The sequence below is a fragment of the Vicugna pacos genome, chromosome 8 (assembly GCF_048564905.1).
Source record: "Vicugna pacos chromosome 8, VicPac4, whole genome shotgun sequence".
Classification (NCBI taxonomy): Eukaryota; Metazoa; Chordata; class Mammalia; order Artiodactyla; family Camelidae; genus Vicugna; species Vicugna pacos.
Genome location: NC_132994.1, coordinates 2966739 through 3199173, shown reverse-complemented (window position 1 = coordinate 3199173; position 232435 = coordinate 2966739). Strand labels below are relative to the sequence as shown.

At 37.9% G+C, this 232435-nt stretch overlaps 2 protein-coding genes, 2 long non-coding RNA genes, 1 other non-coding gene and 1 pseudogene across 14 annotated transcripts; 3 read left to right on the top strand and 3 right to left on the bottom strand.

Moving 5' to 3' along the window:
• The first annotated feature begins 49831 nt into the window (after positions 1–49831).
• Positions 49832–53093, top strand: LOC116279676 (uncharacterized). The gene is made up of 3 exons (XR_004188984.2): positions 49832–50551; positions 52362–52467; positions 52554–53093. It is a non-coding gene; the product is annotated as an uncharacterized lncRNA (long non-coding RNA).
• Positions 53094–69660: 16567 nt separating this feature from the next.
• Positions 69661–195829, top strand: FAM135A (family with sequence similarity 135 member A). 10 transcript variants are annotated; one of them, XM_072965485.1, is made up of 24 exons: positions 69666–69951; positions 71489–71575; positions 82382–82471; positions 83903–84019; positions 98683–98762; positions 128715–128854; positions 128968–129038; positions 131425–131598; positions 134875–135001; positions 135667–135820; positions 139623–139700; positions 143655–143704; positions 149287–149442; positions 169197–169270; positions 170584–170738; positions 171546–171809; positions 172482–173316; positions 174776–174936; positions 176937–177028; positions 177507–177604; positions 179550–179701; positions 181254–181364; positions 189623–189736; positions 194112–195829. In XM_072965485.1, exons 4-24 carry the CDS (start codon positions 83943–83945, stop codon positions 194315–194317), a joined length of 3369 nt encoding a protein of 1122 aa, XP_072821586.1. In that variant the 5' UTR covers positions 69666–69951; positions 71489–71575; positions 82382–82471; positions 83903–83942; the 3' UTR covers positions 194318–195829. The 10 variants fall into 10 exon arrangements, with proteins under 10 accessions (XP_072821583.1, XP_072821582.1, XP_072821581.1 ...); XM_072965481.1 differs by lacking the exon at positions 71489–71575 and adding an exon at positions 78553–78672 and having other exon boundaries at positions 69662–69951; positions 170958–173316; XM_072965480.1 differs by having other exon boundaries at positions 69662–69951; positions 170958–173316.
• Positions 135068–135800, bottom strand: LOC140697631 (uncharacterized). The gene is made up of 2 exons (XR_012074780.1): positions 135712–135800; positions 135068–135365 (listed from the first exon to the last, which is right to left on the bottom strand). It is a non-coding gene; the product is annotated as an uncharacterized lncRNA (long non-coding RNA).
• Positions 166607–166682, bottom strand: TRNAI-AAU (transfer RNA isoleucine (anticodon AAU)). The gene has a single exon. It is a non-coding gene; the product is annotated as a tRNA-Ile (tRNA).
• A 1578-nt stretch (positions 195830–197407) lies between the features above and the next one.
• Positions 197408–198217, bottom strand: LOC140697811 (replication protein A 32 kDa subunit pseudogene; annotated as a pseudogene).
• Positions 198218–202192: 3975 nt separating this feature from the next.
• On the top strand, positions 202193–231924 carry SDHAF4 (succinate dehydrogenase complex assembly factor 4). The gene is made up of 3 exons (XM_006215798.4): positions 202193–202346; positions 211643–211792; positions 231486–231924. The coding sequence occupies exons 1-3, from the start codon at positions 202283–202285 to the stop codon at positions 231593–231595; spliced, it is 324 nt and encodes a 107-aa protein (XP_006215860.3). The 5' UTR covers positions 202193–202282; the 3' UTR covers positions 231596–231924.
• Positions 231925–232435: the final 511 nt, after the last annotated feature.

Sequence of the window (232435 nt, the reverse complement as noted above, 5' to 3'; positions counted from 1 at the left end):
TCATTTAATCTCAGAGCAGCTGAGAGAGGCAGGCTCAGTTCTCCCACTGTGGGGATGAGGAGCGTTGGATCACGTTTGTGGGCTGAGATAAAGGAGCAGAGAGGGAGAGACTGGAGACAAGAGCTAAGATACTATCAGAACTTGAAAGAGGGAGCGCTCAGGAACTGGGGCTCATTGGTATTCTCCTGTCCATCTTTTTAAACTCCTAACTTCTCTACCACAGGCAGTATCATCTTTGTGATCAAAAATGAAACAATACAAAAATAGGCAACCACTTTGGTGATTTCTATTGTCTTCATTCTTTATTTCATCTGTGTGGAAATAAGCTTTCCAATGAGAGAGTCAGCATCCTGAGAGTAGGTACAACACCTTGTTTGTCCTTTTCCCCCGCCGTCTACACCCGTGTGTGTGTGTCTGTTTATCTTTTAAAGGGAACAAAGTTAAACCCAACCAAAACCCAGACTCTTGTTAATATTGCCTCATATTTAGCTCTCCACACAATAACTACCCTGTTATGGTCCTTGAGCACTTTTAGAGTGTGCTTTAATTCTTTTTCCTTCTCCTTCTCATTATCCCACCTCCCACCACCACTACTTAAGGACTTGAGAAAATAGGGACACTCTTCTGGGGCCAGCCAGATGGCAGGTGTGTCTTGCTGTTGGCCCTCAATTGTCCTGTGTTGGGGATTCACAACCTCTCCTCTGCAATATCACCTGGGTATCTGAGTAATAATGTGAACATACTGTCATTTTTCTTTCGCTGTTATTTTCATAATCTGAATTAAAAATTAAATTGCAGTCTTTTACATTTGATCTTAATGTCACTTTCCTTCAAATTATTGATCTTCTAAGTCTGTTGTTGTTCATTTAGGGAGGGGAAAGCAAAAATGCCTTTTTCCCCTACATTTTGATATTCCATCCTTTTACTCTTTCCATCTTAGCAAACACATCCCTGAAGTTCATGTTCCTCTTTCTTCTTATGAGAACAGTTCCCCTTGGTTTCCTCACTACTAAACATTAAAACCTCAAGGAAGGAAGCCTAAACTCCCAGTTCCAGGCATGAGAAGCACTTCCTCCCACATTTGTTGCAGGTTCTGTAGGGCTTTGTTCAGGGAAGAAGACAGTCATGGGGGAGGGAGAAAGGTATCTTCTTGTCTCTGTGCTCTGGCCTGTGTGGACCCATGTTCAGCACATTCACAAAAGATTGAGACATTTTGAGTGTGACCCACATCACACTTCTGCCAGATGTGCAGGCAATAGCAACACTACTTACAATAGCCAGGACATGGAAATGACCTAATGTCCATCAACAGATGACTGGATAAAGAAATTGCGGTATACACAATGGAATACTACTCAGCCATAAAAATGAATATAATAATGCCAGTTGCAGCAACATGGATGGACACGGAGATCGTCATTCTAAGTGAAGTGGGCTGGAAAGAGGAGAAATACCATATGACATCACTTATATGTGGAATCTAAAAAAGACACAAATGAACTTATTTATAAAACAGAGACAGACTCACAGACATAGAAAACAAACTTATGGTTATAGTGGGGAAAGGGGATGGGAAGGGATAAATTGGGAGTTCAAGATTTGCAGATACTAACTTCTATATATAAAATAAATAAATAAGTTTCTACTGTGTAACACAGGGAACTATATTCAATATCTTGTAATAACCTATAATGAAAAAGAATATAAAAAGGAATACATGTATATATAGATATAGATATAGATATAGATATAGATATAGATATAGATATATATGACTGAAACATTATGCTGCACACCAGAAATTGATGCAACATTGTAAACTGACTATACTTCAATTTAGAAAAAACACAGAAGACATAAAGATGGCAAATAAGCATTAAGGAATTGCAAAACAACAACAACAAAAAAAGAAGTGCAGGCAGAGGGGTCTCAGGAGGACAGTGAAAAGACTCGCTTAAGTAGAATGCAGATTCTACTCTCAATATGATTATATTAAAGTTGCCACACAATGCCTGATATTCTGGAACATTTATCCTTTGAATTTTTGATCCATTAGAGACATTATAGCTGTTAGAAACAGTGTATTAAAATTACCTGAGGATCGCTTGAAAAATTCAAGTGCCTAGATCTACCCACAGAGATTCAGATGTAATTGTTTGGGACGGATGCCTGCCTGGGCTTCAGTATTTCTTAAATCCCTCTTCCCACCCCCTCCCACCCTCTACTGCCATCCACAGGGATTCTAACCTAGAGCCAGGTTGAGAACCACTGGTGTAGAGCCAGTCCAAAAAGCTAAAAACTTTGGGGATGGTTGAATATCTATGTATCCTCATTAGATCTTGAAATACACGCTAGATCTTGATTATTGTTTTTATTGAAGTATAGTTGATTTACAATGTTGTGTTAATTTCTGGTATATAGTATCGTGATTCACTTATACATATATATAGTCTTTTTCATTGCAGGCTATTACAAGGTATTGAATATAGTGCCCTATGCTACACTGTACGACCTGGTTGTTTATCTATTTTATATATGGTTGTGTATATCTGCTAATCTCAAACTCTCTTTTTAATTAAGAAAAAGATTATATTTGAGGTTAGAGTCAAAGCTCTTCACCAAATTATCTCTTCTTTCCCTGCAAACATACACATAAATATTAAACTATAACGGCACTCTTGGGGCTGCTCAAGGGACTAACCAAGAAATCTGACCTAGCTATCTTTATGCCAGCTGCATACGACATCGCTAAACTTGCTAACGAAATGCAAAGTTGTTGGGGCAGGGAAGGAGGGGGAGTTATCTTTTCATTCTAATAAGACTCTGAGCCAAGCAAACAAAGAAGCATATTCTGCTGAAAGTAATGAGGACAAGACAGGGCACTTTAAAATAAAAAATCATCTTGTCAAAGAGGTGATAAAACTCTGGCCTTGAACACCAGGATATATGAGGAGCTCTGGGATATGGAAGACCATTCCTTGCTTCAATTCCTAGTTTCCAAGTATAGAATAGAACAAAGTTCAGCTGGTCTAAATACCGTCTGTTCATATTTAAAATAACAACACCTTTCACTTTTCAATTACTAGTGAAAACTGAAGAAGTGTATCCCAATTCAGAGGGTGTGAAGTATAAGAAACCATGCTTCAAAGTTTTAACTATGAGCAGCTGCAGCAGTGGTCACTCCACAATTGCCTTGTTTGAAGTGATGTTTCATTCCTGGTCAGTTTCAAGTTAGACAACTAGATTGAGACCCTTTACTCAAGGGGCAAGAACTTTTATTCCCGAAAGTTACAGAGAGCAGTGAAACACAATTGTTGTGACACTCAGGTTGAGTGGCTCTTGGTCTTATGAAACTCCAAAGTTCAGGTTCACGTCACACACACACACACACACACACACACACACACACTGTCTTTGCAAAGAATTCACAGTTCATCCTCAACAATGTATCAGCTACAATCTAGAGTGACCAGCTCATCCTAATTTGCCCAGGATCTTCCCAGTTTTAGCACTGAAAGTCTGGTGTCCTGAGAACCATCATCCTAACTAAGCTAGGATGGCTGGTTACCCTAAAAACAACCAGAATCGGAATCCAACCTGGAATGTAGTGGATTTGGGTTGTTGGAGCCATTCTTCTGACCAGGTGTTCCTTCCTGATAACCATCCTTCAGACTTTCCTGATTACAATCAAGAGTACACACCGAAGAGGGTCTGACTGTACCACCGGCCACTGCGTTAGAGCTGCCACCATGCTTTGTATACATTATCTGGAATCCTCCCAACAATGCGGAAAATAATTTCCCTTCTCCCGATACTATAATATAAATAAATCAAGGCTCTGGTAAATTAAGTGAATTGCCCAAGACCGCACTGGGGGTAAGTGGTAGGGCTGAGACTCGGGCTAGTTCTGCCCGAATTCCCAAGCTTGCTCCAGCACTCCCATCTCCATCACTCCCTGCCTCTTTCCTCCTAAAACCCATCAAACATAAGACATTTGAGGAACTACACAGAGAAGATTTTATAAGAGCTAAGGCAAAACTAAGTAATAAACTGTGGAGACAGGATGAAAGTAACAAACAAAATGTCAGAATCTATATGAATTCAATCAAACATAGGGCATAAACAAGACAACCCACAGCTAACTGATGGACTACTAAATGCCCAAAGTCAGATTCATAAGCTTCTTTATAAAATCCTCCCAAGAATTCAAATAAAATACTTACGGCCTCGGGCAAAATGAATTTTCTATTCATAAGTATGAAATATTTTGTTCCTAATTATTTCTCCACAGAGTGAATAATAACGTCTCATATAAGTATGATTCGTTACTCACATTTTTTGCATTTTGATTTTATCCTAATATGTTTACAAAGAAAAATAGGATCCCAGAGCTATTATGTGAGAACTGTCTAAAAGGAGGGAAAAAGATATTTATCATTTAAATCTTAACTGAGTACATTTGCTCTCACATATATTTAAATCTGAGTTAAATCAGCATGTATTTTTGGAGCAACACAATTACAAGGATATTCCTAAAGTGATTCACGTCTGCTGCCTTTTCCCTGACGTTCCTGTATACGCCTGATTTATCCCTATGTGTCAGTCCTATTATCTGCTTCCTTAGAGTAGATCTTTAGAAAAGCAAACACCAGAAGAGATTTCCTTCTAGCAGATACACAGAGAGAAAAGGAACTGACATCCATCCATCAGTGTTCATGAGACTGAGTCTTGACAAGCAGGACAGCCAACGGCAGGGTCCCCATGTGACTCTCAACAGAACGGCAGAGAGGCAGACTTTTAGGTGCTAACCTTTAATTAACTGATTTTAATGTGTGTTCTTAGGTTACACCATCTTAAGGTCGTTCAGCAACTTAAAAAAATTAAAACAGTCTTAAATGTGGTCAGGCAACCAGGTTTACCAGGGGCAGAATCAATAAACAAACCTAAAGTCATCAGGGTCTCAGTTATTTCCAGAGTCTCCAATATTGTGGCTTATCAGACACTGCAGACATCTGGAAAAGGCTGATAAAATGTCTTTAGTGTATCATTTACATCCAGCTGTATGATATCTTTCTTTCTGAGGAACATAGCACATTTCAGTGTTTTCTACAAAGATCTTTTGCTGAAGAAAACCTGTAGCGCCTTCCCGCTGGCATGGAAGTGGGAGACCCGTGAAACGTTACACTGTCAGAAATGGGCTCAAGTATTACTTGGCAGCTTTTAGCAACTGGCCATGATAGAGGATAATGGGCATAAGTTAGCCTTTCTGGGTTAGATGCTCTCACATCTAACCTAAGAGATATGCAGGTAGCAAGGGTGGCTTCCTTTAAACTTTATGTGTAAATTAAATACACTCTGCTATGGGCTGAATCTTTCTGTCCCCCCACTAATTCATAAGTTGAAATTTTAATCCCTGATGAGGTGGTATGAGGTGGTGGGGCTTTGGGGAGGTGATAATTTGTGGTCTTGGAGCTCTTATGAGTGGGACCAGTGTCCAACACAAGAGGCCCACAGAGCTCTCTTGCCTCGTGTACCATGTGAGGTCACAGCAAGAAGACGATGTAGTTTGTGAACCAGGAATTAGGTTCTCAGCAGACAGCGTGTCTCCCAGCACCTGGATTTTGGACTTCCCAGCCTCCAGAGCTGTAAGGAATACATTTCTGTTGTTTGTAAGCCACCTCATCTATGGTAACTTACTACAGCAGTTTAAACTGACTATGACAGGCTCTCCCAACAACTTCAACTGCTATTGTGAGCATGAAGAGCCAGGGTTGGGAACTCTTCAACCAGCTGATGAGAAACATAAAAGAACCAAGAGTGAGGGAAAAAGATTTAGTTCCTTTTACTTTAAATTAGGTACTATATGGATTTAGCGTAATCTAATAGTGTTGCCAGGTTTTGTTAAAAATTTTTTATAACTGCTTCATCTGCCCTATCAGAGGAAAAAAATGGAAAAGAATAATTTGAAAGAAAAGTAAATCAAATTTTAACACTGTAATGCCTGAAGCTCTTGAAAGTCTTAATGGTTGTACTGGAATTTTTCATTTTGCTGATAAATATGCAGATGACCTCCTTCTTTGGGTTATTCTTTTTCATTATCTGTGGTTAAAAAGTTATATACACCAGCTTCACTTTATTCTATAAACTTATGAGAAACAGATGGACATTCTGAATAGTGATACAAATTGAGCCATGAAAACAGAGAGACCTCTAAAATAATTCAATAATACTTTTGCACAAAAACTCAATTCAAAGGTTAAAAGCTCAGCACTGTTTCCAAACACAAGTTCAGTGCAAGCCAGCACACGTGTGTAATTGCAAATTACAGGTCGTGTGTCCTGTTTACCTATGTTCTGCTCTTTTCTGCACCATCATTATACACTAGAAAGACAAGATTGAGCACAAATAGACAAGTTAATTGCCAAGGCCACTAGAATTCCTATATTTCTGTCATGGGAATGAATTGCAAATTAAAACTCCTCATGCATGTATTCTTTTAAAAGGTCACCTGTCATAACGGAGCTTGAATGTGAAGAGAAATAACTCTCAAGCTAATTGTTGAGTAGGGAAGTTGGCTTTTACAGTTTCCTTCCTGTAGACATCTTTACACACATTGTTTTTTTCCCCAGAAGCTTGGACCCTGTGTGAAGCTGTGATGTGTGAGGTAGGGGAGGAGATGACCCAGAAGAATCCTGGATCAAGTGTTTGGGAATTCTCACCAGTGGCAAAACAAGCCAAAACTAAGTTGAAAGGTTTTCAAAAGCATCTTCTATCTGCTAGCAGCAAACTGGGAGTCACATCTTTTATTTTTTTTTTTTTGATCCTCTTCAAGAGTTCAAAACAGGAAATAATTTTAGAATTTAATCATGTTTCTTGTTACTTAGAGAGTTTTGACTCTATAATTAAAATTCCAACCTTTAATCTTTCTCATGCATAAGTATGTTCTCTAAATGCAAATCAAAACTACAATGAAGTTTTCAGACTTCTGACTCAGAGCTGTAAGAGAATAAATTTGTGTTGTTTCAAGCCACTAAATAAATAAATAAACCCACTACAATAATGTATCACCTTTGAAAATGAATATATGTATGTATATGCATGACTGGGACATTGTGCTGTACACCAGATATATTGTAGCTGACAGAACTTCAATTTAAAAAAGAAAAAAAAATGAGGCATCACTTCACATTGGTCAGAATGGCCATCATTTAAAAGTCCACAAACAATAAATGCTGGAGAGGATGTGGAGAAAAAGGAACCATCCTACACTGCTGGTGGGAATGCAGTTTGGTGTAGCCATTATGGAAAACAGTATGGAGGTTCCTTAAAAAACTAAAAATAGATTTACCCTATGATTCAGCAGTCCCACATCTGGGCATATATCTGGAGAAACTCTAATTTGAAAAGATACACTCACCTTAGTGTTCATAGCAGCACTATTTACAATAGCCAATTTATGGAAGCTACCTAAATGTCCATTGACAGATGAATGGGTAAAGAAGTCAGTCATAAAAAGAATGAAATAATGTCAATTGCAGCAACATGAATGGACCTAGAGATTATCATACTAAGTGCAGTAAGTCAGACAGAGAAAGACAAATATATAGCATCACTTATTGTGGAATCTAAAATATGATACAAATGAACTTATTTACAAAACAGGAACAGACTCACAGACACAGAAAACAAACTTATGGTTACCAAAGGGGAAAAGGGAGAGGGATAAAATAGGAGTCTGGGATTAGGAAATACAAACTACTATATATAAAATAGATAAACAGTAAGGTCCTACTGTATAGCACAGAGAACTATATTCAATATCTTGTAATAGCCTATAATGAAAAAAAAGTATATATATGTATGTATAAGACAATGCTGTATACCAGAGAGTAACATAACCTTGTAAATCAACAATATTTAAATAAATACATACATACATACATACATACATACATACATACATACCTTCTCCATATCCTGATTATTAGTTGTGTCATAACCATCTCCCAGGAGGGGCTCCCTGAACACAGCGTCACATGCAGGCATGTTATAGAATATGCATGACACGGTAGCTCACAGCAGCCAAATGTGAGGAAGATTGGAAACACTCAAACCCAATTCCAAGTAGGTATTAGTATCCGTGTAAAGATGGTTGTGGCCACTGATGACAAAAATTAAGCAATCTAAACAAAATGACAAAATGATTATATAGTGCTCCTGCATAAATGTATAAACATGACAAAAAAGATTAAAACTAGGCACTATTATTAAATATAAAGTCCAGTGACATGTGTGCAACTACAGATTATCTCTCTCCACCCTTACACTAGAGACATGGGAACCAGGTCAGCAAGAGATGCCAGGAGCCTACTCAAGAGGGCTAAGGGCCCTTTCACTCCAGCACTGCCTTTTCCAGTGAGGAGAGTGTGGGGACACTGAAGCCGTGTTTGCTGGTTACCTTAGGTGACAATAGTATCTTATACTTCAGGGCTCAGGCTGAGGAAGATGAAGAGCATTTCCAAGCCACACTGACTGTTAAGAACTGTCAAGGGTCTAAAACTGTACCCTCCTTGCACACTAATAAGATGGGCTACCGTGTATTCATGGGCGCTGGGAGAAGACACGAGATTCCCGGGTCAGAGACAAAGGACCATTTACTACTCATCGCTGTAGCCAGAGAACCCACATTCACGTCCATTCCCTGAGCTCCAGTCCCGCAGGTGGGTGTGAAGGAGTCCCCGTGGACCCGGGCGTGTTGCAGGACAGCTTAGGAACCTCAGTCTTTTAAATGAGCAGTAAGCCTATCACACGCTACCCTGCAGGGAGACATATCGGTGATACTGGAGAGGAAACAAACTTGACCTTCCTCCAGATAGACATTCTCTCTACCTTCCAGAGCTGTTCAGCACAGTACCATTCTCCTCAGAAACAAAATTCACCCCCAACCTCAAAAGGCCCCCCCTTTTTTTTTGCTCTGCCTTGTTCGCTCCATACCGAATGCAGTCCTTCTCTTCAGCCTTGTGTTTGCTCTGCTGCCTGAACTACTCACTGCCAAACCCAGCTCTCAGATTTGCCTCTGACTTATGTGCCTGGCTCATGGCCTCAGCAAGACGGCCCCACAAGGAACCTACCAGTGACAGCTTCCTTACCTCGTTATTGTGGGCACCCAAGTACTGCCCTGATAAGGAAACCCACTCAGACAGCACATACTGGCTACGAAATGGATGACACCTAGGGCTGGGTAGGACAACCTATAGGTGACTGGATAATTGGGTTCAGCCTGCTCTAGCTTTTCTTTTTTCTTTTAATGAGATTTCTAGGGAAGGAAGGGACTCATCTTGTGCATATGCAATTTTAGTTAATGCTATTTGGAATAGTCTTTCAATTTGTAAATCCAATATGTTGCCATAGAGACAGGTCTCCATCTGAAATACATCCAATCAATTCTGAAATTAGCATTCGGAGCACTGTTACAAACTGGAACAAATCCAACAGATACCCAGAATATCTGTATTTAGGCAGCAAGCTGCATTTTCTCATTTTAAAGTCAAAAAATGAAGAGAGAAAAACCCAACTTAGGTATATAAAAAAATACAAAGATATTCGAAGTAAGAACTTCTCGATTATTTTATTCTTGAAACAGCATTAAAACAGAGCTGTGTACACCACTCAGAAAAGACAAGGTATATTTCAAATGACTAAACAGAATGCAACATGGGGAAAATGGTTCATTTAAATAGCATTGTTCTTCTTAGCAAAGAAAACTGTAAATTTATTTACTGGAAGAACTCCAATTTTTAGAGTGAATTTTTAATACTCGCTTGCACCTCTTGCCTTCTTGAAAATATCTTAACCACTTAAAATTCCCAGATGGAAAGTTATTACGAGTTATGTCACCCAGGAGAAGGGAGTCACAGATCCAAAATAAGGATCCAAAATTTACAGATTTTAGGGACAATATTAGGATTTTTTCCCATATGGAATCTATGATAAGAAGATTAAAAATAAAATTAATTAGACCATCAGTTAAATTAGTCCACGGCAAATGACGACTAGTTCATATGTTGGCAATGAAACTAAAGCTTTTCCCAAATCTCTTCCTAAAGTTCACGTTATTTTACTAAAATTTCATCAGGATAACATTGCTGTGGATTCTACAGAGCAGCACTCTTCAATAGAAGTTTCTGCAGTGATGGAAGTGCCCCATAAGCCATGCTGTCTTGCATGGTAGCGACGGCCACATACAGCTGTTGGACGCGGGAATGGAGCTAGTGCAACTAAAGAGCTTTAAAAAAGTTAATTTAAAGTTAAATTGTGACATATGGCTAGCGGCAATCATAATGGACAGCACACCTTTATATCTTAATAGCCGTGGTTAATACTTAATACTCAGAGTTGGAGTCAAACTGACAAGGTTCAAACTCTGGCTTCACTGCTTATTCTCTGTTACTTTCCTCTCCCTCGTGGCTGGGTTGATGTGAAGATGCAGTGTGTTACAGTACATGCTGTATAAAGCTTCACAATTATTATTATATCCCAGTTCCACAGCTTACTAGCCTTAGAGTCAAGTTACCTAACCTCATAGTACATGAATAATCTCATCTGCAAAATAGGGTTAATAATACAACTGCATGAGGTGGTTCTGAGGATTAAATGAAATAATGCACTGAAGTGCTTAGTACGTGCCCATCACATGGAAGCACGCAGCACATGTCAGATGTTATTATTAAATTATTCTTAAAGCAATATTTTAATAAGATGAAGTTTTGTAACATGTAGAAAATCCTGGAGGAAACAGGGCGAGGTTATAATGATTTTTATTGAGTAAGCCAATAATATGGAGCCAAGACAAATTTGTTCATCGTCAAAATTTGAGACTTGAAAGCGAGAATAATTTCATCGAGATTCAAAAGACACATGAGACTCATCTCAACCCAGTCTGCTAACTTTTCTTTTTCATAGTTGCAGCCTCATTAGCAAAGAAAAAACATGTGTGTGTGTATGTGTATGTATATGCATATATATATGTGCGTGTGTGTCTGTGTGATTCCCCTTGTCTTTCCTAGTATGGTGTTAGTCTTTCTTTCCTTATTTTCAGTACCTGGTAGCACAGAAAAGTTAGGTAGAACAAATACAACACGGCAGGAAATCCTGTTTTAAATTATTTCAGGATGTGCAGTACCCATCAATGATGTTCCTAGCTCTAAAAACAACATATTTATAGCTACAACTTTACACATCTCCAAAGATTTCTTAATGTGATATTCAAATAAACCAGTAACTCCCACATGCATGTTAACTCTCTATTTATATCTTAAATGCAATAGCAAATGATCGAACAGCTAAAATTTAAGAATTTAGAGAAATTTTTAACATGCTAAAAAAAATGTTTCTTCAAATGTTGCAGAAGTTCATGAAGTCTGGAAAACCCGAATAGGAATGCTGGGAGTTGTGGCTTAAACAGCTTTATTTTATAAATGGACCTGGTGTGCCCTTCTCATCATTTTTTTGGCATCTCGACATCGAACAAGGAATGTTCTTGTCTGTCCAGCAACGGCTCCTTGGCAAAGTCTAAGTAGGTCAGGGCAAGAAGCAAAAAGGTTTTCTTTCAATGAGATGTTAAAAACTCAGAACGCTCTTTATATTTAAAACAACTTTGACCTTGCAGTTGCCCAAAAGCAAACACGTAGCAGACTCCTTGTTCCCAGATGTGTGCTCCCAGAGCCTAAAGAGACAATGAGCCTTCAGTGTGCTGGAATTGCAAATTTCCTGGAATATTCTGGACTGTACTGATCACAGTTTGCAAAAGTGCCAACTCTATATCACCAATGGCAACGTGTAGTTACGCTCAGCTAAGGCTGCTCAACCAGCAACCTCCCCTGATGAGCAGGTAGCTGTAATTCAGAATCCACGCCAGCAGACAAGGTGATTCAATTTTGTGTAATTTTCAAGCACAGATTGGAGTAAGAGTACAAAGGGGAGAAAGGGTGTGAGGGTTGGAATTAGACTTAGAGGCGACAAGAAGATGATATGAATCTGACTTTCCAAGTCCTCCCAGACTGTACTCTAATATCTGGAACTGACTGTCAGGAGGGCAAAACTCTCATCTGTACTATATCCTTTCATAGGGGATGACGCATCTATTGATCTGAACTTTCAAGTAACACCAGTATCCAACCATAACGACTCTGACAGTGACACTGAAACACTTTATGCTGTTAACATGCATAGCACAGATGGTAACTGGGGTCTCCCCACCTCTCCAAGTTCTAAATGAAACTGTGCTGCTCTGTCTGAGTCAAAGAGAGAAAGAGAGAAAGAGAGAAAGAGAGAAAGAGAGAAAGAAAGAAAGAAAGAAAGAAAGAAAGAAAGAAAGAAAGAAAGAAAGAAAGAAAGAAAGAAAGAGAGAGAGAGAGAAAGAGAGAAAGAGAGAAAGAGAGAAAAGAAGGAAGGAAGGAAGGAAGGAAGGAAGGAAGGAAGGAAGGAAGGAAGGAAGGAAGGAACTGCATCTTTAAGAAAGACTAAATGAGAAAAACGGCCAATAACCCACACACATGCATAACTTTATTACCACATCACCAAGAACAAAAAAGAAAAGAAACCTTTCAGTTACTACTGTGGCCAAAGGCCAAATTCTTGATAATTGGAAGAAACTAATTTAAGATTTAGTTTCCTGGTGAAACATTGTTGTGTGAACTACAAGATTCTGGCTCATTTCAACTTTGAAATTGCTTTTATTTTCCCCAATGTAAGGGATTTGGAAAGAATCCCATTTAGAAAGCAAGCCGTCAGGACAGGGAAAGGAGTAATAACATATTAAAGTTACTATATATACTTAAGAGAGCCTTATAACCTTGATTTAAGTGCTAAGCTAAATATGGTACCAGCACCACAGAAAAGCAAACTGAAATGAATGAGGTTCCTTGATTAATTTTCTAGTACAAGACACTTTAGACATCATACTGGCAATGCAATTTAAATTGAGCAGATGGAAATAGCAGAATCCTTAAATAGATTCCTGCACATGCTTCCAGGATTCAGAAGTCTCTTGTTCGAGTACCAGAGCTTATCTTCATATGAGTTACTTTTGGGTATCTGCTCTTCTTATTGAGCTGTTAGGTCAGAGCGGGTGAGATTCATGTGGCCCAGATGAATGATCTACTGCAGAAAAAAAAAAATCTACAACTCCCATACCATTACTCTCATAACTGATGCTAGCAGTTACAGCTCTGCATTCTTACCAAGTAAAGGTCCATCACTGTTAACAGGAGTTCTCCAAGTAAATTGTTTCAGGGAATTTGATGTTATTGGTTTATGACCCAGCCACACTCTCACACTTATGAGATATCTTCAGGAGGAGACAAGCACACTAGGACTCTTACCACAGAACTAAGTTAAAACAAATCACACACCTGAAAGAATCATGCTAATTATGCAGCCCAAAAGGCCCATTAGGAGGGGTTTTCAGATTTTTTTTTAGCTTCAACATTTTATTAAGCAGCTACTCACCTGAGTCTGCCCTCTCCCTCCTTGAGAGCATACCAGTGCTTAATAAATCTTTGTTTTGCTTTCTTGAAAAAAATTATTGAAATTCAGGTTTAGAATTTAACAGTTTAATACAATATCATGTTGAATATTTTCTAACCAGTGTTCTCACCTGATTTATATGATTTCTGGGCACAATTTTTAAGAACTGATACTTTCTGCCTAATTTTCCAGGATATGCCAATTACACATTCATTAAAATCTGATACTTCCCTAATTATTCTTACCTTAGTGCCAGAATTTTAAAAATAAGATCAAATATTGAAAATATGAACAATAATATTGTAGCCCCTGTAACGTAGAAAAGAAAATTAGTTTCGGTTACCATGAAATAGCAGAGTACAATGTTGGTCGGTGAAGCCACCATATCTAGCTCTCTGCTCTCAGTCTGTCAGACTCCTGATCAGACCTGTTCATGATGGCTCAAGACAGAGGCATCCTTTTCTACTTGGGCTTCCTTGCTGCCCAAGTTTACCTTCCTGGTTCAAACCAGAAAGTCTTTCTAGGTTTGTCAGGCAGCTGGGCAGTTGCTTGGTACCCCCAACCTCCAGCCTATGTAGTCACTCTGAAATCTGTGGTCCACACAGTACTGAAGGCTCTCCAATTCCCTTTGGCTCCCAGGAACTGTTTTCCCTTAGTTCCCACCTCCTGTCTTGTTCCTACCTGTGACTAGATGGATTTGTAGGTGGGATTATATTCTGTGGAAGAATAATGGTCCTCCAAAGATTTCCACATGTTCATCCTCAGAACCTGGGAATGTTATGTCACATAGCAAAAGAGACTTTGAAAACGCGATTAAGGTATGGATCCCCAAATAGAGTGATTATCTTGGCTTATGAATCTGTGCCTATCCCAATCACTTGAGCACTTAAAAGTAGAGAAATTTCTCTGGCTGGATTCAGTCAGAGAGGTGAGACAGAAGACACGAGGCCAAGGAGAAATAAGACAGAAGGGGAGTAACAGAGATTCAAAACCTGAGGATGGCTCACCCACCATTGCTGGCTTTGAAGAGATCCTCTTGTCAGGAAGATACATTAGAGAGAAAAAGCCCAGAGGCATCACAGAACATTTTGCTAATACTTTAGAACGCTCAAAAGGTCAGATTATTCAGTTGCTCAAAGGACTACTTAAAGACTAAAGGTGTGACTTCAGCCATATCAGCAGAAGCCAGAAACAGAGCAGAGATTACCTAGGAAAGATGTGTGTACAAGGTGAATCCCCATCATATACACAGGAGACTCACATAGTTCTTGCGAATGTTATAACAGCAGAAACACTGCCACCTAGGACTGAAAGAGACAGAGGGGGTACAAGTGAAAAGAGGCTGTCAGACCCACACAATTTTACCTGCAGAAACAGGCTGGTAAAACTCAGCTGAACACATGTGCTGCCTTTTATGAAAAAGGAAGCCTGATTCAGGGGAAGGAAGCAAGATCCCAAAGGTACGTGTAGCCAAGAAGCACAGAGGATTTTTTTCCCCAAACCTTGAAATCTAGTGGAGTTTGCATGACGGGATTCAAAAATTACCTGGCACCAGTGACTCTTTTTCTCCCTTTTGAACCAGAATGTCTATAACCATTATCCATTGCCTGTCACATCCCCGTACATTTGGAGCAAATAACGTGTGCCTTTAGTTTCACAGGTTTAAGGATGGAGGTGAATTGTGCTCCAGAAAGGATTATGCCCAGAGTTTCACTCAGACCTGATTTAGATGAATCAGGTGATTAGATGTAGGACTTTAGAGGTGATGAAATTTTGAACTTCAGTTGATGCGGTGATGGGAAGAGATCTTTGGGAATCCTGGTATGTGATGAACTTATTTTCTCATGTGGGATGGACATAAATCCCTGAGTGCCAGAAAGTAGGCTGTGATGAGCAGAACAATGAGCTCCCAAAGATTCCCCTAATTCCCAGAACAATGTGACTTTATGTGGCAAAATAGAAGACATAATCACTTTGTCAATATGATTACAGTTATGAATATTATAATAGTCATACTCTCCTGGATTATTCAGCCCAGCCCAACATACCATTAAGCAAGACACTTAGAAGTAGGAGAGGAAAATGGAAGAGTTGGTCAGAGAGATGCAGCAGAAAAGAAGGCAGGAAAGATGAGGCAAAAGAGAAGTCAGAGAGAGAAGTGTGAGAAGCACTGGCCTGCTATTGCTGCTTTAAAGATGAAGCAAGAGGCCACAGGCCAGGGATGCAGGCAGCTTCCAGAAGCAGAGAACAACCCTTGGCCAACAAGCAGCAAGGAAATGAGGAGCTCGGTGCTGTGCCACCCGGAACTGAATTCTGCCCACCACCCGAATGAGCGCGGAAGTGATTCTCCCTTGGAGGCTCTAGGTGAGATCCTCGGCTGGCCAGCACCTTGATTTCAGCCTGCGACACCCTTAGCAGGAGAACCAGCTGAGCCTACTAGGCTTCTGACCTCCATAACTGTAAAATAATAAATTTGTGCTATTTGAAGCTGCTGAGTTTGTGACAATATGGCAGTAACAATAGGCAACTAATATACACTCACTTCCACAGTTAGATTTACCTTATTAGAAGAATATGAGCCTCTCTGCTTTTCTAATAGCATAGAAATAGTGCCTCCATAACTTCGTGGAACTTATAACCAAAAAATCGTCTTAAATGTCCTTGTCTTTCACAGAAGGAATCTCAGAAAATGTATGTTGTGCCTTGTGCAGACAGCTGGAATGGTTGCTCTTATTTTGCTGCTCCTTTTTAGAAGAATCAGTTTAAAGATTCAAGATCTAAAATGTGCTTCTCCAAAATTAGTCAAACCACGAGACAGTAGAACTGTCATGAATTTCTCCCCCGAGGCTTAGGTGGTGAGTTTGAGTCCCAGAAAATCGAAGTGGCGTGCCGGAGGGGAGCGCTGCACTAGAGCCAGGGACGTGAGTCCCAGTCCTGGCTCTGATACCAAAGAGCTAGGCAGACTCTTGGAAATCAGTTTACCTCTCTGAACCTTGCTTTCTCTTTTCTTTTTCTTTTTTGTCTTTTTTCCTGAATTTTGGGGGTTTTGGTAGGGGGTAGTAATTACGTTTATTTATGTATTTATTTAATGGAGGTACTGGGGATTGAACGCAGGACCTCGTGCATGCTAAGCAGGAACTCTACCACTGAGCTATGCCCTCCCCCTGAACGGCATTTTCTTCCTCTAGAATAAGCGGGGTAGGAAATCAGGGAGGTTTCTTTGATGAAGAGCTGCTTGGTTGGAATCTGCAGGCCTGGTAGATGTCAATGATCTACACACCACGTGCCACCACACCACACTCCTGATGAACCAGTGAGCAGAAACACAACTTACAGAGCAAAGGACAGTCTACAAATGGGCTTCGAAGAATTCACGCCACTTGCTGACAGTGTTCCCTCTAAGGAGGGCTCTCTGGAAAGAGTGACGGCTGAGAGGCTCTTATAACATTGAAGGGCATGAACTTTATGGTCAACCCTCTTCAGTCGAGTCCTGGCTCTGCCACTTATTAGCTATGTGTTTTCTCTGGATCCCGCAGTCGCCTCATCTGTAAAATGTGTATATGGGTGCGAATACAGCTTAGGACAGACATAAAACGCATTATAGAAATTAGCAAGCACTCCACGGATGTTCACCAATGTTATTGCTATGGACTGAATTGGTTCCCCCCGGAATTCAAAAGTTGAGGCCCTAACCCTCATTGTGATGGTATTTGGGGGTAAGGCCTTTGGAGGTAATGGGGTTTAGATGAGGTCATGACAGTGATGCCCTCTTTAATGGGATTAGTGCCCTTACAGGAAGAGGTACCAAGGAGCCGGCTCTTTGCCCACTGGGTGCCCACGCAGCGGGAAGACAGCCCTCTACGAGCTGGGAGGAAAGCTTGCATTAGAACCTGGCCATGCTGGCACCCTGATCTCAGACCTACAGCCTCCAGAACTGTGAGAAAATGAGTTTCTGTTGATTAAGCCACCCAATGATTAAGGAAGAATTTTAGTTTTTGCTTTGTATCTGCTGTTTTATTTAACTTTTGTATGAAACTGTATTAATGCTTTCTTTTCTAATTTAAAATAAATAAAGCCAAATCAAGGGGGGAAAAGTAATACTTTCAGCTATCTCTTAAATACCAGAAGTAGGCCACCTGCAGTTTGAATGAGCCATCAATGAAAGGCATCAATTGTCAGTTTCATCAATACTCACTTTCAATTTGGAAGAGGTCTCATTGATCCAGCTGTCTACTTTAAGGTGATGGAATTAACAAGTATTGCAGTAAAAAGATCCTTTAGAACAACATCAAAAATTCAAGAGAGGCTCTTCTGATGACATTTAGAAATACATATAAAGTTCAGCAATTACTTTAAAGGATGGCCTTATGAAAAAGAAACGTTCATAAAATTCACAGAATTCAGACCTTGGAAATTATCTGTAGAACTGCTCACATATTAGAGAAAATACCGAAAGAGAAATTATAAGTTACCAAATTAAATACCATTTTTTAAAAAAGACAATTATGTGCCTGTTAGCAAAATATAATTTAAAATGTAATTGTTGCTGTCATGGTGCTTACAATTTTGTGGGTCAAACAGGTTCTATTAAGTAATAAAATAAATTAATGTATAATTATAAACAATAATTTGGGTATTATATTGTCTATATTCTCCAAAAAAATTGTCCATAGGACTTTTTAGTTATTGCTATTAATCTTGCTTGCTTAGACCCTAAATCAGCCTTTCCACCCACTCTATGTACATGCACACGATGGAGAAATTATTTTATAAGCACATATACCAGCCTGAAAATCAGTTGAGCCCCAGCTCTACCACTAATCAAATGAACTTGCAGAGTTCTTCAGACTCTGCAAAATTAGGTGACGTCTCCATAGGATCCTTCTAATTTTAAAATCACGTGATGAATATCTTTCCAATCCCAACATTATTTGAGATCCCTACAATTAGCTGTTTTATAAAAAATAAAGGCTATGTCTTCCAGAAAGGAAAGGGATTTGAAAGTATTCATGTATAAAGAATTCACACAAACAAGTAATAAGAAAAGTTGTAAGAATAGGCTTTACCCCATGATTCAGCAGTCCCACTCCTGGGCATATATCTGGAGGGAACTCTAATTCGAAGAGACACATGCACCTCAATGTTCATAGCAGCACTGTACACAGTAGCCAAGACATGGATGCAACCTAAATGTCCATCAACAGATGACTGGATAAAGAAGTTGTGGAATACTCACACAATGGAATACTACTCAGCCATAAAAAAGAATAAAGTAATGCCATTTGCAGCAACTTGAATAGACCTGGAGATTGTCATTCTAAGTGAAGAAAGCCAGACAGAGAAACAAAAATATCGTATGATATAACTTATATGTGGAATCGAAAAAAACACACAAATGAACTTACTTACAAAAGAGAAACAGACTCACAGACATAGAAAACAAACTTATGGTTACAGGGTCGGGAAAGGGAGGGGGAAGGGATAAATTACATGTTCGGGATTTGCAGATACTAACTACTATATATAAAACACATAAACAACAAGGTCCTACTGTATAGCATAGGGAACTATATTCAGTACCTTCTAATGGCATATAATGAAAAAGAATATGAATAAAAGGAATATATATATATGTGTGTGTGTGTGTGTGTGTGTAAATGAATCACTATGTTGTACCCCAGAAATTAACACATTGTAAATCAGCTATACTTCAATTTAAAAAATGTAAAAAGAAAAATTGTAAGAATGTAATAGGTCTGGCTTTAAGAAATATGTTCAGCATAATCAGTAATGTACATGTTTAGTTGTGACCAGAAGAATGGTTGAACTCTGTGATGTTAAAATCTTTTTCTCTGGAGGGCTTTAAAAACAAACCAGTGGCAGTGGGACGGCTTAGGAAGGAAGAAGGTTAAGATGGCGCAGCAGGCACGTCTCAGCCCTCTGAACATCATCTGAGACATTTTCTACAGACTACAAGTATTTTTTTCTATAAAGGCAGAGCTCTTTTTAATTATCCATGGGCATACATTATTAATCAAACTCTATCTTTGAATCATAATCCATGCTAAAGTCCCTAGAAGTTGAGAACATGTGTGAGAATTTATGAGAATTTGAAAACTCCATGCAAGGTCATTGCAAGGGCATTAAAGGGCATTTACTTTGTTCAAATGAGATGTCCTTTATGATTGGGGCTGATTCACACCCACTGAAATATTCCAGGGGGATTAAACACATTAATCTAATTATGAGAGTTGCACAGCACTCTTAGCAGAAAGGCATTCACCGAACTTCAATTATTTTTAGAAGACCTATTTTTGAATTTAATTTAAAATGTGACTGAGTTCCCTTTTCTGTTATCTAACCTGATGTAAAGTTGTGGTTTAAGCTTATGTAAAAAAACAAAATACCTTTATTACTTTTGGGTTTATTCATGTAGCTTATGTTTAACAATAAAACATTGCAGAGTTTTATTTATATCTGAAGATATTATTCTCTACACTAAACACAGGTTTTATATCTATATACAGGATAGTTTTGAACCCAATAAATTATAAACATTACACAGTTTTATTTTTTCCCAGTCACTGCTTTCAAATATACTTTATCAAGTCTTTCTTTCCTAACCCTTAATAACATCTTGGGCAGGTCCCACAGCTTTCTGGTCACTTTGAATATTAAAACACAAGTCCAGTGGAGACCGGCTGAAAATTTCAAATCTTTTTTTGTTTGTTTTTTATTGAAGTGTAACTGATTTACAATGTTAGTTTCAGGTGTACAGCAAAGTGATTCAGTTATATATACGTGTACATATTTTTTTACTTTCTTTTCCATTATATGTTATTACAAGGACTTGAATATAGTTCCCTGTGCTATCTGGTAGGTCCTTGTGGTTTATCTCTCTTATGTACAGTAGTGAGTATCTGCTACTCCCAAACTCCTAAGTTATCCCTCCCCTCTCCTTTCCCCTTTGGGAACTTTAAGTATGTTTCCTGTGTCCTTGAGTCTATTTTTGATTTGTAAATAAGATTCGTATCATTTTTTTAAGATTACCCATATAAGTAATATCATATGATACTTTGACAATTTAAAATCTTATATTTTATTTGGTATTCCAAAGCACAGCCCAGTGCGACCTGGAAGGCATGGTGTGCACCTAGGTTTTGACCTGCATTTCTCACTCCATCAAAGTGGGAACAGAAACATGGCACTGAGGAACTGGGAATAGGGTCAAGTCCGTTAGGGTTCACTGAACATCCATGTGAGCCTCAAGACTTCCCAGCCCTCATCCACCAGGGTAGGTCACCATGACTAGTTCTCACCAGTGGGACATGAGGGGGTTTGAGGTGTCTTTTTCTGGCCTGGGCAGTTACAATCCAGTGTCTCTTCTGCATATGTGCTCTTTCCTTTGGTTGTGTGGCTGAAAGCAAAGGACCCAACTCCAACCTGGCAGCATGGAGCTGGATGTACACTAGGTCTCTGGGCAAGACATGGGAGAGGCTGGGAGAGACACACCACCCAGCCTGTGTCAGACTTTGTTGTGGAGGGATGCCCATCTCTGTGTTGCTAAGCAACAGAGAGCTCAGCACCTATTTGTTATCATAGCATCACCTGTCCCACACCCTGATTCATGCAAAGACAGACCGGGAGGAAAGGCAAAAAGGGCAGGCTACACCAGATCTGACCAAGAAAAGAAGGAGGAAGAGACGGCGACTACATGAAAAGACAGTGAGCCCATTTGAGCTTGTTGGTACACAGGTGAGAAGGAGCCATTAGTCAGAGAAACTGGCAATGTGAAGAAGAAAGGAGGAAACAGATGGGTCAGTTTTCACGAAGAGAAATGAAAGACTAAGACTAAAGACATCAAGGAAGAGATAAGTCTCAGAAGGAATGTTTGCTCAGAGACAAGACCAAAGGAAAGTGAAAATGGGAGAAGAAACAAAGAAATTGGAAGGAAAATGATAGAAAGGTGCAGGAAACCTGAGTAGAACAATGGACCACTTTTTACCATCTTCTTCTGATAAAGATGTAATCAGAGGACTTTTCCAATGGCTGAGCTTGTGTTAATCTTCTCCCACATACTTAAATTTATTCTTCTGGTATCTTCTAAAGCTTATAAGCTTCTAATGCATTTCTGGGCACTTAGCCATGATCTATGCACACTAGCGAGATCCTAGCTTCTGGTTGGGAACGGCGGAGGTACAAGAGAGTTTACCAACCTGAACCCAATGGAAGCACAGGGTCATTATGGTCAGGTCTTACAGGACGGCACTGTGTTTGAATCGAATGCCAAACATAAGAAAAAGATATACTTCATTTGGGGAAAAAAAAGTTTGGAAAGACGTAATTTATGGAAAAGTGTGTTCTGCTTTATATAAAAGAGAGAGGAAGAAAGTAAGGGAGAGATGGATGGAGGAAGGAAGGGAAAGTGGCTGGTTTTACAAATTTTGGTATGTTGTTTGACACCCCTCCCTCCTATTTCCATTCCCTTCCACTAAGTTCCTAAATCCATAATGTCCAAGTCAGTGGATGGACCATTGGGCACAGAAACTTGCTGTTCCCAACAGATGAGTCAATAGATTTGGAAATTTTCATTTATTTAACACATGCCAGGATCACTTTAAAAACAAGTGATGGTTGTTGTGCCGGCTGTTTCATCCATAGATGAGACATTAAAATCTTCAAGGACCTTCTTTCAAGAGCACAGACTAATTATTAGTTGGTTCCTCCAGATGATTGATAATCAAACCCCTCTATTCTTCCTTTCCAGTGTCTCTTGTATCTGCCCCTTTCTTCATTCACACTCTGTCTCAGCCCCTCATCACCTTATACCCAGATCCTCCAGCTCCTCAAGTTTCGCAGACTTCCAGTCCACCCTGAACACCTCCTCAAAGATCCTCTCCGTCATGCCATTCCCAGACTTAAAAACTCTCCATGCCTTCCCAGCACGAGAGCACTACCCTGCTCCTCCCTACGCTGGCTCACTAGCTTGAACTCGACTTTGGTCCCCACAGTGGTGTTCCTCATCACACTCCAGGAACAAGAGTCACAAAAACCTTGGCCAGCATAGAGTTGGAAAGTCATCCCCTCCCAAATTTTCAAACAACAGCCTCAATGGAACTTATGGGTTTCCACTACTTCTGGAGTCCTTCAATTGTCCTGAAATTCATGGTACTGAAATTAAGCTGAGATCAGGGAGATGGAGTTGCAGAAATCAAGGTCAAGTGTGACACCTACAGACAGTACTGAGCGATGAGAGGGGCCCAAATGGGAGCCTAAGAACTTTCATCAGAAAAAGAGGCAGAGTCTCCTTGGTCGCTGTTAATGTTGCAGCAAGGTGTGTTACAGCTCAATGTTACATCTCAGTTGTGGCAGCAACCTGGATCCTGGCGAGAGACCAAGCAGCACTCGGAGAGTTGGAGAACTCAGGTTTATTACACTGGTGGGCCCAGAGGAGTTAACACTCCAAGCTCTGGCCCCATCTGTAGGTTTACACAGGCTTTTATAGGCTGCCAATCTAAACTTTGCAACATCATATACAAATAAGTTGTAACAAAGGTGACTAATTAGGAACGAACTTTGTAGAAATGGACCAATCAGGAGTGATAGAAATGGACAATTCAGGAGTGAGCTCCACGCAAATGAGTCACTACAAATGGACCAATCAGGAGTTAGCTCAGGGAACCAATAGAATGATAGCTGTAAGTTCCGCTTTCCTAGAAGTAAGTGGTTCCAGAGTTTAAAAGTGAGATAATGCCACTGGGCCAGGGAACCGAATGGTGCTGGCAGGAGAGGAGTGGCCCTGCCTGGGGTCCTGCCGTCTATTTCATGGGGCTTCCCACATGACTCATCACTGCTGGTATCCCGCTTAACGTGAATTATAGGCTTTGGATAAAGTACACAGTCTGGTGTCTCTTAGGACCTGAGCCACACATTTGCAGCCATGCTTAAGTGGTTATTCCAAAGGTCCTTTAAGGAAAGGCTTTCTGGGGCTGGGCCATCGTGCTGGTGGCGTCCCCTGCAGGCCATCACCACTTAACCAGCCCAGCTGGCTCTTCTGCAACAACCAGTGGGGGGCTTTCTGGGTCTTCTTCCACCTTATCCCTTGCATTCTCTTCTCCTAAATTGACTTTGATTCAACCAGGTCATCCTGGCAGCTCTCTGCTGCCCCCTTCTGTCACTAAGTGGTAATGACTCTAGTGGCCCCATCCTTTGGGCAAGAATCCGAGGTCACCAGAAATTTTGTTCTTTCCCCTCTGATGTCAGCACGTTTCTGTGAACAATTGACAACTCTTCCCACTTTGTACTCTGACGTGGCTTCACAGACATCTCTGTCTCCTGGATTCTTAACTAGCTTCTATGTTGACACTTATGAGCCCTTTCCTGAATTTCCTCTTCTTTCTTACTGATAATGAACATTTTCAGAGACATTCAAGGACATCCTTTCTTATATACTCACCGTTAAGGAAAATCATCCCCTTACAAATTTTCAAACAACGGCCTCAGTGGAAGTTAAAGATTTCCACCACGAGCCCTAACATTTCATTCTCTCTCCACCCCAACATTGATCACTTTTTCTTTTTTCTTTTTTTTTAATTTTTAGTCCTATTTGGTTTTATTGTTTGTCTTTGTTTTTGCATGGGATTTTATTTTTGCTTGTTTTCTGTTTTATTTTGTCTGCTTAACAGCCCACATCTTGAAATGCCTTTGATTATTGTCTTCTTGGAATATTATTTTCAAAATCTTTCAAAAATCACATTATTTTATTGATTATGTTTGGTAATTTTATTTTATATGATTATGTTTGGTAATTTTTCAAATATTGAGAAACTAGTTATCCTCAACTCTGTTTCTTACATAATCAGCCTCTATCTTTTCTATGTCTTTTTTTTTACATTTTTTATTGATTCATAATCATTTTACAGTGTTGTGTCAAATTCCAGTGTTCAGCACAATTTTTCAGTCATTCATGGACATATACACACTCATTGTCACATTTTTTTTCTCTGTGATTTATCATAACATTTTGTGTATATTTCCCTGTGCTATACAGTGTAATCTTGTTTATCTATTCTACAATTTTGAAATCCCAGTCTATCCCTTCCGACCCTCTATCACCCTCCCCCCCCCCCCCCCCGGTAACCACAATTCTGTATTCTCTGTCCATGAGTCTATTTCTGTCCTGTATTTATGCTTTGTTTTTGTTTGTTTGTTTGGTTTTGGTTTTTAGATTCCACATATGAGCGATCTCATATGGTATTTTTCTTTCCCTTTCTGGCTTACTTCACTTAGAATGACATTCTCTAGGAGCATCCATGTTGCTGCAAATGGCATTATGTTGTCGGTTTTTATGGCTGAGTAGTATTCCATTGTATAAATATACCACCTCTTCTTTATCCAGTCACCTGTTGATGGACATTTAGGTTGTTTCCATGTTTTGGCTATTGTAAATAGTGGTGCTATGAACATTGGGGTGCAGGTGTCATCCTGAAGTAGACTTCCTTCTGGGTACAAGCCCAGGAGTGGGATTCCTGGGTCATATGGTAAGTCTATTCCTAGTCTTTTGAGGAATCTCCACACTGTTTTCCATAGTGGCTGCACCAAACTGCATTCCCACCAGCAGTGTAGGAGGGTTCCCCTTTCTCCACAGCCTCTCCAGCATTTGTCATTTTTGGATTTTTGAGTGACGGCCATTCTGACTGGTGTGAGGTGATACCTCATTGTAGTTTTGATTTGCATTTCTCTGATAATTAGTGATATTGAGCATTTTTTCATGTGCTTTTTGATCATTTGTATGTCTTCCTTGGAGAATTGCTTGTTTAGGTCTTCTGCCCATTTTTGGATTGGGTTGTTTATTTTTTTCTTATTGAGTCGTATGAGCTGCTTATATATTTTGGAAATCAAGCCTTTGTCGGTTTCACTTGCAAAAATTTTCTCCCATTCCGTAGGTTTTCTTCTTGTTTTATTTCTGGTTTCCTTTGCTCTGCAGAAGCTTGTAAGTTTCATTAGGTCCCATTTGTTTATTCTTGCTTTTATTTCTTCTAGGAGAAAATTTTTGAAATGTATGTCAGATAATGTTTTGCCTATGTTTTCCTCTAGGAGGTTTATTGTATCTTGTCTTATGTTTAAGTCTTTAATCCATTTTGAGTTGATTTTTGTATATGGTGTAAGGGTGTCTTCTACCTTCATTGTTTTACATGCTGCTGTCCAGTTTTCCCAACACAATTTGCTGAAGAGACTGTCTTTATTCCATTGTATATTCTTGCCTCCTTTGTCGAAGATGAGTTGACCAAGTTTGTGGGTTCATTTCTGGGCTCTCTATTCTGTTCCATTGGTCTATATGTCTGTTTTGGTACCAATACCATGCTGTCTTGATGACTGTAGCTCTATAGTATTGTCTGAAGTCTGGGAGAGTTATTCCTCCAGCCTCTTCCTTTCTCTTCAGTAATGCTTTAGCAATTCTAGGTCTTTGATGGTTCCATATAAATTTTATTATGATTTGTTCTAGTTCTGTGAAATATGTCCTGGGTAATTGGATAGGGATTGCATTAAATCTGTAGATTGCCTTGGGCAGTGTGACCATTTTAACAATATTGATTCTTCCAATCCAAAAGCATGGAATATCTTTCCATTTTTTAAAGTCTTCTTTAATTTCCTTCATCAATGGTTTATAGTTTTCTATGTATAATTCTTTCGCCTCCTTGGTTAGATTTATTCCCAGATATTTTATTACTTTGGGTGCTATTTTAAAGGGGATTGTTTCTTTACTTTCTTTTTCTGTTGATTTATCGTTAGTGTAAAGAAAGGCAACTGATTTTTGAACATTAATTTTGTAACCTGCTACCTTGCTGAATTCTTCGATCAGCTCTAGTAGCTTTTTTGTGGACCTTTTAGGGTTTTCTATATATAGTACATGTCGTCAGCATATAATGACTCTTTTACCTCTTCTTTTCCAATTTGGATCCCTTTTATTTCTTTCTCTTGCCTGATTGCTGTGGCTAGGACTTCCAGGACTATATTGAATAGGAGTGGTGATAGTGGGCATCCTTGTCTTGTCCCAGATTTTAGTGGGAAGCTTTTGAGTTTTTTACTGTTGAGAACTATGCTGGCTATAGGTTTGTCATATATAGCTTTTATTATGTTGAGATATGTTCCCTCTATACCCACTTTGGTGAGAGTTTTTATCATAAATGGGTGTTGAATTTTATCAAATGCTTTTTCTGCATCGATTGAGATGATCTTGTGGTTTTTGTCCTTTCTCTTGTTGATGTGATGTATTCCATTGATTGATTTGCGTATGTTGAACCAGCCTTGTGTCCCTGGGATGAACCCCACTTGGTCATGATGTATAATCTTTTTTATGTGTTGTTGAATTCTATTTGCTAAAATTTTGGTGAGGATTTTGGCGTCTATGTTCATCAGTGATATTGGCCTATAATTCTCTTTTTTTGTAGTGTGTTTGCCTGGTTTTGGTATCAGGGTGATGGTGGCTTCATAGAATGAGTTTGGGAGTATTCCCTCCTTTTCAATCGGAAGAGTTTGAGAAGGACTGGTACGAGTTGTTCTTTGTATGTTTGGTAGAATTCCCCGGTGAAGCCGTCCGGTCCTGGACTTTTATTTGTAGGGAGGTTTTTAATTGCTATTTCTATTTCCTTTCTAGTGATCGGATTGTTCAATTGTTCAGTTTCTTCTTGATTCAATTTTGGTGGACAGTATGTTTCCAGAAACTTGTCCATCTCCTCTAGGTTATCCAGTTTGGTTCCATGTAGTTTTTCATAATATTCTCGTATGATATTCTGTATTTCTATTTTGTTTGTTGTAATTTCTCCATTTTCCTTTCTTATTTTGCTAATTTGTGCTCTCTCTTTTTTCTTCTTTGTGAGTTTGGCCAGAGGTTTGTCGATTTTATTCACTTTTTCAAAAAACCAGCTTTTGGTTTGGTTGATTTTTTCTATGGTCTTGTTAATCTCTATTGTATTTAATTCCTCTCTGATCTTTATTATTTCCTTCCTTCTGCTGCTTTTTGGGGCTTTTTGTTCTTCTTTTTCTAATTGATTCAGGTGGTGGGTTAACTTGTTTATTTGAGATTGTTCTTCTTTTTTGAGGAAGGCCTGTATCGCTATAAACTTCCCTCTTAGCACTGCCTTTGCTGTGTCCCATAGGTTTTGAGTGGTTGTGCTTTCATTATCATTTGTCTCAAGGTATTGTTTAATTTCAGCTTTGATTTCCTCATAGATCCATTGTTTTTTCAATAACATATTGTTTAATCTCCATGCTTTTCTTTTTTTCTCCTTTGTTTCTCTGTTGTTGATTTCCAGTTTCATGGCATTGTGGTTAGTCAAGATGCTTGAGATAATTTCTATCTTCTTAAATTTGTTGAGGTTTCTTTTGTGTCCAAGTACATGATCGATCCTGGAAAATGTTCCATGTGCACTTGAAAATAATGTATATTCTATTTTTGGGGGGTGTAATGCTCTGAAAATATCCACCAAATCTAGTTTTTCTATTGTAGTATTTAATTTCTCTGTTGCCTTGTTTATTTTCTGTCTGAAAGATCTGTCTAGTGATGTTAATGCAATGTTAAAATCTCCAACTATGATTGTATTCCCATCAATATCCCCCTTTATCTCTGTTAGTAATTCTTGTATGTACTTAGGTGCTCCTATATTGGGTGCATATATATTAACGAGTGTAATATCTTCATCTTGTATCACTCCTTTAATCATTATAAAATGTCCTTCTTTATCTTTCTTTATGGCCTGTGTTTTAAAGTCTATTTTGTCTGAAATTAGTACTGCAACACCTGCTTTTCTGGCTTTTCCATTTGCATGGAATATCCTTTTCCATCCTTTCACTCTCAATCTATATGTGTCCTTCTCCCTAAAGTGGGTCTCTTGTATGCAGCATATTGAAGGTTCTTGCTTTATTATCCAGTCTGCCACCCTATGTCTTTTGACTGGAGCATTGAGTCCATTAACATTTACAGTAATTAATGATAGATGTGTGTTTATTGCCATTTTGAACTTATCTTTGCAGTTGAATTGGTATATCCTCTTTGTTCCTTTCTTCTTCCTTTTGTGGTTTGGTAATTTTCCTTTGTATTATCATGGATTTTATTTAATTTCTGTGACTTTCTTTTAAATTTTTGACTTGTGGTTACCCTTTTTTGTAAATCTACTAACCTATACCCGTTTTTATTAAACTGATAATAACATGATTTCAAACCCATCCTACTGTTAAAAAAATTTAAAAAAGGAAGAAAAAAATATTCTATATTTCCCTGCCTCCCTCTCCCACTCTCGGTGATTTGTATGTCTTCTTTAATTATTTCGTGTTTTCTTTATTTGTAATTCATGAGTTATCACCTTTCCAGTGGTACGTTTCTGATTTCTGTAGCATCCTGCTGCTTTTCTATTTAGAATAGCCCTTTCAATATTTCTTTTAGCGTGGGTTTAGTGTTGCTAAACTCCTGCAGCTTTTTTTTGTCTGTGAAACTCTTTATTTCTCCTTCTATCCTAAAGGATAGCCTTGCTGGATAAAGTATCCTAGGCTGCATCTTTTTTTCATTCAGGGCTTTGAATATATCTTGCCACTCCCTTCTGGCCTGTAGTGTTTGTGTAGAGAAATCAGCTGAGAGCCTTATGGGGGTTCCCTTGTAGTTCACTCTTTGCTTTTCTCTTGCTGCCTTTAGAATCATGTTTTTATCCTTGACTCTGGCCATCTTGATTATGATATGTCTTGGTGTGGGTCTATTTGGGTTCTTCCTGTTTGGGACCCTCTGAGCTTCCTGTACTTGGATATCTGATTCCTTCTTTAAGTTTGGGAATTTTTCAGTCATGATTTCTTCAAAAACCTTTTCAATCCCCTTTGATCCTTCTTCCCCTTCTGGGACCCCTATTATGCGAAGATTGGGATGCTTTATATTATCCCATAGGTCCCTTATGCGATTATCATTATTTTTTATTTGCTTATCTTGTAGTTCTTCTGAATGGGTGCTTTCTGTTGCCCTGTCTTCTAGATCACTAATTCGTTCCTCTGCATTAACTAGTCGGCTTTGCACAGCTGTTAGATCATTCCTCATCTCTGTCAATGAGTTTTCCCATTTTGCTTGGCTCTTCTTTATAGCTTCAGTTTCATTTTTGACATATTTTATTTCTCTAAGCACTATCTCTTTTAATTCCTTCAGCAATTTGATCACTCCTTTTTTGAAATCTTGATCTAGTAGGCTAGCGATGTCTATTTCATTGAGCTTTCTTTCAGGGGATTCCTCTTGTTCTTTTAATTGGGAAAGGTTTCTCTGCTTCTTCATCTTGCTCATAACCTCTCTGGCACTGTGGTTTATGGAGTATCAGTTGTCTATTTTGGATCTTAAGGATTTTATCTATCTAATGCCTATTTAGGAATAGAACTTAGGGAAAAAAAGAAAAAAGAAAAAAAAGAAAAAAATAAGGGAGAGAGAAAGATTTTTAAAAGAAGTGAGAAAGAGGGTCTGAAAACAGTGTATAATGAATAATAGAAGAGCGGGTTGAAGCAGAGTATTAATTGGGTTGAGACGTCCTTTTAAAAACTTTTTAAAAAAAGGGAAAAAAAAGGGGGGTGGGGAGATGAATACATGTGTTTGAAGCCTGTGTCTAATCAATAACAGGACATCAAAACCCAAGAGAAATAGAAATGAATTAAGAAGTAAAAATTAAGAGAGTAATTGAAAATAGAACAGGTAAAAACAGATTAAAAACAAAAACAAAAACAAAAAACAAAAAACAAAAAAACAAAACAAAACAAAAAAACAAAAAAAAGGGGTTGTCGGTGTTCTCCTGGAGTCTGTGGGCTTTTAATGTGATGTCCTTCTGTCTTCGTCCTGTTTTGGAAGCTCAGCTTGTTTTCATAGGCCCTCCGTTGGCGCCCTCTTCTGTGCTGCTCCCAGCACCTGTCGGCAAGCCGATCGCGCCTCCTCCTAACACGGGGTCAGATGCAGCTCTCCTCTGCTGCGGGCGGGCGGGTCACTGCCCCTCCGGATGCCGCAGTCAGATGTTGCACACTGGCCAGGCAGGAGGGCGGGTCGTGCCCCCTCCCAGCACCTCGGTCAGGGGCTGTGTTCCAGCCAGACAGGCGGGGGGGGCCTCTCTCCCCCTGCCTGCGCCGCTGGTAGCTCCGCTGCTCTGTGCGGCTGCGCGCTCTGCGCCGGCGCTCCGCCTTGGCCGGCGCTCCGCCCTGGTCGCGCTCTGCGGGTGGGCTCCGGGAAGACCGAGGGGCAGCCTCGTCCCTGCTCCGAGCCAAGACCCAGCTGCTTGTCTGTCCCCGCGGAGCAAGCTCTCCGGGGGACCAGAACGGAAGGATCCCATCTGCCCCGGGCTGCAGGCCCGTCCCAGTCTGGCCCCCCGAGGCTGCCAAGCCCCTCGGTGCGGATGCAGGCCTCGCCCCCCGCCCCCGCCCTGGTGCCCAGCGCCAGAGAACATGGCGACTCCGCCCGGGCCCCGCCCCTCCCCCCCTGAAAAGTTTCCGCGGGTTTTCAGAGATGGGGGTATGCACCCTTCCCCCGAGAGCACATCAACCCCGCTGTTCCATGGAGGGCCCAGGCCGTTCTGTCCTCTACACCCACAGCCACGGCGCCCAGCCCCCTGCAGTCCCCCGGAGCTGCTCCCGCGCAGCCCTGCCCCGCCCGCCGCCGCTGTCCGGCGTCTCAGGCTGGGTGTGGGGGGGGGGGGAGCTCCGTGCCCGCCCAACTCAGTTCTGTCAGACAAGGGCTGCTCCGCACAGATCCGAGCCCTGGAGGCTCCCCCTCCGTCCCGTCGGCCCCCCAATTGGAGAGGGGAGACCCAGCGAGCAAGCGCCAGTCCTCCTCCAACGCTCCCTCCCCGCGGGACCCGTCCCGCGCTGCTCTGCCTTCCGCTCCCCTCCTTTTCCCTCTCTCCCACCAGATTTTTGGCGTCCTTATCTTCCGAAGAGGGCGATGATCTGCTGGAGTTCCGCAGGCGCTCTGGCTGGCTGAGTGGGCCTGCAGATGTGGGCCCTGGTGCACTCGTGGGAGAGGGTGACCCACAAGCGTCCCTCCACTCCGCCATCCTGCCCGGACGTCTCATTGATCACTTTTTCTTATCACAATCCTTATTTATACAGGTTTCTGGGCAGGAGTTAATAGTGTAGCTGTCTGTCTGGCCCTGGCGTCAAGTGACAAGAGTGTAAGATTCAGACTTACCATGTAGATCTTTCTGAGGAAATTGAAATATTTCTTCCTATGTGGATATCCAGCAAACTTCTGCTGGAAATTCATCAACACTGGAAAAATAAATGATGGTTAATCACACCCAAAGAGCAGGTAAATACGTAACAAACCAAGACGGTAGGGCTTTGGTTCATGTGCATATGACAAACCACTTAAAGGCATTTAGGCAGAAAGAGGATGCACTAGTCACGTGGTTTTCACTGGTCTGTGTTCCCCTTCCCTTGTGCAACCCCATTAAAAATGAACAACTTTATACTTTATAAGCACATGCACATGCTAATTATTCTATTTTTCTAAAGAGAGGGAAATATTCACAGCAGGCCAGTGTCAGTTCCAAACTGATGATCTACTGAGGATTAGGTTCCAAGCTTATCCTCTCTAAATTCATCCATAATAATGAGATTTTGGTTCATTTGAATATAAATGCTACAGCTGAGTATTTGGAAGCAGGATTTATTAAAACCTTTACCCAAATTATTACTGAATGTGTTGCCTACATGTCTGACTTGCTTTTTTGAAAAGCAAAAAAATTATAACATTTACTCAGAAGTGAGCCAAAATGAGTCCACAGTGTAAACAAATTACCTCATCAAGTCTATTTTCAAAAACTGTACTTTAGTTTACTTTTTAAACTAATCTTGGACATTTTCTGCTTTTAATAAAGAAGTACTTTTCTGTCCCTGAAAAAATTAGCTGATCTAAATCAAATCTTAAGCTGCCAATTTTATAAAAGTAGATGACTCTGAAGTAAATATAACTTATTGTGAGTAATATAATATACTTATTATGAAATGGCTTTTTAAAAAGCTTCATTATAATGTTGCCAAAAGATGAAGATATTACCAACACTGGATTTTACATATCCCAAGGAATGAGACACCCTATTTTTTACTTTTAACATGGCAAACATAATGTTATCAATCCTATAAAAAAAATTCCACAATATAGAGATCTATCATTATGCATATGTGGGGAAATAGATTCACTCAATTACTTAATTTATTTTTACTTTTTTCAAACAGAGGCACTGGGGATTGAACCCAGGACCTAGTGCATGCTAAGCATGTGCTTTATCATTGAGCTCTACCCCTATCTCCCTAAAGCTTAATTTAAAACAGTAACCACAACCAATGTTTAATATATATGTATATATATCAGAACTTAAGAACTTGACTGTAAGTAATATTACCGACAAAAACGAACAAATTCTTCCATTATCTTCTGTTTACATTGCAAACAGAAATGTCTTTGTAAAAATCCAGTCTGCCTCAATTATAAGTGGTTAGAAACTGGTAATAAATGAGTATGCATTGAAGTCCAAGGTTTTGTATTTCAGGCAGTTAACATCAAAAACATAAAAGATTGATAAAGTCATAAAAATTTTATGTATACATGTAGCTCGGTACTTCGAATTAAAGAGTAAACATAAAGATTAGCCATTAATTTGCTAATAGCTCTTAACATTTCTTGGCCATCTACCAAGATTTGTGCGCTCAGAGCTGTGTAGGAAACCAGGATTTCTCCAACATTGCCACTAGATGGCAGACAGGGAGACAGCCTTGGTCTAAAATCGGTTTAAAGAAAACAAAGCACAAAACCCTTACGGGAATGGTAGGCACAGAGAAAAAAATGTGTATTATACTTTGCATCAAAGAAAAGAAGAATTAATAAAGAGTCTTTCTTTATATCAGATTAAATTTCCCCATATGAAGATTTAGGATACTAGAATTTTATAATTTGGCACACAAGGGAGAGGGGAAGAAAATTGGTGACAGAAAAATATTTTCCCTAAAATTTATCTGTGTTTAACTATTGACAACTATTATAATGAAAGAGCAATAAGGGAGAACTATAGCGGTTAAAACCCATGGTTTTCCCCTCTATTCTCTTTGGAATATCTATCTGCAACTATTAGGAACATACACTTACAGATTAATCAATCAGTTGAATTTAAATCGAAACCATCTGGTTGGCATATTGAGCGACTTAAATGTCTTTCAATGTATCTCCTTATTTGTAAATCCCAAAGGTAATTTTCACTCCAAACAACACTTTTTAACAGCTTATTGAGATAAAATTCACATACCATACAATTCAACTAAAGTGCACAATTCAATATTTTCCAGGATGGTCACAAAGTTATACAATCTAATGTTAGAACATTCTGTCTACCTTAAAAGAAACCCTGTACCCCCAGCTGTCAACGCCTGTCCCTGTCTACCACCCGCCACGCAGCAATGACTAATCTACTTTGTGTTTCTACGGATTTGCCTGTTCTGGATAGATATTTCTGATAACTGGAATCAGACAATATGTGGTCTTTTGTGACTGGCTTCATCAACTCAGCATAATGATTTCCAAGTACATTCATGGTGTAACATGTCTCAGAACTTCATTCCTTTTTGTTACTGAAAATATATTAATGTTTTATACACCACAGTGGCAATATTACATGACAATAATATAGACCACATTTTCTTCATCCATTCGTCAGTTGATAGACACTTGGGTTGTTTCCAGCTTTGGGCTGTTATGAATACTACTACTATGAACGTTGACACAAAAGTATCTGTTTCAATCTCTGTTTCAAAGTTTGGGGTTAATACCTAAGAGTGGAATTCCTGGATCATATAATTCTATGTTTAACCTTTTTAGGAGAGGTCAAACTGCTTTCCACGGTGGCTGCACCATTTTATATGCCCACTAGCAATACACAAATGTTCCCAGTGCTGATTTCTGAAGGTTACTTATGTCAACTGAAATAAATGCACAACCTAAAAGTTGAGAGTTATGTTTTATTTGGTGGACAAGTCTGAGGACTCAGTCCAGGATGACAGCCTCTCAGATGGCTCTCAGGGACTGCTCCGAAGAGGCAGGGGAGGAGCTAGGATATATAGGAGCTTTACCACAAAGATCAGGTAGTCGGAACAATAAAAGATTTCTTGTTAACTGAAGAAAACCAGGCACCTCAAGTTCAAGAATTTAGTGTTTTTCTATGTATGGGAGGGAGCAAACATTTGGGCTCACTGAATTCATTCCTTTGACAAGCACCTAGCTACCTAGGGCCAGGATCCCGTCCTTTCTTATTCTGAGTCCCCTCAGTGTGCACCACAGTGAGTGGCTGCAGAGGCCGGGCTGCAGGCTTGTCTTCACTTGGGGGTGGCGGCAGCCACTGATGACTTGATGGCTTCAGCCTTCTTTTGCTTACTGATATGGCTTGCAGTATTTTTCGTTCACATTCGTTTGTTGGCTGGATTTTTGCGGCTATCAGAGAGTGTGTAAAGTGGCATCTTGTAGTGGCTTTCACTGCATCTGCCTAACGCCTAGTGATGTTAGGCATCTTTTCATGTGCTAAGAGGCATCTATATATTTTCCTCAGAGAAATCGCTATTGAAATTCTTTGCCTATTTGTAATTGTTTTATCTTTTTATTGTTGAGTTCTGCATTCTTTTTATACTCAGGATATTAGTCCCTTATCTGATACATGATTTGCAAATACTTTTTTCCATACTGAGGGTTGTCTTTTCACTTTTTCACTGGCATCCTTTGCAATATAAAAAAAAATGTTTTTTAACGTAGTTTGATTTTCCATTTTTTCTTTTGTCACTTTTGCTTTTGGTGTCATATGTAAGAAGGCATTGTCTAACTCAAGGTCACAAAGATTTATTCCTATATTTTCTACTGTTTGGTAGTTGTAGCTCTTACATTTGTTAGATGATCTATTTTGAATGAACTTTTGTGTGTGTGACGTATGAGTCCAACTTTATTCTTTTGCCTGTGAATATCCAGTTGTCTTGGCATCATTTGTTGAAGAGACTGTTATTGCCAATTGTTGAATTGTCTTGGTCCAAGCAACATACTATATCTTAAGTAATTTGTGTATGTTTGAAAGCAAAATTAAGACACATTGCTCCAGATGCTTTGCTGAGGTTTAAACAAAGGTTATTCATTTATATACTTCAATTGAATTTGTGATTTTAATATAGCACTATGCGTAACCTCAATAGACTCTCAAATTTTTTTCATTAAATTAATGAATACACGTACCAACCTGCTTGTTATTTTTATTTTCAAAAACTAATTTCTGTATCTCTACTTTCATTTTGACTTTGTACATTTTACTTACAAATTATAAAATTCTCAAATTTTATAATACATGACATTGTTAAACTCACTAAATTCTTATTTGTATCTGTTTGTTTTGCCTCTTGATAAAAGTTGCTGCTATAAAGAAACTTGTTTAGAAACTTATGGTTACCAGGGAGGAGAGGAGGTGGGAAGGGATAAATTGGGAGTTTGAGATTTGCAGATATTAACTACTATATATAAAATAGATAAACAACAATTTTCTACTGCCTAGCACAGGGAACTATACCCAATATTTTGTAGTAACCTATAATTAAAAAGAGTAGGAAAATGAATGCATGCATGTATATGTATGACTGAAACATTATGCTGTACCCCAGAAACTGACACAACATTGTCAACTAACTATACTTCAATAAAAACATAAATTAAATTAAATTAAATTTTAAAAATATGATGCCATTTACAAATAATAGGCTTTATTTAACTTTTTTTACTCAGAACAAATCTACTCCAAGGCCAGACTGTAGGGTGGCCATTATTGGCAACAGCCCTATCTTTTCCATTTCAGTGAAACAGTAATTCTGTCTCGGTCTGAGTCTTTCAAGATAGCTTCAAACCACCGACATCTTAATCCTCTGCGACTCTAGCAAAGGGAAGAAGGTTAAAAATTACAACTCCCTTTTCCAAAAGCCCCTAAATGATACTCCATGCCAATTAAAAGTTCGGTGATGGCCACCCAACTAACAGTGAGAAACCACAAGAAAAGGGATTTTTCCTGGCAGCCCTAATCTGCCAGTTGAGATTAGAAGACGTTTGGCAATAACATGCGGTCTATGAGAGTTACAAGTGCGTTATCACCTTGTGCTGGATCGTGGGGCCAAAATAAAAAAGAAAATGTGAAAGGCTATCACTGGAAACGTGTGGGAACCTGATAAGGAAAAGGAAGTCTGCCATGTGACAAGGTCCACAGATTAATGTCACCGAGGGTAGCAAAACTCAAATAATAAATATTCTGGGCACCAAAAGATCTAAAATAGAAGCAGGCACACAGGATATATTTTTTAGCTGTATATTCCCACACATAGTATATTCTAAAGGATATATATCCTACATGCATGTGTATACAAATTCATAAAGAAAGGACAGCAAGAAGACACACCAGTCAGTGACGACAGTAGTGACCACCTCTGGGGCAGCAGTCGGGGGACAGGAGCAGTCAGAGGGCACTTGGGCTCTAGCTGCAATGGCTGTATTTGTTTTTCACAACAACAGTATATTCATGAATTGCTCATATAATTAAACATACCTTTTAATTAATTGAGGAAAATACGAAGAAAGACTTGAAAAGGGAAACCTGTACCCTAAGAGACCATGCTATGTGTATGTATATGCATGACTGGGACACTGTGCTGTGGGCCAGAAATTGACACATTGTAACTGACTGTACTTCCATTGAAAAAAAAGAAAGAAAGAAACTGTGCTAATGTGAAAATGATTGCCAAAGACAAAGGTGTGACGTTGCCCAGTTTACCAACCTATGAATCTATGGAAATTGTGACTAACAGCTAACATATTCGTGCTACCAAGTTCTGACACAAAACTTTTCCAAGTCCCCAGGGTCAGCTGCTTCATTTAAGCGGGAAGGGACGAGATCTATCTACACCCAACCGCTACAGGGACAAGCTGCATCCATTAGAGTGTGCTGGATTCCACTAGAGTTCCAGTTCTCAACAAAAGATGGACCATTCTGAGCTCTTCCTCACTGACCTGGATAAAATCTGCAACAACGGCCCTGTCAGAAAGTTGGTACGAGATTAGCTGTAGTGGTAGTCCTGATAAGAAGCCCTGAAAGTCTACCGCAGTAAGTTAGCAGTGGATGAAGAGGAAACATGAAAGACCGGTGATCTGTCCTAAAAAATCGCTGTGAAGAGCATAACCTATGGTTGAAATATCAGATCATTACCCATTTGTCATTTCTTAATCACCCTTTCAAACCGTCTCAAGTTATCCAATATAGAACTGAAATTTCTACCCTTCAACCAAAACTTTCCCCAACGATTTATCAGCCTACTAATCACAATTTCAAAACATTGTTTTAAAAAGAAAAGATAAGGAAAAAGAATAGCGAGAAATTTACTTACTTGGGTGCCCAATATCTCAAAGTTTTCTAAAAGCATGACTAATTGAAGGATGATCTAGAAGCACAAGATGAAGTCACGTTTTTCCCACGTACCCTACAGACATCTTGCCAACCTTTCTGAAGTTGTTCAGAAGCAAAATCTGAGAGTTGATGATTTTCCTGAGTAAGTAAAAGGTCACACTGAAAAAAAAATACATGAAATGTCAGAAAAATCTTCAGAACCTCTAGGAGAAGGAATAGAAAGGAAAGTTGCCTTGGAATTCTTGTCTTCCGTTTTTGTGGGGGAAAAACACAAATAAATAATTGAAGACATCAATGTTAAAAACCACTCTTTCTTTTCTATGTGCTTCTGTGTACACCACTGAACTACTGTAAATATGGGTTTCAAGTTGATTCCCCATGATTAGCGACAGCTTTGCATACTGTATTCTTTTATTTTTTTTAATGGAGGTACTGGGGATTGAACCCAGGACCTCATGCATGCTGACCACACACTCTACCACTGAGCTCTACCCTCTCCCCCTGTATTCTTTTAGACGGTGCCCCACGGTCCTCAAGCCAAGCAAATGCACAATGGCAGAGGCCCCTACGAGGCGCTGCAGCTTCCGGAACGAGGGGGGCTAACTGGACCATATTAAAACTGAACCCAGGAGCCCGGCATCTTCAAGACTATAATCAAAAGAGCTGATAATCAACCAGCATCTGCTCAGATAAAAGCTGTTCTCAAGAAGAATGATGAGATGAACAGCATTTCAGAAAATAAAAGTATGTGATGGAAGACTTAGATAGCAAAAAGCAGAGTATAAAATCAAATTTTGCTTTCAAATCATGTCCAGAATACTTTTTTGGTGGTTGTTTTTAAACCTCAGATAGCTTTTCACGAGATGATTATAAATGCATTTTTAAATTATTTATATATTTTTATTTTTATTTTTTTGGCGAGGGGATGTAATTAGGTTTATTTATTCTCAGAGGAGGTACTGGAGGTTGAACCCAGGACCTCATACATGCTAAGCACGTGCTCTACTGCTTGAGATATACTTTCCCCCCTTTAAATGTATTTTTTAAACCTAAGGTTTTATTTATGTGAATTTTAAAATCTATCCTTTCAAAAAGTCATCAGTGTCACAATAGGATTTTAAGACTCTGGGAGTTAAGAGTTCATTGCCATGAGAACTTGAATAAGCTACTGATCAGAAAAGATTGGGTAAACAAGTTAGTCATAAATAAACTAGTAAGCTAGTAAACTTGTAACTTGAGAGTAGATCTTAAAAGTTCTCATCACACACACACAAAAATGTGTAACTATGTGAAGTGGTGGATATTAACTAGACTTACTGTGGTCATCATTTTGCAACAAACAAATATCCAATCATTATGCTGTACACTGGAAACTAATGTAATGTTACATGTCAACTGTATCTCAATAAAAAGTAAATAAGTAATAAAAATTCATCTCTGCACATACACACACAAAAAAACCTTCAATGGTTCCTCGTTTTTTTCTTATATCCTCTTCAGCCTGACGTTTGCCGTCTGCCCAGGATAGGTCGACCTTATATATTTCCATCCGATAACCACCTCCCCCTGCTTCAGTCCAGATGGACTTCTTTCTGTTCTACGGTCTAAGCCATTAGGCTCACCCGTGCACCATCTGCCACTTCTCAACCTCACCTGTCCTTCAAGGTCAAGTTGACTTCCGAGTCTTCTATGAAAAAGGAGGAGGAAGTGAGAATAATTACTAAACAATTTTGTCTCTTTTACCTGACCGGTGGGCTAGAGAGAAGAGAACGGGGAAGTGATTGAGGAAATCAGTAACAATGTCTCTGTGGATGGAGTGATCAGTAACCATACGCTTTTGAAAACTCTCATTCCTGAACGTGTACTTACATACTTTTGATACTGAGTTTCTGACTTACTTCAAATAGGAATGTCTTGTTTTCACAGTAGCGTAGCAACTCCTGTATTCCAGGTTTCCAGGCTTCTGGCTAAGGATGTGAACAATTGCTATCTGATAGGTTTTGGTCCCAGCTTCGCAAATTCAAGCACCCGAGAAAAATCCCTGGGGAGCTTTTCGAAATCACAACAGGCTCCTGGAGACCCCCATTATCACTTCCCTCGGGGGCTTCACCCTCTGACTGAGCATCCCTGGCTTGTGAGTCTTCGCCACTTGCCTCGGATGTGGCTTTGCGGACCACTGCAGAACATGTGATGCGGGAACTGGCAGATCTCTGACAAAATTTCAGGTCGGTTATCCCCAAGGAAAAAGGGAACACCAAAACATAAGAGCAGTTAATTGGGTGACTCCAGGTCCTCAGAATATCAAGAACCACCCCAGGAAAATATTAAATAGTACAAGGAAATTTTCTTGTCCTAAACAGTCACAGAAAAAATTGAAAAACATGTAAGAAATGCAATAACCAAGTAAAAATAAGCCAGCAGCCTGTCTCCAATCTGTTGGGTGATATTTTTAGCATATTTTCTAATTAAATAAGCTGACTTTAAAGTTGTTTTGAGAGTCTGAACCCCTTAGTGTTCCTCAGCAGGCTGCACGGTGCTCTGCATTTTCCTGTCAGTCACGTTGATGCCGCTGTGTGCTCTAGACAGAAGTGCTGCCTTTCCTGCTACGCTGTATTAATAGTTCTTAATGATATGGACACTCCTTCACTGGGGCAGTCATATTTTATTCTGTTTATGGACACCAAACAGTCCCAAGCTGTTTTGATGGCTAATACCCAAGCATGCGACTGCTGTTCCCTCATAGCTATGACAGCCAGTAGTTCCTGAGCATCTTAAATTTTAATGGCTCGGTGTTTATTTTTATTAACAGAGGCAAACAGAACGCTTTGCAATAGATAGGCACTTGGCTCTGAGGAAAGATACTAAGGTACCAAACGTTCCAGCTCCATCCTAGAATTTTCAGGTCAGAGGTGCCTTGGGCCATCGCCAGCTTTCTTGTCTCTCCCACTCACAGTGAGCTGCAGAATCACGTGGGGAGCTTGTTAAACAGATTCCCACACTGGAAGGTTTTCACAAGGTCCCCAATCTTCATTTAAAGCAAGAACTCAGGATGGGCCTTGAGCTCCAGTTTGAAAATTACTGGCCAACCCTCTCACTCACACATGATGAAATTGAGCCCCCAAGAGGTTAAATGGCTTACCTGACGTCACACGCGTACGTAATGATAACCGAGCATAGCACTGATGGAGCCTAACTCTCAGCTCCGGGCTCGTCCACCCCGACGCCCTGCCCATCTGCATCCCTACAGAAGCAGTGGTCACCCCCTCCTCCTTCCAAGAAGGGATGTCCACAGACGTGGCAGGTGACGTCTGTAGGTGCCGTGGGCCAGGAGGAAGTTACCTCCGTGTGAAGAGCAGAAGACAAGCTGTCATCTTCAGGGGTTACAGACGATGCAGGCAGCAACGGAACATTCAGGCCAAATGCCGAGAGCTTGGTGAGCTGACAGACACGGCTAGGAAGTGGCGAGTTTGCTCATTTACTCATTTAACGTGACTGAAATTGTGAAAAATAAAAACGAGATTTGTGCTCCTGATAATGAAATCTCAGGAAGCCCTGAACATACTTGTCTTCTGAATTTCAGTTTCTTATCTGTAAAAACAGCATACTGAACCTACGTACTATGCAGAAGTCTCTTGAATAGACCAATATTCTATGAGCGGTATTTCCAGCAGTCTTAGCACACGGTAGATACTCAATAAATGTCATCACTTAAAAAGATAGTACTGCGTGCTGGGAGGACCAGGGAGATTACCATCACAAACATACCAAAGGAGAATTATTGATGCCTTCCATTACTAGAGTGCTGTAGAAACGACAAAGCGTGGCAGATAGCGGATCTGAGAAAGATTTAGGAGTTTTAGGAGAACACCCACGTATAGTAACACAAATGGAGCTCACAGAATCCAGTGTCTAATGGAAGAAGTCATGTTGAACAAAAACAGGCACAACTAAGCTATGTTGTTTGGAAATACCTCATTTTCCTCCTAACCAGGAGGCAAAGCTAGAAGGTACAGCAAGGAATTAACAAAAGCACCAAGAGAGCGGACCCTCTACAAGTTACCGGGTGGAGGAATTGCCATGAGGAAAAGAAATCGGGGGCTTGAGATGCTGGCCATGTTCTGTTTCCACTGACGGTCCTTTGAAAATAAAGCCTCTTTTTGTGTCTTCTGCATTTCTATGTATGCTATATTTCACAATAAAAAATTTTTTAAGGTTTTTCAAAAGCCCAAGGGAGGTACTGGATGTTCCTAATAGAGATGTTTGAGTCATCTCTAAGATTAAAGGGTCCAGCTGTGCCATGGGTTCATGGAAATATTTGTCTGTGTATCGGCACAGAGGACTCACACCCTGAGGTGTTGTGATGCTTGATTGGAAGGCAATCGATCAGAGGTTGCCAGGATCCAGTCAACACCAAATCTGTAGCCAATCTAATTCCGTATGACTTACAAGTGTAGTGCTGATTATATGAAAAAAATCATCGTTGTCTTCAAAATAGTCGTGCTTGCTTGTTCCAACAATGTTTTCAGCCACAGTTTCTATGATTCTCAACCAAATAAGGAGAAATAATATGTGTCCGAGAGGGGAAGATATGTAATTTTCTGAGTTTTACAAGGGCAAAGGCTGTCATTTAGCCACTGAAAAAAAAATATTCCTGCATTTGTTTTGTTTTAGCTGTGATCAGCCAGAGACTAAACTAAAACTTTAACCAAGACATGAGAGGATGAAGGTACAGTCAATGGCTGGGGTTTATCGTTCCATTATTTGAATTGACAAGCACTATTTTGACATTTAGATCAGACTGCTTTGGGTGCTGTGCCCATGCATGTGTTAAGTTACCGAATATTTAGAAATTTAAAATAAAAGCAATTCGGTATCAGAGTTGGTGATAACTGCTACCACAAAACTGAATTCTGAAAATATTTCTAATTTCCTGTGATTCACTATCTGAAGCCAGAAAATGGGATCTAACTTGTTAATATGTGACTTTAGAATTAATTAATTGGAATTTACATTAATGAAGTCCATTATACGAACAGGAGAGCACAATTTAAATGTACACTTTAAAAAATAATGATGAAACAAACACCCATGTAACCACCACATAATTAAAGATGTAAAGCATAATAATAATTTTTGTTCCTTTGCTCCCCCGTAAGAGGCACACACTGTCTTGAATTTCATGAGTATCAATTCAGGCATTTCTTTGCAGTTTGACCCCATGTATGCGGTATATGTAATTTTGCATATTGTTTCTTCCTACATATTTAAGCATTATATCAATGAAATCATGTAGTAGCATGCTTCAATAAATTTTCTTTATTTAGCATTATGTTTCTCAGATTTATCATGTTGAGAAATGTATCTGTACTTCATTTTCAATGTTCGACATTCAGTTGTATGAATATATACCATGAAGTACCCATTCTTATCTTCATATAAAAGGCATTTGGGTTGTTTCCAGTTTGAGTTTTTCCCCTTTTTTTTTCTGTTACAAAAAAAAAAATGATGCTGTGAACATTCTTAGACGTGTCTTTTGCCCATGTGCAAGTTTCTTACTAGGAGTGGGAGTCCTAGGCCATAGGTCTGCATGTCTTCAACCTGAGCAGGTAATGCCAGATTGTCTTTCCAAAGTGGTTGTACAAGTTGACATCTTCAAACGGCTGCATTTACTTTTCATTCCCACTTACTTAGTTACAAATAACACAACTTTCCCTTGTAGATTCCCTTGGTTATGAGTGTTAGAGGCAAACTCTAAGAAGAGACTTGATCGGCTCACAGAACCAAACTAGAGAAAGGGTGGAGGTAGAGCTGGCCTGGGGTCTGACTGGAAGCAGAAATTTCAGTTTCATCAAGACTTAACCCTATGGCTCTAGTTTCTGCTTCTCGGTGAATGCTAAGCTCATTCTCTTGGAACCGCTTCTCCACCCAGGAAGGGACACTGGTGTCTGTAGTCCAGATTCACATCCTTCCAACTTGTTCTTAGCTCCGGACTGAAGATCCTAACAAGAACTCCGACTGGGTCGGACTGGGCTCCAGGACCATTCCCTGGATTAGTAGTCACCGCGACCAGCAGGCGAGGCCCCCCAATAGGTCCCGGGAGCACTTACGTGGCAGACAGCTTGGGGCTTTGTTATCAGAGAAGAGTGGGGAGACATGAGCAAAGGACAAGTGTGCACCTGTATGTGCTAAACTGGTAAAGAATGACTGGAACTGGGACTGGGGCTAAATTAAATAAATCTTCACCAAAACTTACACGGACGTAAAGGATCCCGGCCTGGACGCCGGAGCACACAGAGGATGTCACACTGTGGACCCTGGTCTTCCACCATGAGGCGGCCAAGGCAGGAACATCCCTCTCTCCAGGTCCCTGAGGCCACCTGTGGGGTAGTGGCAGGTGGGAGAAGCAGGAATAGAAGGCACCTGACAGAGCGTATCTTCCATGAGACTGAATTTGACCTGAAAGGAATGTTTTGCTTCTGGAGTTTTAAATGGAAGATGCTTAAAATGTGAATGTTTTTCCTACTAATCAGAAGCTGGAGGCTTCAAAGAAGACCAGACTTGTTATAGACAGAAATAAAGAAATCACATATGTTCAGCATAACCATGCTGGGGTGTGACACTGCCTGGCTTTGAAATTCCTGCTTCTTTTTTCTGGCTGAGGCAGTGCCGCCATAGCCTCCTCTCAGCCCCTTCTGGCTGCAGGCCCCCAGCCTCTTCATGGTCCCCTCTCTGCTTCTGCTTAGGTGTCACGGAACCTTACCATCACAATGCCACGTGGAGTCAGCATCCTTGCCCCTGAGAGTGAAAAGAAGACCGGGCATGAGGGATGCTGCCCTGGCCCGGCCATTGTGCCCCACGCTCACCACTTCCACGAACCCCGGCCTGACTCCATCTACCAACTTGAGTTTTTGGCTGAAGACTGAACCTGGGAACCAGTGGTTACGCGTGGACACACAATAGGCTGGAAACACCAAGGAATTAAGGTCCTTTTTGAGCAGCCCGCAACCAATGACTGGGAGACAGTGGATAGACTCCAGATCCTTCGTCTGTGGTGTGGGACAACCTGAGAAGTGTGTTCTAATGTGTTCCCGAGTCCCGCAGCCAGCAGGGTTAGACTCCACTTGGCCACATGGTCACTTGTCTGACAGCACCCCTGCGAGATAATAGAAAATCTGTCCATTGGTCTCTGCCCCTGGCTCCCGGTACAGAGCTCCTGAAACTCTAACTTCCCAAGTGATAAGAGCACTAGGGGCATCTTTTGTTCTAATATTTGGTCTTTGACCCAGTTCCTGACGTGGGGCTCCTGACACCCTTATAATTTCCTGGGTGAGAGGAAAGTCTTTTGTTCTAACGCAGCAGCTCTTGAGTGGGTTCCCAGATGGTTCCTGGATGAGGGGCTGTTCACAGGAAAGAATAAGCCATGATTAGAAGTTTGGAATTTTTAGCCCCACTCCACATCGTCTTGAGAAGGGAGAAGGGCTGAAAATGAAGTTAATGACCGATCATGCATATGTGATGAAGTTGCCATAGAAACCTCAACAGTAGGGAGTTGGGGGGCCTTCCAAGTTGGATGAGTGCAGTCACACCAGGAGGGGGAGGCACCCCCATCCCCACAGGGATAGAATCTGAAGAGGAGTCCGGGCAGTCTTGTGAGACTGAGCCCTTAACCTGGAGGATTTGACACTATCTCCAGGAGACAGTGTCAGAATTGAGTTAAACGGAAGGACACTCAGCTGATGTCATGGAGAATTGTTCCGTGCATGGGAAAAACCCCACACATTTGGTGACCGGAAGTGTCCAAGTGAAGTGTTCTGGGTAACAAGGGAAGGAGACACCCGAGAGAAGGGGGCTGGGTTTTCCCACACAGGAGAGACTACAGGGTTATTTCAAACCCTATGGGCTTTCTTCCCTTATGTTTAACTTCTCCATTCTTCCATTGGTGTTTCCTGGGCACACACCCCAAATCAATCCTTCTGTACCCAGATCCTTTCCTTGGGTCTGCCTCTGAAGGGGCACAAATTAAGACACCAGAGACATGAAACTTAAAAAACATCTAAAAACATGATTGTGCTGTACATAATTTGCTGCGGCTATGCCCCAGATTTCTGCACGAGAGTCTAAGAGGCAAGGTCCTCTTGTAACTGAGCAGGACCCTGTAAGGCCTTCCTGGAACAGAACCCCCAACCCTATCTCCTCTGCCTGCCTCCTGTCTGTAGAAAAACTTTAGTCTCCTAGGCTTTCCCAAGTTCTAAGGAGTACATTTTATCAGAGAAGTGAGAAAATGCAGGAAAAAAGGAAAACAGTCAAGCAAGACAAAATAATAATAGTTTAGCCATTAAACAAAGTCCAGGACCTTTATGTACTCCTCAAGGACTGTAGATAATATTTTGAAGCAAATCCTTTGAGCTGTTGTGCAGATACTGAAGCTCCCACCAGCTGGAAGAAGTTAACTGTGTGCTGCTCACAAGCACATAGACCCCAGACTGGCTGGAACCAGAAGATGATGAATGTTGACTCCCAATTACCTCACCACCAGCCAGTCAGGACATTGTCCATGAGCTGATCACACACACCCCACAACCCCTCTTCCCCTCCCTGTCTTTAAAAACTTTTCCTTTATAGACCTCAGGGAGTTCAGGCCTTTTGAGCACTAGCTACCTGGACTCCTTGCTTGGTGCCTGCAATTAATGCTATACTTTCTCCTTCGTCACAACCCAGTGTCAGTAGATTGGCAGGTGGACCCCAGTTTGGTTCAGTAACACTCTTAGAATTCTAAGCAGGAAACAAAGGCAGGAGCCCTCTACCCTTGACCCTCCTTGTTACATTCATTTAATCAATACATGCAAAATTAGGACACACGTTTCCTGACTCTCTTCCCTCCTCCTTTCCCTGCTGGAAAACAGGCAATCTTTCCTTGGACTTTTCCTATATTATATCTTCCTTCTACTGTCAGAAAGCAGGCCTCCTGCTTATAGACTATAAAAGTTTTCACTACCATTGGCTGAAGGGCTATCCTTTCCATGCTCCATGGGAAATCGATGTGCTGGGTCATCCAGGTTCAGCCCCTGGTGTGTTGAAGGGGAAAGATTAAGCAATTTATATGATTCTCTCCAAGTTTCTTGTATACACATTTTTTTTTCATTTCAGAAGATATCATCTGTTTTTATCCTTCATTCTTTCTGAAACATCCATTCCTCGGATGGAAACATAGATACTGAAGAAAAATAGAGGGGAAAGAAACAAACAGAATTAAAGAATACAGAATTTCAGGACCTTGCCTAGCAAAACAGGTCAATTTCAAACAAACAGTTCTGATATTCAAAGAAACTGAAAGCAAGTTGCCCTTCTTAAAAAAAAAAATGAACCTGAAAGACTAACAGGTGATCAAAAAAGAGATGAAGAGAGAACAGGGGATGAAAAGTGAGTTTATGGAGCTCAGGAACAAGTAGAAGAATAAAATGAAACTATTACAGAGGTGAACTTTTTACTAGATGCAATAAAAAGTAAAATAGATGTGGATGAAAGCAGAGTTGGATACCAAGAAAACAGGCTTGAGGAAACAACAAAATGAAATGAAAAAGGACAAAGGAATAAAAGAGAAAGAAGATAGAAAATATAGACAACAAACAAATAATCACCATTCTGGAAGAAAAGAGCATACAAAATGGGGGGTGGGTTAGAAATCAAATGCATAATTGAATAAATGTTCCTAAAACAAAGACTTATATCTATAGATGACAAAGACATAGCTTAGCCAACACTCCAAAAATCTGACTACTGATTAATTAGACAGATCCCAGAAAATGGATTTAGGAGGGACGTTGTAGTAAGTTACACAACCAAGAAATAAGAAAGAACATGAACCAAATCAGCCGAAATAAGAAAGAATAAGAGGAACTGAATTCAGGATATTTAGGATCCTGCCATGTTGGAAGGCAGCATTGTGTGGTTGTTAAAGGGTCAGCTCTGTAATAGATCCCAGCCCTGCTCTCATTAACCTGCGTCCTAGACAAGTTATTTTCCCTCTCTGTGCCTCGGCTTTCTTGCCTTTAAAATGGTGATAATCATAGCCACCCACATAATAGAGTGATGCTGAAGAGTGAATGAGATGATATGTTTAATCTTCTTAGAAAAAGGCTTAGTCTAAAATAAGCACTAATTACTATTCAATTGAACAGAGCTTGGTAATTTTCTGAAGGTGGAGAGTCAGAGAGGGGAGAGACAAAGATGAGTCCTAGGTGTCACAACTGGGCAATCAGAGCATCAATCATTATCAAGGAGAATCTGGAGGGGGAGATTATAAAAACACCCCCAGTTGTGAAGAATTCATTTTGAACATTTCACGATGGAGGCATCTTTGGGCAGACAGGTAGAGCTGCCCTGTGGGCACCTAGGGGATCAATGGAAACAAAGACGAGGAGAGAAGTGATGGAGTAAAGGCAGCAGGGCTTTGGAGAGCCCATGGTCAGGACCACAGATAAATGCTTATCCTCCTTCAAAAGGACGACACTTCTCCCATGAAAGAGCAAGAAAACCATAAGGACGTATGTGGAAGCAGATACATTTGTAGACTGTAGTTGGTAACGCTGAAAAGAGTTCCCACCTGGGGCTTCAGTTTTGTCTATAAAGTGACAGGGAGGTCACCTGTGGCCAAAGATGGGAAGTCTGTGCAGGACTAAAGGTTAGGAATAATAGTTCATGATAAGAGGGCAGCCAGAGGTGGCCTCTCTCAAAAAAAAAAAAAAAAGCTTCATTGAGGACCCAGCAGACATTAAATGAAAAGTATGAACTATAGTATTGCAAGCCAAAAAAAAAAAAAAGCCAAGGTTTTTTTTTTTTCCTTCCAGCAATCTTTCCAGTGTTCTGAACGTAGGAACAAGATCTAGGATGCAAAATTTATTACATGGCTACTTTTACTGTAAAACAAAGTAGAAAATAACTCAATTTAGTCCATTTCAAGATTTACCTGGCAGTGTGGTGTTGGCTTCTGCTACAAAATACCTGTATCCTGCCTCACATCCCTATTGTCTTCCAAAAAGACTTTAATCGGAAAATAAAATCTCTCAGAGCGTACAATGGAAAGTATTTCCTAGAATTTTCTAAAAGTAATGAGAAGGAAGCTTGAATATGCTGATTAACATGCAAGCTAGTTATTGGACAAGGCAAGATTATTGTTTTAATATCCTCTCTTTCAGTGACTCTAGAAGATTACATAACTGATTGTATAACACACTATATAAAGTACAAGGCTTAATCTTAGAAACATCAATCTCATATCTGAGTTTTCATATTTGGTATAAACATCTGGAGGATTTCTTTCTCCTCCATCCAAATAGTTTAGAGCTCTCATAAAGGACACTACACAACATAACAGACGTCTTAGAATTCATTATTTCCAATAGTTAGTGCACATAAGTGCATTTCTGTTCACTTTTAGCATTTGGTAGTCTGTTGCAAATTGTTTGGAGTGTAAATAGGAAATCTCTTCAATGATCATATCAAAGATACAGTTTATTACATATTTTAAACATCATTCACAAAACAACCTTAGGGCATAAGATTGACAGTAAACTCCCTAATCAATGGAGTCATTGCTTTCCCTCTTTCGAGGAGTCGGTTAGCAATATAAAAAAAATCTTGAAGAAATGAGTCAGCAAATGCGGGGCAAGACAATTTATTGAAGGATAATGAATCACACTGAGGCGAACAAAAAAAATGAGAATGAAGATAGACTGTGATGATAATAAGTTAGTTTGAAATGATGGGGAAAGACAATTGTCAACATCATGCTATGATCTGTGTGGCATATTATGACTTCCAGGAGCCTCTGGCTGTAATCTCTGGGTTAGAAGTGGGCATAAACACTTTTCAGAGTCATGTTGTAAGTGGATATCATATCACAAAAAACCAACGCCTCTCTAATAACTCATCACACATGTGGCATCTCTACACATTATCGTAGCAGAAACTTGCTCTGATTTGACTAGTAAAATATGAAATATGCCTCTTCCATTCTACAATAACCCATTCGTCTTTACTGGTTAGATTTTCCAGATTACCAACACTTGTTTTTCTGAAGCCTGTGCCATCAATCCTTTGTCAGTTCTTTACTACTATTACTTGAATTTAAGAAAGTTGCAATGCAAAAACAATTTTGGTTACAGTTATATTCGGAGATAAGAGTACTAAAAATCCAGCAACACATTTGAAAACCCAGCAAAGGGTTGGCTCTTAGTTGCTTTGATGACTTTATTTGATGCCTAGTAAACAAAACAGGGTGCCCAACACTCCTTTTCTCCTTATTCTCAACTTCTGTTACATACTCTATTTTAATAAATTATTTAGCCTCTGTTGTTCTAAGTTCTTAGATTTTTTTCACATCCCAATTCTCCAGCTTCCGGTGTGTTATTTCCTGTTATGAGATGAGTCAACATAGTTTGTTTTTTATTGTTGGTTTGCAAAGAGAGGCAGGCTGGCCGGGGTACGTGGGGATGTTTCACAATGCGAGTTCCTTCCTGTATGTGTACACGCACGCGCACGCACACTGGCCCTAGGTAAGAAGTTGCCAGATCTTTAACGTCTTCAAACCACCCTTTCTGGATCTTTTCCCCCTCCTTTTGGAAGCAGGTCCTGCAGCCTGGATTCTCCTTTCTTCTTTACAAAGAGCCTGCTGTGGGTCACAGCTCCCGGGGCTCCTGGGTTGCAGTGGCCTCTTTTCTTCAAGAATGAACGTACTGGGTAGCAAAGCAGAGAGAGGGAGGCTTGCCCCAAGCTGGCAGCCTCCGTATTTCTGGGACATCAGTGCTGCTCCTTCTCACAAGTTACATCCTGTCTGTGGACAGACTGGCCCAACAACAAGATTGTATCTGTTAAAGTGAAACTTGCTCCGAAGGGTGTGGGTTGGAGCAGAGTGATGTGGGGGATGGGAGAGTTAAAATAGGAAAGTGGTTTCGCAGCCTTTCAAAATCCTATATGTATATTTGCCTATATATATATATATATCCTATATATATATATATATTTGCCTATCAAAATCCTACATATCAAAACATACTCAGTCAAGGCAATCCTCATGACTTTTACTGATATTTTGTTCTAGAGGACAGCAATATTAACATATTCTAGAAAAGAAAAGCTTGACTTTAGTAAAATATCATTGAGAGATATTTTATGATATCTAAGATCTTTTATATCTAGAGACATATATCATTAAATGTTACTGACAAAAATTATTTTGAACTTATTTCAGACACTGAAGTTTAATGAAGTCTTAAACGTATAGAATTACTACATGCACATACTAAGTAAACATGAAATAGGTGAGTGGAATTAAAAGAGAGGCACTCAAATATTTTAGATTGTCCATTCCTTAGATATGTTTGGTTTTCTGTGTGAGAGTGTTTGTCACCCTAATTCAGTGACTTTTAACAGTACTTGTGTTAGGATTTTTTTTCCTAGTGCATGGAATAATTTATTGTGGGAGAGCTGAAAAGTTGCTCTCATTTGCTAATACTCCAAAGCATCATTTATTTGCTCATGGAAAGAACTAGAAAGATTGGTTCCAAATTTAAAATGTCACCCTAGTAATGAAGTATTTAAAAATGAGTAACCACGTGGCAGAAATTTGATACTGATGACTAAATTTGCTGTCATGCTTCATTATTTTTAATAGTGAAACCAATGAGAGAGCTATGCTTTAGACACTAATTACTACCTTAGAAATATGAACCTCCATGAGATTATATGGGGATATCATGTTAAAGTACTCCCAATAAAATAAAAAGCAAAGCTCAGAGATGCAGGGAAGAGACAGACTGAGTGAAACAAGGTGCCAGCCAGACACTGGGCTAGATGCTTCCCAGACCTTATGTCATTGAATATTATGGTTAGATAGGAAATTTTTTAAGTTGTGGAGGTTATCTTTTACTAAGTCAGACTAACTCTTGATTCAAATGTTCATAATGCAAAGATCATTTGCTCTGCCCTATGCTTCTCTTGCACATGGTTTTCCTTTTTTTTAAAAGTCCTGTTTCTTGAATCATCACCTGCCTTGGGCTTGGTGTGGTAGTTTCTGAATGACTGGGTTAGCACGTCAGTTCACCTTTCAAAATATTTCCAGGGCAGGCCACTCATTCAGCATCCCAGGTGCCTAATGAATTGTGTTCCTCTCCCCAGCCCACTGAGCAAGATTTCAAAGCCTCCTTTATCTCTCTGGGTGGATACAGAGTCATTAAGCTTAAATATGCCCTGTGCCAATAGACTTGAGGGTTGGGTTTAGTTATTATTAACTTGGGGAGCCTCCACCCAGCTAACTATTCTAGGAAATAACTGGATGACTCAGGTGCTTTTATATTCATCTTTCAGCAAACCAGTCATCTTCCCTGAGCACTGTGGCTGGAGGTGAATGTCCCAGCAAGTTTGCCATCATGTCTCCATCACTACACAAACTCCGTGGCTAACAAACGAGAAGGTGTGTGGCTAACAGAATCCTTTTTGTTTTCTTGTAAATATTGACTTGTTTGTTATAAAAGGTCCATAACTATTTGCTCCTTGCAGCTTTGCAGAGGCTGAGAGCTATTATCATAAAGCACAGAGTGGCACCTTCACTTAGGGAGTGTGGACGTGGGATTTAGAAGTGAAAGGATGATGAAGTGGGACTGAAACCTGAGTTCGATCTCACCTGGAAGAAAAACAGCACTGAGAGCATCTGCCCGTCTTTCCACTCAAAGACTAGCCTCCCTGGTGTGATTTCCTTAAAGCAGCCTGTGGTGTGACAGCGCCAAGTGAGACAACTCCGGTGACGCCCTCCCCTCCAGCCAGGCGCACACCTGATTCACAGACGCTGGAGGGAGGAAGAGGGAAGAGGATTTCAGAAGCACAGCCAGCTGGGCCCCTCCCCTACCTCCTAAAAGCAAATATAGTTAGTCCTCATCTACTTGGGAGCTGAGCAGGCTCTTAATTCAGAAAACACCATGACCAGCACTTAATTTCCTAAGTGTAAGGACATAAGGGATATATCATCTTCTGGATGAAAAAATTCTCCTGAAATAAAATAAGAGTTAATATTTTTTAGGGGGAGGGTATAGTTCACTGGTAGAGCACGTGCTTAGCATACATGAGGTCCTGGGTTCAATCCCCAGTACTTCCATTAAAATAAACAAATAAACAAACCTAATTATCCACCCCCATAAAAACAAAACAAAAACGAATGAGCTAATTTTGTATTAAATACTTATTATTTGTATTAAATACTTATTTTTTTTATTAAACACAGTGCAGTAGGTGCTAAGGCCAGCACCTTACCTGCTTTTGCCTATGACAAAGTTCACAACATCTGCAAAAAATTTCATTATTTCACTATTTTATAGATGAAGAAACTTAGGACAGCAGCTTGCCCAGAGTTTCACAGCTGAGCCAAAATTTAAAGCAAAATTTTGTGTGTTTGTTTTTAAGAGCCAGAACTATTGACAAGTATATCACATTACCTATGGAGTAACCAATTCAGTAAAACGAATATGACTAGCATGGAGCCTGCCTGCCTAACCTTACAATTAGTTTGTATTGTATACATAATAACTTATTTTGGCATAAAAATTTTTACCACATTTTAAAAAAATCACAAAATGTTGAAACTTTCAAAGTAAACATTTCACAACAATGAGAAATAACTCTATCAAAACCTGGGTAAAATTCATAACACAGACAGCATCAAGATTCATGTCAAAGGCAGTGATCCCACTGAAAGTCACAAAGGAAAAAAAAAACACAATTCAGTATTCACAGTAGCACTATTTACAACAGCCAAGACATAGAAGCAATCTAAGTGTACATCGACAGATCACTGAATAAAGAAATTGTGGTATATATATATATATATATATATATATACATACACAATGGAATACTACACAGCCATAGAAAAGAATGAAATAATGCCATTTGCAGAAACATGGATGGCGCTGGAGATCATTATTCTAAGTCAGATAAGCCAAAAAGAGAAAGAAAAATATCATATGATATCACTCATATGTGGAATCTAAAAAAAAAAAGAAAGAAAAAGACACAAATGAACTTATTTACAAAACAGAGACAGACTCACAGACATAGAACAAAGTTATGGTTACCAGAAGGGAAAAGGGGTGGGAGGGATAAATTGGGAGTTCGAGATTTGCAGATACTAACTACTATATATAATGTAGATAAACAACAAATTTCTTCTGTATAGTGCAGGGAACTATATTCAATATCTTGTAGTAACCTATAATGAAAAAGAATATGAAAAGGAATATATGTATTATATGTATGACTGAATCATTATGCTGTACACCAGAAACTGACACAACATTGTAAACTAGCTATACTTCAGTTTTTTAAAAAAAATTTAAAAAAAAGGATACAGATTTGACAAATATGGGTTGGAGGGCTTAGGTGTTCTTTATAGTCCTCTCTATGTTACTATATGTTTGAAATATTTTACATGGAAATATATTTATAAAAAGACAGGTCATTACTTATGCAGAACTTCTGGCCATTAACCTTACCTTAAGGCTGCCCTAGGTAACCATGTGCTCTGACTTCATGTCAGGCATAACCAAAAAAATAATAAAAAGAAAATCTGTGAGGCAAAAGCCTATCTTAAGTGACTTTTTTTCTGGAAAAAATATTTAAAAACTCTAGAGTCAGATTATTTTAACAATAAATTCTAAAATCCTGTGTGATATAATATACTCTGTTAAAAAAAGGTTCCAAATTTATTTTACAAACTTAGTTCAATCTTGATACCAAAAAATGACAACTACAAAGGGAACGAGGGATGGGAGGGAGAGCAGGGAGGGAGACAGAGAAGAAAGGAGAGAAAATTAAACACAATATCATTTATGAATACAGGTGGAGAAAATGCTAAATAAAATTCCACCAAGTTAAAATCAAAAGTCTATTAAAAAGAAAAAAATTAACCCCCACCATGGAAATTTTACCATGGAATGGAAGGGGAGTTTAATATAGGCAGCTAGATATATAGCTCATAGCATTTATAGTTCAAAGGAGAAAATTTAAATAGATAGCAAAGGGTACCTAGTAAATTTAACACCAATTCTTGATATTTTTTTTAATCCTCACAGTAAACTAGGAGTACATGGATATTTCTCAAACTTGATACAAATATTTTCTATTATGTTAGTTAAGGGAGCAGTATTGGCTACAACAGATAAACCCTGAAATCTCTGCAGTTTAATTAAATATTTAGTTTCTTATTTCTATGATGTCCAACCAGTGGCAGTGTCAAAGAGGTGAAGAGACGGTGGCTTTAGGAGGGTCATGTGTGAGGTACTGGCCTCAGGATCATTAAGGACCTCCACTATCCTCAGCACATGACCTTTAAGGCCACCCTGAGAACTGACATTTAACCAGCAATTTGGGAGAGAGAGAAAATCATACATGGGAAATATGTGATATGGGTTAGATCAGGAAGTGGTGCTCATCACTTCATGAACATCCCACTAATGAAACTTAGTCACATGGTTGCTTCTAACCGTAGGGAAGGCTGAAGCTATGATGTACAGTGTGCCAGGAGAGAGAGAAACGGGTTTTTTGAAGAGCTGGCCAGACTCAGCTGGGCCTATCCTCCTGGTCATCACATAGTCTTTCCCTCTTCTTCCTACACACACTACTTACCCCATTCCCAAGAGAAGCAATTCAAAATCCCATTCAGTTACTATATCCAACTCAGTATCAAGGTTCTCCAGGTGATGGTCTTTCTCCATCGGGTGAGGATGGAGCCCACAGAGTCCAGACCCTTATGAACCAATATGATAAATTACCTTCCCATCTCCTTCCCCTAAATACACACATACACATCACTACACAAAAAGGGGGTCCTACTTCTTATATAAACTCCTTTTTGGCTTTTGTCCTATTGTTTTGGTACTTTCACCATTATAAAAGAATCTTCCTGCTGAGAAAATAAAAAAACCCTCATGTCTAAATAACAAACTTCATCTCTACTGAGTGAACAAGCAGTAAGTAGTCTGCCACCTTAAGCCACCTTAGTTAAACCCTCCTTCTGACCCCATCTGCCCCAGGCAACCTTTTGCTGCTTCTGCTGGTGTTATTTCCATCCCAGATGCAGCCTTCAGAGGCCTTGCTAAGAAATCTGCACTTGACCCTAAATCGCTATGGAAGAATTTTAACCATGAGCGTGATAACGTGATGAAATCTGCATTTGGAAAAATCACTCAGCAGTGTGGAGGGTGACTTGGAGGGGCATCAACCAGAAGCCACAGACATTCAGAATAAGCTGAAAAAAAGAAAACAGAAAAAGAAGAAGAAGCAGGGCTAATTTGGGGCCCTGTTACTATCAGCAAAATAAAACACAGTTTTAGAAGAATGACTATGCTCAAGAGACCTTGTACTTATCAGCCCAGGAATGTCAAAGGTCTTTTGTTTGCCTTGTGTAAATAGATGGACTAAATAATAGTTTCTTCATCAAATTTAAAAATCACCTAACATTGAATTGTGTGCTCTCTCTCTGCATGAAAGAAAGGCAGACTATTAATTTGTTTACAAAGGATTTATGAACGGATTGCAGGCGGGACTAATTTTATTGCCTTACTATTGGACTGTGTCTAGCAAGTCTAAAAATAATATATTAACTCTTTACAGGTTAAAAATAGGTAAGTGAGTTTTATTTCGAATTTTTTCTCAGAGGCCCAGAACTTTAAATTAAATACTATCATAACATGTATTCTTCATGAGCTGATTCATTCAATGAGATAAAGCATATGAAAGCATAAACAAGCTTGTGAAAACACAAATATAAAGCATGACATTCATTGAAGCCTGCTTTGTGCAAGGCACGGGGCCAGGCAGAAAGAGGATCAAACACATTCTCTGCCTTAAAGGAGCTTGTAAATCATGTAAAACTCAGTGTAAGATGAGTACCTTCCCGTGCCAGGACGTGACATACGAAGCGTTTGTGATTCCTCCACAAATAGAATCACTTTAGCTCCCAAATTCAGAATCCAAAGGGAGGGCTTGCAAATCACTGAGCAGAGCCAAATAGGCACTAAATCGAGCTATCAATCATCTTCCTGCTTAATGAAATATCCTGAGAAAAATTGTACAGGCATAATGAAAGCAACAAGTTGAATAGAGCTGACAAGTTACCTGCACAGGAGCAGCACAGACTCGTGGAGGCTGTGGTATGAGCATCCTGCTCTCATACAGAAGAAGGAACCAAGGGCTAGGCTGGTTACATGGCTTCTCCAGATTCACACTGTTTGAACTCAGGTTTTCACATTTTTAATGCAATCATAGTCTTTTCATTTTACCATATCAACAGGTTGAAGATTAGTCCTACCTGGGCAAAGCTAAATAGTAAGTATTTTCTGCATCAAGATATAGTCCAGCTCAAACCTTTCTACTTTGTGGAGTTCTCTTTGAGAGAAAAAAGAATTTCAGAAAGAACATCTTCAACCTTTAATCACCAGGCTTTGCCTCCCTTGCCCGCCCTGGTCCACACTCTACTCTTTCCACGTAGTGAGTGAGAGCAATGGTAGGGCTCATTTCATTTGTTTCCTGTCTCTCAGGGATTATTGTCCAATATACTTTTTCTTGGAAACCATTATTTCTTTTTTTATTAAAAAAAACTTTTTAGTTGCTTTATACAGGAAGTGATGGGTGGCCAGGGGTGTAATAAATCCAGTTCTTGGTACTCCATTTTGGCCTGAGTGGATGTTCATTAGATTTTTTTTTTTAAGGCCTTTCACAATTTAGCACTTACCCACCTTTCCAACTTAGCCTTTGTCTGAACTGGTCATATTTCAGTCTTGGCACTTGGGTTCACTTTCTTACTCCTGCCAGAGATTCCATCCACCTTTTCCAGATGCAGTGCTACAGGACAGCTATGGTTGAATGCTTGTGCCCTTCCCAAAATTTATATGTTGAATCCTAACCTCCCCACTCCTGAGGTGATGATATGCATTGAGATGACAGAGCAGGAGTCCGGGAGGCCATGGTAGGTAGAATTCACAGGGTAGAGGACAGGAGAGGTGAGAACTGCACAGAGAATTCCGGAGAACTTCAGATCCCCCCTCAAATCTTCAGCTGAGTATTGAACACTCCATGTGTGTCAAAATACTACCTGAAGTTGGGGGGGAAAACACTTAAAAAGGATTAGAGTAAATAATCCTCAGAGCTCACACGAGGCTGGGAATAATGCCTCTTCCTACCATCATACTTCACGGAACATTAGAGTACTCACAAGGGTTGTGCCTCACAGTACGGAAAAATTAAACCTAAATGCTGCTCTTCTCCCATCTGAAAAAGCATAAAAGCAAGACCTGACAGGATTAAACTGTTTCCAGGTAACTTAGCTGCACCCCAGGACAAGCTCAAGAATATTTGCAGGAGCACAAAAATATTCAAAACCCAACAAGGTAAAATTTACAGTGCTGGCCATCAAATAAAAAATTATCAAGCACTCAGACAAGCAGAACAATACAATCCATCATAAGGAGAAAAGTCAGTCCATTGAAATTTACTCAGAAATGATACAGATGACAAGATGCAGATTAGTAGGCACAGACATTAAAAGAAGTATTATAACTGTATTTAAATATCCTAGAAACTAGAGGAAATACTGAACATGTTAAATAGACGTATGGGTAATACAAAAAAGACCAATATCAATATTCTACAGCAGGAATCAGCAAAAACTTTTTCTGTAAAGGGTTAGAGAGTAAACATTTTGGGTACTGTAGGCCACATAAAGTTTTTGTCACATATTCTCTAAAAAAAAATTTAAAAATGTGAAAACCACTCCTAACTCATAGACTATATAAAAAAGGCCATGGACTTATTATGCTAGAGGTCCTAGTTTGCTACCCATGTTCTAGAGGGGAAAATCACAATGTGTGAAATGAAAAATACACTGCATATGACTAACAACAGAGTAGACATACAGAGGGAAATATTAGTGAACTTTAAGACACAGCAATAAAAACTATTTCAAATGAAACTCAGAGGAAAAAACTAAGGAAAAACAAAATAGAGCACAAATAAGTTGTAAGACTGCTCTACAATAACTAATATGTATGTAATTGTAGCTCCCAAAGGAAAGGAGAGAAGGGTAGAGAAGTATATTTGAATATGTAATGGCCAAAAATATTCCAAAATTTGATAGAAACTATAAACCCATGGATCTCAAGCATGAAGAACATGAAGAAAACCACAGAAAGACACATCATGATCAAACTGCTTAAAATCAAGGATGAAGAAAAAAATCTTAGAAGCAGAGGGAAAAGGGCATATTACACAGCAAGGAACAAAGATGAGTATAACCGCCGATTTCTTGTTGGAAACAAGCAAGTGAGAAGATAGTGGAGCAGTGTCTTTAAAACATTGAAAGAAAAAATTCTCAATCTAGATTTCCATACCCGTTGAAAATATCTTTCAAAAACAAAGGTGAGGTAACGGCATTTTCAGACAGAAGCAGAAAGTATCCATCACCAGCACATCTGCACTATAAAAATGTTAAAGGAAGAACCTCAGTCAAGAGCAAAGATACCAGGATCGATACAAAGACATAATGAGCACAGACATGATAACTCTGTGGGTAAATACAGAAGAATTTCTCTAATTACTTTAATTTATTTAAAAAATAGTTGACAGTATAAAGTTAAAATAATAACAATACATTGTGAGGCTTATAACACACAGAAGTAAAATGTATGACAAAGGCTTGGAGGGGAGAATGGAATTACACTGTAGTAAAGGTTATATACTACATGTAAAGTAGTGTAATATCACTTGAAAGTAGATGGTAATAAGTTCAAAATGTATATGATAAACATTAAAGTAACCTCTAAATACCATAACAGACAGCTAGTAATCCAACAAAAGAGATATAATAGAATTACTTTTAAATTAATGCAAAATAAGACATAAAAAAAGAAGAAAACTAAGACAAAAAAACAAATGGCACAAAGAGAAAACAAACAGCAAGATGGTAGATTTGAACCTAACCGTATCAATAATCACACTAAATGCAAAGGGTCTAAACACCCCAATTAAAAGGTAGAATGTCAGTTTAGGTAAATAACAAAGACATACCTAATTGACACCTTCAAGAAACCCACTTTAAATATAAAGGTACCAATACATTAAAAGTAAAAGGATAAAAAATGATATACTCTGATAACATGAATTAAGAATTGGAGTGGTTGTGTTAACATGAGACAAAGCAGATTTCAGAGTAAAAAAATATCAGTAAGAAAAATAAGGGCCATTTTTTAATGATAAAGGGATAAACTTACTGTGAGAACCTAAAGATCCTAAACATGTCTGTACTTAATAAAAGAGCTTCAAAATGGATTAAGTAAAAGCTGATAAAACCAGAAGCAGACAGAATAAATCCACAATTATAATCAGAAATTTCAATGCCAATTTCAAAACATTTCTCAATAATTTATAAAACATGCAGACAGAAGACAGAAGACAGAAGACAGAACCAGCAAGATATAGACTTGAACAATACTATTAGTCAACTTGACATAAATAACATATCCAGTACACTCCACCCAATTATAGCAGAATACACATTCTTCTCAGGTGTACACAGAATATTTATGCAAATAGTTATTCTGGGCCATTTTAATGTATCAACAAATTTAAAAGGATTCAAGTAATACAAAGTATGTTTTCTGACCACAATGGAATAAAATTATAAACTAATAAGAGAAATATCTCTAAAATAGTCTCAAATATTTGTAAACTTAATATCATACTTTTAAATATCCCATGGGTTAAAGATGGAATGAAACATGAAATGAGAATGTATTTTTAACAGAATGAAAATTAAAACAAACAAATGAAAACTTGAGGGATATAGCTCAGAAAGTATTTAGGGAAAAAAAAATCATACTACTAAATACCTATACAGAAAAGAAGACAGTTCTTAAATCAAAAGTTTCAGTTAAAAAAAAGTCTAAGTTTCAGTTAAGAAACTAGAAAAAGAACAATGAAACCCAAAAAGCAAGAGAGGAAATACTAAAGATAATAGTGGAAATTAATGAAATAGAAAACAGAACAACAGAGAAAATTAATGAAAACAAAAGTTGATTCTTAGTAAATTTTAATAAAACTGACTTTCCTCCAGCCAGATTGGTCAGAAAATAAAGACACAAATATAGCAATATCAAGAATGACACAGGTGACATCACTAAAAGATCTACATGTTAAAAAAGGGAATAGGGAGTATTATGAAAAACTTTATGCCAATAAATTTGACAACTTAATGTAACAAATTTTTCTTGAAAGAAACTATCAAAGCTCACTCAAGAAAAAATAATAACCACAACTGCCTTAAATCTGTTTTTAAAAATTAAGAAATTAAATTTGTAGTTAAAAAGTTTTCTCACCAAAGGGAGAGGACATAGCTCAGCGGTAGAGTGCATGTATAGCATGCAGAAGGTCCTGGGCTCAATCCCCAGTACCTCTATTTAAAAAAAAAAAAATGGGAAAAAAAAGGTAAATAACCTAATTACTGCCCCCCCAAAGCCCTAAATAAATAAATAACAAAAATATTTTTTAAAAATTTCTCACCAAGAAAACCTCAGGCCCAGAAGGGTTTAGTGGGGGAATTCTACCTAACATTTACGGAAGAAATAATATCAATGCTATACAAAGTCTTCCAGAAAACTGACCAAGGAGGAGTATTTCACAACTCATTTTATGAAGTCAGTATTACCCTGATACTAAAGCAAGACCAAGACATGATGAAAAAAAAAATCTATAGACCAGTATCCCTCATTAACATAGATGTAAAAATTTTAAACAAAATTTTAGCAAATTGAGTCCAACAATGTATAAAAAGTGGGGTTCGTTACAGGAATGCAAAGTTTGTTCAACATTTGAAAATGTTCAATGTAATTCACCACATTAACAGACTAAGAAAGAACAACTATGTATTCATCTCAATAGATTCAGAAAAGGCAGTTGACAAAATTCAATGTTCAATCCTGATAAAAATTCTCAGCAAACCCACTATCGAACTTTCTCAATGTGAAAAAGCACATCTACCAAAAACAGAAAACAAAAAACAAGTAACTTCAGGTAACATTATACCTCATGTGAAAGACTGAATACTTTTCCCCTAAGATAAAGAATAAGGTGAGGACAATGTTCTCACCACTTTTATTCAGCAATGTACAGGAGGTACTAGCCAGTGCAATAAAGCAAGAAATATAAATAAAGGGCTTCCTGATTAAAAAGAAGTAAAACTGTTTTTATTCATAGACAATGTTATCATCTATATAGAAAACCCAATGGAATCTAGAAAGAAAGCTATTAGAACTGTTGAGTGTGGTAAAGTTGCAGGATATAACATTAGTATACAAAAATCAATTATATGTCTACACACTAACAATTGGAAATTTAAATGAAAATAATAAAATTTACAATAGCATCAAAATGTGAAATTCTTAAGAGATAAATTTCACAAGTATGTGCAAGTTCTGTACTCTAAAACTTCAACATATTGCTGAGAGAAATTAAAAGAAGACACAAAGAAATGAGACTTATTATAATGGTGAATTGGAGCATTAATATTACTAAGATGTCAATTCTCCCCAAATTGAGTGATAGATTCAAAGCACTTCCAAATCAAAATCCTAGCAGGCTTTATAATAGAAACCAACAAGTTAACTCTAAAATGCATATGGAAATGCAAAGGAGCTATAACAGCCAAAAAAACTTTGAAAAAGAATAAACTTGAAAAACTTGCGACTGGATTTCAAGAATTATCAAGACATTGTGTTATTAGCATAAATATATGCAAGTTAGATCAATAGAACAAGATAGAGAGTTCAGAAATAGACACACGCATATATCATCACTTGATTTTCAACAAAGGTGCAAAGGCAATTCCATGGATAAGGAACAGTCTTTTCAACAAATGATGCTGAAACACATTTTCATATGGAAAAAATAAAAAAGAACTTCAATCCATATTTCACACCATATATAACAATTAACACAAAGTGGATTTCAGATTTAAGTGTTAAAACTTTAATAACAAAACATAGGAGAAAATCTTTGTGACCCTGACTCACATTATTTTAGTTATTATACCAAATACACAATCCATAAAAGAAAATTGATAAAACAGACTGTCAAAATTAAAAACTTCTGCTCTTCAAAAGATACTCTGAGAATGCAAAGAAAGTCACAGACTCAGAGAAAATATTTGCAAATCATGTATCTGTTAAAGAATACACAGTATATTAAGAATAGATAAAGAAATCTCAAAACTCCATAATAAGAAAATAGCCCATAACAAAATATACAGAAGATTTAAACAAACACTTCATCAAAATTACATGGATGATAAAAAAAAAACTCATGAAAAAATGCTCCACACATTAGTCATCACAAGACTGTAAATTAAAACGACTGTAAGATGTTATTACATACTCACTAGGATAGCTAGCATTAACAAGATTGACTACACCATATCGACGACGATGTAAAGCAACGGAAACTCTCATGCATTGCGTGTGGGAGTGTAAACTAGTACAATCAGTGGGAAAATAGTTTGACATTTTCCTTAAAAATTAAACACAACCTACCATATGATCCACTCATTCCACTCCTGAGTATCGTCCAAGAGAAATGAAAGTATAACTCCATATAAATACATGTAAAAATGTTCATTACAGCTTTATTTGTAATAGCCCAAACCTGGAACTCCCCCACTTAACACCAATTCAAACGTTGATACCCTATCCCCCAATGTAACTGTATTTTGAGATAGGACTTTAGGAGATAACTAAGGTTAATTGAGGTTTAAAAAGGTGGGACCCTAATCCAATAGGATTGGTGGTCTTATAAGAAGAGGAAGAGATCCCTCTTTCTCTCTCCACCATGTTAAGGACAGTGAGAAGGCCAACTTCAGCAAGCCAGGAACAAAGCTCTTGCCAGGAACCAAATAGGTCAACACCTTGCTTTTGGACATCCCGGCCTCCAGAACTGTGAGAAATAAATTTCTGTTGTCCATACCACCCAGTCTATGGTAATTTGTTATGGCAGCCAGAGCTGACTAATACAATGGACTACTACTCAGCGATAAAAAGGAGTGAATTATTAGTACATGCAACAACATAGGTGAATCTCAAAATAATTGTACTGAGTGAAATAAGTCAGACAAAAAAAGTAGGCGTTGCATGATTCCATTCATATAAAATTCTGGAAAGTGAAATCTAACCTAGAGTGAAATAAATTAGCATGGTGCTTACCTAAGGATGGGCATGGGTAGGGAAGGGGACAGGACACAGGGCTTATAAAGAGGCTCTAGGGAACTTTTCATGGTTGTGAATATGTTCATTTTCTTGATTCTGGTGACGGCTTTACAAGCATCAATGTATCAACTTGTACATGTTAAATAAGTGCAATTTTTGTCAATTGTATCTCAATAAACCATTTTTTAAATCTCATAAAGTTTTGCTCAAATCACTTGTAAAATTTTCACCTACAATTTCAATCTTGCCAATATAGTATTCATATGATCATTTTAAATCAACAAAAAAAAAATTAGAAGAGTTTTTTTTTTTAAGGAGTAACTTAATAAAATCCTCTGTCAACTTGAATCTTACATTCTGTCTGGTGATGAAGCAATTAAAAAGACAAGCACCTGCCAAGAACATTTTCCCTTAACTTGTGAAAGCAAGTACAAAGGCATCACCTCTTTAAGGAGTTTCTACAAATAGAATCACCCAAAAACTATTTGTTCACTTCCCAGATCACTTTAAATTGCTTTTTTTCCCCTGAATAAATAAAAAATAGTGGTTTAAGTAGCTTTCAAAAACACAGTGGCAATAATGAATGAAATTCATATTTTCTAATACAAAGCAGCTTTTCCTTTTCAAAACCCAAAAAACATTTGGCAACTGTTACACATTTCAAAGAAATCTAGGAGAGATAAATTTGGTAGTTACCCTTGAAAGAAACAAAACCTGGTAACTGTAATATAGAAAAATGACTTTATTGTTTTTTTTTCCCCTTTTCTACAGTGTTCCCATTGATATTCTCAAAGCAGAAACTAGGAAGTGAAGAAGAGAGTTTTCTGCTGAAGAGGTTTTAAAACATATGACATTAATTTTGCATTCTCTATAGTCTAAAAATTGACATAGAAGTTTAGACCTGTATTTGTTGTTTTCAAGAGGAAATTAAGCACTAATTATGGACACTTCTTATTGTAAGTTCAATTGATCTATTAATCTACCATTATTTTTCATTACTCTTGCCAGTGCCAGGAATCAAATTTATTACCCCTTTTTGTTGGTAAAGGATCTTTGTAATAATTTCACAACATCTTTGTAAAGCAGCTTCTTATTATGATACTGATCTTACAGATCAGGAAGCTAGAAAAGAGAATGATGCAAATGTACAAGGTCACAGATACTAGAAAAATATTTCAAAATTTTGATTATGTGCTCAATCCTAAAGTGACTAATAGGGCTGTGAGGTTCTGGGCTTTGACAAATGAGAGAGAAGAGGGGTCATTAAAAGACACTAGAAGGTTGTGGGGGTGATGGAGCTGGTGTGATGTGGAAGGAGAGCAGGATGAGTCTGGGATGTACTGAGTAAGAGGAGTCTGCAGGTTATCTCAGTGACAACGTCTGATACAAGGCAGAAGCTCCATGACTGGAGTTGGCTTAAGGATCAGGACTTGAGATAAGAATGTATGAGTCATTAGAAGAGTGAGCTGGTTGCCCTAATATGTTAACAGATCAGAGATCAAATGGTAATGAGTATAAATATTTTTTTAAAAAATCATGGTACATTTCAAGCATGTACAAGAATAATTCAGCAATTATTTCATCACTGTCATATGACACTAGACAATTATACATCACAGGAATGATTCAGTGGGATGGTGGGGGGAGGAACATGTCTGACAGATTCTCTCTGGATCATCCAAGTAGACACTCTATCTTTAGGAAATCCAGATAATCTGGGTTGCAACCAAGAAGTCACTGTGTGCCCCTTTCACAGTATGTAGCAAATAGTTGTTTGCAGTTTAACCGAATATGTAGCTATCGGGTTTTATTTTTTTCTGTAATATCATTATTAAAGACTATGATATGTACATTTAAAAAACTGTATCATTTTACAGAGACTCAAACTTCTTTCCTTGACTACATTCACTAGGTTCAGATTCAGAATATGCAACAAAAAATTTTTCCTTCCCCTCATCAAGAGCCCAGCCTCCCGATTTCCCTCTCAAAAGTAACCAACATTATCAGTTTAAAAAAAGAAGAAAAAACTTCCTTTTTTTTTTTCTTCTGAGGATTTGCTATTACATTACAGGGAAGAAAAACCTGGTGATTGGGTTTTATATTGTGGATCTTCAGAAAGGCCATGGCTATTAAGTCATGAAATAATGTTACAACATTCAGTTATGAAGTAATACATTTGCCCTTCTGGTTAGTAGCTGTTACTAACCCATGAAGGAAGTCCTATAATGAAACTCTGTTTTGCTCCATCTCATATTTGTTAAGATTATATAACCTTTAACAAACTCACCCTTGAATACCGTGGACACTTACCCAAGTGTCTACAAATGATTAAATCTGTATTTTGCACAGAGACAAGAGTGACTGCCCCGAAAGGTGGGGGTAGTATTTTATTAATATTTTAATACTCTATGTATTAGCTAATATTCCAATTCTTACCAAAATAAAAAAAAATTAAAAGAATTCAGAATTGCCTGTATTAAAATGTCAAAAAATAATCACTCCTGGAAAAAGCTGTGGGATAATTTTGACTATATCTTATTTTTAATTTAAATTTTTAAAAGTTGAAAGTGACCTACATAAATCCCAGGAAGGAAAAAGTCAGCTCATTTGCTTAGTGAATTAATGTCTAGCAACAGTCAAATAGACATCTTTCCACAAGGCTATTTCCAAATTTACAATATTCATTTCTTCTAATGTCTCAATCTTTAGCTGAGCAAATATTGTGCAACTGCGTAGAAGAGAGATAATCTGATCTTCAGTTTAGACTAATCCAGGTAGAAGGGTTTAGTAAAGATTCTAATATATTCAAAGCCAAATTATGTAAACCATAGATAGTAAACAACAGAATAGAAAGGATTCTAAACTTCGCATTCTTTAAGCATGCATAACTTGGATAGAATGTGACACATATAAGACTTAGTTTAAGTATGAAATGTGTTAAGTGTAACACAAAAATGTTAATTATCAGCGTAAAGGCTGGCTCAAATCTCGGGAGGTAAATGGGAAGTAAATTTAGAGTCATAAAATTTCTAGAAGACTTTAGATACAATGTAATCTGGGATTCTCTTGAATCAGAAACGTGAGAGAAAACTGAGCCCTATACAAGTTAGGAGACTCCAGATTACACCATATACTGCAGATCTAGAACCAGGTAATCCAACACTTAGGTCAATGAATTCTGCACTCTAATAATCTGTATGTCAGGAGATATCATAATTTTTCTAATTTTAATAGATCATTTTATATTCTTCTATGGACAAATAATTTCCAGGAAGTCTTGTCTAAACCTATTGGTTAGTTAGAAGGGAGCTCCTCTTCTGAGCTCCCTAACACTCTTATGCCTACCCCAATTTTAACTCTTTGGTACAACTTATTGACATTTAAGATGCCTGTCTCCCCCTACTAGATTGTCCTTCCTAAAAGCTGGGACAGACTCTTAATCCTCTTTGTACCCTAGTAACTAGCAGTGCTTGGCACACACCAAATAGGTACTCAAAAATACAAGTGGAATTGATCCTTCTTCGAAATCCCTCAAAGTCTCACCATGATCTGACCTTTGACTGCTTCTTTGGCCTCCCACTCTCAAATTGTGGCATCAAATTGCTTAGTCTTAGTCCTGTGCAAAGATCAGTTTCCCATTACATGGTTTTGTTCAAAGGATCCTTTCCCCTTCTATTCCTCACCCCTTCCCCACCCCACCCTCCACATATATCCCACTTCATGAACTCTCTTGAAATAATTTTCTTGCAGAAGTCTTTCTTGACTCTGGGACCCCTCCCAACCTAAACTGGATTAATGCTCCTCCTCTGAGAACCAGTAGTTTCCTGTGCATATATTCTCTGCACTACACACATCACTTCACACGGTAGTTATGCCAACACTCCACCCAACTTGTTTTATTCATGTGGACATCCTCCAAGATTAGTACACTGTCTGTACTAATGCACGTGTATGATTTTAAAATGTGATTTGAACAAAAAGAACACATTCATAGGGAAGGAATCTTGACACAGGTGAATTCTAGGGAAGTCAAAGATATACAAACGCAAATAATTGGATATTTAGTACATTTTCCTAAAAGAGCTAAAACAATAGAAAAAGGCTTTCAATTTTGAGGCTACAATTGAAATCATAAAACAAACAATAAAGGCCCTTAAGTGAAAGGACACTAAAATGCTATTCATGCAAATGCTAATATACTGGTTATCATAGGATAACGGGGCGTTTAACAGTCATGTCAAAAATATATACTAAGAGGAAGAAAAATCAGAGGTTAAATTATACTGGGGGCGGGGGCAGGTATAGTTCAGTGGCAAAGCACATGCTTAGCATGCACGAGGTACTGGGTTCAATCCCTAGTACTTCTATTAAAAAGTAAACAAATTAAATTAATTAACCTAATTACCTCCTCCCCTAAAAAATATTATACTCAAAACGTGTCCCTCAAATAGTCTCGGCTACAAGGTATCACTATTATTCCCAAATCAGTACACAAAACTTTTCCTTTCCAATTCACTTTTCTTGCGGTAAAATATACATAACATAAAACTTATCATTTAATCACTTTAAAGAGTGCAATTCCATGCCACTAAGCATATTCTTACTATTGTACAGCCATCACCACTATCCATCCTCCTAACTCTGTTTTAAAACGCAAGCCGCAGCTGCAACTTCCTTCTTTTCATTAACCTTGCTTTTGTAACGTAACTGAGCTTTATGCACCACAAAGGGTTCTGCTGGGCTAGATTCAGAAACGGACGAGTGAAGCAAATCACTGTGGATGCTCCTTCCAGAGCTACCCAAATCATAAGCTCTGTTAATGGAATTTAAGAGCTAAATTCACTTCGCCCTCCAGCCCTTTCAGGCATCAATAACCGAGGAGTAACCACAGCAACACCCACATCCCTCCAAAAATGCAGCAACCGAGTCCCGAACGGCAGCTGTCCAGAGCCAGCGCCATCCTTCAGCGCCTACTGCAGAAAGCAAGCACCGCGGGGACCGCAAGCAGGAGGTGAAGAAGAGAGAAGAATTAAAGAACCACGTGAGAGACACAGCTGAAGTCTTAGCATTCCCTCTCTGTCCTCCTCGGGTTCCCTACCGCCCAGCGTAAACCGCTCAGCCCCTAACATGTACCCGCAAACCCGCAGCCCGGCATTCCACTGGCGCTCGCGCTCTTTATTGACGCAAATCCCCCGTTCTCGCGGGAGCTTGGGAGCGCGAGCCGAGGAGGGCGGACAAATCTCTCGGAATCACAGTAGGAGCTGCAGCTCGGAAGCGGGAGGAGGGGCGGGGCGCGGGCCTGGACGGGGCGGGGCCTAGCCTCGGAGAAGGGAGGGCGCGGGCGGGAGCGTAGGGGAGGGAGGGGAGACCGAGCGGCCGGGGGCGGGGCCGCACGGCCAGGACCTGTTGATCGCAGGTAGCACCGCCGGCCAGGCTCCCTCGGGACCGCGGCGAGTGCGCATGCTCGCTGGCCGCGCTGGGCCGGTCGCCGAGCGGCGCTGACGAACCGGCTCCTCCGCCGCGGCGGTTGCGGTGGCCGCGATGGCGATGTGAGGGCGCCCGCGGCGGGATGGTGCTGACCCGGGGAGGGCCGTCTTCTTCCAGCGAGACCACGGGCTCCTCCGTCCGCCAGGCTTGGAGGAGGCCAAACCGGGCGAAAGGTGAGCCTCGGACTGTCCTCCCCGTGTCCCGGCTCCCGGCACCCGCGACCCCTCCCTCCGGCTCCTTCCCACGGGCCCGGCAGGAAGCGGCCTCCTCCTGCGCCCGGTCCCCTGGCCGCCCCGGCCCCACTCCGGCCGCTGAAGGTCGGCGGGGACGTGGTGCCGGCTGCCCCGTCGGTGCCCCCCGCGCCCCCCGCCCCTGAGGCGCGCCCCTCGGCGGGCCGCCTGACCCTCCTCCTCCCGCTGTCCGGCTGCTCCCGCCGTCGCCCTCTGCCCCATCCTCGCGCCTCGCCCGTCTTTGCTCCCTTTCTGGTCCCCTCCCTCGTCCCCGCCTCCTTCGGGGCTCTTCGCCGCGGTGGTCCCTCGGTTGGGGGCACCGTGTCCTTTGCTGCCCACCCCTGCCGCGATTTCTCCCCTCTCCCTGTGCATCCCTCCTCTGGCTCCTCTTACCGACGCTCCCTCCCCTCGCCGCCAGGTTTCTGACTCCGCTGCCTCTATCATTTCTTCCTTGGCTCTCTTTTCTTCTCATTTTCCCCTTTCGGTACTTCGTCCTTGTTCCCTTTTGTTAGTTTCTGATTCTGTGTTTTGCTCCAGTGTCGCTCTGCACTCGAGGTCATGCTATGCCCCGCCTTACCTTCGGAGACCCTCACTCCCTTAACCCTTTCCTCTTTTGGTATCCTGCTTCATTGCTTTCCGTCAGTGGCCCCCGTCCTCCCGTGTTTTTCCATCCTGATCCCACATTCTAGTCTTTAATCTTGATCTTTTTTCTCTCTAAAACTGTTTTTTGGGTTTGTTTTTTGTTTTTGTTTTTCCTATTTGCATAGGTCGAGCCTCTTAAGTCCGTTTTACTTTTTTTTTTAAATCTCAGAAGAGTTCTAGTCTCTTACTTTACCTAAACTAGGCGTCCACTCAGTATACTTAGTTCAGTTTCAAATTTAATAAAATCTGTCATTTTCTTTCTTCACTGACTGGAAGTGTCATCAAAAGAGTGACAGTAGCAATAACCTGTTACACTTACTGATTGAAGGTTTAGTTTTTAAGAATTGTTTACCTTACTTGTCAAGAGAAGCAACTTGAGGACAGACTTGAAAATATAAAGGCTGACCCCCCAAACATAAGGTTAAAATTCTGAAATTTTATTGCCCCCTCGGAAATACAATTGTCCAAGAACTAATCTTAAATGAAATTTAACAAAATTTATTTTATAAAATTAGTTAATAATTTGATATCTTATGCATTTGCTGTTGCAGTTGATTGCATCATTTTTGTGATGGTCTATGTTCTCTGTATTAAATGCATACAATTTTGACTAACTTATAGGATTAGTGTGCTGACTGAAGGAAATATGTGAGGAAGTATTATATTTCTGAGTTAGGCACAAGAACTTTCCAAACAGTTTTGGAAGTTTTTCCCTCCGTTTCATTATGACCAAGATTTGGCTTACAAAAAACTTCTCTCCATAGAAATAATGGTGTGGCATCTTATTTTGAACGCATCTGCTGAAGCAGTTCCTCTGTTAAGTTTGCCTTTTTTCTAGAGTTGAAGACCAACTGGATTATGTATTTCATTCTGAAATCTCAAAGCAGTCCACACAGTACATTCTTCCTTACATTGTCTATATCAGGTAGGAATTAAATTTTTCTGTTTCTGTTGTACAGAAGGGAAGCACTAAGACAAAAAGACGTTTAGTTCCTTATTTGAAATATTAGAGGTAAAAGTAGAAGGAGATACTGTTAAGGATCTGATGTCACAAAACCACACCTCTTTTGGAAGAACCAGCGATTATTGTGTATAGCAGGAGGTGATGAACTCCTCAGTTTTTAAGATTTTTTTTTAGTGATTTTTCCAAGGCAAATAGAGGTAACTGCTGCTTCTGAAGGAAGCTTTCCCGTCTTTCAAAGGCAGGGCTTTCTATTTCGAGGTAACTATTCATTAAAAAAGCAAATGCGAACAAATTCTTGTTGGTATTCGTAGTGAATAGATTCTCTGCTCTTAGAAATTAAAATGAAGATTCATGGTGGGCAGCAGGCACAGGACCAGAAGACATAAAACTTAAACTCTGTGATGACTCATGACATTAGTTTGTAGAAGTCACTTAACCTGTATACCTAGGGTGTCTCTACTTATAATACATGGGTAAAAGAGGTGGCTACCCATTAATCTTTCAAAAGCAAAGTAAACTCTAATCATTTAAGCATGCTTAGGGCCACCACAGACAAAAATTACTATAAACACTTAATTTTTATCTCCTTTAGACTGTGTCGTAAGAATATAATTGAATGCTTAAATCCCAGATCACTGAAGTTTAGATTTTTGTTTTTAATTGCAGACTTACGTGAAAAGTCTAACAGAGTGTGCTGTGAACTGTGGATTAGTTTAGATTAGTTAATGTTCATGTGCCGTGAAACAGACACTGCAGCATTCTGTGTGCAGAGCACGTTTGCCCTCTGTTTGCCAGGATTTGGCACTGAAAGTATACGAGTAGCACGGTATCTTTGGTTACTTCCATGAGTTACTGTTGTCTTATATTTTAGCTTTGTTTGCTGTAGGTATAGATCCTTGAGATGACTTGAAGGTTGTTTCGGGAATAGAAAGGGCAAAGATTTCCTCTGCTTTGATTCTAAGTATTAAGGAAAAACTGCTTAAAAGTGAGTTATGTGATATGTACCTGTGTGTATTTAAATAAATGGATGGAGATGGGCGCATATAGATTTAAAGTGAGTAGTGTTTTTTTTTTTTCTTTTCCTCCTTGAGTTGTTTGTTAGGAAGAAGGTTTAGAAATGAATATGAATAAGAAGTAGGGTGGTAATAGAGAAGAAAGCATTCCTACTGGGCACAGTGATTTTTCAGAAAAATTAGTAAGCACGAATTGCTGGGCAGGTCTAGATTTTTCAGAAGGAGTGGAGTGAAACAGCCTCACCGTGGGTTTTACCATTTTATTTTTAAAGATTGCCAGTTCTTTTTAGCGGGTCCATACGTGGTCAGTGATGTGCTAAATTTAATAAAAATTAGCCTCTTTTTTCTTAATAGAAGTATGAAAATGTCAGGTCCTTTTGACCAAGGAATTAAAAATACTATTTGTATTTGAGAAGACTAAGGCTTAGAGAGGCTGAGTTAGAATCCAGGTCTGTCTGTTAGGAAAGTTAAAGGTATACTGAAGAAAGCACAAGCTGTTAAGAAAACATTGTTTGTGTCTTAGAATATTTTTCAGTGAGAGGATTGAACTTTCTGTTCTGGTTCTGAGTTTTGTTCTCTGTTGAGATAACTAGTAAGATGAAATATCTTAAGGAGTGCCAGGCAGACCCCTGAACTAGGAATAGATAAGGACTGTAATTCTTTCTGAATTTCTCTTTATGTTAAAAGAAGTAACTAATTTTTGGTACTTTGGGCTATTCTGGGGTTTTTAAGGTATATAATAACATGATATATTCAGAGATATTCTGTATTATGTTACTGGTAGGTTTGTGGCATATAAAATTGAAAAGTTTATATGAACTGCTTTTAATAAATTAAATCCTGTTTTCTGTGTAATATCAGAAGTAGGTTTTACTTGTGTCCCATAATGACCAATACAAGTTCTTTCTCAGTTTCTTTACTTCATTCATGTAGTAAGTCAACCATCAAAATACTCTCAGAAAGTTTTACTAATGTTCTTTCTATGTTATGTTTTAAAATTGTTTTTCTATGGATTTTGTATCATATTAACACAGTTATTCAAAACTAACAATGTTCTGAGAGTGCTTCTTAAGCTAATTCTCAGTTCTAAGAAGAGTAATAATATATTTCTCTTTTATTGGACTGTAACTGTAAAACCAAATTTTAAAGAAATTAGGAGACAACAATGCCTTTAAACTTCAGATTTTGTATTTGTGTGTGTGGAATGTGAGAAATTTGAGCATTTCATATTTAGAGAATAATGTTAATTACATGGAAAATTGAATATAGTTAATTTATCAAGTGTGATTTTTTTGTTACTATTGCATTCTGATTTCAGTTTTTCTACTAGTAGGGGCGTATTTATCTTATGGCTCAATGACCCTTGAATCTACTTCTTGTAACAAGCTGTGGACTTTAGAATTATACAGGTTTAAATGTAGGCCTTGGAGTTTGGCACATTTGAGGATTTTGTCCTTTTTCCATTATTTTCTAACTGTGTGACCTAGGATAAGTCCTGTAAACTTTTTGCTTCTTAGTTTCTTCACCTATAAAATGGAGTAATAATAGCTCTTTCAGATTTTGATGAGAATTGGATGGAATAATGTAAAGCTACTGGCATATAAATAAATGCTTCAGAAAGTTCTGAGTGTCTATATTTGGTTTGTATGTGATATGCTATTTGGTCTATATCTGGTATCAACAGGGAAACATACAGCTTTTTAAAATATAGTTTGTCTATCAAGCTATTCTGCTTATCTTTCCTTTGGAAGATCTCCCTCTTACCCTCTCCCCCGAGGAGAAGAACTTAGTACTCTATTCTCTTCTTAAATAGCTCTAAAATTTGTGTAGTATGGTATATGGCTGGCCCTCAGAAGTTCATTTTGATGCGTGATGAGTGGCAGCTGAAGGTTCTATACCATTCATTTCCTTATTTTACGTGCCCTCTTTACTCTAGTGATTCTGTTAAGCCCATCTTCATTGTGAATCACTTTTTTAAATGAGAGATGTTACTGATGAAAGGGTGTTGTGCACGTGAATAACTGTGAAGGCAGAAGGAAGGTTAAAAGCCATCAGAGTGGTGATCTTCAGAGTCAGGACAGTGACAGGTGGCTTGGCCATTTTACAGTAGAATATAATCCAGTGACTTAGCATGTTTAGCCCTTGCAAGAAGGAGCTTACAAAGCTGGGCAGGGTGTCAGGGCCACACTCAATCCAGAGGAAACTGAATGTAAATCAAGAAAGAAGACCATAGGTCAGATATTTAGACTGAAGCAAACAATGCAGACTTAACCAACTTAGGTGGCCAGAATGAAGCCAGATAGCAGGGTTAGAGGTGCAGGACTAATACAGACGTTCTTGGCTGATTGGTCTCAGTTTATAGCTCTGTATTGTTGGACTTGGTCAAGATTAGCTCCAGGACTGTAAGGGCCTGATTCTTTGGATTGGAGTTCTGCTGTGCCCCAGGTGAGTGGTGCCCAGAAAAGGTGGCAGCCAAGCATACTTTCTCCCAAGAGACCCATCTTCCCACTCTCCTTGGTTTGCTGCAGAACTTGAATGTTATAGGAATCTTTTGTTATTTGCAAGGTTATGAGAACAGTGTTCTGAAGTCTCCTAGGGGTGCCCCTATTTTGGGCTTCCTGCTATTCACTGGGAGAAGGCCCAAGAAAATGAGTCCAAAACTGACTCACTAGTATCAAATGGATTGGGTTAACCTCCTTCTAGATCTAGAAGATTTCTTTGTCCCCATCGTATCCCTAGTTAAGTGACTTGAATTTAACTGTACATGTTACGTGTCCTTCCCGTCATCCATCCCAGATCTCAAATGTCAGTCTCAGTCCCCAGATATCTGTCGCAGTGTGAGCCCCTCATCTACCTGGGCTTGAATTTGATGTTCCTTCATTTGGTATCAGTTCCTCTATGTCTATCACAATGCGAGCATCTCACTACATTGAGTGTGCACATTTAAAGATGTGTGTATTTTTGTACACTGTGGCCTGTAAGTGCAAGTTTACGACATTATCTAGTGTTCAGCTGAAGAAACAGTGGATTTTTTTCTAAAGCTGGAAGAAAAAGTGAGTGTGTTTTACTCATTGAGAAATGATATATTGATTGCCAGTATGGAGCCTTTCTAAGGGAAAATTGGTCCATAGGTGATTTTTGCTATATATGGTTTCTGCAGTACCTAACTCCTGCTTACAATTGGGCATCATTATTTGGACTGTCGGTATTATAGGACATGGCTGAACCTGTGTGTCCCATGGCTGCTAACTTGGGAGTGGGTTCAGAAGCTGGAGCTGTTGTCTCCGTAAGTGATAGTGATCCCTTTATTTCTTGGGTTGACAAAGGGAGTCCCTGGAATCTCCAGTTTATTCAGCTTCTCTACCCTCTGCCTTAGGAGAAAGGACATCCTCAGGACATCTATTTTGGGTCCATAGTTTAAGAGTCAGGGCTGTTAGCTTTTAGATTTCTGTGGGAGGATCTTCTGATCGCTTGTGGTCTCCAGTCTATTTTAAGGAACCTCTGAACTGTGCCTCTTCATTTCAGATATTTCCGTGTCTTCTTTTAGGTTCCAGGAGTTCAGACTGAGCTCCAAGTGGTTAGCTATTGTTTTAGGATCAGTGTTTTAGGAGCATCTCCCTCATTTTTCTGGATGTCCACACCGGGACTTTGTGGATTTTGGAGGTCTCTCAGCTGATCTGATGGGAGTGAGCATGCTTGTCGCCTCAGAAGCTAGGCATGATTTTTATACACCTAGTGCTATTCTGGGGCAGTTACTATACACTGGCAGTTACAGAGATGGCTAGGTATTCCTAGACTGAGATGTCCAATAGAAATACATGGGTTATGTGTAATTAAAATTTTTCTGGTAGCTAAATTTTAAAAAATAAAAACAAACTGATAAAATTAATTTTTATAATACATTGTATTTATCCCAACATATCCAAGTATCATTTCAAGATGGGATCAATATAAAAAAACGCATTAATGAGACATTTACACTCTTTTCCTTTACTAAGTCTTTGGAACCCAGTGTGTACTGAACACTTACAGCATCTCAATTCGTATACCACCTTTTTAACAGTCAAAGTACAATGCAGTCCTATCAAAACAATAAAGTTATGTTGAATGAAAAAATATTTACATTGCTTCAGAGTTTGATATAAATGTAAATTAATTAAAAATAGAAAATTAAGTCATTCAGTCACACTAGTCGCATTTCAGTCGTTCAGTAGTCATGTGTGGCCAGTGGCCACTGCGTCGGACAGAGCAGCTCTCCAGGGCCAGGAATGTCTTTCAGACTAACAGGTAACTCCGTTCCTTTGGGAATAGGCTGACTTTCCCTGAAGTATTACGAGGGGATCGTCAGCTTGTTTTTCCTGTCAGGTTTGATTGTCGGAGAAATCTCTTTTATCTAAGAGCCTTATAGCAAGAGTTTCTCATTTAGTATCAGAGGCAGTTCCTGTTTGAGGTTCCCCTGCGGCGTCTTTGGATTGAGGTTTGTAGTTTACTCAGTTCAGTTCTTTCTTAGGGCCCTAGAAATGGCCAGGTGGGAGCCCTACCTGAACAGACCTCTCAAAGTATCCTGTTTAGGCCACTTTGCTGGGGCCAGGAGAACAGAATGAGCCATCAGTCTCAGGTGAGTCAGGATTTCCAAGTGTCAGAGGCTCAGATGAGAGTGACAGAGCTGAGCCACCTGGGAGACTGTGCAGGAGGGCGTGAGACTCACCGTTTCTCGGGGTGCACGGGGTCCCTGCAATGGAAAGTCTCCCAGACCTCATCTGGGTAAAAGGAAAGAAGTCCTTTATCAGCTTCTTTCATTCTTCAGAGAGGACAGGCCAGAATCTTTCTGTTTCATGGAAGATTCTTTGCCTGATAAACTGAGTGGCATGAGAATCTGTGTAAGTCAGAGATTGCAAAGTTTGAATGAATTTGCCCTCGAGAAGAATTTCAATTTAACCACACAGGTTTTGTTTGTTTTGTTTTGCTTTGTTGTTGGTGGTGGCTTTTTTTTTTTAATTGAATACAGTCAATTACAATGCATCAATCTCTGGTGTGCAGCACGGTGTCCCAGTCTTGCATATACATACATATATTCATTTTCATATTTTTTCCATTAAAGGTTATTACAAGATATTGAGCATAGTTCCCTGTGCTATATAAAAGAAACTTTTAAAAAATCAATTTTTATATTTTTATATATAGTAGCTAACATTTGCAAATCTCAAATTCCCAAATTTATCCCCTCCTACCCCCTCCCCCCAGTAACCATAAAATTGTTTACTTAGTCTGAGAGTCTGTTTCTGTTTTGTAGATGAGTTCATAATGTCCTTTTTTTTTTTTTAGATTACACATATGAGTGATGTCATAAGGTGTTTTTCTTTCTCTTTCTAGCTTACTTCATTAGAATGACAACCTCTAGGTCCATCCATGTCGCTGCAAATGGCATTATTTTATTCTTTTTTATGGCAGAGTAGTATTCCATTGTTTAAATATACCTCAACATCTTTATCCAGTCATCTGTGGGTGGATATTTAGGTTGCTTCTGTTTGTGTTTATTTTTAAACTACTTGGCAGCATCTAAAATTTAGAAGATTTTACCTTTAGTAGAAAGAACATTTTCAATTTCCTCATGAAAATTTAGAAGCCTCTGACATTGCTGGGCCAGCAAGGATTGTGTGGAGCTGAGTAGCAATTGCTCCGTGATGGGAAGAGAGCAGCTTATGAGAGGATCAGGCTCCAAGACCCTGAGAGCCCTTGGAATTTTTCTTTCCTTTTCTCTTTTGCCTGCTTTCCTTTTCCTTTCGTCCCTTCTCCTTTGAATTTTTTTTTCTTCTACCAATATATAAAAATAGAAATAATTATTTTCTGGTTTTGGGGGGAGAATGAAAAATAAATTTATCCATATTACTCTGTGTATATCTACACATGTATGTTTCTACTTAGGGAATAATCAGTACAAAGGGATGGAACTGAGGAAAATTCGGCAGCAACAAAAGAACAAAAAGTACAGCAGGATATGAGAGGAAAAGTGAAGGAAATTGCTAACAGCTTAAACTTATACTGGTAAAAGAATTTATCATAAAAGTTTATTAATGCATGTCTGTTTTCAATCTGCCAGTGCAATAATTTTTTTCTTCAAGTTGATTGGGTTTAAACAGGAGCCAAATAATAATAGTTAATATTTGTGGAATACTTAAAGTTAATTTATTAAACATTCCTTAAATTTTAAATTAAATTAAATGCTGACCATGTGTTAGGCTATGGGAATACGGCTGTGAACAGAGTATTCAGAATTTGCTGACTTCAGGAAGCTTACATTTTACTGGGGAGAAATAAAAGACTAATAAGTAAAATATTTAGTTTGTTAGGTGGAGATTAGTGCTGAGGAAAAAATAAAGGAGGAAAAAGATAGAATATAGCAGAAGAGGAGAGGTGCTCGTTTAGACAGTGGCCAGGAACGGCCTATTTGAGAAGTTTACATTTGAATCAAGATTAGAAGGAAGTAAAGAAGTGAGTCATTTGAGTATTTGGGATGGAAGAGTATTCCAGGGAACAAATGCAAATGCCCTGAAGCAGGAATCTATTTGGTGTGTTAGAGGATCAACAGGGAAACTGTGAGTGGAGTTGTCAGACCGGGAGGGAATGAGGTCAAGAGAAGCTAAGAAAGAGCCAGGTTATGTAAGATCATCATGTAGGCTGTGGTTAAGGCAGTACCACTGAACGTGGTGGGGAGCCACTGAGGGTTTGGAACCGAAGAAAAATAGGCAATTGAATTATTTTCAAATAATACATATTATTATGTAACATTATATGATAATTATATAAAACATAATGCATAATTATTAGTTAACATATATAATATGTAATATAAGGGATCACCTGACTGTTTCTTTGAAAATAGCCTAAAGGGGGGATGTATTACTTCGGGTATAGGTTAGATGCAGTTGCTGTAACAGAGAGCTATAAGACATAAAAGTCTGAGCAGTCTAGGTAAGTTCGACATGTGTGTTCTATGAAACCTTATGGGAATCTAGAATCTTTCCATCTTTTTGTTTTTACCATTCTTCAGGGTTTTGTCCTAATCTGTGTGGTCAATATTAGGCCACTTTGAAGAAGGCATTCCAGCCTGCAAAAAAGGGAAGCAGTGAAATCTGGGCAGAGAATTTCTTTTTAAACAGGGGAGGCAGGCAGTGCATATATTACTTTAATTTACAGCTTACAGTCCATGGAAAGGATTGCTTGGCCACACTTGGCCTCAAGGGTAATTGGGGAATGGAGTCTCAGGCCAGGCGGACCATCCGGCAAGGAAGAGGAGGAAAATGGAAATGACGGGCAGTGTACCACGGTCTTCCAGTTTGTCTGCCCAGATAGCCATGTCTACCCTTCATCCTCCCTGTTGAAACACTCCTGCCTCCCTGCCCGGAAGGAGACACCCAGGGTGCCGGCCACTTGTTGCATTGATCAGACTGAGAGATCAGTACTTCCTGTCAGGTCACAAAAGCACAATTATTCGCTCCTCGCTCACCCTTCCCATGTACACCCACCATGTGGTGGTGGATCAGGAACAGGAAAAGAGCAATAAAATGTTGCATCTGGGTAAGGCAGCAGTGAGAGACAGGCGGGCTCTGGTGGAGTGGCGCTGGCAGGAGTGCTGAAGGGCCCTCGTCCTGGCAGTGGAGCAACAGCTGGTACCCTTCGTTCTGCCTTCCAGAGGGAATGCCTGTGTTCACGGTGCTGAGACCCTGTCTTGGCTGTCTGGGTGTTTCTTCCTCGGTAACTTCCATGACCACATCTGAAGTTGGGACAGGATTTACCCTCTTCGGAGGGTGTGTGGCTTTCAGAGTCAGCTCCCGGCTGCTGCAGGCCTGCTGGCCTCCCACTTAACATGGTCACGGGTGTTTGCAGTTACCTTATAATTTCTCTGACAAACACCATTCTCTCAAAAATATCGTAGGATTCTTTTGTCTCCACTCAGTTCTGTGTGTCAGTGACTGTAGCCAGATTCTTCCCTGCCTATTGAGTGCACTCTGTGCATCCACCACTTTCTCTCCTTTTCATGGCCGCTGCCTGGAAGCCACCTGAAACAGCAGGCATTGGTGGGATGGCGGCACCCTTGTGTAGTCTGCGCTGCAGGCTGGATGCCTTTATTTTTTTCAGAAATCTTCAAAAAAGTCCTTTGAGAAAAGTACTGATTGTCTTATCTCCTGGTAATGGAGGTATTGGAATAGTTGTCTATAAGGACCTACATTTCTCCTCTCTATTTCCTTCTGTCTTTCCTCGCAACTGGCCAGTTCTTGCCTGAGGAGATGCAGCAGAGAACCACGGACACACACACGAATGCTATGGTCCTTTCCATCCACTTCCTGAAGTGCTTGGCTTTTTATGGGCGCCTAGTTCTGTAAGTTATTGTAGGCAACAGTTTATCAAACATTTGCTCCAGCGTAATGGGGGGTCCCCATTATTCTAGTGGTGTCTGTTCCCTGCTGCCTGTACCTCGTTACTGGGCCAGCGCCGCGTATCTGGGGGTCTGATCGTGGTAGTACTGGAATTCTGGTATTAATTTCTGTGTTACGGAAAGGCTGCTGTAATAGGGATCTGAACAAAAAATGGCTTAAATGAGAAAAAAGTTTATTCTTCCCCAGATGACAGGCCCACGAATTTAGGTGGTGGGGGATGCTATGTTCCATAAAGGAAATGAAGACCTGAGAGGGGTAACTACCAAAATGTTGGATCTGGGACTCAAGTCCTGTGCCTTTGTTTTAACCATTGTGCTGTGTGTACGTATATTCACCTCTTCCTGCTGGCTCGTGAGCTCTGTGAGGTGTCAGGAACTCAGTTATACCTTGGCCTATAGCATTTCCGAACTTATAGTAAGTGTTCAATAAGTGTTAGCGTGAATGAATACTTATTTTATATCTGAAGAAGTTAAGGCATAGGGCCTTAACTGGAACATGATCTAAACCTTGCACAAAGAATATATGTACAGGAGGGAAGACGTCATTACCGTGAAATGGGGAGTATCTTACATAAAGGTAGCATTCCTTTGATCTCCTTAGAAATAGTTACTGTAAAATCTTTTGATGTGATTATTAACGTTTAAAATAGCAGTTATGGAAGGTGGTGGAGAGAAGAAAAAGAAATCTATGGAAAAGAGTGAATGTGGTCTGAATTCTAACATTTTTAGTACCTAAAATAATTTATACCAGGGCCAAAATATTTTTTTTAATTAAACAATAAATATTTGGGATGTGAAAAAAACTATCTATCACATATCCAGGCAAGCTTTTTTGTCAAAATATTTTCAATAGCTCGTAGCATGTATATGAGTGTGCATGTATGTGTATATACACAGACCATTTCATGTATCAATGTGTTCGTGTGTGTATGAAGTTTCAGAAATCACTTACTCTACTCAGGGATTTACATATTTAAAAATGGTGAGTTTTACATCTTAGACATTAATAAGCCTGTAACGTTTTGGGTGTTCATGAAGATTGTTTCTGAACCACTGAACTAAGAAAGTACCGTTCTGTTTATCAGTGTACTTTGAAGTGTACACAAGTGAATCATAACAAAGATATGATAGATAATATTGATATATGAAACTGAATGAAAACAAATCTCTAAAACTTATTCCTAAACCTTGTGGAGGATACAGACCTTTTAGATAAATTGAGAGTATTAAGTAACTGATGAAGCATATGTTTCCTTAAAATGGACTTTTCTGTGTCTGCTATTTTGTTTGAGATGTTATTTTTTTTCTTTCTCATAGGGGGAACAATATTCTTTTAGCGAGAATCAGTAACTGGAAGTACAAGATTGGTTATTTAATAATATTAAAATGAAGTTTTGAGCAGCAGAGGTAAGAATATGGCAATTCTTTTGCATTTAATTCATAATAGATCAGAATATTTGCCAGATTTCTGTTAAGAACTATTTTAAGAACTGTGAAGGGTTTGAGATTTTATTCCACTTGCAAGGTAATGAGCTAGCCTGCCACAGCTCCAGGGATGTGGGCGGAAGACATGAGACTCCTGGATCAAAGAAAATGATGATTTATATGCACAGCATAGCAGCAGCTAAGGACCAGGCAACCCATATACAAGTAGGCTGTCTTCCAGGAGAGGAGCCCTGAGCTGAGGAGACCCAAATCTTTTATGGTGGACAATAAGCCTGGCTGACTTATGCCTCAGGACAGAGTTTATTTCCATGACTGGGACGTAACCAGATCTGCCCTTAATTCCGTTATCTCTGACTTCTAAGACTGTTGGCTCAACATATATCCTTGAGAAATGGTCTGGAATAAAGGCAGTCAGCATCTCTGCTGGCAAGATGTGCAGAAACACAAGACCTGGAGAATTGTCTTTTAACACTTTCTTACTCCAGATTGCTTTTTAAAGTGTGTATTACTGTTAAGGATGATGGTTACAGTGCTTTTTTGAAATAGTAAAAAGATGGAACACCCTGAAGTACCCAACAATAGGAGATTGTTTAAATTACAACATTCACAGTGTAATAGTTATTAATATAGATGTTCATCAAAAAATTAAGTGAAAGAGGTTATAAAATATCGATATAGTTTGATTCTACTTTTATAGAAATTGTACAAATGTACACACATATGAAGAGTATACATCAAAGTATATATTTCAATGGGTAGAATTGTGAATGTTTTCTTTTTCACTTGTCTGGTTTTTTATTTTATTTTTTTTTTAACCTCTTGAAAATGAACACTTTAGGCTTCTTTAGGGAGGGAAAACATTTTTTTGAAATTTAAAAATAAACAGTCATTTAAGAACTTCACCTGACAGAGAAAGACCTTCATGAATTTAAATAAGAATTCGAGAATGTTAATTCTCTTTTTGACTCTGGAGTTGCCTTTATGTGCAATGTAGAACTAGAAGAGAATAATTGGGTAGCGTAATTTTTTCTTAAAAAGTTACTATTTTACCTATGATAAAGTCAAGCATTACTTTTAGCAATTTGCTGTGTTATTATCACAGAGATATCACAAAGGGAAACAAATCTCAGGGAAAGTGTTCTAACAGGGCACATCTTAAATTATAGAGTAGGTCCTGTTTAGTCAACATTTAATTAGTAAGTGTATTTAGTAAGTGTAGATTCTGGTGCGAGACAGTTGGGTTAAGCTAAGGTGGGTGCACAGACTAATTTGCTTCATTTTTATTTCCTGCGTATGTATCATGCTCTGAAATATGTCTAATATTAGTGTTTCTGTAAGTTGGCATTTTTATTGTTGTGCTTCTCATGATTTTTTCCCCCTTCTTTAACTAAGGTGCTGTTACCTGACTTGTCCTCTTGAGTATAAATTAAAAATGACTGAAGTTCAAGCAATGGTAGAATTCTCCGTGGAGCTCAACAAGTTCTACAATGTGGATTTGTTTCAGAGAGGGTGTGTATTTTACTGTGAAAATTATATATTTTGCACAAGATAAATTGTACAGTTTTCATTTAAATTCAGTTACATACTTTCGTTCCAGCATACATAAAGAAAACAGTGGGCTATATTCAAGTATTTTCTCAGAGAAATTTTATTTCTAAATAAATATTTGAAAGTTACTCATGTGGATTTAATAATGCTGGATATATTTAACATGTGTTTATGAATTTGTACTGAGCATTGAGAGAACTTTTATGAAAATGTATAAGAGCTCATTTCTACTTTTTTAAAAGCTGACTGTATATGAGGAAAATAAAATATATATACACAAAACAGCTAAGTAGGAACACAAAATGATGAGTCTTTGGAAAGTATGTGTAGAAAGTGCTCTGGAAATCAGAACAGAAAGACATCTTTCTTGGTTAGGACGTTACAGAAGGTGATATGGAGGAATAGGATCAAAGTATGGATAAGATCGAAAGGCAAAGGGTAAGGTGACAGACCCTCCTAGTAGGAGAGAACACCGTGTGTCACGTCTTGGAAACAGGAATGAGCATGCTGTTTTAAAGAGTAGTTAGGATGTCGGATACTCTCTAGTAGAGCTGCAGAAGGAAAGATAGTAGAGGAGAGGTTATGTTTGTGAAGGGCTTTTCATGTCAGGAGAAGAGTTGATACTAGGGGCTTGGGGGAGCCATTGATAGTTTCCAAGTAAGGATGAAACTGTCATGATTATTGCAGTAAATACTTACCGACATGATGAAGATCATGATAATATTAGACAGATGGTTGTGTAGAAGAAATAGGGGCACCGGGAACGGTTAGAAGTGCCAACGATTAACTCAAGATGTAAACCTGAGTTTCTGTCCTAGGAATGGTCATGGTGGGGCTATGACTGACAGGAGTAGGAAGAGAGAGGTTTTCTGCTGTTGTTTGCCTTGGCTCTGCTATCTTATTGAAAAGACAGAAACAGCCGTGCACTGCTCTGCTCCACGTGGTCTCTCATCTGTCAGCAGGACAGCCTGGGCTTGTTCTCCTGGAGGAGGCAGGAGTCCAAGAAAGAGAGCAGATTGCTTCACTGCGTTCTGCTGGCTAAGCAAGTTACAACGCCAGGCCAGGTCTGGGCTGGTGGCTCTTCGGCTAGTAAGACTTACTTTAACATTGTAAAATGATTATAAATCAATTAAAAAAAGTTAAAAAAAACTTTATGGGTTACAGGAGTGGGTAAAGCTCAGTAGTAGAGCATATGCTTAGCATGCACGAGGTGCTAGGTTCAATCCCCAGCACCTCAAAAAAAAATTAATAAAAAAAAAACTATGGGGATTCTGTATGTCTGATATAGTCCATTCCATGCTCTGAAACCCACATCCATATTTGTTTTTTGAGACATGACTACTCTTTAGGTGTTTGGGGATTAGAATTTTGTGAGATCATGCCATTAAACTTCCTAAAAGCCCTCATGTCCAACTGAGAATGTCTACTTAGACACTGCCTTAACTCCTTTAGAGATGTTAAGAAAGGGATTTATAGCCACACCATTGATTAGATCTTTGTACATGGTAGCATTTTATTTTGAAAATCTTTAGGGAGACTGGTGATGAAAAACAGTTTTATTTTCCAACCCAGGAAGTCCTGGTTCCTCTATATTTCCTCTAGATTCTGCTTGAAGAATGACCAGTTCCTTCTTAACTCAGCAAAACCTTACTGTATTTAACTGGGAGCAACCATGTGACATTTCCAGCTTTCTGCCTGGAAATTAGCTTATGTAATCCAAAAGATTCCGAGGTACAATGTCTAACATCTTCTAAGTTATTGTTGGAAAGCATATTTACCAGAAGTTTGTCACTATAAAACTTAGGCCACTGTGTTTTAAGTCTCCCATAGTTTTCTTATTATTTTTCTTGCGTTTATAATTGTTACTGTTACTTTGGTCCTAAAATCAGTGCCACATATTCTAAGTTTCTGTTGGGTACCAGTTTCCATTTTAGTTATTTTTTTGCCACATTAATGCAGCTAACAACAGACACAAAGCCTCAGTGCCATTGCAGCAGTAAACATTTATTTTTGCTCACAGATCTGTGGATCGGCTGAATGGTTCTGCTGACTGGGGCTGGCCTGGCTAATCCTTGCTGAGCTCACTCATGAGTTTAGTCAGCTGGCAGCTTGCTTGCTGATGCAGAATGGCCTCACCTGGGTGCACTCAGGTCTGTTTTATGATCTCTCACCCTCCAGGTATTCTAATGGAGGAGGCAGGGGTCAGAGAGAAAGAAACTATACAAGAAGAGCTTTTAAGGCCTTGGCTTGGAACTAGCACACGGTCATCTCTGCTACATTGCATTGCATTGCCCAAAACACATCATAAGGCCAGCCCAGATTCAAGGGACGGGGAATGGTGTCCCACTCTTAACGGTAGTCACATTGCAAGAGATGTGGATATGGGGATGGGTTAAAAAATTGAGGACATTTTCAAAGTCAGTCTACCACACACTTTTATATTTTTTGTTTTCTGTTGTTGGTTGCTATGAGGCATTTGGGGGAATAAAGAATAGGATTTAATGAATGGGATTTAATGATTCCATGTAGAGGATGATACTGAGACAGAAAAGGCATTAAAAATGCAGGTAGAGGTACGAATTTACATGATGTCTAGAATTGCTTTGAAGTAGCAAAGAAAAAATTACAGATGAATGGAATATGGCAAAGCCTTTTTAATTGATAAAAATGGGCAGTGGGTTATGGGTTCACTGTGCTACTTTTTGCAAATTTGGGATTTTTAATAAGAAATTTAAAAGACAATGCCGATGTTTTAAATACAGTGACTTGGTCAATGTTAGTACTCCTGAGATAGGTGATGAGGTTGAAGGGGCTCATAGTGTAGGGCTCATGACTGGTTCATTTTGACGTTGTTGAGTTTGAGGTAAGATATTGAAGTGGGCATAATTCAAGAATGGTTGGAGTTTGGAACTAGAGATAAGGGCTAAGTGAACTATTGTCCCATTTTATTGGCAGCTGTCATAAACATAGCATGCGTAATTGCCACTTCCATTAATTTTTTATTATCCTACAATCTGGTTTCCACATCCATTGAGGACTTTTGAAGAATATTGTTATGTTACTACTGATCTTTCAAAAATCTAATAATTAGAGGCTCATTATTTTTAGTTCTATTGCTTGACTTGTTTATTTGTAAAAATATTTTCAAGGACATAATTTATTCTTTATTCTGATTTATCAGTTCCTACCCTTTAAATCTTTTCTTTATGTTTCTTATTGGGTCCTTACTTTGCCATTTAAGCCAGTTAACTAAGAGCTTGTGTTTGCCTGTTATGTTGAATACCTGTCAGCTTAGATAGATAAACAGATAAATCCACTTACCTACATTTATATTTAAATATTAGGAAATAAATATCTTTTCCAACTTTTTTTTTTCTGGTATAGGGAGTGACTGCTTAGGAGACTGAGATGAGAAACAAAAATTCGAGTAACTAAATACAGGCATGCCTTTGGAGATACTGCAGGTTCTGTTCCAGACCTCTGCAATAAAGTGAATACCCCAATAGAGTCACATGAAGTTTTTCATTGCTCAGTGCATATAAAAGTTATATTTAGTAGTCTGTTAAGTGTGCAGTAGCATTATGTCTAAAAACACAAGATACTTAACTTAATTAAAAATATTTTGATGCTTAAAAAATGCTGATCATCATCTGAGCTTTCAGTGAAGTATAATTTTTTTTGCAATAGTAACATCAAAGATCACTGATCACAGATCACTGTAACAAATATAACAATAATGAAAACATTTGAAATATTGCAGAAATTACCAAAATGTAACACAGAGACACAAAGTGAGCAAATGCTATTGGGAAAATGGCACTGATAGACTTGCTCAGCACAGGGTTGCCACAAACTTTGTTTGCAAAAAAATACATTATCTGGGGGGTGCAGTAGAATGAAGTGAAATAAAACGAGATATGTCTGCAGTCATGTGCAGTGTTTTACTTCGATGTTTAAAAAATAACATCAATAGATGTATTACTGAATAACACTAGAATAATAAGAATTAACTGGAAATGGAATATGAGGAAACATTTCTTGTGTGTTAAACAGTGGTCCTTTTCCAGCTCTTCCAGACATTTGGAGTGTTCAGTTTTGCCACCACTGTTGTTACATGATAAAGAACTGATTTGACAGAGCCTAAACTTTTCGCAGGTACAGAAGAGAGAGAACATGTTACATCTGAGTAGATTTGTTCTTACTATAATTATACTGTTTTTCCTTAATGGTAAACAAAAGCCCAGATACTAACAATCTAAAGAAAAACTAGTTTTATTTTCATTTTTATCTATTTATCTTTTTCTAATGTGGTGATTTGTATACTCTGAAAATAAAATCAAGACCCTAAAGCATTGATCATAAATTTGATATTCTTAAATGGTGTGTGGTTGTATGTCTTATAAATGAGCCATATAAGAACTTAATATAACTTACATTGTGTGTTTTATTATATTAGAAGTACATGATTGCAAGATGGTGAACTTTTCAGAAGACTATTCAAAATTCTTTTGTCAGGAGGGCTCCAAAGGGGGAGGAAATAATTGCCTTTTAAATATATAGGGGAAAAAGGCTATTTAAACACCTGTTCTCAACTGCATAAAGGATAAGAGAATGGGATTACACTGAAGCTGTGGCAATTTCAGTTAGGTATTAAACTGGAGGGGAAATTTCTTCTCTTTGGAGACCATTGCAAAATTATTAGAACATCTTTTTCTGAAATTCTTTAGGATATTGCTATTCAGAGTACTTCATCTGTATGTAGTTTGTTACTAATTCAAGAAGAGGTGAGGCACTTTTGCCAGAATGTAAAGTAATGCACTGCTTTCTTCAGTGAGAAAGTCTTGCTATGAAAAAAGAAAAAAGCTAGTTAAAATAATGTGCTCTGAAATAGACTTGATTTGCTTCCTTTTACTGGAGATCTGTAACATCACACAGAGATAGACCGGTGTGTGCACCACAGTCTAAGGAATGCAGCTTTAGAATATTAGTGAATGGCTTCTAGAATGGGGTTGAGTTTAATTCATTTCAGAAGGAAATAAATGGAATAGGGTTAGGTGTTTCCAAATATTTAGAAAATATGGGAACTTTGACAAAGTGTTATATGTTTTAATATTCTTTAGTAAAAAAGTACGTGAAATGTTATCACAGTTTGATTTGTTTCCAGATATGTTTGGGGCAGTCAGTAATCCAGCATATTGCTGATGATAAAACGGGTAATAATGGGAATGTTGCGAGAATGGAAGTTGAAACAATGATGATAGTAATACTTTGTTCTTTTTCATTTTATTTCATGTGTACGTTACCATAATACAGTTTAATTAAACATACCTGTAGCTGCAACTGCTTTTCCTAGTCATGTACTAGCACTATTTCCTTGTCATGAGATACACTGCTGCAAGTTGAATAATATATTGTGATTTGGAAATAAAGAAAAGCAAGGATACGGATTGAGAAATTGTTTTCTTAAATTTCAGTAACATCACAAAACTGTGGGGCTTAAATCCTCTTGGGAAAGGCCTGTAGCACCCTAGAAACTGGGGTCATACAACAGTTTTTAAAAGCTCTGAACAAAATAATCTTAAATCCCTTCTGTTTATGATTCTGAGGTTCTTACCCTCATGGGAAGTTTATAGTTTGATTAAAAATGACTATCAGCCGGGATAAATCAGGAGTTTGGGATTTGCAGATACTAACTACTGTATATAAAATAGATAAACATAAACAGCAAGGTCCTACTGTATAGCGCAGAGAACTATATTCAGTACCTTGTAGTAACCTATAATGGAAAAGAATAGGAAAAGGAATGTGTGTATGTGTATATCTATATATAGATATAGATAAATCTGAATCACTATGCTGTACAACAGAAATTAACACAACATTGTAAACTGACTATACTTCAATTAAAAAAGAGTCAGAAAACTTCATGCTGAAATTTTAGATTGTTGACATTGATTACAACCTTGGAAAACCTGATCCCTTGTCTATCATGTCATGTATATGTTGTATAAAGTTCATAAGTTGAGGACTTCTGATTAAGTGATGCTGACTGGCACAGAAAAAACCACTGCAACTTTTCTTTAAGGCTTTCAAAACTGTCTAAAATTGTCTGTTTCTTCAGTAATGTATAAGAACTGAGGATGCTCTCTAAGAAGTTCATCAGTTTCTCAGCCACTCTCTGTAGTCAGAAGAGTTAGTTTTCTCACAACAATTTACATCAATTGTTAGACCACAAAGATTTCTCTCATTGTTGTGCCCAACCTCATTTTTTTTAATCAATGCCATGGTCTTGGTCTGCAATTTGTGACCTGTGTGAGAAAGGGTGTCTGCGTCCTTTGAAGGTCACGATGATGGAGTATAACATTCCGTGGTGGTGCGGATGGTCATGGGAATCCCAACAATTAGCCAGTACTGGCCTTGAACACACTTATCGAAGGTTTGAAGTATAAGTAAAAAGAAGATTATCATATTGGGAACTGTGAAAAATTGGGAACTATAGAAAACAGAAAAAATAGTTTAATACTAATGTTGTTGATTAAGGAGAAGAAAATCTTTCCAGTAAAGGAAAATTGTTATTATAGAAGTGTCTATGTGAAATTAAAGCATAAATGACATGACTTAAATGTGGTGCAAACACCAGTGGAAAGAGAAACATGAAACTTACGAATTTGTGTACTTGTTAACAAAGTATACAATAATATTTTTCCACATTATGCAAATACGTAGCTTGTGGAACAGTTTGCATAAGGATGAATTTACTAATGGGTCAGATAATTCACCCAGACACTATCTGCATGCGTTTTATTAGAGTTCCACCTATAAGTAAGATGTTCTCAAAGAGGTAACCAGTAAATTCAGCTAAATAATAAACAATAAGAATAAATATTTCCTGATTTTCATGAAGGCTTTTTGAGACAGTAAATAAGCTCATTGTTTTCTTGACAAAATTAAAGAATGGATTTTAAAAGTTAACATATTGGGGTAAAAAGTTTGTATTTCAAAAATTAAAGAATTCTCTAAGTATCCAGTTTTAAAAAATTTTACCTGAAAGGAAATAAGAATCTACTGTCAAACTTTTTTCTTAAAATTGCTTACTATCCTACAGTAATGCAACAGCATCTTCAGAGCTTTGCATGAAAGATGTAGTGACCCAAGTAGTCCGTGTTTTGTAACAGTAGGAAGAGATTGTAAGAAAACAGAGTTTCAGAAAATACACTCTTTATTTATTCTTTTTGAGTAAATTATTTGTGATATGTTCTTGAACAACAGGAGAGGAGCAAGAATTCAGAACTCAAAATTAAGGAAGTTGTAACAGAAGATTGACTTTGAAACTTATTTAAATTATAGCAATAAGTCATATTTACAGAATTAAATCTTAGAGTTTTTTAAACTGTGTCCGTTTCAAACAGATTAGTGAGTTGATTTATTTCTCCAGATTTTTAAATAAAATAAAGAAAAGGAAGATAATGGTGGAGGAAATATTTGTTAAGTTCCACATCTTATACAAATAAAAAGCAAAATTTTAAAAAAGTGTCTTTTTATAAATACTTACACCTGTATACTAATGTTTTTGAAAAACATATTTGCTTTCAAATGGAATTAAAGTTTATATGTGGTTATTGCGAAAAACACAGCATAGCAAATGAAAGAATGGAGAAAGTAAGGAACATCAAAAACAATAGAGAATAAAATGACAAGTACAAACATTTAAAATTACTGGACCATAAAACTCAAGTAGTTTTGAGTTTTCCTATTTAAAGGCAAACTTTCAGTTTTTAAATCCAATAATTTTCTGTTTATAACAGGCATATCCCATGTTTTGAGAGCAGATGCCTACATTGAAAATAATTATTTTGTGAATTGAACCTTTTATCTTTATGAAAAGACCTTCTTTATATGCTAATCATGCTCTTTAAACTCTGTTTTGTCTAATACTAATTTTGTGACATCGGCTTTTTTTGGTTAACATTTGAAAATTTACCTTTTACTATTCTTTTATTTGCAGCCTTTCTCTGTCTTTGTATTTTAGATTTCTCTGTTGTAAACAGAATATGATGGGATTTATCTTTTTCATACTCTAGAGCACCCTGTCTTTTAACAGGAGTATTTAGTCTATTTATATTTAATGTAATTGCTGATATATTTGTGCTTACATCCATTATTTTATATTTTGTACATTTTGTGCACCCTTTTCTTTTTTCTCCCTTGCATCTCTTCCCCCCACCATGTTCTGATTTCTACCAAGATCTTCAAGTTTATTCTTTGAGAAGGAATTTTCCTTTTCTTGTGTCTGGCCCTTAGGGAAAAACCCATCTAGGACTACTTTTTGTTTTTTTAAGGAAAAGTTTAAAACATATGAAAGTATAGTAAATACACATGTACCTATCATTTAGCCAACAATTATCAGAGTTTTTCCTTTCCTATTTTACCTCTCACCACCCCACTCCCCGCAATCTTTCTTCACTGTCTCTAATACAAGAAGACTTTTGCTTTTAAACATATCTGCAAAACCATTATGGCCATTAAAGAAAATTTTAAAATAATTTCTTGGCTACCAGTAATAGCTAGTGTTCTCATTTCTTCAATCATCTTATAAACGTGTCCTTATAATTTATTTATTTGAATCAGTATCCCCCCAAAGTTTACAGGTTGTGTTTGAGTATTACGTCTCTTAGATTTTTTAAAAATTTATCTGGTTTGATCCACAGGCTTGATTAAATTTTGATAGAGTTTTGGAGAAGAATCCTTCATAGGTGATGCTGTGTCCTTCCTGTTGCATTATATTTGGGGACATAAAATGTCTGTCTCTTTTGATAGATTGACTCAGGTAATTTCAACCTGATATATCCACTATAAAGTTCCCCATCACTTGATTGATGGTGCCTATTGGTAATTTTTATCCAGAGTCATTATTTTATTTTACTAGGGCTTACAAAGTGGTGACATTCTAATTCTATTATTCCTTCTGCATATATTTATTAGCTATAATTCTCTGAAGAAGAATTTTGCCTCATTAACTAGTTACTCTGAAATACAGTTTGTACAGAAAAGACATGGCAGATGTTTTATTCTTTCTCCTCATTTATTGGTTTTCAGAATTTTGTGTTGTTGCCCTAGCACCTGTCAAATATAGTAAGTTTCTATTTAGTGCAGGCATATCTTGGAGATACTGTGAGTTCAGCTACAGACCATCGCAATAAAGTGAATATCACAATAAACAAGTTCAAGGGAAGTTTTTGGTTTCCCAGAGCATGTATAAGTTATGTTTATACTATACTGCAGTCTATTAAATGTGCAGTAGAATTGTGTCAAAAAAACAATGTACCTGAATTAAAAACTGCTTTATTGCTAAAAACTGCTAACCAATGATCCTTCAGTGAGTTGTAATCTTTTGGCTGATGGAGAGTCTTGCCTCCTTGTTGATGCCTGCTGACTGATCGGGATGATGGTTGCTGAAGGTTGGGGTGGTACTATGACAAAATGAGACATTGAAGTTTGTCTCATTGATTGATTCTTCCTTTCATGAACCATTTCTCTGTAGCATGCCCTGCTGTTCAATAGTGTTTTGTACACAGTAGAACTTCTTTCAAAATTGGAGTCAATCCTCTCAAACCCTGCTGCTGCTTTGCAAACTAAGTTTAATATTCTAAATCCTTTGTTGTCATTTCAATAATCTTCACAGCATCATCACCAGGAGTAGATTCCATCTCAAGAAGCCACTTTCTTTGCTCATCCATAAGAAGCAACTTCTCATCCATTAAAGTCTTATCATGAAGTTACAGCAATTCAGTCCCATCTTCAGGCTCCACTCTAATCCTAATTCTTTCGCTGTTTCCACCACATCTTCAGTTACTTCCTCCACTGAAGTCTTGAACCCTCCAAGTCACCCATGAGAGTTGGAATCAACCTCTTCTGAACTCCTTTTAATGCTGATGTTTGGACTTCTTTCCATGAATCATGAATGTTTTTAATGATTTCTTGAATGGTGAATCCTTTCCAGAAGGTTTTCTTTTGACTTTGCGCAGGTCCATCAGAAGAATCACCATCTATAGTGAAGCTATATTCTTATGACATGTGTTTCTTAAGTAGGACTTGAAAGTGGACATTGCTCCTTGATCTGTGTGCTGCAGAATGGATGTTGTGGTGGCAGGCACAACATTGATCTTGTCCATCTCCTTAGAGTTCCTGGGTGACAATGAGCAGTATTTTGAAAGAAATTCTTTTGCTGAGCAGTAGATCTCAGCAGTGGGGCTTAAAATAATTCAGTAAACCATGTTGTGAATAGATATGTGTCATCTAGGCTTTGTTCCATTTGTAAAGCATAGACAGTAGATTTGGCATCATTCTTAAGGGCCCTAGGATTTTCCTAATGGTAGAGTTAGGGCCTGTCTGTGGATTAGATTTTGGCTTAAGGGAATGTTGTGGCTGATTTGATCTTCTATCCAGACCACTAAAACTTTCTCCGTATTAGCAATAAGGCTATTTCTCTTTCTTATCATTTGTGTGATCCCTGGAGTACTACTTTTAATTTCAAAAACTTTTCCTTTGCATTCACAACTTGGCTAATTGTTTGGCAGAAGAAGCTAAGTTTTCTGCCTGTTGACTTTCAACATGCCTTCCTCACTAAGCTTAATCATTTCTAGCTTTTCACTTCAAGTAAGAAATAACCAGCTCTTCCTTTCACTTGAACACTTTGGAGCATCATTAATTGACCTAATTTCAATATTGTGTCTCAGGGAATAGGGAGATCCAAGAAGAGGAAGAGAGATTGGGTGAGCAATTGGTTGGTGGATCAATCAGAACACAAAGTTTATTAATTTCAGCCCTCTTATCTGAGTGGTTTGTGGTGCCCCAGAACAATAGTGCTGGCAAAGATCGCTGATCACAGATCACCATAACAAATACAATAGTGATGAAAAAGCTTGAGATACTGTGAGAATTACCAAAATGTGACACTGAGGCACGAAGTGAGCAAATACTGAAAAAATGGCACCAATGGACTTGCTTGATACAGGGTTGCTATAAACCTTCAATTTGTAGAAAACATCTCATAATAAAGTGCGGCAAAGTGAGTTATGCCTGTGCCAATGTGAACTCATGGATTTTTAACATATTTGATGATAATATTGCATCGTTACTCTTTTCCACGTTCATGGGGAGCCCTTTGGGTTGATTGTTATGAACTTCTCTTGGGGTGATCCAGGCAGTGTTTGTTAGCTTCCTTGTTTTCTACCGTGACCCGCTGCTCTACACTCTGTCTGTTCCCTGCTTTAGATTTCAGTCAACTAAGGGGCTCTTAGTTCCTTTCGGTGGGAAATAGTGTTTAGGGATCATGATACATGGGTTAAAGTTACACATTTTTAATGAGTCATTGCTTCCAGGCCTTTTCAATTAATACAATTAGAAAATACATTTTTTTTGAGAAAAATGCATCATAAATTTTTACTCGTTTTCTATTCTCATTTTAAATTTGAAGGATTTTTACTTCTTTATTTCATATTTGTATCTCTTCACTTTCACTGAAAATCTTGGTTCCTAATAACATAATTACTTACTTTATTCATGTGTGTGCAGGTGTGTCTAAGATAATTTCAAAATGTTAGTAGCATCATCATCACCAAGTCTGTAAATGTTTAAAACCTCTTTGTGGTTCCCTTCTATTGTTAGGATAATCCTATGAGGAATAGGCCCTTAAAGTACTGTGTTTGAAAGATCACTTGAAGGAATTCTCTGTGAAATTGCAGTTAAGTAGACACACATTAAATTCAGTTGTTTTCGGGTGGTTTAGAGATTTTTTTAAAATTTAATTTATTTTGTTACTATATAAAAAGTTTATGGTTCCAAAATCAGAACTCTGAAGTAGAGTATATTGAAAGAGAACCTAGTTTTCATCACTGTCCCTTCTCTTGAGCCACCTCACCCCCCCGTCTTGTGGGTAGCCATTTTATTTTTTATTAGTTTTGTGTATGTCTTTCCTTTTTATTAATTTTTTAAAAGGCAAAAATATATATAGTCATATGTTTTCTTCCTATACAAAGGTAGCATAGTATACATATTCTACACTTGCTTTTATTGGTTTAAATGTAAATTCGAGGTCACTCTTTTGCAGTATATAGAGATATCTTACAGTTATAACAGCGTGGTTCCATGCATTATATAGTTGTACCATAGTTTATTCAGCCAATCCCTTATTGGTGGACATTTGGCATTTTGTTTCAATTTTTCCTTTTGTAACTAAAGCTGCAATGAATAGCCTTATGCTACCTCGTTTAATGTTTTTGCTACAGTGTCTTAAATAGTCTTATAAGTGGGATGCCAGGTCAAAGAGTAAATATACATGTGTTTTTGCTCTTTACTGCCAAGTCCCCCTCCACGTGGGGTTGCATCATTTTACATTCTCACCAGCTGTACAGGATTCCTTTTTGCCCATAGCATCACCCATAGAGGATTTGGTCAAACTGTTGAATTTCTGTCAATGTGGTGAGTGAGAAAGGATATGTCATTATAGTCTTAATTTGTAGTTTTTTAATTATAAGTAAGGTTGAACATGTTTTTCATCTATTGAAGAGAATTTGCATTTTTTTTGGTGACCTGTTAATTAGCATCTTTATTTTCATTTTTTAAATTTAAGTGGTCTTTTTCTTCTCAGTTTTTAGCTGCTTTTTATACACTAGGAATATAAACCAGGCTTTTAAAACCAAAGTAAAGTTTGTCAGAATTGGTCAGCAGGTACCCTCAGGACAAAGCAGCTTCACTGCATTGCCTCCCTGACTATGATTTGGTTTGGTAATTCCACACTTATTTTGTCAGCTCTTCAGTTATTTTATAAAGTTGTATTTTTATACTTTCTTTGGCAGTTTTAGTTGTTGTTTTAGCAAGAAGTTATTTCTGAATAACCTACCCCACCACATCTCTTAGAAATGAAATATTTTATCCTTTCTTTTGCAATTGTATCTCTCATTTGATATTTGATTTTTAAAATGTTAACATGCACGCTTGAAAATTTTGTTCATTTTTGAAGATTTATACCTTTAAAGTAACATTAATTTTAATTTAAAAAATGTATTTACAGTAATAATAGACTGCTTTTATAAATGAAAAGTGAACATTGTTTAAAATAGTGTATGTATTTCTTCCAGTGGTTTGTTTTCCCTGTATCTCTAGTACTCAGCCCAGGGGCTGACACATAGGTGGGTCCTCAGTACGTAATGAATTAAGGGTTTGTGTGTGTGTATAAATGTGTATGTGTACATACATATTTAAATTCAGGGAATTTTAAAGTAAGATACTCTTAACAGTGTACAGTATATGTAGAGTTTTGTTTAAATGTCTCTGAATTTTTGTGTGCAAATCATTACATTAGGGCTGTGGGTATACACTTATAAACAAGACACAGTTCTTGTGCTTAAGAAGTTTAAAATGGAGTGTCTTATCAGTTGTTTATTCTTAAGCTCTTACTGCATACCTGAATATTTTAAAATAGCAATATTTTAGTCTTTAATTAAAATAGAAACTTTGCCCTCCTTTGGTTCCAAGGCTCCTGCTGTTTCCACCCTGATTTTTGCTCTTAGTCATCTCGTGTTTCTAAGGTGACCTCATCTTAATCTCAACTCAGCATCTGTCTCTGTGGGGTTTTGCCATGTCCCTTTGAGGCCAGTTGTGTTTTCAAAGGCCCTAAGTTTAACTGACTACCCTTTCATTCACTCTTCTTTAATTCTGTCTTTGTCATCTGACCCTATGTTCCCTCCAAGCCCACACCTTCCTAGAAATAATAGTAATAAATATATTTATGTGTTTTACTCTTTGTGTTATTTACAAACTTAAGTTAAACTACCATCTATGAAATTATTAAAGAAAAATAAATGTTAAATATTCAACTCCCCAGTGTACATCTAAACTCATCCCTGATTTATAATCTTGATTCAGCTTATCATAACCCTCTGTGTGTGCGTGCAGAGAGCGTGTTTTAACATCATTACAAGTTTGAGTACGTAATGAAGGATGTATATATACCTGCATATGTAATGCTTTTACCTCATCGTTTTTTTCTATTTGAACTGTTACTATTAATGACTGGTAGATTTTAATATATTTTAACTTGTGGAATAAGCAAGTGCATAAGCAAATAGCTCTGACCTTGAAAAAGTACTGAATTCTTTAAACAAATACATATCTTTATTTTATCATTTATCGTAGGAAACCAATTTTTAAAAAGCATTTATCATTAGTCCTGTGTTTTCTCAAAATTGTGCTTAAGAATAATTTATCTTTGGTATCTTTAAAAGAAAAAAATCAATAAACCAAATTAAGCAGTGAAACTCTTAGATGCCATAGTAACTCCTGTGGTTGCTATGACATTCTCTCATTTATAGTAAGAAATACCGTATCTGTTTCATCTCTTTCTCTCATTCGTCTTATTCATGGCTCTTTTCCCTTTGGATTTTATGTCATGCTAATATTTCATCTGTGCATCTGATACATGTTTTCCACCAGTAGTAAATATTAGGGGGGTTATATAAGCAGACCAACTTTATTATTTTAATATGTGTAGATATATAAAAATTGAGGCATTGCATGTTTTTAAAATATATTTTTAAGTGACTTCTTTGTCTCTTTTGCTGTAGTTTTTACCAGATTCGTGCATCTATGAAAATTCCACCAAGAGTTCCTCACAGAGTAGAAGCTAGTTTGTTACATGCAACAGGTAAGCCAAGGAATATTTTCAACTTTTAAAAAAAGATCTGAAACAATATTATAATGGCCAGTAATGACTTTTCATAGCCATTTTAATTTTTTAATTACAAATGTAAGATGCCAAAGAGCATCACTACAATGCTTCTTATAAGAAATATATTTGAGGCTTCAGTAAAAAGTACAGAATGAATGAATTATGGACACATAGTTTGATACATGATCACAAAGGTGTTTTATGATAAAGTTTTATAGTGTGCATCTTGAGAATATTTTTTCGATCACTTTTTTTTTCTATTTAACTACTCTAATTAGAAAACAAAGAGCCAGAAGGTATAAAATAGATGTGTTATAGCAGCTTTTTTTATGTACTCTTATTCTAAGGAGAGACATGAGCATTAAAGTGTTTGAGCCAAAATGTTGGCCCTGACATAATCACTGGGCGTTCTTGCAGCTTCCCTGATACAGTATACTCTGTTCTATTTTGTGCAGTTAGAAAATGAAATGGTTAAAGAAACATGCTAGAGAGTTATCATATATTTCTAACATGAATTATGGTTTTCAAAGCATCGTAAGATAGTAACATACACCTAACATTAAAGCTATGTTGAACATAATTCAGTTCATTTTTGAAATTTAAAAATATATTCTGAGAATTTGAAGTGTTAAAGATTATCTTCCTTAGCATGCTATGGATACTAAAATGCTGGTTAATGTTCCGTTTTAATGATTTGTACATAATGGAGAGTTTTCTTTCTCCAAAGACTGTCAAACTGCTCAGGGGGGCCTATTGCTTACAACCAAAAACATGTACATTCTTTCTTTGAAAAAGGAAAAATAAGTTTTCCTTTTGGCCTGATGTACATGATAAAGTACGTATTTATTGTCAGTAGGCCTGTTGTAAGTCTACTTTCTAGGAAACACAAAGGTTAAAATAATTAATATTACAAGAAAGATGGTTACTCCCATTTTGAACTTAATCTATTGTACTAACTGTCTGACTCTACTGTGTCTCCTGAAGTTGCCAGTTGAAAAAAGTAGAAAGACTTTTTTCCCTGGACTTCCTTTTTATTTATATATTTTTTTTCAGCTTTATTGAACGATAATTGACAAATAAATTATATATATTTAAGTGTACAGTGTGCTTTGTCATATATATATACAACATACAACACGTATACGTATGTGCTTTGTTACACACGTGCAGTGTGAAATAATTGCCGTGGTCAGGATTCATTAGCGCAGCCATCACCTCACATAGTTCGTGTGTGTGAGGGTGGGAGGTAAAGAAAGCTTAAGATTTATTTTTATCAAATTTCGGGTATATAATACTTTATTACTAGCTATAGTCATCGTGCTGTGCATTAGATCCTCAGAACTTATTTTTCTTGTAATGAAAAGTTTGTACCCTTTGACTTACATCTCCTCATTTCTCCCGCCCTGCCAGCCCCGGGCATCTACCATTCTACTGTCTTATTTCTGCAAAATTTACTTTTCTGTTTTGTTTTGTTTCCACATGTAAGTGATACCATCCAGTGTTTGTCTTTCTCTAACTTGTTTCACTTATGATGATACTCCATTTTCTATACATACATCGCATTTTCTTTATCCATTCACACACTGACAGACACTTGGGTTATTAATGTGTCTGGGCTATTGTGAATAACGCTTCATTGAATAGCTGCGCCAATTTACATGCCCACCAACAGTGCACAAGGGTTCCCTTTTCTCCACATCTTCACCAACTTTTTGATAATAGGCATTCTAACAGGTATGAAGTGATCTCTTTGTGATTTTGATTTACATTTCCCTCAAGATGAGTGATGTTGAGCACTGTTTCATGTACGTATTGGCCATTTGTATGTCTTCTTTGCAAAAATATCTGCTCAGTTTCTCTACCCATTTTTAAAATCAGATTATTTGTCTATTTACTATTGAGTTGTACAGGTCTTTATATATTTTGGATATTAACCTCTATCAGATATATGATTTGCAAATATTTTCTCCCATTTAATAGTTAGCTCTTTCTTTTGTTGATGTTGTCCTCTGCTATGCATAAGCTTTGAAGTTTGATGTAGTCCCTCTTGTTTATTTTTGCCTTTGTTCTGGTGTCAAATCCAAATTACCAGTGCAAAGATCAATGTCAAGGAGCTTTTCCCCTGTGTTTTCTCCTATGAGCTTTGTATTTTCAGGTCTTAAATTTAAGTCTAATCCATTTTAAGTTAATTTTTGTAAGTGACATAAAATAGGGTCCAGTTTCGTTCTTTTGCATGTAGAAATCCAGTTTTCCCAGGACCACTTATTGAAGAGACAGTCTCTTCCCCATTATGTGTTCTCGGTGTCTTGTGAGATATTAGTTGACCACATGTGTGTGGGCGGACTTCTGGGCTCTCATCTTTGCTCCATTGATATACGTGCATGCTTTTATGCCAACACTATTCTGTTTTGATTACTAAAGCCTTGCAACATAGTTTGAAATCAAGAAGTGTGATGTGTCCAGCTTTGTTCTTTTGTTATTAAGATTGCTCTGGCTATTCCAGTCTTTTGTGGTCTTGTACAAATTTTAGGGTAAGTTTTACTATTCTATAAAAAATGCCGTTGGAATTTTGATAGAGACTATATTGAATCTGTAGATTGTTTGGGGTCGTTAGTGTGGCCATTTATTAATTCTTCCATTCTAAGAAAACAGGTTATCTTTCTGTTTGTTTGAATCTTCAGTTTCTTTCCTCAGTGCCGTACAGTTTTCAGTGTATAGGTCTTTCATCTCCTTTGGTTAAATTTATTCCTAAGTATTTTATTGTTTTTGATGCCATTGTAAATGGGTTTTTTTTCTTTATTTCTCTTCCAAATAGTTCACTGTTAGTGTATAGAAGTGCAACTGATTTTTGTATGTTCATTTTGTGTCCTGTAACTTTACTAAATTCATTGATTAGTTCTAACAGCTTTTTGGTGGAGATTTTAGGGTTTTCTATGTGTAAGGTCATGTCATCTGTACACAGATCATTTTACTCCTTCCTTTCCTATTGGGATGCCTTTAATTTCTTTTTATTGCCCATTTGTTGTGGCTAGGACTTCCAGTACTATGTTGAACAGAAGTGTTAAGAGTGGGCATCCTTATTTTTCTTCTGACTTGAGAGGAAAGCTTTCAGCTTTTCACTACTAATGGTGATATTAGTTGTGAGTTGTAAATGTCCTGTTTTATGTTGAAGTACTTTCCTTCTGTGCCTAATTTACGGAGAGTTTTTATCAGGAAAATATGTTTGATTTTATCAAATTATTTTTCTGCATCTGTTAAGATGATTATATGATTTCTATCCTTCCTGTTGCCTTTCATTTATCTTCATTTTGCTAATGTGGTATATCACATTTGTTGAGTTGAGTATGTCAAACCATCCTTGCATCCCAGGGATACATTCAGTTTCATCATAGTGTGTGATCCTTTTAATGTGCTCTTGAATTTGGTTTGGTTTTGGTATTTTGTTGAGGATTTTTGCATCTATGTTCATCAGAGCTGTTGGCCTATAATTTTCTTTTCTTATAGTGTATTTGTCTGGCTTCTGTATCAGGGTAATTCTGGCCTTGTAAAATGAGTTTGGAAATATTTCTTCTTAATCAGTTTTTGAAAAGTTTGAGAAGAATTGGTATTAATTCTTCTTTAAATGTTGTGTATAATTCACCTTACACATCAATGATCTGGTTTACTAGTTTTGGAAAGGAAGTATCTTTTAAAAATAAATTGTTTATGGCAGACATCAGTCTTTTTTGGTATGTATTTTCATTATATATTTATTTTTTTTAATTCAAGTATAGTTGATTTACAGTGTTGTATACAAGTTTCAGGTGTACAGCAAAGTGTTTCAGTTATACATATATGCATATATTTATTCTTTTTTCAGATTCTTTTCTGAATCTGAATAATTTTCTAAATAATCATCGGTTATTTTAAATGTTGAATATAGTTCTCTGTACTATACAGTAGAATCTTCTTGTTTATCTGTTTTGTATTTAGTAGTGTATATTTGTTTATCCCAAATTCCTAATTTATCCCTCCCTCCCTTTCCCCTTTGGTAACCATAACTTTGTTTTCTATGTCTGTGAGCCTCTTTCTACTTTATAAATAAGTTCATTTGTATCATTTTTATAGATTCCACTTATAATGGATATCATATGATACTTGTCTTTCTCTGACTGACTTAATTCACTTAGTAGGATAATCTCTAGGTCTATCCATTTTTTGATTGGGTTGTTTGGGTGGGGTTTTTTGTTTGTTTTTTGTTACTGAGCTGTGTTTGTATATTTTGGAAATTAAGCCTTTGTCAGGTTGTCTTTTCATTTTGTCAGTGGCTTCCTTTGCTATGCAAAAGATTTTAAGGTTAATTAGGTCCCCTTTGTTTATTTTTGCTTTTGCTTCCATTACTCTAGGAGGTGGATCCAAAAGAGTAGTGCTGCAATTTATGTCAAAGAGTCCTCTGTCCATGTTTTCCTCTAGGAGTTTTATAGTATCTGGTCTTACATTTAGGTTTTTAATCCATTTTGAGTTTATTTTTGTACATGGTGTTAGAGAATGCTATGATTTCATTCTTTTACATGTAGCTGTTCAGTTTTCCCAGCACCACTTATTGAAGAGACTGTCTTTTCTCCACTGTATATTCTTGCCTCCTTTGTCATAGATTTATTGACAATAGGTATGTGGGTTTATTTCTGGACTTTCTATCCTTTCCATTGATCCATGTGTCTGGGTGCCAGTACCATACTGTTTTGATTACTATAGCTTTATAGTATAGTATGAAGTCAGGGAGCATGATTCCTCCAGCTCCATTCTTCTTTCTCAAGATTGTTCTGGCTATTCGGGGTCTTTTGTGTTTGCATAGAAATTTAAAAAATTTTTGTTCTAGTTCTGTGAAAAATAACACTGGTAATTTGATAGGGATTCCATTGAATCTGTAGATTGCCTTGAGGAGTATGGTGATTTTAACAATATTAATTCTTCAGTCTAAGAACACAGTATATCTTTCCATCTGTTTGTGTCATCTTCAGTTTCTTTCATTAGCATCTTACAGATTCAGAGTACATGTTTTTTTCCTCCTTAGGTATATTTATTCCTAGGTATTTTATTCTTTTTGATGCAGTAGTAAATGGGATTGTTTCCTTTATTTCTCTGATACTTTGTTGTTAATCTATAGAAATACAACAGATTTCTGTTTATTAATCTTTTATCCTGCAACTTAACACCGAATTCATTAATGAGCTCTAGTAGTTTTCTGGTGGTTCCTTTAGGAGTTTCTGTGTATAGTATCATGTCATCTGTAAACAGTGACAGTTTTACTTCTTCCTTTTCATTTTGGGTTCCTTTTATTTGTTTTTCTTCTCTGATTGCTGTGGTTAGAATTTCCAAAACTATGTTGAATAAAAATGGTGAGTGGCATCCTTGTCTTGTTCCTGATCTTAGAGGGAATGCTTTCAGCTTTGAGTGTGATGTTAGTTGTGGGTTTGTCATATATGGCCTTTATTATGTTGAGGTATGTTCTATCTATGCCCACTTTCTGGAGAGTTTTTATCATAAATGGATGTTGAACTTTATCAAAAGCTTTTTCTGCATTTATTGAGGTGAGTATATGGTTTAAATTCTTCAATTGGTTAATGTGGTGTATCACATTGATTGATTTGTGGATATTGAAAAAATCCCTGCATCCCAGGGATAAATGCCACTTGATCATGGTGTATGATCCTTTTAATGCATTGTTGGATTCAGTATTTTAGTGTTTTGTTGAGAATTTTTACATCTGTGTTCATCAGTGATATTGGCCTGTAATTTTCCTTTTTTGTGTGGTATGTTTATCTGATTTTGGTATCCTCATAGGAAGAGTTTGGAAGTGTCCCTTCCTCTGTAATTTTTTGGAATAGTTTGAGAAGGATAGGTATTAACTCTAAATGTTTGATAGAATTCACTGGTGAAGCCATCTGATCCTGGACTTTTGTTTTTGGGGGAGTTTTTATATTACTAATTTAATTTAAGTACTGGTAATTGGTCTGTTCGTATTTTCAATTTCTTCCTGGTTCAGTCTTGGGAAGTTTTACCTTTCTAGGAATTTGTCCATTTCTTCTAGATTGTCCATTTTATTGGCGTATAGTTGCTTGTGGTAGCCTCTTATCCTTTGTATTTCTGTGGTGTCAGTTGTAATGTCTTCTTTTTCATTTTTGATTTTATTGATTTGGACTCTCTCCCTTTTTTCTTGATGAGTCTGGCTAAAGGTTTATCAATTTTATTCTTTCAGAGAATCAGCTTTTAGTTTCATTAATCTTTTGTATTTTTTTTTAGTCTCTATTTCATTTATTTCTACTCTGATCTTTATGATTTCTTATTGTTCAGTAACTTTTAGTTTTGTTTGTTCTTCTTTCTCTAGGAGGTTGCTTTAGGAGTAAGGTTAAGTTGTTTATTTGAGATTTTTCTTGTTTCCTGAGGTAAGCTTGTGTCACTATAAACTTTCCTCTTAGAACTGCTTTTGCTACATCCCATAGGTTTTGGATGTCATGTTTTGATTTTCATTTGTCTCTAGGTATTTTTTAAAATTTTTATTTGATGTCATCAGTGATCAATTGGTTGTTTACTAGCATGTTGTTTAGCCTCCACGTGTTTGTATTTTTTTGCAGTTTTTTTCTTTTAGTTGATTTCTTGTCTCATAGTGTTGTGGTCAGAAAAAGATGCTTGATATGATTTTAATTTTCTTAAGTTTACAGAGGCTTTTTTTGTGTGTGTGGCCCAGCATGTGATCTGTCCTGGACAATGTTCCATGTGCACTTGAGAGGAATGTGTATTCTGCTGCTTTCCAATGGAATGCTCTATAAATATCGGTTAAGTCCATTTGGTCTAATGAGTCCTTTAAGGCCAGTGTTCCCTTATTGATTTTCTGTCTGATCTGTCCATTGATGTAAGTGGAGTGTTAAAGTCCCCCACTTTCTTCTTTATTATTGTGTTACTGTCAGTTTCTCCTTTTATGTCTGTTAATATTTGCCTTATATATTGAGGTGCTCCTAAGTTGGGTGTGTATTTATTTATAGTTGTTATATCTTCTTCTTGGATTGATCCTTTGATCATTATGTAGTATCCTTTTTTCGTCTCTTGTAACAGTCTATCTTAAAGTCGATTTTGTCTGATGTAATAAGTATTGTTAGTCCAGCTTTCTTTTGAATTTCATTTGCATGGAATACCTTTCTCCATCCCCTCACTTTCACTCTGTATGTGTGAGTCTCTTGTAGGCAGTATGTATACAGGTCTTCTTTTTGTATCCATTCAACCAGTTTATATCTTTTGGTTGGAGCATTTAGTCAGTTTACATTTAAGGTAATTATCGATATGTGTTTTCTTATTGTCATTTTGTTAATTGTTTTGGATTTGTTTTTGTAGGTCTTTTTTTCTCCTTTTCTTCTTTTGTTCTCTTCTCTTGTAATTTGATGATGGTCTTTAGTGTTATATTTGGATTCTTTTTCTTTTTCATGTGTATATCTATTGTAAATTTTTCATTTTCAGTTACCATGAAGTTTTTGCATAGCATGATTATTTTAGGTTGTTGATCTCTTAATTTCAAATGCATTTTAAATACCCAGCATTTGAACTCTTCTCCCCTCACAATTACTGGTTTTAATATTATATTTTACATCTAATTGTTTTGTGTAGCCCTTAACTGCTTATTGTGAATGCAGATGATTTTACTACTTTTGTCTTTTTAACTACCCTACTAGCTTTGTGTTTGGATGATTTCCTACCCTTAACTATATGTTTGCCTTTACCAGTGAGCTTTTTCATTTTGTAATTTTCTAGTTTCTAGTTGTGGCCTTTTCTTTTCCACCTTGAAAAGTTCCTTTAGCATCTGTTGTAAAGCTGGTTTGGTGGTGCTGAATTCTTTCAGCTTTTGAACTCTCCATCCAATCTGAAAGAGAGCCTTGCTGGGTAGTGTATCCTTACTGTAGGCTTTTCTGTTTCATTATTTTAAATACATCATGCCAGTCCCGTCTGGCCTGCAGAGTTTCTGCTGAAAAATCAGCGGACATCTTATGGGAGCTTTCTTGTATGTAACTTGTTGCTTTTCCCTTGCTGCTTTTATTATTCCCTCTTTATCTTTAATTTTTGTCATTTTGATTACGGTGTATCTTCTTGTGGTCCTCTTTGGGTTAATCTTGTTTGGGACTCTGCTTCCTGGACTTGGGTGACTGTTTCCTTTCCCAGATTAGGGAAATTTTCAGCTATTATCTCTTTGGATATTTTTCTCTGACTCTTTCTGTCTCTCTCCTCCTTCTGGGATGCCTATAATGCAAATATTAGTGTGCTTGCTGTCATGCAGAGGTCTCTTAAACTATCCTCATTTCTTTTCATTCTTTTTTTCTATTCAGTGACAGCAGACACCTGTCTTTAAAAGAGAAGACTGGGTTTGGAAAAGAACAGATTTTAGCTTGTAGTGAGAACATTTATTTATGTGTATATTTTTAATTTATGTCATACTTTCTTCTCACTTCTTTTTTAAATAACAAACTTTTATCTGTCATGTTTGAAATGTAGTCCCTAATATGACTACTCAAGATCTTTTTCATTATTTTTCTACTTTAAAATATCTTGTTTTTCTTGTTTATGGTACAGAAAGATATCTACAGACTTTTACAAATGAAGTGATCCTGAATGAATTATGAGACATGCTGCTTTTTCTGCCTGATAGCATCCCCAACATGATTGCCTTTTGTGTGTCTGTCGTATTTGCCAGCCTCTGAATCATCCTGTGAAACCTCTATGATTATGTAAATCTGGTATCTTCATTGTGTTTCTTGCCAGTGTGCCACAGAATAGCCTCATCATTTTAAATGTTTAAGTTCATACGAAAATTACAGAGAATAATTGTTGATGGAGTGTGGTGACTTATTAGGCTCACAGGTATAGTGTCCTCATGTCCGGGTGAATTTCCTCACCAGCAATCTGAAAAACAAAAAGCAAAGAAAGGAAGCCACTTTACTCCAGTCTTTAAGGTATTGATTCTTTTCTCTTTTCATCTCCTTCCTCCCCCAAAAGATTTGTTTCATTTTGAAACAGAATTTAAGATTTCCTGGAGTATGTATCTTTTTAATATTAGTAAATTGGTTAGGGAAAGGTATCTTTCCAAACGTTTTCTGCATCTAGAAATTACACCTGTGTATGACTGTTTTAATAAATGTGTAACAGTGATTTCTAGAGTCATTCTTGATAACTTAAGCATCTTTATCTAAGGTAATTTTCTTCATCCTCTATGTTAAGTCTGTTTTCACTTCTGTTCCTTAACAGTTCACTTTTTCTTCCAAGGGCTTGGATATTCTGTATACTTTTTATTATATACCCGATTTTTTTTTCTAATTTTGATGGGTACTTAGATCTCAAGACCTTTTTCGTTCACTATATTTTACCATAATTCCTATACCTGGTGTATATTTCTGGAAAACTTTAAGGAGGAAGAGAGAAAATGATTTTGTCTCTGAGTTGCAGTAGGGCAGTTTAGATGGGTTGGGAATTAGATGGTATTAAAGCTTACTGCAACACATTTAAATTATTTCCAGCATGAGATTATACTGACAGTGAGAAGTTTGAGTCAGGACATAGCTGTCATCTGCAATAAAATCAGTAATGAAAGACAATGAGAATTTATAGGGCTGTTGAAAATTGAATAATAATAATGCATTCAGAGATTTCTACAACAGAGAAGTCTTTACTGGTTCTAGGAAGCCGCTCCCAGTTTGAAATGTTAGAGGACTGTGTACACTTTTGATAAAAAGTTGAAATAACAACTCCCTTCTAATAGTGATAGTACTTTTTAAAAAGAAACATTCATTGTTTTGTTTGCTTTTTAATATCCATCCATCCCTTTTCTCTGAAAAAAATATTTTATGCAAATAATACAGGCAAATAGTTAAAAGATCTGTAAGTCCAGAAAGACTGGTAGTGAAAACCATAACTCATTCTCTGGGTCCATCCACTTTTAACTCTTTCCCTAGTCATACTGGTTTCCTCTACAGAGACATTTCACTGTTATGATAAATGAGAATTTATCTCACACTACTTCCTCCCTCTCTCTCCCCCTACTTTTTTAAAGGAGATATCATTTTTCCCACATCTCTCTTTGATCATTACTCTAGCTTCAGATAATATAGTTAAAGCTTTATTTCCTATTTCAGCAAATCTGACAGACCCCTCATTTTGTAAAGTAAGGATATACACAATCTTACATCTTTTTCACATTTTCTTTTCCTCTACCTCCCAATCTGTTAGCTGTGTCCTTTGTCTTATATTATTAAGATTGCTAACATTTGTATTCTGTTTTGTAACTATAGTTAAATCTTTTGTGTTTTGTCTGTGGGTTTATTGCAAATGTTGAAAACAAGTAAACAGCATTTGCATTTTTATGGTAACACCAGAGGGAAAAAACAGTTTATAAAAAAGGAAAATGAGTGTCCAACATAAAGAAGGAGGATCTTAAGTTTCTGGCAAGATATAGCAAATCTAGTTACCATTTTGGTGTTGCTCTGGGTCACTTGTGATATAGAGAGAGATGTAGGTATATCTTAGGCATCTTGGTGGCTGTACATTCAATGATGCACCTTTGTTGTAGTTAACAAAGTAGTGACTTGGAATCAGGATACCAGCTTCCTTCTTTTTTACCTTGGAAAACTCACTTAACCTCTGTGAGCTTCAGTTTCTTATCTGTGAAATGTGTAACCTGCTTTACAATAAGTTAAAGTTCATAGCAAACTGTAAAGGGCCATATACATACAAGGTATTATTATTGGGTTTCTAGTAATAAAAGAAAGAATGAAAAACAGTCAGCTGCTGACTCATTTACTATGCTCTTTGAGAACCATTTAGTGCTGTAAAGAGCTGAAACTTAATTTGTTGTTTTCCTATGGTTTATATAATTTCTATTATGCAACATAGTAATTCAGCACATAGGATAACATCTCATGTTAATAAGTAAATTAAAAAAATTTTTAATCAATAAAACCATTTATTGGATAGGTATGAACTTGGATGACCAAGGGTAAGAAGGGGAAACCAAAGAAAGGAAGAGACCTCACAAAAGATCTTTGACTTTATTACTTATGAAGGAAATCTCGGTACCTGGGCTTCCATTTCTGTTCTTATAAAACTAGCTTAATATTTATAGAGTATTTGAAGTTAGACATAAGTAGTCTCAAGTCTTGTTCTGCCTTTTACTAGCTGTGCGGTTTTAAGCAAAGTATTCAGTTTCTGTGAGCATTTCCTCATCAGTGAAATGGAAATAATCCCTGTCTTACAGTATGGTTTTGAAAAGCAAATGAGAAAATTGGGTGAAGAGGTCTGGTGTGGTGCTCAGAAAATCTTGGGTACCTTTGCCCCGCCTTCCCTCTCTACCTTATATTGCCCCAGATGTTAAGAAACTGAAGTAAGGTGAACTCTAGGACCTCAGAACCACCTTGATTTAAGGAGAGACAGTCCATAAAGAAGTTGACTGGAAGCCATTGTATGCCTTTCCCTTCTTAGTTTTTAAGACTTGTCCTTACTTCTATGCAGGACAGCAGGTTGACATGGTTTTACCCTTTCTTGAGCCTTCTTTGGGGCTTTTCTTCCCAGCTTTTCCCTGCTAGTGTCAGTGTTCTGTGGTAAGTGTAAGTGTTAACTGCATGTATATGTTTGAACTCGCTTATCAGTGTGGCATACAAGACCAAGCACGGGCTTTGGAGCAAACAGCAGTGGCATTTACTTCCTGGACAAATTATTTACGTCATCAGAGCCTCAGTGTCTGTTAAATGGATAGATTAGTCCCTGCCCTATAAGCTTGTCTAAAGGTTTAGTAACAATACATGTAAAGCACAGCCCCGGCACATGATAAGTGCTCTATAAATGATAGCTAGTAGTAGTTAGACGTGATAAAAAAAAAAAACACGTGATAAGTGGTTATTAAAAGTAAGCAATTTTTATTGAATAAATTCAATATTGTAGAAATTTAACATTGTGTGCATTACTTTGTACATTTATATATTGTACAGTGATTGCCCTTGTAGCAATATTTATCACATTATGTAACTGCAGTACAATATTACTGTCTGTATTCATTATACTGTGCATTAGATCTCTATGGCTTATTTACTACTCATCGCAAGTTTGTACCCTTAAGCTACATCAGTCTTACCTGCCCCTCTCCAACTCGTGGTAATCACCATTTTTATCACTCTCTATTTTTTACAACTTTGACTTTTTTTAGGTTCCACGTGTAAGTGATCTCCTACAGTTATTTGTCTTTCTCTGTCCAGCTTACTTCCTTTAGCATAATGTGCTCAAGATCCATCCATGTTGCCACAAGTCTCAGCATATCCTCCTTTCTTGGGGCTGAATAACATTCTATTGTGTATATATAGCACATCTTCTTTATCCATTCATCTGTTTTTTTTTTACATTTTTTATTGATTCATAATCATTTTAAGGTGTTGTGTCAAATTCCAGTGTTCAGCACAATTTTTCAGTCATTCATGGACATATACACACTCATTGTCACATTTTTTTCTCTGTGATTTATCATAACATTTTGTGTATATTTCCCTGTGCTATACAGTGTAATCTTGTTTATTTATTCTACAATTTTGAAATCCCAGTCTATCCCTTCCCACCCTCTACCCCCCCCCCCCAGTAACCACAAGTCTGTATTCTCTGTCCATGGGTCTATTTCTGTCCTGTATTTATGCTTTGTTTTTGTTTTTTAGATTCCACATATGAGCGATCTCATATGGTATTTTTCTTTCTCTTTCTGGCTTACTTCACTTAGAATGACATTCTCTAGGATCATCCATGTTGCTGCAAATGGCATTATGTTGTCGGTTTTTATGGCTGAGTAGTATTCCATTGTATAAATATACCACCTCTTCTTTATCCAGTCACCTGTTGATGGACATTTAGGTTGCTTCCATGTTTTGGCTATTGTAAATAGTGCTGCTATGAACATTGGGGTGCAGGTGTCATCCTGAAGTAGATTTCCTTCTGGGTACAAGTGGGATTCCTGGGTCATATGGTAAGTCTATTCCTAGTCTTTTGAGGAATCTCCACACTGTTTTCCATAGTGGCTGCACCAAACTGCATTCCCACCAGCAGTGTAGGAGGGTTCCCCTTTCTCCACAGCCTCTCCAGCATTTGTCATTTTTGGATTTTTGAATGACGGCCATTCTGACTGCTGTGAGGTAATACCTCATTGTAGTTTTGATTTGCATTTCTCTGATAATTAGTGATACTGAACATTTTTTCATGTGCTTTTTGATCATTTGTATGTCGTCCTTGGAGAGTTGCTTGTTTAGGTCTTCTGCCCATTTTTGGATTGGGTTGTTTATTTTTTCCTTATTGAGTCGTATGAGCTGCTTATATATTCTGGAGATCAAGCCTTTGTCGGTTTCACTTGCAAAAATTTTCTCCCATTCCATAGGTTTTCTTCTTGTTTTATTTCTGGTTTCCTTTGCTCTGCAGAAGCTTGTAAGTTTCATTAGGTCCCATTTGTTTATTCTTGCTTTTATTTCTTCTAGGAGAAAATTTTTGAAATGTATGTCAGATAATGTTTTGCCTATGTTTTCCTCTAGGAGGTTTATTGTATCTTGTCTTATGTTTAAGTCTTTAATCCATTTTGAGTTGATTTTTGTATATGGTGTAAGGGTGTGTTCTAGCTTCATTGTTTTACATGCTGCTGTCCAGTTTTCCCAACACCATTTGCTGAAGAGACTGTCTTTATTCCATTGTATATTCTTGCCTCCTTTGTCGAAGATGAGTTGACCAAAAGTTTGTGGGTTCATTTCTGGGCTCTCTATTCTGTTCCATTGGTCTATATGTCTGTTTTGGTACCAATACCATGCTGTCTTGATGACAGTAGCTCTATAGTATTGTCTGAAGTCTGGGAGAGTTATTCCTCCAGCCTCTTTCTTTCTCTTCAGTAATGCTTTAGCAATTCTAGGTCTTTGATGGTTCCATATAAATTTTATTATGATTTGTTCTAGTTCTGTGAAATATGTCCTGGGTAATTGGATAGGGATTGCATTAAATCTGTAGATTGTGACCATTTTAACAATATTGATTCTTCCAATCCAGGAGCATGGAATATCTTTCCATTTTTTAAAGTCTTCTTTAATTTCCTTCATCAATGGTTTATAGTTTTCTGTGTATAATTCTTTCGCCTCCTTGGTTAGATTTATTCCCAGATATTTTATTACTTTGGGTGCTATTTTAAAGGGGATTGTTTCTTTACTTTCTTTTTCTGTTGATTTATCGTTAGTGTAAAGAAAGGCAACTGATTTTTGAACATTAATTTTGTAACCTGCTACCTTGCTGAATTCTTTGATCAGCTCTAGTAGCTTTTTTGTGGACCTTTTAGGGTTTTCTATATATAGTACATGTCGTCAGCATATAATGACTCTTTTACCTCTACTTTTCCAATTTGGATCCCTTTTATTTCTTTCTCTTGCCTGATTGCTGTGGCTAGGACTTCCAGGACTATATTGAATAGGAGTGGTGATAGTGGGCATCCTTGTCTTGTCCCAGATTTTAGTGGGAAGCTTTTGAGTTTTTCACCGTTGAGAACTATGCTGGCTATAGGTTTGTCATATATAGCTTTTATTATGTTGAGATATGTTCCCTCTATACCCACTTTGGTGAGAGTTTTTATCATAAATGGGTGTTGAATTTTATCAAATGCTTTTTCTGCATCGATTGAGATGATCATGTGGCTTTTGTCCTTTCTCTTGTTGATGTGATGTATTCCATTGATTGATTTGCGTATGTTGAACCAGCCTTGTGTCCCTGGGATGAACCCCACTTGGTCATAATGTATAATCTTTTTTATGTGTTGTTGAATTCTATTTGCTAAAATTTTGGTGAGGATTTTGGCGTCTATGTTCATCAGTGATATTGGCCTATAATTCTCTTTTTTTGTAGTGTCTTTGCCTGGTTTTGGTATCAGGGTGATGGTGGCTTCATAGAATGAGTTTGGGAGTATTCCCTCCTTTTCAATCGTCTGGAAGAGTTTGAGAAGGACTGGTACGAGTTCTTCTTTGTATGTTTGATAGAATTCCCCGGTGAAGCCATCCAGTCCTGGACTTTTATTTGTAGAGAGGTTTTTAATTGCTATTTCTATTTCCTTTCTAGTGATCGGATTGTTCAAGTGTTCAGTTTCTTCTTGATTCAGTTTTCGTGGACAGTATGTTTCCAGAAACTTGTCCATCTCCTCTAGGTTATCCAGTTTGGTTCCATGTAGTTTTTCATAATATTCTCGTATGATATTCTGTATTTCTATTTTGTTTGTTGTAATTTCTCCATTTTCCTTTCTTATTTTGCTAATTTGTGCTCTCTCTTTTTTCTTCTTTGTGAGTTTGGCCAGAGGTTTGTCGATTTTATTCACTTTTTCAAAAAACCAGCTTTTGGTTTGGTTGATTTTTTCTATGGTCTTGTTAATCTCTATTGTATTTAATTCCTCTCTGATCTTTATTATTTCCTTCCTTCTGCTGCTTTTTGGGGCTTTTTGTTCTTCTTTTTCTAATTGATTCAGGTGGTGGGTTAACTTGTTTATTTGAGATTGTTCTTCTTTTTTGAGGAAGGCCTGTATCGCTATAAACTTCCCTCTTAGCACTGCCTTTGCTGTGTCCCATAGGTTTTGAGTGGTTGTGCTTTCATTATCATTTGTCTCAAGGTATTGTTTAATTTCAGCTTTGATTTCCTCATAGATCCATTGTTTTTTCAATAACATATTGTTTAATCTCCATGCTTTTCTTTTTTTCTCCTTTGTTTCTCTGTTGTTGATTTCCAGTTTCATGGCATTGTGGTCAGTCAAGATGCTTGAGATAATTTCTATCTTCTTAAATTTGTTGAGGTTTCTTTTGTGTCCAAGTACATGATCGATCCTGGAAAATGTTCCATGTGCACTTGAAAATAATGTATATTCTATTTTTTGGGGGTGTAAAGCTCTGAAAATATCCACCAAATCTAGTTTTTCTATTGTAGTATTTAATTTCTCTGTTGCCTTGTTTATTTTCTGTCTGGAAGATCTGTCTAGAGATGTTAATGCAGTGTTAAACTCTCCAACTATGATTGTATTCCCATCAATATCCCCCTTTATCTCTGTTAGTAATTCTTGTATGTACTTAGGTGCTCCTATATTGGGTGCATATATATTAACGAGTGTAATATCTTCATCTTGTATCACTCCTTTAATCATTATAAAATGTCCTTCTTTATCTTTCTTTATGTCCTTTGTTTTAAAGTCTATTTTGTCTGAAATCAGTACTGCAACACCTGCCTTTTTGGCTTTTCCATTTGCATGGAATATCCTTTTCCATCCTTTCACTCTCAATCTATATGTGTCCTTCTCCCTAAAGTGGGTCTCTTGTATGCAGCATATTGAAGGTTCTTGCTTTATTATCCAGTCTGCCACCCTATGTCTTTTGACTGGAGCATTTAGTCCATTAACATTTACAGTAATTAATGATAGATGTGTGTTTATTGCCATTTTGAACTTATCTTTCCAGTTGAATTGGTATATTCTCTTTGTTCCTTTCTTCCTCCTTTTGTGGTTTGGTAATTTTCCTTTGTATTATCATGGATTTTATTTAATTTCTGTGACTTTCTTTTAAATTTTTGACTTGTGGTTACCCTTTTTTGTAAATCTATTAACCTATACCCGTTTTTAATAAACTGATAATAACATGATCTCAAACCCATCCTACTGTTAAAAAAATTTTAAAAAAGAAAGAAAAAAAATTCTATATTTCCCTGCCTCCCTCTCCCACTCTCAGTGATTTGTATGTCTTCTTTTATAATTTCCTGTTTTCTTTATTTGTAATTCATGAGTTATCACCTTTCCAGTTGTACGTTTCTCATTTCTGTAGCATCCTGCTGCTTTTCTATTTAGAATAGCCCTTTCAATATTTCTTTTAGCGTGGGTTTAGTGTTGCTAAACTCCTGCAGTTTTTTTTTGTCTGTGAAACTCTTTATTTCTCCTTCTATCCTAAAGGATGGCCTTGCTGGATAAAGTATCCTAGGCTGCATCTTTTTTTCATTCAGGGCTTTGAATATATCTTGCCACTCCCTTCTGGCCTGTAGTGTTTGTACAGAGAAATCAGCTGAGAGCCTTATGGGGGTTCCCTTGTAACTTACTCTTTGCTTTTCTCTTGCTGCCTTTAGAATCATTTCTTTATCCTTGACTCTGGCCATCTTGATTATGATATGTCTTGGTGTGGGTCTATTTGGGTTCTTCCTGTTTGGGACCCTCTGAGCTTCCTGTACTTGTATATCTGATTCCTTCTTTAAGTTTGGGAATTTTTCAGTCATGATTTCTTCAAAAACCTTTTCAATCCCCTTTGATCCTTCTTCCCCTTCTGGGACCCCTATTATGCGAAGATTGGGACGCTTTATATTATCCCATAGGTCCCTTATGCTATTATCATTATTTTTTATTTGCTTATCTTGTAGTTCTTCTGAATGGGTGCTTTCTGTTGCCCTGTCTTCTAGATCACTAATTCGTTCCTCTGCATTAACTAGTCGGCTTTGCACAGCTATTAGATCATTCCTCATCTCTGTCAATGAGTTTTCCCATTTTGCTTGGCTCTTCTTTATAGCTTCAATTTCATTTTTGACATATTTTATTTCTCTAAGCATTATCTCTTTTAATTCCTTCAGCAATTTGATCACTCCTTTTTTGAAATCTTGATCTAGTAGGCTATCGATGTCTATTTCATTGAGCTTTCTTTCAGGGGATTCCTCTTGTTCTTTTAATTGGGAAAGGTTTCTCTGCTTCTTCATCTTGCTCATACCTCTCTGGCACTGTGGTTTATGGAGTATCAGTTGTCTATTTTGGATCGTAAGGATTTTATCTATCTAATGCCTATTTAGGAATAGAACTTAGGAAATAAAAAAAGAAAAAAAAATAAGAGAGAGAGAGAAAGATTTTTAAAAGAAGGGAGAAAGAGGGTTTGAAAACAATGTATAATGAATAATAGAAGAGTGGGTTGAAGCAGAGTATTAATCGGGTGGAGACGTCCTTTTAAAACCTTTAAAAAAAAGGGGGGTTGGGGAGATGAATATATGTGTTTGAAGCCTGTGTCTAATCAATAACAGGACATCAAAACCCAAGAGAAATAGAAATGAATTAAGAAGTAAAAATTAAGAGTAATTGAAAATAGAACAGGTAAAAACAGATTAAAAAAAAAAAGTGTGGGTTGTCGGTGTTCTCCTGGAGTGTGTGTGCTTTTAATGTGATGTCCTTCTGTCTTCGTCCTGTTTTGGAAGCTCAGCTTGTTTTCATAGGCCCTCCGTTGGCGCCCTCTTCTGTGCTGCTCCCAGCACCTGTCGGCAAGCAGATCGCGCCTCCTCCTAACACGGGGTCAGGTGCAGCTCTCCTCTGCTGCGGGCGGGCGGGTCACTGCCCCTCGGGATGCCGCAGTCAGATGTTGCAGACTGGCCAGGCAGGAGGGCGGGTCGTGCCCCCTCCCAGCACCTCGGTCAGGGGTTGTGTTCCTGCCCGACAGGCGGGGGGCCGCTCTCCCCCTGCCTGCGCCGCCGGTAGCTCCGCTGCTCTGTACGGCTGCGCGCTCTGCGCCGGCGCTCCGCCCCGGCTGGCGCTCCGCCCTGGTCGCGCTCCGCCCCGGTCGGCGCTCCGCCCTGGTCGCGCTCCGCGGGTGGGCTCGGGGAAGACCGAGGGGGTAGCCTCGTCCCTGCTCCGAGCCGAGACCCAGCTGCTAGTTTGTCTTTGTGGAGCAAATTCTCTGGGGGACCAGTATGGAAGGATCCCATCTGCCCGGGGCTGCAGGCCCGTCTCAGTCTGGCCCCTGAGGCCGCCAAGCCCTTCCGTGCGGAAGCAGGCCTCGCCTCTGCCCCCGCCTGGGTGCTCAGCGCCGGAGAACATGGCGGCTCCGCCTGGGCCCCGCCCCTCCTCCCCTGAAAAGCCTTCCAGGGTTTTCAGAGATGGGGGTATGCACCCTTCCCCCGAGAGCACATCAACCTTGCTGTTTTATGGAGGGCCCAGGTGGTTCTGTCCTGTACACCCACAGCCCCGGCGCCCAGCCCCTTGCAGTCCCCCGGAGCTGCCTCCGTGCAGCCGCCCCCGTCCTCCGCCCGGCTTGTGCAGCCTGGCCCTGCCCGCCGCTGCCGGCCCGCGTCTCAGGCTGGGTGTCGGGGGGACGCTCTGTGCCCGTTTAACTCTGTTCTGTCAGACGAGGGCTGCTCTGTACAAATCCGAGCCTTGGAGGCTCCCCCTCCGTCCTGCTGGCCTCTCAATTGGAGAGGGGAGACCCAGCGAGCAAGCGCCAGCCCTCCTTTGCCGCTCCCTCCCCGCGGGACCCGTCCCGCGCTGCTTTGCCTTTTGTTCTTTCTTTTTTCCTTTTCTCCTACCAGATTTTTGGCGTCTTTATCTTTTGAAGAGGGCGATGATCTGTTGGAGTTCCGCAGGTGCTCTGGTTGGCTGAGTGGTTCTGTAGATGTGGGTCTTGGTGTATTTGTGGGAGAGGGTGACTTACAAGCGTCCTTCTACTCCGCCATCTTGCCCGGAAGTCCCATTCATCTGTTGATGGGCATTGAGATTGTTTCCACATCTTGTCTGTTGTGAATAATGCTGCAGAATATATGGGAATGCATTTGTCTCTTCAGAATCCCATTTTCATTGCCTTTGGGTATATACCCAGAAGTGGAGTTGCTAGATTGTATGGCAGATCTATTTTTTAAATTTTGGAGGAAAGTTCGTACTGTTTTCCATAATGGTCAGACTAGTTTACCTTCCCACCAACAGTGTATGAGCGTTCCCTTTTTCCCACGTCCTCGCCAACATTTGTTATTTGTGTTCTTTTTGATGAAAGCCATTCTAACAGGTGTAAGGTGATAGCTCACTGTGGTTTTGAGTTGCATTTCCCTGATGGTTAGTCTCGTTGAGCATGCTTTCATGTGACTGTTGATTTTAGTATCATTTTTGGAAAAAACTCTATTTCGTTCTTCTATAAGGGTGCTATTTACGGGGAAAAGGAGAGGAAAATTGCACAAAAATTCAAGCAATTGTATGTAGGGAAAGTCTTATTACTAAAAAAAAAAAGTATATTCTCTCCATTTTGATAAAAGCTTCACAAGTAAACATTTAGATTAATAAGAAATCAACCCCAGTTGAACCAAAAGGAAATTTTCAGCTATCTATATTTGACCAGGGTTTTTCTAAAGCCGTCTATTCTGGATAAGATTCTTTGTGTGTATATGTATTGCCTTTTTCTTCCTACCTCCCTCCACCCAGTGCTTTTGTACAGGTAGTCATGGTTAAACAATTAATATCAGGAAAAGGAAGCCTGGAAATAAGGGCTAGTTATCAAAGTAAGGAAGGGTTGGCCCAGTTGCTTTGCATGGGCCGTGTTTAATGGGCCACTTGTAATAAAGATTCGAATATTCTGAGATGCTGCCAGAACCCCACCTTCTCCCCTTTCAGCTGTCTCCTTAAGCTTTGCCCAACCACCAGCTACCCAGAGCCTGCCTTGGAGAGCCACCGGAATGCTGTGATGTTTTTGCCAAATTGCTAAGACTTTTCATGATTTGACCCCATCCTACACATCTAACTTTATTTCCCACCATACTCCCTCTGGAGTCTCCGAAACAAACTTGAGGGGTTCTAACCTCCCTCGTATTTTGTGCACACTCTCCCCTCCTCATCATTTACTTTGTTAAGCCGTAACTCCCAGAGGCCGTTAGAAGTTTCCTCTGGCGTGTTATTCTCACATTTTCTGCATACCCCTTTCACCTCTTATCATCTTACAGACTTTTGTTCCAGTTCAGAGATGGAATTCTGATACAAACAAACATCCAGCATTGTTACAGAGCTTATAACAATGAGGGAAGTTTAAATAAATCTATAGCTGGAGACAATTTCTGTTATGTCACTGATCTATTACTGTTGTCAGTAACTGCATAATTTCAACAACTGTGAACAGAAAACTCACCCGAAAGTGAGCTCTTGCAATAAACTTTGCATAGGTTGTGAAACTGGAGTCCATCGGGCGTGACCAGGCTCCATTCTACCTTCCCTGGATATCCAGCTTCCTTCTGTCACTGCCGTTTCTTGTCTCTCTACCTGGCTTAAGAAATAGTGACAATTACATTGCCATTTGCTTTCGCCTCTTGAAATAGGGGACTAAGAGGTTATCACATTGTACCACAATCGTTTGTTTGAATGGTTCTATCCAAACTAGACGAGGACCTCCGAAAACAAGGGCACTGTTCTTATTTATGTTCATATCTCTTAGTTCCTGATACTTTAGAGTCAAATTGTAATTGAATGAGTGCTCACTTGTTTATGGAGTAAAGAGAACCAATACTAGCTGTTTAGCCACAGGAAATGGAAATGCAGAGAGAGTGATAGGAATAAAATCTAAATTATCCTGATTTAATGGAAGTATTTGTAGGCCTCTGTCACAAGTCTCTAAAAGTGTAGGCCTGATGTTTGGGTTAGCAGATGACTGATAGGCTGAGTGAAAATAGAGTCATTTCAACAGGGAAACAGGGCACTGAGTTAAGAGGTTAGATGAAAGTTCATTTAATAAATGATAATAAGTTTATTTAATGAATACTTGCTGAGTACCTAGTATGTGTCTAGACATGATCATTACTACTAAATTAAAGCAGCAAAAAATATCTATGTGGTTCCTCACCTCATGGATAAGGTTATCATCTAATAAATATTAAAGAGCAGAGAGAGTTTCAGGTTCAAGACAATGAACTGAGTATACACATATGTTTGGGTCTCCTTGTTTCCAGGACTCTTTGGTAATCGCAGTATAGAAGTGTAAGAAGGAATAACAACTATTTCAGTGAGTTTTTCGAGAACAGGAAACAGAAGCAGGAGCTGAACTACCTTTTGGGAACACTTTCCCTCGGAGATTGCAGACGGGGTAGCAGATGAAGGAAAGGTGGGCCTGGAAACAGGGGTAAATTAAAGACTTGTCATCAGCTCCTCTGTGATAGTTGGGTACCCAGCCCCAGGTGCAAACTGTCAGGAAAGGTAATGTTAACCTTAGGAGAAAAACCTCAAGGCCTTTCTCTAAATAATTTGCCATGAGCTGTTAACATGCCAGGGTAAAGCATACATTCGTTTTTTGTTTTTTAAACACATAACATGAAATCTACCCTCCTAACAAACTTCTGAGTGTTCAGTACAATACTGTTAACTATATGCACATTTCTGTACAACAGATCTCTAGAACTTCTTTACCTTGCATGACTGACACTATGCCTTAGACTAGCAGCTCCTCATTTCCCCCTCCCCTCAGCCCCTAGGAACTGCTCTGTCGTCTTTCGGTTTCCAGCATTGCTGTGGAGAGTTCCAGAGTTGTTCTGGTGGCTAGTATTTTTCCCCTTTCCAGAACCTTGTAGAATCTTCTCTTTGTTTCTGCTGCTGTAATGGCACACAGTGATGTACCTCTGGTCTCTGGTCCTCACTGGGCCCTTTCAGTCTGGAAACATATGTACTTCAGTTGTCTTAGTTTATCCATAATTTTCTCCCATCTGTTTTCTCTGTTCTTTCTTTCTGGAACTTCTGTCATTTAGATGACAGATCATCTGCACTGGTGTCTTAATTTTTAGTTTTTTCCTCTCCTCTTTTTTTCTTCCATTTCTTTTTGCTGTATTTACTATGTTATTTCATCAACCTTAACCCCTTTTTTGAGCATTTTGCCTTTTTCTCTCTTTCTCCCTCCCCCAGCTTCCTCCTCTTTGCCCTCCTCCTTTTCCTCCTTCTCTTTCCATTTTTTCTTTTAAAATTCGAGTGCCTCTTTGTTCCTTTCTATTCCTTTCTTATAGCAACATTGTCGTATTTCATAAATGCAGTAGCTTTTCTCTAAGAACAATACTGATAGTTTTTTGGTTTTTTTTTTTTAAGTTTTATTTTTCTCTGCAAATTGCTTTTTCTCTGGTTTCTCACTGGCATGGCAGGTTTTCTCAGATGTCTCATGGTCCTCCGTTGTCTGTTTCCGACTGAAAGGAGGGCAGGTTGGACGTTCTAAGAGCACACATGGGACTTGTCTCTGAGCGTCACATTAAGGTGATGTTGGTGAGCCATTTGCTAAGGAATCTTTGAAGTCAGTATCTATAGATTTTCTCAGTTAAAATGGATTTGCATAATAAATCTACCTTAGATACATTGGGTTAGTCGGATTCCCCATGACAGGAACTGGGAGGAATCTGAGATTTTACCCCATATGTTGTTGAGAATAATCTTCCATGGCTTCTCATGTTTCAGTACATCTTGTGAGCAAAGATACTGAAAGACTTTTGTTCCAGACAGTCCTGTTAAGGCTGTTGCTATAGTGAGGAGCTCTGGAAGATACAAATAGTGTCTCCATGTGGAGCAGAGGGCAGATTTGTTGACTGTCCAGTATAGCAAAGAGACTGTCTCCCTCCAGTTCAAAATTTAGACAGTTTTCTTGTAGCTCCTGAAAAAAGACTGAGGTTTCCTAAGCCTCGAGTTCTACCACTGTGACGAAACCCCTACTGTGTGCATAATGTCCACTTGGACCAGCCTCCACGTCTCCGCCGTGCAACATGGGGAGCAAGAGCAAGGGGAACGGAGAGAGACCGGAAGCTCAGGCTGCTGGTTGTGTGTCTCTGACGCAGAGGCCCATGTCTCCTGCCCGCATCTATGAGACCAGGGCAAGCCAGCTTGTTAGCTTGCGTGTAGGGTTAGATCTTAGATGCTTTACAGTTCTTGAGATGCTAGAGAAGATCCTAGCCTGTGTCCTTCCTGGAGAGTAAAAGTAACTGCCAGCCTTCTGGGCGCCCAGCCGTGGAAGCATCCTGCAAGTCTCTGCTTGTACCTTCGTGCTCTCAGTTTTGCCTGGTGGCGTCCAATTCAGAACACCTCTGTTTCATCCTCTTTGGGGACAAACCTACAGATTTCTAAGGTGAGGAGGGACAGCACCCTAGTGGCAGGGGAGAGGGCATAGGAGTCTGTCCTGGTCTTATCTGAGAGTCACCTTCTCAACTAAACATTACCTGACCTTTCTGTTTAAAACTGCTCCCTCCTCACCCCCTTTCCCCTCTTTATTTTTCTCTGTAGCACTTACCACTTTCAAACATACTCTATCCTTTATCTTATTTACTATTTTTATTCTCTGTCACCATGTTTACATTAGGAGGTAAGCTCCAAAAGTTCAGAAATTTTTATCTCTGTAACTTTACTGTTTATTCATAATATCTAGAAAGTGCCTACTGTGTGCCTGTGTATGGACTGTCTGTTCTAATAGTAGCTGTTAGAGTAGATTTTATTAAATGTTTGTAGATTGGATGAGGGAAGGAGTGACGAGGAGGAACTTGTACACCTTCTGCCCTTTGCTTCTGGTTTGGGAATAAAATTTAAGAGGCATTTATTATCTGTAAGTCTTTGGCAAATCCTTTTAAAAGCTTTCAGTGTTGATGTCAATTGAGGATATCAGTGACTTGCACTGAAGGTTAATTTTTGTCATTTCAAAGCAATTTAGAATAATTTGTATACAGTTTCTTAATAGCAATGATCTTTGAGCATTTCTAGCTCTCACTCAGTAAATCCTGCATATACACAGCTTATAGGTAGAACTAATGGGATTTGCTAAAGAGTTGGGTGTGGGGCATAGAAAATAGAAAAAAAATAATAAAGATTGAATTTGGGCTAATCAGTGGCAGAGCCTGAATTTCAGCCCAGCTACTCTGGCTCCAGAATGTGTTCTTGACCACTCTGCTCTGCTGCTTCTTGGATCAGAAAAATCCAGCAAAGAAATGACTAACAGGGGTGTTGTGTGACAGTGGGAAGCCCAGTCGGTGGCATGGTGACATGCATGGGTTCGGTAGAAGAATTTACAGAGATATAAAGTATAAGCATAGAAAGGAGTTTATTCGGGTCCTCTGTCATAGACAACAGTGGGTCACATGGGCGAGGGGTGCCCGCATGAGCGCTGGGGCCAGGTGGTGGGTCTTTTACAAGGTCACAAGGTGCCTGATCAGTTTGTGCACAGGTCTCTGATTGGCTGCAGGTGAGGTACGAGGTTTAGGGTCTGTGAAGGGCGGTGGGGCTTGACTCTGACAAGCTGAGCATTACCTCGGGCTGGTAGTCCGTTAGGGGAAGCACGCCCAGGAAAGAACGCACTTTTCCTGCTGAAGGATCGCAGGCAGGCATCTGAGAGCCCGCAAATGGAGGTGGTTGGGCTTTGAAGGGCGTCAGTGGGCCCGACATTCCCCTTGACAGACTGGCAGAGACAAATCTGTGGAACTGGGCGAAGGTCTCTTCTTCCGTATCTACTTCCTGCTGAACTGTGGGCGTCGCACTGTCCCTGCCTATAGCGACAGTCTGTCCGGGGTTGTGGGGCCCCGCAGGGGGTGGCCTGTGGGGTAGAATCAAAACTAGGACAGTGGAATGTCCAGGAAGCCAAACTAAAGAAGAGGTTCCAGAAGGAGAGTATGTGTAACTGTACCAGATGCTGATTCCAAATGAAGTAAGACCAGGTCTGCGGGGCGACCGTCGCATTGAGCGAAGCAGAGATCATTCGTGGTCGTTTTATTTATTTATTTTAAACATTTTTTTTATTGAGTTATCGTCATTTTACAATTTTGTGTCAAATTCCAGTGTAGAGCACAACTTTTCAGTTATACATGAACATTCATACATTCATTGTCACATTCTCTTTCACTGTGAGACACCACAAGATCCTTGATAAGAACAGTTACATGGGCCAAAGTCTAGTTAAAGTGTGGATTACCATTTGTTGTGTAAGAATTTACCCCCAGTCTTAGTTTAAAACAATAAACATGATCTCACAGTTTCTTTGGGTCTGGAATCCAGAAATTGTTGAGCTGCTTACCTCTGGCCCGAGGCCACTCAGGAGGCTGCGGTCTGTCACTTCTGCTTGTTCACACAGATGAACCCTAGGACTCTGTGGGTGAAATTTTACATGGATATGAAGCCCAGGAGGTAAGAATCATGGGGCCAGGGCATCTTGAAGACCAGCTGGTCACCAAGTGCGCTAAGAGAGTGGGGGAGGTGAATTAGAGGCACTAAATGCCCGAGAGTCGTTTGAGGCCTTTTACCAGAAAGGGGAGCAGAGGAATCGGGAGTTTGTCCTGATGTATCTGCGGGGGGGTGGGGGTAGGACAGTGGAGCTTATAGAACTTCTCTGATTAGTGTTACTTTCTTACGAAATAGAACCGAACTTCTTAGTTGAACCTGAAGACTGGGTTTGAGGGGAGAACATACTTGATGAGATAGTCATCTAGGAATGTGGAGAGAGGGTGGATTCAGAAAACGTAGTGTGGCTGCTGGGCAGCACGGAGGGTCTGTTTAAGATTGGTGATCATGAATTTAAAGTATGGTCAGTCAGAGGGCTGTGTGTTTTTCCCAGCTGCATCCAATTTATGGGCATAAGTATGGATTAGGCAGAAAGATTTAGAAAGATTGAGATTTGTCCAGGCAAATATGACAAAGAAGGGCAGTATGTATCTTTAATAGGCTATGTGCAAGGGCGAGTGATTAATGATTGAACCTAGAATTTAAGAGAGGTAAGGAGGTAAGTGGGGGATAATGAAAAGGAGTAGGATTCATGGACTCCCGTCCTAAGGCGGGGTCACAGGATTGTTGAATTTGTGGGTTAGAGAGGGTGAACTGGAGAGAAAGGTGGAGCTGTGAGGGAGGATGCTGGCTGAAATTTAAATTGGAGGCATTGAAGCCCTTGGTCAGGTAAAAGGCTAGGGAAGAAGGCAGGAGTGAGGAGCGGAGGAGGGTCTAAGTGGGGGAGGATCAGAATCTAGGAGGTCAGGGAGTGGAGGTTTATCACCAGCAGTGATGGCTGGTGTCGTGTGCAGACAGTTATCTTGAATTGGGAAATAAGGGCTTCCAGGGTTTGCAGCGACGGCAAACGCGCGGAGGACAGTGAGAGGTGTGTCTGTTGGCACAATGTCAGAGGTGGTGGTGGAGGTGGTTTCAGAGGAAAGACAGAGAAGGTCTGAGAGCACCAGGAGGCAGCCCAGAAGCCCCAGGCCCAGTGGGAGGCGGGGATAGAGGAGGAACCAGCCCCCCACCCCAGCCGGTGGAGCCGCATTCTCAGGGCGGAGCAGCGGCCAAATGCTCTTTTTGAGGCAGCAGACTCTAATTTTGCGTTATCTCGATGCTTTAAAATTTTACTTTTTGTTGGGGAAAATTTCTTCCTCTTTTCAGTTCTTCCCTGAAATATACAGAATCTGATCGACTTGATTTCCCTTCTTAAGTGTGTAAAGGGAAAACGTGTAAGGATGACGTAAAGAACTTTTTTCCTGAACTATATATGAGCAAGTTGCCAACGTGATGCTCCATCATCCCAAATACTTCAATGTGTATTTCCTCCAGGCAAGAGTATTGCCTTCCATAAGCCAATAAAACCATCAGATTACAAAATTAACGTTGATACATTACCGCCATCTTGTCCTCAGACCCATTCAGGTTTTGTTAGTTTCCCCCATAAAGTCCTTCACAGCAAATGATCATGCCTTGTATTAGGGGCTGTGTCTCCTTGGTCTCCTTCATTCTGGAGTAGTTCCTTGGCCTGTCCTTGACTCTCCTTGGTCTGCGATGTCCTTGTGATCAGATCCAGGTTATGCACCTTTGACAGGGAGATCTCAGAAGTGATGCTGCGTCCGTCTCATTATATACCCTGTTAGGTGGCACCTGATTTCTGTGTGTCCCATTTATAATGATGTTAACTTGGATCATTCGACTAAGTTTCTGTCAGACTTCTCCACTGTAAAGTTACCCTTTCCCTCTTTAAACTTCTGATTTTTTTCATTCATTAATTCATTCGTTTATATCAGTATGGATTTATGGATTTCTGTATTTTTCAATGGATGTTAATCTATTACTATCATAATTTACTTTGATGCTCACTTTACCTGAGATGTGACCAGAGACAGCATCTTCAAGCTAGCTTCTATGTCCTTTTGATGTGTCCCCTCGTTCTTTTGGCACTTACTTTCTGGTGTGAAAAGGATGGTCCAGACTTACCTTTTTCTGTCTGTGGCCCAGCCCTGGAGTTAACCATTTCTCCAAAAGCCCTGATTCCTTTTAATGGAGAATAGTGTTAAGAACCAATACTGGGGCTGTGTCCTTCAGGCCCTTTGAGTGGACAGAGCTAGTGAGTCCATGTTTGCCCACACATATATATTTACACATACATGTATGAATTTACACCTGTCTTTCTTTATCGAAACATTTAGTGAGAAACGTAAGTTCATATCAGTATTTCTAATTTTAGTCCAGTGCTGCAGGATTCATTTTATATCTGTATCTCCTTTCCATCTGTGGACGTCCTTCTCTGAAAGGTTTCTGTAAGAACCTAGTTCTCTTTACTCTTAGGATGTTTTCTATCTGACCAGCTCTTATACAACCGGACTCTGTCCCTGCTCCCTCTCCCCTGCATGGGTGCACTCCGTACACCTCTGGGGCTCCACCACATGCCAGGTCATTTCCCGCTGTGGACATCCTGCTCCTCCCACTTGGACTTGCTAAGTTCTCCTGCCAGGAATTCCATCTTCAGGGACATTCTACTCTCCTTACTCGCGCTCTGTTAGCGTATCGTGCTGCCACTGCCCACACCCTCCTTCATCCCCAGGTAGAAGCATTTCTCATCTTGCTTGGGCTCCCAATACCTTGCTCTAAGTCATCCTTCCACCTAGATTGCCCTCCTTACTCCAGTCGGACTCTGGGATCAGACTCTGAGCCCTTGCCTACAGAGATGCCCACCTTGCATTGTCTCTGGCCTAAACATCTGAAGTTTCTTCAACTGTTTTTTACGTCATATCATTTCTGGAGGATAGAGTAATAAAACAGCAAGTGGGCCATTGGAATGACCTGACACCAACAACCCAGAGATAGACCACACTTTACAAGTAAAGGCCACAGTCTTCTGGAGGCTGCTTTCACTTTGGACCAGCTACAACTTGAGGGTCCGTGAGCTGTCCTCACTTCTGATCTGATGGCTACAAATTTGGAGTTCCTGTTACCACCTCAGGCTCAGTGATTCACTAGAGCAACTCACAGAACTCAGGAAAGCACTCTAGTTATTGTTAAAGTTTTATTATAGTGAAGGGATACAAATCATCCAGAAGAATGGATGCATAGGGCAAGGACTGGAAGAGTCCCAGATTTTGAAGCTTCCGTTGTTCTTTCCCCAATGACTCAGGATGCTTTACCCTCCCGGAAAATCTGTATGTGACAACATATAGAGTATTGCCAACCAGAGAAGCTGACTCAGGCCTCCGTGTCCAGAGTTGTTACTGGTGTTTGATTACATAGGCATGATTGAGTCATTGCCCACATGGCTCAGTCTCCAGCACCCTTACCCTCCCCAGAGGTTGGGCTCACAAATGCGACTCAAAACTTCAACTTCCCAGTCACGTGGTTGGTCTTACTGGTGTGGCCAGCTGCCATCCTGAGTTTCCTCCGTACCATAAGTTATCTGGGCCCACCATGAATAGCAGAGAAACTCCTGACACTGGGAAGTTCTAGGGAGTTAGAGGCTACCTCTCAGGAACTGGGAACAAAAGCCAACCAAATTCTTTGCTCCTAGGGATTAGAGGTTACTTCCCAGCAACCAGGACAGAAACTAACCTGATTCTTTACTGCGCAGCTCTGGAAAGCTAACTTGCTTTCTTCTGTAGCGTACAGATCAATTGTTCACTCTTAAAATACCTACCTTGAGATTTTCTCATTTGTTTTTGCAAATTAATATAAGTTGTATAAGAGTTCTATAATGGTTATGATGTACTTATACATTTTTAATCATAGAAATTAATAAACTTTAAGAAATATTCTAATACTGCTGTATAAAATAATGACATTGGAGTAATATAATTAAACATATGGTATTTTAGAGTAAAAGTATTAATTTACTTGTATTTTGCCTTTTACCTGTCAATTATGTATCTTATCTGTTTTAGGTATGACTTTAGCCTTTCCAGCCTCAGTACATGATTCTCTGATTTGCAGTAAGACATTTCAAATTCTATATAAAAATGAGGAAGTTGTTTTAAATGATGTCATGATCTTCAAAGTTAAAATGTTGTTGGATGAAAAAAAGGTAAAACATTTCTTCATATATATTTGGATAAATATTTCTGTAAAGCCTCAAGGCATATTTCTGACTTTCTATAAAATAATCAAGAAGCATCTCATATTGTGATTTCTCTTCAGATTGAAGAAACCCTTGAGGAAATTAATTTTCTGTTATCCTTGGATCTGCACTTCACAGATGGAGATTATTCGTAAGTAGGCTAATCAAACAGTGAGAAATCTTTAGTTACTCATGAGTGTTATTTATCTACTAGTATTAGATTCTGCATTTTCCTCTTAGAACCCAGCCTGTCTCCTTTTTGTCTGTTTTGAACTACTTCTACCTTCCGGGAGAGTCTCATGGGAATGGTTGGGCCTAGTCTTATGCCCGTGCTAATCCCATGAGCTCCAGGTAGCAAAATCAGACAAGGTGAGGAAATAGGAAACAATTTCCTAGACTCTAGAAATTGCACTGTGGATATAATACCACTGCGTTGAGGCACTTAGATATAACTGAACTCTGTCCCACTCTTTCACTGGCTAGTCTGTCTTAGTGGCCTGAGTGATGCCATCTGTAGGCGGGGTCTCTTCATAGTCATATTTATTGAGACCCACCACCCTTAGGCTTGGCAGTTGTTTCTGGTTCATTGACTTCTCCAGTCCATGAAGAAGACGTGCAGGCATACATTGTAGGGACAAATTGTGCTTTTATTTATTTATTTTTCTCTGAAGGATAACAAGGTATTTTTTATTGTGGTAAAATACCCAACATAAAATGTACCATTTTAACTATTTTTAAGCATAAATCTCAGTACCTTCACAGTGTGGTGCAGCCATCACCGCCATCCATCTCTGGAGCTTTTTCAGCACCTCAGACTGAAACACTGTACTCATTAGATAGCAGCTCTTTGTCCCCACTCCCCATCTCCTGATAACCCTGTTCTGCTTTCTGTGAATTTGACTATTCTAGGTGCCACAGATAAGTGAAATCATGCAGTGTTTGTCCTTTTGTATTTGACTTATTTCACTTAAACAGTGTCTTTAAGGTTCCTCCCTGTTGTAGTATATATGAGAATTACATTTCTTTTAAGACTGAATAATATTCTTTGGAATGGATGGATAATACCATGTTTTGTTTATCCATTGACTTATCAGTAAACACTTGGGTTGTTTCTGCCCTTTTTGGTTATTGTGAATAATGTTGTTAATGAACACAGGTACACAAATACCTGTTTAAGTCCCTGCTTTCAGTTCTCTCGGTCACGTGCCTACAAGTGGAATCACTGGATTGTGTGGTAGTTCTGTGTTTAATTTTCTGAAGAACCACCATACTGTTTCCACAGCAGCTGTGCCATTTTGCATTCCCACCAGATATGCTCGAGGATTCCAATTTATCACATTCTGGTCAACACTTGTTTTTCTTTTTTTTAAATAATAGCCATCCTAATGGGTATTAAGTGAACAGTGAGATTTTGGAAAATACGATCAGTACCAACCTAAACTAACATAAAAATAAACATGTAGTCAGAGACCAAGGGACAGGCCTAAAATATATTCACATGTAATACAGCACATGTGAGTTAAAGTACAGAGGATCTGGAATCAAAGGACCTGGATCTGAGTGTCAGCTGTCCCACAGTCTGAATGATCTTAGAATATTTTCATGACTTCTTTGAATTTCAGCTACCTTATCTGTAAAAGCTTTTACTCATTTAAACAATCAAAGATCCATTTTACTGTTTTACTTTTGTAGGGTTTTATTTTTTCATTTCAAGCATACTTGTAGAAATACTTCTTGAAAATTATATATGAGTTCAGACTGCCTGTAAGACAAATGTCTAAGCCGTCACATTACTCACAGGTCTCCTGTGAGAGGTCCTCTTTACTGTCATGGAGGAGTAAGAAGTTTTACGTGGTAGCTACTGCTCCTCTGTAATACTTGTTTATTACCAACAATTCCTTAAGATGTAAGATGTTCTTTTTTGAACCAAGTCAATTTTATAAGTGGACTAAGCGGAAATGAATAAATAGTTCATTAGCTGTAGGTAGCCATAATGTATGTATCAGTTAAAATATATATATATTTGGACATCATTTCCATGGCATTGTTTCAATTTTTGTATGTGTAAATCTAATGACAGGCTACAATATCTATAATAAAGCATCTACCAATTACTTATTTTTCAGCAGCATTTAATAACCAAATTTTATGCAATAAAAATAATTTTAAACACCTTTTGGGATTTATTATAATAGGATTTGACCTACATTGTATTGCAACTTTATAATAAATAGCATTCCTTATGGAGTAAAATTTTTAGATGGGAGCTTTTCCTAAAGTATCAAAAAGGACTCGTTTTATAGGAACAGTAATGAAAACAGTATGGACTGATAGAAAACTGTAAGAAAGATCTGGTTATTTTCTTATTGTTGGATTTCATATTACTATCTAATGCAAACGTGATGCTTTACAAATTATTCTCATTCTGTTTTTAAAAAGTAATTAAGTACCTAAATGATTTTGTAGTTTAAAATACTCTACAAAAGTTTGGCCTTTACCAAATTTCCATACACATGCGGCTGTGTTGCTTTTTATAGAGCAGATGATCTGAACACCTTGCAGCTAATAAGCAGCCGGACTTTGAAGCTGCACTTCAGCCTCCACAGAGGCCTTCACCACCACGTCAATGTCATGTTTGATTACTTCCACCTTTCTGTCGTGTCTGTTACTGTCCACGCGTCACTGGTTGCTCTGCACCAGCCACTGATAAGGTGAGCTTAACCAGCACTCTGATCCTTATTAATATTATGCCTTTTATTTTTACGGTGAAAACATACTTTGATAAAGATAACTGAAATAGTAAGGAATTTCTAAATTCAAACTTACTTAATAAGTACTTTCATTTTTTATACTAAAGTGTTAATAAAATTTAAGAGCATGGGAACATTAGATTGATAATTTTTTTATTACAAAAATGTGGAGGAATCTTTGTGAAATAAACTACAAAAAAGAATGCAATCTGGAAACAGCCACCCAGCATTGTTTAGTCTTCATTTGTGTTTTAATGCAATGCTGTACTGTAATTATTCATTCTCTAGAAAAGTATATTCATTTTTTCATAGTTTTTTGGTCTCTTCCCAAGATAGACTAATTTTATCTCCTTAAATCTATGCTATACAGTAATTCTTATTTTCTAAGTTATTAACCAATTTTATGGATCTTTACTAAACAAGCCTTTTTAAGCTATATCATTTTAGCCTAAAGGTGCATGATATTCTGGATCATAATAAATGCATTGGGATAATTTTTTTTTCTGCCCACTTCCATGGGGAGACAGATTGCCTTCCATTGATGTAAGAATACAATACAAGTTCCTTAGTTTTTGCAGTAAAACATCATCCTGTGGCATGAGCAACAGATAGACACTTGTAAAATCAGCAACTTATATGAAAATACTCCAAACTGACTTGATTTCTGAACTGTCCACCTTACAATTTCTGACACAAACCTTATTCCAACTACTGATATTAGGGGTGATGCTTAAGGGTTATGATGTTAAACTGATTTATCTATCAGTGGGTAATTTTGTACAATTACCCTCAGAATTTATAGAAAACCAACACAATTTAACTTACTTCCCACAGGTAACAGCCTTCTGTTGCTTATCTTTACCTTGTTGCAAAAATGGTGGGAACCTCTTCCCCAGTGTTGGCCCATGATTTCTTTTGGAGCAGGGGGCCAGGGAGAAGGCTGTTTCTCCTGACGACTGCCTGGCCTTCCTTATTCTGTAGTAAGATGTGTAACTAGTTGTTTTGCCATTTTTGTCTCACCTCTTAGACCTTTGAGAGTTTGTTCTCAGTTGCTATAACTTCTGTAAACAGGAGAGTGTTCCTACACATAATTTTTTTATAAACTTCTCCAAAATAATTTAGATGTTGATTTAAAAAATTAACATTTAATAACATGCTAACTCAATAAAACTCCTTTGACAAGACAGTAGGTTTCGAATAAGTAGTATATAATATTACTTTTATGTGAGTTGTGTTAGCTTTATTTTATTTTATTTTTTTAATGAGATACAGTCAGTTACAATGTGTCAGTTTCTGGTGTACAGCACAATGTCCCAGTCATGTATATACATACATATATTCATTTTCATATTCTTTTTCATTAAATGTTGTTACAAGATACTGAATATAGTTCCCTGTGCTATACAGAAGAAACTTTTTTAAAATCTATATACGTTTGGTTTTAATACTAAAAGTTTTTATCTGTTTATAAAATACATTCCTATAATTTTCTGAATTTCTTATTTTTGTAATTTCAGTATGAGTCCCTAACTGAGCTATTTCAACTGTTCCTTTTTCTTTATAACAGTTGCTTAGTTTCTTTTCTGAAAAATGCACAAACTATTCATGGAAGTTGGCTCAGCTTATTAATGTTGCTTCCTAAGACCCTGATGAAGTAGAAGTGATGTTTGTATCCCTAATACTAGCCAGTTAGACGTGTGCTTCCTCTTGCAATGCAGCAGTCTTTGCCACAGACTAGTAGGTGAAAGAGGCAGCTCATCTCCTAAAGACCATTTACTGGAAGGAGAAGACATTTTTGGCTCAGAATCAGAAGCCCAGAGGATTAACTGTTGGCTCTGGTTGGTGACAAAAAGTAACTGAGGTGCCTGCGACAGCTGAGCCGGCTATTCTTTGCCTCGTGGCCACAGGCTCTAATATCCCCTCTTTGCTGTTGGAACTTTGCCCGGGAAGAAGCAGCCCCTTTCCCTCCCTTTCTCTGCCTGTTGACGAGAGGCTGGGGAGGGAAAGCAGGGACAGGAGAAGGAAGGCTTTTTTGGCTGGTGGCGTGCTGGTGGAGGGGTCCTGTTAAGGGTATCATTCCTCACTATTTACGCTTCTACAGGTTCTTCCTGAAGTTTTGTTATAGGTGGATTTTTTTTATCCACCAAATCAAATGAAAATTTTTTAAGCTTTCAGTATTATCTTTTTAAATGTTATTCTTATATAAAACAATTTCTATGATCAACCCAACTATAGATGTTACATCAATTTTTTAAAGTAACTGGGGTTAGGATTTCTTTCTTTGCTTGTTTTTTATATAACCTGATTTTTTTAAGTACAGCTTCTATGACTCCATTCTGAGAAGCACTTCCTAGGGAGTGGAATTTACCATTGACCTGTGACACCCTTCTTTGCTAGGATATAGATATTTCATTTTTTGCAAAGCAAATTGCTTTTGCAAAGGAAGGCTGCTCTCTGCTTATGACAAGTTTGATTTACTTTCCTGTCTTTTCCCTTTTGCCAAACAGCCAAATAGTCAAATACATTGGCTTTCTCACAATTAGCCAGTACTTTATCTCAGAAAAAAATTGTATATGATTTTTAAACATTCAAACAGAATATGCTTCTTATTCTATAGAATTTATGGTATATTGAATGTAATGTTAACACTAATAGCAGTAGCTCATTTAATGTGTGATTGAGACGGTGCTTTAAAGTACTTACTAAGGTTACCTTAATAGAGTGTATAGACTTTAGGTGAAGAGGAAGAAAATACCTTGTTTTTGAGAAATGGAGGCAACAGGTGGACTCAGTAATTCTTTTTTTACATTTAAGTGGGAGCTCTTTATTTCTATAAGTAGCATCTGTATTTGATTAAGTGTTAACGTTATGAACTTGGTAACCAGTCCTGACAGATCAATATTTCCAAGTCAAAGTTTGACCCTTACTTGTTACTCAGCCACTCTGGATCCCACCCTGTTTTGTCTTTAGAATCCTTTGAGACTCCCTGAACCCAGTCATACAGAAGTAATCTCAAGCATCCAGTCTTAGTTGTTTAATATTCATTGTATCTTTTCATAATAATTCAAATTCTTAGAGGAAAAGTTATAAAAATTACTCTGAGGATACTTTAGAAATCATAACCTTGCAAAACCCTTGCTTTTTATTCTGTTCCTATAAGATTTTCTTTTGTAGATGTTTACCTTAACATTCAAATAGACAGTTATGACAGTAATGATGTGACGCTTATTTCTCCAGCTTTCCTCGCCCGGTGAAGACTACTTGGTTAAACAGAAATGCACCAGCACAAAACAAAGATTCTGCGATTCCTACTCTTGAAAGTGTGGTCTTTGGTATTAACTACACAAAACAGCTATCGCCAGACGTAAGACTTGATCTGTCTATGACTCCACTTTCTTCTCTTATTTCAAATGAAATGTTTTTTAACTGGTACATCTGAATGTGATTGTTCTTTTATTAATTGAGCTCAACAACTTACAGATCTAATTAAATACGATCTTAACAAATTGGTTGGTTCCAGTTGTTTATTACAAAAACCAACCTGATACTTCACGATTTTATAAGATTGAATGAATGGAGATCTTTGACAGCCAGGGCCTTTTTCGGCTGGTCACTGTCATCGCTTGCTCCCTTAACGGAACCGGCAGCGTCATTCCGAAGGAGCCTGTAAAGCACCGTTGCCAGAGCGGAGAGCTGACTTGCAGTCGTGCAGGACAGCCATTACTCCCCTGAAAGAAAAGGGCGTTCATACTGTAAAAGCAGACTGACGCTCAGTCAGAATGCCATCTGAATCCCAAATTTTCAAAAATCATAACTTAATCTGCTTGTTTTGAAAGTCCGATATAACGGAAATTGCTAGTCACATTTCCTGTGTTTGAATTACTTGTATGAGCAGCTCCCTGACATACTGCTAAATTTCTTATATATATGTTTTAAAATCGCTGTAATGAGGGTTTTTCTAAGTCTCAAGTGTCAGATTAGCAGATTTTTGGTGACTAACACTGTGTCCCAAATCTGTCCCCTGTGTAGGGCTGCAGTTTCGTGGTCGCAGACTCCTTCCTGCACCACGCCTACCATTTCCATCACACGCTCTGCGCCGCGTTGCTGCTGGCCTTCAAGGGGCTGCACAGCTACTTCGTCACAGTCACGGAAGAGGTCCCCTCCTGCCAGAAACTAGAGCTGGGTATGTCGAGAGCCGCCAGCCTCTGCACGGGGTCAGGGCACGCTCCTCATCCTCACACTGCTGGTCACCAACTCTGCTGGGGTTCTACACTAAAACTGGTCTCTGTGCTTCACGTTTACTTCTCTCTCAATGCCATCTTTTTCAATCTTTGATCATTACTTTCTGCAATTTAAAAACATTTTATGATACTGAGAAGTCATTCCTTGGCGCCAAGCCTGAAATGAGTCTTTTGATTAATTTTTTTAACATTATGTCATTATACTACTTCTCTTAGAATATAACCAGAAAGCGTATGAGAACAGAATGACATTATTTACAGAATTATTTGATAGGGAAGGTAAAATTAGATAGGTTAGGTAAGATAAATTCTTACTTGCAAATATTTAACAGTCTAGCAGGTTGTAGGTACTTGGGATTTTTCTTTTTTAATGTTTGATTTTAAGTGATCGTAGATCTTATTTCTTTCATTTTGCTTCAGAAAATAATAACATTATTCAGTTTCAACATTTTGAAAATTATTTAAAAACTTAAAACAAAATCAGTCCTCAGTTTTAGTCCAGCAGTAATATCTGCATGTATGTTGCAGCACATGATAAAAATCACATTGCCTTGATTTTGTATACCATTTGCAGTTTGCAAAATGCATATACATGTATCATGTTATAAAAGATAAATCACTGGGATTTCCAAAAATGTTTTTATTCAGATATTTTATGATACTTTTGTAAGCTTTTACTTTGAAATATCAGCTAGTAGCTTATAAAAAGTACGTTTTAGTTACCTCTTTGGAATAAATTATTTTCATCATTACATACTTGAATAAGTCAGAAAATACTTTTAAAATTTAACTTCAATTATTATTCTTGTTTCTTCATTCCTCAGGAATCTCAGTCTCTTAAAAATATTGATGCACAATCAAAAATAGTCACTTACTGAAAATAATTCTTGGATTTGATACTACTTAGGCTATTTTTATAATAGCCTATTTTGGGATACAAAAGAATTATGAGAAAGTGAAATGATTTATCCGTCAGTTAAATTCAACTATGAGAAAATGCTAGGCACGCGCCTGCCTATCAGCAGGTACTCCAGTGGATTTGAGTAATTCCGTTACTCACAGTCAGTTCAGCGCACACTTTCTTAACTAGAAACAGGCATCACTCAACTGACTATTTAGAATACTTAATTCAAGAATCCCAATGAATCCATAGTATATAAGCAATAAGAAAACGTGTGCTCTTTTTTGCTCATGTATTCTTTCTCAAGACAAGAATGTTAGTGTAGAAACACTTTTTAATTACTATTCTCTGAGGTATTCTTTTTCCTTGTTAGTTCATACACTCAGAATCCTTCTATTTCCCTTAGGAAAGTCCTTCAGGAAACTGCTGCCTTAGATGTAAACTTTTTTAAATGTTCTTTTTTTGAAAATGAAGGAATTACTTGTAGAATAGAACTAATTTAGGCTATCACTTATCCTCAACTAATGGAAAAATTATGCTCCATATATTTTTAAATTTGGTTCTTTGGAATTCAAACACATTTTCTTAGGAGACATACAAGTTTTGGTTAATTTAGATTCAATGACCAGAACACAAAACTATTAAACCATAATATTAATGAAGGACAATACCATGTTCCAGAGAAGCAGTGTTATAAAAAGTGTGGTGTGAAACTTAGAAGCCATGTGTAACGGGATTTCTAGAAGACAGTTTGTTGCTCGTTTCAGGCTGAATGCTGAAGTAGAATCCAGGGAGGCATTATCTCGTAGTGCTTAAGAGCACACGTTTGGAGCCATTTCTGTCACTTACTATCTATAAGGAACTTAATTGAGTCACTGGGACTGTATATACAGGATAGTTTCCATTCTAAGGGTAGGAAAGTTGAAGGGATCCAGCTGTGGTGAGTGAGTCGGGAAGGAGAGGTAAGAATATCCAAAAAGCAGAGGGTGTAAGGAAACCCTCCCAGTAAGGCTGCAAAGTGGGATTCCCTTGGGCTTTTTATGAGCGCCTCCTGTGCCAGGTCCTGAGCAAGGTGCTGAGCAAAGACAAGGATGTCTGTCTTTAAATAGTTTGACTTGTCCTGTTACCTGAATAAGTGATCAGTGCAGCACAAGACAGGCAGGAGAAACACCCAGCAAGATGGGATTCCCGTGGCTTGAAAATAGAGAGCCATGTGTGAGATGGGCTGTATAAATGCCTGCATAAGGAAGGTGTCCGTCTGCATATAATTTTCAGGTTGCTTTAACGTGTAACATTCCCAAATGAAAAAATACTCGAACCACATTTCAATGTAGAAAAAAGTATTTCTCTACAATGGAAAGTAATGTTTGAAGAAAACAAGCACCTCTTTCAAAAGCAAAGATTTATTTCAAATAGCTTAGACAGTATTGGCATTTTATTGCTAATTTATCTAAATTCACTATGATAATTCATTTATTCATAAGGTTTTTAACTTGCAGGTAAAGATGGTTTTTATGGCATTTTTATTACTTTGGATATACATATATATATGAAATGTAGAAAATCTAATGATTAAAAGAGCCCTTATATTTAACTTCAGGAGTTTGTTACTAAATGAATGTCAACTTTATTCCAGATTATTTGCTTAAAATGTTTTATCACAAAATAAAATTCTAAAGCAAACCCAGACTTCAGTTTTAAATAAGTCAATAATAGTGACAAAATAAAATTATTATACCTTACACATGGTATTTACTCAGAATATATTTGTTGAATGGGTGAATGAATGAAATAGCACAATACAGTTTTTGTTGTTACTTGAAAAGTGTATAGGCATCAACACATACTTTATAGCAGGGATATAGGGATTTTTAAAATTGATTCCTCTTCAGTAAATATTTATCAGTAATACTTTGTGTTATTCTTAAACTTTTCATTACTATTTATACTTTCTTTTCTGTTTATTGGGAATTGTAGTTTATCCTTGAATGCATCTTCTAGAACATCTAAAAACATTGACTATTCAAAATAAAACTGTTGCATATTCTGAACTATTTACATTATTTTTTTTAATCCTAGCAAAATTTAATTGTAGGCACTAGATAATATTTCTGTAAAACACTGTTGACTAAACATCATTATATTCACCAGTTTTAGTAAGTTTATATGAAATATTTATTGATTAGAGGATGTATTCTATTTTCTTCTACTATTTAGCACTTTTCTTGAGTTTTCACATAAGTGTATATTTAAAAGTCTTAAACTCCACCATGCCTTGAGAACCGTATCTAAATTCTGTTCCCTTTTTAAAAATAATGCCTTGAATTCCATTCTGCTTGTGCCTTTTTCTTTTCTCATAGATGAATGATGTACATTTTTTGATGACATACAGTTAAATATTGGTTTGACACAAGGAACTCTTAGTGAGAGTGGGAGTCATGAATTCTGGAAGCTAGGCTTGAGCGAGTCGTGTAACCTTTCTGGGCCCCGGTGTCTACATTTATAAAAGCAGGGGTCGACCTAGCCGACCCCTGAGATCCCTGCCAAATCTAAAATTTGGAGTCTAAGAAATTAATATTGGATCCACAATATTGCATTACGAAATGTTGAGTGGCACATATATTTAAATAGAAAAAAAAGAGCAAAGTGACATAAACTTGAATGTACATCATTTGTAATTCTAATAAGCTAATTAACTAACTGAAAGATTCTGCTTTAGTGTTCTAATCTAACTGTGCTATCAGACCAGTACTAAATCTATTAATAACAATTTGGGAAAGTCTGGTAAATTTTATTGTAAAAGGAGTATAGTAACTAGTGCTGTGTGCAATCCTTATAACTAGCCAAGGCCAACATGCAGGTCCTTTATGAGCGCCTTCTCAGAAGAAAACAGCCACCAGCCCAGAGAGACTCCTGCCTAGGTACGTTGACAACTAGGTTAAGTAAATTATCCCTCTTAATTAGTGTGAACCTTTGCTTCAGTGCCAAATTTCATATATATGTATTTATTAATATAGTATTTCCTACCACCCTTACTTAAGAACTTACTTTTAGAATCAATTTGGTTTGTAGATAAGCTTTGGTTATCTTAATTAATTTTAATATTGAGATGTTTATTTAAAACTGGAAATGTTACATGCAAAGATTTCTTTGGCTTTTTTGTATTGTTTTTAGAGTTCCTAGAAAGAGCACTGTTTGGAAGCCATGTATTACCAGAATTTGTTGGTTTAATGATGTTGCCTTAAATTTGTCCAAAGTCAGTTTGTCTTCAGGTAGGGCTAATGATAATAAAATTGGTTTAAAAAGTACAGCTAATTTCATGTATTATAGTTTTATTTTTTGAGTCAATTTGCATTTATTTTTTATTGTTCTAAATTTAAAAAGCAAAATACAGTAATATCAACTCACCACTATTCAGATATGTTACATATTTGAAAAGAAATATCCTGATCTTATTATTTTATTGATATATTTCCCTGTATATTTTAGACTTTCGTTCTTAAATAGCAGCAGTACTTAATTTATTACCTTTCCATGAGTATATTGAAAGTTCTTACTTGGTGTCAAATAGACCATCACAATTATATATTTTAAAAGCTCTAGAAAGAAAAAAATAAAATCACAATGTGTGTTTTTCAGTTTTCAGAAGGACAAAAGGAAATTAAAAGCCAAACTCTTTCTCAACATTTCTGAGGTGAAAACTAGCTCAGAAATATTTAAATTGGGTTAGTTTTCACTAAACCTATTCAGGGAGAAACTTACCTTCTTATCAGGAAGGGAAAAAGAAAGGTTGAAGATTTATTTATGGTCATTATTTTGAAATACAATTTTATATTCTCATTAAGTAGCTTAACTGTAAAATTAAAGAATTCATGGTGTGAAATTATGGCCATTTATGAAATGTTTAATGTCCTTTCTGGTAATAAAAATATAATTCACATTTACAGTTATATTGTCAGCCTGTCAATTTATAGGTGAGCATGCTAAATAATTTTAGAGAATGCTCTTTGTATAATAAGGCCTGTATAAAGAAGAGCCCAGTTTTTGGTTGGGTGGGAAAAGACTTGATTCAAAACTAAAGCATAATGAAATTAGTTAAATAGTACTTTTTTTAAGGTATCTTTTATCCTTAACTAATAGAATTGTATTGGCATTATCTGAGCTGTTGTAAATATCTGTTGAATGAATGAATAGATGAGTGGGTGGATGGATTTAGAAAATAAGTTTAAGACACATTTACCCTTTGACCTGGCAACCCCATTTTATTCATCTGTAGCATGGAAATGAGTGCTAGTAGGTTTAGGTATATGTGCAATCATGTTTATCACAGTACTGTTCTTAGTGGCAACACTGAAAACAAAGATAAATACCCACCATTCAGCAAAGAATGGAATATGAAAGAAATCATGAGGCACCCACACCAAGGAATGTTATGCAGCCATTTGTAAAAAATGCTTTAGGGCTGCTTCTCAGATTTGCATGGACTACTGCTAAGAGAAAAAGAGCAAATTGCAGGAAGTATATAAAATACAGTCCTTTTTTGTAAACCAGTGACTCCAGATATGATCTATGTATGTATTTGAAAACATGGAAGGATATGTTCTAGACTGCTGCCTTGGGGGAGCCAAGGTTTAAAAAAAAAAAAAAGTAAGAAAATAATAATATTAATAGATTTTTATAAAATGTGTAATACAAGACAGTAAGATAACAAAAAGTTATATAGGCATTTTTAAAAGAAAATTAATATAGGATTGTAAACTTAGTTAAAAATCCTAAATGATTTTGAAATCATTTCAGCTCAGAAATTTTGAAGTTGAGTTTTACATTGAAGCATTCCTTAAGATGTTTGTATTAAAGTAGCTCTCTCTAGCCTTAATGCAAAGGTACCAGTTTCCGCATTTAGGCTCTTGGTGTGTAAAGATGAGAAAAGTGTACCAAAACTCAAAACTGTAAAAAGGTTTTTTTTTTTTAATTCATAGATAAGATATGTAACCTGCCAAGACCAATTTTGCTGATTTTCTTCTGTCACAGGAAAATATGAGTAACGTGAAAGCAGATGTTAGCATATGGACCATAGGCTTTTTTTTACGTTAAGTCTGCCACATTTTTTTTTAATGTTGGGTCTGCCACAGACATTCTCTTTTTTAATTTTGGAAAACTTAATATTAGAAGCCACTGATTTACCTGACAGTGAAATGATTTGTGAAATCTCAGTAGATTTCTTTAGTTATCCGTGAGCTGACCAATTTGATTTATTTCTTGGTACATAATGTAACATCTAAATATAATTTTATTTATATATTTTGCAATTACAAAACCTATGTGTGTTACTGGTTTTTAGTTACCAATAGCATATTTATTGTTCACATCATAGCTTGATTGAGTTTGCCACATTGTAACTGGTTATTTTACCAAATTTAATTGTTTATCATTCTTCAACATCCAGTATACCTTGTGAGATAGTGAGCTGATGAATGAATTTGGGGATATCATTGAATGCATGCTTGCTTTTCTGTGGAAATGATCACTTAAACTCCCTTACAGCAACAAGATATGGAACTTGGTGTAATCACAACTATGCTGCTAGAATTCTTTTAGGAGAACTCATTTTAATTTGATTTCTAAATAAAAATTAAATATATCTAAACATGATATTTTAGGCTTTAGTGAAATTCCTTCCCTGCAAAAAATAATTAAGAAATCTTTCTATTCTGTTAGTTTCTGTATTCCCTTGTGAATATTACCATTTTAATTGTAAATTAATCCGGACCCCTGCCTTTATAAATGATTGTAGCATACATTAAATAAGTTAGGATTATATGGGAAAAAAATTGCCTGAGTTTTAGACTCTCACAGAAAATTGAATTTATTAAACTAAAATATAAACTTACTTTTTGTTGAAAAGGATTTTGTCATTTATTTTCATTAAATAGCTTATATTCCAGGTATGTTTTAAATATGTTTTGATTATAAAAATTATTCTGGCTTGAATTTTTTAGGAATAGCTTTCGTGAAAAGTAGAGCTTGAACATGTGTAATACAAGACAGTAAGATGACTGGAATTTATAATATGTGAAATGCAGTAAAACCGAGCTGTATGTTTTATCTTTCCCATGATGCAGTTGTGCAAGTTGCTTTAGGTCTATAGTCAGTATTTCCTTGACAGTGTTAGCGTCTTATGAGAACTGAAGCACTATTTAATACAGGCAGACCTCATTTTATTGTGCTTCACATATACTGAGTTTTTCACAGGTTGAAAATTTATGACAGCCTTACACCAAGCAAGTCTGTTGGCAACCATTTTTCCAACAGCATTTGCTCAGTTTGTGTCTCTGTGTCACATTTTGGTAATTCTTGGAATATTTCAAACTTTTTCATTATTTTATTTGTTATGGTGATCTGTGATCTTCTATGTTACTATTGCAAAAAGATTACAACTCACTAAGGCTCAGATGATAGCAGTTTTAGCAATATTTTTAATTAAGGTATGTACATTGGTTTTTTAGACATAATGCTGTTGCACATTTGATAGACTATAATATAGTGTAAACAACTTTTATATGCACTAGGAATCCAAAAAATTCATGTGACTCCCTTTATTGCAATATTCACTCTATTGTAGTGGCCTGGAACTGAACCACAGTGTTTTTGAGGTGTTCCTGCAATCAGAACATAGAATTTAATAGTTATCACACTACTTGCATGATTAATATGTTTATGAAAATCTTTTACACTGAAATTTAATTCATTTATAAAATCCAAATATTTTGCAAACTTCTGGTTTAAAGGTAATTCAATTTATTTATATAATTTCAAAAATAGTTTTCAGATCTAACATTGAAATACTTTTTCTAATTATTCTTTGCTCCTTTCAGAGGAAATGGATGTAGAAGCTCGACTTACTGAATTATGTGAAGAAGTTAAGGTACTTGGATTTTTAAAATTCACATTACCGAGTTATTTGGGTGGATTGTTTCCTTTTCCTAAATATTTTGTTGGAGAAAACTTAACTATTTATCCTTTTTAAAATGCGAAGATAAAATTGTTGATCTAGGTAGAACCACAGCTAGTTGATCAAATGACATTTGCCTTTAACATGAAGTTAAATTAGCTTTAAAATGTATATTATTCTGCATATAAATGAAATAACAAAGACAATTAACTGATCAAAATGTGCTTTTTCTTCTATTAGTTCACTCAAAGAATTTCTGGACAGATTTTTTAAAGCATCACTTAAACTTACATATTTTTGTAAAATGATATTGTTTAGAAATGAAAATTTGTTTTATTTCAAGAGACCAATTTGTGTCTTATACTATTTTTCCACTAGTTCATTCTTTTAATCAAATTGAATCGATTTTTATTTTCCCTCTTTTTTCCCTTGTGGAGCTAAATGTTTTGACTATTTTAAGATCACTGTGTATTTCACTCTTGTTTAGCTCCGTTAATGGAAGAAATCAGAGACCTGAATCAAACAAAAATACATGTATTTGGCTTTGGAATATATGTCTTTATGTAAATTTAAATGAGGACTTGAACCTTTCAAGAAAGTATTTACCTTCTCTTTGTAAAAGTGTACATATGCAGGATAGACAATTTTGTATAATCCTGGAAGCTTTCCCCATGCTTCAAATAATTGTTTTCTTTGAAAAATCACTAATGCCGTTATAGTAGCTGCCCAGAAGAACTCTATATACTTAGAAATAATCTGAATGTTTGCTGTTAATGTGAAAAAAATACACAATGTTTAACTGACGTATTAAAGAAAATTTGGAGGAATAAACATGATACTTCCAGATGGAAAGGTTAAATGATTACTGAAAGATACCCAGTTTTTCTCAAGTTAATACTACTAATGTGTCCATATCCAAATCCCATGGAAACTTAAAAAGTTAAACTTATTTTAAAGATCACTTGAAGAAAGGTAAGGATGACTAAGAAGAACTTTTGAAAAATAATAATATAGAGGGACTTGCCCAGGCGGATGCTAAAATATACATAAAGCTACAGTAATAGAAATAGAGTAGGACTTCTCTAAAAGAATGGAAAGACAAATCAATGGCACTAAATAGCACTGAAATAGTCACTAAATATGTTTAAGAACTGAATATATAAAATATCACAAACACTGGGTTACATAAACGGTGTGGTAAAATACTATGCTATAGAAGCAAATTCTAAGTGGACTTAAAGAGTTAAATGTCCACAACAACTAGGAAGAAAAATTTACGTATGCATTTATGTATGAACAGTCTACTCTTAGGATATGAAATAACTTCTTTAGAGTAATAGTAAAAGGCAAAATAAGGTATTGATGATTTGAAACTTCTTTAAAAATATAAATAAAGTTGAAAGCAAGCAGGCAATAGACTGGACGAAAATATCTCCAATATTTAGAAGTGGCAAGTGATTAATACTCACAATATATAAAGAGCTCCTATGTTTCAATTTCAAACGCCCCTCATGGAGAAGAGATATGCATAGAGGCAGTGCACAAAAGGCAGTTCTTAGCAGAACCAGGTAGCCACTGAAATGACACTAATTCTTACTGAAAACTAGGGAAATATGCATTTGACCATGAAATTTGCAAAAAATGAGAGTGACTGCTAATCTGCATTGTTGATAAGAACATAGGGGAACTGGTATCTGCATATGTGGTTGTGAGAGTAAAAACTGATTCTTTTTTTTAGTTCAATTCATATCAATCTATTGTAAAAACATTTATTAAATACACATGCTCTCTCACATAACAGTTTTTATTTAGAAATCAATTCTACGAAAGTGCTAATACGTTTGCACAAACATGAATATAAAGAATTATAAACTCCCACATAGACATTTAAAAGGATTAGGTAAATATTTGTGCACTGACATGGATTCAAGAAATAAGTTTTGATCTGAAATGGAAGGTAATATTTTCATGCTGAAATGCTCTTTAGAGTATGTTAACTGATAAAGATAAATTGGAGGAAAATACACATACGATTTTTATATGTTAAAAAAAAGCTATGTGTGTATTTGATCATGTTTATATAATTAGATTACACATAAAAAATTTTAAAGGATATATATATTTCAAACTATTAATACAGAAAAGAATGGCATGAAGGATGGGGCTAAAAAGGAAAAATTTTATGCTTTATATCTGTATATATACTAAATTAAAAAATAATACATATGTATTCATATGTTACTAATAAATGTGTAGGTATTTATTTAAATCTCAGTATGTAAATAGGCATCATAAAATTTAACATCAACAAACTAGGGTAAATTTTGACAGCAGATAGAATAGACAAAAGATGGAATATTTAAAGAGGTCTTATAAATCAGTAAGAAAACCTGTAACCCCCCTACTAGTATAGGTTAGATCCCCAATTACAAAAAAGGCTAATAAATATATGAAAAACATTTAATCTCACTAATTATCATAAAATGTAAATATTCTGAAACCATTTTTAACCCATCAGTATGGCTGTGTTTTTAATAGCAATGTAATGCTTGTTGAGATGCGGTGAGATACAGATTCTCAGACCTCACAGATCTTTTTCAGAGATTAGTTTGGCAGTATGTATCCAAAGCCAAAAAGAGTATTCCTTCTCAATTTATGCCAAATAAACAATCAGAGGTTCTTATATAGTATAATTTGTAATATTGTAAAAATGTAAACCTAAATAAATAGCCAATAATAGGAGAATGGTTAAATTAATGGGACACTCATAATGTAAAAAAAGTTGTACAGCCTTAAACATGATGCTTTCAACAAATGTTTGGTGACGTAGGAAAATGCTCATACTGTATTCAGTGAAAGTAGCATAAAACCACATGTAATTCTAGCTTTTTCCTCTACATGCACAACTGAAAAAAATTGAAGACTGTGCACTAAAATGACCTCTATTTTTCTTCTTTTTTGCTTTCCCCTTTTTTCAAAGTCTATTAAAATAAGCATCATTTTGTAATCAGACACAATCAGTGAATACTATGAAAACAATATATCCATGTAAGGCAAGATAATGAATGTTTTTTGACAAAATATTAATACAAATGTAAGGTCTTATTATTCCTACATTTGTACATATAAAAGATTGTACTAGACATATTTGTAATTTCCTGTTTAACATAAAAAGAATTGTTTATTATTTATATTTTGAGGCTTATTGTAAAGATTTATGTAAACCAAAGGAGTTTATGCTTGAGGGGATGCTTTTCCAATAGTGAAAATACCAGCGTCCTCTCTCAGAACCTTGGTGCCATGATCCCTGAGAAATAAAGTTAGTAATTACAAAGTATCTAGGCAGCCTTGCTCTCGGGGAAGGGGGGACTGGGGGGGGGAGGGAAAAAGAGTTGTGTACTTTATTTAGCCTGCAGTAAGGCCAGGAGAATTGTTTCTACTTGTGTGTAGATGATACTAGATGTAGTGTTGCTTGCCTTACACAATGCTATTTATAATTACTGTCAGTTACTCTTGTCTTCTTTTCCTAACTCCATTAAAACCATTTTTGGAACAATATGGCAGGTTTCAGCTTATTTTAGAGTACATCTTAATCTTCTGTGTGTTCTTAAGAGACATAAAAAACGTGCTAGCTTCCTTTCTAATAACATTTATAAACCATTACCGGGGACTAAACGCATCTGTAGATTTTTTTATATGTTGATAAATCAATGTTTATCATTTGTTGACTCTATTAGCTTCCTTTCCAGAATTCTGGAATTTGTCAATGTTTTCTGAGTTTGTCCTTATATTCTGGGAGCTTTTTCCTTATCTAAGACCTGGCATTCCTTATTCATTCATTCATTTATTCATCCGGTAAATATTTATTGAGTGACTACTGTGTACTGGTAACAGAAGGGAATCACACTAGGGAAGATTTCCTCATGTTGCTAGTAATTGAAGACAGATTTTTGCAGTAAGATTATTATCTGCCTGAGAACTGACTGCTGCCTCTGTAGATTAAAGAAACGCCTTTCCTCATGACAAAAATGCGTGTCCAAGGAGAAACATCATTCTGACTTACAGTCTTTCATTATTCTTTGTTCACAAGTTCTTATTTTATCAAGACAACCAAATGCCTTGTAGAAGAGTCTGCGTTTCATTCAGTACTTTTTTTATTCAGTATTCTTAACTTTTATCATCAGTTTAGGTGAATATTTAAATAAATGGGATAATTTAATTCCAGTATTAGAACACTCATAATAGTATATTATAATTGTTTACCCACTTTTCTTTCCTCACTAGACTGTGAGCTTCTCATATTAATCTTGGTATCTGTAGAAGTGTAGGCCCTAGCATTTAAAATGTGCTCAATAAATACTGGGTGAATGAATTGTTATTAAGGGGAAAGAAAGAAGTGTTGGACAACTCTGTGAAAGGATTCCTGCAAGTAAAATCGAATCTAAGTGTTGCAGGAAAATGGGGTGCAAGAGGATGGTCGTGCCACATCTCAGGAAAGTCCTTGGCTTCCTTGGCTTTGTGCAGGAAAGAATTCAAGAGCAAGCCATAGTAAAGTGAAAGTAGATCGATTCAGGGAGATATGCAGTCTGTAGACAAAGTGCGAGCCATTTCAGAAGGCAAGAAAGGGAGAGGATTAGGAGATACTCACTTCATAGCAAAATGCAGGCCATCTCAAGAGGCAAGAGGCCTCAGGGTACGCAGCTGGTTAGTGTTTATGGGCTCGGTAATTTCATACGCTAACAAGTGGGAGGACTATTCCAGCTATTTTTGGGGAAAGGGATTTCCCAGAGTTGGGCCACCACCCAGTATTTGACCTTTTATGGCCATCCTCGGAACTGTCATGGCGCCTGTGGGAGTGCCAGCTACCATGCTAATACATTGCAGTGAGCATGTAATGAAGCTCAAGGTCCACTGGAAGTCAGATCTACCGTCCTGAGCCTCGAGGGTCTAAGGGGATTTGAATCTCCCGCCATCTTGGACCTAGTCAGGTTTTAACCAGTTTTTGTCCTATCTTCAATTGCTGTTTCCTTTCATGGTTATGCCCTGCCCCCTTCCCTCTTGTTTCCTGGGAACATAAATGTGAGGGGAAAACAGTACTTTAGAAAGTGTCTCAGTCCTTTCTGAGTTGTTAGACATCTTTTAAGTACTTAGCTGATTGAGGAAAAAATCATATTTTAAGACTTCTTTATCTTTCAAAAATGTTGTAACTTTCATCATGATTTATGCATTGTGTTTAAAAGTCCCAGTGTTTCAGTGTTTGAAGTTGATCATGTTTTACAGAATCCTGATTTGTAATTTTTTACTATATTTTGTATTGTTTCAGTAACAAGACACCTCAGATATTGAAATATTGGTTAAGTTGGCGAAAATTGCTATAGTAACTATCAGAAAAAAAGCCATTGGTCAGTTGGTCTCTCTCTGCACATATATGCAGGCACACACACACACATTTTTTTAAACTAAAAGTTTGCCTTTGTATTAAGTCTCCATAGTATATTTAGATATTTTACGGTAATTCTCAGAGAGCAGTAAAGTTTTTTTCCTTGTCATTTCAGAAAATAGAAAATCCTGATGAACTGGCAGAACTTATAAATATGAATCTTGCTCAACTTTGCTCACTTCTAATGGCTTTGTGGGGACAGTTTCTGGAAGTTATAACACTACATGAAGAACTAAGGCTATTACTAGCACAAGAGCACCACACTTTGAGGGTAAGTTGAAAATGTGATGCCAGAGCATTTTAATGAGGATTATCATTTATCTTTAGAAATTTCTTATGAATAAAAAGCCTGATATTTACATAATATGTTCAAAAATCAGAAAAGAGACATTTATCATTGTACTATTGTTTGATTCCTAAAGTTAATAATAGAACAGTACAGTTGAGGACATGTCCTATCTCAGTTAATATCCCCACTAGTAAGAAAAACCATCTAAATGTAAATAAAATAGGAAAATACATGATGCCAGATAGCCCTTGGAACCCAAGAGCAGGAATTATAACCAGGTCTCATCAGGAACAGAAATCAGAACTAAAGAGGCATCCCAGACTAAGACAGAATATCTCTCTCAAACTTCACACTCCCTCACTTCCTCTCCCCTTCCCTCACTTCATTTAAGACATTTATTATGAACCTGGCAGGGTTGGGGGTGTAATCTAGATATGCATGTCCGTTATAGGCCTAGTATGGACATTATGCAGCTATTTTTGTGCAGTTTTATTATACAGCACATCAAGAGGCTTTGGGATATTAAATCTTTGACTATCTTTCCAGTCTTAGCCTCCTTATGTACCCTGTACGCATACTAATTTTCCTTACCTACTAAGTACTTCCACAAAAATGTCATTTATTTTCTTTTTCCCTGTTTTTTTGTTTTTCTTTCCATAATTATAAAACATAATGTATAATCAGAATCAGAGAAGGGCATAAAACATACACGTTAACAAATAATTAAAAGCACATTCTCGTTTAGTTATCACCCAAATAAAGAAATAGAAAATTGTCAACACCACAGAAGTATTCTGTGTATTTTTTCCAATTTCTATTCCCTCAGTGACATTTAGAAGGAATCCCATCCTGTCTTTTATGAAAAGTTCCTTATTTCTCTTAGTTTTTACCACCTATGTACATGCACTAAATAATAGAAGTTGTTTCAGCCTGTTCAGTTATTCAGCCTATGCATAAATGAAATCATACAGTGCATATTCTTTTGTATATTGCTTCTTTCAGTCAAGATTTTGTTTGTGAGATTAATCCATGTTTTTGTTGGTAGTTGTTGAATGTGCATTTTCATTTCTGTGATGTATTTCCATTTGAATATACCTACAGTTTGTTTATCCGTTCCCCTGTTGGTAGAAATTTGGATTATTTCTGACTTGTAGCTACTGCAAACCAAGTTGCTATGTCTTAAACATTTTTTTTTTTTGGTATACCAGATTCTGTGAAGTGTTCACCTGTGAAGGAAATTGTCTTGTCATAGGATATGAATAACTTCAATTCTACTACCTAGTGCTATACTGTTTTCCAAAGTGGTGCCAACTTTTACTCCCACTAGCATTGTATGAGAGTTCTTATTACTCTACATATTCCCCAACTCTTGATATTGGCAGACTTTTATAATTTTGCCAAGATGAATATAAAATGATACATGATTATGGTTTTAGTTTGCATTTTTCTGCTGACTATAACTGGTATAGTTGAACACTGTTTTGTATGTTTATTGGCCATGTAGGTTTCCTCTTTGTGAAGTGCCTGTTCAAATTGCTTGCCCAATTTTCTATAGGATTACTTTGCTTTTTCTTCTTGATTTGTAATAGTTTTCTGTGTATTCTAAGTACTGGTCCTTTGTTATATATTTTATAAATAAATCTTCTCTCATTTCATTTTTTTTTTTAGCTATCTTCATGCTGTCTTTTGATGATCTAGAGGTCTTAACTTTAGTGTAGATGAAACAGAAGAGAAAAGCCAGGCATAGACATACCCATATTTGGGTATAATATATGCAGATCAACAAGGAAAAGGTGAGATTTTCAATAAATGATGTTGGAACAATTAGGTATCCATGTGGAAAAAATATTATATAAAATTCAGTTCCAGGTGGATTGAAGACAAACGTGAGAGGCAAAATCATAAAGCTTCTAAAATATAATAGAGAACTTACAAAAGAATTACAGGAACAGTACAGCATACTCCCATATACTCTTTGTCAGAATCACAAGTTTCTGTTTTGGCACATTTGCATCATTGTGCCTTCTTTTCGTAAATGGGTACGTATATAAATATGTTCATACATACCTTTTTTCTAGACCATTTGATAGTTATAGACATCGTGCTCCTTTATTCGTAAATACTTCAAGGTATATTGACTAAGAAAAAAATATAGTCTTTTAACCATGGTACAGTAGCAACTTTAGGAAATTTTATATTGATCCAGTACTAATATCTAACACATGATTTATTTTTAAGTCTTGTCAGTTGTCTTAATAATATCCTATGTGACAACCTTTCCCAGGATCAAACTTAAGGGTCACAAATTGCATTCAGTTATCATATCCCTTTAAACCCTTTAGACTCATTTCATCTTGAATAGGTCCTTGCATTTTCTTGGTTTTCTATGACTTTGACTTTTTTTGTACAGTATTCCCAGTAGTTTTGTAGACCATTCTTCAGTTTGGGTTTGTATTATGTTTCCTTAAGATTAGATTCAGATGATACAGTATTAGTGGGAATACTACATTGTATTTCTTTTTCAATCAGTTTTGGTAAATTATATTTTTCTAGTGTATTTGTCTAAATTTATGGATTTATTGGTCTCAAATAATTTATAGCATCCTTTAATTACCTTTTTAACATCAGCAATGTCTGTAGTGTTTTCTTCTGTTTCATCCTTGATAGTAGTTATTTGTGCTTTCATTCTTTTTTCCTTGATCGGTCCCACCAGAAGTTTGTCATTTTATTAGATTTTTCAAAGAACAGACTTTTAATGTTAATTTTCTCTCTTATGTGTTTTGTTTTCTGTTTCATTAGTTTTGCTTTTGACTTCAAGTATTTCCTCTTACTTTCTATAGGTTTATTTTACTTTCTTTTTAAAACTGATATAAATAGATGCTTAGCTTATTAATTGTAGCATTTCTTCTTTTCTGTTATATGCATGTAAGTCTATAAGTATTGCTTTAGCTGCATTCCACAAGTCTTGATATATTGTGTTTTTTTTTTTTTTTTTGTCTTTCAGTTCTCTGTGTTTTCTAATTTTTGTGAGCAATTTATTCTTTGATTGGGGCTATTTAGAAGAGTTTCTTTTTTCCATTAGCATATAAAATAACAAATACATCTGTTCCTTCATTTTCTGTATGTAAACAGGACCAATGTACTAGTCAGTGACCGGATACCAGGGGAACCAGTGTGGCAGGCGTATACCACACTCCAGTGGGAAATCCCTCAGCTGCCATAACAGTGTGTTTGGGAACCTAACATCTATTGCATAAACATGTTTGAATTAATGTAACACATGTAAACAAAACTATTATCAAGTATGCATTGGATATGTTGCCTCAAATTTAGCTATTTTCATTCTTTCCTTGCTCGGAAGTCCAAGAAATTGAGTGTCTGCCCATAATCAGTCTTTCTCAGGCATAAAGGACCAGAGGCAATTCTTGTTCGTAAATTGCCATATTTTGTTATCAAGTGACCCTGCAGTCCTAGATTATGGAGATTGACACCTAGCCCCAAGGCAGTCATCTATAGCAGGGACATGAGGAAGACTAGTCATTTCTGAGGTGGCCTGCTGCTTATAAATTCTGCTGACTCAGGGCACTTTCTGTTAGAAAAATGACTGACTGGAGTATTCAGGTCGTCTCTCTTGAGCATTTTAACATGGGACACACAGGAAGAGACACAGTTGGTACGCACTGTCAGAAACCAGAGAGACGGGGACCCAGGCACAACCTGTGAGACAGTGGAAGTCATGAGTAAACCGGTTTCATAAGGGAGGGGTAGAACTAATAAGGGTCAGAAGCATAGCAGAGAGAGTCGGAGGTGGAGAGGAACACAGCAGTGGAGGAAGGACCAGAAAAGGGAACAGCAGCTGCAGGAGTGATCTTAGGATATTAGTCTATTTGTTAATTCCTGAATGGCAGTGAGCCACTTCAGTTTCACAAGAACTGGATGTCTGGGTGCAGGATCAGTTCCCCGGACGTCCTTGCTTAGCTGTGCATCCTTATGAACTCCCGCACAGCCTGAGCCAACCTGAGCTCATCTCTGTCTCCTACTAACTAAAGAGCCTTCATGTCCGGGAGTATTTATTTATCTCCAGATATACAGATTTCCTAGTTGTCTTCTTGTTTTTGATTTCCAGCTTATCTTCACTGTGATTAGGAAGCAAGTCTCTGTGATTTAAAAACTTCTAATATTCTTTCAGACCTTTATGTACAGTGGGAATGTATATTCTTCAGTATACTGGGCTAAGTGTTCTGAATCGTCTGCTAGGTTAAGTTTATAAATCATTTTGTTCAAAGTCTTCATATTTTTAATGAGTTTATGGCTGTTACTGCTGTGAACCATGAGGAAAGATGTATTTAAGTCTCCCATTATTATTATGAACTTGTTCTTACTTGTTGTTACCAGGTAGTAAGTAAGTGGCAGAGGTGGGATTCCAGCCCGCGTGGGAAGGCTCAGTGGTCTGTTCTTAGCACTTGATGCGCTGCTTCTCACAGTAGAGAAGTGGGTGATCTCAGATCAGAGCCAACTTTGTAGCACACTTTATGGGGAGGGGGTTGTCCTGGGTGGAACAGAAGCCAGGAGGTAAACGCCAGCAGTCAGAGAACAGCTGGGGAGCACAACCTTGAAAAAAGAAAGTAAAGGGGACAAAGAAGGGAGGCCAAGACAAGAATCCGGTTTATGGAAAACTAAAATGCCAAAGATAAACTGTGAAATTTGACCTAGAGCTCCCTCTTCTCACCCCATTCCAGATACCAAGATAGGACCTATTTAACTCCTAAAGGAATCAAGGAGGGTTAATTAAGACACAATGAGGAAGTGCCCTAATGTTACTCAATCAGGGTAATAAGCCTTTCCCTGCCCTGTCCTGCCTTGTGTCACAAAAACTGTGGAAATGCTGGTGTGTTATGTCCTTTGACTTACATTTATGCCATTCAATAGGAACTTTGCTCATAAAGTGTATCAGTATTCTGAGAATACACTGATAAGCCTACAGTAACCAAGTAGTCCAAGGGTCACTCATTGTTTGTACAGGGACAGACGTGGCTGTAATAAAGTCTATGGGCTATCTCATAATGCATTCAGAAGCAGCACTGTTAAACTAAGTCACAGAAGTGGACTTATGATAGAGAATCTCTCCTTGTTGGGTGAAAGCTAATAGTGATGCAAAGAGCTGGAATAAAAAGAGGAAATGTAAATCTGTATTTGAACAGTTTAGTGAGTTAGTTCAGTATTGGTTCAAACATATTATTCAATAGTAAGATTCAGAAGGGGCAGATTTTCAGATTTTCGGAAAACTAAGTCATCCAGAATTGTTGAATTCTGTAGTCACGTGCCATGCACATTCACATTAAAGCATAGAAACTACTGCATGTGAATGGTTCCCAGCACCCCATACTAATTAAAAAGGTAAAGCGAGAGTGATATCAGCATATGATGTCCCTCACTTTTGTCCCGCCTACAACAACAAAACTTTGGCATCCATCCATGATGGATGTGACTTTGTGGGAACTGTGGAATCCAGCATCATCCACCAAGGGACCCAAGAGGGGTCTTCCCTCCCTGTGCACTGGGTGATCAGCAGACGGACCTCAGTCCTGGCTGTGGACCCTGTCGTGGCCCTTTAGCTGGCTACAGTCCTGGAGCCCCTGGAGAACACTGACTTCAGCAGTCACCCCCAGTAGAGATAGCTTTTGTGAAACTCCAGGTTTCCAGAAGAGAAATGAAATTCCAGCACTCCATTGGAATGAGAAGGTTTGGACATGTTGGAGTTCCAGCAAGGAGAACCATTTGTCTTTACTCACATCACTCCTCCCCCAGGGTGACACAGCTTACCCAGGAGAACCTTGCTTGGCCTGTGATTTTTTCTCCAGGGAAAGGGAGAGTGGATGGGTGAGCACCCAGCTTCCCAACTGTGCAGGATGCTGCGAAGAGACTCGTCTCTCTCCTACCCCACACAGAGTGCTAAATCAGGACTCTGTGGCTGCAGGGTGTGAAGTCACTGGGAAAGCAGCAGATGGGATTCTCGGAAGACAACACAGGGACGTGGATCCTGCTCACTGCTTTGAGGGCTCTATAAGAAATCTGCCCATCGGCACCTCCAGCATCCCACCTGCCTTACCCACACAACCCCTGACTGCAGCCAGCTCCCTGTGTGTACTCCTGAAGGCAGCAGCAAGAGCAAGCTTTGGCAGACCTCTGTCTGCAGGCCAGAGAGTGACCACAACTTGAGCTATAATACCACCTTTGAGAAACAAAAGATAGACAGTCAACACTCAGCTTGGTGTAGTGCAGGATGGAGAGAAGGAAATATAAGCTTGAGAATTCTGCCACCACAGGGAGCAAGAAATGTGGAACAGATGTGTCCATAGACGGTGACAGAAAGCCTCAGAGTCTCTGGCAGGGATGAAGGAAGGTATTTCTGTTCCAGAGACAGTAAATGCTGGAGGAGTTGATTGCTACTTCAGATGTGAAGATAGTAATACACAACTCCAGGGATCATAAAAAATCAAGGGAATGTGACATCACTAAAGGATCACACCGATCTTCCAGGAATCAGACCCCAAAACATGGAGCTCTATGATTTACCCCATGAAGAATTCAAAATAGCTGCTTTAAGGAAACTCAATGAGCTACAAGAAAACACAGGAAGACAATAAAATAAAATCAAGAAAGCTGTACACAGACAAAATGAGAAAACATGTAGCAAAGATACAGAAATCATAAAAAGAACCAAACAGAAGTTCTAGAGCTGAGTAGTTCAGTGAATGAAATAATAAATACAACAGGAACATTCAGCACTGGATGGGCCAAGCAGAGGAAAGAATGTGTCATAAGAAACAAGAACTTTGAAATTATCCAGTCAGAGGAAAACAAAATAAAAGAAATGAAAAAGAGTGGAGAAATCCTATCTGATCTACAGAATACCATCAAAAGAAACAATTTGTGAATTATTGGTGTTCTAGAAGGAGAAGAAGGGAAAGGGGCAAAAGCTTATTTAAAGAAATAATTACTGAGAACTTATCAAATCTAGGAAGAGACTTGGATATCCAAGTACATAAAGCTCATAGGTCACCAAACCAACTAAACATAAGGAGATTCTCTCTAAGACACATTATAATAAAATGTCAAAAATCGAAAACAAGAAATCTAAAAAGCAGCAAGGGAAAAGAAGATTGTAACCTGAAAGCAACCCCGCCTCCGCCATAAGACTGTGAGAGGTTTTTTACCTTATAGACCCCATGAGAGTGAGATAGTAAATTCAAAGTGCTGAAAGAAAAAACTGCCAACTAAAAACATTCTGTCTGGCAAAGTTATCCTTCAGAAATAAAGGAGAAATGGACTTTCTCTTGACAAACAAAAGCTGAGGTAATTCATCACCACTGGACCTGCCTTACAAGAGATGTGGAAAAGAATTCTGTAGCTGAAATGAAAGGGTGCTAATTAGGATATGAAAAAGTATGAAAATGTACAACATACCAGTAAAGATGAGTAGTCAAATTAAGAGGACTCAAATACGGTAAAATGGTGATATGTTAACCACTTAACCCAAGTGTAAAGGTTATAGAATAAGAATATTAAAAATAACTACAGCTGTAATACCTTGTTAATGGCTATACAGTATAAAACGTATCATGACATCAAAAACATTAAAAGGAAGAGTGGATTTTTGAATGAAATCAAAGTTATCATCATTATAAACTGAACTGTTGCGTCTACAAGGTGTATGATGTAAACCTTATGGTAATTATAAAGCCAAAATCTATTGTAGATTCACAAAAGATGTAGAGAAGGGAATCAGCATGTCACTACAGAAAAACCATCAGTGCACAAAGGAAGTCAGCAAGAGAAGCAGAAAGGAACAAGTAGACTACAAAACATTCAGAAAGCGATTACTAAGATTGCATTAGTAAATCCTTATGTTACCAGTAAACATTCTAAATGTAAATGGATTGAATTCTCCAATTACAAGTCATAGAGTGACTGGATGGATTTTTTTAAAAAAAGAAGAACCAAGTATATGCTGCCTACAAGAGACTTACTTCAGTTTTAAGAACACACATGGACTCAAAGTGAAGCGACGGAAAAAGATATTCGTGCAACTAGAAACCAGAAGAGAACAGGGAAAGCTATACTTATATCACACAAAATATATTTTAAGCCAGAATGGTAACAGGAGACAAAGAAGATCATTAGATAATGATAAAGGGTCAGTTCATCAAGGAGACCTGACAATGTTAACATGTATCTAACCAATAAGTATATTAAGCAAATGCTAACAGATCTGAAGGGAGAAATAGAAAGCAATGCAGTAGTAGTAGGAACTTCAGTACTCCACTTTCAACAGTGGATAGATCATCCATGCAGAAAATCAACAAGAAAACATTAGAGTTAACCCATACTTTAGACCAGATGGACCTAACAAACATATACAAAACATTCCATCCAACGCAGCAGAATACATGTTTTTTTCTCAGGTGCACACAGAATATTCTCCAGCATCGTTCACATGATGGGTAAAAAAACAAGTCTTAGCAAATTTAAGAAGATGATAGTCATACCAAGTATCTTTTCTGACCGTAATGGATGAAAGTAGAAATCAGTTAATATGTGGAAACCTGGAGAATTCACAAATATGTGGAAATTAAACAACACTCCTGAACAACCAATGGGTCAGAAATCTTAAATAAATAACCTTTCACCTCAAGGAACTAGAAAGATGGTAAAGCTAAAAGTTAGATGAGGGAAGGGAATAACAAAGATCAGAGTGAAACTAAATGAAAAGGGATACAGAAAAACAATAGAAAAATCAACAAAACTAAGAACCATTTTTTGGGAAAAGATTTTTAAAATTGACACACTTTTGCTAGGCTAAGGAAAAAGAGAACACACAAATAAGTAAAATTAGAAATGAAAAAGGAGGGATGGGAAGGGATAAATTGGAAGTTCGAGATTTGCAGATTACTGACTGGTATATATAAAATAGATAAACAAATTTGTACTGTACAGCACAGGAAAATATATTCAGTATCTTGTAGTAGCTTACAGTGAAAAAGAATGTGAAAATGAATATGTATATATACATGTATGACTGAAGCATTGTGATGTACACCAGAAACTGACAAAATAAAATAAAATAAAATGAATCTCACTACCTACATTTTACCCCCCAAAATAAATAAATAAATGAAAGAGAAGACATTACAACTGATAGCACAGAAATACAAAGGCACGTAAGAAATTACTATGAACAATTATACACCAGCAAGTGGTATAAGCCAGGAAATTTAGGTTTTCTAAAAATTTCCTAGAAACATACAACATGCACAGACTGAATCACGAAGAAACAAAAATTCTAAACAGACCAATAATGAATAAGGAGATTAAATCAGTAATCAAAAATTTTCCAACAAAAGAAGTCCAGGAAAAGTTGGCTACATTGGTGAATTCTACCAAACACTTCAAGAAGAATTAACTCCAGTCTTTCTCAAACTCTTCCAAGAAATTGAAAATAAAGGGGAACACTTTCAAACTCATTTTACGATGCCAGTATTACCCTGATATTGAAGCCAGATAAGGACACTACAAGAAAAGTAAACTACAGTCCAATATCCCTGGTGAATATGGATGCAAAACTTCCTAACAAAGTATTAGCAAACCAAATTCAGTAGCAGATAAAAAGAATCATACACTGTGATCATGTGGGATTCATCCCTAGAATGCAAGGGTGATTCAACATCTGCAGATGAATAAATGTGATACGCCACATTCGTAGAATAAAAGAGAAAAACTATGTGCTCATCTCAATAGATGCACAAAAAGCATTCAACAAAATGTAACATTCTTTCATGATAACTCAACAATTTGGATATAGAAGATACATATTTCAACATGATAAAGGCCATATATGACAGGCCCACAGCTAACATCATACTCAACATTGAAAGGTTGAAAGCTTTTCCTCTAATATGACCAAGACATGGTGCTCACTCTCACCACTCCTATTTAACATAGTACTAGACATCCTAGCAATTAGACAGGAAAAAGAAATAAAATACATCTAAATCAGAAAAAAAGAGGTAAAATTATCTCTGGTTCCAGATTTTATTATCTTATATATAAAAAATCCTAAAGACTCCACCAAAAAAACTGCTGTAATTAATCAATGAATTCAGTCAGATTGTTTGATACAAAATCAACATACAAAAATTAGTTGCATTCTGTACACTATCAAAGATATATGGGAAAAAGAAATAAAACAATCCCATTCACAATAGCATCAAAAACAATAAAATACTTAGGAATTAATTTAACCAGGGAGATGAAAGATCTGTACACTGAAAACTACAAGTCTTTGTGAAGTAAATTGAAGAAGTCACAAACAAATGGAAAAATATCCTATGTTCATGAATCAGAACTGATATTTTAAAATATTTATACTACCCAAAGTCATTTATAGATTCAGTGCAGTCCTATCAAAATTCTAATGGTATTTTTGACAGAAATAGAAAAGGCAATCCTAAAAAGTGTATGGAACCACAAAAGACCCCAAATAGCCAAAGCAACTCTGAGGAGGAAAAGCGAAGCTGGAAGCATCACACCTCACTTTAGACTCTACCACAAAGCTGTAGAAGTCAGAACAGTGTGGTACTGCCCTGAGAACAGGCACATAGACCAGTGGAACTGAGTCGAGAGCCCAGAAGTACATTCTCACATGTATATTCAACTAGTGTTTGACAAGGGAGCCAAAAATACACATTGAGAAAGGATAATCTCTTCAGTGAGAGGTGCTGGGAAAACTGAATAACCACATGCTGAAGAATGAAATTGGACCCTATCTTACACCACTCACAAAATTAATTCAGAATGGATTAAGAACTTAAACATAAGACCTGAAACTGCAAAACCTCTAAAGGAAAACGTAGGGGAAATGCTCCTTGATATTGGTCTTGGCGATGATATTTTGGATTTGACACCAGAAGCAAAGGCAAAAATAAGTCAGTGGGATGACGTCCAACTAAAAAGCTTCTGCACAGCAAAGAAGACCATCAATGAAATGAGAAGGCAAACTACCAAATGAAAAAAATATATATTTACAGATCATATATGTGATAAGGCATTAATATTTAAAATATATAAAGAACTCATACAACTCAATAACCAAAAAAAAAAAATCCAATTAAAAATGGGCAGAGGAACTGAATGAATATTTATGCAGACAAGACATACAAGTGGCCAGTAAGTACATGAAAGGTTGTACAACATCACTAATCATCAGGGAAATGCAAATCAAAACCACAGTGAGTTGTCATCTCACATCTGTTACAACGACTGTCATCAAAAAGTCAAGAGGTAACAAGTGTTGGTGAGGATATGGAGAAAAGGGGACCCTTGTGCACTGTGGATAGGAATGTAAGTTGGTGCAGCCACTATGATAAACAGTATAGAAGTTCCTTTAAAAATTAAAAATAGAACTACCGTATGACTCAGCAATCCTACCTCCGGGATTATATCCAAAGGAAATGAAAACAGAATCTTAGAGATAATTTACTCTCGCGTGTGTACTGCAGCAGCATTCACAATACCCAAAACATGAAAACAACCTTAACTGCCCATGAATTGTGTGTGTGTGTGTGTGTGTGTGTGTGTGTGTGTAGGAATGTTTATCAGCTGTTACAAGGACATCTTGCCATTTGTAACAACATGCAGGGACCCTGAGGACTTTATGTTAAGGGAAATAAGACAGAGAAGGACAATACAGTGTGGTATTAATTACACGCAGAATCTAAAAAGCCAAACTCATAGAAACAGAGAGTAGGATGGCAGTTTCCAGAGGTCAGAGTGTAGGGTGAAATGGAGAGATGTTGGTCAAAGAGTACAAACTTCCAAGTTATAAAAGAGGTGATCTGGGGGGATCTAATGTACAGCATGGTATTTGTAGTTAACAATACCATATATATACTTGAAAGTTTGTAAGAGAGGAGATCTTAAATTTTCTCACCACAAGAACTGATAATTATGTGGCGTGATATTGGTGTTAACTATTGCTAAGATGGTAATCAATTCTGCAGTGTGTAAGTGTATCAGATCACCACATTGTACGCCTTAAAGGTACACAAGGTTATATGTTAGTTGTCTCTCAGTATAGCTGGGGAGAAAGGTAAAGGGTACTTAATATCAAGTGAGAGATGCCTTTGTCGTTTCAAACTGGGAAATGGAATTATCAACTGAGATAACATAAAAAGCAAAACTAAATTGAAATTATAATGGATTTTATATGTATGAAGAACTGTGAAAGAATCTGAGATTTTACCCTACTTACAAGCTAATAAGTTAGCTTACCGTAGATTGATTCATGGATGCTGGCACACCATGTGAGATTCGAGACAAAGGACTGTGATTCTGAATCAAAGACAGAGGACTTTACTAGTCACAGCCATGGTAATAACCAGAGTATTATCATTGTCATTGGTTCCTTGAGCCCCAATTCTCACAGCCTAACATAAAGAAGACCAGGTTCACACCAGTAGATTGCATTACAGGAGGAAACCTCTGTGCTTAGAAATCCCAGTTTTTTTTCCTACTGATTTCTTTTTAATGCAATTTACTTAACAGTATAAATTTGTTTACTGAGGCTCTGTCTGTCATCTCTGGGAAATAAAATGTGTCTGTAGGTTTTTAAATAACAAAGACAACGTGGACTTCCACTTTTCTTCTTATTTACATTTTCACACTGCAGGTTAAACAGAGTAACAAATTGTATGCAAATTATTTGCCAGAGGCAGTTACCTTAGGTCATTTATAATTAGTATGTATTTGAAATCTCCAGAAAGCATGTTGTTTATAACTTGAGGCTAGTTTTTTGTTTGTTTTTGTTCTTGTTTTGTTTTTTTTTAATCATAGGCTTATAAAATTCTTTTTTAATTTTGTAATTTTTTTTATTTTATCGAGTTATAGTCAGTTTACAATATTGTGTCAATTTCCAGTGTAGAGCACAATTGTTCAGTCATACATGAATATACATATATTCATTTTCACATTCTTTTTCACCATGAGCTACCACAAGATCTTATATATATTTCCCTGTGCTATAGAGTATTAACTTGTTTATCTACTCTATATATGCCTGTCAGTATCTACCAATTTCGAACTCTTGGTCTGTCCCTTCCCACCTCCCTCCCCACTAGCAACCACAAGTTTGTGTTCTATGTCTGAGTCTGTTTCCATTTTATATTTAAGTTCATTTGTCTTTTTCTTTTTAGATTCCACATGAGTCATATCATATGGTATTTTTCTTCCTCTTTCTGGCTTACTGTACTTAGAATGACATTCTCCAGGGACATCCCATGTTGCTGCAAATGGCATTATGTTGTCATTTTTAAGGCTGAATAATATTCCATCATATAAATGTATCACATCTTCTTTATCCAGTCATCTGTTGATGGACATTTAGGCTGTTTCCATGACTTGGCTATTGTAAATAGTGCTGCTGTGAACATTGGGGTGCTGATGTCTTTTTGAATTCGGGTTCCTTCCCAAATATTTTATAATGGATGGTAAGCATGCCTGCTGTTTGCTCCAGAGGGAATCTTTATCTACCAAGGCTGTAAGCAGACCTACCCTTTGCACCAAAGGGAGCCCTATCTCTGTCTTCCCAGGCTGTTCTCAAAATAGTCTGGAACAAAGACAGTCCCCTTTTCTGCTCACAAGACTTGCATAAATTTAAGAGACCCTTGGAGAATTGTCTTTCAACAGCGTCTTATGGAGAACTCCTTTTCACAGCAGTTTATTCCCTCAACAATTTTAGTGATCTTAGTTACTAGTGCTTCCCACTGTAACATCGGAGATGCTGTATTTAATGTTTCTTATAGCTGGTGCCCGGAATTATATCATAAGCCCAGTGTTAAGATCAGTGTGTTTGGTTTACAGACTTGGGAAGCCAGGCTTTGTGCTTTGTGCTGACATTGCAGACCTGTATTCTGCCCCGAGCAAGCTTTTGTTAGGGCTGGTGGAGTCGGACAAAACAGCAGTTGATTTGGCATTCTTTCAGAGATGACTTGAATAAATCTTTAGTTCTGTCCTGCCAGTACCTCATGTTGCCAGATAAGATACAGAATGCCCAATTAAATCTGAATTTCAGGTAAACAAATTTTAGTGTAAGTATATCCTATGCAGTTTTTGGGAAATACTTACACTGAAAAAAAAACCTATTTGTATTTCAATGTCCTTTTGGTAGAGTTGCCAGATTTAGTAAATAAGAATACAGGCTACCTAGTTAAATTTGAATTTTAGGTAAATAGTGAGTAACTTTTCAATGTAAGGATATCTGATGCAATCCTAGCAAATAGGAGTTTGAAGCATCAAAGGAGGATTTAACTGTTTTATGTATTTTTGGATGGAGGAAGGATGTCTTATGGGGGTTCAGAAAACAGAATTCCTTGGGCAAGAAGAAAACTAATATTGAGCTTATTAATCTTATTGGAAACAGTATGTGGTAAACCTATGGCTTTACTCAATATGTGTTAATACTTTTGGTTCCAATCTAAAGCAAAGAAATCCGAGCTGACACGGTATTTCTGCTGTTCAGTTATTTAGTATCCTAGGATCTTGCTCATTTAAACTCTTCACATTAATGAACCTTTCCTTGGACTGTAAAATGAAAGTCTTTTACTTTGTAAGGCTTCATAAAATAATATTTTAAACTCTACAATGAGTAGAATTAGAGAAGTTTTACATTTTTTCACCGATCTCTGTACCTTCCTCTCAACTTTGGTATGAACCTAAAATTGCTCTGAAAAAAGTAGTTGTTAAAAATGTTTTCTAAAAACACTTCATTGAACATCCTCATTATGCAAGTTTCTGTGCCTTCTTTTTGCCTTCATTTGTTTTATTTAGAGTTGTGCCCATTTTTGCTCTCATTAGCTGTGCTCTTTTTTCTTTGACTAACTTCTCTCTCACCTTGTAACTGCCTATTTCTTTTCATTCAAGTTCCTAGTGACAGGTTTGTTACTAACCCTTTATTGAAGTTACAGTGATTTTCTCAGTATCAACCAAAGGATTCAGGTAAAAATTAGAAAGAGGGAAAGCTGTTTTCCCTTCGTAGTTGACTAGAATACATTCTTATGCTCTTGGAGAACTAAAGTTTAATATTCTTGGAAGGACCATGACAGTGTATTTATATATTTCTACTTAGCAAACATGTAGATACCAGTTATTGTCTGCCAAGGAGATCAGCTCTTCATCTCCCGGGTGGGTTTATGTCCACTCTACTATGGACAAGCTATGTGACTTTGGCCAAGTTATTTCACTTTTCTAACTTTAATATTTCTTTTGTGAAATAAGAATCATCAAGTACTTTCTTCATCAGACTGTTTTAGTGATTAAATTAGCTAACAGCTGTAAAACAGTTAGACGGTGCCTGGCAGACAATAACTGCTGTCTAATGTTTGCTAAGTAAAAATATACAATGGAATATTCAGTGATAAAAAGAAATGAAAAGACATGGCAAAACCTTGAAAGTATATTATTGCTAAGTGAAAGAAGGCAATCTTATGAGTTACCTACTATATGATTACAAGTCTATGACATTCTGAACAAAGAGAAACTATAGAGACAAAATGATCAGTGGTTCCTAGGGGCTCAGGGGAATTGGGGGAGTCAAATAGGTGGAACATAGGCGGTTTCTAGGGAAGTGAAACTGTTCTCTGTGGTGTTTTAACAGTGGGTACATGTCATTATACGTTTGTCAGAGCCACACAGTGTACGACACCAAGGGTGAACCTCAATGTAAACGGTGGACTTTAGTTAGTAAGGGGTCAGCGCTGGTTCATCAGTTACAGCAAAGGCATCGCAGAATACAAGATGCAAATAGTAACAGGAGGAACTTGGGGTCTCGGGTTGTATGGGAACTCCCTGTACTTTCTGAACAATTTTTCTCTAAACCTAAAACTTCTCAAAAAACCTAAGTCTATTAATTCTTTTCTAAAGAAAAGTACTTACCTGCTAATTTTAACACCTGCGTTATCTTCGAGTCTATTTCTAAAGCTAACTACGTTTATCTCTTGATTGTAAGCTACACTTCCCTGCTTCTTTGCACGCAGGGTGGATGTTCTTCAGTGCTTGAAACAGTTGCTCCATGTGTTTTGTCCAGTTTTGGAGTTGTTGTCAGTAGGGTAAATCCAATACCAATTTCTCTGTCATGGTCTAAGCAGAAGTTAAATCGTGGCTTTCAGCCTTAGCTATACATTACAATCCCCTGGAAAACTTTAAAAATTACCGGTACTGAATGAGGCCCAAGCATGGGGTAATCTTCCCAAAGTTCTCCAAGTGATAAAGGGTTAGGTATTTCTCTGAATAAGAGCGTCCTGCAAGGGAGAGTGGGAACTGAAATCTGGCCTGTTCTCCCTGGGGTCAAGGTGCATCTGCCTTTGGAAGGAGCTCCTTTTTGAAATTTGCACTTTAAAGCTTCCCTGTGGATCCACAGGACCCTTGATTCTAATGTGTATCCACTACCTTCCAGGAGTAAGGGCAGAGGGTCAGGAGTTCTTATTAGCTTTTACTGAGATTTTTAGATCATAAAATCTTCACCTGTGTCAATGCTTTTTAGGCTCTAGAAAAGGGAAACAGTTAGAGCTAGCTTGTATAGCCATCCTTTCACTTAAAGATTTCTTTACAGTGATGTGTTATTTATTTCAGAAAACATCATGAAGTTTGCATTTTTAAGCACTCATCACTACAACTGCTTGATCTTTCAGTACAACCATATTAATGAACTTTAATGTATTAAGCTATATTTTTCTGAATAAAATAGAAATACTTTCTAAGAACATATTGTTGATTTAATTTGCTATATATTTCCTCTCTTGCACAGTTTAGGTAGACTGCCATTATTAATGTAATTATTAACACAAAATAGATTACATCTTTTATGTTTATATATACATAAAACATACTCAGCATTCTCGGGAAGTAAGTTCACCCGAACGTGAATTTTGTTACTATCCAATATGTGCTTTTTAAAGGGTAAATTTTTTCCTAAAATTGTTTTCAATCTTCTTAAATAGAAACTTTCCAGTGTGCTTCACGGTTCCCTACCATCTGAAGTAGAGTGTACAGAACCTAATTTAGCCCTCATGTTTATTTCTGCATTTATTTTTAGTGAAGGTACTGGGGATTGAACCCAGGACCTTGTGCATGCTAATTAAGCATGTGCTCTACCACTGAGCTATACCCTCCCCCGCCCAAGTTATATTAATTTTTAATTTCTTTTGTCTGCTTTTTATGGGAATGCTCTAGGGGTTTTTTTAAGGGAGGGGCCTTTTTCTTTCAGCAGCAAGTTCTCATTTCTAAACCTTGTATACTGTGGATACTCTATAATTCTCCTTTCCCTGCTTTAATGTGCTGTGGATTGAGAAACCAAGTAACTTAAACCAGTTAGAATTGTCTCTAAGAGTAAGCATAAATCAGCTACATATAAAAGAGGGTGTCAGGATATCCTACTATGAGAATAATGTGAGAACTTAAAGAACATTCGTTCAGGAAACATTTGTGAGGTACCTGCCTTCTTCAAAGCAATATAGAAAATATATCACGTATTTAGACCCCGCTCTAAAGATTAGAATCTAACCTGGATCAACATGTATAAAATTATTATAGTAAATACTACATTATAATATATGATTAATTACTAAGTTATAATAAATATAATATTGCATTAATAATAAATGCTGCTTATTAAATTATTGCAACAAATATTGTTCAGCAATTTAAACAACATATTAAGATGAACACAGATGATGGAACAGTTAACTCTGCAGAGCATTAGTAAACACCCATTTTGAATGCTCAGAGGGTTTTTTTTTTAACCTAGCTGAATTTTGAATAGTTGGTATTGTCAAATAAGTTGACTCTTTAAAATGAGGGTACATACTCAAAACTCATTTTCTGGATATATATACCAAAGTATTAATACAGATTACTCTGATCCTTAGTCTGAATTTGTAAATTTAACTTATGTTTGTGTACATCTTTTGCCCAGAATTTAGCCATGCTACCATCAGGTGGCAGTGATACCTTAGATACAGCCACGTAAGACAGTTAATAGCCTTATTCACTACACATCGCAGTGGCACCAGAATCGTGGCAAGAGAAAATTTAGAAAGGGAACTTGGTCTGGGTGTAAAGAGGAAGGACTCTGGTAGCAGGGCGTCTTCTTGCGGAAGGGAAGAGAGAAGTGGTTAGAACACGAGATTTGACATTTCTTAAGTCTTTATTTGTCCCATGTTTATCACGTGCTAACTATGTTATCTTGGCCAAGTAAGTAACCTCTTTGTGCCTGTTTCCTCACTTATTAAATGAAGATATAGCCACTTCTGAGGGTTTTTATAGGTTTAAATCAGAATGAAAGTAAAGTGCTTAGCACAGAGCCTGGTAGGCAGGATGCTGTCGAGAGATAATAGTTCGTATAGCAGGAGCAAGGAGGACCGGGAGAGAAGGCTTAGCAGCGAGCGGGTCTGGCCGGCCCTGCTGCAGCTGCAGGGCTCCACATGACGTCAGGCTGCCTTTCTCACCACATTACAGCCCTCAGGGAAAACATCTCACACACAGAAATTTTCCTCATCTCTCCCTTAGAGGGAGGAAGAAGAGGCAATCGGGCAGCATTTAGAAGTAAAGACCCGAGCGGCATCCTTCTCACCAATTCCTCACACCTTCCTCTCCCCTCCTCCCTCGCCACTCGTTCCTCTGCAGACCCAGTCTCCTCAGCCCAGGGAGACAAGCTTAGGAAATCAGAAATTCAGCTGGCTATAGCTTGATGACAGATTGAACAGTTCTCCAGTTCATTGTGCATTTAAAACCAAAGAACCCTAAATCACATTTCCCTTTTAAAAAAATCTTAGAAGGAGTATAATTTCCTTCTCCTCCTTGTACCCTCCAAACAAAATATCTTTGCCACCACCTTATAAGTGGCTTCATGTTGCTTTAATAGCTGACAGTGCATAATTAGAAATGAAAGGGGCAAAATACAAATGTGATGGAAGAAATAATCAACTAGATTTGACCAGTATTTACCAGCTACTTGCTTCTGTAACAAACCAAGATATATGTTGTGAGAGGTAGCAGAGATCATTCAAAATATAGTTTCTACTCTAAAGAACATTACACGTTAGAAGAGGAGACAATTCACATATACAGTTATTTCAAGAAAAAATGTGGTGAATGCTACAATGGTAATTACAGTAACTTATATTTATATACATTTTCCAGATATAAAACTGGTATCGAATTTATTACCTTGTTTATTCTTCACAATAGCCTCAAATGTAGAGTAAGTATTAAGTGTAATTTGAAAATGAGTCATTGAGGCTCAGAGGTGAAATGCCTAAATTCAGGATACCGGCCCGTCAATTCAGCTGCTGGGTCCTGGAGTGCCGGGCCGCCACACAGTTGGGCCAGCTCATCCTGCAGTTCTCCCACGTGCTAGGCACTGCCAGACAAACAGAATCCTTATCTTTGGAGGATAAACCGTGGATCTGCCATGGAAAACTTAATTTCTTCCTCTACGTTCTGTTAGTTCTCCTAACTCATGTGGTCCCACAATTCAGCGCTTCAGCAACCCTGAGGAGGGAGATAACTTCTCAAGGGGGTGGTTATGGAAGGCCTAATGGAGGGGATTCTTTTCCTACCATCCAGCTCCTGATTGACTTTCTAAATGTGCCACGACATTCACACTCCCTTTTGGGATTTTTCAGGTACGCAGATTTTCTGAGGCGTTCTTTTGTTTTGAACACCCAAGAGAAGCTGCCATTGCATACCAGGAACTTCAGTGAGTAGCATCCATCCAAAATTTAGATGATTTTATTTCCCTTTACATGAGGTGTCATCTCAGTATTTATCAGTGACAGAATGTACAGTATTTACAGTAAAAGAAATTAGGAGAATTTGCAGCTCAGAAATCTCCTGTTGAATCAGTTTGGGTTTGGTCTTATGAACCCTGGCTCCAGCCTTCCAGTTGGCCATCTTGTATCTTTATTTTCACGGGTCGGAATCTCTTCCATTTATCGTTATGTATTACAGAGTTTTGCAAGTAGTCTAACTAGGACTACCTCCTGTTACACAGAAGATTCGCAATCCAAATGTCCGAAGTAGATGCCTTCCATTTTTCCTACTGAGTATATTTAGATCTGGTTTTTTCTTTTTCTTTTTTTTTTTTTTTTTTTTGGCTTAAAAAGATACTTGGAAGACATTATGCTGAGTGAAAGCAGTCAGACATAAAAGAGTAAATATATGATTCTATGTATATGAAGTTCTGGAACTGGTAAAACTAAGGTGAAAAAAATTAGAACAGTGGCTGTCTTGGTGTCGACTTGGGCTGGGAGCCTGACTGAAAAGTCCTGAGGGTACTCTCTGAATAGATGGAAGTGTTCTGCATCATGTGTCCATTCGTCAGAATCACACAGCTAAGATTTGTATATTTCAGTGCATGTGAATTATACCTCAAGAGAAAGCCATAAATAGAGCCTGAGCGTAGGTAGTAAATGGAGGTATAGATAAAACAAGATGCGGGAAAAAAGTTAATTCTTGAAACTGAGTGATGGGGTTTATTATGCTATTCTGTTTACTTTTATTTGTTTGAAATTTTCCATAAGAAAAGATTTTTCTCAAAAACCGTTTTGTATTAGAAAGTTATACACCTTGTTTTAAATAGCTGTTAATTGTGTTCCTCACTATGTGTTAAGTACGGCAGTGGAACACTTTTTTTTTCAATATTGTCATCAAGTCTCTAGTAGGCATTTGAGCTCTTGGTCTTTCTCCTAAATGCCATTCTCAGCTAATTAGGAAGTCCAGACATTAAGCATCGATAACTCAGTTTGAAATAACATTAAAAAGTATAGAAGAATATGGTAGAAATTAACTAATTTACCAATAAACCATAATTTTATAAGTTAAAAATTTACTGTCAGTGAACCATAGTTTTCATTTTACCAGTTTTTGTCTCTGGCCAAGGAGCTCTTTCATAGGAGGTTATATCCTGAGGAGGGGGCACAGGGCTGGTGAGGGGGCGGGAGTGGGCAGACCGTAAGGTGGAACTGGGTGTCATTTTCTGAATTACAGTCTGACTGAAGAACTATTTTTCAGTGCTCAGAGTCATCTACAGATGTGCACCGCTATCAAAAACACTTCCTTCTGCAGTTCTCTTCCACCCCTACCTATTGAATGTAGTGAATTAGATGGAGACCTCAATTCATTACCTATAATCTTTGAAGATAGGTATTTAGATTCAGTTGTTGAAGGTAAGTGTAATCTAACTAAAATATGTAAGCTGTGTGTGTCATTTTCAGTATATTCTACCTAATAGACCTAAAACCATTCCCTGATGTGGGGCCATTTTCCCTCTCCAGTTTTACGTATTTTCGAAGATATTGGAAAGTTATAGTCAGAAAAAGTAGTCTTAATCATATGAGTTCTCACACCTTGTTTTAAACCTGAATTTCTTTTTCTTTGGATAAAAGACTTAGATGCACCCTGGATGGGAATTCAGAGTCTTCAGAGATCAGATTCCAGTAGAACGGATAAATGTGAGACTGAAGAAAGCTCTGTAGCTGGACTTTCTAGCCCAGAGCTGAAAGTCAGACCTGCTGGTGCCTCCAGTTGTTGGTATACAGAAGGTGAAAAGCAGCTAACAAAACCTCTAAAAGGAAAGAATGAAGAATCAAATAAATCCAAGGTTAAGGTTACTAAGCTCATGAAAACAATGAAACCTGAAAACACAAAAAAATTAATAAAACAGAACTCTAAGGATTCTGTGGTTTTGGTAGGCTACAAATGTTTGAAAAGTCCAGCGTCAGATGATCTCTTTAACTGCTTTGAAGGCAATCCTTCACATAGTCAGAAGGAAGGTCTGGATCCCACGATACGTGGATATAATTTTGACCTAAAGACCTACATCAGACAGACAAGTCAAAAGGAAGCTAGCTGTTTGCCAACTAATACAGAGAGAACTGAACAAAAGTCTCCAGATGTTGAAAATATGCAGCCAGACCTGTTTGACCCTTTGAACTCTGGCAGCCTAAATCTTTGTGCAAATTTGTCCATTTCAGGTAAACTTGATATCTCCCAGGACGATAGTGAAATTGCACAAGTGGAACGCACTGTGGCGTCCGGAAGTTCATCAGACGATTACCATAACCATCAGATAGCCCCGACCTCAGGAGTCAGAACTATTGAAGTAAAGCCCTGCACTAAAGATCCTTTCAGTGGAGAGAAGATAACCGTTAAAATAGGACCTTGGACAGAGCTTCAACAAGATGAAATATTTGTGGATAATTTAAAACTACCCAACTTTGAGTCCTTAGAATCTAATGGTAAATCTAAATCTGTAGAAATAACACTTGAAAGGGAAGCTTTGCAGGAACCAAAGTGTCATTCTGTTGGAGAATCATTAGCTAAGTTAAGAAGTAATGAGCCTGCTTCTTCTACAAAAGAATATCATGTTGTAGTGAGTGGAGATGCCATTAAGTTACCAGATATTAATGCCACGTGTGCCTCATCTCGATTCTCAGATTCAGGTGTTGAAAGTGAACCAAGTTCTTTTGCGACACATCCAAACCCTGATGTAGTCTTTGAAACTGTACAAGGGCAAGGTCTTTACAGTAATGAAAGATTATTTCCTCAGCTTTTGATGAAACCTGATTATAATGTAAAGTTTTCATTAGGAAGTCATTGTACTGAAAGCACGAGTGCTTTTAGTGAGATCCAGTCGTCTTTAACATCCATAAACTCTCTTCCTTCTGATGATGAACTGTCACCTGATGAGAATCCTAAGAAACCTGTTGTACCTGAATGCCACCTAAGCGATAGCAAAACTGTATTAAATCTAGAAACAGTTGATTTGCCAAAATGTGACGATAGTAGAAAGTCAAGTATTATTTTGCAACAGCAGAGTGTCATATTTTCAGGACATTTGGACAGTGAAACTATAGCAATCCATTCCTTAAATTCAAGCACTAAAGACCCTTTACAATTTGTTTTTTCAGATGAAGATACTTCCAGTGATGTGAAAATTAGTTGCAGCTCCAAACCTAACTTGGACACTTTGTGTAAAGACCCCCAGAGTCCTGATAAATCTAATAACTCTGCAGGGACTGCAATTACATTAAATTCAGAACTGGTCTGGTTAGGTGCCCCTTGTGTGGTTTCAGGTTCCATTTCTACCAGTACAGAAGTCAGTGAAGATAGAACTGTGAAAAGAAAAAATAGTGATGCGTTAAATCTCGAACAGATCTATTCAGAAGGGCCTCCAGTTAAAAATGAAACTCACTTGGGTACAGATGACTGCTTTTCAGCCAGTCCTGATATGGTAAAACAAGGGCTTGTGGAAAACTATTTTGGCTGTCAAAGCAGTACAGGTATTTCTGACACATGTGCTGTTAGCTACAGCAATTCAGTTAGCCCTCAGAGGGAAATTTCTGAAAAAGAAATCAGGAGCCTTCAGCGGAAACAGGGTAAAGAGGAGGAGGACGAGCAGGATCAACAAATGGTGGAGAATGGGTATTACGAAGAGGCGGATTATTCAGCGCTGGGTGGAACAGTAGATGCTCACTGTGCAGACAGAGATGCACTAGAAGAAGAGAGACTTATAAAAGCTGAAAAAATGAACAGTGACTACCTGAGGGAAGGTATGAGCATGCCTGCCGTCTGCACTTCTGGCTGTCTGTCCTTCCCCTCTGCACCACGGGAGTCTCCTTGTAGTGTTAAGTCTTCTTCCAAAAGCAAATGTGATGCCATCACAAAGCAGCCAAGCAGCGCCTCTCACAACTTCACATCGTCAGCTTCCTGGTATGAAAATTCACCAAAACCTCAAATACAAGCGTAAGTAGCGGAAGCCCAGCAGCGTGTGCTACTGAATGTAGAGGGAGAGAGAACGTGTGTCTGTTTCTCTGGTAACGTGTGTATTTCATATTCTCTGGTTCCTGTGATACAGAAAGTGCTTCTTTGATTCACTGTCTGATGTGGAGAAGTAAACTCAGTATCTTCTCTGACAAAGACCTGCAGTTCCCTGTATGATCGGCCTGCTCTACAGGCTAGACATTCCTGATACAGATTTCCCCTTGGTAATTTTACGTTAGAAGTGTGGAATAATTGAGATTAAGACCTTTTTTTCCCATTAATATCTCATTCCCACCCCCATTAAGTTAGGTTTTATAAATACATCTAGCAAAGATTAGATAATTGCCAGAGGCTTCCTAAGCCTGCCAGACTCAGATTGCCTCAGCTAAGTCAGTGGTTCCAGAATTGAGATTTCATGGACCAGTTTTTAAAAAAAAGTCCAGAAAAATGTGAAGATGGCATAGGTTTACTAGCATGACACTAGCTTTCAAAATATTCTACTGTCTGACTCCAGACGGCATTATAACCCCAGGAGAGAAATGTCTAGGCACTTGTGCTGTAGATTTTTAAATTCCCGGATTACTCTGATGGATGCACGTAAGATGTGTGTTGCTCTCAGCTGGTGCACCCAGGGAGGGGGAGCCGCCTGTCGAAGAGCTGTGGTTGCTGTGCTGGAAAGCTGAAGGTTACAGCACCCTCTGGGCACCTCACATTCCTTCTGAGTCATTCATGAAAACAGTGGTCTGAGTGTCTTCCCCCAGTATATCCTGCTCGGTTTAGTGTTCATCAGCTTCTTTGAGTTTTACTTTATCAGTCCAAATGATTTAATGTTAAAATCGTTAATTTTTGACATTCTCAATCCCCAAGTTGATTAGATTTGTCACTCACTCTCAGTGAGTGTGTGCCACAAGTTCTGTTTAGTCATACCCCCCCTCTTAGTTCTGACCCTCCTTATTGGTATTTTTAGAGAAAAATACAAATAACCTAAACTACTAAATACTGTACCCACCATTTTCACTGGTACACTGTGCAGAATGGCTCCTTCTTTTCCATTTATGTAAGATTAAAAAGGAGCAGAGAGGGTAGGATTTGATTAGGGGATCAGCATCAGATTCTCCCAGCTTTTCTGTGCACACAACATAAAATTCTGTAGAGTATAACCCCACTCTTAATGTTTTCTTAGTGGGTTTCAAGTTTAAAAGAGTAGTGATATCAGGTTTTAAATATTCATTGTTTTTTATCAGAACATGTGCTAATAATAGTAAAGAAAATCACTCTCTGATTTCCTAATCATTTAGGTGATCCCACATATTTTCATTATTTTAAAACCAGATATCTCTGGGTTTCCTCTTCTGCAATTCTCCAAATTCAGATTGTCTCTTTGGTTTTAAAAACTGAATCTAATGTTTAGTAAAGATACTTTTACAATATTTTGCTTCAGCTTCCTTCAGGCAAGAGAAGAACTGAAGCAACTTAAACTCCCTGGGTTCATGTACAGTGAGGTTCCTCTGCTGGCATCCTCAGTCCCGTATTTCAGCATGGAAGAGGAGGACAGGTCTGAAGATGGAGTGCATCTCGTTGTCTGCGTGCATGGTCTAGATGGTACGTCACATCTGTTGATATAACCCATAGCAACCCAATGTTTTCTTTTCCTAAGAGATCTCATTTTAGTTTTATTTCATCTTTGACCTGAAAAACGATTTCTAAACTGCTAAAATTAATTAAATCTTAAATACATTCTGAAGCAGAGATATGTTAAATTTTGCTACGTGTAATATTAAGTTTGTTTTTTAACTAAATTTTCCATGGAATTGACATCCATGTGCCAACATTTTGTTTATTTTAGCTTTGGATTTCTCTGTCCTCTCTCTTACTGTTATTTTTATCAGCTGTCACTCATGGCAATCATTTTGTCTCCCTTTGATAGTCTTTCTGGTTCCCTGTTAGCTTGATGCTTTAAACCTTATGGACAAGAAAAGTCAATTCCAAAAGAGTTAAAGATTCACTGATTAATTAGAGTGTAATTTCAATTCTTAATACCTGGCTTTCTGCTATGCTTTTATGACAACTATTTCGGTTACTCAACAGACTATTTTTATTGCTTAAGAGCTGTGTTAGAAGATGCCAAATATCTCTAGACTACCAGAGTATTACTGTATTCTAATGAGATTCTGTAGTAACAAGTTGACAAAATATTTTATAGATTATCAAAATACTAAACACAGGTCTGAGCTAGTAAATTCTCATGAAATTGGAGATTTTTATTTAAAAAACACCCTGAGTCTCAAGAAATAAAATACCTCTACTACTAATCTCTTTCCCTCCACTAAAAATTTTCAAAGAATTATTCTCCAAGAAAGACTTCTTAGCCCAGTAAAATCTCTGACAAATTCCTCTTTGAAATTTTCAAGAAACACATAATCCCCATGTGTGTAAATTAGCCCAGAATAATAGGAAAAGAGATCGAATGTAGCCTATTTTATTCCATGAAGTTAACCCAACCTTGTCATTAAATCTGAAAAAGATGGAACACCCACACTCAAAAAAAAAAATATGTTGAACCAATCCAACATAAATATACTTAATAAAACTCTAGTAATATTGCAGAAAATAAATTTAAAAAATAGAATGTCCCCCCAAACCCTCTAGCAAGTCAGTATATTCAAGTAACTGCAACAAATAGGATTTAATTCCCAGAATGCAAGGATAGATGAATATAATAAAATTTATTAATAAAATATGCTACATCAGCAAATCAAGTATGAAGTGTTGGTAAAATTCAGTATCCATTCCCAGTTATGACAACTAAGCACCAAATTTTAAGCCTTAAAAGTAGCTCTAGTCTTGTTCACTAATGTGATTAAATGTATATATTTCTAGTTCATGGGAAAAATACTTAGTAGTGAAACACTACAGGTATTTCTTTTAAAATCAGGAATAAAACAGTCAATTCTGTCTATGCACAACATTGCTAAAAGATGTAAATATTGGAAGGGTAAAGTAAAAATTCAGCAATTGATGACACATTTGTATTCCTAAGTAAGCCAAAGAAATTAACTGAAAAGCCACTAAACTAATTTTTTAAAATAATAACTATTTATATATATGTATTATATCTGTTACGAATATTTTGTACTCATAGATATCTTTTAAGTTAGTAACTAAAATAAACTCCCTTGGGTTATTTAAATGGATTTTTATTTCTATTCATCTGTACTAGTAACGCCAAAGGAAAGTCAACAGGTTAAATCTAAATCTGAAATGCATTCGGGGTTGGTTAAATGATCATCTAGAGAAGCGACGATAAAGAGTGTTCAGCCAGGCACTCACGGCTGCTGCGGCCCAGTCACCAGGCTGGGTGCTGACAGTTAATACATCATTAGGCGGGAAAGTGAGAGCATCGTTGTGACCCAGACCTCCGGCTGATGGAAATCAGCTTTGAAATAAAAACTGAGAGCTCTATATCAGAGTGCCCCCTCAATTCAGAACTGGCTCGGGCCCTGCTCTGGCTTCAGGAACCGTAAAACCAGATGAGGATGCACGTGGTGCCTTTTGCTTTATCTCATCCTTTAAACATAATTTTCATTTCCTTCATTTTCTAGGTAACAGTGCAGATCTCCGATTAGTAAAAACTTATATTGAACTTGGACTGCCTGGGGGAAGAATTGATTTTCTTATGTCTGAGCGAAATCAGGTACAATATGGCAGTATTTTCATTAGAAGCACACATTTTTATACTAGTCTCTACCTAAATATTTGCTTACTACAAAATGCCTGTAGGAGTAGAAATAATTTTTCTGATTTCTGTGACATTTAACATTCATGCATATCCTAAGGAAACAGAAATGATTTATAGTTCAATTTATGAGCTCTTTATATGCACAGAATTTCTAGAATTACACATTTCTATGTGAATATTTTATTAATTAAACCATGTAAATAACCTGATGTTCAATGCTGATAGTGGGTGAAATGAAGTGTCATTAAGAACACTGAACAATTTTTTTCCTAGAAATTAACTGTTTGCTCATGTTAATATCATGAATATTACTTCACTAACTTCTCTAAAAAACTCTGGTCTTTAACTGTATTTTCAATACCTGAATTAAAAACAATTTTTCATGTAATTATACATACTCAGTATATAATGTATCTATTTTGCTTTTATTTAGAATGATACCTTTGCTGATTTTGATAGCATGACTGATCGTCTTCTGGATGAGATAATACAATATATTCAGATATATAGTCTAACGGTCTCAAAAATAAGGTAATTTCTATAATATTATGTAATTTACCTATACATCTCTATGGATGATAGAAAAATTACACAGAATTTCTAGTAATTTTGTTGTCCTATTCTGAAATACAGGAGAGCACAACTCAGATTAATTTAAAGTGAGAACAAAAAGGTGAAAGATTTTAGGGAAAGACAATATATGATTCTGTTTATATGAATTGCCCAAAATTGGCAAATCTACAGAGACAGAAGTAGATCAGTGATTGCTCAGGGCTGAGAAAGATGGGAGTGGGGTGGAGGGGTGATAACTTGTGGTGGTGGCTGCACTACTCTGTAAATACACTAAAAACCATTCAATTGTACACTTTAAATGGATAAGTTGTATATGTGAATGATATCTCAATAAAGGTGTTACCAAAAAAGAAAGGTTATAGGGAAATGGATATATATAAACAAATGAAACAGCAAAAATACTTCCAGTTTCATGACTGTACTTCATTAGTCAGTTTTCCTTAAGCAAGAGTTGATCAAACCAATATATGTTTCAGTATTTAATCAGATATTGCAAATAGACATGGGAAAGAAAAGCATTTGTTTCCTTCTCATTCAGTAAGGATTAAAGAAAAAGTCAAAGCTAATCTTCTTGCCTCAAAATTCTTTTTAGAATAAACTGGTTCCTTTCATACCCAGCTAGGTCAGAGGAAGAAGCTGGCTCTTTATCCTGCAGGCTTTATTTAGAGTTTGTCTCTGGTTTGAAGTATGGAGTAGGGATGAAGAGGAGAGAGTCAGTTTTTTATTTGAAGTCATTTTTTAAAAGCAGATTTTTGTTAAAATACGGTGAGAGATGCAAGTATGTTGAGGGGAAGAGAGATTGTTTTCTTGTTCTAATTATTCTCTTCATTTATGGACTTTAATCTGTTTACTAAACTTTCTGTAGTCATCTTACGTTCCTTTCATTAATTATTTTATGGTGAGAAAATGATGTGTTGTTTCCATTGTGTCATTCATCCGCAAAAGTATGCCCTCTCTTAGATGAGATGGTCAGTTATAATCAACCTTACCCAAAAGCTTCATCTGGCAGAATGAGGACTGTTGGTTACCCTCAGAACTCTTCCCTCCCAGCTTTGGGAACTTCACCTTGGGAGGGAGTTTGTCAGCCTCTCAGTCCTCACATCTGTCAGCCACGTTCAGACAGCTCTCCAGCTCTCCTCTTTCACTTAGTGTCCCCAGGGATTCGGATACTGTCTGTTGTGAAATCATGTGAGCAAAAAGGCTCTTTTGGTTCCAACTATTCCTTGAAGATGAAATGCCTTTTAGCTGTTCTTTTGGTATAATCTGAGACTTGTAATAGGAAAGTGCACGTATTTTCTCCTGTGCCTTGAAAGTACTTAGTCAAAGAACTCTCCCACTTTGGAGTGTGGACCAGAGAACAGTGAAATGGGTATAGAGTGAACTTAAATCATCCTTATAGTTACAATTTCATCATTTTGTTTTAAATCATGACTTAACTAGTAAATAATTGGTGTGTGTACCTAAGGAGGCAAATCTATCATCCAGTCAACATTTATTACTTTTAAAATATATTTCTTGCTAAGCAGTTATAAACTATGGGTAAAAATTTTCTAATAAGTAATACCTTGTTTCTATAAAATAAATATTTAAATTATATAATAGGATTTTTTTCTACATTCTCACATTTTTCCTTCAAAATATGTTATGTCATTTCAGAGTATCAAACATAGAAAATTTTAAATTCTTGGTATTTCACATCTGTATATAGTGATAGCAGCTTTGACTTTTGTTTTTAAAACTGATACTATGGAGGGGAAAGGATACAGCTCAGTGGTAGAGCGTGTGCTCAGCATGCACGAGGTCCTGGGTTCTATCCCCAGTACCTCCATTTAATTAATTAATTAATTAATCTTTAAAAAAAAAACTGATACTATGGGAGAAATGGCCTTTTTTTCTCTTACAGCTTTATTGGACATTCATTGGGCAATTTAATAATCCGTTCAGTGCTTACAAGGCCACGGTTTAAATATTACCTCAACAGACTTCATACCTTTCTGTCACTTTCTGGACCTCACCTTGGTACGCTCTATAATAGCAGTGCTCTTGTTAACACAGGTACGACGTTTTATTGTTCAGTATAAAACATATGGCATGGGGAGAAGATTTAAGTTCAAATTTAATATTTTTAGATATTTATTTTAGAGCCAATTTGTCACATACTTGGAATTTCATGGAGAAAACAAAGATGTAGCTATTTTTTCTATTTTGTCTGGCACATGAAATAAGCTGATAAACGCATTTCAGAAAATGGTGTCATACTGAGATATTTGTCATCACAGTAGCATTTTTTCCTGTTTTTAGTAAACTATCTAAATATTTCCAGTGTTACTCTTGTAAACAAGCTATTCTGTTGTTTAGTTGAGCAGATAACAAATTAATATCTATACTTAATATATTGTAAACTTACAGAATGTTTTATATAGAATGTTAATTTTGATTTTGGTATGATAATGATGAGGGGATATTATGAGAAAATAAATTCCAAATTTTTTAAAGAAACTAAGATTAGAATAAACTCCTTAAGAAAGATCTGATCCTTGATTTGCCCTTTATTTGGCTTTGTTTTTCCCTTAGATTTTTTTAAAATGGTTTTTATAGCTTGATCAGTTGATTCCCATTTTAAGAATAAATTAGATTTCATCTGACTTTTTTCACTGAGCTGTGAAACTCTTATTTCCAATTTCTCTTCTACCTCTTTCACTGACAAATGAACCATACATTTTCCTTTGTATCCCATTTCAAATGATGGTGCTCAGAAGATGTAGCTAGTTCTAGAGTTTTACAGTTTCAGAAAAGAGGGCATGAGAAAAGTGAAATCCATAAGTAACACAACATGGAGCCCAGTATGAATAGGATACAGCCCTTTGAATTACCTTCTTTTTCTTCACTAAACTACTCCCCAGACAGGCTTACAATTAGCACCTTTAATCAGTTAAAGGGTTTTTTCCTCTCCTCTTCTCCTGTTCACCTCTGTTATATTAGAAGCAACAAAAGTAGAAATGCATAGTCCACAATCTTGAAAACCAGCTCCAGAGTGAAGTGTCACTTGAGGGGAAAATGCATTTAAATATGGGTAACTGATAATATAAATAAATACAGTTAAATGTGGAATTTAAATTATATTCAGCTGTTGTTAGAAAACTTTATCCAATGGCTCGTTCTAAGCGTTTGTCCTTATACACTCAGTCTACCGTAACTGAACTCTGCTTATCTACCAAGACTTAGTGCTCCGGCATGTGGATCTGCTACTGTGTTTGAAGTGTTATCCCCCTCTGCTTCATTATAATTTGAACAAATACATCTAAAGGTGAAATTTCCCCAAATTTGTTCTTCAGGGGCCATTACCGACTTCATTACTGAATGAGGTAGAAATAGCACGCCCTCCGTCCCCAGCAGTAACCCATCGTTAACCTGTGTGTGTATGTGTGTTTATATTTGTTATCAGAATATGGAAATGTTTTTCAAATATATTTTTTATTCACCAACAAAATGCTAATTTGGGGGTGTCATATTTTGAAATGAAATATATATTAAAATTAATAACCTTGGCATATGTTATTATATATTTCCAGTTTATAACTCTCACATATCATGTATAACCGTCTAGGTCTGTGGTTTATGCAGAAATGGAAAAAATCAGGTTCTCTTTTGCAATTGACATGTCGAGATCACTCAGACCCTCGCCAAACTTTCCTATACAAGCTCAGTAAGAAAGCAGGTAAGCACATGGTAACAGTTTTGAAAACATTCACTTGAAAACCTTTTTAAAAATAAACCTGTAGCAAATAAATTATCAGCATGTTTTTCTGGTGATTAGAAAACTGTCAAATCGATTGTACTTTCTTAGTAATGAAATAGCAGGCTCATAATTAAAACTAAGCAATTGATAGCATGGTTTAATTTTTTTCACATGATTATATTTATTATTATGAGCTGCACAGCTACTTTGAAATTATCCTTAAAATTTTATTTGTAGTTCATCTCAGTTATAAGTCAGTCCATCTTGGAGCTGGGCCTTTGCGTGTCCAAGCCCGCCGTCCTTCTGGCTGCCCCAAGTGCAGTCCTCAGCCCTTGCTCTAAACCGCCACATAGATGTTTAATTTCCTATTCTAAGGCTAGCAAGCATTTCTGGAAAACAGCAGAAACTAAAGTTAATAGTTATTTCTTCTACAGATTCTCACCAGTGGATGAGTCCTGTTACTCATCTCTCATTAACTTATGATTAAGTATGTTCCCCATCTTGCTTGTGTATTCTAAGCTTTTACTCCCTGAAGTCCCCAGCCTCCCCTTTGCCATCCTCACCTCTGACCTTTCATCCCTTCTGATTGACCCTCACACTCCGTCTGCCCAGCACTTTCTTTCCGCTGTGTCCTTGAAAGTCTCTGAGGAGAACAGACTGCCCTCATCTTATCTTCTTCAAAGAGTGTCATCTCCACAGTGGAGACGTAACTGAAAACTAGATAACCCTCACTCCCTCTCCACCCTCCCCCATTCCCGCCCTCCCCCATAACCCCCTGCACTCCCCACCCCTGCCATTATAGAGCAGAGGTTGGCAAACTTTTCCTCTAAAGGGCCAGATAGTAAAGCTTTTGGCTTTGTGAACCTTATGATCTCAATTGTAACTACTCAGCAATACCATTGTAGCACAAAAACAGCTGTAGACAGCACGTAAACTAATGGATGTAGCTCTTTTTCAGAAAACTTTATTTACCAAAAAAAAAAAAAAAAGGCAGCAGTCCAGATTACACAGGCCGTATACCTTACCGTATACCTTCCCGGCTATAGAAGACATTCAGTTTCTCACATACCAAGTACCATCCAGAGGTGGGAATCGGTCCTTTTGCATCCTATCCCAATTGCAGTCATTACTCCTCCACTGTCATGGAAACTGCTGAGCTCCTGGGCCATCCTCACATATTCAGTGGGAACTTTGAGAAAAGTTCATTCACAAACATTTATTACACAGTTATGCTTAGGAAAAGATATTTTTCTTGGGTCTTAGTATACTTAATCCTAGCATCACTTTTGGTGATTTGATGAGTCAGCCCTCTAGAGGATTCATCAAGCTCTGCAGAGCCCCTCTCAGCTCTGGTAACCTTCATTCCACTCCACGTTGAACCCAAACTTAAGCCCTGGCCTTTTAAATAAAAAGACTTTTTGCGGGGGTAGGTAATTAGATCTATTTATTTATTTATTTTTAATGGAGGTACTGGGAATTGAACCCAGGACCTTGTGCATGCTAAGCATGTGCTCTACCACTGAGCTATATCCTCCCCTAGCCCTGGCCTTTTAAATCTGTTTTTTATCTTCATTCCTATGTCCTCCATCCTGCTCTTGAAACATTTGATAGAGACACGACAGATTTAGTAACTGAATACAGCCCACTTTATTTGAGCCCTGTTTTAACCTTTACAGGACCCTGTCTTAAATATTGTTATTAATATGAAAAAGATTTGGGAGTGTTTAGTTCATGTATTATCTGTTATTAGAACCAGTGAATGAAAAATTCTATTATAAGTGGAGTTTTATGATTTTGTTTCTTAAGAGTACTGAGTAACAACAATGTTATTTACAGGACACAGTAATATGTAGTTGATTCACACAACCACAAGGTATTCCTACAAAATCCAATAGAATATACAGTTTTCATGTGAGAAAAACTTACACTGACTGGGACCATTGTGTAGAGCTGAGGAGTTCATACCACTGCTGCTGACAGAACAGGAAATATCTGAATATAAATGTTCCCTGGGGTCTGTGTATTTATGCTGCATTTCACAAAGTAAAATTTAACTAGCAGTAGCAATAATAGCAACATAAGAAAATAAAAACACTAAAGAAAGCATAACTATAAATTTTTACTGTAAAAATTCTGTAATCCATGGCATTCAGATATTTGTATCACTAAGTTTATAATTATTAGTGGATGTGAGTAAATCTTTTGCACTTGAACTATTTTTAAGGATTAGTTAAAACTTTTGCTTACAAGTTATGAATTTATTATTTGCCTCGTAATGGGTGACAAGACTTTCATCTCCGCTCTGGTTGTACCAGCCTAGCACCGTTTAAGAGCCAAACTTTGAAGGTACACGTAGATATTAGTTTTAACTGAAACACTGACAAAGTTATCTAATCTAAATAAGATTCAGTTTCTTCATTAGTAAAATGGGAGTAATAGTATCTTCCTCACAAGACCATAAAACAAGATAATTCATGTAAAATGATTGCCATTCTGAATAGCATGAAACTCAGTAAATATTAGTTGGTAAAAACAACCCTAAATGAAGAAGTGCCTGAACTAAAATATTAGTATTATAGATTATAGACATTTGCTTTCACATTAACATCATAAATCTATTTTAGAAGGCTTTTTTGTAGCAGAACTGTCAATATCACTAGCTACAAAAATTATCCAAATGACCTATTCATATTGTTTTTATGTTTTAAGATTTCTACTTGTAACTAGAAATAAATTTATTAGTTTACACTGGAATTGAATTCATAGTATAGAAAATAACATGAAAGAATACTGTTTTCTAATAGTCATAACTAGTGCGATAAATAGCATTGAAATACATGACTAATACCTAACACACACATGGCACTTACTGTATTCCAGGTGCCACCTAATAGTGTTACAATATTAGCTTATTTACCCTTGTGAAGTAGGAATGCTGTTGCCCCCATTTTGCAGATGAGGACACTGGAGCATAGCAAGGCTGCGTACTAGCCTCAGCGCCTAAAACTACTGTTGTTACACTAAGCCATTAATGTATGTTTTCAAGAACTTTAGAAGTTTTTTTCTATTTGTAGTTTTAAATGTCAACAAATATTCATTAACTGATTTTAAAAATTATAATGTTGTCACAGGAGTTGGAACGAGTCTCTCTTTAGCTGTGTTCTTTTCTTTTTTTGGCCATCTGTAGAATTATGAGAAATGAGTTTCTAGGAAATTGCTTCATATATATATATATATATATACACACATATAATTACTTTATTCACAAAGTGGAAATATATGGGTTCAAGGGGGAGGGTACAGCTCAGTGGTAGAGCACATGCCTAGCATGCGTAACATCCTGGGTTCAGTCCCCAGTACCTCCGTTAAATGAATAAATAAGCCTAATTACCTCTCCCCCCCCAAAATATATATGGGTTCCCATTAGAAACATAAGTAAATAAAACAGGAAAACAGAGCAGTGTACTTAACCATGTTAACTTAGCCAATATACTATTCTCAGGTGTTTTTAAATAATCATGAGACCTAGGTTTTTCTTTTATATTTTACTCTGCTAAAGCTCCAGAGTCTTGGGTGCCCTTGTCCCATTATTGCTTCTGTTTCTTCTGAACGGCCAGTTTCCTGTTCCTTTGGGGAAAGCCTAAAAGAACCTTTCTAAGACGAAATCCAGCCTCTACCCTCTTCCCTTTTTTATTTAAGCAAAGTCTTCCTTTCTCTGCAGCATGTCCATGGTTAATAGCTTTCCTTAATGGAAACCTGGTCATTATTTTTTGTTTTTGTTTTTACTGTATTCATTATTTTAAAATCAAGGAAACATTTAAAACCTTAAAATGATTTGAGTGATTTTGAAAACTGAGAAATGTTATCCTTTTTGTAAAAATCATATATTAAGTGTGAATTACCTTATTTGTTTTGTGAACACAATAAATCTCATAAAGGACTACAGAAGTGTTACTTTTAAGAGGGAAGTATCTTTTTTGATTAAGACATTACAATTATAAATACTGATTTTTATAGCCAAAAAACTGATAGCATTCTACAGATTGCTGACAGGGTATATGACTAATTCACACAGTGTAGTTGTAGCATTTCCAGTATGTCTGCCTTGAATACCAAGGGGAAGAAGAAAGAACTAGAGCAGTGTGGAAGGTAAGTGGATATGTGTGTCGATTAGGTGACACCAGCGATGCGCAGGTCAGACTGCAGGAAGAGAAGGACCGGGGTGCTCCTGTGCTCCATCATGAGGGCTCAGAAATACCCAAATAAGAATCTATTCATTGTTGGGATTTCAAAAACACAGTATCTTTATTTTAAGATCTTCCTAAAAACATCTGCTTAGGATCTCTTTACCAGCTGTTGAATTCTGACAAATAAACTATAACAATTAGAGGAGTCTCCTACTGTGCTTCTGTGGCTCTAGATAATCTTTTCTTGCAGCAGATTGTGGAGGTACTTAATAATAGGCATCACTTGACTGATAAATAACATGTGTATTTTGTTTCTGAAAGTGTGGGGAAGAATCCGCATCAGTTAACATTATTTTAGGAAGTGAATTCTTTCAGATGTAATTTAAAATAAATGAGTAAAAATAAGAACAGTTTCGCATCGCATAGAATATGTCCATTTAGAAAGCACAGGGTTCCTCAGCCTCAGCACTGTCGACATCTGGGTCTGAATGATTCTGTGTTGTCAGGGTCTGTCCTGTGCATCGTAGGGTGTTTAGCACTATCCCTGGCCTCCACCCGCTAGATGCCCAGTGGTGCACGCACAGTTAAACTGTCTCATTCTATAGATGGGGAGATCTTGTTACTTTCCCAAGTGAGAGGTAACTTTTCAACCAAGAACTAGTCACCTCAGGGGCTGAATGCAGTCCTAACCCGAAGCCCAGCTGTCAAGGCCGTCTTTGAGCAGGTGGGATCAGTGTAGGTGCAGAGATGTACTGAAGTACGAGGCTCCCAAAATGAAGACTTCAGATGTTTGTATTAGCTGGACTTCAGCCCAGACCAAGTGCTCCCATAGCTCCCACCAGCATCGCGCATCTGGGGCTACCGTGTTTCACTTTGGTTTCTGTCCTCTCTGGCCAACACTGCTACACGGGAATTGAAACCCAGAGACTCCAAAAAGAGTCGTAGTCTGTTTAATTTGGTTCTTGGCTAATACGAAAAGCAAACTTCCCTACAGAAGCACAATAGTAGTAATAATACATTGTTGTTGAAAAACTTATTGTTGTAATAATCACTGATGACTAAATTTAAAATGCATTCTCAAACGATAGTGCTATCTTAGGAATCACATATAAAAATATGACAATATGGTATATTTATATCAGTAACAGGATCTTTGAGTTTATTTATTTTATCAGCACGGGATCTGACTGTTAAGGGTTTCTTAGAAATCCCCTCACCTATTCCTTACCAATTTTGTGAACTTCTGTTCCACGCTGCCCAGGCCTGAGGAGACACAGGCCTTTGTCTCCAGGATCTTGGTCTAAAGCAGTTGATTCTCCACCTGAGCGTCATTTCTGTATAGAAGCACAGCAGAATCTCTGCAAAGAGCCATCATTTTGAAACATATATTTAATGTAATTTTAGTATGATGACTGTTACTCTTACAATATAAGCAGTAGAAATAAAGCAGTGCCACGAAATGGGGTGGTTATTGGCGGGGAGTATAAAGTCCAAGGACAGATTCATTGATTGATTTGTTTAAGATAGGAGCTATTTTAATATTTTACCTGCATAAGAATGATCCATACAGAAGGGAAAACTGATGATGCAGGAGAAGGATGGGACAGCTACTAGAGCCATGTCCTTAAACAGACGGAGGGCTGGGACCTCGCTGGCCCGAGGTGGGAGCAGGAATGGGAGCAGAGGCAGAACATGAAGGTGGAAGTATGTGCAAGTTCTCTTCTGATCCCTGTGTATTCTCAGTGAAATAGGAAGGTCATAAGGTAAGAGGGAAGAGGGGCGGGTAGAGATGGTTTGAGGAAAACAGTCATTTGAGAAAATATAAAAATGAGCAATACTGAGCAAGGCTGCCCCAGGCTGTGCAATGTGCAGGTCCACGCAATGTTGTTCATGTCGACTGTAATGTGAACGGTGTCCCCAGAGTTGTGCAAGATGGCTGCCCATTACGGAGGACACGGATACACACCTTTTAGACAAATGAACAAGCCAATCGTACTATTACATGACAGATTTCATCCAGCTCAGGGTAAAATTTCACTTAACAGCCTCATACTTAGATTCAGAAAGTACAGTACTTAAATTATCTTGGTTAGAAATGAAGATGATGTACCATAGGACACTAGTTTTCACATTTTTGGCTCATTTACCCCTTGAAAGAATTTTGAAAAGGTTTGTATCCCCTTGTATCATTTTACGGTGACACCTGAAACTATTTTCTGTAATTTTAAATAGTTGCAAAGGATTTATTTTCCAGCATATGATGTAGTACACATTTAATTATATTTTCATAAAAATATAAAGACAGCTCATTCAGTTGGGATTATAGATTAAGCTCATTTAATTTATGGAAAATATGTGCTATAAATGCTAAGTGGCACAGCCATTTCTTAATGTCAAACAATCAGTCAAATCAAACTTACTTTTTGCAAGATAAAGTAAGACTTCATTCATATTTTCCTTGGTTCTCCCAGAGACATTTATACCCCAGGCCTGTACACCATAAGATGATCTGAAATAGATTGGAGAAATATCTTTCTCTTGTAAAGTGGGAGACGGAAAAGTCATTTTTAGAACAGTACACGCAGGGAAGTTGGGATCTAGAAATCAATTTTCTTAAAGATGTAAGTGCCCATCTACACCATGGAGAGTCTTAAATTACCCCTGGGGTAAGTGTATTCCAGTTTGAAGACCTCTGCTCTGACACATAGATGATTCCCAAAATAGCACTGATGAAGTCATGGGTGTCAAATGATACCAAAAGAGGAATTGATTTCTCTCATGAAATGTGAAAATGAAGGGAAAAAGTCAACTTTTCTTAATGTCTTTCTAAAATATAATTTTAAAGATGTTTGTGCAACTGAGTTAATTCCTATTATAGACATTTGATTATCCCACTTACATCGCTAGAATTGTTTATATTCAAGTGGCCACAAAGTAGTATCTTCTCACTGGAAAAAGAAGGGATGACCTTATATTGGCATAGAGTGTGTGTGCAGATAGATAGATAGATAGATAGATAGATAGATAGATAGATAGAAGAGAGAGATACCCTTGGCCGTGTGTTGGTCTAAACTCTTCTCACTATTAGGATTCTTAAATTCCAAGGAAGAAAGGGAACTTCTACAAAGATTTCCTATCTCTGGATCCACAGTAGTCCCCAGAATTGGTCTATCTCTAAGAATCTGAATTTCAGTGTGCAAGAAGTATCAAAATTTTATTCTGGAACATTCCAGAACAAAATTCTTTGTATTACACACCCAGTTCTAATGTATTGCCATCTTTGATTTGTATCTTATTTAATTATCGTGTAAAGTTTTGTTTTTTTATTTACTAGTCTTGAGCCAAATAGTAAAATTAGAACATTATTGGTACTAAAGAGGTCAAGATCATGGTTTTAGTACTTAAATGAGTTATTTAACAAAGTATCCCAAGGACACAAGCCCTAAACTTACCTAGTATACAAAAAAATAAAAATATTAAAATAGACCTGACAAAAGTCTGTTGGATGGATCATAAAAAATTTTTTTATTATTGGGAAACTCTAAGCATTTATCCTCTTGACATCATGCTTAAATAAGGAGAAAATATAAGTAATACTAGGCAAGGATCAAATGAAAAAGTCAAAAGTCGCCTTTAAATGATTTCATATAGGGTGTTTTGTTTGTTTTTATGGAAGCGTGTGCTTTTGTTACTTTGGGAAATAATCCTAAATATTGATGAATATCCTTTGGAAAATAAGAACGTCATGAAATACGTCCCGTAGAATTTTAGCCCACCACCTGTAACTTCTCCCTTAACCCGCCGCCACAGACCTTGCACTCACTCAGCACAAACACACGTCTCCCATCAGCACATAAACCACATGCACTGAAGCTGGGGGTCTTTCGGAGAATATATGGACACGTAGAGAAAGAATTCACCAGGTATTTGAAAAGCCATAAACATACTACTACTGAGGAAATAAAGTTTGTGGTCACTTAATATGATACTAATAAGTTATCTTAAATCTGGTTGATTATTACATTCTAACTCAGTGTTTTTTCTTCTTAGGGCTTCATTATTTCAAGAATGTTGTGCTAGTGGGGTCTCTGCAGGATCGCTATGTCCCTTATCATTCTGCCCGCATTGAAATGTGTAAAACGGCTCTAAAGGACAAACAGTCAGGTAACAGAATAAATCACAAGCGTTTCAAAGAGTTACATCTACAGGAGTCTGTACCAAGTTGTCCTTGTGGTCGTGTTCTCTCTTCTTTCTCTTGTCCTCCCTTTCCCTTTCCATCCTTTTCCACCCACCGACAGTGACAGCTCTCCTTCCTTCATTTTCCTTCCTTTCTTTTCTCCTGCCGTGTAAGGTGTTTTTGCCAGTGAAATCATTTCGTTCATCTAATTACAAATGCTTGTCCGTTTTACTGCCTCGGAAGTAATGCATTTTTTAATTTCCTCCAGATTATTGGGATTGGTGATTGCAGTAATGGTCATGCTGCATGTTCGACTGTACCTTACTTTTAGTCACAGATGGCAGAAAGCAGACTCATCAAGAACCAGAAGGGGTGCAAAAAATGAGTAAAGTCAGAAATGTAAGATGATAGTTGCAGCATCTGACACCACAGAAGTACAAGGATCATGAGAGATTATGAACAATTATACACCAATAAAATGGACAACCTAGAAGAAATTAATACATTTCTAGAAATGTAAAATCTCCAAAGACTGAAACAGGAAGAAATAGAAAATATGAACATATAATTACCAGTAATGAAATTTAATCAGTTTTTAAAAAAAAAAATCTCCCAACAAACAAAAGTCTAGGACCACAAAAGCTTCATTGGTGCATTCTACCAAAAAATTGAAGAACAGGTAACAGCTATCCTCAAACTATTCTAAAAAATTAAGGATGAAGGAAGACTTAAAAACTCATTCTACAGTGCCAGTGTTACCCTGATACCAAAGCCAGACAGAGGACCACAAAAAAATTATAATTGAATATCTTTCATAAACATAGAAGCAAAAATCCTCAACAGAATATTAGCAAATTAAATTCAGCAAAAAAATTAAAGGGATCATACACTAAAAGTGGGATTTATCCCAGGGATGGCAGGATGGCTCAGTATCTGCAAATCAGTGGGTGTGATGCATCACATTAACAAAGCAAAAGATAAAAATCACATGATCATCTCAGTACATGCAGAATTTGACAAAATTCAACATCCATTTATAATAAAAATTCTCACCAAAGTGGGTGTAGAGGGAACATATCTCAACAGAATAAAGGCCATTTATGACAAACCCACAGCGAACTTCTTACTCAGTGGTGAAAAGCTGAAAGCATTTCCTCTGAGATCAGGAACAAGACAAGGATACTCCCTCATCACTTTTATTCAAATAGGATTGAAAGTCCTACCTACAGTAATCAGAAAAAGAAATAAAAGTCATCCAAATTGGAAGGGAAGAACTGAAACTCACTGTTTGTAAATGGCTTGATACTGTATATAGGAAATCCTAAAAGCACCACAAAAACTATTAGAAGCCATAAATTAATTCAGTAAAGTTGCAGAATACAAGATTGATATACAGAAATCTGTTGCATTTCTATACACTAAGAACAAACTGTCAAAAATTAAGAAAACAATTTCATTGTCAATTGTATCAAAAAGAATAAAATACCTAGGAATAAATCTAACTAAGGAGATAAAAGACCTGTACTTGGAAAACTTTAAGACAGTGATGAAAGAAATTGAAAGTGACACAAACAAATGGAAAGATACACTGTGTTCTTGGATTGGAAGAGTCAATATTGTTAAAATGAGCATAAAACAAATGGAAAGATATACTGTGTTCTTGGATTGGAAGAGTCAATATTGTTAAAATGAGCACACTACACAAAGCAATCTACAAATTTAATGCAATCTCTGTCAAAACACTGAGGACATTTTTTGTTTTTTATTTTTGTTCTTTTTTGTGGGGGCAATAGGTGTTTGTTTTTAATGGAGGTACTGGGGATTGAACCTGGGACTTCGTGAATGCTAAGTACGTGCTCTACTACTGAGCTATACCCTCCCAAAACACCCAGGACATTTTTCACAGAACTAGAACAAATAATCCTAACGTTCATATGGAACCACAAAAGACCCCAAATTGCCAAAGCAATCCTGAGAAAAAAGAACAAAGCTGGAGGTATCACCCTCGCAGACGTCAGACTATACTGCAGAGCTATAGTGATGCGTGGCAATGGCACAAAAGCAGACACACAGATCAATGGAACAGAGTAAACCTAGAAATAAACCCACACACATACGGTCAATTAATCTATGACAAAAGAGGCAAGAATATATCAATGGAGAAAAGACAGTCTCTTCAATAAGTGGTGCTGGGAAAACTGGACAGCTACCTGTAAAATGCTGCAGTTAGAACATTTTCTCACCCCATATAAAACAATAGACTCAAAATGGGTTAAAGATCTAAGTGTAAGACTAGAAACCATAAAACTCCATAGGCAGAACACTCTTTGACATAAGTTATAGCGATATTTGCATCTCTCTCCAAGCAGTGGAAGCAAAACCAAAAGCAAACAATCAGGACCTAATTAAACTTAAAAGCTTTTGCACAGCAAAGGAAAGCATCAGTAAAACAAAAAGACAGTCTACTGAATGGGAGAAAATGTTTGCAAATGAAATGTCTGATCAAGAGTTAATATATAAAATATATAAACAGCTCATAAATTCAATATCCAAAAACAAACAACCCAATCAGAAAAATGGGCAGAGGACCTGAATAGACGTTTTTCCAAAAAAGATGTACAGATGGCCAACAGGCACATGAAAAGATGCTCAACATGACTAGTCATCAGGGAAATGCAAATCAAGATCACAAATAACAAATGTTGGTGAGAATGTGAGAGAAAGGGAACCCTTGCACACTTGTAGTGGGAATGTAAACTGCTGCATGGCTGCGTTGTGGAAAACAGTATGAAGTTTCCTCAGAAAACTCAAAGTAGAACTACCATATCCAGCAATTCCATTTCTGGGTGTATATCCAAAGAAATGGAAAACACTCATTCAAAAAAATATGCACCCTAATAGTTATAGTAGTATTGTTTACATAGCCAAGATATCAAAGCAATGTTGCATCCATTAACAGATGAATGGATGAAGAAGATGTGATACACACACACACATACATACACAATGGACTACTACTCAGCTATGAAAAAGCATGAAGTTTTGCAACAACATGGATGGACTTGGAGAGTATTATGCTTAGTGAAATAAGTCAGACAAAGAAAGACAAATCCTGTATATTTTATCACTTATATGTGGAAGCTAAAAAATAAAGCAAATGAATAAATACAAGAAAACAGAAACAGACAGAGAACAAACTAGTGGTTACCAGTGGGAAGAGAGATGGGGAAGGGGCAAGATAGAGGTAAGGGATTAAGAGGTACAAACTGCTGTGTATAGAGTAAATAAGCTACAAGGATATACTGTACAGCACAGGGAATAAAGCCAATATTTTACAGTAACTTTAAAAGAGTATAATCTGTAAAAAATATTGAATCACTGTGTTGAAACTTGAAATTAATATACTGTTGTAAATCAAACTGGTGCAATATAAAAAATTATTTTTAAAACTTTTTTTGTGAATGTATATAATAATCCCTCTTTCAAACACCTCTCTCTTCTTTTTCTAATTATACTTCTGTATACTACTCCCCTCTCATCATTACTCAGGCTACATCCTGTCTTTCTTCTGAAATTTAATACTTGCCTGCCTAAGATTCACACGTAGCTGGACATGTGTTAGCACTAATCTGTTAGTAATACAGTAATGTGTGATCATTAAAAACCATCTTGCCCCTTTAAGGCAGCTTGTGCTTTTATGTGTATGTATACCTAACCTTTATCTTTTATGCTTTGCATGTCCTCAATAAACCCACTGTAAAAATTAACAGAAAGAGGGAGAGAGGAGCACAACTCTGGAGTTAAAAGAAGCAGCAAGCATGAAATAAATCTGCAGACCAAAAAAAAAAAATCTGTTTGACCTTTGAATCAAACTCACATTGTTCTTCTGATTATGGGAAGTTGCTATTCTTTCTCAAAATAAATTGTAAATATGTGGAATGTTGACCGCCACGGAAACTTTATTAAAGTACTTGCTCTAGACGCGAGTTTTTAGTTTGGCCCCATCATAACATCTCAGCACAGCAACCTTACTTTCACAACGGTTTAATGAGTTATATGTGACTTAATGTTGAAGAAAACTATTTTCTCTGTTGTATTTATTGCTTTTAATTAAAAATATCAAATTGACAAGAAAGCTGTACAGTAAATTTGTTATTTTACTTGGCTAGATAAATAATGTGATTCTTTGTATTTTCTAAAAAATGTCTCAAAAACAATATTCAAGAAAAAAACTTTTAAAACATTTTTCTGCTTTAAATGGAAATACCATAACTAAATTTTATAAATTATATGAAAGCTGACTTAGAATTTTTTTCAGTTATTCATGTGAACCCATTTTCCTTTTCTCTGTTTGCTTCATAGGACAGATATATTCAGAAATGATCCACAATCTGCTTCGCCCGGTTCTGCTAAGCAAAGACTGTAACTTGGTTCGATATAATGTCATCAATGCATTGCCCAATACAGCTGATTCGCTCATCGGGAGAGCTGCACATATAGCCGTTCTTGATTCAGAAATCTTCTTAGAGAAATTCTTTCTGGTTGCTGCCCTTAAATATTTTCAATAGGATAAAAACGCTGTTAGAGACTTGACAATTACCTCATTCAACAGTGATTCAGATAATGTATTATATTAAACTGTAGATGCTGATATGTTCTAAGATATATTTATACCTTTTTATATGGAAGATAATTTATATCATCCATGTTTAGAGCTTTTTAAACATCAACTTTACTTTCTAGGTAATGTGGCTGTGCAATATTTTTTTAATTTTATCTTTTTACTTTTCTATTACTTTTTCATATATTTTGCTACATAAGTATTTCAGTGAAACTTTAAGCCCACATGTATGTCTGATTGTTTATTGTTGGCTTTCCACAATCCTTACATCAGACACATCGTATTAGAGGCATCATTGCTAGAACAGCATGGAATTTTAAATTTTCTAGTATTGGGGTATTATTTAGTTAATTATAAATTTTACTTTTAACATTTTACTATGTTTTAACTGGAAATAAAATTATGGCTGCTAAAATATATTTTTTGAAATCAACTCTGTAGCCCTCTCAAACCAGGTAGTTCATACATGACAATGTTATAAAAGTTTTCTATAGAAAAATCATTATTACTGTTGCTAGTAAACATATGTCATGCCTATTAAAATATATTTTCTACTGGTGATTTCAACATTATTTCTCATATTGACTTTTACTACTGGAACTTTTTATGTTCATGTTAGCAGCATCTAGAGAGTTTTGAATGTTTGAATGCCCTCTGCCTTGATTTGGTTGGAATTTTGCTAAATTTGGTAATGTTGCTTGAACTTTCTGACTACATTTAACTTTTTTCATGGACTTCCTTGTATGTACATAATAATTAAATGTTGAAATTTATGGAATACTTTTATGAATTTAGATAATTTTTAAATATTAAAGTTTGTTGAACTAAAGATTAATGTAAATAAAATAATTCATGTTTAAAATGGAACAAAATAATTAACTTTACATGTTGGTGATACAGGTGCAAATGTTTTGATATATGGAGCTGTTAAGTCTTTTGACTTTACTCAAGGTGCTGAATAGCATTAAATTCACTATTTTCCTTTCCTGTTTTACTTGTGAAAGTAAAAATGCACTAAGGATCAGTAGGTGATCTGTTTGCATTCGCCAGTTGTGATAGACTGAAGGTTTTTGTAAGTATGTATTGTAAAATTGATGCATGTTTATTTTTAGCATTGTGTTATTGCCTCTGCTGTTAATAAATGAACAAATGGCTCTCTGGAGGAACAGCTAAAACACTTGCTTATTTTCAGAATACTAGAGGTATATTTTTATTTATAACTGGATAGACTATATTAATTAACTTTATAGAACCAACATGATTGTATAATTTACAGCCTTTGTATTTTTATAATTTACATCTTTTGCATATATTAAGTGTAGTTAAAAGGTATTTCATTGATTGTTCTCCATAATCTTTACTTTTTGAAAAGTACGTGAAAAGTTGATGAATTGACAGCAATAATATACCAAATGCCTTATACCTGGGAAATGTAAATATACGTATTATTCACCACGTATTTTTGTTACACACATTTTTCATCGTCACGTAACTTGGTCCTGAGTTTGAAATATCATCCTTTTTTCTTTTATTCATTTCTTTTTATTTATTTCTCTTTTTTATCTAAAAAAAGTTCTAACTTATTCTAAGTTTGAATAATCTTCCAGGTTTATCAAAGTATTCATTCTTACTCGTAATCATGTAACTGTATTTTATGATCACAGTTGGTTGATTGGTTTTTAGTTGTTCTAATACAGTTCTAAAAGTACACCAATGATCATGATTTAAAATCTAACAGATTTAACTTCTGATTTACCAAGGAAACTACCATATGGTATTCACCTTCAGATTCAGAGTGCAGGGGTGGGGTCGGATTCTGAGGGAGAAGGGAAATGATTATCCGAAGCAGTGTAGTTGACTCGTAGAAAACGAATCTCAATGAAGTTTATACAAGTTAGAATCCTGGTTTGCAAACAACAAAAAACAATTGTGCTTAACTTAAGCATGAGAAGAATTTACCTCAAGAATATAGGTAGGCAACTCCCAGAATTGACAGAAAGGCACGAGAACCACTCTTGGAAAACAGGTGGAAGCCGAAGGAAGCTAGCTGATCAAAGCTGTAGCCGGGTTATGACTCAGGAAGAGCTGGAAGTTTGTGTGCATTTCTGCTGGCAGTGATGCGTCTGAAAACTGGGTTCCAGACACTCTGCTTATTTGCACCACACTCCCAATTCAAAGTCTGATGAGCTTGTGCAAGTGACCAAGGTTAGTCTTGGGCCAGCACTCAGGCTGTCAGCCACCAAAGACAGCCAGTGTGTCTGACTCTCAGCAGCCCCAGTAGATGATGAGACCGTTTCTCCTACAGAATTCACCAAACACGTGAATGGGGTTGATGACTGAGCACCAAATAGCAAAACATATCAGAAGTCTACCATAGTCCATCTCTTTGTCTTCCCAACATCTACAAATGTCATATTTGCTCATTTTTATTTTTTTATTTTTTTTGCAATAATACAACTATTTTATTAAATATATGAATGTACTTATTTTGTTCAAAACACAGTAACACTTCTTCCTCTCTGCCCCACGAGGCTGCCACTCTAGAACGCCACGTTTATAAAAACACTTTTGGCAGCAATCATGACAAGGTGTAAGTGCAGTTCTGAAAGTAATACCACAAAACCAAAGTGGAGAACAAAACAGGCAGAGGTTGGTGGGCTTCTTGGCTAGCTCTCTGCTGGTGGGCCCTAGTTCAGTTCAACTTCTCTCAACAGGAAACAATTTAGGAATAGCAACTCCTGAGGATTATTTAAGTCAGGCTGCCCAACTCTTGGCAGCATTCCTCTTCCAATTCCATCTATTCTAATTTGTAATTTCTTTAAGAAATTCTGCCCTGGTTTACATTCCTGTCAGTTGCTCATATCCATTTGAGCTTCAAAAAACAGAAGAGCAGTAAATTTCAAAAGGATGTCAATTGAGACATTTTATAGATAAAACCTACTTCCTTGAAGTCAACTGGCCAGTCATGCACAGCTGGAGATAACAGGTTGCAAAAACAGGCCCAGCTGGAAAACATCTTGTGTACCATTAAATCCAGTTATTCTGCATCTGTGGATTTAAAATGATCAACATCGACAGTGGAATAGATGTGTCCTTCGTTGCTTAGAAAATCTACAGCTTGCTTGATTGAGGCTACACTCATGTGTTGGAGCTGGTTCTTGAGATCCTGAAAGTTCAATCCTTCAGGTCTTGAGCAAACCTTAATCAAATTCAGCACCTGGTTTTGGGTCACAGTGAGGCCATTCGCTGACATGAAGCTTTTCCCACCAAAGTTCCCTGCTTCACCCATTCCTGGATTGCTGGTAGGTGCTCTCCCTGCTAAGGGCTGACTGTTAGACTTGCTGAGCATCATGTGCGCATTGACTACTTCCAGAATATGTGGTGAACTCATTCATATCCTCCAAGGCCATGATTTTAAAGGCTACCAGGCTTTTTTGTTCTGAAAAGATCTCAGATGACCAGGCACTTTCACATATGTTTCTGGAGGAACCACAGTGTTTTCACCACTGGCATCATCTGTGTCAACCCACTAGCGAACATTCATGGGTGTGGCTGTCATGTCATCTATTTTGTAAACGATGTTGGTTGCAGCCTTCTCCACATGTCTGATTATCCCCACAATAGTGACCTGTGAAATCTCAGCATTCCCAGTTTTGAACACTTCATCAACTAGAGCAGCAGAAAGCAGCTGAGGGGTGGTACAGGGCACAATGTGCTGAGCTCGGGTTCTAGATTTCTTTTCAGCCTGAGAAGGTGTTGGCGATCCAAAGCCCCCTGCAGAATGCGTGTAGCTGCCCAGTCCCCTGAAGGAGCTGCTGCTATAGCTTTCAAATCCACTATTCCACATCTTGGTCACGATTCCCTCAGGAAGGAGTTCCAGAAGATCCCGGTCTGGTGGGTTCGCCAACCCCCTCAGAACCCTGTTACGGCCACTGCACTCTGTCTGTTTTTCGCTGGCACCATATTTACTCATTTTTAAAAATGCTTCCTCCAAACATACGACTATTATCCCCCATCCACTTTCAAGTCCTGGATCTCGGTGTTTTGTCCATTTCTCCTCTGGTTTTGTAATGATCTTTTCTCACGAGTTCACAACCCACAGACAAAATGGTGATTTCACCACCATCACCTCTACGTACAACAATAGTACTGTATAAGCACAAGCAGGAACCAATGAGGAAGAAAATACCGTGAGAGCCATGTTTTGCAAATTTCCTTGGTGAACTCTAGGGCCGGTTACAGACCAATCAACTCAGAATCTCCAGGACAGGATATTGATAGCAGCATGTTTTATGTCCCAAAGCTCTCTGATTGAAAAAAATTTTAAAAGCCTATGGTAAATACAGCCCTCAGTTCTGCCACTGGTCATGAGGCTAGATGGTTATGACTTGTCGCCACTGCCACTTAATCCCTGTTTCCTTTGTGTTCGACCAGCATCTTAGCTGATCAGATTTCTTTACCTCACGTGTGAACCAAGGATTGGAGGCTTGGGTGGTCTTGCCTGTGTATGGTTGCAGTAGTCTTTGCTCAATTTTTACAGTTTATCATGATATTGTGAGGAGGTACCCCAGGACCCCAAGTTCTAGTCACAGTGCTTTCCCTGCTCCCTCTTCCCCCAAGTTCATCAGGGCTCATCACTACAGCTAGACCCATAACCACTTTTTCTAATTCCTCACCTAGGGCAATGAACTAAAAATCTCCAGGTGGCAATTCCAGCTTCCAATTCAGAGAAAACTTTGTATCATCCCCTTGTGCCCCACTCTGGGTACAAAAATTGGTACCAAAAGAACCTGAAATCATGGATATGGATGACAAAAGCAGTGAAGCGTCTGAGATTTTATCTACTTGTAGCTCTGCTTGTGCAGTTTCATGGATGCATGGAGACAGGAGACTCCTGGGTCAGAGGCAAGAGACTTTATTACAGCAAAGCAATAGCAGCCAAAGTGTCAGCATATTTGCACCAGTTCCCAGAGCCCCGATTCCCATAGCAATGCTGAGTGCCACGTGACACTTGTACACATGACTCAGGGCCAACCCTTTTGGGTTGAATTACAGGAGAAGAATCCAGGTCCAAGAGCCAAGCAGTATTTGAACAAGCAGAAAACAAGCAGCAAACAAGCCAGCTCATTCCCCCAGGAGAGCAGCAGTTAAATGGTGCTGATGCCTTGACCTCCTAAGATGTCCATATGTCTAGCTACAGTCTCTGCTCAGTATTTGGAAATGAGTTGCAGTTGGCACACTCAGCAATAATATGCAGGGATGCTCAGGACCCAGGGCAGACCATCTCTCCCCACGATGGAAAGCAAAATATGTGGGCAGGGTAACAACAAGTTGTCAATCCCTCTTCTAATCTTTGGACCCTGTTATTCTGTCAACAGAAGAGTTATCACTGGATACTGTTAACTCATTTAGAGTATATGTCAAATTCTTCAGGACAGCATCCCAAAGAATATTTTCTCACCTGGCTCCAAAAGTAAATCTTCAGCATAGCTGTCCTGTAAGACCAGTGGCTTCTGGTTGGATGGGATATGTGATAAGACTGGTTAATCCCACAGGCATCAGTACACACAGGCATCCGTGGGTTCTTTGGTAAGAAGCAATGTTGTATGGGATGATGATACATCAAGTGTATGGGAGATAAGGTATTCAGTACAACCACAGGTGAAGGGTATAAAAGAAGCACAAGTCAGGGAAAGCAATCCAAACCCAGAATAACTGTCTGCTCTTATAGAACAAATCACTACCTCCTTCATTATGGTAGGGTTCCCTTGTAATCAAACCTGCCACCCGGGCTGTACTGAACTACGTCAGGGGATCAGGTTGGTCACTGCAAGTAGTGGTGCTAGCCTGTCAGTCTTGGCAGGGAACAGACTATGTTAGACATAGTTGGATGTCTTTACGTTGCCATGGCTGCCTTGTTACTGGGGGCACTGAGCAACAGCTGTGGTGAGGGGAGGATGCTGACTGATGTCTACAGAGTGGGTCATTGCGGTAGGCAACATCTAAAAAGGCCTTCAATGATCCCCCCCAGCTGATATTCACCCCTTGTGTAACCTCCACCCTTTGGGGTGGGCTGGATCTGCTGTTTCACTTCTAATGAGAGAATTCAGCAAAAGTCATGGGATGTCATTTCTGAGGTTAGATTACAGAAGGACGGTGGCTTCCATCTTGTTCCATCAGTCTCCCTTTTCTCTTGTTTGTTCATTCTGTGGAAGTCCAGCTGCCATGTTGTGAGATGATCTTTGGAGAAGCCCATGTAGCACGGAACTGAGGAAGGCTTTCAGTCCCAAAGCCCGGAAGGAACTAACTCCTGCCGAAAATCACATATGTGAGTTCAGAAGCAGAGCCTCCCTTCTCATGCCTCCATAGCGAGCCTGGAATTCTTGAAAAACCTAGAGCCAGAGGCATGCTGGCTCCTGGGTTCCTGACCCACAAAAACTGTGAGAGAATAGATGTTTACCGTTTTAAGCCACAAAATTTTGGTGTAATATGTTAGGCAGAAATAGATAACATATCATAATCTTGTTCTGATGAAAAACCCTTTGGCAATGGGAACTTTTTTTCTGAGCATTCGATGGGACCCAAAGGTTCTTATGCTTTGGGGTATTTGGACAGGTCCTATTCCAGAAAATGTTTCCAGACCTCTGCATGTTCCCAGTTCCTGCCCACTTGACTAAACCAGTGCCCATGAAGTGATGTAGATCTTTATCTCAAGCTATATCTCCTTCCAAAGAGTATAAGATAATGTTCTGCCCTCTAGGAGAATCTTTTCTTTCTGTTCCCTTAGGGCCTCTGTTTGTTAAATGGGACTCAAAACGCCAGAGAAGTCATTTGCCAACTGGTCAGTGTATTGAGCAATGCCCTCTGTAATCCAGCTTTGAATTTTGTCCTCAGTCAACTGACCACAAAGAATCATCACTAAGCTGTAGGTACTAAGGGTGAAAAGCCTGGATGCGAAGTACTGAGCTACCTGCTAATGAAAATTGCTTGAGTTCTGGCTCTGGCCGTGTTCTGTACAGACCACTTCCTCCTCATGAAAGGACTCCTTATCTAGGAGGGCCAGATAGCTCCCGGTTCACCATGAGAAACAGACTTGGTCAGACATCACCAGGGCCCGAAAGCTCGCCAAGAAGTTTCTTAAAAAAGAAAAAAGAAGGGAAAAAAAGGCAAAAATTCTAGGGCCTTCCACTGTGATTCTGCACAGACTTCCACAGGTAACGTGAAGCCACACGGGCTCCGAGCATCCTTGAAGCCGCCGGAATGTGAAGGCCAAGGGGCAGTGTCCCTCCACTGCAGCCTGGACCAGACGGAAAGGAAAGCCTTCTCTTGCCCTGCACTTCACTCAGCACCATCATCTTCAGGTCACTTGGTCAGTGGGTCATAAATGACGGAATAAGAATTCGCTGAACAAGCAGAGATTTTAAAAATTAAAGGGCGGGAGAATTGAGGGGAAAGACGCCTATTACAGGACAAAAACAGCAAAAGCTGCCCGATCTGTGTACCATAACCAAGATCTGCCAAGAGTGAGAGAAGGAAGCGGATTCACACCCTCACCCAACTCCAGCCGCGATTTGGGGTTTTCATCAACACGGGGTTCAGGGTAGTTTGGGCTGTTCTTTGTGAGAAGCCTGAGCCGCTCCCCGCCCCTCTTTTTCCTGCTTCCAGCCAGGTCCAGAAGTGCAGATTCCCAGCGCGGGCTAAGGAGGTCCCAACCCTCCGGACGCAGGGAGGCCCCGCCCCACCACACTCAGGCCCCTCCCCGCCGGAACTGCGGAGGCCCCGCCCCTCTCGGCCACACGTAGACCCCGCCCCTGCCGCGGGGCAGGCCGGGACGGCGCGCGGGAGGACGCACAGGCTGACCCGCGGGCTGTGCTGGGACCGGGCCGTCGCGGCCGCCGAGGGACTGGGCGCAATGACCGTACCGGGCCTCGCCGGGTTACTTGGCCGCGTTCCGGCCACGGCGTGGAGAGCGGCAAGTAAGGCGCCTGGCCCCGGGGCCTAGGTCGCGGGCGGGGTCCCGAAGGCCCGGGGGCAGGTTCTTCCCCGCCCGAACGCAGGGGCTGGAGCTGAGAGGCCCCAAGCGCGGTCGCCCTCTGCCCGGTCGTGCCAGGTAGTTCGGGGCTCGCGGGGCGCCCCGCACTGATGCTCGGGAGAGAACGGAAAGCGGGCTCCTGGGCAGTGGAGTCAGTTATTGCTTGTTTAACTTATTTACATGGAGGAGGATTCATGTTAGTTTACAGTATAGTAAAAAAAAAGAAACAAAACTGGAAAGTGCAGAATTTTGGGAAAATGGGCCAAAGGCAGATAAATAAAATGAAAATTAAAGGAAGCCAGGAATTGTTAATAACAGTAGTATGCATGCTCTCAGTAAAAACCAACATTTATTTAAAACTCATTTTTGTTGGGAAATGTTCTCAGTATGTTACAGATTTAACCCGAAGAGAATGCTCAGCATAGTTGTTTTTTAAATTGAGTTATAGTCAGTTTACAGTGTTGTGTCAATTTCTGGTGTACAGCACAATTTTTCAGTCATACATGAATGTACGTATATTCATTTTCATATTCTTTTTCACCGTCAGAATAGTTTTAATTTAGGACATCCTGGAGAAATTGCACAAGTTGAAAACAGTTCTGCCCCTCATCATAAGAGGCCCCAGATTCCTTTGCAGTTTGTTTTCCTTTCTGCAGTCATTTCTCCCCAAACATATTACGTGTTAATTGTAGCAGTTTGAAACGGTCCAGAAATGAGCAATACAGATAGTAAAAGTCCTGTATTACCCAGACCTCAGCATAATAACTGTAAAAGTTTGTTGTGTATTCATTCAGCATCTCTTTTTCGCTAGTGTTAAAAACTTAAGAATGAAGTGTTTGATACCAAAAACTTATATGACATCTGTGAGTTATGAAGCAAAGCCAGCGTTTCCGAGCCCATCCTCCAACTGAAGAAATAGAGTATTCTCACTGTCCAGCGTCTACCTGTGTGCTGCCTCCTGATGCTAAGCTGTGTAACTTTGCATGTTTTTGATCTCTGTTGAAATGGCTTCATACCTCTTGTATTTATTTTACTTGCTTTTTTCAGTTAACACTGTTTTGAGAGTCACCCATATTGATATGTGATGTGGTAGTTATTCTTACAGTTGTGAGAGCGTATTATGTATTTTTCCTTTCCCCTTATCAGTGGGCATATGTGTAATTCTAAAAAAACAGGGTTGGCTGCTGCACATCCCTGTGTATGTTGTGGGTACACTTGTACAAGGTGTGGAATTCCTGGAACATCTGGTGTAGGCCTCTTCACTTTTTACAATATGATGCCAAGTTGTAAAGGTGTTTACCATTCCTACTGGCAGGTTATACTTCTCCCAGTGGTATATTAGAGTTCCTGTTGCTGCATATACTTGCCCATGTTTGATATCATCAGAAAATTTAATTTTTGTCTGCCTACAGGGTGTTGAAATGGTGTCTCATGATGATTCTGCATTACTCTGATTAGAGAAGTTAAACATCTTTTCAAAAGTTTTTCGCTTTTCTTGGTGGAATAGCTCTTCATTTTCTTATTGGATTGTTTGTCTTATTTATGTTCTTTATGTGTGTTTGAACACTAAACCTTTTTTGGTTATATAAGTGGCAAATAGCTCTTTTGGAGGATGGAGGGAACGAAGAGTGCCCACCAAACTGAGAAGGTATCTTGTGATGCAAAACTGAGGCAGGCAGCTCCATGTAATTGGTGGATCGGTTTATTATAGGGTAACATACTCGCAGGGTGGGATCGGATGGACAGCCATCCGGAAGCATTCGCAGCTGCACTCTGCACCGCCTAGGGGCCACTGGGACCATTTATAGTTCACCTAGGGTGTCGGGGTAGGTGCTTGGAAACAGGAAGTGCATTCCTAAATCAAAATTTATGGATGGGTAACTGGTCTTGGGGGCTCCAGGACCAAGTCAGTGAAGCTTTTCATCGTGGTTGTTTGCTGTCAGTGCTTTGTGATCTTGTCTAAGAAAGCCTTCCCTACCTTAATGTCATAGAGGTAGTCTCCTATATTTTCTCCTTAAAGGTCTATAGTTTTACATTTTTATTTAAGTCTTTATTCTGCTAGATAATTGATTTTCACTTACGGTGTAAGTCAGGAAACCAATTTCCCTTTTCTCCCATGTCAGTAACCAGTTGTCCCACGTCCATGTATTGGACTGTCCCACGTCCATGTATTGGACTGTCCCCCCGATGTAATGCAGCTGCCATAAATCAAGTTTACACTTACGTATATAGGTGGGTTTATTTCTTCACTCCCTTTTCAGTTCTGCTGATGTATTTGCCTGTTCCTCTGCTGATACCACCTATCTTAGTACCCATAGCTTTGTAATACCTCTTGATAGCTAGTAGGGGAAATTCTTCAGTATTGTTTTTCACAAGTGCCTTGGCTACTCTTGAATATCTACTTTCCATATAAAATTCTTAAAAAAAAAAAAAAGAAAAGTTCCTGTTGGGATTTGGTTACAACTGCTAGGTATATTTTTTAATTACCATTTTCTGATTACTGCTTATGTATAGAAACATAGTTGACTTGTTAGTAATTTTGTATCTAGTAACCTGGCTAAATTGCTTTATTAATTTAAATAATTTATTTGCAGATTTTGGAGGGGGCAGTGCTAGGTAGACACAAATATTACCTGCAAATAATGAAAATCTAGTTTCTCCCTTTCCAATCTCTGTATCATTTTATTTTCTCTTGTTTTTCTGTCCTTGCTCAGATTTCCAGTACATGTTGACGAGAAGTGGTGATAGGCATACGTATCTTGTTCATGTTTGTAAAGGAAATATGTTTGTATTTCATCATATTAGCTGTGATGTGCCCTTTATCAGGTGAAGTCTCTTGCTATTTCCAGAAGAGTTTTGGGAGGTTTTTTTGTTTCAGTAATTGTCAATTTTTTTTAAGACTGAATAAACCTTGAAATTTACTTTTTCTTGAGTGATTATATCATTTTTCTTCTTATCTGGTGGGTTGGTGAATTATAGATTTTTCTAGGCTAAATCACTCTTGCATTCCTAGAAAATATTCAGATTAATCAAGATGACTATATTTTCAACATAATGTTGGGTTTGGTATGCTGATGTTTTGTTTAGAAATTGGCCTGTAATTTTTCTCTTGTAATTTCTTTTTCTAGTTTTGAAATTAAAGTTATTCTGGCCCCTTTTGGTGGGATTATTTTTGGAGTCTGACAGCCTATACCTTTTAAATGGAGAGTTCAATCCATTTACAGTTATAATTACTGGTATAATTGACTTTATTTCTACCATCTTATTTTTTTGCACCTTGCGTATTTGTCATACTTTGTTTGAATTAAATGTTTCCCTCTTTTTTTTCTTTGCTGGTTTGGAAGTTATACATTACCTTTTATTGGTTACACTAGAAATCTAAATGCATGCTTAAGGAAGTCTAAAGTTAATTAATATCTTTATTTTTCTCTTAGACAGTATAAAGCTTAAGAATGCTTTGAGTTCACGCATGTTCCATCTTTGCTGTTCAGCCTTTTAGGGGTGTGTGTATTCTTGTGTATATGTTAGGATGGGATTGTGGTTTTGATAACCCCACAAATCAATGTTATTATCACAGTTCTATACAGTCAATGTATAAAACTTGTATTTTCTATTTTTATCTCACACTTTGCTTCTGGGGTTGCTTTCTTAAAGTACACTGTTTAGAAGTTCCCTTTGGTAACAGTCTTTTGTGATAAAGTTTCTCTGTATTCTTCTTTATATATATTTTATTTTTAATCTGGAAATCTGGTTTATTTAATTTCTCTCTTGTTCTTGAAAGGTGGTTTCAATGGATGTATCATTTTCTTACAGCTCTGGCCTCTGGCTTCCATAGCTATTGGAAAGTCATCTGTCTAATTTTTGGTCCTTTATTAGTAATCTGCCTTTTATCTGGCTGCTTTTTAGATCTTCCTTTGATGGTGAGTTCTTCATTTTACTTTGTGTATAGATGTGGGTTTTTTTTTTTTTTAACCCTTTTTTTTTACTGGTTGTTCTCTGTGCTTCCCACGTCTGAAGATTCTTGTCTGTTTTATGTCTGGTTTTTTTCATTATCTCCTTCTGGAACTATGATTAAACAAGCATTTGTTAGACCTCATTTTATCCTCCACATATTTTAACATCTCTCTCACTGTTTTCATTTCTTTGTCTGTGCTTTTTTCTGTATAATTTCTTGAGGACTTTATTCCCAATCACAGGTTCTCTTTTTAACTGTGTCTATTCTATTTAGCTCTTTTGAACTTTAAATTTAAATTGTTATATTTCTAAATATCTATGTGTGGGTTTTTGTTTTTGTTTTTTAATATTGGACTCGTCATTTTTCAGAGTCTCTTACTCCTTTCTCCTTTTTGGCTCCCTTTTAATTTCCTTAAACATACTAAATATTTTATTTTCTTTTCATTGAAATAGAGTTGATTTACAATGTTGTGTTAGTTTCCGGTGTACAGCAGAGTGATACAATTATATAAATACTTATTTCATATTCTGATTTCAGTTATTGCAGTATGTAGATCTTTATGATCTGGCCCTGTTGTTTTGTTGTTTGCTAATTCTGCTGACTCTTGCTTGTGATAGCTTGTTTCCTTGAGGGTGTTACTGGGATTCTCTCTGAGACTTCTGTAAGACATAAGACATGGGTTGAGGGAGTATTTCTCCTTGAGATTTGCTTCTGCTTTTTCCATATGTCTGGGAGCACTTCAGCTTTAGACTTGGATCCCCTTTGTAGTAAGATGCTCCCCATGGGGCTTTTTGGACCATGCAGACAGTGTGTAATCAGGCATAAACATGGGTATGGTCAGGCAGAGGCTTCAAAATACCAAGAGAGATGTCCTCCTTCACATCCACTTAGAACCAAGGTCAAGATGGACACTTTTCCATCCTTAACCTTTCTCTGCATTAATTCTCTGTCTTCTAGTTCCTTGCTCTTTGGACCAGCAGCTTGAGCATCACCTGGTAGCTTGCTAAAATGCAGAATCTCAGGTCCTGCCAGATAGATTACTCAGAGTCTGCGTTTTAACATGATCTCCCTAGGTGTCTTATATGCACATTTAAGAATCTTCCAGATCACTCTCTTTTCTCAATGCATGAGCCTCGCTGAGTCCTGGCCTCTAACAGGCTTTTTGTTTTGCTCAGGATGAAAAAACTGTCTTCTCCCTGCTGTCCTGAGAGCTCTGTACCCAAAGCTCTAAGGGAGAAAGACACAGGTCATGTAGTACTTTTAAGTGTTTGTTTATCTTACTGGACTGCTCTGGTAGTTTATCATTTTTTTACTTTTTTAAAATTTCTTCTTCTGATTTAGAAATGTTTTTCTTTCTTTTCTTTCTTTCTTTCTTTCTTTCTTTCTTTCTTTCTTTCTTTCTTTCTTTCTTTCTTTCTTTCTCTTTCTCTCTCTCTCTCTTTCTCTTTTATTTATTTGTTTGTTTACTATAGATATTTTATAGCTATAGTTTTGGCATCTCTCATGTATCAAATTGCCAAAAGCAAAAGTTTGGAGAAGTTTTTTTTTTTAACTTTTTAATGGGGATTCACTCTTTTTTCTTTGCTTTTTCTCCTTCTTTCAGATTATCTTCTTGCCCCTAATGTATTTGTAAACACAACTCTAAATCGGCTTTGGATAAAGCTAAAAAACCTCTTGAAAAAGAAGACATGGGCTTTATGGTGGATTTCCTTACTTTTCAAAAGGAGTGCAGTGCTCCATCTCATCTTGTACTGTGCAGAAATGAGGGGAATTCTTTTCCTCCACATTTTGTCATACTGTTACCTGACTGCAAAAATAGTTCTGTGTATGTTTCCATGGTCTCAGAGTCCCCTGAGAAAACCGGCCTTTCGGCTTTTCCTTTTACCTCTTCCTTCTTTGGCTAAAGTTCCTTCAGAAGTGTCCAGAGCCAGGCTGAGGAACCAATTTCTCACACGTAAAATTTGCTGTTCTTCTCTTTCCCCGAGGTACGCTCATGTTTCTGTTCCTTACCCAGATCCCTTATGCACGTTGACTCCTGCATCCCACAGTTAGGCTCAGGTTATTCATATGCTCTGTGTGTGCACGTAAAGACACACACATTGCTTTATTTCTCTGAACTGCCCTGCAAGATAAGTAGAAATATCCCCATTTTTGAGATTGGAAAACAGAGTGAGTGGGATACATAACCTTCTCAGGGTCCTGTTGCTAGTAGGTGCTGTGGCTGGCGTTGGAACCCACGGGGACTCTAGTGCCCTTAGTTTGTGAGTGTTTTACTTCTCCATTGTGTTACTTGAGGGGAGAGCCAGGCTGCTGTAACAGTCCTGCTGATGGGACAGGTCATTCAGGAATCGATTCTTTTCGTCTTGTTGCTCCACCAGTATCTGTACAGCAGTGCCAGCAGTCAACCCAGATATACTGGTAGTTTTACTAGTTCTTTATATCCTGTGTCAACAAGTGTTCAGTATTTCAAATATCATCCGGACCTGGGTTTGTCCTAATCTGCATGGTGGAAGCTAGGTCACTGCCATGTCCACGTTACAACCTGAGGGACTGAGAAAAGAAATCCAGGGCATTCGGTTTGTTGCAAAATTGAAGTGACCTAGAGTTCGCACACATCATTCTAGTCACCGCTTGGCCCCGTGGCTGCTGGACTGCAAGGCAGGCTGGGACTGTGCTCTCTGATGAGGGGCCTAGTGCTCAGCTGGGTAGCAAGCAGCGTGGGAGCGGGAGTCCTCGAACTAATGGAGGAAGAAGAAAGCGGCTTTGGGAGACAGCTAGCAGCCTCTGCCACATCTTCCTCTTGTCGCCTTTTCAGAAGGTGATTTTGTTCATATTGAACAGAATACTACAAAATACAGCTCTGCCTACCTCATCAGATGACTGTAATGTATTGTCAGCCTGTAGCACGGTGCCTGGCACACACTAGGCATCTGACACATGGTATTGCTTGTATTATTTACAGTTCATATGTCTGCATCATTTAAGGAGCAAAATGTTTAACTTCAGATTTTGTCTACGTTATAATTGGTAGCCAGGGATTTTGTGCCATTTTTATGATTTTGCATAAATACTTGGGAATTTCTGCAGATTTGAAGCATACCACGATTGCTGTTTACGCTAAATATCATTTCAAGCTTTCAATGAAAAGATTTTTTTTTAATTTGCTAAAACAATCAAACCTAAAACAAGAAGTACTAATTTTATTGTTTTGAGTCAAGCCTGAGTGCATAGGAGCAAATGGCTACTGGTACTTATTAAATACTTGCTGGATTATAGGTTTCAAAGTGAGTTATTTAATGTATGACAAAATAGATTTAGTGAGTAATCAAATGCAGAATGCTTAAAAATTTTAGATAGATAAGTTTTTATTTTAATTTGTATAGAATTTCTTATTGGTTCACAGAATTTTTCTCAGCCAATTAGTATCATAAATATGAAGTATTTTATACAAGTGAGTGTATAGATGAGGATACTGTATTCTGTAAATCATTGTCATAGCTTTACTAATACATGCAGTTATGTATTTATTTTCTTAATCCTTGTATTTTATGGACTCTTGCATCTGTGGGAGGAGACTAATTTGCATTACAGTTGGTCATTCAATCAACAGTGTTGCTTGTCACTGAGCTGTGTGTGGTGAAGTTACAAATTCACAGCCTGGTGCACTATTTTGAAATTGTTAGTGCAGTTTGTGTGTGACGTTAACTTTATATAATCTTACAAGCAGGTCTTATGTAAATTCCAAGGTGGCTGTGGAGGGTGTATGTGTATACACAGAGACCTACATACGTACAGACCGATGTGTGTGCATGTATATTTGCATGTGTGTCTATATATATGTGTGTGTGTGTATATATATAATTTTTTAAAGTGAGGGGTAGGTTGATGTGAAGGTTAGAATATAGATAAAATACATGCAATGAAAGAAAATTCTATTGACATGTCATGTTATGAAAAGCTTCCCAGTAATTCTATAATAATAGTAATAGATACAGTATGTCACCATGCAAAATCCTTTGCATGAATTGTGCTATTTAATCTGTTAGTCACCTCATGAAATATATACTGTTTTCTTCAATTTAAAGGGGAGGAAATGAACTTAGAAAGGGTAAATAACTTGACAAAGGTCAAACAACTAGAAAGTGTTTGTTTTAGTTTCCTATTGCTTGTGTAAAATATTACCACAAACTTAGTGACTTTAAACTTCTTACAGTTCAGGAGGTGAGAAGTCTGGAATGATTCTCTGGGCTGAACCAAGTGTTAGGGATGTGTTTCTTCTGGAAGCTCTAGGGGAGGATCTCTTTTCCAACTTCCGGGGGCTGTGCAAGTTCCTTGACTCAGCGCCCCTGCCCTCCATCTTCAGTGCAGGCAACATGTCAGGCCTGTCTCACTGATTCATGCCATCTCTCTGGTTCTCTCTTCAGTTCTCTCTTCCCCTTGTAAAGACCCACACAGATAACTTAGGACAGCCCCCCTAGTTCAGGGTCATCTGATTAGTGGCCTCAGTTCCATCTGCTACCTAATTCTCCTTCACCATGTGACCTAACCTACACGTGTTAGGTTCTCACCTCTTGGGGGGCCGCTATTCTACCTGCCACAGTGATGTGACCAGAACTGGTACCCACCTCTGTCTGCCTGTAAAGCCATTCCTTCCGGAAGTCAAAAGCCTCTAGCACTGAGGTCATTTTTCAGAGTGGTTTTGCCCTTATTGAACTTTACCTCAACAAGGGTCAGATACTTTCATAATACTGAAAGTTTAACTTCCTTGTTATAATCTAGAGAGAAGGTGATCTCATTTATATACGATGATGCGAAGTACATTTAAAAATGTTTAATTGGCAGGCAAAGAGAACCACAATTAGGATTTAAATATTGAGAGTACTAAATACAGTCCCTTGTGACTTCTAGAGATTTAAATACTAAATATTATTGAAAAAAAAAGTTCATCTTACTTAGTTACTTTTAATAATCTCATTCCTGGTATTTTGGGCATTGCTTCAGAGAAGAATCAGTGTTTTATATACAAGTTTTTACAATGTTGATAGTGGTTAACTAACTTATTTCAAAGCTTTTCTTTTCAAACTGATACCATTAGTTGCCTCCAAGGAAGGGAACTGGCTGTCTGGAAGACAGAGGAGAGGGAAGAATTTTCACTATATGTCCTTTTGTACTTTTTGACTTTGATAAATGTGAATGTATATGCTAAAAAGCAGTAAGTAAAATTATTAAATTTTAAAGTAGAATCAATGAACAGCTCCATTTTTTCACTGTCTTCACTCTGCTAGGATCACCCGTTCTGTGTCATTCTTTGAGGAAAATGAGTTTTGAAAGAGAAAAATCTGAACCCATCAAACAATCCCTTAAGAAGCCAAAGTTACCAGAAGGTCGTTTTGATGCACCAGAAGATTCCAATTTAGAGAAAGAACCACTGACAAGTGAGTACAGTAAAGCTCCTCTCTTCATTTTGAGGTCTCAAAGAAAATGTTTTAGTTATTGAGGAAAAAAATGAAAGGAAAGAAACAGATTATAGTTTATAATTATTTATTAACAATAATAAACAATATGTCAATAATGAATAAAATTACTCTATTAACCACCAATACGTATGGGTTTTAAAAGAAAGATTTCCAAGCCCCTGGTAGTGATAGATGGATGCATTATACCCCATTACTAACATGGCAAAATATATGAATTGAGACCTGCGCTGATGCAAATAACAGAAACCTACTTGAGCAAACTTGAGCAGAGGGTAGGGTAGGTTGTCATTAAGGTACAGGGTACAGGTGAGGCTCCCTTTGGCAGTAATGCTGCAGGACCTTGGAAGAAGACTGGAACCTCAGAATAAACACTAAATATTTGGAAACAAGGCTGTTCTCCCTTCTTCTCTGGTCTCTGGTCACATTTTTCATTGTTTTCTGTCTCCAGACTCCCTTCTCAGTGCACTGGGCAGAAAGTACCTGATTCTAGCAGGTGCTCAGTTCAAAAGAACAACTCAGACTGAAAATATAATTTCTTAGTCCTACTTCCAAATTCCTTAAGAAGAGAGTTCGTTGGCCCAGTTTAGACCAGGTGTCCACAGCTAACTCAACCAGAGTGGCCATAGGCTGGGTCACAGATGAATGTGGTGGTTCTCACTGTAACCATGTGGTTGGGCAAAGAGAGGGCAGGTTTGCAGAATAAAGAGGTTTTTTTTTGAAGGAGGTGAGGTGATAGACTCAACATGGCTCAGTAAATACAAAATTTGGCTCATGTCTTAAAGTTCAGGTTTTTTGTTGTTGATTTTTTTTTAAGTACTACTTTAGTTTCATTCTATACTCTTTTGTACCTTTGAATTGTGGAACATGTGCATGTATTAGTTTTCAAAAATAGCGTTCTAGACAGCATAAAAGTAAACATACCACTTTGAAATGTTGGCAAGGCTGCCCCCTGCTTGTCTGATTTTTCTAGTCTCATGAGACCTAACCTGTCTGTGCAGTGAAACATCCTAGGCAAGAAGATACCAGGAGAGGATACAGGGACCAGTATCTGGAACTCTTTCTAGTACATAAAAGCTTTTGGTTTTTGCTCATTCATTAGGTATTTCAGTTTATAGCACTTTAACAAGCTTAACCTAATAATCAGATCATCAGCCAAGATGATGGAGGCTTTTAAAAAGTTATCATAATCTAAAGGTAGAATTAGTCTTCAGAGGTTTTAGCGAAGTGCAAAAATCTGAGAGGAAGTATTTGCTTAAGACATCTCACACAAAAGCGGCAATCTCAGAGAAAAACCCTCACGTATGTGCTCACCTGATGATTGACGAGGGTGCCAAGACCGCTCAGTGGGGGAAAGGACAGTCTTCAGTAAGTGGGAGAACTGGGTGTCCACACGCCAGAGGATGGAACTGTGCCCTTACCTTACATCATATTCAAAACTAACTCTAAATATGTCAGATACCTAAACTTAAGAGGTGAGACCATAAAACTCTTAGAAGAAAAGATTTGGAGTTATCTTCATGTCATTGGAATTGACAGTGAATTCATGGATATGACACCAAAAGCACAAGCAATGCATGCAAAAATAGATGAATTAGACATCATCAAAATTAAGAAGTTTTGTGCATCAAAGGATGTTATCAAGAGAATGAGAAAAATAACCTGCAGGATGGGAGAAATATTTGTAAATCATATATCCAAAAAAGAATTAATATCTAGAAGACTAAAGAACTCCTACAACTCAACAACAAAAACAACCCAATTCAAAAATGGGCAAACAACTCAAACAGACATTTTTCCAAAGAAGATACACAAATGGCCAAGAGGCATTTGAAAAGATGCCCAACATCACTAATCATTAGGAAAATGCAAATCAAAACCATGGCAATGCACCACTTCACACCAACTCGGATGTCTGTAATTTAAGAAAAACTGGAAAATAACAAGTGATGATGACAGTGTAGAGAAATTGGAACTGCATGTGTTTCTGGTGGGAATGTGAAATGATACAGCTGCTATGGAGGACAGTCTGGCAGTTTCCCAAAAAAGAAAATAGAGAACTACCATGTGACCTCATAATTCTATAAATCCAAGAGAATTGAAAACAGAGACTTAGACAGATACCTGCACACTCACGCTTTATTCACAGCAGCCAGAGGGTAGAAACAAATCAGATGTCCATCGATGGGTGAATGGATAAACAAAACCTAGTATGTACACACAGAGGAGCACTATTCAGTCATAGAAAGGTATTGATACATGCTGGGACACAGATGGACCTTGGAACATTATGTTTAGTGAAATAAAGCAGACACAAGGACAAATACTGTATGATTCCACCTATCTTAGGTACCCAGAGTAAGCAAATTTGTAGAAACAGAAGGTAGAATAGAGGTTATCAAGGTCTAGAGAGAGGGGGAAAGGGAGAGTTTTAGTTTAATGGGTACAGAGTTTATACTGGGGATGATGAAAAAGTTTGGGATATGGTGTAATGGTTACACAGCATTGTGAATGTATTTAATGCCACTAAATTGTACACTTGTAAATGGTTATGTGTGTTTAATACAACTAAAGAGAAAAAAGAAAGCACATTTCTAAATGAATCATCTCTGACACAATGCTAGGCATCCGTCTTAATTGTTGAGTCACTGAGGTTTATGTTGAACATGTATTACCAAATCCAGCAAGTGTTCCGTAATCCACATTTTACCTTAACCATCCACAACCTTTGACTTTGTTAACTGCTGCTTCTGGAAATTTTCTGTCTTGGTTTTGGTTATGCTTTCTTTGGTTCCTCATTCTGTTTCTTCTACCATTTCTTCCTGGGCTGTTTTTAAAACACCTCTGCCTCTACCCAGCTCTCAGATGGAGGTATTTTCCAAGTGGCTGTCCTGAGCCCTCTAAGCATTCCTAGGGAGAGCTTGTATCTTCCTGAGATGATCTGAAATACCAAATATATGTTGGTGATTCACGCATTTTTACTTCTAGTCAAATCTCTCTCCTGAGCTCCTCCTGTCTGCAGCTGCCTACTGAACATCTTTGTTTGCATATTCCAAATATACCTTAAAATTAATACATCTAATGCTAAACTCATCTTGTCTCATTGTTCCCTCCCACCACCCCTGCCCCAGTCCTCTTCCTTCTAGATTCCCAATCTGCCCCATCTATCAAGTCACTGAAGCCTGAAATCTTGGGGATAATCCTTCACTCCTGCCTCTTCCTGCGTCCTGGATCCATTTACTAGCCCAGTCATGTTGTTTCTACATTCTTTTTTTTTTTTAACATTTTTTATTGATTTATAATCATTTTACAATATTGTGTCAAATTCCAGTGTTCAGCACAATTTTTCAGTCATTCATGGACATATACACACTCATTGTCACATTTTTTTCTCTGTGATTTATCATAACATTTTGTGTATATTTCCCCGTGCTATACAGTGTAATCTTGTTTATCTATTCTCCAATTTTGAAATCCCAGTCTATCCCTTCCCACCCTCCACCCCCCTGGCAACCACAAGTCTGTATTCTCTGTCTGTGAGTCTATTTCTGTCCTGTATTTATGCTTTGTTTTTGTTTGTTTTTGTTTTTGTTTTTTAGATTCCACATATGAGCGATCTCATATGGTATTTTTCTTTCCCTTTCTGGCTTACTTCACTTAGAATGACATTCTCCAGGAGCATCCATGTTGCTGCAAATGGCATTATGTTGTCGGTTTTTATGGCTGAGTAGTATTCCATTGTATAAATATACCACCTCTTCTTTATCCAGTCACCTGTTGATGGACATTTAGGCTGTTTCCATGTTTTGGCTATTGTAAATAGTGCTGCTATGAACATTGGGGTGCAGGTGTCATCCTGAAGTAGATTTCCTTCTGGGTACAAGCCCAGGAGTGGGATTCCTGGGTCATATGGTAAGTCTATTCCTAGTCTTTTGAGGAATCTCCACACTGTTTTCCATAGTGGCTGCACCAAACTGCATTCCCACCAGCAGTGTAGGAGGGTTCCCCTTTCTCCACAGCCTCTCCAGCATTTGTCATTTTTGGATTTTTGAATGACGGCCCTTCTGACTGGTGTGAGGTGGTACCTCATTGTAGTTTAGATTTTCATTTCTCTGATAATTAGTGATATTGAACATTTTTTCATGTGCTTTTTGATCATTTGTATGTCTTCCTTGGAGAATTGCTTGTTTAGGTCTTCTGCCCATTTTTGGATTGGGTTGTTTATTTTTTTCTTATTGAGTCGTATGAGCTGCTTATATATTCTGGAGATCAAGCCTTTGTCGGTTTCACTTGCAAAAATTTTCTCCCATTCCGTAGGTTTTCTTCTTCTTTTACTTCTGGTTTCCTTTGCTGTGCAGAAGCTTGTAAGTTTCATTAGGTCCCATTTGTTTATTCTTGCTTTTATTTCTTCTAGGAGAAAATTTTTGAAATGTATGTCAGATAATGTTTTGCCTATGTTTTCCTCTAGGAGGTTTATTGTATCTTGTCTTATGTTTAAGTCTTTAATCCATTTTGAGTTGATTTTTGTGTATGGTGTAAGGGAGTGTTCTAGCTTCATTGTTTTACATGCTGCTGTCCAGTTTTCCCAACACCATTTGCTGAAGAGACTGTCTTTATTCCATTGTATATTCTTGCCTCCTTTGTCGAAGATGAGTTGACCAAAAGTTTGTGGGTTCATTTCTGGGCTCTCTATTCTGTTCCATTGGTCTATATGTCTGTTTTGGTACCAATACCATGCTGTCTTGATGACTGTAGCTCTATAGTATTGTCTGAAGTCTGGGAGAGTTATTCCTCCAGCCTCTTTCTTTCTCTTCAGTAATGCTTTAGCAATTCTAGGTCTTTGATGGTTCCATATAAATTTTATTATGATTTGTTCTAGTTCTGTGAAATATGTCCTGGGTAATTGGATAGGGCTTGCAGTAAATCTGTAGATTGCCTTGGGCAGTGTGACCATTTTAACAATATTGATTCTTCCAATCCAAGAGCATGGAATATCTTTCCATTTTTTTAAAGTCTTCTTTAATTTCCTTCATCAGTGGTTTATAGTTTTCTGTATATAATTCTTTCACCTCCTTGGTTAGATTTATTCCCAGATATTTTATTATTTTGGGTGCTATTTTAAAGGGGATTGTTTCTTTACTTTCTTTTTCTGTTGATTTATCGTTAGTGTAAAGAAATGCAACTGATTTTTGAACGTTAATTTTGTAACCTGCTACCTTGCTGAATTCTTCAATCAGCTCTAGTAGCTTTTTTGTGGACCTTTTAGGGTTTTCTATATATAGTAACATGTTGTCAGCATATAATGACACTTTTACCTCTTCTTTTCCAATTTGGATCCCTTTTATTTCTTTCTCTTGCCTGACTGCTGTGGCTAGGACTTCCAGGACTATGTTGAATAGGAGTGGTGATAGTGGGCATCCTTGTCTTGTCCCAGATTTTAGTGGGAAGCTTTTGAGTTTTTCACCGTTGAGTACTATGCTGGCTGTAGGTTTGTCATATATAGCTTTTATGATGTTGAGGTATGTTCCCTCTATACCCACTTTGGCGAGAGTTTTTATCATAAATGAGTGTTGAATTTTATCAAATGCTTTTTCTGCGTCGATTGACATGATCATGTGGTTTTTGTCCTCTCTCTTGTTGATGTGATGTATTACATTGATTGATTTGCATATGTTGAACCAGCCTTGTGTCCCTGGGATGAACCCCACTTGGTCATGATGTATAATCTTTTTTATGTGTTGTTGGATTCTATTTGCTAAAATTTTGGTGAGGATTTTGGCGTCTATGTTCATCAGTGATACTGGCCTATAATTCTCTTTTTTTGTAGTGTCTTTGCCTGGTTTTGGTATCAGGGTGATGGTGGCTTCATAGAATGAGTTTGGGAGTATTCCCTCCTTTTCAATCGTCTGGAAGAGTTTGAGAAGGACTGGTACGAGTTCTTCTTTGTATGTTTGGTAGAATTCCCCGGTGAAGCCGTCCGGTCCTGGACTTTTATTTGTAGGGAGGTTTTTAATTGCTATTTCTATTTCCTTTCTAGTGATCGGATTGTTCAAGTGTTCAGTTTCTTCTTGATTCAGTTTTGGTGGACAGTATGTTTCCAGAAACTTTTCCATCTCCTCTAGGTTATCCAGTTTGATTCCATATAGTTTTTCATAATATTCTCATATGATATTCTGTATTTCTATTTTGTTTGTTGTAATTTCTCCATTTTCCTTTCTTATTTTGCTAATTTGTGCTCTCTCTTTTTTCTTCTTTGTGAGTTTGGCCAGAGGTTTGTCGATTTTATTTACTTTTTCAAAAAACCAGCTTTTGGTTTGGTTGATTTTTTTCTATGGTCTTGTTAATCTCTATTGTATTTAATTCCTCTCTGATCTTTATTATTTCCTTCCTTCTGCTGCTTTTTGGGGCTTTTTGTTCTTCTTTTTCTAATTGATTCAGGTGGTGGGTTAACTTGTTTATTTGAGATTGTTCTTCTTTTTTGAGGAAGGCCTGTATCACTATAAACTTCCCTCTTAGCACTGCCTTTGCTGTGTCCCATAGGTTTTGAGTGGTTGTGCTTTCATTATCATCTGTCTGAAGGTATTTTTTAATTTTGGCTTTCATTTCCTCATTGATCCATTGTTTTTTCAATAACATATTGTTTAATCTCCATGCTTTCCTTTTTTTCTCCTTTGTTTCTCTGTTGTTGATTTCCAGTTTCATGGCATTGTGGTCAGTAAAGATGCGTGAGATAATTTCTAACTTCTTAAAATTGTTGAGATTTCTTTTGTGCCCAAGTACATGATCGATCCTGGAAAATGTTCCATGTGCACTTGAAAAGAATATGTATCCTATTTTTTGGGGGTGTAATGCTCTGAAAATATCCACCAAATCTAGTTTTTCTATTGTAGTATTTAATTTCTCTGTTGCCTTGTTTATTTTCTGTCTGGAAGATCTGTCTAGAGATGTTAATGCAGTGTTAAAATCTCCAACTATGATTGTATTCCCATCAATATCCCCCTTTATCTCTGTTAGTAATTCTTGTATGTACTTAGGTGCTCCTATATTGGGTGCATATATATTAACGAGTGTAATATCTTCATCTTGTATCACTCCTTTAATCATTATAAAATGTCCTTCTTTATCTTTCTTTATGGCCTTTGTTTTAAAGTCTATTTTGTCTGAAATTAGTACTGCAACACCTGCTTTTCTGGCTTTTCCATTTGCATGGAATATCCTTTTCCATCCTTTCACTCTCAATCTATATGTGTCCTTCTCCCTAAAGTGGGTCTCTTGTATGCAGCATATTGAAGGTTCTTGCTTTATTATCCATTCTGCCATCCTATGTCTTTTGACTGGAGCATTTAGTCCATTAACATTTACAGTAATTAATGATAGATGTGTGTTTATTGCCATTTTGAACTTATCTTTGCAGTTGAATTGGTATATCCTCTTTGTTCCTTTCTTCTTCCTTTTGTGGTTTGGTAATTTTCCTTTGTATTATCATGGATTTTATTTAATTTTTGTGACTCCCTTGTAAGTTTTTGGCTTGTGGTTACCCTTTTTTGTAAATCTGTTAGCCCATTACTATAACTGTTTTTATTAAACTGATAGTAACATGATCTCAAACCCATCCTACTGTCAAAAAAATTTAAAAAAGAAAGAAAAAAAATTCTATATTTCCCTGCCTCCCTCTCCCACTCTCAGTGATTTGTATGTCTTCTTTAATAATTTCGTGTTTATTTTATCTGTAATTCATGAGTTATCACCTTTCCAGTTGTGAGTTTCTCATTTCTGTAGCATCCTGCTGCTTTTCTATTTAGACTAGCCCTTTCAATATTTCTTTTAGCATGGGTTTAGTGTTGCTAAACTCCTGCAGCTTTTTTTTGTCTGTGAAACTCTTTATTTCTCCTTCTATCCTAAAGGATAGCCTTGCTGGATAAAGTATCCTAGGCTGCATCTTTTTTTCATTCAGGGATTTGAATATATCTTGCCACTCCCTTCTGGCCTGTAGTGTTTGTGTAGAGAAATCAGCTGAGAGCCTTATGGGGGTTCCCTTGTAACTTACTCTTTGCTTTTCTCTTGCTGCCTTTAGAATCATTTCTTTATCCTTGACTCTGGCCATCTTGATTATGATATGTCTTGGTGTGGGTCTATTTGGGTTCTTCCTGTTTGGGACCCTCTGAGCTTCCTGTACTTGGATATCTGATTCCTTCTTTAATTTTGGGAAGTTTTCAGTCATGATTTCTTCAAAAACCTTTTCAATCCCCTTTGATCCTTCTTCCCCTTCTGGGACCCCTATTATGCAAAGATTGGGACGCTTTATATTGTCCCATAGGTCCCTTATGCTATTATGATTATTTTTTATTTGCTTATCTTGTAGTTCTTCTGAATGCGTGCTTTCTATTGTCCTGTCTTCTAGATCACTAATTCGTTCCTCTGCATTATCTAGTCGGCTTTGCACAGCTATTAGATCATTCCTCATCTCTGTCAATGAGTTTACCCATTCTACTTGGCTCTTCTTTATAGCTTCAATTTCATTTTTGACATATTTTATATCTCTAAACACTGTCTCTTATAATTCCTTCAGCAATTTGATCACTCCTTTTTTGAAATCTTGATCTAGTAGGCTATCAATATCTATTTCATTGATCTTTCTTTCAGGGGATTTCTCTTGTTCTTTTAATTGGGAAAGGTTTCTCTGCTTCTTCATCTTGCTCATAACCTCTCTGGCACTGTGATTTATGGAGTATCAGTTATCTGTTTGGTCCTTAAGGAGTTTATCTAGCTAATGCCTATTTAGGAGTAGAACTTAGGAAAAAAAGAAAAAAATAAGAGAGAATTTTAAAAGAAGGGAGAAAGAGGGTTTGAAAACAGTGTATAATGAATAATAGAGCGAGTTGAAGCAGAGTATCAGTCGGGTTGAGACGTCCTTTTAAAACCTTTTAAAAGGGGGGGGGGAGATGAATAGATGTATTTGAAACCTGTGTCTAATCAATAACAGGACATCAAAACTCAAGAGAAATAGAAATGAATTAAGAAGTATAAAATTAAGAGGGTAATAGAAAATAGAACAGGTAAAAACAGATTTTAAAAAAAGGTGGGGGGGTTGTCAGTGTTCACCTGGAGTCTGTGTGCTTTTAATGTGAAGTCTTTCTGTCCTCGTCCTGTTTTGGAAGCTCAGCTTGCTGTTTTCAGAGGCCCTCCGTTGGCACCCTCTTCTGTGCTGCTCCCAGCACCTGTCGGCAAGCAGATCGCGCCTCCTCCTAACACGGGGTCAGGTGCAGCTCTCCTCTGCTGTGGGCAGGCGGGTCACTGCCCCTCGGGATGCCGCAGTCAGATGTTGCAGACTGGCCAGGCAGGAGGGCGGGTCGTGCCCCCTCCCAGCACCTCGGTCAGGGGCTGTGTTCCTGCTGGAAAGGCGGGGGGCCGCTCTCCCTCTACCTGCGTTGCTGGTAGCTCCGCTGCTCTGTGCGGCTGCGCGCTCCGCCCTGGTCGCGCTCCGCCCTGGTCGGCGCTCAGCGTGTGGGCTCGGGGAAGACCTAGGGACAGCCTTGTCCCTGCTCTGGACCAAAGCCCAGCTCCTTGTTTGTTTTTGAGGAGCAAGTTCTCTGAGGGACCAGGATGGAAGGATCCTATCTGCCCCGGGCTGTAGGCCCGTCTCAGTCTGGCCCTTGAGGCTGCTGAGCCCTTCGGTGCGGATGCAGGTTTCGCCCCCGCCCCCGCCTGGATGCTAAGCGCCGGAGAATATGGCGGCTGTGTCTGAGCCCCGCCTCTTCCCCCCCCCCCCCGAAAAGTTTCCGCGGGTTTTCAGAGATGGGGGTATGCACCCTTCCCCCGAGAGCACATCAACCTTGCTGTTTTATGGAGGGCCCAGGTGGTTCTGTCCTGTACACCCACAGCCCCGGCGCCCAGCCCCTTGCAGTCCCCCGGAGCTGCCTCCGTGCAGCCGCCCCCGTCCTCCGCCCGGCTTGTGCAGCCTGGCCCTGCCCGCCGCTGCCGGCCCGCGTCTCAGGCTGGGTGTCGGGGGGACGCTCTGTGCCCGTTTAACTTAGTTCTGTCAGACAAGGGCTGCTCTGTACAGATCCGAGCCTCGGAGGCTCCCCCTCTGTCCCGCTGGCCTCTCAGTTGGAGAGGGGAGACCCAGCGAGCAAGCGCCAGTCCTCCTTTGCGGCTCCCTCCCCGCGGGGCCAGTCCCGCGCTGCTTTGCCTTTTGTTCTTTCTTTTTTCCTTTTCTCCTACCAGATTTTTTGGCGTCTTTGTCTTTTGAAGAGGGCGATGTTCTGTCAGAGTTCCGCAGGTGCTCTGGTTGGTTGAGTGGGTCTGTGGATGTGGGTCTTGGTGTATTTGTGGGAGAGGGTGAGCTGCGAACGCCCTTCTCCGCCATCTTCTCGAGAGTCTCCAATTCCTGTTTCTACCTTCTTAACACCTCTCAGACTCATTTCCTCTTATCCGTGCTACCAGTAAAGCCCAAAGTCAGTGTCCCTAGTCCTGCTGGTCTCCTCACAAGCCTCCTTCCTTGTTGTCATCCTTCTAGTCTAGTCTCCTGCCTTGAGTACATACTTCATTCTAAGAAAAATTTATAGGTTGCACCTTTGCGGAGAGTACTTTTTGTTACTAAGATAATACAGTTGTTTGCAGCTAGGCACGCTGTTTGATGCAAAGACAAATAAGGAAAGGAAAATTGCTATATGTAAATAACTATGAGCAGGACATTGTGTGGTAACATGAGAAATATACAGAAAAAGACCAGAGAAAGGTAGACAGGAGATAACATTTGAGGTGGGTAGCTAGGGAGTGGTGGGGAGATGTTTCAAAAACACAGAAAGAAATGGTCCGAAAGAAAGAGGTTGGGCAGCATGACGTTGCAAGACTTAGCTAATGGGCCTCTTTAGCTGCCGCGTAAAGTGAGTATAGTGAATTAATAGAGTACAGGGCTAGAAGAATAGACTCAGTTCAAATCTGGAAGGGCCCGAAGTGCCACATATAGTATATGGGCTCTGTGCAGTGGACAGTGAGGAGAGCACTGAATGTTTTAGGTGGAGATTGTTTTAATCAACTTCCTTAAAGTATAATCTGCATGTAATAAAATTCACCCATTTTTAAATTCACCCATTTTACGTGAACAGTGAATTTTAACAAATGTTTACAGTCATGTAACCAACACAAAGCCTAACACAGTTTCACCCTCACAGAGTCCCTCGTCGCTCTTTATAGTTAGTCTCTTTCCCCCACCTCGCTGGCAACCGTTGCTTTGTTTTCTATCACCATAATCTTGCCCTTTTTTAGGATTTTAAATAAATCATACATTACATAGTATTTTGTGTCTGACTTCTTTCACTTAATATATGTTGAGGAGGGATTCTGTTTTATAGATATTAATTCAACTTTCTGTACAGGTTAGGCTGGAGTCATGAGAGTCAGAAAACACAGATGAGTTAGAAAACCCTCACATTAGTCTAGAATGGAACTCAGCATAATTTGGTGTTGAAGTAGTGGGAATAAAAAGTTTCAGAAAACTATAGGGTATAATGAGGGTGAAGATTAGGTTAAACAAACCTGAGGAAGAAGGGGGACGGTGGAATAGGAGGTTATGGTCAGAAAGAAGAGAGCTCAAGAGTGTGGGATTTGGGGGAGGAACATAGTAGATGGCAGTGGATGGCAGAAGTGGAGGTGGGAGTCACTAGGAAAGAGGATTGAGGACGTTTGTGGGCGCAATATGTGATGTTCTTAATGTAGATATTTATATTAAGGGTGAAACTATGAACTAAATATTGATCCTGCCCAAGAAGATAGACAAGTCTTTGAGTTTATCACAGGACTGGAGAAGAGGACTGGAGAAATGCGCAACGTAGAATTCAAAAGAGGAAAGGCTGTAAAAGTGTGGTGGTAATATGAGAAGCTGGCAGTAGCAGTGAGGAGCAGGGACATTTTGACCCCTCTTCTTCCCTAGTGCTGTGGACTGAACTGTGTCCTGCTAAAATCCACATGTTGAAGCCCTAACCCCCAAAATGATGGTATTTAGAGGCGGGGCCTTTGAGAGATAATTAGGTTTAGGTGAGGTCGTGAGGTTGGGGCCCCATGAGAAGGAACTAGTGCCCTTATACGAAGGGACAGCAGAGACCTTGCTGTCATTTCCTCCCTGCCATGTGAGGACACACTGAGAAGGGACCATCTGCAAGCCAGGAAGAGAGTCCTCACCAGAGCCTGATCTCGGACTTCCAGCCTCCAGAACTGTGAGAAAGTCCATTTCTGTTGCTTAAACCACTCAGTCTATGGTATTTTGTTATGGCAGCCCTTGCTGACTAAGACACCAAGTGAGCCCCAGAAAAAATGAAAGGAGAAAAGCTTCCATTAGCAAGGCTTTCAGAAGAAGTCAAAGCAAGGAGTTCTTTAGAAAACAGAATAATGATGAGGGTAGGGGACAGTGTATTCACAGTAGAGAAAGAATTAAAAAATGAATGAATACTTGAAAATTTTCACGATGAATTCTGTACCTGCTTTCGTTTGCTGAGAGAGGGACTACATGATTTTGGAGATGTTCATTTAGTTTTCTAAGAGACACAGTTTGGGAATATCAATGAAGATGGCAGAGTAAGAGGACGTGGAGCTCACTGCCCCCACAAGCACATCAAAAATACATCTGCCTGTGGGACAATTCTCACTGAAAACTAACTGGAAACTTGCAGAAAGACTCTGGTACTACTAAGGCTGTAAGGCAGATCCACACATGACCCGGTGGGAAGGGAAGGAAAGCAATCAGGCTGGGGCCTGTACCCCTGGAAGGGAACTCAGAGGAAAAGGGAGATGACACACCCTAGGGACTGAGTGGTGAGAGCCTCCGATGGGGCACCCCAGGCCTGGAGACGAGCCGCCTTGTCTAGTTGGAGGACTGCTGGGACTAACAGGACGGCTGTGGGAAGCTGGTCTCCGCTAGTGAGGAGCACACCTGCTGCCTGCCCCCGAGGCGGGGCAGAGAGAGGTCTGCTCCAGCAGCTGCTGACTTTCCCGGCCCACTTCAGCACACGCCACAGCCCAAGCCAGGCAAGCGCTCCGGCCCCGCTCAGTGCAGCACTGGATCTGGGGCAGCCACTGCTCAGGAGAAGACTCAGCCATGGGATGCAGAGGCAGAGCCTGGGTGGGGCGGTGGCTGCCATGGTTGGCAGTACTCAGGCAACACATCAGAAGCAGCCCAGATCTCTGACAGCGGCCACTCCACCACAGCTCACCCCCTGATACAAGCTGAGAGTCCACGTGGGCCCTACCAGCTCTGTGGTGTAGCTCCACACCAGAGTTGGGGTGGCAGATGCTGGGGGCAGTGGGCAGCCGTGAAGGTCAAAGGGGCCTTGCACTGAGTCTGCATCTAAGTGGAGCACGGGAAACAAATACGGGTAACTGAACAGGCAGTGAGTCAGAGACGGCTCAGATCTGTGTCTGCGGCTGACACAAGCTGAGCGCCTGCATGAGCCCCACTTCAGCAATTTCCCCTCTGCACAGAGAGGGGAATTTCCCCAGTGCTCAGAGAGGGGAAAACACACACTTAAAAGGAACAGAGCCAGCTCGTGCCGACCCTCAGGGCTTCTGCTCCAGCAGCTTCAAATCAGACCCCACCCCGTGTGGGACACAGACAGACACTGAGCAGGGGGACGTCCCACCCCACACCTGGCTTCAACTCTAGCCCCTCCACCTCCAGCCCCACCTTCTACCAAGGAGATAGCTGCCAGCACACCCTGAGGAAGGATGTGATTTGTGTCCACATCAAATCCAGCTCTCCCACCAAAGGCATAGGGCATGTGTGGTCAGTATAGGGACATTCCCAGGGAAGAATACCACCACAAGGTGACTGTTCCACGCACATTCACAGAGGCAAAGAAAGTTAAGTAAAATGAAAAGGAACTGCTCTCTACTGACAGAGCAATAGAAAACCCTTGAAAATACAGCTAGTGAAACAAACAGTTAGCTGGCTAAAGAACTCAAAGCATTGCTTATAAAACTGTAAAGTGAATCAGGGAAAAGAACACATCTACACAGCAATAATTTTGGAACTAGAAAATATAAAAAAGACCCAATCAGAAATGAAGAATTCGATAGCTGAAATAAAAAACACTCTAGAAGGAATGAATAGCTGACTAAGTGACACAGAAGAACCCATAAGTTAAGTGATCTGGAAGATAGAATAATGGACATCACCCAATCAGAACAGCAAAAAGAAAAGCAAATTTTTAAAAATGAAAATAGCAAACAATATAAGAGTTCTCTGGGATATAAGAGACCCAGAAGAAAAAGAGAGAAGAGGGTCAAAAATGTATTTGAGGAAATTAGGAACTGAAAACTTGCGAAATCTGAAGAAGGAAACATGTCCAGGTATGGGAAGCACAGAGGGTCCCAACAGGATGAACCCAGACAGATCCACACCAAGATATATAATTAAAATGGCAAAAGTTTAAGAGAGAATTCTAAAGGCAGCAAGAGAAAAACAGAGTCATGTACAAGGGAATCTCCAGAAGCCTATCAGCTGATTTCTCTGCAGAAACTTTGCAGGCCAGAAGGGAGTGGCAAGCTGTATTCCAGTGGTTGAAAGTGAAAATCTGCAACCTAGGAGACTCTACGCAGCAAGATTATCATTTAGCATAGAAGGAGAGATAAAGGACATCTCAGATAAGCAGAAACTAACAGTTCATGAATACTACACTTAACCAAAAAAGTGTTGAAGGGACTTCTCTAAGAGGAAAACAAGTAAGCCATAGGAAAAGGGAAATCTTACTAGGAAAGGCAGATGTATAGTAAGGACTGAACATCAACCACTTGCATAGCTAGTACAAAGACTAAAAGACAAAAAAAAAAGTTGTCAAAGCAACTATAAATATAATAAACAGTTAAGGGATAAACATGAAGATGTAAAATGTGATATCAGAAACGATGTGGGGGATGGGGGTAAAAAATTGTAGATCTTTTAGAATATGTTTCAACTTAAATGACTATTAGTTAAAGCAAGTAGATGCAGTTATAGATCAACATTATGAACCCCATGATAACCACAGATGAAAAACCTATAATAGATACACAAGAACTAAAAAGAATACAAGCATACTACTAAAGAAAGTCATCAGACCACTAGGGAAGAAACAAAAATAAGAAATGAACAGAGAAGAACCACAAAAACAACCAAGAAACAAGTCATAAAATGCAGTAAGTACATGCCTATCAATAATTACTGTAAATGTCAGTGGACTGAATGCGTCAATCAAAAGACAGGTGACTGATTGGATTTTAAAAAAATGAGACCTACAAAACCTGCTGCCTACAAGAGACATTTCAAAGCTAAAGACAGACTGAAAGTGAGGGGCTGGAAAAAGTTATTCTTGAAAACGGAAATGACAAGAAACTAGGGGTAGTAATTTGCAGATAAAGTAGACTTTAAAACAAGACTATAACAAAAGACAAGGTAGGGCATTATGTAATAATAAAGGGATCTATACAAAAAGAGGGTATTACACTTGTTAACATATAAGCACCCAATACAGAAGCACCTAAATATAGAAAGCAAATACTAACAGACAAAGTGGAAGAAATTGATAATACAATAATAGAAGGGAACTTTAACACCTCACTTATCTCAGTAGACATCTTATCTAGACAAAAAGTCAGTAAGACAATAGTGGTCTTAAATGACATAATAGACCTCTCGGACTTAATAGATATCTACAGGACATTACATCCAAAAGCAGCAGAATATGGAACATTCTCCAGGACAGGTAACAGTGCTAGGTCATAAACAAATCTCAACAAATTTAAGAGGATAGAAACTATATCAAGCAGTTTTTCTGACAATAGCAGTATGAAACTAGAAATCAATTACAGGCATTAAAATGGGAGAAGAACACATACTTGGAGACTAAAGAACATGCTACTAAAACACCAGTGGGTCAATGAAGAAATCAAAGAAGAAATGAGAAGATACCTTGAGACTAATGAAATGGAGATGCAGTACTCCAAAGTCTATGGAATATAGCAAAAGCCATTCTGAGTGGGGAGTTTATAGCAATGCAAGCCTTCCTCAAGAAACAAGAAAAATCTCAAGTAAACAACTTAACCTATCACCTAAAAGAAATAGAAGAAGAACAAATGAAGTCCAAAGCCAGCAGAAGGAAGGAAGTAAAGATCAGAAAAGAAACAAATAAAATAGAAATCAGCAAAACAATAGAAAGTGTCAGTGAAACCAAGAGCAGATTTTTTGAAAAGGTAAACAAAATTGATAAACTTTTAGCCAGGATCACCAAGAAGAACAGAGAGAAGACCCAAATAAAGTAATAAATGAAAGAGGTCAGATAACAATGAATACCACAGAGATACAAAAAAATCATAAGAGAACACTGCTAACAGTTATATGCCAACATACTGGACAGGCTAGAAGAAATGGGCAAATTTCTAGAAACATACAAGCTGTCAATACTGAATCAAGAAGAAGGAGACCAAGCACTAGTAGTAAAATTGAATTTGTAGTAATAATAATAATAATTTCTAGCAAACAAAAGCTCAGGACCAGACAGCTTCAGAGGAGAGTTCTACCAAACATATAAAGAAGAGCTAATACCTATCTTCTCAATATATTCCAAAAAATTGAAGAGAAAGAATACTCCCAAATTCATTCTATGAGGCCACCATTAATTACCCTGATACCAAACCAAAGACAAGACAAAAAAAAAAAATTACAAACCAGTGACTTTGGTGAATATAGATTCAAAAATCCTCCACGAAATAGCAAACTGAATCCAACAGTATATAAAAAGGATGATACACAGCGATCAAGTTGGATTTATTCCAGGAATGTATTTATAATTTTTTTTTCACCAGCCCTGTGAGAGTACATATTGAAATTGGTCCCGATGGCAGAGTAACTGGTGAAGCAGATGTCAAGTTTGCGACTCATGAAGATGCTGTGGCAGCTGTGTCAAAAGACAAAGCAAGTAGGCAACACAGATATGTAGAACTCCTGAATTCTACAGCAGGAGCACACGGTGGTGCTTAAGATAGCCAAAGGACAGGAGGCACGGGCTTGTCAGAGCAGTCCAGTTATGGTGGTCCAGCCAGCCGGCAACTGAGCGGTGGTTATGGAGGCAGCTACGGCAGCCAGAGCAGCATGAGTGGATATGACCAAGTTTTACAGGAAAACTCCGGTGATTTTCAAACATTGCACAGGCAGCCAAGGAGCAGTGACCAGCAGCTACTACAGCCGTGGCAGCCGAGCATCTGGGAGTGAACGGAATGGGAGGGATGTCTAGCATGTCCAGTGTGAGTGGTGGATGGGGAATGTAATTGATCCTGATCACTGACTCTTGGTCAACCTTTTTTTAAAAGAAAAACAAAACTTAAGTTTTAACAGTTTTGCAACACGAGCTTACTCTAAATGGAAATCAGGATTGTTTTAAAGACTTAAGTAAAGTCCAGTTTTTTGAACACAACATTCATCTAGGATGTAACAACTAAGTTGAGTAAACTGTAACTTAAATAATTTTCAGCTTTTCCCAAGTTAGTTATACTGTAGGATGTACTTAACTAGTAAGTATTTTTAGGTTAAAGCAGTTGAATTATGTTAAATGTTGCCCTTACAAACCACATTACATTGAACACTGTTCGGATGTATGTTGAAAGATATGCCTTTTTGTAAAACTCAATATAGGAGCTGTGTCTACAATTAAAGTGAAACATTGGGCATGTTTGTTAATTCTAGTTTCATTTAATAACCTCTAAGGCACATGAGTTTAAGCTTTTAATTATTTTTTTAAGTTAATGGGGAAAATTTGAGATGCAATTCCAATACTTTAGGATTTTGGTCTTGGTGTTTATATGAAATTCTGAAACTTTGGTTTTTTAGATGTACTGTGGTAAGTGAAACTTTGTCAAATAAATTTTCCTTTTAAAAACTGCAAAAATAAATAAATAGAAGGACGGACAGACATTGTTTAAGAATTGGATCTCTCTCTAATAGCTGGTTCCTCCTCTGTTCCTCTCGTATACAGATCAGTACAGTGTAGGGGCTAAGATCAGGGTTGCAGCCAGAATGTGACTTCAAACTCAGTTTCACCACTCAGCAGCTGTGTGAATTTGAGCTCTTTGTGTTTCACTTTCCTCATCTATAAAATAGAGACAAATGTTGCTTCTGTCCCAAAGGTGATTATGAGGATTAAAGGTACAGAGTGCTCAGAATTGGACTTTACTCAAGATGGATGTTCCAGTTGGAACACACGGTGCCACCAATAATAACTGCTGTCATGTCCTTGGATGGCAGTCCCAGCGGACCAGTTGCTGAAACCAAAGCCCTATGATGAGGAGTACTCATACTCATAGCTGAAATTAATGGAGCACTCGTGTGTACCAGGGACTGTGCTAGCCCTTAACATGCATTTCTTTGTTTATTCCTCAAGATAGGAAGGCAGGTATTGTCCCCATTTCGCTGATAAGGAAAGTGAGGCATTGGGTCAAAGTAATCTGAAGTCTGTAACAACAAAGGAAAGTATACTGGAAAAGCTATATAAACAGAGCCTCAGGGACCAGTTGAGAAATAACAGAAGATCCATGGTCCCGTAAGGAGAGGCAAGGCAGTGGGGCTGAAAGAACATTTGAAGAAATAATGGTTGAAAACTAACCATACTCAACAAAAGACAAGTATGTAAGCTGAGCAAGCCCCCAAAAGGGTAAACCTCCCAAATCTACGCCAAGACACATCACAGTTAAACTTGTGAAAACTAAAGACAAAATCTTGAAAACAGAGAGAAATGACTTATTATCTATATGGGAACAGCAATTCAAATGACAGCAAATTTCTCACCTAAAATTATGGAGACCAGAAGGGAGTGGCACAATATTTTAAAGTGCTAAAAGGAAAGAACTGTCAGCTATAAATTCTGTATCCAGTGAAAGGATCCTTCAGCAACAAAGGAGAAGTAAAGACATTCCAGATGAAGGAGAAGGTCCTAAAAATCCTCTGTGCTCTGCCTGTTCATCTCCCTACCCAACCCCAGCAACCACTGATCGTTTTCCTGTCTCCATAGCTTTGCCTTTTCCAGAATGCCATATACTTGGAATCATACAGCATGTAGCCTTTTCTGATTGGCTTCTTTCATTTTGTAATATGCATTTCAGTTTCCTCCATGTCATTTCATGACTTGATAGCTTTTTTAGCACTGAATAATGCTCTGTGTTCTGGGTGTACCACAGTTTATCCATTCACCTACTGAAGGCCATCCTGGTTGCTTTCAAGTTTTGGCAGTTATGAGTAAAGCTGCTAAAAACAAACAAAAATAACCTTCAAAGTAATCTGGTTTCAGAACCTTCCAAACCCTGTGTATTTGCGCTCTGTTCTCTGTACCCCTTTCTTTCTGTTTTAACCCAGCAGCACATATGCAGCCTCTCCCCAGATCAGGGCCTGAGAATTCTAAGTCACTAATGTAGGTAACAAGGCTGATTGAAAATGAAAGTTATGTCCTACAGTGATTTCTCAAACTGTGGGGACAGAACCACGTCTAGAGCTCATTTAAAGGCTGCATCGTAGTAACCTCATTAGTAGCATCCGTCCCACTAACCTGCAGCTCTGCAACCCCGTCTTCAAAATTGACCATGATGCTTTTCCCATCTCCACTGACTGCTTTCTTTTGTATCTCCTGTCTTTCTCCAGAATTTCCAGATGATGTTAATCCTGTTACCAAAGAAAAAGGTGGACCCAGGGGCCCGGAACCTACTCGATATGGAGATTGGGAACGAAAAGGACGCTGCATTGATTTTTAAGCCACATGTTCTCTGACTTCAGTATCTTTTTCTGATTGTGTACATCTGAATTAACTTATTTCTGATTGTCTTCCTTCTGTGTGTTATTTCAGTCATCTAATTTCTGTAATGTGTTTAAAGAGGTATATGACGGCTTTGGAAGAAAATATGCTGCTATAAATTAAGAAAGAAAATATTTCTACATTAGCACACTAATTTTAATTTAAATGTATTAGAGTATTTAAGTGATGATTAGAACTGCAAACTTTTATTTCATCATGTCTCAGTTTAAATTAAGCAGCTGCTTATGAAATACAAATGCAAATAAAACACCTTTTTAAAAAAAATAATTTTATTTGTATGTACTGAGTAATAGTGGCTTCTTAAATGTGAGTTAAGTAGTGTGTTATATTTTGGTAAAGCCATGGTAACAAGGGAAGATCTTTAACCCCAGAGCCAGATTACTTGGGTTCAAATCCCAGCTCTGCTACTTACTAGCTGTGTGACCTTAGGTAAGTTGTTTAACATCTCTGTGCTTCAGTATCCTTATGTGTATAATTGAAGATAATACTAGTTCCACCTCATAGAGCAGCTGAGAAGATTGAATGAGTAAATACAGGTAAACCACTGGGAGCAATGCATAGCATATACCTCTCAGTGGTAGCCATCTCTAAATCATATTATATTTTCTAAGTCTTTAGGCTGCCTAGGGGGAAAAATCTAAGAAACTGAAATTTTAAATACTTGAGTTGAAATTGTTTTATATGAATATAACATTAAAAAATCATTAGTTGGAAAATTTGATTATTTTCACGGATGAACAGAGCTGAAATACTCATTCATTTGTTAAAGATAAAATTC

Bases quoted from the DNA above. Each gene is read 5' to 3' on its own strand.
- FAM135A (XM_031676044.2), top strand. From the start codon at position 83,943: ATGACTGAAGTTCAAGCAATGGTAGAATTCTCCGTGGAGCTCAACAAG. The intron at 98,763-128,714 runs GTAAGCCAAGGA...TATCTGTTTTAG, and splicing joins TAGTTTGTTACATGCAACAG to GTATGACTTTAGCCTTTCCA. The intron at 170,739-170,957 runs GTAAGTGTAATC...TTTGGATAAAAG, and splicing joins TTTAGATTCAGTTGTTGAAG to ACTTAGATGCACCCTGGATG.
- SDHAF4 (XM_006215798.4), top strand. From the start codon at position 202,283: ATGACCGTACCGGGCCTCGCCGGGTTACTTGGCCGCGTTCCGGCCACG. The intron at 202,347-211,642 runs GTAAGGCGCCTG...TCACTCTGCTAG, and splicing joins CACGGCGTGGAGAGCGGCAA to GATCACCCGTTCTGTGTCAT. The intron at 211,793-231,485 runs GTGAGTACAGTA...GTCTTTCTCCAG, and splicing joins AGAGAAAGAACCACTGACAA to AATTTCCAGATGATGTTAAT.